Here is a 281715-nt window from a genome sequence, read left to right on the forward strand (position 1 = left end):
CATACACTCGGAAGAAAACTCAAAAGGGGAGATCAAAGTCAAAGTCCAGACTCGGGAAAGATGAATGTGCTTTTTGTCATGAGAAAGGCCACTAGAAGAAAAATTGTCCAAAGCTGAAGAATAATGGAAAAGCTGCTGTAGATGCTTGTGTTGCTAAGCATGATACTAGTGACTCTGAACTATCACTGGTTGCATCATCATCGTCGTTCCATTCAGATGAGTGGATATTGGATTCGGGTTGTACCTATCATATGTCCCCTAACCGGGAGTGGTTCTCTGATTTAGTAGAACTAAATGGAGGAGTTGTTTATATGGGCAATGACAATGCCTGTAAAACTGTTGGGATAGGTTCAATCCAAATAAAGAATCAAGATGGATCAACCAGAGTTCTGACTGATGTTCGGTACGTGCCCAGTTTGAAGAAAAATCTCATCTCATTGGGAGCCTTGGAATCCAATGGTTCAGTTGTTACTATGAGAGATGGGATTTTGAAAGTGACATCTGGCGCACTTGTGATATTGAAGGGCATCAGGAAAAATAACTTGTATTACTACCAAGGTAGTACAGTTATTGGAGCAGTCGCTGCAGCTTCCGGTAACAAAGACTTGGACTCAATGCAGTTGTGGCATATTAAGTTGGGACATGCCAGCGAAAAATCCTTGCAAATTCTGGCAAAGCAAGGATTGTTGAAAGGTGCAAAGGCTTGCAAATTAAAATTTTGTGAGCACTGTGTTCTGGGAAAGCAAAAGAGAGTGAAATTCGGCACTGCTATCCATAATACAAAAGGTATTTTGGAATATATTCACTCAGATGTGTGGGGGCCTTCCAAAACACCTTCGTTGGGAGGAAAACACTACTTTGTTACTTTTGTTGATGACTTTTCCAGAAGAGTTTGGGTGTATACCATGAAAACTAAAGATGAAGTGCTTGGAGTTTTTCTTAAATGGAAAACTATGATCGAAAACCAGACTGGCAAGAAAATCAAGCGGCTTAGGACGGACAATGGAGGGGAATATAAAAGTGATCCGTTCTTCGATGTGTGCCAAGAGTATGGTATTGTTCGACACTTCACAGTTAGGGATACACCACAACAGAATGGAGTGGCAGAGCGTATGAATCGAACATTGCTGGAGAAAGTTCGATGTATGTTGTCCAATGCTGGGTTGGGCAAGCAATTTTGGGCTGAGGCTGTGACATACGCTGGCCATCTTGTTAATCGTTTGCCATCATCTGCATTAGAAAGAAAAACTCCTATGGAGGTATGGTCTGGAAAACCGGCTACAGATTATGATTCCTTACATGTGTTTGGATCCACTGCATATTACCATGTGAAGGAGTCAAAGTTAGATCCGAGGGCAAAGAAAGCTCTCTTTATGGGAATCACTTCTGGAGTGAAGGGATTTCGTCTTTGGTGCTTAAGCACAAAGAAAATGATCTGTAGCAGAGATGTTACCTTTGATGAATCTGCCACATTGAAAAATGTAGCAGATAAAGATATTCAGACGAGCAATACTCCACAGCAGGTGGAGTGTACTCCAAAACAGGTGGAGTTTGAGCAGATGGGGATTTGCCCAGTTAATAAGTCTAATTCTCCAGCCACAATGGAGGAATTAGAGGTTGAAGAGGTTCTGACCCAAGAACCACTAAGTACACCAGAACCAGTTGCAGTTGCAAGGCCACGGAGAGAAATTCGTAAACCTGCTCGATTTACTGATATGGTGGCTTACGCCCTTCCCGTTGTTGATGATATTCCTATCACTTATCAAGAAGCAATGCAAAGCTTAGAAAGTGATAAATGGAAAAGCGCCATGGATGAAGAAATGCAGTCTCTCCGGAAGAACAATACTTGGGAGTTGGCGCAATTACCGAAAGGTAAAAAGGCAATCGGATGCAAGTGGGTATTCGCAAAGAAAGATGGATCTCCTAGCAAGAAGGATATTCGCTACAAGGCAAGATTGGTAGCTAAAGGCTACGCTCAGAAGGAGGGAATTGACTACAATGATGTATTTTCCCCTGTTGTGAAGCATTCCTCCATTAGAATTTTGTTGGCCTTGGTAGCACAGTTGAATTTGGAGCTAGCTCAACTTGATGTTAAGACGGCTTTCTTGCATGGTGAGTTAGAAGAGGAGATCTATATGACTCAGCCAGAAGGATACACAGATGCTGGTGGTAGAAATTGGGTTTGTAAGCTTAACAAATCGCTATATGGATTGAAGCAATCCCCGAGGCAGTGGTACAAGCGATTTGATAGCTTTATGAGAAGGCAGAAGTACACAAGAAGCAAATATGACAATTGTGTGTATTTGCAGAAGCTGCATGACGGATCTTTCATTTATCTACTCTTGTATGTTGATGATATGTTAATCGCTTCGAAGAGCCAAAATGAGATAGATAAGCTGAAGGCTCAGTTGAATCAAGAGTTCGAGATGAAAGATCTAGGTGAGGCCAAGAAGATTCTCGGCATGGAGATAAGTAGAGATAGACAGAGAGACAAGCTTTGTTTGAATCAGAAGCAATATCTGAAAAAGGTATTACAATGTTTTGGTGTAAATGAAAACACAAAACATGTAAGTACCCCACTTGCTTCTCATTTGAAACTTAGTGCTCAGTTATCTCCGAAAACTGAAGAAGAAAGAGAATATATGGCGAAAGTCCCATATGCTAATGCAGTTGGGAGTTTGATGTATGCGATGGTGTGTACGAGGCCTGACATTTCACAAGCTGTTGGAGTTGTGAGCAGGTATATGCATGATCCTGGAAAAGGACATTGGCAAGCTGTGAAATGGATTCTACGGTATCTTCGAAAAACCTTAGATGTTGGTTTAATTTTTGAACAGGATGAAGCACTTGATCAGTTTGTAGTTGGATATGTTGATTCCGACTTTGCTGGTGATTTAGATAAACGTCGTTCAACTACGGGGTATCTGTTTACTCTTGCGAAAGCCCCAGTGAGTTGGAAGTCTACCTTACAGTCTACAGTAGCTGTGTCTACTACAGAGGCAGAATATATGGCAGTTACAGAAGCTGTTAAGGAGGCTATTTGGCTTAATGGATTATTGAAAGACTTGGGAGTTGTTCAAAGTCACATTAGTCTATATTGTGACAGTCAGAGTGCTATTCATTTAGCGAAAAATCAAGTCTATCATTCAAGAACCAAGCATATCGACGTAAGATATCACTTTGTGCGGGAAGTCTTTGAAAAAGAAAAAATTCTACTTGAGAAGATTCCGACAACAGATAATCCCGCAGATATGATGACCAAGGTGGTAACAACAATCAAGTTTAATCATTGTTTGAACTTGATTAACATCCTGAGAATTTGAGCACCTTTAGGTGTATGGCGCTCGAGAGCGCATTTGGAGGCACTACAAAAGATAGCTTTATCGAATTTGGGGAGTTGAAGGAAGTGTGTGAAGATGTGATTATCCTAATCAAATCTTCAAGGTGGAGATTGTTGATAAGTTAAATTAAAAAGGGGTTGAAAAGTCAAAAATGGTGGGAGGTGCAATTGGCACCGAAAGAAAAAAAATAGTTGGCAAGTTGTTTAAAGTTGAAAGGGATAATTGCAATTTTGGTCCCTAATTTTTTAGGCCATTTGCAAGTTAGTCCCTGAACTTCAACTATAAATAGGCCTAACCATTTCTCATTTCAATCATCCCAACCAATCTTTCTCTCTTAGTTTTCTCTCTTCTCCCATTTGAGAATTCTTAAGGAATTCTATTTGTTTGTAATACTTTGAAGATAGTAAAGTTATCATCTGGTGTTAGTGCCCGAGGACGTAGGTATAATTTACCGAACCTCGTTAAAACTCTTGTGTTCTTTTTTGTCCTATTTTTCTTTCAATATTTGAGGGTATAATAGTAGTATTTAATTATGCTATTAAATTACTATAGAAGGGATATTCTGATTAAGGAAAGACTTGGTATTTAAGAGATCATTGTGATCCACCTCTCTTCCCTGGGAATTGAACTTTGTGTGATTTTTTAGTACAATAATTTACACGCTTCCGACCCTATTGGAACAACACTTATGTGCTTAAAACATACTCAAAGTGTATAAGTTAGGAATAGTGATTAAATAATAGTAACAGATAGGAAATAATAAAGGGGAATTTGACCCCACTTGGTGGTTTCAATACTTAGGAACTTGAGACATTCCAACAGTAAAAAGAAACTTGAAACCCCAATTGGAGAAGATGTAGATCCATATGTTATAAATCTTAATGGCAGTCAATATATTCAATGTCATCAATTAGGCCTTCATTACCTCAATAGTGACAAAAAAGAGAGAGGATCATGATATTTTTTTTAGAATCTAACTAGATGCGAAGAAATGCTTAGTTAAGTGAAGCCACCACCATCCATAACTATGTATTTTCTTCTCATTAAAAATAATTCTATAGATCTTCTCAATTACTTTCACAATCACATACATGATTATTCAATTCATAATTCATACAACTTTATACTGCTCCAAAAGGTAAGAATTGCATCCTTGGGTTTTCTTTAACTTCCCAAATTCAAGCAGGTACAAAATGCCTTCTTCATGGGCATACATTTAAAATTCCTGTAAACCCTCCCTGTAGAACTTGGGAAAAACAAATGTAAACTATAATAATTGGGGTCACTGTGAGAAATTCCCTTACCTGCCTGCAGGTGTTATTAGGCTTCCTTCTTTTTGACTTTGTACGGATATTTCTGGTATATTGAAATGCTACTAATGACAAGTGGAAGAGCCACGAGACAATATACTGATGGAGGTTTTCCTTCAAACAGGAACTGCAGCATCGCTGTTACAAGAAGTGCCGAAACAATGACAAACCCCTGATCGCATTTGAGAAAATTTTGCTGGCGTAAGTACCCTTGAGAAAACAAAATGCGGTATAGAAAATAAATTCAAACAATAAAGCAAACATCACTCTTCTCTTTAATGATCCCTCAAAAATAATATTTCGAAATCTGCAGGTCTGATGACTTTAGATTTGATATTTTGTTTACTTGATTAACAAATGCAATTCAATAGCCCCCATGTCGATAAGCACCCATTTAATCACCACTCCACTCTTCAATGCTCAGTCCTAAGTAGTCACCGTATTAGTTCTATGTAGTTACGCCTACCTTTCTCACGCCACCTGCAAGGCTGGTGACAAGGCCAACAAGAATCCCGCCGACAGCATTGGCTACAACCGGAATCTGAAAAAGGAAGAAAGATAGATGTGTTAAAACTTTAGTATGCATGTACCATAGCAGTTTAAACAAAAAAAGTACTGCAGAAATAAACTTAATGCACATCCTTTAGAGAGAAGTTAGGTAGCCTTAGTTTGCAAAGCTCTCTACAGGCTCCCTACCCAGTCTTATACTATAGTTTCCCTGCTTATGTAAACCCAAGAACATCCCCTATGTTCTCCAGAGAATTTTTAAGAAAAAGAACGATTATTACCAAAGTTAGTGGAGTCCAACCATAAAAGAATCCATGGCGTCTGATAGCTTCTCCGTCTGGAGAATTAGAGGTACTAGCCAGTAAGCACAAACTTCCAACAATAGACATTTCTACAGTCATCAAGTATGATGAGTGCTTCTTGACCTGTAATAAAGAAATTTTTAATGAAAGTTAAGAAATAGGCAAGCATTGATAATTTGTTTATTAAATATAGGAAAAAAGGAAAATAGGCCGTTTCTCACCTGAGAAGCCCATTGACATAATGCAGAAGCCAGACCAGAAAGTACAGAAGCAACTAAAACAGGGACAATTCCGTAAAATAGAATTTGCTCAGGATCATCAGTGCTAGAAGCTTGCTAGAACCTTCACCGATACTTAGAAGAACAGCTGCCATGATCAACAAAAACAGAGCTCCAATTTGTTGAATTGACTGCCTTTGCCTGCATAGACACACAACAAATTAAGCCAAAAAACTAAAAAAAAAAAAAAAAAAACTATAATGCTTTTGATTGAAATAATACCATTTTGCAAAGAAAAAACAACCACATTCGTAAAACATACTGCAAGAAAAAGTCATTTGTAAACTCAAAAGGAGACTAGCATATTGGTCAGCAGTAATGAGTAATATACACAAACATCAACCTAGTCTCTAGCTTTAATCGGAACCAGTTGATTAGTACTAAAGAAGATAAATGATAGATAAAGGACACCTCGGAGAAGATACCTCAGTATGATATATGTAAATAAGGCAGTGAAAATTATTTTTGTCTGGTTCAGCATTGAGAAAGTAAGCGAATCCAGGTTCCTGTAAGATATTTGCAGCAAGCTATTTTGAAGTGCATAAATTGCAGCAGGAAGACCCGATGCAGTAAGTGAACGCATCAAAGTCCATTCCTTCGCCAGTCTCTTTATGCTACCATCTTTCGCCATGAGAATTATAGCACAGACAACCTAGTAAACATATTCAAAAGTAAATGATCTCATAAATTCAAATGCTTAAAAGCTAAAAGAACCAAAAGTATAAATTACATGTAAGATTACCTTTGCTATTTCACATATCAAGACTGACGTCGTTACAATTACTTCCCGTCTGCATAATAATAATTAAAAAAATGAGTTAAAAACTTGGAAAAGAAAATTTGTTCGAATAGACTCTGGCAAGTATGCAAACAAAGAAGTCAGATGTTGTTTATGATCCATATACATGCTCTGCTACCTGGATTCAAGTATAAAAATCAGACACAGGTATGAGCTCAACACGGACAAGTTCAACTTTTTTCAGAATTTCTATGTATTTGAAGGGTTCTTAGAGAATCATAGCTCTATATCGTCTAGATTGTTGACGGATATGGGTACTAACGAAAAATGAAAAGTCAAAGCATACATGTGTGCACTGTGCAAGCGCTGGGATATTCACCATCATTATTAAACTGAATTTACATCCTAGAATTGAATACTTTAAAAGATAGCATTAAGATATGAGCCAACAAGGGTACATTTAAGCAGTTGATGCCAATGAAGATTTCCCGCTACTAATCGCATCAAATTTACGGGCAAACCAAGATGATGCTTCAAGTTCAAGGAAGGAATAAGCTCTCTAGAGACCAATTCAAATGTCAATATCTCTAACTAAGTTGCCAATCTTAAAAAGAACAAGATAAAACAAAAACCAGGAAAAACTCAAAAATTATTTTATATAAAATCCAGCAGGTGATCAATTACAATCCAAATTGAAAAGCAAATAATTAAATAAATTAAAATTTTTTGAAGGAAAAATGGTTACCTGGTGAAGCGCTTGGAGATAAGAGGCTGCGCTCCGTATTGAAGAGTGAGCAAAATGGAGTAAAACCAAACGCGCGGACTCATTTTGCCTGTAATAGGAGTAGAAGCGTTGGGTTTTGTCGCCACCATTATTGGCGACCTTCACAAGTAAGCTAGATGGGAGATTTCTTGTTCAACGTCGATCCTTGCTTGTCTGATGGCTTTGTTGGCGGATGACTGAGATGAGATCAGAGAATGATTCTAATTTTTTCCCCGTCAGGAAAAAGAAAAAGTAGCGGTAACTCTTGCGAATCTTCGGCTCTTCACTGAATTAAACTAAATTGTTTCCTTTCGGCTTCTTCGGTTTAACCCGGCTAATCAAGTGGAGCCAAGCTCAAGTTATACGGGCTCAATTTCAAATTTGAAGATTGACCACTGCATTCCATTTAGAGGTGTAGATGGCCCGGACGAATCAAAATTTTAGGCTTGACTTACTCATATTATATTATTTTAAAAAATATATAATACATCAAAATTATTAAAATAAAAATAAATATTTCTCAACAAATTAAAAATAAATTTTAAAAATTATATCCTTAAATAACACATAGGTACAACTTAACAAGTAAATACCTTTAAAGTAATAACAAAATTAATAATAAAATAAGAGTTATACAATATCCAAGTTATAATAACAATAAATTTTTTAATGGGCCTTACTTTTTACCCAATTCTATTTTTCGAGTTTATATTTTTATGCAAATCCTCTTAAATTTTAAACGAATCTTCGGGCCGAACCAAATGACCCGACCGGTTTAACTCCATTTCATTAAATTTGTTTATCTAATAATTTCTATCATTTTACTAAATAATAATAATTTCATCATTTATGTTGAAGTTTATGTTAAAATTGAATTGTTTTTTTCCCATATTAATTAATATTAAAAAATATGTATAAAACAAATAATATATATCCGAATTAGCTATGATTATAATTAAGAAGCAATGAGGTTAATGATTGCAACATATTCGGAGTCAAATTAAAATAGCTTTGAGGAGGACCATCAAGACTTAAATAAAAATAAATCTATAAATATTTCATATATGCTTTTGAACCAAATTTGATTATTAAAATTTTAACTTTTACAAACATTATCAAAATTTCATTGGCCAATCTATAAAGTTAACGTTTTTTAACAATATTTCATGTGTGTGAATTGTTACTAGAAAAACACATTCGTATTTAATTAATATTTTAAAATTTAGAAATATATAAAAACTATTTTAAAATTTAAAATCATTAAAATTATAAAAAATTAATTAAAATTTGACATGTCATCTATGTGATAATACATATGTATGCCACATTAGCAATGTTAACAAACATTAACTTTTTCATTTATTACGAAGTGATTTGACAGAAAATATAAGTTCAAGAATTTAAAGAGACAAAAAAATTAAATAAAATACTAAAATAATTTTTTTAAAAATTAAAAGTAAAAAATTATTATATCTACAATTAATTAATAATACCAATTCAGTGAAGCTGTTAATACTAATATAAATAATATAAATACACAAATAGATTATGAATAAATGTGAAAGGTGGTGATGTTTTTCCGCTGTTCTTATCGGTTTAGCTCATTAGTTTTATAAAAAGAAAACAATTTAAAAATATTTTCATATAATATTTTATAATTATTTATATTAATTTAAAGTGAACTATTTTTTTATATTTTAAATAATTAAAAGTTAGTAAAAAAATCAGTTCATGAAATATACGTATACCTATCCATTTCATTGTTTATAAAAATTAATTATTAAAAATTTATAACTACTCTGTTCAACTTCAATATAATATTATTGAAATTTAAACTTAATTTAATTCAAATTTTAAGTAAATGTACTTCGCTATACCAAAATCAAATATTTGAAATGTGAAACAGTATTAAAATCCCGACTTATATTACATTATCGACAAAGATAAGATTCACTGTTCTGTCCTTATTCAATAATTATGTGAAAATATGGGGGAAATTCTCATGTGAATGCTTAATTACTATATAATTATAATAATATTATTATTTTTATTTTTATTAATTAAATCTTAACTTGATTGATATAATTATTAAATAGGCGTTGAAAAGAGATAATTAATTTTAGATATTATCTTTAATGAAACTGACATGATTAGAAAATAATAATAGTATTACTTTCAACGTGCGGAAGAAAAGGAAAGTTAATAACAAAATTTAAAAAATACAAAAAAGAAGAAGAAGGAATTTGATTGCTTTTAATGTACTATAAAGCGTTTTAAGGCTATAGACATTTTCCACAATCACTGAAAACAAACCAAAGAAAGTTTCAATGGCAACCCTCAAAGTTCCAGTTCACGTTCCTTCTCCTTCTGATGATGCTGAGCAACTTCGGAAAGCTTTTGAAGGTCCTTTTATTCTTTAGTTCTATACTTGCTAAGTTGAATCATTCATCTATCTTTCCATGTTTTGTTCTTGACTTGTTTGAGTTGATGTTTGATGGTATAGCATTGTATTTAATTATGGGTTTTTTTTTATGTATTTCGATTGATCTGCTTTTTTTTCTTGGGTGGTTTCATATTTTGTCATCATCTCCTTCGCTATGATCTTTGAAACTCATTCATAAAGGCTTTCTTGAAGTTGTTCATCTGGAAATGGACTCCAGATCTGATCTGTCAGTGTTGGATCACCATCTGATCTGCATTTTTTAAATGGAAGATCAAGATTAAATGGGTATTTAGAACTTTGGTTATATGTCTCTGGACATCAGAGTTTTCCCTTATAATTTGTAGATCAAATGAATGTTATCTGCTATTTGTATGCTTAATTGCTTATATTGAAGGACCGTCATCTTTTCTGAATCTGCATTTGATGGGGTAACAAAATGGTATTTTAATTTGTCCTATTTTGGATGGGTAATAGATATTGTATCATACAATCAACAGATACTCCCTGTTACCGTTTGTTTTAATTGCTGAAAGAACAGGCTATGACGATGAACTGTTTCCGATATTCTTTGGCAGGCTGGGGTACGAACGAGCAATTGATTATCGACATATTGGCTCACAGGAATGCAGCACAGCGCAATTCAATTCGGAAAGTTTATGGTGAAGCTTATGGGGAAGATCTTCTCAAGTGTTTGGAGAAGGAACTTACAAGTGATTTCGAGGTCCAATTTCGACATACATTTTGATGTCTGGCATTGGATTTTTTTTTTTTTGCAATAGTTCCGAATATTACGTTTTCTTTAACTTACTGAGATTTTTGTTCTGCTTTGACATTCTACAGCGGGCTGTGCTGCTTTTTACGTTGGACCCTGCAGAGCGAGATGCTCATCTGGCTAATGAAGCTACAAAGAAGTTCACATCAAGCAATTGGATTCTCATGGAGATAGCTTGCAGTAGGTCTTCGCATGAACTACTCAATGTGAAAAAGGCGTATCATGCTCGTTATAAGAAATCCCTTGAAGAAGATGTCGCTCACCACACTACCGGAGAGTACTGCAAGGTTCCGGCTTGACTTTCTTTGCCATGCTTTTATCGTTCTTGAGTTGAATGCCTACATAAGATTTATAAAGTGTTTGCTTATTTCATTTGCTTGGTGCAGCTTTTGGTCCCTCTTGTTAGTGCATTCCGATATGAGGGAGAGGAGGTGAACATGACATTGGCAAAATCTGAGGCTAAGATACTTCATGATAAAATCTCGGACAAGCATTATACCGATGATGAGGTGATTAGGATTGTATCAACAAGGAGTAAGGCACAGCTCAATGCAACTCTCAACCATTACAATACCTCATTCGGCAATGCTATCAACAAGGTAGATGATAAACAATAAACGATGGTCATTTTTCTCGACGAAATATGTAAATCCCTTTACTATGTTCGAATCAAACTAATGATGAAATACGGGTTTGCAGGATTTGAAGGCTGATCCCAGTGATGAATTCCTCAAATTACTAAGAGCTGTGATCAAGTGCTTGACCACCCCAGAGCAATATTTTGAGAAGGTTCTACGTCAAGCCATCAATAAGTTGGGATCCGATGAATGGGCTCTTACCCGAGTCGTCACAACTCGTGCAGAGGTCGACATGGTACGTATTAAGGAGGCATATCAACGAAGAAACAGCATCCCTCTCGAACAAGCAATTGCTAAAGATACTTCGGGTGACTATGAGAAGTTTCTTCTTGCCTTGATCGGAGCCGGAGATGCATGAACCGTCTTTGGTATTCAGTTCCTCTGTATGAATGTCTAGTTTGCCTCATCCGCTATGACTTAATAACGTATGCTTGGATTTTCATCGTTTTCATTATCTAAAGCATTGCTTGCTTCCATGATAGAACATTCAAAATAAAATGATTGAGTTCGTTTACAGGTATTTTTCGATTTGTTTGAGTTCAATTTCGGATTCAATCATTGTTTGCCCATGATTTGGAGCTCCATTGTTAGTGATACTCGGTAAAACTTTATACAAATATTTCTTAAAATTTTTATTATTCAAACATTTTTTTGTTATTTCAAGAAAGAGAGAATTTGAAAAATTATTTTTCAAAATGTACTTTTCCCCCTATTTTTTAGCCTTTAGAGTTAATAAATTATTTCTAACGCATATATCATGATGATATTTTTATTATTCCAAAAAACTTTTAAAAAACAAATATACCCAAAGTTGATATGAATGTTTTTTTAATACTAGAAAATTAGAAAGTTAGTAATAGAAACAAGCTTACACTACACACGCACACATTATGTGACTAAAAATGTTATTTGACGGGTTTTTTTATATTAATAAAAAAGTAATTATTAAAATGGAGTGGAAAGCAAATTATTTACGAGGATGAATCGATGCATCGTTTTGAATAGTAAAAGATGATGTCGCCAATAAAATAGCACCACTTATAAAAATAATATTTTAATAAAATTAAATAAAATAATAAAAAATATATTTTAGTTTAAAAGGGGTACGCCAAAATGTGAATGGCACCCCTTTCACCCATCTTTACTTTCTTTTTAATTATATATTTCTTTTTCATAATTTTATATTTTGTTGTCTTAATAATTTAATTTTTATTTCATAAAAAACGGTAGAGCTGTTTTAATTTTATAAATTTAATTTTAAAAATATTTTATAAGTATAAATTCTTTAATATTTATAATAATGACCGAGTTGATAATGTGTAAATTTTGAGAGTGAAATGTATTAAATTTTTAGAAATGAAATCAACTTGATAGAATATGTAAAATATTAGGGGCTAAATTTATTATTATACCAATAAAAAATGCTATATCAACATTTTGTTTGGTAACCAAATACATTTTAATAGTGAAGTGACTAGAATTATAAATTTACTTAACAGGATTGACGAAATTAAAAAAAAATGGTAACCAAAACAGGAACTCGCTAAAAAACTTGAGTGACTATTTAGGTAGATTACCTTCATGTTTTTATGTCAATTTTACCAAAAAATTATCTACTTGGTCATTATTTTAAATATTCAAAATTTTATATTTATAAAATATTAAAATTATAAAAACAACACAACTCAACCATTTTTTTATGAAATAAAAATTAAATTATGAAAACTATAAAATATAAAGTCATAAAACTAAAATATATAAAATTAAAAAAAATAAATGTGAAAAAGAGGTGTGGCTTGACATTTTGGCGTCACCCTTTTTTGAATTAAAATATTATTTTTTAAATTAATTTTATTAAAATATTATTTTTATAGGTGTTATTATATAATACATTGACGAAACTGTCTTTTATTGTTCAAAATAACTCATTCTCATAAACAATATGTTTTCCACCATATTTTTGTAATTATTTATTTGTATTATTAACATAAAAGACCCTTATTTGACACATCGGAGCATAGATCTAAAATATATTCCTGGGGAGGTCCCGTTTGAGGTAACAAAGCATTTGAGGACATGAATGGTCAACAGCACATGCAGGCAGTGCATTTGCGCAAGCTTTACCCTTTCTTTGGTTGGAAAATGGGGTTCATAATTATGTGCCTTCCAGCCCCTGCCACCAGCATCTGCACTTTTGGTCTTTTCGAGCGGCATTCTCAAAGGTACAAGGATTAATAAAAAAATTTCGGTACCTATTTACGTCCATTTTAAAAATTGTTAATGATTTTACCCATTTACTTCGATTTTTGTTAATGATTTTATCAATTTACTCGACTTTAAAAACTGCTGAGAATATTACCAATTTACTCTGATTTTAGAAATACAGGATTTAATTGCTCCACGGGACTGCGCAGGCCACAGATACTCTATATCCATAAGAAGGATAATTTTTGGCATTTAACACTTTGGTGCATGCTCTCACCAAGGGCCTTGTTTATTCCACAGAAACAAAGAAAGTTGGTCTGGAGACCAGAACAAACACTAACAGTGGAAATTGTTGAAATCACTCAATTAGCCGATCCTAGTTGCCTAGAGTCTCGATCTAAATGTTACACTATAACAGCATAATCATAAGCCATAACTAACATACACCACTCGAATACCTATATTCGATTGTCATCCAACATTGAGAACACTTAATAGTCAAAACATAGCACCCCAAACTGGGATGTACAGCAAATGACACTATAGTTATACAGGCAGCTTAATATCAAGTTAAACCAAGGCAATGCTGCTCTCACCACCGGGAGGCTTACGTACACCACCCAAAGAGTCGCGCGATTCAGCCTTCCCATCAGAAAAGATGTCATTGCCGCTCATTTCTCGCAGTTTAGCTCTGCTAAGTGGTTTTTCCACAGAACCTGGTGGGACATCTCCCTTGAAGATACCATTACCGGTCAGCTCTTGAAACTTTTGGTTATGTATCTTCTTTGTCACCTTGACAACTGGTTCGTCCGTGAATAGGATACTTGTCTGACCTCCTGCAGGCTATAACAAATACGAAATAACAGTTACATGACTGGTGAAACTTCAAAATCAAGATATGAAAACAAAACCCCAGGACCAATGGAATGATGTTTGCAGGTAGGATAAGTCTATAATAGAACTGGCCTGAAGGAAATCGTGCAAATTGGAGAGAAAAAATTTTATTTGCTTGACGAAAAAGTTATGTTTCAATCCTAAATTTATATAAAGCATGTGTGTATTACCAATCTAACAAGAATTAAAAGCAGACGATCAGTTTTATGAAGGATTAATATAGTGATATGTATATTGGACACAAGTAACTCCAGAAAAATGAAGAGTTGGAATAATGTAGCCCAAGAGTACTGAGAAGGCACTACACTGAGTCGACTATTCTATGTTCTTACTTTCTACGAGTGGTACAATGGTGAGAAAGGATTATTAGACACAAAAAAGATAGAACTCACATTTGAAACTTTGACAGATGTGCGGACATTTCGTGGTGCAGGTTCTCCCATGTCTTTGCTTCCTCTTGATTCAGAGGTGACAGCAGCCAACGAACGTGGCTTATTTTCCGGAGGGGCAAAGATGTCATGTCCACTAATCTCCTTATACTTTGCATTTGATATTTGCTTTTTATTCTTTGCATCTGATTCTCTTTGCAATGAGCCACTTAACTCTCGCTGCTTTGCTACCTCAGGGATAGAGGTAGGCTTCTTGGGAGAAACACTTGCATCAGCAGTAAATGATATTTGGCTAATTCCATTCATTGCTTGCTGAAAATCACACCAAAGTTTAAAATGGTAAATTTACATCAACAACTGGTGAACGATCATGCTCATTCTGCGAGGGAGATCAAACAGATACCTGATACATCCGCAATCCTGTTTTGTTAGTGGAATTCATAGCAGTAGTTTCAGATGCCCCATTGGCACCATCAGCAGCAAAAATTCCACTACCAGTCATCTCTTTCATTTTGTAACCCGAGCATGTGAACAATTCCAGACAGAATCAGACGAATGATAGCCACTCATCTGAATTGGCCCTTGATGAATGTACTATATTACAACTCCATGCCAGATTACAAAATGAGCAAAAGGGAACTGGTTCATGCAACGGACTTGGACAAAGTTGTTAAATTCTTAGAATAGAGTCCAATTAAAGAGTGCACACCCATAAGTGCATAGTTAATCCAGAATTCAATGAGCAAAATATAAGAGATACCAGACAACTGGAAGTCCCAATATTAGTTTGGCTGGAGTCTTTCTACGGGAAATGACGTCGCAAGCAATCAAAAACCAAGAAATTAAATTTGTTATCTTAAACCCCCAAGGAATCCCCACATCAGTTCCAGATCTAACTTTTTAAGCAGTGTTAGTCTTAACTGTATGAGCCGAGTTGGAGGGCATGACCTGAAAAATCAATGACTAACATACAGGAACTGGATCCAGAAATAAAGACGTATAAATGAGGAAACTACAAGAGTGCAGTCTAGTTTAATGCCTGCTCTTTAGCCAACTGTACTTGACAGTTGAGATTTATGATAAAGGCCTAAACATGTGAATACCCCAACTTTATGTTTGCAATGGTCTACACAGCAATCTATTTTACAATGTCCAATTAGAGAGATTTCCAGGTTAAAACATTAATTTCAAATGGACATAAAAAGCAGCTCAGCTATCAAACCTAATATAAAGAAAAAAAGGACATGAATGAGTCATAAGTTGGAAATGTAAGTTATGTTGATTCGACTCTTCATTTTTCTTGAAATACTCATAGCTGACATCAAACAAATATTTGGATATAAGTATTGAGATATGGAGATATGACCCTCAGAAACCTTCCAAATATATGGCAAAACTTTTAAAAAACTGAAGATACCCATGTAGGACACATACCCATATTTGATAGTGACACCCGAGTCTGAATAACATGGAATGTAAGTTCTCCGGTTAGTTAAAAGAAAAGATAAGCTTTCATATGAAAAGATTTAAAGTTTCATGTCTATTGAGAGTTCATTAAGGAATAAATAAATTCAAAAAGGCAAAAGTAGGAACCACAGCGAGATTAAAACTTAAATCACCCGAACTAATTATCTTAAATACATAAATTTAATATAAATTTGGTAATTTGAACAAGAAAAAAAAGACAGATCATCTAGTTCCTGCAAAAGATACATATATATTTTTAATTGTATTATCAAAATTTCCTCAGCTAATAAAATAGTAGAAGATTAATATCTTAATACAAATCAAACACAACCCCCAAAACAAGATGTAACAATAGATAGATCTGGTTCTAAATTATAAATCTAAAAGGAAAAGGACGAAATACAAGATTTTTTTTTAATTTAAAAATCAAACTAAAAAATGCAAAGTTTCGCAAAAAAAGAAGCTTTTTGTTCTCCAAAATAAAGATAAACTGAAAATAAAAAGGGTTCTTACTTGTTCAAGAGAGATTGAGCTTCGGCATCAGTTACCTGACCTCCAAATAGCACTTTACTGATTCTATCCGATGGCTGTTATTCAATGCATTACTCGTCAAATAAAGAAAAAAATGTGTACGGAAGGTAAGCATGCTGCATGCGTAATCATAAAAATGCAGAGAATATACATTTACATATAATCGAAATAGACCTGGTTGTAACGACCAGAGGAACGCTGGGCGGAGGCGGAGGAAGCGGCTGAGTTGGAGGAGGCAGATTGTGAACCCTCCGTCCACGTCAGCAGGTCGGCGGTTGAGGTGTGGGGCTTTCGCACGGGTGTGCTCCTCTCCATTTTTCTTTTCTTTTCTTTTCTTTTCTTTTCTTTGGTATGCTAAACTGAAAGGTGAAAATAGTTTCAGGCTTTTTAAAATGACGAGAAAAAATTTGAAAGAAAATTTTAAGAGACGTACTCGCGGAGTTTTGGCGGATCTCAAAACTCGCCCCTAGGAACTGAAACGTGTCAGAACTCGAATTGATTTTCTTAATTTTAAATTAGATTTTTATTTTATTTTTTAAATTATTGTAAATATGTTCAAATATGTAATTAGTCTAGATAATTTTCAAATTTAATTAATATTCTTTTATTTTTTAAAATTTAAGTTTAAGTTGGAAGTATCAGTCATGAAGATTCTTTTCCTCGTTTTAAAAAATGTTAACAACTATTATTTATCAAAATAATTAATAAAATACTAAATTTTAATTTCTTTTCATAATATTTAAAGCTATTATTCTTTATATAAATATTTAAAACTATTGTGATTAATACTAATAAAATAAAAAATCACTGTAGTCCAAAAGAATAGTGTTTAGAAGATAAATAAATAAAACACAATTTAAGATAATAATAATAATAATAATAATAATCAGAAAACGACAATTAGAATATCATACTCCTTCTTGATATAGGATTTTACACGACCGCCATTGCCCTCCATATATATGGATACCACGACGATCGAGGGTTGCAAGCTTTCTCGTCAATGGCTCCAATTTCTCACCAGTGTATTGACTTTGCTTACCGTGTTTACCAACCCTATATCACACCCCCACAAACCCACCATACAAGGCTACTTTAAGCATCCTATGAAAAACATTATAAATAATTTTATTTCTTTTCTGTTATATATAATAAAATTTGTTGAATATTTCTCTCTCTCCATGATGGTGTTTATATATTATATAATATAGTATTATTCATTGATACGACATATTAAATAAATTTTATTCATATAGGTATGTATTTTACTTTAAACTTATCACATATTTATATAATCTTGTGTATATGTAATTTTGCATGATAACAAGCTCAATTTGTAAGCTCAATAAGATCCGGCTCAAAACCTATTTGAATTTTTGGCCGGCGATAAAAATTATACTAACAAAAATAATCAAATTATCTAATATATATATAATAAAATGTGATAGTTCTATAAAAATTTTAAAACCTTATTTTAAAAAAATCCTATATAAGCTTAAAACTATCTATTCATATAAGCTTGAACTTTTGCCATTCTGATCAAGAAGTGTTTTGAAGGCTAAAGCTTCAACCTTCGCCATTTTGATGTAAGAGCAACTGAGAGATTAGAAGTTGAAATCGACAGCAAAAACAAAGAGGGAGAAAACCCCAAAAACTTTCTTAGAAAGTTAGGGTTTTGAGTTTTGCCTTTTGGGTTTTTTTTTTCTTTAAATAAATTTAACTTTGTTTTTCATTTCTTTTATTATTTGACCTAAGATTTGAGACCTTTTTAAAAAATGTAATCTATCCAAAAAAAAATTTTTAATTAGGGTTAAAATAATTTGATCCAAATATAAAATAATCGATTCATCTGATAGATAATTCTTGATACAATTATAATTTATTTCGATTTACGAAATAATCGATTCTATACCATAATTTTAATTTATGTATGAATCAATTTGATTTTTCAAAATGATAATTTAAAATAAAAATATCAAATGCACTAAAAATAAAAGCCATGTGAAAAAAAAAACACTTCGTTAACAAAGATTTACATAACAGGGCTACCTTGGTAATAAATAGACTACCTTATTAACACTTTTATTTGTCAAAAAAGGTATCCATTCTGAAATTAATTCTGCAAACATAAACAATTGGAAATTGCAAATAAAATCTTAAATAGGTGCACTTGAAAGAGACATACCTGCTAACTGCCGGGCCTCTTTCGACTTAAAGCTATTCAACATTATATAACCCAGATAATTACAATGAGCCCGTTGTTGTAAATTCGCTTTATAAAGTAGACAATTCCTCAAGGGACGGACGCCTCAGAAAATCCTTTTTCTTCGGCGGTAAATTAAGGTTACCGTTAAATTATTCCAAAAATTATTAAACTATTAATAAATTTAATTTTTACAATTTAATTTTAAAATTTTACAAAATAATTATTGTATTATTTGAAAATTTACATTAAAGTTATTGAATTATTTAAAAATTTATTTAAGTCATTAGACAATTAACTTTTTTTTTTAAATTCCACTAGCAAGATTCAAGAGATGATTCAATAATTGGTGTAATGGGTTAATACCCATTAACGAGTAAAACAACATACTTTATATCCAAGTTAATCTGATAGCCAATGTCTAAGATCGGAGAAAAAATAGTTTAAATGTTAATTACAAATTCATGATATTCAAAGTTGTTTAATAAAAAAATAAACTATAAAAAACAACCAAAATTCTCATTGATACAAAAAAAATCATATAACAACGATTTCAATAAACTAATAAAATATAATTTAAATTTGAATCATTATTATATTAAATATATATATTACATAAATTATTCACAATTCAACAGCGGTAAAATATTCATATCCAACTCTTCAATTACTTGAAGATAACCTATGCATGTTATGAAATAAAATATTTGTTACCATAGCAATATATAAATATTTTTCTATTCGAAAATACATGCACCTATGACCTAGGTTGCATTTTACCCTTTGGAGGAGAAAAATTAAGGTGAATATACTTTAAAAAAAAAACTTAGATCCATATAATTAAAAAGTCTTAACTTGATTGATATTAATAATATTGTTAATACAAGAGAATGTGTATTTAAGTGTACTAAATCGTATTATCCTCCTATTTAAGGGATAAAGAGGGACTATAGGAAGGACTATGATTAACTCTAAGCATTCATGGGCGAATCTAAGGGACTGGCAAGGGCCCGGCCCCCCTAAAATAGAAATTTGTTAGTTAGGCCCTTTAACTTTTTTTAAAATTTTAAATTAGTAAAGATAAAATTACATTTTACCCCCTAAAATTATAAAAAATAATTTAATCCTTTAAAAATTATAAAAATATAAACTATTAAAAATTAAAATTTAATTCGTCCCTCACAAAAATTTGTTGGCTTCGCCCCTGTAAGCATTATATTAAAATAGCATATATTATAAAAATTTATAATAAAATTAATTAAAAAATATATTTTTTTTTTAAAATCAATTGGCATCATGATCTAATTAAAATGATATTGTAAAATTTTTATGATTTCAACTAACACAACAGCTTTTTAGCTTGGAAAATGAAGTCTCTGTAATCAAAATTATTTTGACTTGTCAAAGAAATTTATCATACTCAAATTATTAAAAAATATTTAAAATATTTTAATTAAAATCATGATAAAAGAAGTCAATAGGGACTTAAATTAGCCATAAATAAAATTAGAGACGAGAAAATACAAGACGAACAAGTCAACATATATAGTGAAAATTAAACCTCCACTAGAATTTCATGATTTCACGTAGCCGACATTGCCATCGCCATTGCCTCCCCTCCTTATAAAATACCATCGCCATTCAAACTTTCGACACAAAGCTTTCTCCTCAAGTTCCTTCGCTAATGGCTTCAATTTCTTATGAGTGTCATGACATTGTTTACCGTGTTTTCCAACCCCATTCCAGATTCCAACAAACCCATCGCACACCTCCCCGTCCCATGCAAATCGAGTTGATCCTCAACGTAACTTCCCTTTTAATCCCTCGTCGTCGCATTCTTGGCCACCTGATCAACTTCGAGCGTTTATCCCTCGAAACACTTCGTTTCGATCTCGGCCTTTTGCAAAGCCAGGACCAGCTTCGTCTTGTTCTTGCTCCCAATTTTATAAGATACGGAATCGACGTAGTCTCTACAGCTTACGATATGATCATTCATGAAATTGTCGAATGTGGGCTTAGAATTGCGGATTCGACGACGGGAAATAATTGCGAAGTCTTAACTTTGTGTTTAGAGATGCGGGTCGTCTTTGTGGAAAACGAAAACGAAGAGGAGGAGGTTTTGATTGGAAGAGCTACGGCGGAATCGGAATTGGAGTTCGAGAGGAGTAACTACGGCATGGTTGCTGCTAAAGAGTCTTCTGTTGAGAAGATGCTAAAGAAAGTAAGAGTAAAAAGTCGAGGTGAAGATTGCTTGATTTGTATGGAGGAGCTCGAGATTGGGATCGACGCTTCTCAGATGCCTTGTTCGCATGCTTTTCATTGTAATTGTATCGAAAAGTGGTTGAAGGTTAGCCATTATTGTCCTGTTTGCCGCTTTGCCATGCCGACCGATTAGACAAAGAGCATTATATATATCGAGGAGAAAGAGACAGTGATAGCAGTTAGCAAATATATATAGATTTCTGTAGTTTGTTTTGAAGATAAACCAGTTTGATTTTAGTTCTTGGCTTACTTATAACAAGTTTTAAATTGATTGTTTATCATGGTTTAAGGGTTTTTCAATGTAGCCAATGTGTTAGTTTCAAATGAAAAACAATGGAATTTGACAATTAACGAGCCTAATTGAATAAAAAAAAATTGTGTTGACATGAAATTAGTGAAGCCTTTATGACTTTAGTTTCAAATGATTCTGCAAAACGACATGTTTATCAGTGTTCTAAGTTTGAGAAGCCAATCTGGTGATTCAGAAGAGATTTCTCATCGTTATCATCCAAATCAATGCTACACATTTCACTCCTTTCTTTGTCCTTCGAGTCCGCCACACGGAATTCGGATTGTTTGGCATTTGATGGAGCATTATGATCGTCCTCTAGTTGTTGCATTTCTGATTCAATCAATGCCTGCATTCTTGCTCTTTCCCTGTCTCTTGGATACGTGCAATAAAGGAACGAATAGATAGAGGAACAGAGAGCCATTGGAATCGCAATTGCAGTGTAAAGTGCCTTAGCAAGTGATGCAGCATTCTTCCGATCCGTCTCGACCTCTATCGAGTCCGATGATCCCTTAGGTATGGGTTTAAAACCATAAACATGCTGAGCCAAAATCCCTACTATAGGAGGAGCAAAAGATGCCAGTACAGACTCAAAAGATCGATCCAAAGCGTAGATGCTTGTTCGGGATTTCTCAGGTACAATCTCTGCAAATATCGGACTGTGGATACGATTCATATACCAAACAATGCTCACATGCAATAGTTCAAACACAGTGAGGAAATATTAAGATGTACTACGAATACATACTTGTTGGTTGCTGGAGCATTCCAAGATGTGCAAAATCCCATGATGACATAAACTAGAGCATGCATAAATGCAGTGGAAGGATCATCAGGTAATCCCAGAAGCAAAACTGCGGCTATGGGGATCATAGAACCTGCGCTTATCTGCGACAAAATGATCCTCCCGCCATTTGGGAACCGTTTTGCGAGAACATCACCCATCTTTCCTCCAAAAAGAGCACCGATTGAACCGGAAATCACGAAAAGTGTAATGATCAATGCTGTTGTTTCGTGGGAGAAGCCGATTAGTTCAAGCCACATCGGAGCAAATGACAAAGCGGACCATGGAAATGATCCCGAAACACCTTGAGCAACAATGATTTGGAAAGTTGGGATTCTTATAACTGATTTTGCTTCATTTATTATGTCTTTCACCAGTGATGAAAAAGACTTGTGTCCAACATGTTCTTTGGCTGCGTTGTCATGACCGGAAAATCGTGGATCGTTAGCAAAAAGACGGACCGCAATACCGATAACAACACTAATTATCCAAACCAAATGGAACGCAAAGCGCCAGCCAGGTATCCCCATGATAGTTTTTGAGGCAATCAGGACCGAACAGAGGCCGCCTAGGATCGAGCCAATGTTTCCAGTAAGTTGAAGCCATCCGAAAGCCACACCGCGGTTACAATCATCAGTTGAATCGGCAACAAGGGACTGAATGGCTGGTACGACAATGGCAAGGCCAATCCCATTCAAACCTCTTGAAATTGCTACCTAATTAGGTAAAGAAAAGCATTATTTCTAGATTATGCACCTGAGCATGCCATGGAATGAGTTCTTTCTTGGTACAAAAACCAAAAAAGAAAATCAGCTTAAATGTTGTACAATCATAATGAGTTTATACTTAATTTTCACAGTTCTAATTAACTTCAAAAATAAAAGCTTGGACAAAAAAATCTCTAGTTAAAAAAATAAACATGCTGTTATATCATGTAATTTATCTATCTATATTATATTTAAGTCCCTCGTTCTTCGTTTATTTTTTATATAATTTTTTTCACCATTGACTTAACCCAAGTTTTCCCCAATTCTAAAATCACTAGAGCCTCATAAAAACCAATAGATCTGTCTATACGATCATTAAAGACAAATACTCATTTAAAAAACAGAAAACCCAGAAAAAGAAAACACCATTTCAACTAAAACAGAAGCAAAAAGAAAGAAAGGAAAAGAGAATGCATCAAACAAGAAAAGCTATATAAAAACCTGGAGGTAAGTAGTGGAAATGGCAACAAGAAATGTTGCAGCCGCCCAAAGGAAAGCACCGAGAGCAATAACATGAGCACGGTTGTGATACATAGCAAGGTAAGCAGCTAAAGGATAACAACAAGTTTGAACTATGGACCGATACAGAGTGAGTGAGCCAAGCCCTGTTGGATCCGTATGCAAAGCTGCGCCAACTTCTTTGTAAACACCAGGCAGTAATGATTCGTCGGCTCGCTCCATTATTCCCGCCAGATTCACTAAAACTAACGTTAGAGCCTCCGATTTCATTGTAAAAGCTATTGGAATAATGGGGGAAAAAAGTAGATAATCAGAAAACAGAGCAGGTACTTGCTCTGTTTTCCTGTTCCTTTGTCTTGTTCTAAGAGACTGTTTTATTGTTTGCCTTGTTCTCTTGGAGGAAAGACGTTGACTTGGTTTGGGAAATGTTATGGTGTCTTACAGCATATGAATGACTTGGCTTGACACGTGTTATGTGCTGATTGGGCAGATCTGACGCTGCGGAGTTTTCCCTGGTTTGGTGACGGAATAAAAGGTTGCTGCAAGAAGTTTGGGATACGACGGGATCTCATCCGTCTTAGGTTTGGACATCAAACTAAATGCTTAATTTCCGGCAACTAGGTTTATTTTATTGTTTAATTTTAGATTCCGAAAAAATGTGATATTATTTAACTGTTATCATTTAAAATATACATAAAATATAAAAATTATATTTTATAATCATCTCACTTTTATCAAATTTAAATTCAAGGACCAAAATGAGAATGATTAAAAACTTCAAGTATTAAAATAAAAAATTTGTACAGATTCTAAAGTAAAATTAATTATAAAAAATTTATTTTAAAAAAATTATTTATAAAAATATATTTTAATAAAATATTTATCTTTGAGATAGAGAAATGTTAAAGAGTTGGACCCAGACTGATCTTGGATAAAACACTTGAAAAAGTTCAAGTTGGCAGTTGCTACTCAATCCATCATGTGGGCACATATAATACTTATAGTAGTTAAAAGATTCTTTAATTATTATTTTAAGACCTTTTACATTTAAAATATTATTTTTATTGAATTAAAAAAAAGATAATGTATCTTAAAGAGAGTTTATAAATACAAATACAAATAATAGATGTTTAGATAACTAAAATCAAAATTAAAATCATATTAGTATAAAATATAATTAAATTATTTATAAATAATCAAATTTAAATTCAAAATAAATCGGAGAGAGAATTTGTGAATGTTATTTATATATGCAGAAATTTATATCCAAAAATATTTTATACAATTAAATAATAATATTATCTTTCTAGTATATTTTAAACATGTTTTTTTTAATGAAATTTAGTTGGAATTAAATTCAATAATTTATGCCATTTGTTGGATTTTTGAGATCATGAATTTGTATAAGCTACTCCTTAAGAGTTGAATTCAATTATTTACGCCATTCGTCTTACCCGTGCTGATCCATAGAGTTCGTAAATGCTCGTGCAATTCAAAGTCTGAGATCTTAAGCTCTCATGCTGCATATGTATCTGAGTTGCAAACGATTAAGAACGAGATAAAAGAATCGATATGATCACCTGTGAATCATTAGATTAATGAGCTAAGATAAATCATTTTGATCCTTAAAAATTCGGCTGACATGAAAAGTTGAGTTTCCGTAAGAAACCAAGTTGTTGAAGCCTTCTTAGTATGAGAATCAAGCCGGTGTTGATTATTGATCATGATGCAGAAGGGACTTCTTGTCATCATTGTTTTCGAAATCGAGCCTCTTCTCCCCTCCAAACTCTATGTAACTTTCACTCCTTTCCTCGTCATCAAGCTTTTTAGAGTTTACGACATGAAATCCGGGTTTTCCGCAACTTGAAAGAGAGTAATTTTCCTCTGTGTCTTGCAATTCCGAGTCTATCAGTGCTTGCATTCGTGCTGTTTCCCGGTCTCTCGGATACGTGCAATAGAGGAATGAGTAAATGAAGCAACAGATTGCCATCGGAATTCCAATTGCAGTGTACAATGCCTTAGCAAGCGATGCAGCGTTCTCTCTATCTGTCTCGATCTCAATTGAGTCCGATGATCCTTCCGGTATCGGTTTATAACCAAAAACAAGCTGAGCCAAAATCCCAACAATAGGAGGAGCAAAAGATGCCAATATAGACTCGAACGAATTATCCAACGCATAGATACTTGTTCTGGATTTCTCAGGGACGATCTCCGCAAATATCGGACTGCATATACCAGAGATTAAAAACACTTTCCACTGTCTGAACATTATTAAACCGAGCTAAGTATGTTGTAGTTTGAATAGACAAAGAATACATACTTGTTGGTTGCTGGAGCATTCCATGACATCCATAGTCCCAAGATGGAAAAGACCAGACCATGGGCAACTGCAGTGGAGGGATTATCAGGTAATGCCAGCATCAAAACCGCAGCTATCGGGATTGCAGAACCCGAGCTTATCTGTGACAGAATAATTCTTCCTGCATTCGGGAAGCGTTTCGCAAGAATATCTCCCATCCATCCTCCAAAGAGACCTCCAATTGAACCCGAGATCACAAAAAGTGTCATGATCAGTGCCGTTGTTTCGTGGGAGAAGCCGATTAGCTCGAGCCACATTGGAGCAAATGCCAAAGCTGATCCTGCAAATGATCCTGAAACACCTTGAGCAACAATGACTTGGAAAGTTGGGATTCTCATAACTGACTTTGCTTCATTTATCATGTCCTTCACCCGCAATGAAAATGACTTACATGCAGCATGGTCTTTGGCTACATTGTCGCGATCTGAATATCGTGGATCATTAGTGAAAAAGCAGACCAAAATACCAACTACGACACTAATTATCCCAACCAGATGGAATGCAAATCGCCAGCCAGGTATGCCAATGATCGTTTTTGAGGCAATAAGGACTGAGCATAGACCGCCTAGGATCGAACCGATGTTTCCAGTCAATTGAAGCCATCCGAAAGCCATACCACGGTTACTATCATCGGTTGAATCAGCAACAAGGGACTGAATGGCTGGTATGACAATGGCAAGGCCAATCCCATTCAAACCTCTTGAAAGTGCAACCTAATTAGCCAAAGAAGAGAATTGTTGCTAGATTAATGTTTAATAGGCTTGGTTAACCATTTATAATAATAAGCTAAGTTTTGTCAGAATTCCACTCAGTTTATGTTTAATATGCTTGTTTAACAATTTATAAATATTATTAGATTTATAAACAAGTTTGAATTAGTGTGTATAACGTTAATACCCTTCATATCAGGCATAATAGTCTCCAATTTTAACTTAAGTTCATCCCCCTTTCCAAAACCACTAGATCTGTCCATACACATCCATTAAAAATAATTAATCATTCATAGATTACATCAAACAAACAAAACCCAGAAAAGAAACCACCATTTCAACTAAAAGGAAAAGAATGCATAAAAAATGAAAGGTATATAAATAACCTGGAGGAAAGTGGTGGAAATGGCGACGAGAAATGTGGCAGCAGCCCAAAGAAAAGCGCCAAGAGCAATGACATGAGCACGGTTGTGATGCATAGCAAGGTAAGCAGCTAAAGGATAACAAGAAGATTGAACTATGGATCGATACAGTGTGAGGGAGCCTAACCCCGTCGGATCCGTATGCAAAGCGGCGCCAACTTCTTTGTAAACCCCAGGCAATAATGTCTCATCGGCTCGTTCCATTATCCCAGCTAGGTTCACTAAAACCAAAGTTAAAGTCTCGGATTTCATTGTAAAGAAGGGTTTTCCCTTTCGGGAATAGTCGGAAAAGGAAAAAATAGATGAACAAAAAACAGAGTACTGAGTAAGTAATCTGTGTTTCTTTTTCCCCCTTTTTGGGGTCTCTTGTTGGAGGAAGGATTTTGATCGTTGACTTTTTCGGGCACAGCATATGAACAAGTGGAAAGGGTTTAAAATTTAAATAATCGGTGGAGCCACTCTTGAGATCAGGATAATGGTTTGACACGTGGTATGCTCTGGTTGGTTGGATCTGAGTCGTTTTCCTTAGTTTTGCTTTTTGTGACAGAATAAAAAGACTGATGCAAGAAGTTTGGGATAATGATTTGATGGGATGGAATCTCGTTTGTCTTATGATTAGGAGGACATCAGAATAAATGTCCTAACGTCCCCAAGTCTTTTCGACGAGGTTTTCAGTCGCTGTTTGTAGATAGACATATTCCAGAGTCCAGTTATTTATTTGGACAATTATATATAAAAAATAATTTAATATATAATTGTATTTTGTATGATTATATATATAATTTTAATTTAATCTCATTTTTATAAATTATTAACACAATTATATATTAAACATGCATGATTAAATCGAAATTAAAATTTCAAATATACATTTGAACTATAATTAAAGTTTCATGTATGCACTGCAGCAATACCAAACCAAATGTGACGAGTATTAGGGCCCTAAGCTAATTCTTGACTAAACCTTGAAAATTTTAATGCCATAATGCCTTTCAAATTCTCCTAGGTATTATTCTACTGCAATAATTCTTGATAAAAATGCTCATATTGTGACAATTACACCCAGAAGGTAATGGGTTACCCCTACAGCAAGTCATTGTCAAGGCTCTAGATTGAGTAGCAAAAATAACTTTTAATTTATTTTGAGCCCAAGCGATGAATTCAATAAGTTGCATTAAATTAAAGTTCATAAATATAATTACACATTAAATTAAAGTTTATATATAATTTTAAAATTTATCCTAATTTTTATTATAAAAATAAATTCATTATTCTATTATTTTTAAATAATAAATACATCATTAAATCCAGTTTTAGTAAGAATCTCGAAGGTTAAGCTTTAAATATTCTTAGATCAAAAACATAGGAAAAAATCTGATACAAGTGTTCAAAAATTTTAAATAATTTTCACATATGTTTTCTTACTCAACACTAAAATTTGTGTTATGCTTCTTAGAATCCATAAATGTGCAACAAATTACTAACAACGAGAATGTATGAATAATTTGATTTTATATGTTTTGACATTTTTATATTTGATTGTGCATTAATAATTCGAATTCTATCGAACCAAGATTTATGATTATATTTGTATTTTGATTGTATCATTAATGTAAACATCACAAAAAAAAACGAGACGAATAATTAATATAATTTTTTGTAAACTATAATGAAGTAAATAATAATTTTGGTCCTTTTAGAATCAATTCACATCAAAAGTTAGAAGGAACTTTTGGAAGAAACCAATGATGATTGATGGTGACGTAGAAGCAATGTTTTTGAAATTAAATTGATGATTAAATCGATCCAGCACATGTTTCTGTTTGATTGTTATGTTTGATTTAAATTAAATAAATTATTAATTTTTATAAATATTATAAAAATTAATTTAATTAATTTTTAGTTTGATTTAATTAGTCTATATTGTTTTACAAATCAAGTAAGAAGATTTAAAAATTTTTATATTTTTTAAAGGTTAAAAGACTTAAATGTATTTTAGGGAAACGGGCTCCTACCAACCCTAGCTTGCCGCTATTAGAAAATATAAGAGAGCACGTCCGATTTTCTTGTTTAAGATAAAATAGGGTGTGCATTGTAACAATATGCACTGAATGGGAAAAGAGAATAATGAAAAATTAGACCCCATTAAAGATATGTAAAACGGATACGTGTTAGGTTATGATTGGATTGAGCTTTTATTTATTAAATAAATATATTAAAATTTAAATTTAAATTCAAATTCAAAATACATAAAATATAGTGTTGGTATTCTATATTTACTCGAAATACAGATAAGAAAAGGTGATAACAGGAAAAGCATTTTTTTTTCTAAATTTCTAGTTGTAGGGATTCTCATTTAAACCATTTCTCTAGATTTGGCTATTTGCATCAAATAAGATAAAAAAGAACCCAAAGAAAAAAAAGGAAAAATAAAGGTGGAAATTTTTGTCAACGATGAAATTCCAACTTTTCATTTTTTTTATAAAGACAAAAACAACCGTAAATCATTGATTTTTTTCCCCTGGAAAAAAAATCCTTTTTTTTTTGTCTCCCAAAAAACACCATAATTTTGTCTATTGGCAGCCATTGTCCGGGACAAGCCAATGCATTTCATCTCCTAAAAATAAGCCTGTGTCTTATTTATCCCTTCCCCTCCATTTCTTTCTCATTTCAAACCCTTTCATTTTCTTCACCATTAACAAATCAACGATCCCTCATTTCTAGCTTTTTTTTTTTTGTATTCTTCTAGCAATTTCAAAGAAAACCCATGTTTTATCTGTTTGTTTACGTGGGAAATCCACCAACGAATAAAACTGCATTCTGAACAGAGATACTCGCTGGAAAATATGGGGGCAAATTCTTTGGAGAAGAAATCGAGGAGCGGGTTTTGGAGTACAGTTTTCGGGAGGTGTAAGTGTTGGCCGAGGAGAATGTCTATTTCAACGGGTTCAATTCCAAACCAAAACAACAATAATGTTAAAACATCAAACTGGAATACAAGGTGGAGGCGGAGCGATGTCGATCAGGGTCTCGACGGGGGTTCCTACGTGAAATCGCCTCCAAATCATTCGATGCTGGTCCTTGTACATCAACAAAACCAGGTTTGTAAACTGCCGGTTGAATCAACCAGAATAACAACAACTAACCAAAGGAAGGTGCCTAAAGAAGCCATTAGTATATCCGGCGAGCTGGAAAGCATGATCATGGATTATCAAAAAATAAAAGGAAACAACAGCAACCTGGTTCGAGCATCGTCGGGGAATTTCATGCTTTACGGTCATTTAGGCAACTTGAGGCAACCCGTGGAGGGAGAGAACAAAAAGGAAGATAATAAGGTTGAAGAAAAGCCTGAACCACCGTCTCCTCAATACAAAGCTTTGGCGACGAGAAGGGACTCCGAAAAGTTGAAAAACCTCGGGAATATAGATTATAACAAAGGGAATTTAGGGGAAGCTTTGAGTCTGTACGAAGCAGCCATCGCCATTGATCCTTTCAAAGCTTCGTATCGAACCTATAGAAGTGCAGCTTTAGAAGCTTCGGGCAGGATTCTTGAAGCAGTTTCTGAGTGCAGAGAAGCCATTCGAATTGAACCTCGTTATCACCGAGCTCACCATCGTTTAGGAAATCTATATATCAGGTAATCAAAAGAACGAAATTTGTTCAATTCTTCTACATTTAAGCAACCGGGCATTTGTATTTGTTGCTGATGAAATTTATGCAGATTGGGGGAAGTGGAAAAGGCGATGTATCACCTCAAACGTGCAGGCCCTGAGGCTGATAGTGATCACATTGCCAAAGCTAAAATTCTTCAAGAACGTATAAACAAATGTACTGAAGCAAAAAGGCTACGAACTTGGAATGTATTGGTAAAAGAGACAGATTCCGCCATTAAAGCTGGTGCAGATTCATCTCCATTTGTGAGTAAACACTAAACAATCCCCCCAAAAAAGGGTCAAATTCCATCAAATTTTAGTGTTTTGATATGTGGGTTTATAATAAATAGCTTGTTTTTTTTTTTGTCAAGTTGTATGCATTTAAAGCGGAAGCTTTGCTGAAGCTCCATAGACACCAAGAGGCGAATGAAACATTGTTACAAGGTCCGAAATACAATGACGAGGATTGCATTAAACACTTCGGCCCTATCGGTAACGCCAATTTGCGAGTTGTTCAAGCAAAGGTGGATATGGCCCTCGGCAGGTTAGTTTTTTTTTAATAAAAAAATTAAAAATTTGAAGCCAACTGATAATGTTATTATTATTTTTTATGATTTCATTGAAGATTTGACGATGCCTTGGCTGCCATGGAGAGAGCAGTTAGGCTTGACTCGAACAGCAAAGAAGCAAACAGTGCAATGAGCAAAGCTAGAGCATTGGCAACGTTCGAAACCATTGGAAATGAGCATTTCAAGACATCAAATTTCTATGATGCATGTATCTCATATGGCGAGGGGCTGGCGCACGACCCCCGCAACTCTGTCTTGTTGCTTAACCGAGCAATCTGTTATTCCAAACTTGGCCAGGATGAACTCGCAATCGAGGACTGCACCCGTGCCCTTAGTGTCCGCCCTGGTTACACCAAAGCTAGACTCAAAAGAGCCCATTGCAATTCCAAGGTCAGCCTTATTATATTAACTGGCTACCTAGTTTTCCATGTTTACTGGTTAGAATTTGATGATACACAATTACGCAAGACCACACAAAGCATGATAAAATATGAGAATTAACACAATTCGACATAAATATTAGTGTTATAAAATGGACTTCTATTATTTGGGGTACCCAAAATTCAGTAATACAAGCACGATGTGATCTGATCAACCGTATCATGTTTTTTTTTTATATATATATACATAAGGATAAAAACTGTCCAAACATCAAATTTGGGACAATTGTTAACTAAAACCTTGAACACAAATTCTTTACTACTCCACCAATAGTTCAATAGATTGTTTTTGTTATGTTTTTAAGTATAATAAACTTGTATAATCTCTAGGATTACCGAGTCTATCAACAGCATGCACGTAATGAAAACTTATGCTTAAAATAATTGTATTGGCTACTGAACATGTACAATAACCTAATTAATAATGTTGTATTGGATTTATACATAAATAGTTGGAGAGATGGGAAGCTTCAATAGAAGACTACGAGATCTTGAAAAAAGAAACTCCGAACAACGAGGAGGTGAAACAAGGTTTGTCCAAAGCTCAAAGGCAACTCAAGAACAAGAAGACAGGCTAGGGCAGGAGAAGAATACGATGGAAGTATATTGATGAACACAAATCAAACACAACACTAAAATGAAAAAGTATAAAAAATAAAAAGAAGCTCGGAGGGCAACAACAAAAAGAGTTAAATCGGCAGCCAAGGAATTAATAGGAGCTTAAAACATTATTTAGGATCGGGGAAGATGAAAAAAGAAGGGCTTCTTGGTCATTGTGCGGAATCTGAAAGTAAAATTTTGATACTTTAAGAACCATATATGGTATTGTATGTGTGTATATGTATGCATCTATTCCTGTTTTTTATTCAAGTATACATACATACATTCTTAAAGCACTTATTTTGTGTCATATTTGAAGCTATATTAGTTTTAGATTTACAGTCAAATTTATACATTTTCCGAACAGATTTCATCTATACTACTTTTTCAATTTTTTAACACAATATTTAAAATTATCCCTTATTTAGAAAAAAGTTATTTATTAAAAGGCACCAAAAGAAGGAAGAAGAAACCTATTCCTAGAAAAAGAAAATTTTAAGTTTATCATATCCAAGGTAGAATGATGTTCGTAAGTCAATAAAAGTTGCAGCCTATAAAAATGGAAGAGAATTCAAATAAATCATTTTATTATTTTTTAAAATAAAATGTTAGTTTTATTATTTAAATTAGTAATTCCGGCCAAGTAAGCAGGCCAAGGTCTAATCGGGGGTCAACCAAAGTGAAATTTTTTGACAGCATATTAGAAAACAAAAGGAATCATAAACTGAGATCATACATTTTACAGTTTTTGACAACACATTAAGGATAACGAAAGAAGCTATATAATGTTGTTATAGGCAAATGCATGTGCAAACATACAAATACAAGTTGCTGGAAATTAGAGTAGCAGGGAGATCTTACATTCATAAGAAACATTGCAAGCACACTCCTATCTCTTTGAAGGCATCCCTGTTATCCGCTCCAGATCCATCTTGCAATTGTCCCTCAAATCTTTTAGTTGAATGTAACTGGCTTGCTGCAACACAAATTCAATTTGTACGTTGTCATATAAAATATTACAAGCCCTCTCATGATATTGAAAATTAGCAATCTAAGTTAGCCAGATGGTAAGTATCATAACCGGCCAACCGGTAAAGTACTTTCATTCCCTGGGCCACGTTGCACCACATCTTCAGACCACCCAGTATATCTTATTTAGACACCCACCAATCCCTCAAAGCTTTGTTACTTGAAAGTGCATCTCCTCGCCAGGATAGAACATAGGACCACCTACATATAGGAGTACTTTTCCCTCAATACTAAGTGGTGCAACTTTGAGCCACAAAGCCCCAAGGGATCAATAAGAGTCCAATGAAAATTGAACATGACGCAGAGCAATGCAGCCTAGAGAATGAATACATTGCCAGTCATGAAATAAAGCAGCCATGAGCTCCAGCAACAAAGCATTGATTGGAGATAACACTTAGAAATGAATGCAAAAAACAAGAAATCAGGGATCAAGGTCCAAGGTCCAAGGTCCAAGGATAAAAAAAACACTTCAAATGTGGATTTTTAACCAAAGCCTTTCTTGAACAAGAGGACTCAATCTTCTTATTAAATCATTCGAGCTAGTTTTGAACAAGAAAAAACAGCACAATTAGTGGATCAATAAGTGATTCAACAAATAGACAGGTAGTACTAAGGCATGGAAAATAAAAATCTAGGCCAAAGAACAGATGATACTTACAAGCTGGTTGCTTTCATGAACAAATATATCCTCCATGTTAAGAAAGAGTGATCTCCACTGACTTGTGAGATCAGATTCTAATTTTGAAGATTTATTGGGATTTCCCAGGTTTTGAATGTCAGTTTCTTTCCCACTGCAACTTTTCTGAACCAAAATGCTTGCTTCTTTCTGACTTCTCTTCAAAACTGAGAAAATGGTGAAAATATTAACAAATAAAAGAGTATGTTTTGTTGTAGAACCAACAAATACTTAAGAAAGTAGAGCAAAGTCTAGCTATTCAACTTACCAGCTATTCGACCCTTGGTATCTTGATAATGAAGGTCCGACCAAATATAAGCAGCTGGTTATCAGTTCAAAACAAGCATAAACCACCAGAATATACATGACAAGAAAGGTCCTACATCCCACCCACCACAAAAAACTCTTGCTAACAACAACTTAATGGATGCAATCAATCAGGATAGATCAATTTGAAATCTGATTCAAATCAGATATATTAATTATGGGTACATAAGAATGTGTTGAACCAATTCATTTTATTGAATACATCTCATAGTGGGTTTAAATAGGAACGATGACTCTGAAACATAGAAAAAAAAAAGCAGGGTAATAAGCTAAAGGAGTTTACCTTTCAAGCAAAAAGAACAAGAGCAAGCTTTGAGCATATCAGCACCAGCATTCAAATTAGAACCATCATTCTTGAGTCCCACGCACCTCTCCAGCTCAAATGATCGAAAACCTTGCGACGAAGACTTAGGCAACCTTAACCACTCGACACAGCCACCTTCACTCGACGCTAGTCTACCAACGCCAAGATCCTTACTATCATTCCTACAACTATCATCCAATGTACCCCTTGCTTGTGTAATGCCTCCTTCACCTTGATCTAATCTATCGTCACTATCAGACAAATCAAACCGTTCTATAACCTCGCTAACTTTCTCATTAACCGGCACCAAACCCTCTTTGGATGTGTCAGTTTCCCCACTACAAGTAGAAGAAGTATTAGGGTTTGGTTCAAATTGGGGGGTTTTAGGATTCTCTTGGATCGAATTTTCTTCTCCTAAACAAACTTGTTTTGTAAATCGGTAGCTTGCTTCTTCTTTGGAATTAAACCCTACATTATCCGAAATTGACGAAAACCCCCTTTTAACTGCTCGATTTGTAATGTCACCCAAAATTGAACGGAATTTGGGTATTCCGTCTGTAAAATTATCTCCGTTCATTCTGAAATATTATGGGGAAAAAAACCCGAATTCAGCTTAAATCTGCTAAAAACAAAAAGAAATTTTATTAAGGATGAATAAAAAAGTAATGGAAATTCGAAAAACAAAATGCGATTTTGGGGATGTTGAGAACTAACCTGTTGAGAATCGAAGAGGAAATGATCAAATGAATACGAAAATGTGAGGAAAAAGCTCATAAGAAAAAGAAAAGGGTTTTAAAGGGAAACAGAATATTTGTATGTGTTTATGTGATGTGAGGGCGGGAAGCATAAGCGACTTCGGATATGACCGGGGATTTTGAAATGATTTTGGGTTTAATTCTATTGAAGGAAAAAGTGGCGCGGGTTTATGGGCCAAATCTTGAAATTTAAGCTTGAATGTTGGATCCTTTGTTCAATCTACTTTTTTTTTCTAACTCCTTTTTCTTAAAAAAATATTAATGTGTTTTTTATTAGAAATAAGGTCAATAGTCTGTCAAATCAAAATATTTTACATAATGTACTGCCCACACTATCATACGGAAAACAAAATTTTACTTGATAGCTCCACAATGAATTTTTATCTAAATTTTGATCCAAATTATCCTTTTATCTCATTATTAAAATAATAATATCGATCAGACTAATTATTATAACAATAAAATCGATTGATTTTTGTTTTACCTAGTAACGGTGTCGTCTTTCAGATTGACTATCGCTCTTTTTTTTTTCCTCCCATTAACCTTTTCTTTATTTTTTCTCCTTACTTTATGTGCCTTCCCTTTATTCAGGTTGCAAGTCTATTTTGCAGTATTTTTGTTATCTTTGCAAGTTACGATTGACAAATGGAGAAAGGATTGTATGAAACAGTGACGCCACGTCATCTGTATCCCTTCCCAATAGTGTTATGCTACATCAGTATTCTTATAATGAATTTCAAGATTTTATCCTAAATTTTAGTATTTTAATTTGGATTTGATTTTTTTCAGGATAAAATCTTGAAATTCAGGATAAGAGTACTGATGTGGCATAAAACTATTGATTGGAAAGGAATACAGATGACATGGGGTCACTGTTTCATGCAATATTTTCCCTTAACGAATGATGGTATTTATCATTATTGAAACTCTACCAATTACCAACAATTTCTCTTGAAAAGTGGGTAACTCTTCGTTGGCTTCTTAATTTTTTCTGTTTTGTGAGTATTTTAAAATAATAAATGATTTTATGAGTTGATTTGAACCTGTGTTATCTTAATTATTTTCTGCTTTTTAATGAGTCTTCACTTTTAAACGTTTTTGTTAATTCTTTTAGCATATTTTTTAATCCTTGCTTATGCATATAGTCTTTCTTTTGCATGTGATTTTATGAATGGTTTTGTTATCGTCTTCTTCTGTTTGGTACATGCCCAGTTTTTTTGCTAATTTTGCCCACTACTTTGGACCATCTGGAACTAATTTTCTTATCACGATAGTTGCTTGCAATTATTCTAAATATGCTGTTGTTGAATTGTAACAAAATAATTGTCAGTGTGGCATAGTATTTTATTGATGTTGTGGCTAAAATTTTTGTTGTGTTGATGGAGCTTATCCTGTAACACCCCTTCACCCCAAATCGTCACCAAAAGAGGGTTATGGAGCATTACCGGAGTTTACAGAATAATTACACACAATTCCATTATTTTCTTATGTTTATGTCAAAGTTGTCTTCTTGAGCAGCAGTCACTAAAATATTTATAATTGGAGCTACGAAACTTCAGATTAAGTTCCGTTAATTTTTCTTAAAACTAGACTCATATACCTTTCTACCATGAAATTTTCAGAATTTTTAATATAGCCAATTAGTACAATTTATTCCTCAAAGTTACCCCTGGTCTGCTATTTGACAACTTCGACCCTTTTTTACTAAAATTTAATTATCTTATAGAATAGGACTCGAATGATGTTCCCGTTTATTTCTCTTGAAAATAGACTCATTAAATATTCTAAGCATATAAATTATAGCTCATAATTATTTTTATACAATTTTTAATGATTTCCCCAATTCAGAATAGGGAATTCCAAAATCAATCTGACATTGTCTCACAAAAATTCAAATTCATACCAAATTAGTCAAATCCTATTTTATACCATAACCAAACCTAAATTTATTTATTTCATCCTTACATTTACAATTTCAAAATGACACACACATAAGACATCCTAGGTACATGCCATTGCCCATAATTAACACACTTTACCTCATTGAATTCGGGATCGGCATGGGATGCTGATTCAACGTTTTATCTTTACTTTACCTGCGCACGGAAACAAACCGTACGCTGAGTATGGTATACTCAGTGGTATTTCTATAATCCAAACACTTGATAATATAACAATTAAACTTAAAATCACAATAACAAATATAACTATTCATTTATTTATTTTATAGATAAGTTTCATTTACTTACCATATAACAAACACAACAACATATTTGCTCAATTCTTTTCTTTTGCTTACCGTATAAATTCTCTACAATATATTCACAATTCATTTGTATTCACACTTTACTTCTTAACAATATACCATTTTAATTCATTCTAACATCAATCATCATCCATTTGAACTTCACTCATTTCATGAACCTTTTGGTTCATGTTTTCAATCTCATATCTCATATCTCAATTTCAATTCTCAATTCAATTTCTCATTTCATTCCAATAGCTCAATCAATCAAATTCACTCGATTTATCTTTTCACTTATTTACCCCTATTAACAAGACTCGGACTCTGATAGATATGCGGATTCCTCCCAAACACACCAGAATATCCAACCCAAACACACCCGGAATATTATAAATCCTCCATAACACACCAGTATATCATATCCTCCCAAACACACCAATAAGGCATTAAATGCCTCTTCGGATAAACCGAAGTATATAATAATAGAAATATCTTCTCGGCCGAACTACAAATCTCCCCATCACATCACAAATCCAATGGCATGCCATTTGTATCCAATCTGGTCTGATACTGTTAATAGGGTATTTGATTCACTTTCTCAATTTAATAAATCTTTCATCAATATACCATTCTAATAATCACATATATTTACACATTTTCATAATTTCATATATTTTCATTCAATTCAACAAATATATTTCAATTATTCACATTAATTCATAATTCAATACAACTCAATTCACTTTTCAATATCAAATATTCAATTATCACAAATCTCATATATTCATATCAATTCCCTCATATTCCAATCAATATAATTTTTTTTTCAATATAACATTCATTCAATATTCAAAATTTTCCATAAATCATATATATATTATATTTCAATCAATATAAATCCAATCAAAATGATTTCAATCAATATAAATTTGATAAATTCATCACATACCAAAATCAATCCATTTCAATTGTAAAATATCATAATTCTATCACTAACAATTGTCATCTGTATATAAATATAACAAATAATGACTGAGTTCGGATTATAGAAATACAAACCGTATTTTCTCGAGCTAACTCCCGTTGTCTTTACCATTTTTCCTTGCTTAGCCGAGATTTCCCGAGACAACATTAGCTATGGGAATTAAAACAATTCATATTCGTTAATTCTCTACTAATTTATATCTAATTAGTAAATTTTGATTCAATTTCTACTTTAATTTCAATTTAATCTTAACTAAATTCACTTACTTTTTCTATCTCAATTCATACTTCATTTCTATTCAAATTTTGTCCAAACTCATACTTAACTATTAAATTTTCAGCATATTTTCCTAATTTCGAAAATTTCATCAATTTAGTCCCTTCAACATAAAACTTATGAATTACTTTACAATTCAATCCTTATTTCATTTCTAACTTGAATTCCTATCAATCTAACCCCTAATTCATTTTTTTATTCAACATGAACAATATTTAGAATTCTAATAACTTTCAAAATATTAATTTAATTTCATCAAAACTTTGTTCTAAAGCTTTTAAAACACCAAAATTAAGTAAAAAGGGCTAAATTAACTTACCTATTAAACTTCCAAACCTTCAAACCCTAATTCTCCCTTTTTATTTTCTTTCTCCTTTCTTTCTTTCCTTCCCCGCTTTTCGTTTGCCTATTCTGTTTCTTTTCTTTGTTTCCTTTCTCTTTTTCTTTATTTATTTACTATATATATATAAAATATAATAATAAAAATAAAATATCTATATTTAAAAATCTATTTAATAAAAAATATTTATTTAACACTTGTATGCATTTTTTATTATTACACATGTCACAAATTTTACCATACATTTGTCATAATTTAATATATTTATTACATAAAAATCTCATAATACAATTATTTAATTAATAAATATCTTATTTAATATTAAATACTAATATTACAATTGTACACACTTATATTTCACATTTGTACCAATAAATTCATTACAATTGTCATTATTTAATTTAGTTATCAAACAAAAATCTCATTATTTAATTATTTAATTAATAAATATCTTTTATTCTAAAATTAAGTAAATATACAATTATATTCCAAGTGTTCAAATACATATATTACACTTGTACAATTTTATCATCACACATTTGTCTTTATTTCAATTTATTTCATAATATAATAACTTAATATCAATTAAATAATAATAACTATAATAATAAATTAATTATTTAATATAAGAAAATCCTATACTCTTCCATCTTTTGCCGCTTAAATTCATACATTAGGCATAATTGCCTATTTGGTCCCTTTTTATTTTCTTTTAATCTACAATTCAACTTTCATCCTTTATTCAATTTAGTCATTTTTCCTAATTACTCTTAATTAAGTTAAATTCACTTAATTAAAACTCTAATTAACCACTCGATTAACTTCATAAATATTTTTAATAAATATTTTCTAATCCATTTTTCAGAAACAGTGATCCGAAAATACACCTTTCTAATAACCTTAAAGTTCGGGTCGTTACATATCCTCTTTTGTCGACGACAATTATTTGTTGTTTTTTTTTCTTTTACTTGAATTATATGATCTATTCATGGAATGAATTAATAAATTTTTGCAATCACAACTTTGACGGTAAAATTATAATACAAAATGAATTTTATCACATTAATATTTATATTAAAATTTACATAATATATAATTAAAAAGTATTTATGTTAAATTGTAAATTAATAAAAGAAAAATACATCAATGAATAAAATATTATTTTGTATTGTTTACCATTTATGTGATTGCTTAATTTTAATTAAACGTGTTGTTTAATGATAAATTATATTTTTATTAAATTATTATATAATAAAATTATTAGTTATATAAAATTAAAATTATCGACATCTCAATGTTGAGGGTTTGAGTCCTACGCTAACATATCCTTCCTAAACCGTAATGTAAATTTTGATGGTAACCAAGAGAAAAACATTAAACATTAAACATTAAATATTAAATATTAAAAGCACCGAAAAAGAAGGTCAAAACTGTAAAAGTGCTCTCCAGTGAGAGAGCAATTTGTTCATTCAAGCTTCACCCACCAGCGAAAAAATAACCCTTATATGCGAAATCTTTGACTCTCATCGTGTTAGTTGCTTATTATATAACAAATTTAAATAACAAATATAATTAGCAATATTTAAACTCAGGCCATTAATGGAGCAGTGAACACCCTAATCATCACGTTATACATGAGATTTAAGTAATAAGTAATTTTAAGCATTATATCAAAAATATATATGATAATAACCTATAATAAAATTAATGTTAAAAATATTTTAATACAATCCAAATGAAGCCTTGATCAAATTTATTTCAATCAACTTAATTATGCGAGTTATTTTATTTTAAAATTGTATTCTTAAATTCTTTATCTATTGATTATATTTTTTAAAGTTATTTAAGCATAATATGTTGAGGTTTTTTTTAAATAATGGTTATTTTGTACGAACATTTATTCTTAATGTAGTGCGTTTGGTTTTCTTTTTATCTCATATTATTATATTACTATAATACTTAATTTGACTATTACTATTATTTTTTTACTAATCACATATAAACATATTGCCCAACTAAAAAAATTTAGAGAGATATGTTGGTCGAAAAGCCTGGCCAAGAAAAAATAATATTAAAATTTTTAATTCATGTTGATTCATCGGTATTAAGTGAAGGGAGCCGGAAGCGATAAAAAAAAATGGATAACAGTTCAGACTACTTATATTCCATCGGTATAGGCTTGAACAAGAGAGATCTTGACTTTTATTTGGCCATTTTAAATTAAATAATAAATATTTTTTAAAGTTAGGATTATTATCTTAAATATCAGGAGTAGAGATCTTTAAGTTGATAGGCAGGTTTTTAAATATATATATACGTGTTGAGGGTAGGTAAGGTTATTTGTGAAATTATTATAGATTATAATCAACATACTAAATAATATAAATATTAATATAACTTTTTTTTTATTATCAAATTAGGAAGTTGACAATTATCTTATAAATATATAGTAAAATATCAAAAAAAGATACAATAAAATTTTAAAATTACTTGTGGAATAAAAAAAATACTCTCATAATATACCAAATACTAACCCATTTTATAATTGTTTAAATAATAAAGCAATTTGATTAGATAAGGTTTCAAGTCAACATAATTTTAAAAAGGGTAAATTAGATAAATGGTCACTAAATTATAGGTAAGTTTTTGTTTTAGTCATTTTACTTAAAAAAAGTTATAATTTAGTCACTAAAGTTTTCAAATTTATATTTTTGTCACCAGACTATTAAGTGATACTTTTATAGTTGGTATAATAATAAATTTAGTCCTCAATATTTATATTTTATGTTAATTTGACCCTAATTCTATATAAAAAAAGTATAAAAAAACCTCAAATTTATTTAAAAATAGAAAAATTCAAAAAATAATTTTAGAAAAATATAAAATATCGAAAATGTTGTTGAAGAACTAATACACATGAGAAATAAATAAAACTATCATTCAAGTAGACCATTATCCCCATTACATGCTTCCTCAAAACCAAATTGGTAACATCTTCTAGTAAAGTTACATGTCCCTAAAGAAGATCTAAATTTAATATTATAGAGGCTTATAAAATTGACTATGGTGCCATCTTTATAACAAAAAAAAAAAATCTTTTTTGTATTCAATTAAAATTTAAATTTCATTTATATTATTTTTCAAAACCTAAATTGTAAAAACACAAATTATATTCTGAATTTTTTTTCTTATAACAAAAATCATGTCAATAAACAGAAGAGTTAAAAAAATATAACTAATAATTTTGCTTAATGTTTTTTAAAGAATGTGTATTGGAAATTTGGTGGTCTAAAAAAATTACTTCATTTTCTCACCGTCTAATTTTGAAAATCTTATATACTTTTATTTTAATTTTAATTTTTAGAACTTTCTAAAATTTTAAAAGAATTTCAATTTTTATTATTTTATATGTAATAGGGTCAAATTGAAAAAAAATATAAACTTTAAGGACTGAAATTGCAATTGTACCAACTAGAAAAGTTTCATTAACAGTAGGGCAGCAAAAACAATCCCGAAAACTTTAGTGATCAAATTAAAACTTTTTTTTAGTTAAGTGACTAGAACAAAAATTTACTGATAGTTTAGTGACTAATAACAAATTTCACCTTTTTCTTTTAAATATCGGGCAGTGATATGGGTACTGGCATGGGTAGGTGTGGTCAATACATGTGAATCCATGCTTTGTCCAACAACCAAAAGCAACTTGTCAATGCATTGTGATGGAAAATATCAGAGGAACAAATTCGGCATAATAAAAAATATTTTCCTTTATATTATGAAAAATAAAAGTAATTAAAAATAAGAAAATATTTATTACGTTATTAATGAAGTTTTAGTTACTTAACAAGTGGGGTAAAAGATTGACAAATGTCATATAAGTTATATAATAAAATATTAAATAAAAGACACATGATAATTTTTTAATATTATATGTGAAATAAAAAAATATATTATTAATATATTAAATACTAATTTTTAAGGAAATAACTTAATGCAACAATTAAGTTGTACTTGGGTTATTGGGATAGACAGTAATAGTAATTCGCATTATATGCAATGCGAATAGCCATTAAATAGGATATTTTAACTAAGTTGTGAAAATGTTTGGGTAGTGCGTAGATTTTATTTTATATGTTTGTTCACTTAGAACACGAGAGTACTTATAGGTGGAAAGTTTGGAGTGACTCATTTATTTTATGCAAGTGTCCATTTTAAATTTAGATAAAGGTGTTAATTAAATAATAATTAATTATATATAAATTTGAAAAATCTAAACTTCAAACCCATCGCCCTCAATTCAAACTCAAAATTATTGGTGAAGTGTTTAGATAAATGAAAATTAAGCATAAATGCCAATTAAAAAATAATAATTAGGAAAATAAGTGATTTTTTTTAATGCAAGTCAAAAGAAAGATTGTATAAAATAATTATATTATTTATTTTTAATAGTTTTATGTCACATCAATAATATCATCTTAAATTTTAAAATTTTAATTTTAATTTAACTTTTTTTAAAAATAAAAATATTAATGTGATATAAAACTATTGAAAAAAATATTACCATTGTTTCAAACAAAATTTTTTTGACAAAAGTGTGCCCTGTACGAAATTCTTAAAAGTAATTAAGCTGTCGTTGGATCACAATGGCAAAAGAAATTTAGACAGTTTCCAACGGTTATTGTTTTATATTTCTTTTATTTTGAATTTAAATTGTTTAATTTATTTTATTTTATATAAAAATAAAAATTTCTCATATTACTTTCTTTAAGAACTGTTTTTAAATTTTTTAAAATTAACGTTGAACTAATTAGTAATTCGTAAGTAACATCAATGCAGTTAATTCTTAAGAATAGTAAATATACTAATTATAGGTAGCAGGGGTAGCAACTTCGAAGCAAAGATGGCAATTTCCAAGCAAAGGCCAGACACCACACGTTGACCAGACAAAGCCATCGCCCGCTACATGCCAAAACTGCGTTATGATTGCACACAAGAAAAACGTGTTATTTCTGGTATATAACTAAACCATCCGTCTTTGAAGAGCTTCAGCTCCAACTTCTTTGTTAAGAGCTATCAGTTAATTATTCACAAATTCCTTTATTTTTTTTTATTTTTCTCAAACAATCATTTCGAAGTTCGTGTTAATCTGCAATTTTTTACGGAAATCGACCCGGGATCCGCCGTAATTAGACCTCCAGAAGGTTCCTAACTGAAGCTTACAACAATCCGTTATATTCAAGAACAGGATTTTCCATGGAAATTAGTCTCAGTACCAACAAATTGGTTTCAACACCAACAAAATTAGGGTTCCGACGGAAGAGTCAAGTCATATCATGTAGGGTTGATAATTTCGCCGCCACGGAAAGGGGGAAAACCAATTTTTATAAAGTTCTTTCTCTTGATTCCGAGAACGTCGGTTTAGCTGAAATAAAGAAGGCTTATAGAAGAATGGTTCTTCAATATCATCCCGACGTTTGTCCTCCTTCAGCAAGGGAAGAATCGACCCAGAGATTTCTCGAGCTTCAAATGGCTTACGAAACTCTGTCGGATCCGATTTCTCGTCAAACGTATGATTATGAATTGGGCTTGGTTAATCCGGATCCGATTTCTCATCAAAAGTATGATTATGAAATGGAGTTGGTTAATCCAATGGGGTTTGGATTTGGGAATTATATGACGGACGAAAGGAGACCGAACTTTCAGAGGGATGTTAAAAAACGATCTCAGAGTAGTATGCAGCGGATGAAAAATAGGTACAGGTAGAAATTAATGATGTATATTTTTATCATTTTTGTAAATCGTTTTATGTAATTATTAATTATCGCAATTTATTAATCTCAAGTCTTTTTTATTCGTTTAAAATTTCTAAATTTCTTTTATGGGTTAAAACTTATCAAGTACTATAATCAAAATCACAATTTAACCACTACATTACAAAGCACGGTAATTTCGGCAACATTGTATATTAGTGCAAACAATATAAAATTTATATAATTATTTATAGGGTAAAAAAGTTAATTTACAATTGCGAGATACTCGATCAAATTCAAATAATAATAATATACCTGAAAAATTAATATCCAAATCTATTGTGAATAATAATTAAAATATTCGAATTTACTATATCTAAATCCACAAAGACAGTTCAAGTATCTACAAATATCTAAATTCACAGTCAGTTGTTGGGAAATCCCAACACTTTTAAATCCAGCTCCCTCCATAAAAAGAACCAAATTTGAATGTTAAAACGAGGGAAAAAAAGAACAAACCAAACCTAGCGAGCACAAGTATGTTAAGATCGGCAACGATTAGACAAACGCTGCCGCTTCTTTGAAAATCTCCAAGGTTCAAGTTCCATGTGAAGTTCAAAAATCTTAAAATTTTAAAACATGAGTTACCTGGTTAATTTGAAGAACTCACCCTGTATTCTGTTTTTTTTTTTATATATATATAAAAGAAAGGAATCCACAAAAGTGGTAGTCAATATGAGTATTAATTCTACAAGCATTGGTGCCCCCGTGTAATAGAATCAACTAGGAACAAAGTGAAGAGCACGCACCAAGGGCTAATGCTGCGACCCAAATCTCTGCCGTCTTTACGAATTAATACCTGCCCAAATTCAGCTATTAATCAGACCCAAAATGGCGCCAATTGTTAAAATAGGCAACAAAAGGACTAAAACAATGAATCAATGGTACTTGTTCTTTGTAAACTGTAATTTTACCAAATTAAATATGTTCTTAAGCATGCTTTGCAGTTACCATCTACTTATGTTGCAGAAAACATGTACAACATCGAGACAAGTACTAGAACACTTCATGTCTATTCGATAAAAGGAAGCTTTGTTAGAAGGCTTGACTAAGAAGCTGATTAAGAACATTTTCCTAAAACTTTCTTTGGAGTAAATATGTGCATCTCATGTATAATATTCATAAAGGCAATACTCCCATCTTCTATCACAAACTTATAGCAACATCCAATCACTAAGACTTTCCCGTTGACTGCATTAAGTACAATCACAGCAATACTACGTATATACAGAACTTGGGAGTCATTTGGCAATGAGAAGCACCCCCCTTGAAGCTCTAAGAAGATTTTATGCAGGTTCCTACTTCTCAGTGTCTGCTTTTCTATTTCCTACTTCATACCAAGTCACTACTTCTGATCTGTTAAAATAGATTACCAAATCAAGGATAAATGGCTCATTAGAAACCTTATAACAGCCACATTGGTATGCAGTATCCCAATTACAACACTTTAATGTACCATCATAATTTGGTGGTTGTACAAAAAAAGAATGAATGAATGAAAAGGTTTCATCCAGTGCACAAGGCTCCCACCATAAGAAGGGTGTGGGAAAGGTACTGATATATGCAGTCCTCCCCTTATTTTACACAGAGGTTATTTCCAGGGTTCTAACCAGTGATCAAATTAAAAACACTAGATCACCGAACCAGTAACCAAACATGAGTGCTCCCACTATAAGAAGCGCAGGATCTGGAGAAGGTCCTGGTATATGTAGCTTTCCCCTTATTTTACACAGAGGTTGTTTCCAGGGTTCGAACCAATGACTATATCCAAATGGTGAACACTTGATCATCTTACCAGGATGTCAGAGGAAATTGTCTCTCAAATCGTGGTGTCTAAGAAACTAGGCTGTTGTCCATTGTTATGAACCAAAATAACACAATACTCAGTAAAATAGGCATATAAATAATAGCAGTAGAGATCACTCTTTTGCAGGAACCAGTATTATTTTGAAGAAAAATAGACGGGCAATGTTAACCTATTATTTAATCTAGTAGTACAAAATAACTGGAAATCCTATATAAAAAGTTTTAGTCATACACATAGGAGTCAAGAAAACCCGTAGACCACTGGAGTGGATAAGGGGACAAATACAATAAAAATAAAATAAATACTGTTTTTAAGAATCACCTACTCAATAGGTTGTCAGTTCTTTGTAAGGCTAAAATAACTCAGATACAGGTATAAGCACTACCCATATCAATATTCAACCTTCTGCACGAGCAAGAACTTAAGTGCATAGTCTCAAATCGGAATGATGCAATTCAACCATCAAAAGCAACATAGGACAAAACATAGCATTGAGTCAAAATCCTATGTGAATAAATGCCACTAAATAAGCGACCTCGTCCGTGAATACTACAGCAAACAAAATTGCATCCATTATAAACATAATATATATAAAGTAATATAATCATTTAGATATTCTGTAGGAACTCAATTTTAACCATATAAAATTCATACATTGCAAAGGAATACTAATGACAAACAAGTGAATAGAAGAATACCTCAAACCCTGATACAAGATGCATCAAAATCATCGGGAGCAACATGTACAATCCAATTATTCAAAGTCCTCTTAATCTCTGAGTGATTGACATATGCCAGCTCATACATACTACACAGATTGACCACCAGAGTCTCATTCAATGCGCTGGTAGGAACCCTTTCGAGTGCATTCTCCAATACCTTAATGGAATCAGACAAATCTCTCAAATACATCAAACAAAGTGCCTTATTATTAATCGCAACAACATCCGTATGATCCCTTTCGATACACTCCTCATATTCCCTCACCGCAGAAACATAATCTTTGCCCACCACATAAACCAAGGCCTTGTTTCTATTCACAAGGTTCCTAAATTGAACTTCACTCAAGAACGAATGCCCATCATTCTTCCCTTCATTTAACATCGTCTCTACATGATTAAATGACCCTTTTGCCCCTTCAATATCACCAATCTGCATCTGAATATACCCTAATTTTGAAACTAAGAGTGGATCTAAATAATCACGATCAATCATATCCTTGATCAAATCTACACACAAAATGAATTCCTTATCTCCCAAATGATGCCCAATTAAACAATTCAAAACAAAAATTTCCCTTCTTTTCCAAATTTTGACAGAATCATGTAGGTTATTGCTTTCTTTTTCTTTTATTTTCTGACGAATAAAATTAAGCAAACGATAAAACCGATCTAACCCTTCTTGGCGATTCCCGAGCTTGATCGGAAGCTGAGCATGGATGAACCGAAGAGAGAAAGGGAGCATCGAACCAGAACGGTTCGGGTAAAGTTGAGGGTAAGTTTCGTACTTATAATAGTGGCTGTTGAAGTCGTCGAGAGTGTCGAGGTCGGTCGAAGCGTCGGCGAAACGTCGTAGTTTCGAGAGGGCGAGAACGTTGTAGGTGAGGTAGATAAGGTGGTCGTGGGGGTTATTTAGGAGGTTGAGGGAACGGGCTCGGGAAACTTTGTCGAGAATGGAGCGCCATGAGCCACGACTAGCGAGGTCTTCGAGCGAGGCGAGCTCGTGGGCTAGGTCGTTCAGAGATCCGAATTGGTTCGTCGGAGGGTCGGCGGACGGTGATGGTTCGTCCATTGCGACGACGACTGTGGGGTGAGAATGAGTGAGGCAAGTTATTTTGCTGAAGCTTTCGCCCTTTTTTGGGGTTAGGGAGGGGGGGAATTACGTTCTTTTTTTTTTAGGTAGTCCATCATATTTTTTTGAATATTTATACGTTAATAAACATGGTAAACTATACAACTATATATATTTTTAATTTAATCACTAAAAAGTTTACAATTTAATGAATATTTTAATAACTTTCAAATCTAAATTTTATTATATTTAGATTGTTTATAAAATGTAAGTTAAAAAATCATAATTATTCGAAATAAAATTGATTTTTTATTTAATATGATTAATTTTAAAATTTTATTGATATAATTTTTTATTTAAAATAATTTTTTTAAAAAATCTTAAAATATAATTGTTTTTTTTAAACATTTATGAAAAAACCCTAAAATAAATTTAGATGTTTTGTTAAATCTTGTTAAAATTTGGAGCTTTCAAACAACATATTTTCGCAATCTCTAAAATCAATTGTAACTATAAATGTAATCAACTTCTATACAAGAAAATTATGTTGATGATGAATGAAGCAATTTTCACCTTGTCTTGCTCTACCGCGACCGGTCTTGCTCAACACTAATTTGACTATTCAAAATTAGACATTACAAATCATCTTTGGCACTATAAAAATGTCAATCCGATAAGAGTATGGACCAGCCTTTTACAATCGATTAATTTGTTAAGATTATGGATAATAGTTGATTGAATTTTAACTCGATTAGTATAAATATTATTGTCAATGCAGAAGGACGTAAATTTAAATGTTTTGAAGCGCATTTATGAGTTGAGAGAGACTATAAGTATTTTTGAATATCATATAAAAAAGAGTATATAAAATCAGAAATTAGGATAAAATTGTTTAAAAAAATTACGGAGAATAAATTTAGATTAAAATTAGTGAACTCTTGTTCACCATATTTTAGGTCGACCCAAAGAGTAAATCGGGCCATGTAAAAGTGATTTTGGGTTGGATCCAGCCGACATTTCATTTTATCTTTTGTTCTTGTTTGTTAAGTTTAACGCATAAAAGCTAAAAGGTAAAGGGTACTATAAACCCTAGAGTCGGCTTCAACATCGTTGTTTGAAGAACCCTGAGCAGCCGACCCCCCCCCCCCCAAAAAAAAAGACCAACTAAACTCACCAATAAAAATGGTGGCCAGCAAGAAAACGGTGAATACCCTTCGTTATACTCTCTTTCATTTGTTGATTTGTTTTCATAATGTCAAAAAATGAAACTGAAATAATCATATATATGCTTTTCATTTTTCGGATTTAACAGAAGAAGACCCATGAGAGCATCAACAACAGGTTGGCTCTCGTTATGAAGAGTGGGAAATACACTCTTGGTTATAAAACAGTGCTTAAGTCCCTCAGGAGCTCCAAAGGTTCTTTACTCTCTTCTCTTATTATTAATATTTTTAAAATCTGGGTTTAATTTCGTTTTCTTTCTTTTGCCTTTTATTCATTCTGGTTGTTCGTAGATTTTTAAGATCTAAATTTTTTAATGAAGAAAATTTGGGGTTTGTCGATATCTTATAGGGAAACTGATTATCATTTCGAACAATTGTCCACCGCTGAGGAAATCTGAGATTGAGTACTATGCAATGCTCTGTAAAGTCGGAGTTCACCATTACAATGGAAGTAAGTTTTTTCCCCCGGATGCTTTGCAAATGCCTTTTTAAAAAAAAAAAAAATTCTGATGTTTGTAATGCGGATTTATGGTTGGATAGGAACTTTTTTTTATTGTAATGTCTTCTACTTTTTGCTAAATTGACCTCTTTAATTATTTTGTGCGATTGTTTCCCTTGTTCAACTTTACCTGGATTGATGCATTAGGGATAATAGACACTAAAATATTCGATGTTGGCTTTATGTGCAATTGGTAAAGATAGTTGGTTATGTGCCCCTGCCCTCAACTTATTGCTTTGAATTTGATTTAGATGAACTTAAACTCTTCTTCGCTTACTTGATTTTGGTTTTCTTTGATAATAACTTTGGATAGACTAGATTCTTTTGAATTACCTATTTCTTGCAATATTGTTATTTCATTTAGAACTGATTTAGTCAGTTTTTGAGGCATCTTTCCTATGGAAGAACATTCGATTTTATGATACAACAACAAGTATCCTGGCTTGAGTTGAATGTTTCCTGTGTTGTATTGCCAATACTTTTCTTCTCCACATGTGTCAATGATAGCCCAATCGGAAAGAGGCAATTTTTCAAACAAACATGGTTGATCGATCTTAGGATTCCTTTGTTGCTTTTCTTTCATTTGTCTTGAAATCTAATCTCTCTTTAATTATCCAGACAATAATGATCTAGGAACTGCTTGTGGGAAATACTTCCGTGTATCCTGCTTGAGTATTGTCGACCCTGGTAAACACCATATCTAAATTCCAATAATTACTTGCCTCTACAACTCGATCATTGATGTTTACTAACTGTTTCTTTCTCTGCCCTGCAGGTGATTCTGACATCATCAAGTCTCTACCAGGTGACCACTAAGTCAATGAAGGTCTGGTTCTCTATCACAGCAGAATGATGATGTTTCTTTACTTCCTCACGATATTATTTCCCTTTGCCCTCAACCCCTTTTGTTTAAGAATATTTGGTATTTTTCTTAATGTTAAGTTGTGGATGTTCTTGCTAAAATTTGTAGCTTGAGTCAAGATTTTGTTTTGGTTAATGAATATTCTGAGTTGCTTGTTTACCTAGAGTTTCTCCAATTAGTTTTTAAACTTTTCATTTGCAAATACACAGAGTTATTATATCCTTTATTTTCATACTGTTAACTGGATCCTCATTTTCTGTTTTTTATTGGTTTGATTTGGTCGAGTAATTATTTTAATAATAAAGAAATTTTTTTCCAATTTAGTTTTAAAAATATATGATTGTTTAATGTAAAAAATGTATTTTATCATTCTTAAACTACTGAAAATGAATTTTTAGGACTGGCCTAAGTTTGATCTGAATTGCCTGATTTGATTTGGGTAAGGAATTTGTATTAAAAATATATACGGGCAGGGCCAGGCACCAGTGTTAATGAGAGAACACTCTTTAAGTGTCATTTCACCCAACAATAAGTGAGCATAAGAAATGGCCTAGTTTCCTAGTGAACATAATGAGGTTGTTCACTATAAGACGCTAAAGTGATACGGGGTTCACAAACATACTTTTGGAAGGGAGTGACAAGCATTCATAGTATTTTTGGTAGATAATTACTGGACTGAAATTAACTAGGTTAATTTTAGCAAAACTGGGGTTTGATTCTACAAGCAAAAGAGAATAATAATACTAATAGAAGTGAGCACGAAAACGCCGGATCAGAAACCAGCAGGGATCCCTCCTTTTCTAGGGTCACTGACTGCCACAAGTTCTCCACTGCTTCCCTTGACCTTACGACCTTCCAATTTATGAACTATAAATTGGCTAATCGCCCCACCTGCTAGGCCTCGTAAAATATGACCCTTTTTTTGAAGGTCACTCCTGATTCTACTTGAAACTTCGAAGTGATCTCCAGTCACTGTCGTCCAATTCTCGTACATCACCACATTGGGTATCAGCTGCATCAAACAGACGTTCTAAGCTTAATGGATCAAAAAACTCAATGCTAAATTATTCGTATTTTTCTTCAGAAAGAAAACCTGATGGTAGATCCTGGGAGCCATTACAGACGAGAGAGGATCCATCCCTCGAGCGAAATGGTTCAAGAAAACCTCAGTAGTCGCTGCAATGATATTGGATCCCCCACTTGCACCAACCACTCCTTTCAACTTCTCATCCTATAAAACACCTCACTGAGAACCAGTTTCCAAAATCGGATTAGATTATGCTTTTGAAGTCATTGAAGTAACAAACCTTCAACACAATAGTGGGTGTCATAGACGATAAAGGCTTTTTCCCAGGGCGGATGAAGTTGGGTGGTGCCGGTGGAGGCGTATTTCCGGAACTGTTTATAGGCATGGAGAAGTCATCCATTTCATTATTGAGGACTATTCCAGTACTTGGCGACAGTATTTTTGATCCAAAGTATGCATTCACTGTAGTAGTCATAGAAACTGCGTTTCGATCCCTATCAGCGATGGATATATGACTAGTTCCATGATCATGAACTTGGCTCCACCTGCCAACAAAAGTTGATCACATGGAAGAAAGCAAATCATGAGGATATAAAAATGTAAAAATGATTTTACCTTCCACCGTAGTGATTGGGACCAAAAGTCATGTTGTCATAGATTGTGCTCTTCAATTTCTTTGCAAACTCGAGAGAGATCATATCAGTTACGAATTTCGAAACATCGACGAATTCTGGATCACCTAAATTCATCCTCACAGCAAATGCATGCTTCAAGGATTCGATTAATCTATGGATTCCGAGCGACCCCGAAAGGCCGGAAGGGACTGCATACTGTGTAAGAATGTTCAATGCCTGTTAAAACAAGAAGAAAAACAAAGTTCTAAAATTTCCCTTTTCTTTCACTGTTATGATAAATTACAACCAGGTTACACTTACAAGCACCATTGAAACACCCCCAGAGGAAGGAGGTGGAATACTAAGAACTTTAAGGCCTAGAATATTAGCTGAGATTGGTTCCCTCATTTTAACTTCGTACCTCTTCAAGTCATTTAATGTCATTATCCCTCCAGCTCTTTGAATATCTCTTACCAGATTCAATCCAATGGATCCATTATAAAATGGCTTGGTACCATATATTGAAATCTTTCGAAGAGTTTCTGCTAGTTTCTTGTTGTAACATATGTCACCTACTTGCAGAAGCTCCCCATTTGATGTGAAGACCTGTCGGAGCCCTTTATCTGCCAAGATTGCTGATTTCGAACTTTCCATCTGAGTTCGGAGATATGGCGAAATCTTGAACCCTTTTCGAGCAAGAATCTCGGCCGGTTTCACGAGCCTTTCCCATGGAAGCCTCCCATGTTGTTTCCAAGCTTTGTGAAGGCCTGCAAGTTCCCCTGGCACCGCTACAGAGAGAGCTCCTGTTGCCTTTAAAGCAGCATTTCCAGCATACATGTTCTGAAAAAATGGAAGGAAATGAAATTAACAATGAAGAAAATTGAAGTAAATTTCGTGTATCAATTAGTATATGCACCATGGAAGCTTTCAATGGCGCCGTTTCTCTCATATCAAATGCTTGTGCTTTCCCATTAGCTTCCCTTAGTAGCATAAAGGCTCCTCCACCTATGCCACTCGATGCAGGGCTTACAACGCCCAAGCAAAGCGAAGCAGCCACCGCTGCATCAACTGCATGACCTCCGATCCGAAGAACATCAACCCCAATTTTCGAACATCGGCCATCGTCAGTAGCAACAGCACCTCGATGCGCAATGACTTCCTCTCGTCTCCGTTTGGTAGAACCACTTATATTTGAAGCAGCAGGCGACAACAGAACAAATAGAAATGCAATGGAGGTGCATAACAATCTCAGAACTGCAACAAAAAGAATGGAATAAAAAGAGTGTTGAATTAAAACAACATACACAGAAAGGAACATTATTGTGTGAAGGGAAACAAAAAGGAAGACAAGAATTACTCACATGACATGTTTCTTCACGAATTAAGTTTCTGAAATTGGAGCTTAAAATAAAAAGTTCCTAAAATTATAATCCAAGCAAAAACCCTTTGGCAACTGCATTATGTGCGAGTAAATTTGAAAATTTTCTGTAAAAGCTATCAGGTATTGGTGCAGTTCCCTAATCACACCAACTACAGTTTTTTATGTTAAGAGGGACTGTAGGACAAATCAAATTTTTTCTTCTAATTTTCAGTATTTTATTCTTGAAAAAATTTAAATCCAACTATAAATCTTGAAATGAATTGTCTTTATAAATGATAAAATAAACACAAAAAATCAACAAAATAAAATCAATATTTTTTTATATTTTAATAGTAAATATCAAAATATTATCCTTTTACTTTATACAAAATTAAATTAATAAATGCTCCTATAAGACTTCAAAATCGTATGAAATATACATAAGAAACAAATATTTGATTATTTTCAAAAAAGAAAAAAGGAAAAAAAGAAACAAATATTTGAAGATTGGGAATTGGAAATTTTAATTAAAATTAATGAATAAAAAACAACTGGTTGGGTCTTAATTTTTTTCTTCTTGTAAAATATATTATTATATGTATTAATAATTAATAAAAATATAAAGCACGATATTTTTTTATTATATCTACTTTTTTTGATAATATATTTAAAATTATTTATAGTTTCTCTCAATTCATAAATAAGAGAATAATGTACTTCAATGCATTCGAATTGACATCTTCCTATATTGACAACAATACTTATATTAGTCGAGTTAAAATTCAATTAACACTTCTAAAGGTTTAAATTTAATGAATGATGTTAATATAAAGTAGTGGAAATGGGAAAATATAGTCAAACATGTTCGAAAAATATTAATTAATTCTCAAAGTAGTCTGAAAACTGTGGCATTAGGAAGAGAATTTGCATTACAGTATTTGAAATGATAAAACATTTCAACAAAAAGACAGCTCAAATATTGGAAATATTGCTGACTTTGCAAAACGACAAAAACAAAAGGGTGAAATAGAAACAATAAAAAGTTAGCCCAATGCTGAAAATGTTGATTACCTAAATGTGAACCGGTCCGCACGTTTCATTTTTTTTTTAATTAAGTGAAAGTTTTCTAAATTATTAATAAGATTATGTTTTGGTGATTTAATTTTGAAAAGTTATAAAATAATTATTGAATTATTTAAAATTTTTTATTTAAATCATTAGGTTGATAAGTTTTTTTTTTCAAGTTTAGCTAGTTAGTTCTAAGTAATAATTCGATAATTAGTACGGTAGATAAATACACATCAATGAGTGGAAGAATATACCTTAGATCCAAGTTGATTTGACGTTCAATGTTAGAGATTGAAGAAGAAAACTATTTCATGAAAAAAAATTGGACTGATGAAGAGAAGAAAAATGAGAGCTTTTAATTGGTACAAATAATACGAACAAAGAAGATCATATAACAACGATTTTAATATCTCGGTGGCTTAAATGAAAATTTTTAAATAATTTAATAACTTTTAGTTGGTATAATTTATTGTTTTAAAGTTATATTCAGTTTATTTATAAACAGAAAAAAACATCACAAAGAAAAAAAATACATAAACCAAAAAAAAAAAACTCACATATAAGTTATAAAAAAATTGAAAATCACTTAATAAATAAATAACTCAATCCTTAATCCTTAAAACAATTAAAGACATTTGAAACAAAACTTTGAACTTACTTTTTCTATTAGATCATGCCTTGAAATTTAAGCTCCAGGGGCCCATCTCCATTGCTCGTCATTTAGGCAGATTACTTAAAAGTCCCAAAAGAACTCTAGCTTTTTCGGATTCATCATTATTCCGGAATGCACGAACTAAAAGGCATCTCAATTACACAAACACGACCAAAAACATAATGATCGATACGAGGAAATTATTTTGTAATTTTATAATATTAAAAAGTAATTTAAATATTTTGAATAATCTAAAATAGACAAAATTATAATTAATATAATATATAAACATTATAAAAATATTTAAAGAGTAAAATTTGATCCATGCGCGCATACGGTCGTTTTCAAGATGGAGCCTTGAATCATTTTATTCATTGACATTGGAGACTTCACTTCTTTTTTTGGGTCAATTTCTGCCTTTGGTCTCTGTATTTTAATTAATTCTTGTATTTTTTTTAGATAATTACATTTCATTACCCTGAATCAGTTAACTGCTACAATCAAAACCTTACAAACATACAAAAACCAAAACAAAATTCTTTACATTTCAATCAGACCCCAATTTGAACAAATGTGAATATTTAACATCATCCACTCAGTTGATTTGCTTACCCATCAACCTTGTTTGTACAATTTGCTTAACCTTCATCAAGATTGCACCTGCAGTTGAATGAGGCTTGCCAAAATATCTCACGTTCCTCTCACCCCATATAGAATGAATATATGCACTCCATGCTAATTTAAGCACGACATAAGGAACTTGCCTTTGAATTTAGAGACAGCTCAAGCCAACTCCTGTTCCCAAGCTCTTATAGCTCTGTTAGTGTTGCAAAGCTGCAGTATCATTTCCAAGACATTCGAAAAGTCATATTAAAAAAAAATATGATTTCTAATTTCAGCAACCCTAGAACAAAGCAAGCAGTAAGTATCGACACAAATCAATCCCTAGTAGGCAACCTACTCAAAATTAGCATCCAAGCAACAATAGAATGCTTAGAAACATGCAAAGAGAACCACAACAATCTATGTCAGCACACTTCCCTTCCCTTTCCTCTAGTATCCTCCCACAGTCTTGAATAAGCTATCTTATAGCCAAAATTCTGTGCACATTATTACCGGCAGCTAACTCCTTCAACTTAAGCATTCCTCTCCAATTCCAGTTACTTGTAGAATTAGGAGCAACATCCCGAAAGCTTCTTCCCTTCATAACATACTTCTTAATACAAACAATCCAAAGAGAACCTTCCTCTGCAAGGATGCTTCGAACGTAATGCAAAATGCAAGCCTTATTCCATACTTCAAGATTCCTCAACCCCAGCACACCTTCTGATTTGGGAGAACATATTAGATACCAGCTTACCCTAGCACCATGTGCAACCCAATTTTGACCTTTCCAAAAGAACCAAGCACAAATTTGAGAAATTTTCTAAGGATAGCTATTAAAAGAAGAAACTGCCTGCACCAATAAGACTACATACTGAATACAACAACTTTATAAGTTGAAGCCTTCCAGCATAACTCAGATGCCTTGCAGACCAGCCAGTGACCTTAACCAATATCTTATAAATCAAAGCTCTATAGTTCGAAAACGTCAGTTTCCTAGATACAAAGGGGCACACCCAAATATCTAACAGGAACCAATCTTGAAACCAATAATGCTTCTCATAAGTTCCACCTCCTCTTCAGAAACACTAGCAATAAAGAGCTAACTTTTTAAAGCATTAACCTACAAATTAGAAAACATATAAACCCCTTCGGTGTACAGGTGTTCAAGGGTCGGGTTTGGCTCATCCAAGATATTTAGATCATTTTTTTAAGTTCAAGTCCAGCTTAGGCCAAAAAATGAGTTTCTTTTTTGCCCAACCCTAGCCCAATTTAAGAAAAGTGATATTGGGCCTGACCTAATCTACCCATATTTGATAATTTAAATTAATTTTTATTTAAAAATTTAATTTAAAAAATATAATATAATAAATGTACTAAAAAATACTAAAATAAAATTTTTTAACACATTAAAAAATATTTATATTAAAAAATACAAATAAATATAATAAATATTTTATTGTATTAAATATTATTTTTAAAATTTTATATATTGGGTTGGGTTATTTAGTTGGATAAGCTTTTTTTTTTTGGGTAATGAGTTTAATTGTTATTAAGTTAGTGATTTAATATAAATTTATAATTATTATTCAACATATAATATTAATATATTCTTGTTATGACATAATATATTTGGGTCGGGTTAGACGAAACTCAGGCAAAAAAATATTGTCCAAGACCCAACCCATATAGAAAATAGACCTTGAATTTTACTCAAGCCTATTTTGTGGACTTTATATTTTGTCTAAACCCTCTCACTTTTTGGGTGTGCTATCAAGCTTAGATTGGTGGCTCAACCTATGACTAAGTCTAGTATACACTAAATATCCACCATAGAATCAAGAAAATTCTTTGCAAGTATGAGAAGATCATCATATTGAGCCACCTCTCTTTTAAGGTCCTAAACGATATATTCATTACAACAATAAAAAAAAGGCAAGGAGAAAAAAGATCTCCATGCCTTGTTCATCTTTCCTCTCTAAAAAAAATTAGTAAGTCTTCCATTAAATGACATAGAAAACCTAAAAGTAGTGATACAAGCAATAATCCACTTGACAAACTACTTAGAGAATCCCATGGCTTTTAGAACAAAGAGAATAAAATCCGATGGTGGAGTCAAAGGGTTGGTAGGGCACTGGCCCCCCTAAAATGAAAAGGTTTTCATTTAAGTTTCTTTATAAATTTTAAAATTTTAAGATTAATAATGGTAGAATTACATTTTAGTCATCAAATGCTAAAATTTTGATTTCATCATTTAAAAATGACAAAAATATTGACTATCTCACACTAAAATTTTTTTGGCTTCACCCCTGATAAAATCCGCCTAAAGAAAAGAAAAATTACAAAAAAAACAAATTAAATTATACAATGTGTAAATATTGAGGATTAAACTTTTTAAGAATCAAGATTAAATTGACATATTTTATAAATATTAAAAGTTAAAGATGCTATTATGCAAAATTTAAAACTTGTCATCGTTAGAGACTAGTGACAAAAAAAGACAATATTAAATAGTTAAATAACTATTTTGTAATTTTTCATTTTGTAAGTTTTTATAATGAGATGAAAAAAGAAAAACAAAAAACTAGGTGACTAGTATTATTTTACCCATTTAAATATTCCCTCAAAAAAGAGTTTATATTTAAAAATCCTTCAGAATTACAGGAAATTCAAAAGAAGAAGGCGGGACTTTCTTTTCTTCTAAAAAAAATTGACTACTCGACCCACTTCCACATCTCCGACGAAATTCTTCTCTAAAATTGTAATTTCAGGTCTGCTTTTTTTTCCTTTTATTTTTTATTTCTTTAGTGATTCCCAGATGAGTCGAGGATTTGTTGTTAATTTCATTTTTAGTTCAATTGTAGCGGCGCTTTCCGTGGATGAAGAAATCTCGGTGCCGAATCGGGTTTTTTTCTCTTCAAAATTTCAAATCTTGAATGTTTATGTGCTTAATCTACTTTAGGGCGATAAACCCAAGAAAAATCCGTGCAAATGGCGAAACGTAGAGCCAAAAAAACTGTTAAAGAAGTTCCAGCATCAGCTGAATGCGAAGTAGAAAGAAATGACAGAAAGGAGGGCCAAAATGAGGAGAATATACCCGGATTAATCGATCAGGAAGGTATAATTTGCTCTTGAATCACGTTTTTTTATAGCAGAAATATGTTTGAATTTATATTATATTTTGGGTATTTGTGCATTTTGCCATCCATTTTGTTGTAGACCACCTTTCGGGGATATAAATAAGTAATTAAACCGTGGAAACTGTTTTGAATTGGTATTATAGGTTGTTTATTTGTGTATTTTATCATTGATTTTGTTTTAGAGCACTTTTTGGGGATATAAGTTTTAAGCGAATAAACTATGGAAACTGCTTTGAAATTGCACACATGTTTATGTCATTCAATTGTTTTGCTTTTTCTGTAACAGTTGAGCGGCAATGTGCTGCAATTAGGGCTGTTCGTGATGTAGAGATTGAACATATGCTGACTGCTTTGCGATTATTACGCTCATACTGCAACGAAGAGCAGCTTCAAACACCTGCATTGCAATTTTTTAATGACAATCTCCCAAATCTATCAATTGTAAGAAATGCAGAAAATGGACAGTTCGAAGTGCAATGGAAACACGAGGATGGCAACATCTCCATTCACGGTGCTGATGGAAGAGATGTACACGCTTCTCTTTTACATCGAATGTCCTTAGTTTATGCAAATTGCCCTTCCATTCCATCATTCAGTGGCTTTGAGTTGTCAACTGAAGCAGGTAGCTTTACAACTTACGCAATTTATGGTGCTTACATCAATTTTGATATTTCATATTGATTTTTTCTGAAATGAGTTGCTTTATTGATGGCAGCCAGAAAGAGCCTTCTACGGGTTGACAGTCAACAAATCAAGGACTTTGTATGTTCTCTTTACCCTACATCAAAAACTCGGAAAATAGTAGAAAATAGCTTAGTTTGTTCTTTAAAGACTGAGGAGCTATACAACATTTAAGGGGTGATTGGATGTTGCTGCATGTGTTATTAACTTGAAGAATGGAGGCTGCCTTTATTCTAGCGTATTATTATTTTCTATGTCATTTTGCATCTCTTTTTGTCCGAGACACAAATTTCAATCCTCTTACTGATCATGATCTAATTATAGACAAACAAAAATTGGGTTTCTTTGGGGTTTAATACATACCCTTTTTTGTGTACTGTTGCAAAATGTAGGCAATCAGTACATTAAAGCATGTTTGACCTGTCATCTATTCATTGATGTTACGTTATGGACCAAAGAGTTCATTATAAAGTTTCTGTTTTGCAGGTTTTGGAGGGAACATCTGAGAGTCAGATGTTTGGAATGCATGATGGTCTTCAAACTCCTGGGGTTTGTACTTTTGTTTCCCATGCTATTTCAACCTCTTTTGTTTGTAAACCAGGATTCCAACTTATCATTTTATTTGTGTGTGTTGGAGGGGGGGGGGAATTGCATCGGTAATGATAACTTGGTTTTCATCACCTTTCTCCATTTTCGAACTGTTGAAGCTTCCCTGAAATGATTGTTGTTAACATTTTGCATGATTCGGAAGGGCTGAAGTTTCTTATGATGATTTTAAGTTTTACTTAATATCAAAATGATAGCTGGAAAAAGGAAAATGGTTCATTATGATGAAGAAGACCATTTGTAATTGGTAGGGAAAATTTAAACTGTGAAAGCTTGTTCCTAGTTGTATATGCTAGTTTTGCTGTTTAAGTCCTTTTGTGCCTGTTCCAACTATTGAGGATGAAGTGGCCCCCTTGTTTATATAACTTAGTCATTGGACTGAAGAAAATGGGGGAAGGCAAAAGCTTCTTCTTATGAAATGTTCAATCATTAGATACTATCATTGCAAAATTCAGTCAATGATCAATAGGGTGAAACCAGAAATTTATATTAGGGGTGTCAAAGTTGAATTATAAATTTTTGGGTGTCAAAGTGCAATTTTACTATTGTATTAACAAAACTAAAATGTTACTACATATCTAGACATTGGTATAAAGTATGATCCTCAAATTGTTTGGAAAACTAACTTCAAAAAATTTGAAAGTATCTGTGTCAAAAACATTTGTATCCAGCAATCACACCTGAGAATGAATAGCATAATCTTTTTGTCCACAAAAACCTTCAATTGAATGATTTATCTTATATTGCTATTATTTCAGGTGACCAGCCAAAGGTTATCAATTGGAATGACACCCAAAACAAAGAGGTTGCCTAAGCCTGGGGAGATTCTTCTTTCAGTCCATGGATCACCCCTTGGTGTCTACAAAGAGGAAAATATGGAAGCCATACATGGTATCATTTTAGTCATGTTTTCCCATTTTCTTTCTAATTTTCAAGGTCAATGCAGGTTTTGGCCCAGTGCCTCATGTCCCCCTTGTGGGGTTTGATCCTGCAGGACCAGGATTTAAAATTCTGGCACGTGCTCTAAGTTTGAGGGGTTATCTCATTTCAAGTAAATAAAATTCAATAGTCTGCAGGAACTTGATTTTGTTTTCTGCTGATTAAATAGAACTGGTTTGAAACCTCTCAACTAAACCTATCCAAGGACTGGACTATCTTTACATGGCTGGCCTTGGACAAGGTATTACAAATTTGAGCTGGCCTAGCTCGGCACGAATCAAGCTGGCAGGCCATTCCAACCCGGGCTTCTACAATCGAATCAATTTTGTTTTGCTTATTTGAACATAACGGTCAATGTGTTTTCATTTATGTGCAAGATGTTCTTGTATTGCATTCTCATTTCTGAAAATTCTGCTTGCAGAGTCTGAGGAGGGGTGATTGACTTTAAATCGATGCCACAATGGCCAGAAATTTCTGTATGCCCTGGAATCATCCTACGACTGGATAATATTGTAATACACTGTGATATCTTGAAGATGGCCCTGCTTCTGAATTATAATTAGGATCTGTGTTGTTACTTCTCGAATTTGACTCAGTTGTTCGAGTCAAATTCTAGTATATTGATGCTTAACTCGAGGACACTCATTAGCTTAATCAAGCTTTTAATATTTAATATATATAATTTTATTTTTTCTGGTTAGTATTGAATATATATGTTTTCTAATTCAAACTTAAATTCAAATATGAATAATCAAGTTTTAAATCAAATATAATTATTAAACTTGTTCTTTTACTGAGTAACTAAGCTTAATTTAGTTACTTTGCCGTATTAATTGTCATGTCAATAGCTTCGATGCATGTACCAAGTATAGTTTATTTTTTTGAAAAGTTTTTCCATTGTATCTTAATTAAAATATCCGAGTATGTGTATAAAAATACCAGTGCGGTTCAAGAAAAATAGAAAAATAAAGAATCTGAAAACCACAAATATTTTTGTCTGAAATTGCAGCAATAAATGAATCCACTCCATAAAACAAAATTTAAATCTGCAAAAGATTCTTCGAAGGAAAAAAAAGCTGCTTAAGATTCTTAAATTTAAGTTAAATGAAACAAACTGCACAACTGATGTCGGGTTGAAAGACGAGGTGCTTGGCTCCGGGTAGGCGTGCAAAATTGTACGGATTTTTAGGTAAATGGGGAAGAGAAGGTGGAGAGTTTTCTGTTTGGAGAAAGGGACTTATTTTAAAAAAGGGAGAAATTTTAGGGGCATTTTTATGAATATCGATAGTAAAATTATAAAAAGGAACCGCTTTGATCGGGATTTTGAACCCGACGTGAATCGAACACGCAACCTTCTGATCTGGAGTCAGACGCGCTACCATTGCGCCACGGATCCGCGTGTAATTGGTTTCGACATTAATAATACTTATTCCTGTAACATAGGAAACAATCAAAATCTACTTTTCAAAAATTTGTTTAATGTCTTTAAATTACATATCTAAGTTCAAATTTCATTGAAGAAAAATGTAAATTAAATGTTAAATATCAGATTTATTATTTTTTAAAAAATTGTATATATCAAGTCAGAGCAATTGCTAAAAAAAAAAAGTCATGACGAAAAAGATTTTTTAAATCCAACTGTAATATAAAGTAATGTGAAAACTATTTTTAATATTTTTATTATTTAAAAGAAAATAAAATTCCCCTCCATTCAATTAAATTCAAATTGAAATATAATTTTTTTGGAACAGCCGGTTGAGCCGGCCACCAAAATTTCAAAAACAGAAAAGCGCCACAATAGTTGAGTTTTGTCTATCGTTTACTTGCATCTTTCAGAAAGAAAAAAAAAGTATCGTTCAGTTGCCGCTATAGAATTTGAATACGGATCCATCGCCAATCTCCCTAAATAACACTCGCTCTCTCTCATTGACTCACCTGCTTTGCCTTTGTTTTCTTTTTCATTTTTAATAATAAAAAATTCAAAATGAAGAAGGGAGCTAAGAGAAAAGCAGCCTCTCAGAAACAAGAAGAAAATGAAGGAAAAGCTTCACAAAAGAGTCAAAAGGAAAACCTTAAACTTCTTTCCAAAGCTAAGCGTGCTAAGACCTCCAAGCCTCAGTCCCAGCCTGAGTTCTTCGAAGATAAGCGTAACTTGGTAATATAATTTCTTCGTTTCATTTTATTTTCTTCCATGTTTTAAGTTTGTTGTTTTGGATTTTAATTTTCTTTATATACATATCATGAGTTTCGTGTTTACTGAATATCTGGATAGTTACAAGGTTAAAAGATTTAGGTTATGCGCTATTTTTCTTACTGATGTTGATTTTTTGAACTTAATATTTGAGATTTTAACTGTGGAGAACGCCGCGGTGAAGTTTAAATTTTAGTATATGAGCTTTCCGCATTCTTATGTGAAGATTAGTGCTAAATGGATGCAAATATGGAGCTTAAATTCTATTTATGGAGATAGTTAAATTTCTTTTTTTTTTTTGGGGGGGGTGGGGTGGGGAAGTGAAGTCTTGGCTTTTTTTTTTTTTTTTTAAATTAAATTTTGATGAAAACTATCAATTTATTTTCTGCAGGAAGACTTATGGAAAGCTGCATTTCCTGTTGGAACTGAGGTTGGAATTTTGAATTTCGTGCGTTGAATATAATTTTTTGTTTGTCTTTTTAATGAATTTGAGTTCTATTGCTTACATTTCGTTTTTCTTTTGTTGTGTGGAAGTGGGATCAATTGGACTCAGTTTACCAATTCAACTGGAACTTTTCGAATCTAGAAGTGAGTTGCAGGAGTTTTTTTGGCTTGGCCTTTTCTCATTTTTAGTTGCTAGTTTGCTGCTTTTGTTTTCTCCCAAGTAAATCCGAAATTTGGTTTAGAGCTGACTATACTTTTTTACTGTTCATTTTTCTGGTCAGGATGCATTTGAAGAGGGAGGAAAGCTATACGGGAAGAAAGTTTATCTCTTTGGTTGTACGGAGCGTAAGTAGCTCACAGCCCTGGCCCTTTTTTTTCTTTTTGCACATTAATATAGACAAATTGCGGTTTCGTGAGGGAGAAAATGGGGTTTTATGCCATCATCTGCAATACCTCTTTTATTGTTAATTATTTATTATCATGTTAAAAGGTAAGAAAGAGACCTTGTGCGTTAGTTCTTGATTTGAGCCACGTTCCCGTAAGTTTCTTTCTTGCATCATGTAGTTTCAATTTACTCTGATCTGTTCCTTTTTATGCTTTGTTAATTTTAGTTATTTTTTATTTGTGTAGCTCAACTGGTTCCTTACAAGGGAGAAAATAAAGTCATCTGTATACCTGTGGTTGTGGCTGTAAGTTCTAACATTATTGTGAAGTGATTTTAATGCTTGTCATGCTAAACTGATTCAAAGCACGTTTCTTTCTTCTTCAACTTGTGATGAGTGGGTGGAGTTGTAATAAAATCTTATTCAGCCTTACCTCTGTGTGGTTTCGAAGTTATATATTCCATTGCTGATCTCATTTTAACATTTGTGTTGCGGTTGTCAGCTTAGAATCTCTGAACTTGGGGCTTCCATCTGAATGTCCTATATTTTTCTTTTGATAGAAAGAGTTAGTGTGCTGTCACTTTTAATATGGAAAAAATTAGGAACATTCTTGAATGTTGGAGAGTTAAAATCTTCTCACTTCAGTTTTGTTTCTTTTATGATTTATAACTTTGCATCTTTGTTTTTTTGTTTAGTGGTCACTGCAACTACATAATTATTAATGGTTCAGGAGATTGATTTATCTTCTTTACCCCATGATCCAGTTGTATTTTCTTATCAACTAATCTTGGACTTTTGGTTCTTCTTTCCAGGTTGTGTCTCCTTTCCCACCTTCAGATAAGATTGGTATTAACTCGGTGCAGAGAGAAGCTGAAGAGATTGTTTCAATGAAACAAATGAAAATGGATTGGGTTCCATATATTCCACTTGAGAAAAGGTTCCCAGTTTTGATCTTTTTCTTCTGATCAGATTTAAAGTTGTTTAGGGGAATTATTTAATTTTGTTAATCCATATAGTTGGCCAAGTTGATAAATGAAATATTATCTATTTTCGTTTTTATTAATTTTGATTTGAAATCTGTTTTTGCTAAATCCAAAAGCACTAATGCCCGAAACTGATATTGCTATGAATGAGAGTTACATACAAAAGCTTTACATTGTAAATGAGAAAAAAAACTGTTAATTTTTAGGTAAAGCTTGTCACTTTTCTACTCGTAATGGACAACAAAATTATGATTGCCTACTGCTTCAATTTGATTTTGAATCAATTTTTCACTCGATTGCATGTTTTTATTCCTCTACAGAGACAGCCAAGTAGATAGACTGATATTTCAAATATTTATCTTAAGTTGCACGCAAAGAAGGTATAATTATGCACCCTACCACTTACAATCCTCTTTAATTTTATTTGTTTGAAATTGTCAAATTGGGTCACATTGCTTCTTTTGGTCCTCTCTAAATGAATTTTGCCATATTAAAGGTAGACTTGTATGTTTTGTACGTGCTCCGGAGGGTTTAAGTGCCGGAATCCGGTTTGTTTCCTTTGAGTTGTCAGTGCACTCTGATAAGCTTTGTTGTTGTGTCCATGCTTGAACAGTACACCAAACGAAGTGCTGAGACTGAGAGACTTCTGTCCTGCTTATTGAAAATAACAACATCACTGAACCTTGTGGTCATCCACAAAGGCTTGAGCACTTTCCTATCAATTTGCATTGATAATATTTGGACCTTATGATTTCCTATTAAAATGTCCATGTCTGTAGAACACTATGTAATGTTCGTGCATGAGCAATGTTGGCCATTTGATAATGTACTTTGAACAAACATTAATTTCTGTCTTGCATGGACGGTAAACAGTTATTTCAGGGCAAGCTTACTAACTTCAAATGTCTTTCTCTATCATATTTCCCCTGAATGTGGGTGTTTTAAACCGTGTTTGTGTGTTTTCAATGCATGTGTATATATTGGGTTAACTTTTTGTATTTGAAATTCCTTCTGCAGGGTTGCTTTGAAACAAATGAAAATAGACCGACTCAAGAAATATGAGTATTGTCTGCCTTGTGAGTTCTCTAAATATCTCCGAATGTTAAATTGTGGATTATATATAACTTCGCTTATCTGCTGCTTATCCCGATGACTTGTCAAAGAGGAAAATTCGAAGGAAAAGAACACTTATTTATTGCTCTGTTGTTTGGAATGCCTCTATCGACAGATTTCTATCAGCCTTTGAAGGAAGACGAACTTGAACAAAGCACTGAGGTTCAGATAATTTTTCCAGCAGAACCAAAGCCGGTAAGGTTTTCATATTTTCTGAGAAAACTAACTCTGATCGACACTAGACTTTCTTGACATTATTGGGTGGATTGAGTTGGTTTTAGAAGTTAAGGTTATCATGCTTTTGTAATTGGACTGTTGCATTCAGGGTTGTTTGAGTCACTGTTTTAAGGCTTATGGCTGAAAAAAGGTGTTTGCATGAATGAAGCAAAGAGTTAAAAAACAAGCCATAGACACATGCATATGTATTTATGTATGTATCTATGATACTCCTAACAGTCAAAACTTGGAGGCTTGAAGTTCAAACATTGCAGAGGGTGGGTTTCTGAAATGTGACAATGCATCCTTGTACTTGCAAACTTGAGCTATATAGTAGATGTTTAAAAAAGTTGACAAGAGATCAAGAACTAAGCATCGTTAGTTTATGGACATAATCTAGTTCTTATTTTTGAACTGTAACTGTCCTTCAATTGAAAATATCTCACTAAAAGCAAAACCAGCTTGTTTGATGTGTCCTTGCATCTTAAAGAATTATTTTGATTGGAGAGGTTTTGGCTAGATTGTGTTGTGCCTTATTGTCCAGGCAGTGCTTGACTATACTGCGTGTATCCATTTTTATTTGGATAACTGAGGCGGCCAATCTGCCAAAATTTCGTAAATTGATACATCCGTTACGGTCTTGCAGGTTTTTTGTGAATTTGATTGGGAGTTGGATGAGCTTGAAGTAAGGCTTAACTCTTTCATCATCATGTTATTGTCCAATTAGCATGATTTTTTGTGATATTTGAATAATGTGAACTGGTAGCTTTGGCTGTTCATTTGTTCTTATCATTTCTACCAATTTGCAGGAGTTTACTGATAAGCTGATCGAGGCAGATGAATTAGATAAAGATCAAAAAAATGCTTTTAAGGTGAGTTTCATTTGAAGATCAGCCAATAAATTGCGGGTATTATGTATTTCCAACTACTAGTTCAACCTGACAAGCTTTTGATCTTGTAGGAGTTTGTCAGGGAGAAAGTTCGAGAGGCGAAGAAAGCTAATCGGCAGGTAATTGTTGGCAACATTGCTTCTTGACTGGTGAAAATATATTTTGGTAAGCGACGATGAATTTGGATGTAGGCTAACTAATTTGCCCAATTCCATTGTTATAGGCAAGAGAAGCTCGCAAAAAAGCACTCGAAGAAATGAGCCAGGAAACTAAAGCAGCATTCGAGAACATGAGATTTTACAAGTTCTACCCAGTTCAAACTCCGGATACTCCTGATGTATCAAATGTTAAAGTAAGGTTCTATGAAATACTGCCTTACACATAGTTTTAACATCATGTCTCATCAGCACTAATTGTTTTTCATACATTTGTATTAGTTATAAGCAGGTTTTCTTATAGTTGTTTTTTTCCCCTTTTTTGAAGGTCTCTTTTATAGTTATTACCAGAGCTTGTTGCATGATGAATTAAAGCATTTCATTACTTTCATGTCATTTCTTGAGATGCAATCTTCCAAGCATTGTCCAAATACATGGATTTTAAGTAAAATTGGTCAATTTCATGATTTAAATGTCATCAATGAAAAAGCAGAATGATTTATCTTTAGACACTTTCCCTATTAGTAATCATTTAGAAAATTAGAATAATGGTAGGATTGGTTATTTTTCTGAATTATATTTTTCATTTATTTATTATTTTGGGTGGTTCTGCCTTGCAGGCTCCATTTATAAACAGGTACTATGGGAAGGCTCATGAGATTCTGTAATGGAGCTTTTTGTCCAGGATCTGGTTCCAGTTGAGGGTTACTCTAAAGCCTGCTTCGGCTTACCGAGTATTAGTCTGCTTTTACCCGGGCGTTTAGTGATCATGGCACTGATGCCTCCATCAAACTCGGGTAATTTCAGATGAAAAACTCTAAATCCTAGACCTTGTGGCCTTTTAAAATTTTTTGAAGGATTCCTTCAAGCTTTAAGGTGCTAAAATCCCCTTTCCAACAGCATTAAGCATCCCTTTTCAGATTTAGCCTTATCCTTCTCAGCTCTCTTTTATTCCCACTTTATGTAACTAATAGTAGAGTAACATTAATGTGGCGATTCAATTCTTTAACCAAACCTCTGGGCAAGGAAAAGGTGCACCATTAGCATATGGGATGGCTGGGGCAGGGGATCTTTCGTTCACCCAATCTACTCCTGAAATCCAATATATCCAATTCGTTCGAGGATTAATCTACTCCTGGGATCCAATATATCCAATTCACTCAAAAGTGTCTTGGTTTTTGGGTTTGGTGTTTTACTAATTCGGGTTAACTTGATCAAACTTGCTATTTATAAGTACAAAATTAAATTTTTTATTTAAATATAGATCAAATAAATTAATCATGAATTATGCATATGACCATTTGTTTAGAGCAATCATTTCATACTAATATTCAGTTTATAAACTTCAAAGCTAAAATATTTCAAGTAAATTTAATTAAAAAATGCATTAAAAATTATGAGTTGTGATGTAATGGTTGTTTATCTTATTTATTAATTATGAAGTTGAGCTTTCAATTTGTATTTATGGGAATAGTGTATATTTCATGAGCAGTCTTTTATTTTTTTAGAGATTATCTATGATGAAAGGATTAATTAATGCTATTGAGAGTTAATACTTTGATTTTGACCAAAAAGCAAAATCCATTAAAATTTTATTTTTTTATTAAATGTTTTTGTAATAAAAAATAATTTTAAGTACAATATGGTTATATATTATTAATAAAAAATTTTACTAAAATATAATACCAAACAATATGTTAATAAATAAAAAAGCAATTAGAATCATATAACACAAATTATTTATAGACTACTATTTTGTGTCCGTGTTTGACATATTTTTCTAACATATTATATATATTTTTATCATGATAACTTTACTTAACAAAAGTTAATAATTAACTAATAATATTAATAATTAACTTTTATTAAATCAATCATAAAACTCAAAAAAAATTTATTACCATCATATTAAACAAATTCACAATTAATATTAAAAATTTAACCCTACCTAATAAATTGCTATATCAAAAGTGTCAAAAGACATACTAAGGAAAAAAGGAGAAAAAAAGACATACTAAGCCTTATTTATAACGTAAAAACAAAAATAATGGTTCATGAAGTGAGCAGAGTACACATAAAAAAGGCCGAGGCCCAATCTATAAGTGACAGTTAAAATGACTCACCGCTGTCTAACTAACTCTTCCTCTCCCAACAAATTCCCCAACTACCCATCCATCAACCATGTCCACCTCCACTAACACCAACACCGACAACGCCGCCGTCAAACCATCAACTCCACCGGAACCAACACAGCCACCACGGCTAATACCATCTCTCCCAGACGACGTGGCTTTAAACATCATAGCCCGAGTCCCAAGACGCCACCACCCAACCCTTTCATTAGTCTCAAAATCTATGAAATCCCTTCTCTCTTCGCCTCTCCTTTACGCCGCCCGTTCCCTCCTCAGCTGCGCCGAGCACTTCCTCTACATCTCGCTCCGCCTCCACACCAGCCACTTCATGCGCTTCTACACACTCTACCAAAACCCCAATAACCCATTAAATCCCAAATACTCCCTCATCCCCCTCCCTCTTATCCCTTCCCCTTCCTTAGTCGGCTCCGCCTTCGCCGCCATCAACCACAAAATCTACGTCCTCGGCGGCTCCATTAAAGACATCCCTTCTCCACAAGTGTGGTCCCTTGACTGCCGGACCCACAAATGGGAACCAGCTCCGAACATGCATGTTTCCCGCGAGTTCGCCGCTGCCGGAGCCGTTGACGATAAAATTTACGTCATCGGCGGTTGCGTGGTTGATAATTGGGCTAGGTCGAAGAACTGGGCTGAAGTTTATGACCCCAAAACGGGGAAATGGAACTCCGTTCCAAGTCCGATCCAAATCCGGGACAAATGGATGCATGCGAGCGCTGTTATTGATGGAAAAGTTTACGCTATGGCTGATAGAAACGGGGTTTGCTACGAAGTTAAAAGCGGGAATTGGGAAACGGTGGACAGTGATTTGGATAATGGGTGGCGAGGGAGAGCTTGCGTGATCGATGGGGTTTTGTTTTGCTATGATTATTTGGGGAATATAAGGGGGTATAATGTGAAGGAAGGGACTTGGAAGGAATTGAAAGGGTTGGACAAAGGGTTGCCGAAATTTCTATGCGGTGCTACAATGGCGAATTTGGGAGGGAAGTTGATGGTGGTCTGGGAATCAAAGAATGGAGGTGGGAAAGAAACGGAAATTCGATGCGCTGAGATTCAGGTGAAGACAAATGAAGCTGGGGAGTTATGGGGGAACATTGAGTGGTCTGATGTTGTTCTTTTGGTTCCCAGAGAAGCTTCCATTGTTCATTGCTTGGCAGTTGCTTTGTGATACTCAATGGAAACGGTTGGCTGGTAAAGTTTTTTGCTTTGAATCCTTCTAATTTAGTACTCTATTGTTAACATCTTGAATTTTCATCTTTATGTGAAAAACAATGATCTTTACTAACAGACTCCCATGTTAGATACAAATTGGGACATCAAGAACCTCCTTCAATTCTTGTTGATGATGCTATCATATAAAAAATTCTCTTACATTGGTCATTTTTAGCTGATTCTGTACGATATATTATTGGCATACGATTGACATACATGTGGTAGTTAAAGAAAATTAAGTGTCGGAGCAACATAGCTTAAGGGCCTTAGGCTATTTTACAATTGCGGATTTGATATTTTACCTCTCTTTTTCTCAATCATTGTCTAACTTCCATGGAGAAGGTGGTAAAGGTCTCATGGAGTAGTGTTTACCTTGTTACTCAGACTCGAGAAATAGGTAAGTGTCCTACATGAGTATGCTCAATTTTTCATATATTCGGAGGAAGTACGTTTGAAGCACGAGTGTCTACATAGATCCTTCAATAAAAATGAAGAGCTGGAATACTATAGGTGTTTACGGCTACTTAATCTCCTTGCTTATTCTTATGGAATCAGGATCTGATAAATAAATCAGGAAACAAACTTTTCATTTTCTATCACTAAAGCATGAAATAGTTAAGCAGACCTGTTTATAGAATCTTTATGTGGGTGTTTCCAACTTTGCTTGTATATTATCTAGCTCTTTTATCTGGACATAACATTTAACTTATAAAAACTTGAAGCTATTTTCTTATGTCCTCGTTAATATTTTTCATGGTTGCAACTTTCTTAGTTCTTTTGTTGATGCTTTATATTGATGCTATCATCTTTACCAGGAGGAATGTGCCATGCCAGAAGCAGCAAAGCTTTGGATTGAGCCATCCCACTAAAGCGATGTGCTGTTAAACTCCATGGAAATGGCATTGCAATCTCATGGTCGAGGTGGTTCACATTCTCTTCTAAGGTTACTTTGCTTAGAAAAGCCTATTTGCATTTCGGAAATAACAGTTATAATCAATGTATTTATGTGGCCGTTGAAAATAAAGGAGTTTTATTAACTTCAGTACTGTCCACCGTGTGAGAGTGTCTGTAGCACATGTAATGTAAGTGGTGATATCATTGTCATCATATGTTCTTTCCCAAATTATGATTTGGATATAATGTTAGAAATTTTAAGTTGTAAACGTTTGTTTATAGTTGAATTTATTGAAGTTGGAACTTATTTGTAAAAATGTTAGAAACGTTTGTTTCTAGTGTGTTTTTAGAGGTTGACCGATTGGTGGTGATTCAATTCATCTAATAAATTCACTCGATCAGTAAAGAGAGAATATTTAGTACTTATCTAATTGTTTTTTTTTCTTAGTGAATTAGAAGAGGAGGGTAAAACCCAGCAACGCGATTAGCTCAATTCGAGTCTAGACCACACTTGAGGCAATGAACACCCTAGCTATCAGGTCAACACACGAAATTCAATTGTTTCTTTTTTTAAGTTGTAGTATAGTTACAAGTACAAAATAGAATACAAATTGCAAGTATCAATATAAATATATGTTCAACTAATATAATTCATAGCGGGACTTGAACTCAATCCTTATCAAAACTACATTGGATATTAGACAATTAGAGTAAATATACTACATTGAACAATTAGAGTAAATATACCCACTATTTTCACAAAATTATTTTAAATAAGGTTAAAATGGCATAAATTTTACAAAATTATTTAAAAAATCAATAATATAAATAAGATGTAAATATCCTAAAAAGAAAAAAGATAAGATGTAAATATACGAATAATCAGCTTGGGAAAAAAAATGTTTAAAGGGAATTGGAGAACATGGCTGAGAGCCCAATTTACTCAGCAAGGAATACCTGTAAATAGCCCAACCCAAAACATTAGCCGCTCAATTATGTAGCTCCGAATCTGTAGCCCTATTGTCCGATTAATTTCGTTTTCTCTAGTCGCTTCTTCTTCATCTTCTTCTCCTTCACCTCCCCAAAGTATCCGAAACCAATCCCCAAACCGCCGCCGTCCGATTATTGTCATCTTAATTACTATTATTATTTTGTAACAATGGCCACTGTCATGCAAAAGATCAAAGACATCGAAGATGAGGTTTTCTTTCTTCCTTTGCTTCTTAACTTTTTTTCTCATTATTTTGATTTTAGTTCATAGGATAATCTCTCGATTCCATTATGCTGCCCTTAATTACCGATAATACCAAATGCATCTTTTTTAATATGCTATTTGTGTACTTTTGCTTCTATTAGCCTCGTAGTTGTTGAATTTCTGAATATATTTTCGAATAATTCAAGGTAAACTTCCGTACTATTTAGTGTCCTGGGAAATATTAAGAATGCTTCCATTTTCTTATTTTATTTATTTATTTGAAATTTTATGCCTTGAAGATAATATTTTAGGGTCAGATTTTGTAATTTAGTTTTATGTTTTTCGGGTTAATAAGATGGTAAACAAAACTGAATCCTTTTTGTTGTGCTTCGGATATTTATTTTTTACATGTATATTCATCTTAAAGATTTTTTTATGGGAATGAATTGCTGAATGAGAAAGATTTATTGTTTTCGTTTTCTAAAAGTTTCAAACCTTTATTTCCTGAAAGGCAAATGTGTCCTTGAAACATGATAAACTGCTAAAGCTCGATGCATTCCAGTGTAACTAAATATTGTCCATTGTTTTATGATTTTTTTTTTCAGATGGCAAGGACTCAAAAGAACAAAGCAACAGCTCATCATCTGGGCTTGCTCAAGGTGAAAATTTGCTTTTAATTTTTGTTCAGTTTTGTTTTGGTTCAGTTGTGGAATATGCCATTGCATTAAAAGCTCCGTGATTTGCATTTTCTTTTTTGTTGGTCTTCATTTTCATCAGTTGAAATTATTTATGTGTTTATTGGTCATTTGGGTTAGGCCAAACTTGCAAAGCTACGAAGAGAACTCCTTACACCTTCATCAAAAGGAGGAGGTGGTGCAGGTGAAGGTTTTGATGTTACCAAAAGTGGAGATGCAAGAGTTGGTCTAGTAGGTTTTCCTTCTGTGGGGAAATCTACGCTTCTTAACAAGTTGACAGGAACATTTTCAGAGGTATGAATGACTTCTTTTTATGTCATGATGGGGCTATGCCCACATATGCTTGTGTCTTCTGTTAGCAGAAGTTCTGTAGTTTGATTTTGCATTGAAAACCTGTTTTTATTGCCTTGCAAGACTTATGAAATTTGGTGCTATTCTTCTCTACCAAAACTACGTTGGCAAGACATTAAAGAATGGAAATTTCTGGAGGGGGGATAGGGTTAGTATAAAAGACAGGGAAATTATGTATGGTTGAAATTGTGAAGTACGATGTTCTCTGAATCTTCAGGTACCTTGAGCTTGAGTTACCAATGCCCATAACATGTTAGGTGGATATATTTGTGGAGGTCCAATCCTTAGAACATATGGAAGACCTATAAATAACTAAATATACCCATCTGTGTCCAACGCTCACCTCTCTGATTCTGAATAGCATACCATTCCTTAGTTGACATTGCTAGTAAATTCCTTTGTCTGTTTGCTTTTGTTGGTATTTCTTCATGCTATTTTAATTGACCGAGAAGAATGTTTAGCGTAAATTTTTTTTCTCAATTCTTTTTTATTGTTGGGAATCAGAGGACAAGAGGGCCGAGTATAACATGTTCTCTTTGGAAGCTTTTGCTTGAATATAGTGCAGTTCTGAAGACTGATGAACTTGTGTTTTTGTGGTTTATAGGTTGCTTCCTATGAATTTACTACATTGACTTGTATCCCAGGTGTGATCATGTATAGAGGGGCTAAAATCCAGGTACTTCTTTATTTAACAAAGATTGATGTATTTTTTTGCGGTTTTCCTGGTTGATTAAATTTTAGTCATGGTATTTGGATAATTGATGTTTCCCTTTTGTCTTGCATGCTATTTTACCCTTGAGAGTGATGTACAAAATGACACAAAGCAAGACGCAGTTCTTAGTTCTGTTTAGATATTCCATAAAGTTGAATTTGTCAGGATTTGCATAGGTTTAAGGTTCATATTCTGAAATACCTTTTAGTTTTAAGTTAATGTTTTTAAATCAGTGTCTCGTTATGCTTTAGTTTTCAAGTATTTGCTGTCATCTGATGCCTTAACTATCATGAGAGCTATGCTATTTGCATTGAATTTGTGGTAAATCATAATGCGGCACTATAATAAGTCTCATATATTTTCCCTCTTACGACATCATGATGCTTGATATTTGTTAGATAACCTTTTTCTTGAATATGAAAAACTCATTAATCCCTCTGTTATTATGATTTGCAGTTGTTGGATCTTCCGGGTATTATCGAGGGTGCTAAAGATGGCAAGGGTAGAGGGAGACAGGTGAACACAATTAGTTTTGTCTGAGATAGATGATTTTATGCTATCATTACTTATATGCTTAGCTTTAAAATTACTTTTGATTTACAACTTAGAATGGTAATTTTGCATTTCTATGGTTTAATGTTTATTTATTTTAGTTTTATTCTTTTATTATTATTATTATTATTAGTGCTTCTATTGCTTGTATGACTAGCTATTAATTTATTTTGGTTTTGCAACTTAGAATGGTTCTTTTGTTATGTTAATGCTATGCCAGTGTCATTAAAGATTATGCACTTGAGCAGAGGGGATCTCATCGAGCTAATTTGTACATGTTGTCATGAATGTCTGAGAATAGTATGATTATATGTCAAATATTTTCTGAAAATTGTTGTGGCCCATAGCATTATTGCTTTTCAGTTTAGATGCTGCTGATTTCTGATCTTCCATTTCATGCTTATGCATTGTTGCAAGTATTTTAAAGAAATGCTATTTTATCCAGGTTATCAGCACTGCCAGGACATGTAATTGTATATTAATTGTTCTTGATGCAATAAAACCAATAACTCACAAGCGTCTTATCGAGAAAGAGCTTGAAGGCTTTGGTATAAGGTAACATTCATACCTTTCTTTTGCCTCCTGGTGGTTTCACCTTGATAATTCTCGGGCCTATTTTGCATATTCTTTTTTTTTTCTCATTTTTTATATATTTTTTCTTTCTAAGCAAGTTTGGTTTATTAGCCACTTACTGCCTATACATGTCCTTCAATGTGGAGATCATTGAGGAATAGGAAATTATAACAATGGCACTTTAAAAAAGTATACATGCCTATAGAACTTTTATCTGGAGATCACAGATGATTTTAAAATTTATCTTGAAGGACTTCTAGTTCAATAAATAATGTTGATGTCAAAATAGGGCCAGATCAGATTTTTGACTCATTTGGAATTTAGTATAACATGGGTCAGTTCTTGCTAATAATTGAAATATAGTAGTATATGTCTAGGAGCATCCATATTTCCTTGTTGCTACCGTTCTTCAGCTGCATGTATATGGTGGTTTTAAAATCCCATTTGTAGCAGTACTTTATTTCTGAAACTCTGTACCATTTTCTAGCTTCATTCTTGCTTTAAAAGTATCTCAGCTTATTCTGCTGTCTAACTATTTTTGTTTTGTTGGGGGCAGGTTGAACAAGGAACCACCTAATTTGACATTCAGAAAGAAGGACAAGGGTGGTATTAATTTCACCTCCACTGTTACTAATACTCACCTGGACCTTGACACTGTAAAGGCAATATGTAGTGAATACCGAATTCACAATGCTGATATCACTCTAAGGTATGATGCAACTGCTGATGATCTAATAGATGTCATTGAAGGCAGTAGGATATATATGCCTTGCATCTATGTGGTGAACAAGATTGATCAGATTACACTTGAAGAGCTGGAAATATTAGATAAACTTCCTCATTACTGCCCAATCAGGTAATTTCCCCCTAATCCTTTGGGAAATTGTCTGACTGTCCTTTTGCTATCACATTTCGTTCAAAGTCATGATAGTATTGGGATCTACTACATCGAAGTATTTTGGTTCTAAGATGCAATTGTCTTTGTGATTGACTTCAAATAATAGTTATTCCAGAGACGCGTTAAAGTGTTTTATAGCAAGCACTTAGGAGATGGGAACAAACCTTGTTTTGATTAAACAAAACCATCAAATTTGTTTTCAGTTGAAAACCTTCAAAAGATGATTGCAATGCCTGGGGTAGCTTTTTGGGATAAGATGAGCTGGAGTTGGGTGGCATCTAACGCTGATTATTATGGCTGTAGTTCCTGACGTTTGAGCTAATACTACTAGCCTATGATTGGTTTCTGATTGTTCTCCAAACTCGTGTCACCTTTAGTCTTATTGGATTCCTTGTTAGGATTGATTTGCAGCAACTATGTTTTCCTGTTCATTGATAATTTTTTATAATTTCTTTTTTCCAACTACTGTGAAGTGCTCACCTGGAGTGGAACCTCGATGGTCTCCTGGATAAGATATGGGAGTATCTTAATTTAACTCGCATATACACAAAACCAAAAGGGATGAACCCAGACTATGAAGATCCTGTTATCCTGTCATCGAAGAGAAGGACAGTTGAGGACTTCTGCACTCGAATTCATAAAGACATGCTTAAACAATTTAAGTAGTAAGTATCCTTTCCAAAACTTCAATGCAGTATGGCGTCAAAGTCATAGCATTTTCTTTTACTTGCATACTTTGTAGCGGCAATGTGTTTTAGAAATCTGCCCTAAGATTTAGCAATTATTTACTCTCTTTTTTTACCATATTTAGAATCTAAGTTTCAAAATTCCAGTGATTAAGTTGTTAATCTGGCCAAATGTTTACAGTGCACTTGTATGGGGATCAAGCGTAAAACACAAGCCTCAAAGAGTTGGCAAGGTTTGTTCTGATTTCTCTTATTTAAACAGAGCTATAACATCCGCCACCACTTTGCTCCTTGTTTCTTAAGACTTGGCAATCCATATTCATGTGGGCTATTTTTGTTGGATATTGTCCCAGGATCATGAACTTGAGGATGAAGATGTTGTTCAGATTATCAAGAAAGTGTGATTTGAGGATATTGGAATTTATGCCTTCATGTTTTAGGAATCCCATGAATCATATTGCTCAACATTGTAAGCTGCTGCCATTTAGGTTGTGGAGCTGGAAATTAGGTGAAAAACGTGACAGCTTGAATGTGTAATTAAAAGCCATTTTGTTGTCAAGCTCTTGTGATCTGATTATCTGGTTCCCCTTTTGCTTTGTTGCGATACACTACTAAAATACTATAGAACTAGTTGGAAACTTTCATCTTTTCTAAGTTATGAGAGAAATGGCATTAGTCACTATAATAATTTCATTTCATTTCATCCCCTAAGTACATCTATCTGTAGATCTTGTTGGATTCAAATCCAATAGATAATTCAATTTTTGGACAGGATAGTGACACCTCGTACAGAAATTATTCCTGTTTATCCATTTTCACTTTGCTTCTTTTTTCTTTTTGCTTTTTTTTTTTTAATCTTTCACGTTTTAGTCTAGTTAAGGTTAAATTTATCGGGATTTACGACATTAGGCCGTTCTTCTATTTTCTAATATAATTTTTTAATCTTTCTCATTCAAATGGTTCTTAATAGAAAATAAAAATCGAAACTTCAACTGAAATTTTTTTTGGATATCTCTTCAGTGGAAAAATGGACGAATATGCATGAATAGCTGAGGTGACAGGTTCACTCCAATTCAACTCAGCTACGAAAAGATTACCCGATTAGATTTTAATCATTTAAATTTATTTGAAAAATAAATTGAAACAAGATATTTAGCACAAGGTTATAAACTATTTTAAATAAAAATGAGTTTTTTTTCACTTTATAAGTAAAATTATGTTTTCTTTTTTGGACCACTAATAAAAGTAATATATAAATTTTAGCTCTCAACATTTTTATAATCTTATTAATTATTAATATTTATTACTTATTTAAGATTAAAATTGTCATGTATAAACTATACACAATTATAAAAATCCTCAATGCGTTTCTTTAATTCAATTAGTAAAAAAAAAATTTACTCGTATTCATTCAGAAAGGGTTTGAAATATTCAGAAAGGGAAAGCGCAATACCTACAAGCTAGTTAGTAGCTCCACGAAACATTTTATTTTTAGTGAAGAACGTGCACATACTTGAAACCAAAACCATTTTTCCTTTCCTTTTTTTTCATTTTTTTAAAAAGTAAGTTGTTTAGAAATTGAAGAATGATGAACAAATCACGCTGCAGAAGAAGCTCTACTTTGGTTCTTCTCTGGATCATCGTTTTTTGGCACCAAATATTATCAGTAGTTTGCGAAAGAGTGCAGCTGCAGTTCAACAACGAAGATCAGAAACTATCTTTCTTTCAATTATTATCAACCTCCATTGATTTGTTCAAGAGATCTCATCTATCTTTTTGGCAAAACTTCAAATCCGTTATCTATCAATTCCAGTTGCACTTCGCCCCTCCAAATCTTGAGTAAGATTTCCTTCTCTTTAATATTTTATTTTTATTCTCACAGCGAGTCTGACTTTACATAAATATTTTTAGATTCAAACCATATTATTAGAATCGAGTGTTACTATCAGAATTTGAATTAAATAATATTATTTATTGAATATTTGAATATGTTAAATATTCAAATTCAATATCCACAAATAAAATTGATTTGTATAGTGAATTCAAATAATAGATATCTAAATTTATATTTATATTTCTTTTAAATTTGTTGCGTATAAATATTATAACATTTAAATTCATTTATTTTCTGAATTTACATTATTTAACATGATTAGTACAAAATTTGGATTGAATCTATGAGTTAAATTGAGAATCAAAACATGTAAATTTTATTTTTAATATTTAATATTTTTATTACATTTTTTTGTCACAATTTGAACACTATTTATTCCATTAATAATAATGCATCGAATAGTCTTTCTTAACATTTTATCACTTAGTTCAATATTAGTTTTTTTAATATAAAATATATTTAATTTTAATGTTACTTAATATTAGAATTTACTTTAAATATATTTAAATTTTAATAAATGTTGATCAAACACGAAACCAAAAAAATATTACCAGATTTAGATTCAACTTTACATTCACCATTTATCATAGCCATCTTTTAAAAAAAAATTATGATATTGTGTGTTTTTAAATGATTATTTTACCGATTGTGATGGGCAGTTTTAGAAGGAGGGACACAATAGAAGGAAAGGAATCAGAGAGTGTGCGAGAAAATATGAAAGAAGCAGTGAAGAAGAGCATTAGAACAGGCGAAGCAGCAATTAAAGGAATTGCCAAATCAGCTGCAAAAGTTGTTCAAAAGACTGCTGATAAGGTCAAGAAGAAAAAGAACACAGTCTCTCAATCTCATGATGAGCTTTAGACTTTTACACGCATTTTCACTGTTACTAAAAAGCTTTTATGATATTTTTACAGGTAAAAATAAAACCCAAAAAAGGAAAAAAACTAAAAATTTTGTTTTTTCGACTCCAAAACATACTTTTAATTAAAATTCATTTTAGAAATTTAAAATCAAACAAGAACTTTAGAGAAAATAGTTTTTACTTTTATTATTTAAAACATTTTTTTGTTAAAATTTCCATTTATCTTCCCTACCGTATAGTAAAGTAATTTAGGTGAGTTTATCGTTAAGTAAATTATAATTTTTGTTAAGTGAATTTCTTAATAATAAACACTCTTTCTCTATCTTTGATGAAACATGCATTCTTGGTTCCCTTGTCAATCCTTTTGTCATCTTATAAAATATCGAATTCAAGATCCTTTTGTCATCTTATAAAATATCGAATTCAAGATCAAGATTCGTGATTTATTCATCTTGATTTGATTCAATTTTATAGTCCAACTCAACTCCGTTCAAATATTCTCCTAAATCGAAATCATCACTCACATCAAGCTACTGAAGAATGTAGGACAATCTCAAGTATAAGTTCTTCAAAACTAATCGAATTAACCGAAATATTCATGAAAAACTGAATTAACTGAACCAAACTTGGTATGTTTTCTTAGGTATTTTAGTTTTCTCACTGACATTAGGTTGGGTTTGAAAACTTTAATTGAATATGGATACGTTTAAATATAAAAAAGAATATAATTTATTCATTTTTCTAAATTAAATGTTGTTTTATTCTATTGATTTGTTTTGAAAAAAGAACACACAATCAACCAAATAAACACATTAAAACTGAACTATCTATCTGAACAAAATCAAAACCAACCAAATTGATCAATTTCGATCTGTTCGACCTGTTTGTTTGGTAATCGATGTTTTGCTCACCCCTATCAATGATCTGAGCATAATTTTCATTTCCAATTGCAAATAAGCATTTAAGGGTCATTGACAACATTATGCAGGACGAGGCAAAACCCGATATTCGGATATGTGTTAAACACGAGCACCAGATAAAATCGAAGCGACATAGATTATGAGAGAAAAGTAGAATGTAGTGTCCTAAACATAAGGTAATCGAAACTACACTAAGGAGAATGAGATGCAGATAACCTAAGGCATTCACTTTGACACCTTCTAAGGCAAATATCATTCCAGTTAGGTACCTGATGTTGGTTGACACAAACGGTACGAGCGCAAGCATCGGAGCAAGCATCGAGCTCGGACACACCGCAAACAGTTACACAAGTGCCAGGGATCGGATCCTTTGAAAATGCCCCGACCTTTTTCAACATTCTCTTTGACGTGCAGACTCTCTCGCAAATGAAAATGTCATCCGAGCTCTTCTCCCTTCCCCTGGCACTCTTAATTCTCTGTTCTTCGGCATGCTTTTTCCTCAATCTAAAAACTTGCCCTGCGATAACTGCCGGGATAGCAGCCCCGAGAAGGGTCCACCACACATCCGCCATCCCAAATTACGCAAGCCGGATTTCTGTTTCCCTACTTAGTTTTCTGCACTCTAAAAAAATAGGAAAACTAAATACATGAACAACCTTTATTCACTCCTTAACTCCACATCTAGCAGATATACTAAATTTAGCTAAATTCAACTTCACTGTTAACGCATAATTAAACATTCAAGTGGCCAAAGCAATCAAATCTATGAATTATAACGAGAAATTTATGTTGCTCGACTTCTTGTACAAGTATTATATGTTAGATTTTTTTAAAAAAATTCTTCAATTTATTTTGAAGAAAATTTGAGATTATATCACAAATATTTCAATAAGAAAAAATCAAAGCAACATAACAACTAGCAAGAAACAACCTACAAAAAAGGACATTTAAAGATAAATAAATCACAATTACTTACGGCCAGCAGTTTGATGTAAGCCTAAACCCTAAACCATGAAGAAATCGGTTTAATAGATAAAACACCAGAAAATCTGGTGACAGATCAGTTAATATATATTTCAAAAATTGATGAAATTTGATCATTTTTAAGTTAAAATTCGGAAATTGAATGAGGAAGAAAAACAGAAAAGAGGAATACTTATTCCGAGTTACAGATCAGATCACAAATAACATACACAAAATGACGCTGTTAGTTCTACAGGTTTAATTTCTATAAAAAGAAAGTAAAAAAGAGGGGAAAGTAAAACTTTTTTTTAATGTTAGGGTTTTAGATTTGGGGCTGACCTTTGGAGCTATGCTTTCGCTTTCCACTTCGGAAATGCTTGTTTTTAGTGTTTTCTTAATATTTATTTATTTATTTATTCATTCATTTATCATTATTGCTGTTACTGTTATTACTCAAATGTTCAAACAAACGAGTGAATTGTTTTAATTTTTTCTTAGAAATTAATAATATTTTAAAATTTTAAAATTTTAGAGTATTTAAGTTAAAAAATGCGGATTCTTATTAAGTTAACTATTAAGTGAAAAAATTTGAACAATTTAACAGTGACAAATTGATAATAATTAATAGATTATACATATCACAATGTAAGCTTAATTTTAATTTTTTTACAAAAGGAGTACAAATTGTGAAAAAAAATGCAAAGAATACTTTTTTAACAGTGCAATATTTTAAAAAGTTATACATGTATGCTTTAATTAATTTTTAAGGAAAAATTTGAAGTTTTTTATTTTATCTAATTCCAGATTTTTTAACCAAGTTTTATTTTTCTTTTGCCCATCTTTAAGCTATTTTTTAGTGTCATAGTATATATATAATGTTATAGTACTAACACAATGATTAAAATTCGTACAGATGATTAAGCGAGAAGGATTGAAGATTATGCAGGCGTTCCTTTCTCTGCTCAATTATGAACTTATTATGAGTATCTATTATTATGATCATTTTTTAAAAATTTAAATTAATTGAACTAAAGTTCGGAATTTTACATATTTAACTATTTATCTCCAACCCAAAATGAAACAAGGCGGAAAATAAAGAAAAAAAAAGGTTTGATTGAAATGCATCACCTATATTTTGGCTTTGGGGTAAACAATTAATAATTATACAACCAGTAAAACTGTTATAAAAAAAAAAACCCCAAAAAACGGAGGGCGTGTGAAACAAAAAATGATCTTTTGGGGGAGGCCTGGGGATATAAAAGAATCGGCATGCCAGTTATACAAGCATAAAGGTAAAAAAAATTATGGAGGAAAGCATAATATGGCCAACACACAATATTTTAACCTCCCAGCAATAGTGATTGTCTTGTAGCAAACACCGGACACGATATTACATCAGACATTAATATCCGCACGCTTCGATCTGGTGCTGCTGTTGATTTCTTGGGAACCGGTAAAGGAGAATCGTGGGATGCTGTAATTCTCAGTCACTGAAACCGGCTGTTGAGGGTAAAGAGTGGGAGGTGGAGTAAGGTTGCGTTGTGCAGGTAAGGGAGGAAGCATGTTGTACGTGTAAGGGTCACCGCTCAAACTGCAAACAACCGGAGCGAACAACAGAATTTTCATCTGCAAACTAGGGGAAGGACGGAGAGAAGAATGATGGTGACAGCCAGACTTACCTTGTACGCCTGTACAACTGATGACCATCATCAGAATATTCATCCAGACATTGAGAAGTCCTCAGAGCAGGAGATATGGACCATGTATTCGGGGTCGATAAATCATCTGAAAAATACCGTCTCTTGATCAACTGAAACAAGTACCGTAGAAGTTTAACAACAGTAAACCCCCAAGAAAATAAGAGCTAGAACGCAACACAAATAAGAAAAGAGGACGATAATACCATACGAAAAAATTTCATTAAACCTTCCTTGTCATATCTTGCTTCTTTGGCAGCCTGTAGAAATTGAGTAAAGTGTTAGACATCTTCGTTTACCGAAAGCCAAAACTAACATCGTTAAATCAGGTTTGACAGGCTAGTCAAGAATATCAGACCTCTACCAACCCCAATGTTTCACTAGTGTTTTAGACAGTGAATTGTGATTGATTTAAAGGTTAACCAGCAAAGGTGCCATTTTATATCTTTTCAGCTTGCAAAAAACAACTTCGTGAAGTAAAATATCTTCCGTAAAAGAGAATTTCCATGAAAAGAATTTGGGCTCGAGAACAAAATTTTATTTGTGTTTCTTATACAAAAAAAAACAAAAAGAAAAAGAAAATTAACAAAAAAGCACAAAAGGTAATTTAATGTATCATTTCCCATACTTCAAACCAAAATGTTGTCCACAGGGTTCTAATCTTATTGAACTGAAGTGTACCATTTCCCGTATTTTAAATTTAAAACCAATATGTTGTCAACAGAGTTCTAATTCTAATCTTATTGCAAGTACAACTCTACATTAAAATAGATCAATTCAACGAAGCACCAAGTTTCCCACACAAATATCTGCAAATATATAAAAGAGAATAAAATATGAAATTATTACTCTAACCGGCATATAAGCAAGTCAATGCGAAAGTTAAAATGCTTACTGCAATAAGGCTGCCACTACCAGGAAAACTCTCGGTCAATGGGAGTTCCTCACTAGATGGAAGCAAACCCTGCTTCTCAACCCACTGACGAGCTACATCAACCAGATTCCCACTGCTACCTCTTGTACCCTCTTTAGCAGCAATATCAGCTTTGTTACCAATAACAATATATGGGACAGGAAGTCCCCCGGGGCCTCCAGAGCTTAGAGGAGCCGAAAATGTCCCAGTTGTTGCAATCTCAGATGCCCACTGCTGCAAGCTTGTTTTTGTTCTCCTTTGGGAAAGATCGTGTACAAAAATAACACCTGCACAAAAAATTAATGGTGGAACCGTGAGAAAAAATTACAGGTCACAGAGTTTGCAGTAATTACAAAAGGCTATAATGGGAAGCTGAAGCATTACAAAACTTACAAACTAAGGTTTAGAAAATTCCCGTACCAACAATTATCATGAACTTAAGGTATTTGCTCAAGAAAAGAGACTTAAGAACTCACCATTAATTTGAGAATAGAAAAGAGATCGGCAATCTTTGTATCGCTCGTGTCCTGACACGTCCCAAAGTTCAATGAAGAAATCTCTCTCAGCATCCCCTTTCAAGCTACTTGATGAGCTACCAGGACTACCATATTTGGTATGCTGTGTAGAGATTGTAGTGACTAATTGGTAAATGAACTCAAACAATAACTTTATTTGAGGCAATAAAGGAGTACTAAATCTTACCTTCACACCAACTGTACACCCAATAGTTTGAGGAGGACAAGCAGTGGAAAAACCTTTGACAATCAGATGAACAAGAGAAGTTTTCCCCACACCTGACAAAAAAGACTAAGGTTTCAAGCAAAAAATCGGCATCTAATAGAACATTGAAAAGAAAAACATATTATATATTTAAGCATGAATAGTAAACAAATTAGAACATTAGATCAAGAGTCTGCATACTTCTCAATAATGGCACAACAAGGTGTCGGAGACTCTCGGGCAGTCAAAAACAAATTAATATAACATCCAAAGGAAATAGCATAGGAACATGAAAGCAGTGAATCATTTTAAAGGTTTGCTCTCCTAGTACAGAAAGCAATAAAACAGCCATCAACAAACTACTGAAGAAAATCAAATAAGGCCACTCAATGTGTAATCTTAGGTCAAATATTGAGGGTGGGATAATGTATGGGTAGAGATCTTGATGTGCAAACAAAAGCATTTGTTAATTCAATTATAATAATTTTATAGCATACAAACTCAGCAGACACCCTAAACAGCTACTCTGTATAGAGAAACATAAAGCAACAAGCAGAAAATTTTGCAAAGGTAAACACAGTATATGAACACAAAAATTCACTGATTAATAAAAAGAAGTAAAATTCGATACCTGAATCACCAACAACAAGAACTCTGACTTGCCCACAAGGAGGTCCTCCATTAAACTCTTTGAATTCCCTTTCACGTTCCCTCCGAAACATTTTTTTCTGTTTTTTTTTTGTCACAACCGAAAAAGAAAAAACCTAGCCTAACTCAACTCTACAGACGATGGCAACACTAATAAAATCCCATAAAAGAAGGCACAAATTCAAAGGAGAGGAACAATTTCTTGAAATGGGTACCCAATATTTCGAACTAACATCCATCTCAGACCAAAATCCACCCAAGATCTACACCCGAATCCAGGATCACGAAACTCATCATTCTGAATCAAATTGGATCTAACAAAATAGACCTTCTTTGAATGGGTATATTTAAATCGAGAGACAATAAGTGGATTTCTCTTTAAATTTCAGTTTAGAGCTTCCAAATCTCAGTTGATTAAACTTGGGTTTAAAACTATATTTTTCTAAAATATATATATAAATCGTTGTTTTTAGTGGGGTTTATAGGATGATTAGAAAGATAAAACAAAAGAAATTAGCTAAAGTAGGGATCCAGATTTGATTTTCGGAGGGACTGATTTTAACTTGTATTTCATGTTGTTTGATACGGATCGATTAAACAGAGAAACTTGAAGCAGGAACGTTCCATTCACGCGCTAGAATGCGCTTCATATTTACGAGATATGTCGATTTCTCTTTTTCTTTTTCTTTTTCTTTTTTTCTCGTATTAAAATTTGTTTAATTATTATGAATTTTATTGTTTCTTTTTTAATAAGATTGTTAATAAATATCGGTTAGCTCTGTTTTATTAAAAAAAACTAAATTCCAAAAAAATATAATACTATAATATATAATCTTATTTATTAAATTTGATTAATTTAGTTAACTATCCTATCTCAAATCAAATTAATTATTAATCAAAATTTCAAAAAAATCTTTAACCAACTTCTAACCTAATTAGATCGATTAATTTGAACACCTCTGCCAACAATTCCAAGCCAAAAGTTAAACCATTGAAAGTACCTCAAAGCTTCGCTTGTATCATTATGCATATACGAGCACTCCTATTGCATCCCTGTACAAATCTGCCCCAGTAATCTCTTAAAATTCCTCATACTCACGCCATTGTGGTGCCTATATTCATATTCCTATTTGTGTTAAGTTTGTGATACGAGTCACAAAAGCCCAAATTCTTGAAGGCGAGGCCCAATAAGCAAATTCCCAGCCCAATCAAGAAATCCATCCATACTTAGTTGAAAATCAGGCCAAATTGTCAAAGTGGCCCAAGTTGTAAAGTTTTATTTTTATTTTTATTTATTTATTTACTTAGTTTAAATTTTTATGTCAATATTCAGTCCAAGAGTCCCAGATAAAATGACCTTTGACCGAATTTCCATATTAAAATAATTAGGAGTTTTTTTTATTTTAGTTTTCTAATTAGATTAGGACTAGTTATAAGTCCTATTTAAAGGCATGGCTGTCCACCTTGTTAAACACTTATCATTATTATTAAAATTTCAGATTTGTTGAGAGCAGAATTTTCTTTGAGTTTTCTCCAAGATTTCTCTCTTGAGTTTTCTTTAGAAGTTGTTTTAACAATCTTGTGATTGTGGGAGCCATCTTCAACCTTCTTCTTGCTATTGATATTCTTTGGAGGGGAGATTAGAGCCGTTTGAAGGGAGTTGTGAGATCTTTCGAGATTTCAAGGCTTCTTAGGACTTATCTTTTAATTTCTTACTGTCAATTCTTTCTTTATTTCTACTTGTGCTGAATCATTATCTAATCTATTTTCTGTTCTTATTGTGTTTTCAGCCTTTTTCTATCTTAAGGAATCAGCCCAAAAATCCCCAATTTCTAGGGTTTTTCTATACTCTTTTTGGGTGAAATTAGATTGTCGAAATTTGGGGGAAAACTATCTTGGTGTTCAATTGGGCAGAATCACAATCTCCTTGAGGGTTTCAAGAACCCTAACACTTATTTCTATTCTCAATTTGATTCTTTGCTGATTTGGGGATTTTATTTCAGATCTGAAAATTCAAAAATCTAATCTTTTAATTTTCTGTTTCGTTTCAGATCTAATTGTTTAGGGTTTTCGTAGGAGTTTCTCGTGACTTGGCAACTCGATCTTGGTCCGCGCGCAACCCCGTATCATTTGGTATCAGATTTTGGGCGTTTTGGGTGTTCTTGGTTGATTTCTAAACTGATCTCTATTTTTTAAATTACAAACAGCAGTTTTACCCAGAAAAATTTTTGAAAAAAATTCATTTGAGTGGGTAAATGTTTTCTGATTGATCTGAAATTTTACATACATATTTTTGGCACTGTTATTGAATATACAAAAATATTTCCCGCAAAAAAATTAGTCGAAAAAGTCAAAAAATTGAAAAAAGACGAAATCCAATAAAAAATTAAAAAAATATTCAGCGGGTTGAATTTGGTGCCCAAATTTTTCAGATCAAAAATTCAATATTTGAAGACATTCCAGATTTAATTTTGTGATTTTTGGAGATCGGGAACACCTCGAACGAAGTTGTCAAGTTACTCCGCAGTTTTTCGGGTTTTCTGTTTTCAGCAATTTTTATTGATTCTTAGCTGTAGGTTTTCATTTGTTTACCTTTATTCTTCCTTTACATTATCTAACACCTTCTTGTTTCTTGTGTTAGTAGGATTTAAACGTGTGCACAACTTCTTCCTAGGTGCAACACGAATCAATTGGTGTCTCGTCAGTTTTTGGCATCCTAGTGCAAATTAGGATTCTTTGGTAGTTTGGTTCACACTCTCTAATTGGTTGATATAAACTCTGATAAAGAACTCACAAGATTGAATTCGACCTCATTGAGAATTTGATTTTTTCTTTTTGAGTGATTAACGGTGAGGTTTGATAACTTTTATTTTTGAGTGTTGAGTATTTTGCAGGTTTTAAAAAAAATGTCTACAGGTGATAATAATAGTGACATATTTAAAAAATTCCAACAACAGTTGGATGAACAGGCTGCTGCTCTTCGAGCTTTGACTGCTACCATCAATGAGGTGCAATTGAATCAAGAACCTCAATATCGAAATCCAATCAAAGAAGATAGGGATAACCAACCCCAGAGGCGCGGCCCTCGACGTGTCACTAGAATGGATGATGATTTTCATGATCGTGGACAATCATCTTTGGCAAAACCAAAGAGCGAGCAGCAACGAGAACATCTCTTTCATACTCGCTGCCATGTACAAGGTAAGCTTTGTAGAGTTATTATTGATGGTGAAAGTTGCTCGAACATAGCCAGCACGACGATGGTGGAAAAACTTTGCTTAACCACTACCAAGCATCCACAACCTTATCAACTACAAGGGCTTAGCAACGAAGGCCAATTTAGGGTCACTCAACAAGTGCGCATCGCATTTTCTATCGGTAAGTATCAAGACGAAGTTGTGTGCGACGTAATGCCTATTCAAGCCTGCCATTTGTTGCTAGGAGAACCGTGGCAACTGGATCGAAAAGTCACTCACGATGGTCGTACCAATAGGTATTCTTTCAAGCATCAAGGAAAGAAACTCACCTTAGTGCCGCTCACTCTGGAACAAGTCCATGAGGACCAAATCAAACTGAAAAATTCTGTTAAAACAAGTGAGGAAAAAGAAAAAGAGAATGAAAAAGAGCAAAAAGAGATTGAGAGTGAAAAGGAATGTGAAACAGAAAAGAAAATTGAAAAAGAAGTTGAAGAAAGAAGAGAAAATGAGTTAGAAAAAGAAACAAAAGAAAAAGACGAGGAAAGGCTAGTGAGGAATGTTTCCACTAACCAAGATATGAATTTTTCTTGTGTTGCTACTTTTCAGGTTCCTGAAAGATCGAAAGATAACTTTCAACTTCAATACCTCTCAAATGAAAGACGCTTTCATACGATCAACTTAGGCAAAGATGAAATCACACTACATGATCCCGAAGGTAAGCGAGGTAAGGAAATTTTAGAAACCGAGTCCAGTGCAGATTTGAAAATTATTAATAAAACTTTTGGTGACTTAGTTCTTAAAAGATCCCCTCATTTTGATCCGATTAATTGTTACTCTTCGATTGTGGTTGATAAAGTCATTACGAAAAGAAGCGTGGTTTGTTATTCTCTTGATTTACCTTGTGTAAAATCCTCGAATTTGTCCAAATCTGTTTTGGAGAATAAGGTAACGAAATTTTCCAAATTTGTTTTCAATTTATATTCGTGCCTTAAACAGTTTATGTGGTTGTACATGAAGTTTGAGTTCCATTTGACAAAGGTTAACTCAACAACGGAGATTCGACTACACTATGCCCCCGATGAGCGAAGGTTTGTTTTAAATGAAAAAGGTAAAATCGACCCTTATTCTTCTGCTTATCGAGGCAAGATGCTTGAAACCTTTGAAACACTTTTGTACTCCTCGGATAGTGATAAAGATCGTGTTGATGAACACTTAGATCGAAACGTGCTTGACTGTCCTATTTTATTTATTGATGATCTATCTGTTTTGATGGTTGATAAAAAGATTCTTGTTTTTGATAATGCATGTGTGAGTGAATCTATAGACCGTCGATTAATGCATGGTATGATTATGCAACTCTGTGAACCATGTGAATCTTTTCAAATACCTACTTGTGACGATTATGTTTACCATTTGATTTATTACTCGCAATTTATTCATGGTTTGTGGGAACAATGTGAGACGACTGAATGCCTTAAAACATGTCCATCTTTGTTTCAAATATTTGACGAGGCAGTGGTGAGTAAATTAGATTGTTTGCATGGTAATCTGAATCTATCCATTCACATGCGTTATACCTGTTCTGTTATGCTTATGATTGGACTACAAGCTTGTTTCCGTTGCTATTTACTATCTCATGGCTATTCTTTTCAGTGGACTCAATTGCCATTAGTCCCGTTCGATAGAGGAAAGTCGAGTTCATTTGATTTTTCAGATTCGAGGACGAATCTTTTTGAGGAAGGGGGGAATGATACGAGTCACAAAAGCCCAAATTCTTGAAGGCGAGGCCCAATAAGCAAATTCCCAGCCCAATCAAGAAATCCATCCATACTTAGTTGAAAATCAGGCCAAATTGTCAAAGTGGCCCAAGTTGTAAAGTTTTATTTTTATTTTTATTTATTTATTTACTTAGTTTAAATTTTTATGTCAATATTCAGTCCAAGAGTCCCAGATAAAATGACCTTTGACCGAATTTCCATATTAAAATAATTAGGAGTTTTTTTTATTTTAGTTTTCTAATTAGATTAGGACTAGTTATAAGGCCTATTTAAAGGCATGGCTGTCCACCTTGTTAAACACTTATCATTATTATTAAAATTTCAGATTTGTTGAGAGCAGAATTTTCTTTGAGTTTTCTCCAAGATTTCTCTCTTGAGTTTTCTTTAGAAGTTGTTTTAACAATCTTGTGATTGTGGGAGCCATCTTCAACCTTCTTCTTGCCATTGATATTCTTTGGAGGGGAGATTAGAGCCGTTTGAAGGGAGTTGTGAGATCTTTCGAGATTTCAAGGCTTCTTAGGACTTATCTTTTAATTTCTTACTGTCAATTCTTTCTTTATTTCTACTTGTGCTGAATCATTATCTAATCTATTTTCTGTTCTTATTGTGTTTTCAGCCTTTTTCTATCTTAAGGAATCAGCCCAAAAATCCCCAATTTCTAGGGTTTTTCTATACTCTTTTTGGGTGAAATTAGATTGTCGAAATTTGGGGGAAAACTATCTTGGTGTTCAATTGGGCAGAATCACAATCTCCTTGAGGGTTTCAAGAACCCTAACACTTATTTCTATTCTCAATTTGATTCTTTGCTGATTTGGGGATTTTATTTCAGATCTGAAAATTCAAAAATCTAATCTTTTAATTTTCTGTTTCGTTTCAGATCTAATTGTTTAGGGTTTTCGTAGGAGTTTCTCGTGACTTGGCAACTCGATCTTGGTCCGCGCGCAACCCCGTATCAGTTTGACTCTGTTTTCATTGGATGGTTACTTTATCAACATCGTCACAGAATGTTTAACAGAATGATTATTTTACTTTTTGATTTAATATATAAAGATTAATTTGTCTATTTTTTTAGTGAATAGGACAAAATGCAACTCAACTCTTAATATAGGACACTCCATTATATTTTTATTTAATCATACTCTTTTTTAATTCCACTTCAATCGCATAAAAAAAATTAAAATGTCAAATCATCACCTTAACAACAAGATAGACGAAAATTTTAATATAATGATTAAATTATATTTTTTCTTATCATATAATGATTAAATTATCATTTTTATTATAAATAATAAAATATAATCCGACTTTTAATACAAAAAGATCGATAATACTTGACACTCCTTTTTACTTTTTTTTTTTCTAATTACAGCTCAAGTTTACGAAAAGTTTAACTTTGTAGCTCCAAAAATGTATGTCTCTCTTAAGAAGTACCTATATAAAGCTGAGATAGAATGTAAAATTATTAAAGAACCGTCAACTTCATTTTAAAGAAACCCAGATTTTGAAATTGCATCATATAAGTCTGCTAGCAAAATTTTCTCACAGAACTGCAAGTTAAAGTTGGACCTAAGCATTTTATATTGCAGATGTTTTTTTATATATTTAATAAATTAAATATGGATAAGTTGGATTTGAAATTTTTTAATTCTATTGGAGCCAAGCTTAAGTAAAAAAATTATTTGAATGAATGTCAATAAAAAGGAAAGAAAAAATAAATAAAGGATATTTATCTAAACCCAACCTAAAACCAGTTCATGAACAGCTTGAGGTTAAATTACTTTAAAAAGTAAAGCTTTTCCATCAAATTACTTTAAATTTAACTTTTATAAACAAAAATTGGGTTTTCATTGAAATAATGAGGAAACTAAATTTTCGAAATATTTATTTAGTAGTACATTGACACTTATAAATATTGAACTTTTTTTTTTGTTATTTATAAAAGTTACGGTAAAATCTATTGTCCAATTAGTTGATGGTAATAAAATGACGATGTTATGATTACATCATTGGATGATGAGATCCTTCTCGAATATTGTATGAGTTGTTAAATTTATTGGATTTTTTATTATTAAGAATTGTTTAAACTATTAGCATCGTTTGTAATGGTAAAAAAATAATATTTGATAATCGAGGGTATATTGAATCCATTCATAGTCTAAATCCATTTGAATAGATATATTATTTTGATTGTTATCTTCAATCGAAAGCTTGATATTTTGAATTTTGATGTTTCATTGGAGAACATGGAAATGAGTGTTTTTTTTCCTTATAAAATTCGAGATGAATATTCAATTTGAAGTATAGATTTTTAAGATTTAATAGAATAGGATGCAAGTATTATTGAATTGATCTCAATGGTGATGAAAATGTTGAAACGATAGTATTTGAACATCAAGAAAGTGACAATTTTGCAGTGGAGCTCAAAGATATTCCTAATACTATGTTAGTTCTTTGTGCCCTTAGTGTAGTGGTTTCGTCATTTTAGTTGTAATTTTGAACTAATTGATTAAATAAAATTTCATAATTAATTTATTATATCTTCGTATGTTTGTCATTGACAATTTTTGCATGAATCGGAAAATATTAGTTCATTGATTACCTAAAGTTTAACTAATATTAAGTTGCATCATATGAAAATGATTATGATGTGTGAGCACAACTTATATTAGTAGGTGCCTATGGTCCAAAGTGTAATATCTCTTACTCGACCTGATCGCCGGTTCCGAGCAACAGAGTGCTACATTTATTGCCAGAGCAACTACTGACAATTTCACAGCAAAAACATACTTTCGCTTCAACAATCATGCAATTGATCAATAATACAACATAGAATAACATGGACATTCTTTTTTAGGTATTATACAAGCATACGAATGCTTTAGAGTTAACCCGATATCAAATAAATACCTTTTCGCAACACTTTTAAATTCTTATATAAATATTTTATAATAAATAATTTAAATATTCAATCATACCATAAACACCTATACATTATGATACACAATTAAATACGAGTCTTAATCGAGTTTACGAAAGCTCTCTTTTATTGACCCAAGAGTGAAATAAGACTAAATTATAAAGTTTTGAAAATTTAAGGCTGACATTACAATATCACCTACTCCGCATCATGATGTCACCAAATAGTTTGTCACATCATGACGTCAAGTCACTCGACATCATAATGTCACCTACTGTCCGGCTGACATTGCAACGAGAAAATGTAGTCATTGGGATGAGAACTTTATTTTTGGCAAAAATCAGGCCATTTGGTACATATTTCAAGACAACTATACCATTAACCCATTTGGTGCATAATTGCACCTTAATTTCCTACACCATACCAATCAAATTACATACCAATACATTAATCTATCCATTTCTAAACCAATATTGCCTCAAATTGGCACCATTTCATACCAATTCATCCCGATTAAACATTAACTTTACATTTCATGCTTGTAAACAATCCAAACCAAGTTTAATTGTACCAAATCAAGTTTAATTGTGCCAATTAAATGTCATACACAATATCATGCAAGTTTCCAATTCATACATCTATGCACATGAACATTAAGTTTCATAATCCCATACATACTAGGTTAACCAACAATCGATTCAACTTTACTATTACATAACACCTATGTATATGCCACAAAAGCGAGCTTTAATGATAGTATCGAATCAATAATAGGATAGTAGGAGCTCCTCGACAACCCATTAGACATGTTCCACAAGTTGTCGATCTACAAGGAAATGGAAACAATGGGATAAACATATTGAATACTTAGTAAGTCCATAGGCATTAAACTAAGTAACTTACCTCAATTAAACACTACATGTTACTTAGCTCGGTAAAGTTTGTCTAACATGACAAATCAAATATAAAAAAAGTTAGTTAACATTTAACCTCATCATATAACAATTCAAATACGAAACAAGTCAAATAACTTAGAATCATATTTCAATATAATTCTCGTGTAATAACCCGAAATTCACGGGCACCGAAAAAGTGAGTTATAGGGCCTCCGTCTTAGTGAAATAAGTTCGAAAATAATTATTAAAAATATTTATGAGCCTAGTGGTGTGTCTAATTAGGATCTAATTAGGTGAATTAGCTTAATTTAGAGTAAGAAATAAAAATGATTAAATTGAATAAAGGGTAAAAGTCTAATTATAAAGCAATAGAAAATAAAAAGGATTAAAATGGCAATTAAGCCATTGACTACAAATGAGGCGGCATATTGGTGAAATAAAATCAAAGATTTTTTTTAGGTTTTATATATTATAATGATTATTATTATGGTTTTATATTAAATTATTATAATTATTAATTAACATTATGGTTTTATATTAGATTATTATTAAATAAATTAAATTGTAGATAATTGTATGGTGATAAAAATATACATGTGTAAAAATTATATTGGTACATTTGTAATTTAAATACTTAATTACTTATAATTTAAGTAAAAAGATATTTGTTAATTAAATTATTAAATTATTAAATTATGAGATTTTTGTTTGAGAAATAAATTAAATAATGACAAATGTAATAAAATTATTGGTACAAATGTAGAATTAAATATGTGTACAATTGTAAAATATGTAAATGATGTTAAAATAGATATTTAAAATAAATATATTATAATATATGCTAATTAAATAAGTAAAACAAATAAATATAAAAGAGAAATAAAGAAACAAAAGGAAATAGAAACAGAATTGAAAACGGGAAGCAGGGGAGAAAAAGAGAAAGAAAAAGGGAAATAAAAATAAAAGAGAAAACTAAGGATTTGAAGCTTGGAGTTAATTTGCCAACAAAGAACCTGAAACGTCAGCATCGAAAGGAAATGAGAAAGTCATCGAGGACTAAAACGGGAGAATTACAGTGTGTATTACTATAATTCAAATTTTAATTATTATTGATTGCTGAAATTTTAATTGTTATGTATGGTAAGTAAGACTTAAGGTAAGTATGTGATTATTTGAAAAGTGTATTGATTGAAAAATAAATCAATGGTGACAATTGTATGGTGTTGATGGTATACACTTGTGTGAAAATTAATTTGTATATGAATTAAGATAATAGATATTTGAATTGAATGGGTATTGAAATTTTTTGTGTAAATAAAATTAAAATTAGAAAAAGTAAAATAATACCCTATTAACTTGTCGGACTAGATTTGATACAAATGGCATGCCATTGGATTTGTGATGTGATGCGGAGATTGTAGTTCGGCCGAGAAGATGTTTCTGTTATTATATACTTCGATTTATCCGAAGAGGCACTTAATGCCTTACTGGTGTGTTATGAAGGATTTAAAATATTCTGGGTGTGTTTGGGTTGGACATTCTGGTGTGTTTGGGTGGAAATCCGCGTATCTGTCATAGTCCGAGCTTTGTTAATAGGGTAAATAATTGAAATGAAATTTTGAAAATGAGATTATTTGTTTTAGCACTATTGAAAAGTACGAGAAAGAATGTATGAACTAAATTATGAATTGAATGTATGAACTAAATTATGAATTGAGTTAGAATGAGAAAAATGAATTATGAATTTAAGATTTATGAAGTAAAATAATTATATATAAAAGTAGTTTAAATAATTATAAAATTTATGGTTGATGTTTGTAATTTATTAATGCTAAATAGTCTTGATTTATAGTAATACCACTGAGTATATCCATACTCAGCGTACGGTTGTTTCCGTGCGCAGGTTAGTAGAAGTCAAGTGTCTCAGCTCAGCATCCAGAACAATCCCGACTCCAACACAAACTTGGTGATGTATATTTTTCTTTTGGGTAAAGGTGGCATGTACATATGTGTTGTTTAATCACTTGAATATGTATATTACTTTGAGTAGTGAAGGATGGATTATAAGATTTAGATGGTTAAATGAAATGGTAAGGAAAGTACATGATATTTTGATACATGAACATTAAGTTGTTAAATGAATGAAGTTTATAATCAACTTTGAATGACGCTATGATAGTTATTAAGTTAAAATTATGTTAATGATATAAATATTAGTTATATGAATGTGAAACATTGGTGTTGGTGATTTTGGTTTGAATTTGTAGGAGGTTTAGGTAAAAATAAGCAGAAATACTGCCGAAATTTTTTTTATAAAAAAAATTTGGAATACTCGAACAAGTCCCGTTATACTTTTAATACGTGTTTGAACTTCGAAAGTCCAAGATAGGGACTTAATTATTATATTATACTATGAAAGTTATATTAATTGTAAATTATTCGTACGTTGTCTGATATGTCCGGTAATGCTTCATAACTTCATTCTGGCGACAGTTTGAGGTTAGGGGGTGTTACAGTTATTGGTATCAAAGCTATCAGGTTTAGCCGATTCTCTGGCTAAATTGGGCTCGGAAGTGAGTTTAGAAGTACATGCCACTGTCGAGTCGAAATTGAGTCGGGATTTTTGGATGCTAATGTATTTATTTGATTTTGTTTTATAGATAAAATGACAGATGAAAGAATGGATAATGTTGAACAGGAAATGTATACTGGAAGTCGAGAATTAGAAGAAACTGAATCTGTTACACCTGGTGTGAATCCGGTAAATAATCAATCTCCTAACGTAAGGAGAAAAAGAAATACCTCACAAGTGTTAAGAGATATAGCTGATGCATTACAGCATATAGTGAGAGCTATACCTGCTACTACATCTGTACCTACTATCAGACAGGCCCCGGTTAAAGAGCTACGAAAATATGGTGCCACGAAATTTCAGGGATTAAAAGGAGCTGATCCATCCGTTGATGAAAATTGGATAGAAACAACAAAAAGATTTTTGCAACAATTAGACTGCACCCCCCGAGAGAGTCTGATATGTGCTATATCACTGTTACAAGGAGAAGCGTATCTCTGGTGGGAATCTGTGGTTAGACATTTACCGGATGATCAGGTAACTTGGGACTTGTTTCAAAAAGAATTTCAGAAGAAGTATATTGGGGAATTGTACATCGAAGAGAAAAAAGCAAGAGTTTTTTGTGTTGAAACAGGGGAATATGTCAGTACTGGATTATGAGCGAGAGTTCTCTAGATTGAGCAGGTATGCTTTAGAATATGTTCCAACCGAGGCTGATAGTTGTAAACGATTTCTACGGGGACTGCGAGACGAAATCAAGATTCAATTGGTAAGTCTCAGAATTACTGAACTTGTTGATCTGGTTGAGCGAGCAAAAATGATAGAACAAGTACTGGGTCTGGATAAAAAATTAGAAATTGGTAAATCAGCTGGGAAACGTATGGGAACTACTAGTTCTAATCCATTACCGAAGAGATTCAGAGAATCAAGAAGTGACTGGAGATCCAGTTTTAGTTCAGATAGAGGTGGTAGAAGCAGAGGTAAGCAGATGACAGTATCTACTAGTAGTGTGAGAGGTCCATCCCGAAGTATAGAAATTCCAGACTGTGAGCATTGCAGAAAGAAACATTTAGGTGAATGTTGGAGGATAACTCGACGATGTTTTCGATGTAGGGCCACAGATCATTTCATTCGAGATTGTCTGAAAGGTGAAAGTGCCACACCTACAACATCTCAAAGATCAGTACCTATTGTTCGTGGCAGAGGATTTAGTAGGGGTGGTTCAGGTTCTGTGTCTAAAGGTGGAGGTGTCAGAAGAAACAGCGATATAGTTACACAACAGTCAGAGGCCAAAGCGCCGGCCAGAGCGTACGTAGTCCAGACCCGTGAGGAAGGCGATGCACATGATGTTGTTACAGGTATATTTCTATTGTATTCTGAGCCTATTTATGCTTTAATTGATCCGGGTTCGTCACACTCATATATAAATTCAAAACTAGTCGGATCGGGGAACTTAGAATCTGAAATGTCTAAAGTTTCTATAGAAGTGTCTAGCCCTTTGGGACAAACGGTGTTAGTAGATAGAGTATGTCGGAGGTGCCCGTTAATCATACATGATAAAATGTTTCCTGTGGACTTGTTGATCATGCCTTTTGGTAATTTTGATATCATTTTGGGTATGGACTGGCTATATGAACATGGGGTAGTTTTGGATTGCAATAAAAAGAGGTTTAGTATTCAGACAGAAAATGGGAATAGAATTGAAGTGAATGGCATCCGTACCAGTGGTTCGACACACATTATTTTAGCGATGAAGGCTAATAAATTACTGCAGCAGGGTTGTCTAGCATACTGGGCATATATTATTAATTCTGATTCAGTTGGGAGTCAGTGCAGTTAGATTAGGACTGTATGTAAGTTTCCAAATGTATTCCCACAAGAATTATCGGGCTTACCACCTGACAGATAGGTTGAATTTGCTATTGAGGTGTATCCAGGTACAACACCAATTTCTATACCTCCGTATCGAATGTCGCCCACTGAATTGAAAAAGTTGAAGGTGCAATTACAAGATTTACTAGATCGTGGATTTATTAGACCAAGCATTTCACCCTGGGGAGCTCTAGTGTTGTTTGTTAAAAAAAAGATGGTTCTATGCGGTTATGCATTGATTATCGACAGTTGAATAAAGTGACAATCAAGAACCGGTGTCCGTTGCCTCGTATAGATGATTTGTTTGATCAGCTTAAGGGAGCTTCAGTATTTTCAAAAATTGATTTGAGATCCGGGTATTATCAGCTGAAGGTGAAGGAAAGTGATGTGTCTAAAAATGCCTTCCGTACTCGTTATAGCCATTATGAATTTTTGGTAATGCCATTTGGATTGACTAATACCCCAGCTGCTTTCATGGATCTAATGAACTGCATTTTCCAGCCGTACTTAGATCAATTTGTGGTGGCTTTCATTGATGATATATTGGTATATTCGAAGACAGAGGCAGAACATGATCAGCATCTTCGAGTAGTTCTACAAATTTTATGAGAGAAACAGCTATATAGAAAGCTCAGTAAATGCGGGTTCTGGTTATCAGAAGTGGTATTTCTGGGACATGTAGTATCTGCAGATGGAATTCGAGGTGATTTGAAAAAGATCGAAGCAATTGTTCAGTGGAAGGCACCAAAGAATGTATCAGAGGTACGCAGTTTTCTCGGTTTAGCTGGGTATTACAGGAGATTTGTAAATGGATTCTCGAAGATAGCACTACCAATGACTAAACTACTGCAGAAGAATGTTCCTTTTATTTGGGATGATCAGTGTTAGAAAAGTTTTGAAACATTAAAACGAATGTTAACCGAGGCACCAGTTTTGACATTGCCAGAATCGGGTAAAGATTTTGTAGTGTATAGTGATGCTTCTTTGAGTGGTTTGGGTTGTGTATTGATGCAGGATGGGAAGGTAATAGCCTATGCATCTCGTCAATTGAAACCACATGAAAGGAATTATCCTACTCATGATCTTGAGTTAGCAGCCGTGATTTTTGCATTGAAGATTTGGAGACATTATCTTTATGATGAAAGATGCTACATCTATACTTATCATAAGAGTTTGAAGTATCTTCTTTCTCAGAAGGAATTGAATTTGAGACAAAGGCGTTGGATAGAGCTTCTGAAAGATTATGATTGTGTTATAGACTATCATCCGGGAAGAGCTAATGTTATAGCTGATGCATTAAGCAGAAAAGCTGTAATTGAATTAAGAGCAATGTTTGCACGGCTTAGTATCACTGATGATGGGAGTCTTTTGGCCGAATTGAGAGTAAAATCGGTAATGTTTGATCAGATTAGATCAGCTCAGTTGAAAGATCATAAATTATTGAAGAAAAGAGAGATTATATAGAATGGCACAGCAGAAAATTTTAGTATTGATGATTGTGGATGCTTGAGGTTTCGAAATCAGATTTGTATTCCAAATACTTCTGCACTTAAAGAGTTGATTCTACGGGAAGCTCATGATAGTTCATTTGCTATGAACCCCGGAGGCACGAAAATGTATCGAGATTTAAGAGAATTGTACTGGTGGCCAGGGATGAAAAGAGACACAGTAGAATTTGTAAGTAAATGTTTGACTTGCCAACGAATAAAGGCAGAACATCAGGTTCCTACTGGATTGCTTCAGCCTATTAATATTCCTGAATGGAAATGGGATCGCATCACGATGGATTTTATTACGGGATTACCGTTGTCAGCAAGCAAAAAGAATGCTATTTGGGTGATAGTTGATAGACTTACCAAGTCAGCACATTTTATAGCAGTCAGGACTGATTGGTCGTTGCAGAAGCTTGCAGACGTGTATATTCGAGAAATTGTTAGATTACATGGCATTCCGATATCAATAATTTCAGATCGAGATCCTCGGTTCACATCGAGATTTTGGAGATAGTTACATGAATTGTTGGGTACTAGACTTAGTTTCAGTACAACCTTTCATCCGCAAACCGACGGACAGTCCGAACGAGTAATTCAGATATTAGAAGATATGCTCCGGGCTTATATTATTAATTTTGAATCAGGTTGGGAACGTTATTTACAATTAGCTGAATTTTTCTACAATAATAGTTTTCAATCTAGTATACAAATGGCCCCGTATAAAGCACTGTATGGTCAAAGGTGTAGATCACCGGTATGTTGGACAGAATTGAATAAAAGAAAAGTAATTGGGTCGGAATTAATTCAAGAAACAGAAGAAACAGTTAAAAAGATCAAAGATAGATTAAAGGTAGCTTTTGACAGACAAAAGTCTTATGCCGACTTGAAACGTCGAGACATTGAGTATTCAGTTGGAAAAAAAGTTTTGATATTTGGTCGGAAAGGTAAATTGACCCCACGTTTTATTGGGCCATATGAAATAGTGGAAATAATTGGACCAGTTGCATATAGATTGGCTTTACCTTCTGAATTACAAAGGATTCATGATGTTTTTCATGTTTCGATGCTACGGAAATATAGATCAGATCCTTCTCATATAATTTCTACAGAAGATATTGAAGTTCGACCTGATCTATCATATGAAGAAGAGCCGGTTCAAATTTTAGCACGGGAAGTGAAAGAATTAAGAAATAAAAAGGTTCCTTTAGTGAAAGTCCTATGGAGAAATCATAATGTTGAAGAAGCGACTTGGGAACCAGAGGAAACTATGAGAGTACAATATCCTCATCTCTTCTCAGGTAAATTTCGAGGACGAAATTTATTAAGGGGGGAGAAATGTAATAACCTGAAATTCACGGGCACCGGAAAAGTGACTTATAGGGCCTCCGTCTTAGTGAAATAAGTTCGAAAATAATTATTAAAAATATTTATGAGCCTAGTGGTGTGTCTAATTAAGATCTAATTAGGTGAATTTAGCTTAATTTAGAGTAAGAAATAAAAAGGATTAAATTGAATAAAGGGTAAAAGTTTAATTATAAAGCAATAGAAAATAAAAAGGATTAAAATGACAATAACCCATTGACTACAAATGAGGCTGCATATTAGTGAAATAAAATCAAAGATTTTTTTTAGGTTTTATATATTATAATGATTATTATTATGGTTTTATATTAAATTATTATAATTATTAATTAACATTATGGTTTAATATTAGATTATTATTATTAAATAAATTAAATTGTAGATAATTGTATGGTAATAAAAATATACATGTGTAAAAATTATATTGGTACATTTGTAATTTAAATACTTAATTACTTATAATTTAAGTAAAAAGATATTTGTTAATTAAATTATTAAATTATTAAATTATGAGATTTTTGTTTGAGAAACAAATTAAATAATGACAAATGTAATAAAATTATGGTACAAATGTAGAATTAAATATGTGTACAATTGTAAAATATGTAAATGATGTTAAAATAGATATTTAAAATAAATATATTATAATATATGCTAATTAAATAAGTAAAACAAATAAATATAAAAGAGAAATAAAGAAACAAAAGGGAATAGAAACAGAATTGAAAACGGGAAGCAGGGGAGAAAAAGAGAAAGAAAAAGGGAAATAAAAATAAAAGAGAAAACTAAGGATTTGAAGCTTGGAGTTAATTTGCCAACAAAGAACCTGAAACGTCAGCATCGAAAGGAAATGAGAAAGTCATCGAGGACTAAAACGGGAGAATTACAGTGTGTATTACTATAATTCAAATTTTAATTATTATTGATTGCTGAAATTTTAATTGTTATGTATGGTAAGTAAGACTTGAGGTAAGTATGTGATTATTTGAAAAGTATATTGATTGAAAAATAAATAAATGGTGACAATTGTATGGTGTTGATGGTATACACTTGTGTGAAAATTAATTTGTATATGAATTAAGATAATAGATATTTGAATTGAATGGGTATTGAAAATTTTTGTGTAAATGAAATTAAAATTAGAAAAAGTAAAATAATACCCTATTAACTTGTCGGACTAGATTTGATACAAATGGCATGCCATTGGATTTGTGATGTGATGCGGAGATTGTAGTTCGGCCGAGAAGATGTTTCTGTTATTATATACTTCGATTTATCCGAAGAGGCACTTAATGCCTTACTGGTGTGTTATGGAGGATTTAAAATATTCTGGGTGTGTTTGGGTTGGACATTCTGGTGTGTTTGGGTGGAAATCCGCGTATCTGTTATAGTCCGAGCTTTGTTAATAAGGTAAATAATTGAAATGAAATTTTGAAAATGAGATTATTTATTTTAGCACTATTGAAAAGTACGAGAAAGAATGTATGAACTAAATTATGAATTGAATGTATGAACTAAATTATGAATTGAGTTAGTATGAGAAAAATGAATTATGAATTTAAGATTTATGAAGTAAAATAATTATATATAAAAGTAGTTTAAATAATTATAAAATTTATGGTTGGTGTTTGTAATTTATTAATATTAAATAGTCTTGATTTATAGTAATACCACTGAGTATATCTATACTCAGCGTACGGTTGTTTCCGCGCACAGGTTAGTAGAAGTCAAGTGTCCCGGCTCAACATCCAGAATAATCCCGACTCCAACACAAACTTGGTGATGTATATTTTTCTTTTGGGTAAAGGTGGCATGTACATAAGTGTTGTTTAATCACTTGAATATGTATATTACTTTGAGTAGTGAAGGATGAATTATAAGATTTAGATGGTTAAATGAAATGGTAAGGAAAGTACATGATATTTTGATACATGAACATTAAGTTGTTAAATGAATGAAGTTTATAATCAACTTTGAATGATGCTATGATAGTTATTAAGTTAAAATTATGTCAATGATATAAATATTAGTTATATGAATGTGAAACATTGGTGTTGGTGATTGTGGTTTGAATTTGTAGGAGGTTTAGGTAAAAATAAGCAGAAATGCTGCCGAAATTTTTTTTATAAAAAAAAAATTTGGAATACTCGAACAAGTCCCGTTATACTTTTAATACGTGTTTGAACTTCGAGAGTCCAAGATAGGGACTTAATTATTATATTATACTATGAAAGTTATATTAATTGTAAATTATTCGTAAGTTGTCTGATATGTCCGGTAATGCTTCATAACTTCATTCTGGCGACGGTTTGGGGTTAGGGGGTGTTACATCTCGAAACCAATTCAACATTTAACCATATGAACATCATTCTCATAATATCATATCATTCCATCTATTTATCAACTATAAATTCAATTTCAATTTGATGTCAATCACTGTTTCATTTCATTATTTGAATTCTCAATTGAATTCATTGATTCATCACATTTCCATATTGGCCATTCAGGCTTGTATAACTGGTTCGTATGATTTTTCATATGCCATCGATATTCGTATATCACAATATGTATACAAATCATAATATCATAATATCAACCCAATTCAAATATCATTTATCCAATTTTCATTTTGTACCCTTATTAACCTGATTTGAATTCGAACGGATACATGGATCTAACCAATCATACCAGTTTGGCACTAGTGCTTTATCAGACTATGCTAAAATAGTTTGCGCCCTGCACTCATCATTGTGTTTGGCACCTAGTGCCTCATCGGTATAACCGAAGTATAAATGTGTCCAGCACTCATCGGCTCATAGTCGAAGTAACTTGTACTCGACCTATCTTATGGCATGCCAATTATATTCAACTCTACCTAAACAGTTAATAGGGTAACCTTTTATTCAATCGTCATATTGTTCAATTAGCATTTAAACAACTTAATTCATATATCAAATCATCAGTTTGTCACATATCATGTCATAGTTCAAACCAATTCAAGGTCAATTCCTTAATTTAATTGAATTACACAATTTCAATTCTATTAAATTTAATCTTCTATCTCGATAATCAGTCAAATTCAGACCATTGTGATTTAATCAGTCACCATCAACTATTAATTCATTAATATTTGTAACTCATTGTATTCAATTTATCTGTTAATTTATCATTTTTTTACAATTTAGTCCATATCTCACATTTTGTACCAAATTACAAACAATTCAAATTACTATTAAACATACACGAATTCATGATTTAAATATATATAATAATTTATATACAATCATACCATATGAAATTACCTAGCCAAAACATTAACAAAAAACTCTCTAAGGACTAATCAACGAATTTTGTCATTTCCTCAATTATATTGGATTTGGTCCAATTTTCAATCTATTCAATAATTCAATTCAATTTATCAATTCTGAATATCTTATATCATCATATCATAAGCATATGTCAGTTCATTTTTATTATTCAAACGTCTAGTAAAGTTTTACATTTTGTTCAATTTAGTCTCTAAAACCTAAATTACATCTTTCAAATTTGAGCTTTGAATTCGTAATCAATCTCAATTTCATCCTTTTACAACCCTCTATTGTCAATAATTATAGAATTACTTATTTTGAAATTTATGCACTTTATCCATATGTTCAAATACTAGCAATTAAACTCTACAAGTTAATCATTTTTCATATCTAAGCTTAAAATATAACAAATTAACACCAATTTCATCAAGAAATCATCAATGGTTACTTTTAGAAAATTTAACAATTTTACAAATTAATACATGAACTAGCTAAATCAAGCTCCCACGATCCCAAAAATATAAAAATTACAAGAAAAATAACTTAATTACAATAACTTACCAATAACCAAAAGCTTGAAACTAAAAAAAAATGGTTGCTAGGTTAAAGAAGAAAAGAAAATAATGGATGATAACTTTTAAATTTTACTTATATACGTACAATTAAATTAATTAAGAGTAATTAATTAATTAAACTTAAAATTATTTATTTATTTAAATTATGATCTAAATTTCACAAATAAAAATTACAATTACTTAATTGGTCTTCCACTTAATTACAAATCCATAACTATTAATTTTTAACATTTTTACAATTTAGTCTTTATACCTTAATTAGTCACTAGTTCGGTATAATTATCTATCCAAAATTCAATTCACCTATATAATAAATTTGTAATTATTTAATAAAAATATTTACTGCCTTAGTTTACGAAAACGAGATCCTGATACCTTATTTTCCAAAATCATCGACTTTGGGGTTAATACACTTGTACCATAACTAACTATCCAGTTAACAAATTCGACAGACTAAAATTCAATATAGTATTATAGTTTTCTCGTAAATATTAATTAATAATATTTACGGACTCGATCATCAAAAAATAGGGTTCTGAAACAACCGTTTTCAACATCACTGGCTTTCGAGTCGTTATACAAATGATCAAAATGAGTAGTTGATTGATGAGACTATTCTTGTGTTTATTAAGTCCAAATGGGAAGATACGTTGTCTTAAGTATAAGAGTAGTTGACTCCGAAAAAATAGAAACATAAGCATGATTGTCTAGATTGATAATACATCCGATAAGACCTAAGTATAATTTATACCAGACCTGTTTATAGATTTATTCACTTGTGACGTTCATGGTGTGATTTACCTTAATCCAAAATAAGTGGCTGAACATGTGTACTTAATTTATATGCTTTGATATATTGAAAGGTTGAGTTCCATTGGTGTTAGAGCCGAAAACTGATATGTTAGGTATATTACTTATATATATCATGATTTCACTTTCACTTACAGTAAGCGAAATTATAACTCGGTTAAAGAATCAATGATACCCTTTCACTGGTATTGCGTGAATTATGAAAAAAAAACGTGGACATGAGTTATTCGTTTGGGATGAATGATTATTCTTACTATTTTTTAACAGTAATGTTTTTTATTGTGGAAAATGCAATGGTCACCATAAGCTTAAATAATATCAAAATAGGTGAACATATCTTAACCTAAATGGATCAATGATATGTTATAAGGTCAATGATATGTTGTAAGGGTAACACAAAAATGATAAGGTTAATAGACAAAAACATAAATTTATATTACTTTCGTAATGATATATAACGGGGAAGATCAATCATGATACTTTTAGTGGATTGACTCCATGCCTAAATAATTGGTGATTAATAGACGAAAAATCGAAACTTAAATACAAATGATTTAAAACCTAATTATATATCCGATTGACCCCTCCATTAGCTCAACACAACTTTACATAAAGTGTAAATAAGAACAATTACAACGAATGAATGAAAATGGCGAATGGTAAATACATATTAGTATAAATATCAATGTTTGTCTGGTTATTAGTAAAAATCACTAAACACTAAGATATTTTTGAACAAATTTCATGCTCTGCTTTTTTACTTATTTCTTTTATTCTAATAAATTTTTTTCTAATTATTTGATTGTTGATACTTATTATAACTGTATTGAATCAAAATTTAAAAATTTTGAATCGCATAAATTACTATTTGTAGGAAATGTATTTTAAAAAATACAAACAATGTAAAAATGAAAAAAAAAACCTATTTAATAAAATCCGCCAAAATTATTATCTGATACCAAGCAAGAGGTGAAAGTAAATCCAACGGTGAAAATCGAACACAAAGCAGCTCGCGACTCCATCAGCATATCAGACTGCAAGCGGATTTCCAAAACAAATACTAGAAACCCTACTCCCAAATAGAAGTTTGATTGAGCTCTCTCATGGCGTTTTCTACTCGTCTCCTCTACAAATCTCGCCAGGTCTTTCGTCTTCACTCCAGATCTCCATTTATGATTTCTTTAAAATTTCTGCTTTAAATTCGAACCTTTATTTTACTTTTTTTTTTCATTTCAATCTTTATGATTCAAAAGGTTCGTTTCTCGTTTTTCAGATTATTCGGGTTTCGTTTATTTCATTTGTGGATCTGTTATGCGAAATGGAAATTTGATGTTTAGATTATACTTACAGATTTAGCTAAAAATTGGAAGTCATTTGTGTTAAATTGCCGTTTTATATTATGGGATTTCATCTAATATTTTATGAGAAAATGTTGGAATAAAAGTTCCTATATTTTTTTTTCCGAAAAAAATGATAAATATTAAGCACGATTTCAGCCACAAGCCCACTACAGCTGAAAGAAAAAATATTACAGAATCTAGCATACATTATTTTTATTATTTTTATTTTATGTTATTAATTTTACTAATCCGCGGTATAATATGTTTTTTTTGTCTTTGATGTTTGGCTGAGATATTGCATCTTTTAGAAATTAATATTTGGGTAATTTGTACAGCTTTATGGTAATCAAGCTGTTCTGCGGCAGGAGGTTGCCATTCCTGTCCGGTTTTACTCTAAAGAGGCTTCTCCCCCTGGTTTAAAAGGAGATGGTAAGTGTATATGAAGATGCTTGCTTTGCTTTTGACCTTAATTTGGATCCCCACTACATGCTTCTCCCGGCTTGTATTATATATATGCCTGTGTAATGCAGGAGCTGCTATTATGATATTTTATTGTTTCACTCTTATTTATTGATTGTTGGAGATATGGATGGATGGTTAGGATTATAAGTTTTAATCTAGGAATAGGAATATAGGATTAAAGCTTTATTTGTAACTTAGCATAAATAAGTTGTGAAATAGATTTACAACTACTTTATTATTTTTAAGGATAAATCTCAAATCTATACCTGAATATTGTGCAACGTGATAGGTGAACTTTGATTTTGTTCAATTTAATACATAGAAATGTAAATTTAAATTAAATTTTAATTTCACAGATCACTCACTATTTCGAACATGAAACTGTTTTATGTTTACTTATTGCATACACTTATAATTAAATTTACCCAACATGAATTAATTGGAATTATTATTTTTTAATGTATAATAATATCAAAACCAAAGTTCCATGCATAAGATTGAATAAAAATTAAAGTTTGACATGCATAATTGCACCAAATCAAAGTTAACTTGTTATATTACACATTGGATTAAAGCTCTTGTGTAATTAGGAGATTTATCCCCTTTTTTTAATCAATAGAATTAGAAACTAGAGGTTTATCTAACCCCATGATTTCCAAGAATTCTAATTTTTATGTTACTCGTTTTGAGACTTAATTTTATTGATTTTCTGCTGTTTTCTCCCGGAACCTAATCATTATGTTTCTGTGGACTACCTGTTTTATGCTTGGGCCTTGGTGCATTGTTGATGTGGTTTCATTTTCTATAACCTAGAGGTTTGATGCTTTGATGCATATGTGAATGTAGCAGGATGAAGTGTCTTTTTCATGTTGAGCTCATGTTATCTGTTACTTATTCTTGTTCTTGTGTGTGGTTTACTGATGAATTTGTTTTTTGCTTCGATAAAAAAGAGATATTGAAAAATATCTTTGTGGAGGTTAAGAACAAATTCGAGACAGCATTGGGAATATTTAGGAAGGAGAAAATCACCATTGACCCAGATGACCCAGCTGCTGTCTCTCAGTATGCAAATGTTATGAAGACTGCTAGAGAAAAGTAAGTTTTTTCTCTCTTTCGTGGTTGACTTGTTCTACCACTCTTTTCCTTTGAGCATTTGCACAACTGTTTTTATTTAGTTTAGATTAGATAATATTTGCTAATCGCTAGAACTTTGGGAAGCAACAAGGTAGAAACTAGAAAGTAGAAACGGGGATTGAGAGTGCTTCTTTGCTCCCATCCCTGAACCTTTACAATACAATAGCACTTCACCGCATTGTGCGAAAAAAGGGCATTTCATCACTGCTGTACAAGGAGTGCTTAATATTTGCCAATGCCCCCTCTCCCAATCAGCCAACCCAGGTCCAAGCCAAAGGCCAAAACTGTATTTCTCTCATAAAAGTGCCGGTAATGAGGAAAATATGAGAATAAATTACTTAAGTCAACATTTAAGAGATTAAACTGAATGCTGTTGTCATGTTTGATTGTAAAAAATAGTTTTAGAAATAAAATCAAAATTTAACATTTCTCAAACTCTGTAATTACGCAGCTCTTACATGTTTGCTTGAGATCTGGTGGATAATGTTTTATGGGAAGGAGGACTTTATAAATTGTAACTGCTCTCCTTTTCTATTATTTACAATTGTTGAATCATGCCTTCCCCATTGTTTCTTCTCTTTTAATTGAAGCTAACCAGAAGATAATAGAATGAGACCATATTTAGTTAATTGCTATGAAAACTGATTTGAGAAGCCTTATTGAGCCAATCTTATTGGACTCAGATTTTGGTGTTCTTAAACCTGTACATGCAAGGGGTTTAGGCGGTTAGCTTCTTTTTCATTAAAGTAGCTGATTCTCAGCTTGGTTAATTTGTAGTTAAAATGTTTAGTTGTTTATAAGGACCAATTTCTTGAAGTTGTTATAACAAATTTGCTCAATATCACTTCATTTTAAACAGTAACCATAAGAGATCTTATTTAAATCTGAGGTCGTAAACTGTCTTTTATTACTCTTGTTGTATTATTCCATTTCTCACCTTATGCTGTCCTGAAATAGTGCTTTAAATATGGCATGCATTTCACTGCTTTATAATTTGTTTGTCTAATATCTGTATCCTGCAGGGCTGGCTTGTTTTCAGAGTCTCAACGGATTAAATACACCATCGAAACACGAACTCAGGGCATTCCAGATGTCCGAACATATTTATTGACACTGAAGGAAATAAGATCCAAGTATGTTAATCCCTATTTCTCAGTTAGTTGTGTATCGTTTGTAAATCCTTAATATTGTAGAATACCATATTTGGTAGTTTAGGGCTCATTTGTTTCACAGAAAATAAACTCAGAGTCAATGGAAACATTGACCAATTTTTCCAAAGCAAAATGTCATGGGAATTCAAAATTTCAAATGCCAAAACTATCTCAGCAAGGGAATTCAAATGCACGTCCTTTTTGCCAAAAAAAATAAATAAAATTAGTAAATTATTACTTTCTGACTGTTTTGCATTCTTTTATATTTATGATATTTATGCATGTATATTTAAATGTTGCAAAATTATTATTTATCATTATTATTATTTTGGACAATAGTAATGACATTATTTTAATAGTTCTTATAGTGATGCTGATTTTCCAGAAAAAAAGAAACCATATAATGGAATATGTTTTATACCACATCATTTAAACAACAGGCAATAGCAGCTTTTCCAGAAATTGTTTATAGGAAGCAGTTTCTGTGAAACAAAACGAAGCCTTAAATTTGTCTCCTTCTGCCATGGTAGCATGTCTTTGCTGTCCCTGTTTGTTTCAGATTTTCCTCTTTCCGGGAAGTATGTAGCTTTCACTGAATGAAAATATTGGAGTCTTGTTTTGCATGGAAAATTCCTATTAGAGTTGAGTTGAACTTGTGTTTTGATTGTAAGATCTGCTTCTGACTATTTCCATATTATCTTTTTATGATTAATCTTTTATTTTATTCATATCTTTTTTCAACCTTCTGAAGGAGAGGACTCACTGATGAACTTGGTGCTGAGGCTATGATGATGGGTGCGTTGGATAAAGTTGAAAAAGAAATCAAGAAGCCTCTTATGAGGGATGACAAGAAATCAATGGCTCTTCTTACTGCTGAGTTTGATAAGATCAATAAGAAGTAAGCATTCTTTTCGATAGCCAGATATGTTCCTTTAACAATTGTCTAGGCATTTCTGAAAATAGAAAAGCATGCAAATTATATTATTGGACTCGGAATGAGCTAGATTCTTTGTGCAATTCCAGCAAATGGCCTCGTTCCAGAAAATAATGAATTTTTTTAGCCATTTTTGCAAAGCATGTTTCACATTCTGCCCGCTTTTACATAATGGCTGCTGTAACATGTGATTTTGAGTTGTTGAGCTCCAAATTTGCTTCTATCCCTAAATTAAAGCGGAGAGCTGCGTTTTATTATTTGCTTATGAGTTTTGGAGGAGTTTTAAATTTAGGCTTTGCTTCTGTTCCTAAATTGAAGTGGAGAGTTATGTTTGTGTCTTCTTTTGCAACTGTTCACTAGGCTTGGGATCCGGAAGGAAGACCTGCCCAAGTATGAAGAACAACTGGAGCTAAAAATTGCCAAGGCGCAATTGGAGGAGCTGAAGAAGGATGCTCTTGAAGCAATGGAAACACAAAAGAAGCGGTATGTTAAAAGTTCTTGTGTACCTAAGAATTAGCCAGAAAAACGATCCAAGCATACTAAAACATACACACACAGACAAAATACATAGAGAAAAAGCAAAATACCAAGTTGAAACCATTGAGAGAGGTGGAAAAGGTTCGGGTTTAGGTTTTAAGTTAGTTCATATATTTAGGGTAAGATAGTATTTTAATATCAATATCTTAAAATATGTGATGTAAAAAAGGAAAGTTTGATTATCGAACATATTATTAAGATACTCGAATTTGGCTCACTAAATAGCTTGAGCTGCTCAAGCTTGGGTTTTGAACAACTGAATCTAAGTTGAATTTTTTTCGAGTCAAACTCAAATAGCTTGCGATATCAAGTGTTTCATTGACACCTCTAGTTCTTGGGCGTGGCTGCTGGGACATTTCAGTTGGATGAAATCGGTTTAGTTGCTTGGACCATAGATCATAAAAATGGCCTTCTTTAGTCATACTATTGGGTGAAACTTTTGAACTGTTAATTTGGGAGAAACATTATACTATTATAGTTTGTATAACCAAGAGAGATGATATTTATCAAATCATACATCTACACTGTTTATACAACCAAATCATTATCTGCCTGGAATTTGCAGTAAAATGTTGGATGAACGTTTTATTGGTATGCATGTTACTCGGGCTCAGAGTGTCAGATATTGCTATATGTTTGACACTTGCATATTCATTTTTCTTTTGCCTTTTAAGCTCTCTGTACATATTTCGAAGATCATAACGTCAAATTTATGTAGAAATGTCTTAACATAATTGTCAAACATGAGGGTTTTAGGAAAACTGTAAGTGTCTGGGTAATATAGTTTGTACTCAGGACATTTATATATGAAATGTTCTTAAATGAGTTAAATCACATTTTGAGATTTAAACTTGGCAACTTTTCCCACATTGAGGCCTGAACTTTTTTTTTTTTGTCTAAGCTAGACTTTGAACTTGACAGCTGTTCTCACATTGAGACTCTTCAACTTTTTTTTTATCCAAATTAGTCCTTGAAAACCTTAAATTTCAGGCCTCAATGTGGGAATAATTGTCAAGTTCAAGGTCTAACTTGAATAAAAAAAGTTCAAGCCCCAATATGAGAAAAGGTGCCAAGTCCAAGTCTCAATGTGGGAACAATTGTCAAGTTTAGTATTAACTTGGATAAAAAAATTTAGACCCCAAATAGAGAGATTTAACCCTTTTTAAATCTTTGTTGCGATAAAAATTGATGCAATTTTTTATTTTATCTTTTGTCAGGGAGGAATTCAAGGATGAGGCAATGCCTGATGTGAAGTCATTGGACATCCGGAACTTCATCTGAAACTCGAAATTCGCCTTTGGTGGTTCCAGTTTGAGGGTGAACAAGTATAACTGTTCAACGAGTGCTTAAAACCTTTCTTTTTCATTTTGCTACAATAATATGATAATTAATAATAATGAAAAAGTGAAACCGGTGATTTGAAAGTGCCCAACCGTCAGATCTGATCAACTTAAATTGTTGTTTTTGTTTGTGTTTATTATTCTCAAGTTTTTGGGATGAAATCTCGGCTCTTTATTGTTATGATTTGGTTGGTTGTATGAAAACAAACATCGATCCGTCTTTGAGGTAGATAAACCGCATCCTTAATAATTAGCTTTTTATGATGGCAAAATTATGTGGATATTTTTTATTAGCTTGGACAAATTTATCAATAAAAAGATTTATATTTTTCCTTGCCATTAAGTGACATTGTTATAAGTTGCTTTTCTTTTGTGGGTACCGTTACAGAAGTTAAAAGAATACGATGGAATTATTTTATTTTTGTAAAAAAGAAGAAGAGAGAATATAGATATTAATTAATTATTTTTAAAAGAAACAAGTGTGGTTATTAATAAATTAAGATAAAATTATGAAAAGATGCGTCCTATCTCGCTATCTTAACTCCTTACCACGTGATGCGCACTTTCAAATCCAAATTTCAAGGATTTTTGCCCTAGTTTTATGAGTATTTATTTCTTTATTATGCCATGTTATTATATTCTAACAACTGACAACAAACTCGTGGGAACAAGGAAGGTGAAGGCTTATATCATCACTGTGCTCTTTCTTTCAATGTTTTCCTATAGCTGTTTCCTGTACATTTTGTGAGATTAAAGATAACTTAAAGATTAATTATTATTATGGTGAAATTAAAATAATCATGAAATATATGTTCTTATGTTTGAATGTAGAAATAGTATTGTGAGTTTATAAAAAGAAAAAAAATGGGACTTCGGAATAAATAAATTTTTATGTAACAAGTTTAATTATTCGATATTTTTGGAGTTAATAAAAAATAAATTATTATTACCTTTTCTTCCAAAGAATAATTATTTTTAAAAGAAATATTGGTATACCTACAGATGTTAAAATATAATTTTTTATTAACTTTATTAATATATAATTTTTTAATGACTTAAATTATATAAAATTATATAAATAAATAAAAATGTCCGTGTACAACTTTATACACTCTCCATACTTCACCCTTTCCTTATCCCAAGTTATTACTTCCTATATTAAAAATTTATTTCAAAATTTAAAATGTAAAAACTTCACAAATGCTATGAAAGTAAGTAATTTAAAGTGGCATCATAAAAAAAACAAAACGAAAAAAAAAATCCTTATTTTTGGAGAAAAAAAAACTAAACTAGATGAAGTAAATTAACTAAAAATCTGATATTGGCGGGTAAATCGAGCGAGTCAAAAAAGGAAAAAGAAAAATGGCGTGGGAAGGGAAACGGGGTTGTTTATTGGACAAAAAGATGAAATCGGCGCCGTCGCTTTGGTTAAGAGAGTGGCGTCATCGTCGCTGTCCGAGTGGGCACGGCACGGGGTGGCGTGGGGGACCACCTCCTGTAAGCGCACGTGGGCACATCAGATCCACCCCCCCACTGACTTTGCTTTTTGCTTGGCTGAGAGAGAAAAGAGTTGGCTCAGCTATTTTCATTTATTTATTTCTGCCCCACTTGCCTTTCTCCTGCCCCTAACTTATCCGCTTACTTTTGATTTAATTAATAATGCTAACTAATGTATTTTTTAAGGAGTTGAGTGGAAGTTTAATCAATTATTACATTTGTAAAAATATTTATTAATAATTAAACTTAAATTGAGATATTAAACTACGCTTAACAACTCGTTAAACCAAACTTATATATTTTATAAAATTCGACCTTCAAGGCTCCTCCTTTTGATTAATTTAGAACCATGCAAGTGTTAATTACCATCCGTTAGGTTTGGTCAGTTCAAATCAAGCTTTATTCAGGGGAATTTTTATAATTCAAAGTCTATATCATTTCAATTACTATTTTAATAAGAAATATATATTTTAACTATATCGTATACAGCTATCATTATCATTTTGTGAAAAATTATCACACATCAAAAAATACTCCAACATTATTTGACGCATTTGCAGACTTAAGGGAGTTAGTAGGTCCCCAATCCCCATCTATAAATTATAAAATTTTTAATTAATAATGATAAAATTATATTTTAACTCTTAAAATAATAAAAAAATAATTTAATTTTTTAAAAAGTATTAAAAATATAAATTATTAAAATGATAAAATTTTATTTTTACAATAGTAAAAATATACAATTTAATAACCACCTCAAAATTTTTTTTCTAACTCTACTATTGATTTGACATTACCTTGCCTTCTAAAGAGGTACTATTTGGTTATTAATTGAAGTAGGTAGCAAGTAATAACCGAATATAATTTATACTATTTTTTAAATACCTAATTAATTTGATATCACTCTAATTCAACCGGTAAATGATTAAAACTATAGTTTTTATAAAATAAAATATGTTATCAATAGGAATTTTTAATATATATTTATATAAAATTATAAGATCTAAAGATTAATACATAATAAAATTTAAATTTAATACCATAAATTTTTTTTTTATAAAGTAATGTTGATACTCCATCTTTGATAACCATAATTAAGCTTGGGTGATGGGTTAATTGACATAGGAAGTAACAATAAAAATACCACATTAAATATTTTTAAATACAAATATCACATAAAAAAGAAGTATTCTAACAAGGTTGCATTCAAGACAGTACCTTAAAAATATATTATTAGTAGATTCATCAAATTGCTCCAATTCTTCCTAGGTCGCTGGCATCTTTTCCTACATTCCTTCACTTAACTTTTCTATTTTCTATTTTCTATTTTTTTATTAAAAAAAAGCAGGATTAACAGATTTATGAGCACTTTTCACCCTATTTTCAGCAAAAAGTGTGACCACCTTTATATATATATACAAGTCAGTTTCATAAATACAAAAAATAAAAATAAAAAAATTCAATCAAATGATCAAAACTCCAAATTTCATGCACAATATCTGCCCAACCAATTTATTCTCTTTGATTTGAACTATTAAAGATTCAATGCCTCTTTTCAGTTTTATCTGTTGATTAAAAAAATTCCATCATGTTCAGGTCTTTTTTGAACCTTCCTTTATTTATTGTAAATTGTTCTATCATTTATTGAATTGATATGTTTAGAAAAACAAACAACAAACTAATATTTGATCCTATGATAATATTTAAGGTTTATATAAAATATAAAAAGACAAAAAAAATCTCATAATATTATGTTTTATTATAAAAAATATTTTTTTGTGCCGACTAAATCTTAACTCTATTACTATGGACATTGTTATCAATGTAATAGGATGCGAGTTCGATTGTGCTGAAGCTTATTATTCTCTTATTTATGAGTTGGAGGGGGTTATGGATAATTCTAAATATTTTTGTGTAAAAAAAACAGATTCTACTATCAGAATGCTAATTTAGTCAAGGTAAAAATATATAAATTTCATTTGTAATTATTGAAATTGAGGCTTTTAACTTTTTTTATTTATTAAAGTGACCTCTATGTTGATTTTACAATACATAAAAATTATTCCTTTTAGGATTTTGATTAATAGAAAGTGAAAACTTTTAACCTTTTAATTTTATATTAATTTTACTTTATATTTATTTAATATTAAATTTAGTGTTTAACCCACTAAAATTTATCTTATTAATTACACTTAATTATTAATTTTATATAACAAGTTTTACAATTATTAATTATACTAGTTCTAAAATCTACCTTCATCAACATAATAACTAAAAAAGCACCCAAATGCAAGAGCACGTGCAGTGCATGAAAAGGGGGAAAATTGACAAATAATACTCAAATTTATATCTGGAAAACGAGGAAGAACCTTGGAATTTGGTAAAACCTTGAATTCTACTGGAATTTATCCCACATGTTCTATGTGAAAATGGGTATTTTAGAACAAAACAATCAAGTTAGAATAGGAGGCCAATTTCCACTTTAAAAGAATCAAGCAAAATGAGTAAATTGTCTTTTTCCTAATTAAAAAGGTGTGATTAATTCTTTTATTAGTTAAAAAAGTAAAAATTTTATGTACTTTCAATAGCCAAGTGCAAAATTAATGGAACACAACATAAATATATAAATAGACAATTATTCTTTTATAATTTTAAATTCCAAAACCGAAAAAATAAGAGAGCAAAGTTTTTTTAAAAATTAATCTTATTATAAATTTTTTATCATATCTGTTTTTTTATACAAAGCTTAAAATTATTCATATTTACTCCTTCAACTCTTAAAACTCTTAAATAGGAGGATAATGCGTTTCAAGTATACTCGCTTTTAAATGATCCACTTAAAACTAATTAATAAAACAAAGTTTTTCTATAAGCAAAAAAAATGGGGAATAAAACAGCATAACAACTGGAACTGTATATTTACACATTTATAACAAGCTAAAACAGCCTGTTTTTTTCCTTTTGCATACATACATCAAATGGTAAAGATACATGGGGGGCAATTTTACAGCCTTTTTTTTTTTTGGGAGCTTCATTCTTCATATCTTAAAAGAATCTCATGTGAAAATTTGGTTCAACTTGATTTATCTACTGCCTACTACATACCTTCAGGGACTTCTTTAATGGTCATGTCTACCATTTCGACGGCATTAAAACAGCCATCGTCGGTGCCGATTGTTGATTGTGAGTCGAGTCCAGACCCTGCTTGTATTTCCTTGAACATTGCCATTACTCGAATCATCGTTGGTCGTTTCGATGGTCGATCATCCAAGCAAGCTGAGGCTATTTTTAAGTGTTGTGAAAGCTCCATCTCAAGGCTTGGGTCCTCGTTGATGAGCTCGGGATCAAAGATGGCGGTTTCTCGAAGTTTAGCATGCTGTTTCACCCACCCAACAAGATTGTTATCCCCGAAATCGGTGGAACCCGTAGGCCTTTTCCCTGTTAGCAACTCGAGCAAAACTACACCGTAACTGTAAACATCACCTTTGGTGGAACATCGAAAACTATGGTAGTATTCAGGGGGAACGTAGCCAGGGGTACCGGCTAATGTACTGACACTTAAATGCGTATCCATAGCACTCATAAGCCTTGCCATCCCGAAATCCGAGACCCTAGCCTCCAAGTTCTCGTCGAGCAGGACATTGCTCGATTTCATATCTCTATGAATTATATGAGGAATGCAGTTATGGTGAAGAAACGCAAGTCCTCTTGCAGCTCCAATGGCGATCTTTCTCCTTGCAGCCCATTGCAGTTTGATCCCGGTTCTCTTTTGATTATGTAAAACGTCTTCTAAGCTTCCGTACCTCATGTACTCGTAAACCAGAAGACGTTCTTCGCCAACTTTACAGTACCCCAAGAGCGGAACAAGGTTACGGTGCTTGATTTTCCCTATGGTTTCCATCTCCGCTGTGAATTCTCGGTCACCTTGGCCACTAATATGTATTAGTTTCTTGATCGCAACAACACTCCCGTCTTTCAGTTGTGCCTTGTATACATCACCGAAACCACCGGAACCGACAAGGCTGTCATTATGGAAGCCATTAGTGGCTTCAAGAAGATCGGCAAACGTGAGCCTCCATAGGGGCTTCTCAAATGCAGCGAGGTTTATGCTCAATGCTTCACGTGCACTGGTTAGCTTCCAACTTGTATTTGCAGTTTCAGAATGCGTAAGACCATCAAGGTAAACATCGAGATCAGAATCTTTCTTGCTTCTTTTCTTCGTTTCCACAATGGCTACAATCAAACAGAAGATGCAGAACAGAGAGAACAACAATCCCATTGCAACACTCCCTGCAAGAGAAGCTTGCCTGCGGTTCGACTTTCGATGCTCGGCATTCAAACTAGCTGCCGGATCTTTTTCGCAGGGTTGAAGAGGTACACCACAGAGACCTGAATTGTTTAAGAAATTATTAGCCGGAAATGTTTCCAGCTGACCTTCATCAGGAATCATACCAGATAAAAGGTTATTTGACAGATTAATCTCACTAAGCATGGAAATGCCAGTCATCGATTGTGGAATTGACCCTTCAAGCCGGTTGTATGAAAGATCAAGAATGCCAAGACCCTTTAAGTTGCCAATCTCTTGAGGGATGGCTCCAGATAAATTGTTGTGGCCTAAATTCAAAATAAACAGATTAGACATTGAGCCGACCTCCTTTGGAATAGTCCCGGACAACAAATTGTATGAAAGATCAAGGAAAATCATGGAGCCATTGTTGTTAAAGGTAGGCTGTGTGTGACCGCCGTAAACTCTTGTAAAGTTGCAGGGGTTCCTATCCGAAATTCGATCCAAATCTTCCGATCGAATTCCGGCAAATTCAAGTAAATTTCCAGACCCATGGCACTCTCTGCTTCCATCATTCTTGATATACATATACCTCTTCCCAGCAATGAAATTAACAGCAATCTTACCAGATTGTTTGAAAAGCACATTAGGGATAGTCCCATTTAAGTTATTGGTATTAAGGTCCAACCATATCAAACTTTTACAATCTCCGAGTTCTGGTGGGATTCTTCCATAGAAAGAGTTATTGCTGAGCTTGAGAATCGCAAGACTCGAAAACTTGCCGAACCAAGCCGGAATCTCGCCCGTCAATCGGTTGTTCGACAACGAGACCCAATTCAACTTGGTACAGTTGCTTAAACCAGAAGGTATAGTCCCAGTCAGTTCATTGAAGTCAAGAATCAAAGTCTCGAGTGTCTGGATTTTACTCAACTCTTGAGGGATCCCTCCATGGAGCTGATTCAACCAAAGCTTCAAATCCTTAAGCTTTGATAGAGAACCCAAGCTTGAAGGAATGGTTCCAGTGAGATAATTGACACTCAAATGGAGTGAAACGAGCTGAGAACAGTTGCTGAGACTAGCTGGAATCGACCCAGATAAGATATTGTCCTGTAAATACAGAACTTGTAACCTGCTTGTGGGATTTTCACATAAAGAATCCGGAATTTGCCCTGAAAAGTTGTTTGAACTGAGATCCAAAGCCTCCAGGTTTGAAAGAGTTGATAAAGATTCAGGCAATGGACCAGAGAAATGATTGAAAGCTAGACCAAGCTCCTTCAAGGAACTCATATTTTGGAATATTCCAATAGGTAGATTACCAGTGAAATTGTTGCTTGATACATCGAATGATTCCAAAGAAGTGCAAGAAGCAAAGCCACTGAGAATCTGACCAGATAGATTATTAAAAGAAAGATCCAGCTCAACGAGATAAGAACAAGCTTGAGTGAGATACTGAGGAATCTCTCCTTGGAAGTCATTTTCAGCTAAATAAAGACGCTGCAAATTGGAAGCTGGCAAAGTAGGAAACTGACCCGAAAACTGGTTGCTCGATAGGTTCAAGAAATTAATGTTGACACATGAAGAAATCGCACGGCCTATATCGCCTGAAAACTTGTTGCCGGAGATATCAAGATGTTCCAAAGCCGAGCAGTCTCCGACTGAAGGAATCCCCGTCGAGAAATTGTTGGATGAAAGATCCAAAAACTCCAATTCCTTGCAATTCGAGACATCGATTTCGCCGGTAATCTTGTTTCCTTTCAAAGCCAAGACCTTTAACTCGCTGCAACCACCGTAGAGAATCCAAGGAACCACGTTCCCACCGGAAATCTTGTTGAAAGACATATCGAGGACTTGCAAACTTAGCTGCAAACCCCTGGATTCATTACCTGCAAGCTCGAGACTATTGCTTGATAAATTCAGAACCTTCAAGTTCGAGCAAGAAGCAAAGCTGGAAACAGTCGAAAGCGGACCAGACAAGGTGTTTTGAGATAGATCCAAGGTGTTCAACGAGGAGCTACACTTGGATCCAGAAGGGAAAGAAATGTTGCCGGAGATGTTGGCTTTGAACAAAGAAATGGATTCCAAATTCTCAAGGGCTAAAAGGAAAGCAGCAACGAAGTGAAAATCAGTGCTTAAAGGGATATAACTGAGTTGAATCGATGAAACTTTGGAGTCTTGGCATTTGATACCATCGAAACTACAAGGGTCTCGGTTAGGAACCCAGTTTTGAAGAAGAGATGGGTCAGCCAAACTAGCTTTAAAGTTGAGCAATAACTGAGAATCTTTACTGTTATAATAAGAAGAAGAAACACCAACAGCTTCAACATAGACGAGAAAGGTGGCGATGAAGCTAAGAGTAAGGGGGCAAAAGTAAGTCCCTAAGGCAAAGAAAGGTCTCATTTTTTGTGGAAAATTTTGATTTTTTTTTTGTTCTCATATAAGGAAGAGATTAAGAGGGGACAAAGGAAGAAGGTGTTTAGGGTTTGAGCACCTCCATTAGAGAGAAGAAAGAAAAAGGATGGAGCTTTGCGCTCTGGTTTTTAATGGGAGAAACAAAATTATGGATTTCTTTCTTCTTCTTCTTTTTTTTTTCTTTTTTTTTTTTTAAGTTTTTGGCATTGGGTCATTGAAAGAAAGAAATAGACAGCGAGAGTCAAAGCATGGTTAAGAAGGGTATTTGCTGTTGCTCACATGCCATGTGATACTCCACTCTCTTTCTTCAACAAGCTGATTTATTTAATAAATTAAGTAATTATTTAATCAATAAAAAATTCTTCACTTAATCTAATAAAAAAAGTTTTTTTATAAATTAAAATAATGATTAAAAAATAATATGTTTGTCTCTCTAGATAGGTGACCAAGTGCATGAGATTAGGGGGATGGGATCAATCTTTTATCTTTAATCCATAATTAAAAATGGTGAGGGTCGGATATTTATAATTTTTTTTTGTGATATTAGAATTTGATTTTTTTTTCTTATTAATTCAAGTGTTGATTGAGAGAGGAAAATTAACGATTAAAAAATTAAATATTAAAAAATTAAGTACATAATTTAAGTTATAAAAAATATTTGGTATATTACTTAAAATTTAAGTATAGAATTTAATTAAATTGTTTGATAAATAAAAAATTTTAAAAATTTAAATTTCCTTATCTAATTATTTTCAACTTTTTTCAGGGAAAACTCTATTATTTATCTTTTAGTTTGAATTATTATATATGCTCGAAATAGTTTGAGCGATTTTATTTTCAATGGGTTTTTAAACAATGCCTGAACTTTACATTATAGTTACTTAGAAATATATATATTGTATTTATAAATATAAGAATAATATTTGGTACATTATGAGTAAATTTTTTAGATTCTATAAGAAATATCAAAATTGACAAATATTGTATACGAATATAATAAAATATTAAAAATATGCACACGAAAATTTTTTAAAATTGATTATAAGATAAAAAGTATATTACAAGTGTCCCAAATACTAATCTATAAATATAATAATAAAACTTTCAATAAAATGAATAATTGATTTAGTTATTCGTATTAAAATAATTATTTTTAAAAATAAATAAATAAATATTTAATATCCACATTATAAATTATCCTTAAATTTTATTCATCATAATTTTTTTATAATTAAAAAAAGAAAAAATTAAAAATAGGTGTGTAATTTAAATACAGAGAGTATAAATAGAGAAACATAATTTATATTGTTATATGGTGTAATATAATAAAATGAAAAAAATAGAGTGTTTGTCTCTCTAGCTTTTGAAGCATACGTGTGATGAAAGATTGATCCATCACTCTCAAATCTAAATTAATTAGAGATTCCCAATGTCTTATAATTTTAATGGGGCGGTCACGAGGGTTAATCCTACTCTTCTTTTCCCTTTTATTTACTATTTTTATAAGTAATAGCTCTCCTTTTTCCCACTTTGAATTTTGTGATTTTCCCCTTTCTCTTTTCCTTCAACATAAACCACGCTCTTTGCCATGCACTTTCCTCCTCCACCCCCACTTCTTTTTAAACGTAACGCGGACACAAGACGACAATGTCTTAAATTTTATATCTTTTTAATAATTAAATCCAATCTACTTTAAATAACTTGAAAAAAAAATTAATAATATTCTTTAAGTTTATAAATCAAACAAACATATGCTTAAAGAAAACAAAAATAATTACGTTAACCGTCATTTTCATATAATACGTGTTAAAAGGAAATAGAAATACGGTTAAAACAAAATCAAACTTTAGTTAAATAAATTGAATATGAATATTAAATATATTTAATTAATTTTAGTGAGCCTCAAAAATACACATATATATAAATATTTTAATTTTATGGAGAGATTAGGAAGTTTTGTTGAAGTAAAAAGTTAATGCAAATTTTTAGTTATTATTTTTAGGAGTGTTCAAATAATCAGTTCAGCTAATATTCGAATTGAATTATTATTAATTGAATTATTTGTAATATAAAATTTTTTAACTGTTAATTATACCGATTTTTTTCAAATATATTAATTTAACCGAAATATTTAGATTAATTCAGTCGGTTAACTAAATTAACCGAAATATATATATTTATATTTTTTTTGTTAAAATAAGTATAAAACGTATAAAAAATACATTGCTAATGTTTATTTTATTTTATTTAATAGTCAAAAAAATTTAAATAGAGATGAAAATAATAAATAAGATATTAAAAACACTACATCAATCTCGAAAGTTAACAAACACAACATAAATTTTGAAAACAACAAATATTTCGATTAATTATTAAATTTTAAACCGAATTAACCGATAAACAAAATTTTAAAAAATCATTAATTAACTTTCGACTAAACTAAATTTAACCATTGACCAGTTAACCAAATTAATTTAATTTAATTGGTTAATTCGTGAATACCATTAATTACTTCCCCATTTACTCAGCATTGTCTCGAATCTGGAAATAGCAAAAACAGAAGTGAAAATTTTTATTACTCCAACACAGCAAATACAGAGGACGCTTACATTAATATTAGTTATGACAGAGAGGATATTGGTGAAAAAAAATAACACAGAACATATATTTATTAAATGTTTATAAAAAATCAAATCAACATTTAATATTATGACACAAAATTGAATTTTTATTGTGTGGGTTTTTATATAGGGTTTTTTACTGAAATAATACAAAAAAAGAAAAACATTAAAATGGTATACTGACAAAATTAAGTAACATTTCAAGTGGTGGAGGGTGGTGCATAGGTGGCACCACCCTCAAATTCTGACTACATCAATAAAAAAACTGTTTAAAAAAATAAAAATAATGGTGGAGGTGATGGCAGAGCTGGCACGAGTGGAGGGTACGTCAAAGGCGACACCAGTTGTGAATTAAGTATATCTGTTAAAATTAAGGGGAAAAGGATAATGTGGTTAAAATTAAGTATATTTGTTAATACATACTTCATCCGGATAAATTATGCATTTGAGTGAATTTTGTATTATTTTGTAAAGTTCTTTCTCTCCTTTTTACACATGAACGATGTCGACATTAATATTTAATGCAAACTCGTGGATTATATAGTCAATGAAAGTTGGTAATATTGTAAAGTTGTTTTTAATACTTAGTTTTATAACAAGCAAACACCTGGAATAATAAAGTCTAAAATTCGCCCTTAAAGTTTGCACATTTTTGCATTCGTAACCCGGAGGACGTATGAGTATATATGTTAATACATACTTCATCTGAAGAACATTTTTCGAGTTACGAATGCAAAAATGTGCAAATGTTGAGGGCGAATTTTTGACTTTCTTATTCCAGGTGTTTGCTTGTTATAAAACCGAGTATTAAAAATAACTTTACAAAATTACCAACTTTCATTGACTATTAATGTAAACATCGTTCATGTGTAAAAAGGAGAGAAAAAACTTTACAAATAATACAAATTTCACTCAAATGCATAATTTAACCGGATAGAGTATGTATTAACAAATATATTGAATTTTAACCAAATTATCATTTTGCCCTTAATTTTAATAGATATACTTAATTCATAACTGGTGCCGCCTTTGACGTACCCTTTATTAGTGCTGCCTCCATCACCTCCACCATTATTTTTATTATTTTTTTAAACTGTTTTTTTTTATTGTAGTAGTTAGAATTTGAGAGTAGTGCTGCCTATGCACCACCCTCCACGACTTAAAATGTACAATTTTAGTACTTAATTTTGTCAACATACCATTTTAGTGTTTTTTTATTATTTCTGTAAAAAACCCAATAATATAACATATTTTTGTGAAAAACATGAAACTCGGTCAATAATAATAGAGACATAGATAAGGTGAAATCCATTTTTACCTTTTTTACAGTTAACTTTTAGAATTTTTTTTTCTTTACCACATCACCGAATTTACCGTAAATTCTCTGTGATTCTCTTTTGTCTGTAAAAACTTCGAGTACTCTCCCTTGTTTATTGCCACGTCATTCAAGGATTTTCCTACAACCTTTTAAGGACAATGATTGGATGAGTTTATCAGCATGCTGTCAATGAAAGATAAATTGTAGCTTTAAAATAAGAATTCTTTTTGTTATTTAATCATTATAATAATTTATTTATTTTTATAAAACTAATTAGGATTATTATCTTACGCGAATTTGAATTGATTTCATTTATTTTTAAAATATAATAAAAATAAATATTTGGTATATTAATATGTACATTTTTTATTTCAAAAATATCTTAAAAAATTATTTTATGTCGTTTGTTTACATATTTATTTAATATTTTATTATACTCTTAGGAGATATTTGTCAATCTCTTAACCTTACTTGTAGAGATTAAAAACTCCAGTGTATAAAAATAAATTTTCATAATAATTAAATAATTTAAAAAGAAAAAAATATTTGATACATTGCTTGAGGAGTTTTTAAACTCTACAAGAAGAGTTAGGGGATTGACAAATATCTTATAAGAGTATAATAAAATATTAAAAAATAAATATTTAAAAAGAAAAGAGATGTGGCAATTTTTTAAAATTACTTGTGGAATAAAAAGGATATACTATCAGTGTATCAAATATTAACCCTTAAAAAAAGATATTTGGTATCATCTTAGACCCGCTTGTGGAGCTTTTTTACTTCACTAGCAGTTGACAACATAATTACCCATTATAAAATGGGAATGATCCACTTAAATCGTGTAAAATTTAAGTGATTTTGCATGCATTAATATATACAATAGTTTAGATTAATATGATATAAATACCAGATCAATTCAAAAATTTACATGCATGACAAGTATAAGTATATTTATAATTTGATAAATTGATAAATTCAACGATTGAATTATTAAAATATTAATCATATAAGAAATTATGAAATAATATAAAACCATTTAATTTTTACACCAATCTAAATAAACCCCTCAATTACAGATTATATTTATATTATTAATTACTATGAAAATTAATAATTACAATTATTAAATTAAATACTATTCGCATTTTTGTTACAAGTGTCACACTTTAACCATATTTTTATATTGGATCCCAGTATTTGATATGTAGCCTAACGACGTTCACTCCATATTAACATGGAACAAGGGGCTGTAGGGTCTTAAAATAAAAAAAATTTTATTTAGATCATTTAAAATTTTTAAATTAATAAAAATAATTTTATAGTTTCGTCCTCTCTAAAAATATAAAAATTTAATTTAATTTTTTAAAAATTATAAATATATAAACTATTAAAATTATAAAATTATATTTTTACTATCATAAAAATTATAATTTAATTTCAACCTCTAAATTTTTTTTATAATTTCGCTCTTGAAATTAAACAATTGGAATTGTCTATTAAGAATGTATATGTGTAGCAATTATTTATTTTTATAAATGAAATATTTGAGAGATATTTAAATAATAATTATTAATTAAATTGTCATTTTAACTACAATCTTATATTTTTTATTACTTTAATAATAATATTTATTTAAATATCTCTATATTATTTTATTTATTTTACTCTTATAGTATACCTTAAGGTATAAAACTTGTATTTATTTAAGCAAAATTTAAGTTAGAGAGGACAAAGCGAAAGGAAAGAAAAGAACAGCACACGTGCACCAACAAGCACACGCAATAAGTGGGGCCCATAATTTTTGGGTTTGTTAGGTTTTTACTATATTTTGATGGCAATTGTTTTGGGTGCTTAGGATAAAGAGAAGAAGAAATGAGTATTGAAACCTAAGACTTCATTTTATATCCCTCTGCCCATTTTACCCTTTTGAGTTATATATAATGATTAATCACCGAAGGAGGTAACTTAGAGGTTATCCTAAATTGGGTCAAGTTTTGGCTCCATCATAATAAATTTTTAGATTTATTTTATTGGGTTTGGCTCGATTTGAATAAAAAAGTTAAAAATCGAATTCGATCTAACTTGAATTAATTTTTTTATATAAAAATAAATTTTAAAAATATAATACATCAAATATACTAAAAATATTAAAATAAATGTTTCTCAATAAATTGAAAATAAAATTTAAAAAGTCATTATACTTAAATAACACTAAGATAGGTGTAACTTAACAAATAAATATCTCTAAAAGAGTAATAAAATTAATAATAAAACAAAAATTATATAATATCCAAACAATAACAATAAAATAGTGGCAATATAAATTAAAATAATAGCAAATCAGTGGAAAAACAAAATCAATTTTTTTTTTTCAAATTCGGGCAAGCTAGGCTCGGGCATTTTTTTTACCCAAACCCTTTCACTTTTCTGACAGACCTTCTGACCGCCCATGATCAGGTCTACAGTGAGGTAAGACTTAAAAGAGTTAATAAATAATTATAAACTATATTTTATATGTATGCATGTGAAAATCCCATAATTAGAATGTAGATTTGTGTTTCAAAATGACATATAATTAACAATAAAATGTATGGTTTAAAACTAATTAATAACAACGCATGAAATATGTACGATATTAAAATAATAAGATAGATTAAATTGTAAGTAAAATGAAATTTAAACATATAAATTTATAATGAAATTAAAATATATGTAAAAATCAAAATAAAACTTTTGTTTAATGATAAATTTAAGGTTTTATGTATTAGTGTGAGTTTAAATCCAACTATAAATAATTTTTAATAAGAAATAAAATATATTTAAATAATATAACTTATTTTAAATAAAAAAATATATTAGTATAGATAACCTATTAAAAAAAGTTAATAACATAGATTATTATTATTATTTTTTAAATGGATTGAAAAATAAGTTAATCGAATAAGTTGATTTAAGAATCGAAAACATACTCCATCGTTGGTTATTGAATATCAATTCAACCAAATTGTGAATCTTGACCATTCCCATCTTTGTGGGATTTAAACTAAAGTAGAAATTGGAATATCCAATTTTTATAGGAGGAATATTCAGGAAAAAAAACTAAAATTGTGAAAAGTAAAAATATTAAAAACATTAATATTGCGTTTTGTAAGAGTATTACTTTTATACGTGTCGATTCGTAATAAATTAATTTAATTAGTATTATTTAGTTATTCTTGTGAATTGCTTTTTAAGATAGGGAAGGAATTTTTAATTTGCTTATTTTGAATAGATCATAATTTTTATAAGGATTATTACTCGTCTTTTAAATTTCAAATTTAAATTTGTACTAACTATTTTTTATTTTATATATAATAATCAGACGAGGGATAAAGAAAATAATTTTAAGACGAGGAGTGACTAAAAATAAGAGAATCATATAATGTGGTAAAGAAGGCAAAGTCCAAACAGCAAACGCAACGGTGCAACTTAAACTCAGACCACACTTAGAATAATAAACACCCTTAACTATTAGGCCATTACACGAGATCCATATATTGATACATTATTGTGTTGTATGAATGTGTTTATTTTTATTGTGTATATTATATAAAATTATGACATCCAAGAATGAAGTAGATTTATACATTAATGGAGCCATGATAAAAGATTATTAAATTCGGGGTTGGCAAAAATGAAAAATAAATAATAAAAATGTTTTTATTAGAAGGAAATTTATAATTATATAAACGTTAATATAAAAAATCATATTAATTAATGGGTAAATTATCAAAATAGTCACTTTTTTTTTGTTTTTCTTAGGTTATATTTTAGTCACTTATGTTTGAAATATTACGTTTTAGTCACATACGTTATTGTGTTGTAACATTTTAGCCACTAAGCGTTTATTACCGTTAACGGTGTAACGGTAAACTGACGTGATATGTTAAATCATCATTTCAAATGAAAATTTTAGGTTAAAATATACAATTGGTCAATATATTTTTTTCGTTTTGGGCAATTTAATTTTTTTTCTTTTATGTTAAAAGAGATGAAGAATGGAAGAAAATAGAAGGAGAAGCAGAAGAGAATAGAAAAAAAAGGGGAAAAAAAAGAAAAGTTAAAAGAATATAAAAGAATAAAATAAATTGCTCAAAACGAAAAACTATGGAGACCAATTGTATAATTTAACTTAAATTTTTTGTTTGAAATACTGATTTAATGTATCACGTCAGCTTACTATTATACAGTTAATGGTAATTAATGGCTCAATGCCTAAAATGTTACAATAAGTTAACGTAAATGACTAAACCGTAACATTTCAAACATAAATAACTAAAATGTAACTTGAAGAAAATAAAAATGATTGTTTTGGTAGTTTACCCTTAATTAATTTATTATTGTTAAACAAAAAGAAAATTGGTGAATTAAAAAGATTTGGACATAAATAAAAGGCGTTTTCAGGCGAGACTCGCACGCTCACAAAAGAAAGCGGTAAGAAAAGATAAAAGAAAAAGGAGTGATGAAGACATGAAAGGAGAGCCCCCCTTTCCCTTTATTATTTTGTTGTCAATTTGATTGTGAAAGAGAATGAATGAATGCACAAAAATAAAGTCATAATGACTATATTTTTCAACTTAATGACCTTTTTTCTTTAATTTTAAACCTAATAATTAAATCTAAGATATTATTACAATCTTTTAATATATATATGCCTCATTAAATTCACGATTTTTAATTTAAATTATTATTTCTATAATTTGTATTGACTACCATCAAATTTTTACTATATAATAAGGGATGATGATATAGAATAAGGAAATAAATTTTAAAATTGTTAAATACTATTTAAAAAAATAAATTCCGTGTTTAAGATTGATATAACTATATTTAAAAGACGGTATAATTATTACAAGTTTTTTTTAGCAGAAAAAACATCATTAATTGATTACATCAAATATTTAATTAAACCCTTATAAAGACATCACTATTAGAAAGCAAAACCCCTTGTACTAGAGACAGGGTTTCCTCAAACAACAATAAAATCAAGAGACCTATATTCATGCACTTAACCATTCAATCAACGACCACATTTTGAATTCTGGATATACGATGAATTCTAATATTTTAATCTCGCTTAAATAAGTTATTGATTAATTTTTTTAGTTTTTTTTTTTACTTTTTGATAGATAAAATTGATTATATATAATATTTAATATATATAATTATATTTAAACAGCTAAATAATTTGTTGCAGCAGCTGTTCCCAGCCATGAAATTGCCAAAAATGTTAGGCTGATGCTCGACTTTTTGGAACCCAAACGCAACAGTTTTTGAACTAACTTGCCGGCATTACGCCATTATTTGACCATTTTATTTCTATATATATACGGGCTTCCTATTATTTCTTTGTTTTATAACTATATTTTAAATATTATTGTTTCTAGAATAAATTCAATGCATCTACAATATTTATTTTTCTTAATAATGATGAAAATTTAAAAATTGTATTTTTTTTAATGAAGTTCAATTTGAATCACTATGTATTTTGTTCAGTACTTTGGTTTGATTGTGAGTATACTGAAACCCTAAAATCCATAAATTGAAGGAGCTTAAAAGTGTGAAGCGAGAGGTTGATTGATTTTTTTTTCCAGTGGAGATAATGGGATGGTATACCATTTAATAGCAATATTAAACCCACAAAATCAAAATGAAATCTCATTTGGTGATCAACCTATAATGGGAGGGGCTTATGAATACGACAGGATCTGCCAATTTTTTCAAAGATGTTTGAAGAATTTAATGAGCGAAAATTAAGGAATGGGGCCACTATTAATGTGCATACAATAATACTCTTCTACTCCTGAAAAGGGCTCTATTTGATCAGGGAATTCAACTCCCCTATCCTCTTTCCCTCGTATGTATTATGCACCCCTGGCCCTAACAAATATCAGCACTTAAGTGCTGTGATGCCATCGAAGTACTATTCTTATCCTTAAGGTTTGAATGTGGGAATCTCAAATTACTTAATTGAGTTGAAATAATTATTTTTTAAAAAATATTTATTTTTGTTGTCTGAAAATATTAATATTAATATATTTTTGTAATTAACTTGAAATAAAAAAATATTTTTATTAATAAATAGCAATTCGAGTTGCAAAAAAGTGTATCTACGTGTTAGCCCAATTTAAAAAAGAATTCATCCGACTCAAAACATGCCATCACAATTGGAGCAGAAATTTACATCACATTGAACCACCTGAGGTCGTATCTGAATTTAAACTCAAATTAAACTTAAAATAAGTCACAAATGGTTAAGACTTAAATCTTCAAACACCTTAAATCCTCACCTTAACATTTCAATTAAACTCTTATTATTGTACAATATAAACCTTTAATTAATTAAATAATTCTCCGTACATTACAAAACTTTAAATTTAGCTAAAGCTCATTTAAGATCGAACCTTGGAATTTCAGTCGATTTGGGGATCACCTCAGTTACCAGAATTGTTGGAGAAATGGACAAAAGGATATTGAACCTAGTTCTAATTACCAAGATGAGAAAATAAACTGAAAAAGCAATATAAATAAATTACTATAAGCAAATATTATTAGAGGAAAACGATGCTGGATTTACAGGGAATTTGCTTCCTCTATCAACAGCATAATTTTCACCTTGGATTATAAATTAAAGGAACATGAAAATGATTAACCATTATGAATGCAACAAAAGAAAGAAATAAAAAAGGAACGAAAAGTTTGTAATAATTCCGATCCTCTGTGTAAATGGCTCAGTTTTCGTCTCTTTTATCTTTACCCTTTTTAACTGTTAAACCTGTAATCGAATCTTTAAACCTTCTCGTCTGTTTCAGTAGAACCCAATAAATTGTCTGGTTTTTGTGATTTGTCGCTTGGAGCTGAATAAATCCAACGCTCCTTTCCTCCGGGCTTGGAGGAGGCATTACCATACCAGATCATTCCTGCAACTGCAATGACCATACCCAGGATTACATGTAGATTAAGACCTTCTTTGCCGAAGAAAAGGAATCCTAAAATCAGGACAAGAATAGTCTTCATATGGCCAAGCACTTGGAATGATACGGCAGTAAACCGGCCGATGCAGATGAACTGGCTGAGGTTTGTACCAACGGCAATGGTGCATGATAGGATTATGAAGAACTGCAAGCAAAGAGAATATTGTTTACTGTAGTCATGATTGTCTGAAAGCAAAATCTATTAATATTCATTACTGAACTCGCACATGCACCAGGAAGCAGAATTTTTACATGTTAGAAGCATCATGATCTCACTCAATACATGTTAGAAAGTTGGCTTGGCGAAGGGGATAAGACAGAAGAATGTGCACTTGAAAATTCAAAATAAGTAAGACAGTTGAAACTTCCATATTCTTATTTGCGAATCCTTGTAATAACCAGATGCAAGAACGTAAATAACCTCAGTATGAACTCTGCTGAGAAATAGATTATCTCAATTTCTTGCCAGCAAGCACAGGACTCTTTCTGGGTCTGTCAGGAAGATCCTATTGACCTCCTATTTGGTCTAATTAATGTGGCATAATCAAGCAAATAAACTATTATAGAATACAAAATCACAAACTATGTTCAGATTACTTAATTCCTTATTAAATGCGCTGGTGCAGATGATAACAACCATATTTGGGACTGTCAGCTATTGCAATTTTGCAATGACAATGAAAGACATTTAGCATTTTGTAACACTCAAAGCCAGCAGATAATAAGAGTGAATGCTCAAACCAGATGGAAATGCATCCCTAAATATACCAACATAATTTAAAAGCACAAACATGCCCAAAGGAATTGAATCAGCTGAAATGACTTTTACCAGAAGGCTTGCTAGTGAAATGGAGCATTACTATTACCAAATAGATTCTCGTCAACTAGGATAAGAACCTTACCGTTGATACCGTAGTGTAGTTATAGGCATAGACCTTTTTCTCTGTTAACCAATAGTCCACAAAAGGACCAGCTAACACAAGGCTTGCAGCTTGTACCGGAGCAGTATGTCCCAATAAGTCAAAAGATCCTAAAGAATGCTTGCGTTGAAGAAAATGCACATACTTCAAAAGAAATAAATATATGAGAGAAAAGAAGAAAGACCCAAAATATCAATCCATGAAGAAGATATAGGCATGGCTGGTGTCTCATTTATGGAATGGGTCAAACATGACAAACCCATTAAAAAACTTGTTCAGTCATAAAAAATAAAGAACATTACTATCAAAACCTTCCAATATATTGCACCTTAGGTAAAAGCATGATATCATGCAGATTTACTTACATATTGTTGCAGGGCTGTGCTCCAGACTGCAATTACAGCAGCTAAAAAACCCTTGACGTTGACACTCACATCAGTAACAGTGCAGACAGCAACTCCAAGGAGAACTAGTAGAATGCTAAGTTTTGTATCCCTTGAGTAGCGAACCTTGTCAAAAACAACTTCCAGAAAGCAAGATACTGGAATCATGCTCAGCTTTGCTATCTGAGAATAATTTGTAAAAGGAATATGACAAAACTTCCAAAAGATCAAGAGATAATAATCCAAGTAACGAAAACTGACCTGGTAGAAGCCCACAGAATTCCACATCAAACTCACATTCATTCCAACAATAGAGAAGTTTGCAAACAAAACAAACTTGAGAAGATCGGGTAATGGTATATGAGAGTTCTGAATATAACCCAGCCATCTAAGAAGAACAGTTAACAGGGTTGTAGTGGCAAAATGCAAACCTGTTAATGTTGTAGCTGCAGCACAGAAATAAATGGGACACAACATTATTTTCTGGATATGCAGGGGTAAGTGTTGTTACAATTTGACTTTCTTCATCATAATTAACAGTCAAAACAAGTAATATTTTTTATATGTAAGCTATGTTTTGTTATTTAAGGAATCTGGGCCAATAAATGGGATTTGGACCAAGATATCCAAGATGGAGACCCGATTTCTAACTGCATGAGTGTCCACTTGCTGAAGTTTCAAACAAAAGCTGAATAAGAAAACATTTGTAATGAAAGACAACTTCTTAGTCAAGCAAACTCTAAAAAGTTTCTTCACTTATTAACCCTTATTTATTAGTTAAGCTCTCCTATTAGAAAGGCATTAAACTCTGCATATTAGAAGTGCAAAAGTTCAGTTTAAAATCTTCCAATCAATTTCATACACATGTACCCATTATAATTGTATAATAATAATATTCATCTAAACATGATTAGATTCAATAAGAGATAAAACATACCCCGTAACAGAATTGCACAGACAAAACAGGAATACATCACGGAATAACTTTGACCACCAAGATAAGTCTAGAAAATATATAAAACATATATTTTTCCACATGAACACCATATCTAATACAAAATATGTTATGTCCTATACATAATGATTTGTCATATATCTACTTATGCAGGTCACTTGATTTTTCATGTTTATAAGAGTTACTTAGCCTTTCAAAAATTTAGGCCTGTCTGCATTTAGAAACTATTTCCATTTGTCATCTCCACTTATACTCTGAATATAATTAACACTAAAAATGAAAAGATCTTATCGTTTGGAAAATTGAAAAAAAAAGAAAAAGAAAAAAAAGCTCTCCAATTTATTTATCCTCTTTCAAGTATAAAGGCAAAATGAAAATGGAAAATATAAACTAGAAATATTTTCTAAAATTTGGAGCCAAAAATAAATAAAAATTTTTCCAATTTATTTATCCTCCATCCAAGATTGAAGCCAAAAATTTGGAAGAGGACAGGTTTAAAGTGGAAATCTTTTAAGATGGATTGTTTGAAAAGTTTGTCGAGTAATCTTTTAAAATTCCCACTTTAATGGTGAATTGAAATTTTCAAAATTTTATGGATTTCTCTTTCATTTTCCGTTTGTAATCACAAAAACAACCTAAACAGATGGGGAAAACCAAATCATTTATGTAACTTCATGAACTAATACTTTTGGGACTTTGTTTCTTCCTCTTAGGTTGACCATACAGAGTTGGACCCATAGAGTAACAAGTCAAATGGAAACACAATGAACATAAAGTGATAGATCTATTAAATATGTAATGCAGACAAAGTTTATCAAAGTTACCAGGTGAGATGTTCATTCAAAACGTACCAAAACTGAAGCCGTACGTAGCCATCAAGGCTTTATTGACCATGATTATACCCACAGATGTGACAATATTGAAAGACCATGAGGCCACATCCAGAGCTGTTTTCCGATCAGCCTTGCTTACAGATGACATTTTTAACTTAGTCTCCAAGTTGTCAAGCAGAGTCCTTGTTTCTCAAATTTTCATGCAAGCAAAAATTATGTTCCGTTGTCAAAAAATCTGCAGCTATACAAATGAGTTGAATTGCTTAACAAGTATAGTTTATAATTATTCACAATGAAAAGTTAAAGAAAGCACAAACTTGCATTCTTGCATCCTCTTGCAATAAAGACAATGGAGAAAGTTTCTTTTTTCAGAAATAACAATTAACTAGCATAAAGAACTTTCATTTCAGAAATGACAAGAGAGTGAATAAAAAGCAGAAAAAATACTATAAACATTAAATACATTTTTCAGAACAATCATAGGAGGCTATCAATTTGATAAGAAAAAAACAGGTAAAATGATATCTCCCCAGCTCTTCTGAGCCGCCAAATCTAGAAATTCAAATTTATACTTTGAGAATGATTTAAAGAAGCTGGATCTGGGTTTGGGCTGAATCAACTCCAAACTTTTTAAAGGTCCAAATTTAAGATTTCAAAAATTATTTCCTAAGATTGGTGATTCTCAAACCGATCCACTTAAAACTTGAACGGTACCTGCAAATTTTTTACATGAACTTACGGAGAACAACATTCAGAAACTGGTTGTTAGGGTGAAAGAGCCTCGGTACGTATAAACTCCCCCCAAAAAAGATCTTATACTTTCCAATGTGGGATCCATGTCCCATACCTTATTCTCGGCACATATCAAACTTCTCAGGTTAAATAGTTTCAGATTCAAGAATTTTAAGTAGGTCAGAAAATTTTGATATCCAAATTCCAATTAAGTTCCCGAAATGAACCAAAGAAATGTCTGCACTTTATAGTAAACGGCAGAGCAGCCAGATTTCGGCACTCGAGCAGCTTTGATAACAATAACCATATAAAAGAAATGATGCAACAAAGAAACATAACAATTAACAAATTCTTTTTTTCTTATCTAAAGCCGTCTTTATAACATCTGCTAACTGCTTATTCCATTAAAACCTAAACAACAAACAATGAGTCCTCCATCAAACAACTTTTTTTTTCCTTATTTGGGCCCGGATTTGGCGCATTTGGCGCATTTTCATTTAATATAAAAATATGAAAGGAATTGAAACCATTCCAGCTACATGTATTTGACCTGTTTGCTAAGATCTAAGTATATAATAAAATAAATACTAATATTTTTTTTTCAGTTCAAGGAATGAATATTTTACGCATTTACTAGAAAATATATGATACTCATTATTTTCGAAAATTTTGAGAAATATTTTACTATTTATAAGTAGATCCGTCGCTCTTTAAAGCTTTACCTAATTAAGTTTAATTTCTAAAACATAATTTAAAAAAGAAGAAGCAATTTCAATCCAAATATAACAAATAAATGATAAGTACAGGAAAAAACACATCAAAGCAAAATCAAAATAAATAAATATTTCGTTAAAGGAATCAAAACAACAAAGCAAATTCGCAATATACAAAAAAAAAATCGAATCGAAACGTAATTAGAAAAGGGAAAGAAAAATCTGACGAAATGAACGGAAGCAAAAAATAAATAAATAAATTGAACAAACCTGAGAAAATAATAAGAGAGTCCAATGAAGTCCTCTCGAGATTCGCGCCGTGAATAGGCGAAGCTATTCTACTGCTATTGCTATACCTTGATTTCAAATGAGTTTTGATTCTCCTCTCGCCATTAAAGAAATAGAGAGAGCGAGCGAGAGAGACGTAGACTCAAGAGAAAGAAAAATAAAAAGTTTGTCTTAATTTATCTTTGTACAAGACAATTAAATAAGTACTTAAGGTATGGTTATGTAGTGACCAAAGCGAAGGTTCCTTTTTTATTTTTTATTTTTTTATTTCGGCAAATTACAAAACTAACTTCGTAAAATGGAAAATCTGTTTGCATTGCTTTGTTTTTTTGTTGGGTCAAATATTGCTTTGATTGTTTACATATGTTTACTTTTCTAGGTTGCTTGTATTTAATTTGGGTTAATTAAGCTATATTTAATTTAAGTTTAACGTTTTTTTCTTATAATTTGTTTGTATTTAGTTTAATTTCGTTAAATATTTTTAAATGGGTAAATTTAAAAAATAGTCACGTTTATTTACCTCAGATTACATTTTAGTCACTTATGTGTGAAATGTTACGTTTTATTCACTTACGTTATTGTTTTAAATGCCAATTTAGATGTCCTACGTGCAATCCAAATTAAATTTATTTAATTAAAAACATATTTTCATTCTGCAACTAGACATCCAAGTTGGCATTTAAAACTCATTTGAACTGTCACATAGGACTGCCATTAGAGAGGTAACGGAGTTTAACAATGGAGTGACCACTTCGTAACAAACGATAATGTAAGTGACTAAAACGTAACATTTTAAACATAAGTGACTAAAATGTAATCTAAAGCAAACAAAAATAACGATTTTTGTAGTTTAGCCTTTTAAATTTATATTTAAAGTTTTATCCCTTTAAAATTAAGTATGGTTAGAGAGAAACTAAGGGTATCTTTAGATGGACATTTAACTCCAATTTGATGCGTTCAACTTTCTTTTAGTTTTTACATTAACTACAAGTAAACTTCCATCTAAAGAGGCCTTAAGACAAAAAAAACAAAAATTCAGTGTGATTCAACTCGTTTATAAAACTTATTAACCGGCAATAACTAAATCAATTTAAATAAACAATATATATTAGTGTAAGATATAAAATTAAAAAAATTCAATATTACTAAGTATTATTTGCAATAAAAAAATAAATTATCTTGGAACAATTTATTAAATGATTTATACACAATTCATGAAAGAACTTCTCCATGAAAGTGAACATATTATATTTGTAATAAATTATTTATAAATCAATTTAATATATTATTAAAAATGAAAGGAAGTTATTAAATTATGATAGGATTAATAATGGGGAATTTGGAAAAAAAATTATTAATAAGGCCGTCCTTCGTAAATGTCATTTTCTTCTGTCCATTATTTAATATCTTATAGAAGCTCCGCATGAAAGTGTTTGTTTCATTGTCGTTTCATTATTTCTTGTTTATTATTATTGTCAAATGTGACTTGTTTTTATTTTCAATAATTATTTGATTTCTCTAATGAAAATTTTCATTAAAAAGCATTTAAGTCATGGATTCTGATAAAATCATAAAAACAAGAAAGAAACATGTTCCATAAAACTATTTTACCCACCTCTCGGATCCATTTTAGCCAAAACTTGTGATAATTTTGCTTATATCCTAATGCGTATAAAATTGACAAGTTTTTATTTTATTTTATCCCTTTTTTGATCATGTTACGTTGAAAATTGTTGTTTTCTTCATCGAGAATGACGATAAAGAGTTTGCTGTGAAAATTATTTCCATCGCTAGAAGATAGGGAAAAGATAATTCAACTCTTTTTAGGCCTTCAATCTTGGCTTAGCTTTTGCCAAAAGATACTCCACACTTTACTTACCAATAACACAATGTTACATAAAATGTCATCTAATATATTTTTGGTATGATGATAAATTTAATCCTTAATATTTATTCATTCTTTTTTTCTGATTTTTATTTATTTTCCTTATCATTTTGGTCATTAACTTTTAGATTTTAATTAATTTACTTACTTTTGGATTTTAATTAATTTACTTACTTTTGGATGGTAAATTTAACTATACTGTTAAAATTTTAACAGAATTGATGTGGTCAAATTGTGTGGCAATCGACATATAATTCATAAAAAAAAATTAAAAATTTAATAAAATTAAAAAAATTATAAAATTTTTTAGAAAATTATCTATGTTAGCAATAAAGTATACTAGACTGTTACACGAACTACCATGTCAATTACAATAAAATTTTAATGATTAAATTAGTTTTTCCATTAAAAAAAGGCAATTTTACTCAATTTTGAAAATTTAGGACTAAAGTGATCTTATAAAAAAAAAAAAGAAGCTAAAGTGATAGAATGAGTAAACATGAGGAGCTAAATCTGTCTTCATGCCTATATTTTTCATATACATATTAAAGAAAAACATCCTCAAATTTTTTTTTATGATCAATATACTTTTCATATATACTTTGTAGTTAGTGAAGATTAATCATTTCTATTATTATCTCCAGGGTTTGAACATAATGTCTCTCATTAAAAGTGCAATGTGACTTGCTACTACACACAACACTTGTGTTGCTCAATATATTTATTTATTTTTCAAAAATATATATTCTAGATTGTAAAGCTTTTATATGGGAATTTTTATTGTGAAGCTAAAGCTTTAGTTTCCATTCATATGCATGTGTAGATGTCATGAATTGAAGCTCATGACGAATGTATACAAAATGTCTCATGCAGGTTAACTAATCAAATGAGATTCATTTAATCCACTTGCACTGGTTCGATTTGTAGAAAATGCGGAAAAACTCATCTGTTTGAAGCCTTGGTGACCTAGTAGAACACTCCAGTAAAACTGGAGTTACCATGATGAATATTGTAAATCCTAAGTGATAAAATTGTATAAAGTTTAAATCTCTTAGGAAGATAGGCTTTAATCTCAACTGTCGATGTAATTTAAATTGTATTGTTGAATTTGTGGGAGATCAACTATAAATAAACGTTTTCCCCCTTATTTGTAATCATTTTGTTATAATTCTTCAAAGTATTAAAAAATACTTTTAGAGCATTAACTCAAACACTTGATGTGCTTACTTTTCTTAGTGATTTTTTGTTCGTTTTTTACTTCTTCGCTTAAGAGTTTGCTTCCGCTTTATTTTGGTGCCTTAGAGAATTTCCTTTATAAATTCAAATTTTCGAGAGTTAAGTTGACTTAAACAAATTTAAAGCTAAGTTTCTGTTTAAAGCGATAAGGTTTGCGAAATTAAAGTTCTAATATTGTGACAACGTATATATATATTATAGGGTTATTATAAAATAAATGTATATTGAAAATTTTAATTTCACGGACTTATATTATATAATTTTTTTATAAAAATTAAAAATAAATTAAAGACAAGTGACATCTTTTAAACTTCACCAATATATCATATGATAATAATTTGTATACATGTATGCATGTTTATTTAAATTATGATATTCTCTCTTTGATCTAGTGGCAATAGCAAGAGAAACAACATTATATTATAAGCATGAAAGCTTAGATTTGATTCTAAATAATTTTATTTTTAATTAATTATTAATAAAAAATTGATCGCGCATTGAAATTTTTCTTTATTAAAATAATGGGTGAATGCAAGGGCTTAGGCCTCTCCACCACCTAAAGAGATAAAATTATTTTTAAGGTACAAATATAATGATAAAATTATTTTTTCTCTAAAAAATTTATAATTCAAATTTTTAAAATATAAATATATTTAACTTTATATTTTAAGAAAGAAAATGAAAAGGCAAGCTTGGATCAAACTCATCACATGCACATTTACGTTTTTGTCCAAATGTGGCAAATGGATTCGGACAGAGTGCAAATGAAAAGTCTGATAAATTCGTCAAGAGTCACTGCCTTTCAAGCTCACGAATAATTCTTTTTCTTTTGCACGTTTAAAAGAATAAAAGGTTCCATAGCTAAAGTCAGAAGCATTGGAAAGTGAAACATGTGTGCTTACAAATTATTTTAGTTTTAGAAAAAAATTAATAAAATTATATTATATTTAAGTTAAGATTTAACTTATTGTTGAATTAAATTAAAATCGAACTATGTTTGAGCATTGTAATTTTCGTGAGTTTAATTAAAATTTTTAAAATTATTGTTGAAAAAAATCAGAATTTGATCTCAAGGTTAAGCTGGCACCAATAATTCAGTTTGGAATTAAACTCAGTAAAAGAAATTCGATTAAACCTCAAAATTTTCATTTAATCGATTCCATCTCATTCTAACAAGTAATAATTAATTATTTTAAAAGGGCTTGGATCTCAACTTCGCTCTTTAATTATGGATTTGAATTATTATTATTTTTTTAAAATATGAGATTTATATTAAATTATATCTCTTAATTTTTTTTAGGAGTGTAAATATAAATATGGCATATATAATTAAATTTATAAAATTTTAATATAAATCAAATACATATTAATGGCATTTAAACATTTTGTGTTCTATAGATTATATTATTTATATTTTTGTTAAATACATGAGGAAGCTAGAAAATTAATTTAGGATGAAATTTTGAGAGCCGTAATTTTATTAATATTTTAATTTATAAATTTTTAATTTTTAAAAGGTTTAAATATAGTTTTTTTTCATTCGAGGGGACAATACCATTAAATACCTTCTTAGATTCATTATTGATTAAATATAATTTACTAAAAAAATATGAAATGGATTATGTTATGTTAACATAGGTATTAATAAGTTTGATCAAATCCGATTAAAATTAAACTCATATATAGTAATGATATTATATATATAGTTATTTAAGTTCTTTCTAGCTCGAAACACTGATATTAAAATTTGTCAAAATAATAACCGACTTAAAACCCGAAGTTTGATTGGATTGATAGCAAATTTATTTTGGTTGAAAGGTTGAGTTTGGATTTTTTTCTTGTACTCGAAGTTAAATAACCCCTCTATTTAACGAAGTAATTAGCAACGAGAATTATCGGACAATTTCTTACTAACCCTTTAAGAAAACCATTCATAACAAAGTTGATTATTGAGGCTAATAGTTGGAATGCCACAACTTCAAAATAAGCAGATAACTAAACAACTCCTTAAACAATGATAAACTTTCTCAACCTTAAGAAAAAAAGTTTCAGATGAAAAAAAAATACTTCTTCAGATGATTAAAAAATTAATTACATCCCTAATTAAAAACTACAATAAATTGAGTTCTTAATTGAAAGTTAATAATCAATTGAGCTGTTTAATATAATTTTTTTATAAAAACTCTGGATAGATGGTTAAGTAAAAAAAATAAAATTTGATGACGTAACGCCTGACAATGCATTAGATATGGAAAAATATAAATGTTGAAGGCTTAAAATTGATTTTTAGAACATCATCCAACTATCAATTTTATATGGGATCTGGACTTTTTTTTTTTTTTGGTTTAGTTGTCTCATAATTTGAAGAGTTGTTTATTACCTTCCAATGCATATTGAAATTCGTTAATTCATATTTGAGAACTTAAGTTATAATTGTTTTGATAAGACTGCACAAACATAAATTTTTAGATAAATTTAGTTTGGGCATTTTGAATTAAAGACTTTAAAAGTCTCTTCAATCACTAATTTTATTTCTTTAAGCTTAAGCTTTAAAATTTTATATTATTTAAAAGTATATTTAAGAGATTAAATATTTTTATTCATATAATTAGAGTTTCAATAATTAAGATATATAAAATCAAATATTTAATTAATCTTTTAGGAATTATATTGTTTTTGAACTTTATCATCTAAATGAATTTGACCATTCAAAGGTCCCATAGTACAAAATTATCGTTTCCTTTTACAATTTTTTTTTTCAATAGAAAGAAACAACATATTGCGATTACAGAAAAATAAAATTATTAAGTATAGCAGCAACAACATTATTTTGATCATCAAATAACAACCCCAAAACCGAACTTGGAGAATCCTTAAATATTTGCATGTTATTGTTATAGTCATTTGCAATCTTTGCCATATGATTGGCAACTTTATTTTGGGACTGAGAGATATAACGAATCTCCACATTCTAATTACGACATAGGAGCTGATAAATTAATCGTAATTACTACTAATCATACTTTCAACTAAGAGAATCTCCACCAAAACGGCGTTATCACATTCTAAATTCAACTGTCTAAAACCCGACTTAATTTAAAATTTTAGAGGATTTCGCATCCTACATATATTTAAAAATAACACACATTTATTTATTACACTTCTTTAAATATTAAAAAAAAAACTATCATGTCAATTTCACAATTTCAAATAAGTTTAACTTATATCTTCAAAAACTACTCAGCACCTCGAATAATTGGAAATATATCATGTCAAATTTCTGGGTTTTAGAAATTAATCAAAATTTCTTTTTCATCTTAGTTTAGACTACCCTTTTTTTAAATTTTAATTATGCTTTGACATTTGACCATAAATCAAAAAATTTAAACACATACATAAATGCCACACCAAATTAAGTAATACTATGAAAAAAAGACTTATTTAATACATATGTTTAAAATAACTAGACATGTAATTAGTAAAAATTTAAATTTGAAATTAGAATGTTAAGTAAATTTTTTTCATAAAAAAATAAGATATCTTTAAAATAAACAATTCTTTCCTCATGTTCTTCACAAAAAAATCATGTGAATACTAAAACTTACCAACTAAAATTAATTCATTAGTAATACATGTATATTAAAATATGTGAAAAAATAATATTTTTACGAAACATTGCATATGAAAAAAAATATACGCAATGGATCAAACCCCAAATCTGAAGTTGCTGGACTCGTTATTCCTTTTAAGCTATGGTCTGGGCTGAAGCCTTGGGCTGTTACTTCTTCCTATGTTTTTTTGGATTCAACTGGACCATATGAACTGGTTCAGTTCATTTGGACCAACCTTCTAGAGGCTTTCTTTGATACACAATCCCTTTTATATGGTGTAAGATTTTTTCAGTTGTTATAAGTTTTTATGTTTTTTTTTTATTTTTTGGAATTTAATCAATTTAATTTTTAGAATTCTAAATTTAGGTTTAATTGTTAAATATTTTGTTAAATTATGTTTATCAAAATATTATTTTTAATACATGATTACTAAATTTTTCTTTTATTATTTGAAAATATTATAATAATAAATTTAACTATGTTAATAATAAAAGTGAAAAATTAAATTTTAGAATGATCTATGCATTATCTTAACTGCATTTTACTTTGAGTCAATTCCACCGACCAAATTATGATTAAACAATAAAAGTTGTTTAAATGTAATTATAATAACGTAAATATTAATTAAAAATAATTATGAATAATAAAAGTAGACTAAGATGTTAGGCCAAATTAGGCATGGGAATAAATTTTTTTGGTTTAAATCTTATATTTTAATTTCGAGATATTAAATTTTATATATATATTTTATTTGCGTGACGTGATTGCTAAAAAAAAGTAAAATAAATATTTTTGCCTGCAATATTTGCATTTTTTTTATAAATTTAGTCTATACTCTTTAATAATATCTAAACAATAAAAAATATTTTAAATTTTATTTTTTTGTATAATTTCAACAAAGAAATGCAAAAAATATGAAAATTACAAAATAAACAAATATTTTAGAATTATTTTTAAAAATTATAAAATATAAAAAATTCTTTAAAAAATTACTTCATGGATGATAATAAAGTCTCCTAAATTTTTAGTTACCCGTTCATTCCATATTAAATTAAATTTGAACAATTTTTTTACTTAAAATCAAATTAATTATATAAATTTTTATGTAAATTTAAATAAATTTTAAATCTGAGTATTTTATTGTTGATCTTATATATTTTTAAATAATTATTTTCTTATTTGTCTCGTAATAATCATTATCTTAACTCGCTCCATCAATAAATAAGTATTTTAGAAGGAATTTTGAGAAATAAATAATTTCTAATGTAAAATATTTGAATATATTTAGATCTATATAATGGTTACTATTTATGTGATTAATAAAAAAAATTATTGAGTTAATATCACAGGTTAATCAGGTGTCAAATGGTTAGGAAATTACTATTATACTCTTTTATTAAATTACTACTACTATTATTATTTTGACGGTCTTTTTATCTATTCATATTTTTATATAGTTTTTAAATAAAAGAACTAAAAATTAATATATCTAAAGATTAAACCTATGTTTAATAGAGTTATAAACAAATTATTTATTAGAACCTCATTGTCTTAGGTGTGGCCCAAGTTCAAATTGTATTGGTTATTTGGGTTTTAATTTTAATTTTTAAAACTAACTTGATACTTATTTTTTAAATTATATAATTTTAATATTAAAATTTATTTTCACAGACTTGATCTCTTTGCATTTAATATTTTTACTATGAATTATTGATTTATTTTAATTTTCTTTTGCTCACAAGTTAAATTATTTTTTTATTTTAATTTTATAGATATTGCATATGTGTTATTATTAATATCAATTTTAAACTTTATTTTTATTATTTATTGTATAAAATTATTAAATATACATCTATATTTTAAAATTATAATTTTCACATATATACGTATGATAAGTTTTCTAATAAGATTTCTAGTAACTTTATAAAACTTTTAAATAAGTTTATTGATTAATTATGTCATGCAAACTTAATCATCAATATTAAGATTGATAGACTTAAAGAGTGAAAATTGGAAAAAGGGAAAGGAAAAGAAAAAGAAAAAGCAAAAAAAAGGAAAAGGAAAAGAAGTTGTGAGCGAGGGGTAGGGCAGACGGAGGTGGGATCCAGTAATCCAAAAAGGCCATACACGTGTAATCCACGTGGCAAAATATCCAATGACTGAAGCCTCTTCCGCTGCCCAGCTCTCACCATTTTGCATATACTCTCTTTATTCGTTGTTTTCTCAAATTCTCGCCACTTTTTTTCTTTTTTATTTAGCCTGCAAATCAGATCCTCTCTAATTTTCCTCTGATTCTTTCTCATTGTTAGGGTTTAATTTTCTTTTTGATTTCCTCCCTCCTCCCCCCAAAAAAACCGTAAATAAAAAATAAATCTATGTCGAAGAAGAGGAAATCCGATGCTACGCGCCTGGACGAGGTGGATCGGAGCATGTACACCACCTTCTGCGCCGCTGCTAACTCGCTTTCGCAGCTTTATTCACAGGCCATGAACCACCAGCGTCTCTCTTTCCAGGCCGGTGAACGTCACGCCTTGGTTAGCTTCTACCTCTTTGTTTATTCCTATTATCTTTCTTTCTCTCTCTCTCTCCCTCCCCCCCCCCTTATCTTATATCTCTATATGACTGTATCTCTTTATTAAGTATGATTTAGTTGTTCTTGTCTATGGATTTTGAAACATGATTACTTTTAGAACAACGGAGAATTCATAATAAATATGATTTAGTTTTGGAAGAATTAAATCAGGTTAGTATTTGATCGCCGAATTGTTTATGAAAATTTTGTTGTAATTTGGTAAAAAGGTGTCAGATTTGTTTCTTTCTGGTAATTTATGTCTTCCCCTTAAAGAAGTTGAAAATTTATGTTAATTTCAGTACCATTGTTGAAAAATTATTTAATTTCCCTGCCGTGTAATTGTCGTTGGGATTTTAAATTGAAGCTTTGGAATGCTGTTTGATGCTTGTCAGAAGTTATTTCATCTTTATTAGCTTAAAATAATGATTTATGGGAACAGCTATTGTTGTTAAAAGTAGGAAAAAAATAAATTAAAATATTTAATACGAAAATAGAAAGGATTTATTCGAATTTCTATTTTGATTCTTGCTTTTTGCGCTTTGAGAAGCGATTAGTGAAGATTGCATCTGGATAAAAGTTATACTGTAATTTATTTTGAATAACAACATTGTTAATTTTAATTTTACATAAACAAACTAAATTATGGTATAGATAATGGTATGTTTTAGTCATTTTTCTAATTTTTTAGCAAATTACAAATATTTGATTTTAACATTCCTTTGCTTTTAAGTAACTTTTTAGGAATCCAGAAGCTAGTGAAAATCCAAACTGAGAGCAAGGCTGTGCCATCATGTTTTATTATGCTGACAGAATAAGATAAAACAGTCACGTATGTTACAGAATCATTACTACTTTATAGAAAGATTGTCGCAAACTATGGTTTTTCGGGTTTGGTTTCAGAAGGATTAGACATGAGTATGTGCCGACATGGTTTATTAAATTTTTTCTGAGGTTTTCATGTATTTGTAGGGTCCGAAAAGGATCATACTCTAATACATATCTGAGCATGCGTAATAAACTGGTGTCAGACATGGATGCCAAGGAAAAGCTGATGAGTTGGAGTAACATAGGTCAAGTTTATGCACTATTGAAGGGACTTTAAATCCTCACTGTGGCTATTTAGAAGCTTCACGGTGGATTCTTTAAGCTTCTCAAAGCAGTCATAGCTTATGGCATGCGACATTGATGACTGTTGGCAAGCACACACGCCCATTTTGTGTCTTGTTTATATAAAGAAGAGAACAATCTTCTGAACTCTTGATCATGTGTTTCTCACAATAGTTTTATCTGCTTCTAATTCTTCACCCCGGTTATTTTTTTCGTGTGTTAATTTATCTTGAATTTCACAATTGACATATGGTTGATTTTCATTCTTGCTTTTACAAATTTGGCCCTGTATTCTTGCACTGAGTTGTCTCTAGTGTATGTTATGGAAAATTGAGCATATTTTTTCTTGCTTTTACAGTTTTACCTCACTGATGAAGAAATGCTTCCCTATGATTGTGGCCCTCTATTGTTAAATATTTATGCAGACTTTCATTGGCTTTTATGTTTTGAGTTATATAATCACATTTTCTTGTTTTTCTAGTTGGCTTTGGTATTGCATCTATTATTATATATATCCTTCCCCTTGTTCCTCACAGGAGAAACTTTTTCAATGGATTTTGAGGCAGCAAGAAGAAGGATCAAGGGTGACAACAGCTGACATAGTTGCTTATTTGCAGGTATCTTCGGTGATTTCTTGCACTTCTTTCTTCTGATGAATATGTTTGGTGAAGGAATCTTTTAAGGATTTTCTTGACAAATTTTCTTTTCTGTAGAATGAACTTGAATATGGAGTAGAGGAGTCTCCGATGTCCCCCAGGCTATCATTTCAGCAGCAGCAACAGCAACACCCTCAAACTGCAATGCACATGAACACTTTAAGTGCTCCTTTTTCATCTACACCAATTTCAGCGTCAACAGATGGACAAGGAGTTCGTTCGGGGGATTGTCGAGGGAACCTTCAGCACTACCACTCAGTCCACCACCAGGTTGGTTTCCATTCAAATAATGTTGTTGCATCTTCTTTTGCTGCCAATAGACCTCGAAACCATGAGATCAATTGCAGTCACCAACAGAATGGGGAAGGCAATTCCTCAATCAGCAATGATTGCATGGACATGCCTATGCATGCTGATAGTCCAGTCCATGCACTACCTTTCTGAATTTCGCTCTGCTTATGTAATTGTTCCCTTTCATTATTGTTTTTTTCTTCTGGTTTAGATTTATTTGTTTTAAGGTATAGGAAACTCTAAATTCTCTGCAAATGTATTGAAGTTAAATGTTTATGTATCACTGTATTATATATTTCTTCAAGGTAGATATGGCAATTTGTTTACATGTATCTTACATATATATATGTATATGTATATCATGTGATACTTGTATTTAAACTATGTTATATTTGAACTAATTATATTTGTGTTTTAAACCACCTGTGGCTCCAAGGCCTTTACCCTTCCATTTCTATTATGACCAAATTTCTCCTATTAACCAGACCGATTTTTAAATGAGATGAAGGTAAAATGTACTTTAAACCCAAATTTATACGGTAAAATGCAGGTAAGTTATCTGTGTCACATGCTAACAATGATTGTCGGTGTGTTGGAATGTGAGTAGAGCAGTAGATTGTTGAGTGAAGTTCCTTCTTGGCTTGGAGCTATGCTAACTAGCAAAGAGCTATGCGCCGACTGCCGAGCGAGTGTTAGTTATCTTCGAGTGTTGGACGAATTCAGGATTTCTGTGTGTATCAAAACAAAATAGCTTAAACTGCATTATTAGTTCTCAATATTTTTCAGTCTAATAAGCCCTTTGCTTGGTTTAAACACTGATTTTTATTTTATTTTATCGATTAACTACTTATTTGTGTAATTATATTTCGGTTCTTTCACTTTAACTGGTCGATTCGGTCGAATTTTGATTGGTCGGTTCGGTAAGATTTTGATAACATTATTTTGTGAAAAGCTAAAAGTATAATAATATAATTAAATCATATATTCTCAAAAAGATATAATCAAATCAAGACAGGCACCGCTGACAAAAAATAAAAAAATAAAAAAATCAAGAGGGGCCACGCCGAAGCCCTTGATTGACTGCCCCTGGGCTCGCCAAGAGTGCGAAGGAATACCTGTATTGTTAGGAGTTCATCAGTTTGCACTGTTTATGAGTACTATGTTCTCATGTTATGTTTCTCGACAAAAAGCATTCTAAAGGTGGGATATTTACATATAACATTCCATTTTTATATGTTTGAAACAAATATATTTCATAGATTTGAATATGAATATGTGTTTTGTAAATTTATTAATATCTAGATAATATGTTTTCCGCATTTTTAAAATTAATTTCACAATAATTTATCTAAAAATTTTAGAAGTACTTCATTTTTTATTTCGTAAAGCAGGAGGTTGGGTTGAGTGAAAAGTGTCAAAGAAATATTGAAAATCGATTGGTTGTATATGGTTAAGATATTAATTGCAGGTATTTTATTTGATTTTTTTTTATAAATTTGTTTTGATTTTTAAATTCACGGGTTTCTAGTTAAATTAATTTTTCTTATCTACAAATAAACATTATAGATTTAAAATAGTAAAAATAACTAAAAATGTTATATAAATATTTTTTGAATTTAAAAAATCGATAAAATAAATTATTTTTAACCGATCAAGCTCGATTCGAATGAATTTTATTTTCGTAAAATAAAGCATATATTAATTTTGATTTTTTTTTAAAGTACTCCTAGCAAACGGGACATAGCTAACCTTTGTGAAGTGCGATGGCCAATGAAAGAGAGCAGTCCAATCGGCAAAAAGACCGGGACCAATTCTGGAAGTGAAACTGAATTTCGTTACTATATTTTTTCCATTTAAAAAAAATCCTCAATTCTCATATAAATCATCGTAGTAGTAGTATTTAAGAACAAAACAATATCTCCATCGACAAAAAGAAAAAAAAAAAAAAAAAAGAACGACCGTTTCACCAGACCCGACCTTTTCGCCTGTGCTTTAAACTATCTTTATGGAAAGTTGCTTTTATTATTCAAACTTCATTTACAGATATTAATTGCAGTTTTAAACCACTTTTTCCTTAAAAACAACAAGTGTTTGATTTCAGTTTCATTGTTTTGTTTTTTTTTTTTTAAATATAACTATAAAACCCAACATAAATCCAAACCCAAAACTTTGTTTTTACTTCTGGTTTGGTCGTTGCGTTTTTGATCTGATTGGAAGAAAAGAAAAGAAAAGAAAAGAAAAGGGTGAGAATGGATAGGTACCAGAGAGTGGAGAAGCCAAAAGCAGAGATTCCAATAATCGAAAACGAAATCAGGATAACCACACAAGGCAGAATAAGGAATTATATTACTTATGCTACTACTCTACTCTTAGTAAGCTCTCATTTTCTTTCTTCATTTCATGGTTTTTACTTTGTGTGTGAATCTTATTGATGAAATTACATTTTGTGTAGGAGAAAGGGTCCAATGAGATAGTTCTTAAAGCAATGGGAAGAGCTATTAATAAGACTGTGATGATTGCAGAGCTAATCAAGGTATAAACATCGAAAGATTATATCTTTCAGATCGCTATTCTCCAACAGGTCTAAACGAGTAGATTTCTCCATACATTTTAATGTTAAAAAGCTTTTTCTTTTTGCAGACGAGAGTTGCTGATCTTCATCAAATTACTTCAATTGGTTCGACTGATATTACAGATATGTGGGAACCCCTAGAAGAAGGCTTGCTCCCGTATGAAAACGACTACACTCTTTTATATGCTAATTAACTTCTTTTAATCTATATTATTCGGATTTGAGTGTGAGTTGTTCATGACTTTTTTTCATCTGTCCAAGGTTTTAATTATGTGCTTTTTATTATTATTAGAGATCATAAATCATGATGTTTTGTTTGCTGTCTTTTTATTATTACAGTCTAGAGATTACCCGTCATGTATCGATGATCACTGTTACGTTATCGAAGAAGGAGCTGGATATGTCTTCCACTGGGTAAATAAAACTACGTGTTTTATTGAAAAATAGTGAATATGTTGGAGGATTCTTAGGTAACATTAGTATACTCATAAAATGCAGATATCAACCACCTCTTCAGGCTGATCAAGTGAAACCCTTAAATGAATACGAAGATGATGGAGGTAAACAATCTTGTTAAACAAATACTCATCACAATGAGAAAAAGGGAGAATTTGTTTTAGTTTTATCTAACTACTTTCACTTTCATGTTGTTTAGCTCCTGAGCCTCCACCAAAGACACGAGGAAGAGGACGAGGTGGTCGAGGAAGGATTAGGGCTAAAGGTGACACACAAGGTTTTCAAATTTATTATCTCAAAGCTATAAATATTTAATCTGACTTTCTTTTTTATTTTTAAAAAAAATATTTCTATTCGACATTCGTATTCAATATATTGGTTTTGCAATATAAATACGAGAATATATATGAACTCTAAAGTCTAAATACATGAAAAACCTGTGATATATACCTGACCTTCAAGTGATGTGAAATGTGGTGTGTTATAGGGGAATATAATGGTGATGGTTTAGGAGGCAAAGGTAGAGGACGTGGAAGAGGGCGTTCTTTCCGGGGTCGAGGACGAGGCGGTGCCTATGGTGGTGGAGGATACTATGGCGTCTATTCTGAATCAGATGCAGCCCTTACCCAAGTTCGTGGTAAGTTTGGGCTTCCCTACCCTTCGTTCAACTCCTTTTTTTCCAACTGTTATATAATATTATATTAGAATTAAGCCAACATTTGTGTACTAATAATTTCAAACTTTCCCAGGGCGTGGCCGAGAGAGGGGAAGAGGTGGCCGTGTCCGTGGTGGAGGCGGTCGTGGTCGTTATTCGAAGACGGAACCTGGGCCAAACCAAGCAAAAGCCGCTTGACATCTTGTTGTTGATATATGTGGATGCCTGCTCTGCTTGTATCTCCATCAACCATGAAGTCCACAATATTTATGCCATATTACTAGCTTTGCTTGCAAGTTTTATTTTTGGTCATTTCAACTAGATAAAGTCTCTTTTTACTCTTAATTTACATATACTTAGAACATTTGTACAATTTTTTTCAACTTTTTTTTTTGTTTTTTTAAAATAGAAATAATAGAGCAGCACTTTTTTTCCCCCTTAATTGCATTTCCATGCTATTTGCTAATCAGTTTGAATAATTTTTTAAAAAAATTTGGTTTGTTAAATCTGAATTTTCTCTAGATTTTTCAGGATGAAATTTTGGAGAATTTCAATTAAAAACTAATTTACTTTAAAAAAAATAAAACTTAGATTAGGATTTGCTTACGCAAGTGATGATAGTAAATGTTACCATGATCTAGCAGTGAATATCAAAACTACCTCTAATTAAAAAAAAAAATCAAAACTTTTGTTTGCATGCAAAATGCTCACGTCCTCAACTCTTACAACTCCATTAAGTAGTTCTCAATTGAAATACAAGCATTTTAACCCTTTTTTACTAAGGCATATATATTCATTAAAGAAATGCAGATTACACAGAAACAACACCTAAACCTAGTAAAAAGAACATTTTAAATTTCATTTGATTCTGATAAACTTTCGAAGACAAACTCTCCATCTTTCCATGGTTTTATCCCTACCTATGCTCAAAAAGAAATTTCAAACTTGGAAACCTACAAGGAAGATGTATATATGCATACATGCATCATACATAGTCTTGAGAATTTTCAAAAGCTCAACAATATATACGTACATGTATATGTGTATATTTCAGCAAAAGATAATGTATATACGTTTGTTTGTTGATCCATGGCAAGTAGAAATAAAGAGAGTTCATAAAGATGAAACAGGTGTTCTCGTATGGGGATTCCATGGTGAATTGCAAAACATCTCTCTCTCTCTCTCTATATATATATATATGTTACTCGGAATCTCAAGACTATATTAGTTATGTACTGAACTCCTACTGGTTTTGCTGCTTCAATATCACTTAACCTATAATGCGTTCTCATCAGTTAATATATATGTATGTATGTATATCCAACAGCATTAGATTCTTCATTTTCATGTAACAATACCAGCAGGAAAGATATTAAAGCACATCTCTCCCACTCTTAATTATGACCTCAATCTTTAATGGTATATCAAATCATGTAGTAATGAAAAAAAAATCCTCCAAAATCACGAGATTTCATTTTCAAAATCCTCACATGCGATATTATTAAAGGAATGAAATTACCAACAAGTTGATGTTGAAGTACTAGAAAAATAATCCTACATAAAATGAGATAATCCAAATGCATGGCAACAACTGAAAGGAAAATTAGGCAGCCATTGCCAAACTGTATTCAACTTTTTTCAGCTTATATTCATCTAAACTTAACCTTTACTCAACAAAATATAGACATTTTTTCCCCCAATTACCCAATAATAAGGACCGAATTAAGCTAACTGGGTTTAACTAAAACCTGAAAGTAAAACGCAAAAGAAACTATTCAAAGTCAGTTAATTAAACTTGATGATCATGATTTATGACCCAAAACCCAGAATAAATCAATGATCAATACCATAAATTATTTCCATAGCTAACCTTAATAGGCTTCGTTTCCTTGTAAATTCTGTCAAGAGACTTGTACTTTTGCTTCTTATGAACTGGTCTCAAAATCTCATCTTCTTTCCCAAAAATCTCTTCAATCTTTGCGCAAGTTATATCTTCACACGATCTTTTGCCTTGGATCATCTTCGTCTTAGTGGTGGTGGTGGTGCAGCTGCTGCTGTTGTTGTTGTCTTCATCGCTCAGTTGAATCAGCTGTTCAGCCGCTGCTGCCATGTCGGAATCTAACTTCGACGACGACTTTTGTGACTTGACCAAACAAGACTTTGATTCCGACATTGAGAAAATCAACTCAAAGAGTCCAAAATTATCTTATTTTTTAAAATTTTCCCTCTGATTTTTGTTTTTCTGTGTTTGGCCAAGAATTTTCTTCTTGTTTTTGGTTACTTTGTGAACGGGTTTTTGCTTTAAAGAGATTGGGCGTAGAGCGCGTTTTAAGGTACGTGTTGTATGAGGTTTTTAAAGGAAGGAAAAAAAAAAAAAAAAAGGGAAGAAAGTGCAGCGTGGTTGCTATGAAGTAGACCTGTCGCGGGTCCAACAAAATCTTTTATAATTAAGGTGATATTTAATCAATTAAAAAATAAATACTAAAAATTTAAATATTAAATTAAAAGTTATAAAACTGTTTAATATATTATTTAAAATTAATTATTTAATATAATTAAATTATTTGATAACTATAAATTTTAAATTAAATAAAAAATATATTCTACATTTTATTTTTAATTTTTAAATATTTTAATTTATTTTAAGTAAAAATTAAATTTTTTAAATAGAAAATTTTTAGAGGATAATACAATGTTAAAATAAATTAAAAATATTTTCCGTTAAGTGATAAGTAGCTCTTATTTACTTATTATTTATTATATTTTAATAAAAAAGAAAATTCTAATTGACTGTTTTATTTTAGATTATTAAACATGTGTAAAAAATTAAATTATTAAAAATATTAATTTTGAATTGATTTAACATTTTCAGTGGTATCAAACAAACCCTAGATAAAATGGGTATGATTTGAGTTATTATTTTATGATCCTTTAAAAATATTTTTATCTAAATTTAATTCTAAAATATTAATGGTAATATAGTCTCTCTTTTTTTAATATTAATTGAAATGAAATTTGAGTTTTGAGGTTGGATTTTGTAAAAAAAGCCTAATAGAAAAAATTTTAAAAGAAAGTTTCAAAATTCGTCGTGATAGATCTATTATACATTGCCTTCGAAAATCTGGAATAAAATTATTAGATGTTCTATTTTTCAATGAAAATCATTCGCATATGAAAGAAGTTTACAAGCAAAAGTCAAAGTCGATCCAAAGTTACAAGAGCGAAAGCTCCAAACAAGCTAAAGTTTTCAACAAGATTAGTACAACTGAAAAACGATGGCCTAAGCTCCAACTAATACAAAACGATGCTCTAAAAAGACGATAAACCTAAAGTCGGAGTTGGACACAGCAAGCGGATCCTACACTTGAATCAAGCATTCATTACTAAATGATTAAAAGCCATAATAATAGTCAAAAGCCACACAAACGAGCCATTGTATTGGTGGATAGCCATAGAAGTGAAATGACCACCTTGATGCGATGAATTCCTTTCGAAAGCCGTCGCTCCCTTATTGATGGAGTTGTGGCCATTAAACCTAAACCAATAGATGTGGAACCTTGGAAAACAACATACAAAACATGAGTCATCAAAGACTGGTCGAGCAAACAGTAGATGGACATGTTTTTTGCGCCTGAGCAAAAGACACACTTCAAGAAAGGCTGAGCGTAGAGCTAGCTAAAGAAAAGCCTTGAATGAGGGAGGCAAAGGTCACTTCCGGGTCCAAAGTGTATTATTCCACAATCAGTCCTAATCATGCTGGAAAATCTACCGATGGCCGGTTGAGGGTATGGTGATGGAGGCAAAAGGGGGTGGTGGCCAGCTGGTCATCGCCAAATGATCGGCCTCCATGTTAGCCTGAGAGAGTTCTAAGCCTCCTATTTGGATCTTCCTGTTTGAGATCTTCAACTGCAAATTCGAATAGTCTGCACTCTTGATTGACTAGAGAGATTGTCGGCTAGCTTCAAGCGGCACACGGAGATCTTCGATCAATTGGGTCTGAAAAGGCTCCTTCGAATCTTCGGTAATGGATAGCACAAAGGGGAGGATGGGACCAATTGAAAGCAGTTAGGTCTAGTGAAGCTGAGGTGGCGAAGGGATGTCGGAGGGCTTATGGAGGAGCTATGATAGCTAGGGTTGGAAAAATTAGGTAACAAAAGAAAACTTGTTTTTGTTATGGATAAAAAAGAAATAAACAAAAAAAAAACATTTTTTAAAAATTTTGGAATCGGAACTAAATAACATAATATGTAAATGAGCGCAAAATCTTTTAAATTTATGACCAAAATCATACTATATAAATATTAAAAACTAAATTTATTATTATATTAATTTTAAAACTATTACGATATATTTTCATCATTGATTAACAGAATTTGATAAAAAAAGAAAAATGTAATTAGTTGGATGATCATTTTGTTACATTTTATAGTTTGATAACAATAATTAGGTGACAACTGACTGCCTCAGTTGTCAGCATGCGAAACTGAGAAATTAACACAAACAAAATCAAATAATAAAGCGGTTTCTGCAAGCGTGACAAATCACTTGGAATATTTCTAATGTTCAAGAAAACACCGGAGTACTCTAAAAATCAAATTTAAGAGAATATTTCTATTGTTCTAAATCAAGATTATTGAAACTTTTTTTTGAGTGAATTACAATAATAGGGTAAAACCCTAACAACTAACGTGACTAACGTGATTCATACCCAGACCATGCCTAAGGTGGTAAACACCATTAATCATCAGACTTGCTTGAGATGATAAACACCATTAATCATCAGACTATCACTTGGGTTTCAGATTATTGAAACTCAGATAATGAATTTGTTAAAATTGTGGGTTCATATTAATTAATTAATTGATGTAAATGTGTTTATGTTGCGTTTATTAGTTCTATTTTATAATGAATCATGACTCGTTGAAAATGACAGATAACAGTTTATAGTGGTCAAATGAAAGAAATATTGACCTAACTTGTTATAAAGTTGCCTGAAAATTCCTTTCTTAACAAGCAATTTGCTATTTTCCTCTTCATTTCCCCTTTTTAAGTAAATTATATATATGCATTTATATATATTGAGTGCGAAATTTAAAAAAAAAATTAGGAGGGCTAGAATTAACTATAAATTTTTGAAAAATTAAAATATAATTTAATTATATATTAATTTAAGATTTTATTATTTAAAAAAATTAAATAATTTTTCTATATTTTTAAAGGGTCAAAGTGCAATTTACCATCAAATTGAAATAAAGCATTATGATTCTCTCTCTTTTCTTGTATAAAAAAAATACAATTTACCATCAAATTGAAATAAAGCATTATGATCCTCTCTCTTTTCTTGTATAAAAAAATACAATTTACCAATATATAAATTTCTAATTTAATAATTTATAAGGAAACAAAATTGTAATTGGGCCAGGCCCTCTCTTGCCTTCTGCATTCACCCATGCAAATAATATGCTGTTTGATTTAAGCTACAATGGACTCATATTTACTTCAAATAAAAATCAGAGGGTTAATGGAGATCTTGTGGCAGCTAGTCTTGTGCGTGAAACCCTTTGTACGCTCATTCTAAAACAATTAATAAATGAATTTTAATTTCGTTTATTTTTTACATATTAAAGCAATATAAGAATAATTGGAATTTATTTAAATAATAATAATTAGATTTAATTATTTTTTATCAAAATTATATATATAGTTGAATTAAAATTAATACATTATACAAATAATTGTACCAAATTAAAATACCCATCATTAAATTAGAATAAGCAAAGAATATCCACCTCAAAAATTTGAACTGAATTTTTATGTATATACTTAAAACAGTCACATACATATATATATATTGATGGTCCCAAAATGCAACATCCTAGAATGCAATAATTAACTAGGATGAGATTTGCTTGCTTGGATCACAACTGTGATCGGTATCTTGAATAACAACATCCACAGTTTGAGGCTCCGATTGCCGTTCCGGTTGTGCTGCTAGCTGTTCCCAAGTCTTCTTCTCCTTGGCTTTTCCCCATAGAACTCCGTATACTCCTATAATTATTATCACCGACCCTATGATGCTGATGCATGAAAACATTTGGATCAATATCATGTGCAAGTAGAGACGAAAAGAAAAACAAATAAATATTAAAAATTCGTAAAGAAAAAATGCATGCTAGGTAGGTAGCTGAGAGAGTTTGAATTTAACCTTCCTATGCTTAGTTTCTCGTCGAAGATCAATGATCCAACAATGGCTACGTATACGAGTGTAAGAGGGTTGAAGATGGATACAAATAATGGCCCCCTCAAACGCAAGCACCATGACATAAGAACTACCGTAAGTCCTGAACCGACGGCTCCCTTTGTTATTAAAAAAAAAAAACATTAGTAGTACTTAACAAGCAGAAACCCAATGTAAAGTTCACTAAGAATGTGTTACTTTTTGTAACTATATATATATATATATAAATTGGATGAGAACTGTGTTTACCGTGTAAACAACGCTCAAAAGCCTTAAATTCCAGCCAAGCTTCCAATCAGACCAGTTCCTGTCAGTAATTATGGTATAAATTGTTGCCTCAATTGAAGCTGTGATGCAAAACAATGCAGAAGCCGAGTACGTGAATGGATAGTTTTCACCCATCTTGGCCTGTAAAAACCATTTCACCGTTACCAGTAATTTATATATAAAATACAATAGTAAGTTTAAAGTATTTCCAAATTGTGATTCTGTGAATTTTATATTTGATACCATAAATGAAATTCTCTAACAAAAGTGTTGGGCTTAAAAGAATAGCCCAATTATTCGGTCCAAAATGAAATAATTTGAACTTTAAAAATATGTCTATCAGATTGATACTCAATTAGTTACGTAAGCTTAATTTGATTAATTCCTCTAAATCGAATTTATTTTCTAGTCTGAATATATCCAACAATCAGATTCACTTTTAATGCACATACTGAATGCACCTAATAAAAATGATTATATATTAAAAAAAAAAAACTTACATGAATTATGTACCAAATTGCAAATGCTAGGCAAGAAGCTAAAGCCAACAAGGAGCCTAAGACTTGATCGCCAACAGCAGCATGTCTGGTGCTAGTATGATGGTGTCCACCATGTTTGACTATGTTTATGTTGGTTGACCAAAGATTAAGTTCTTTTCCTTTGTAAAATGTGAGAATCATTGCTCCACCTATGCTCAACAATGTGCCCCACAACTTGGCCTGCCCTGCCAATGTCTTTATTCCTAATCTCTCCAATCTCCATATAGTTGAAAATAAATTTTTAGAAATAAAAAACAAAAAATAATATATGAAAATTAATTATAAAATATACAAATTAAAATATTACATAATTAAAAATGAGAAAAATGTTCATGGATATAGTCTAATAATGATAGTTAAGGGCGCTTAAGATGATTAAATAGAAATGTAGATCAGTGTCTATAATTACGGATTATACATCATATTATAATAATTTAAGGAAAAAAGAAAAACCTTAAGATGGCAGCCAAGATAAATGTAGCAATGGGAACAAGGTTGGACATTGCTGTAGCATATGTTGAAGATGTTAAGGATAAGCTTGCAATGAATAAATTCGGTCCCAATGCTCCCCTGCATGGATTTTCGAACTTACATTTTATCTGACTTTTTTAGGATTAAATATTATTAATAGATTTTTAGTACATTATCATAACTTTTTTTTTAATACTCATCATTCCAGGTTAAGATATTTAAGGATAAAAATCATTGACATTGAAAGTGATGATGGGTTATTCTTACCCAAATAAACCTGACAAAATCCCTTGGAACACTACCTTCCATGTTAAATTTGCTTTACTCTCCCTGTAATATAGGATCCAAATACACTCACAATATGATCATTTGACTTGCTCAAAGTATCACAATATAAACTCTGAAATTATAACCTACTATTAGGAGGTTGTATTCGGTAAACTTCGAAATTCGAATCTTGAACTATCCTGATATCAAAACCTATACACTAGCTAAAAAAGACAGATTACATGAGGAATTGTGAAAGTTACCTTTCAAAGATGAAAGCAAGTGGAGTTATACAAGCAGTGGCGAAGATGAATCTGTAAGCAATGAGTACTCTCATGCTCATTCCCTCAACCACGGCCAATTTATAGAACACAATCACACCTGCAAGTGCTGCTTGAACCATCAATAGGACTATTACTACTTTCATCCTCTCCACTATCTCACACAAATTCTGCCTCATTTTTTTTTTATTATGTATATTTTTTTCCAAGAAAACTTAAGAAACCATATAAAAAGTTCTGCAGTTCCTTTACTATACCCACACTTTCCATCTTAAAGTAATGAAACAACAACGTGAATGATTGGAAAATCTTTTTTTTTAATAATATCAATAAATTATTAATTTCAAAGTTATTTTAATTTTTAAATTTTGTCTGTACAAAAGTAAGGACAAATGTTGTTCAAAGGATTGTCCCTTTAAATGTTTGGCCGTCTATTTCTTGATGTATTCCTAAGAATCATACTTACACTACTAGAAATTTGACACCAATGGCAACTTTTCAAGTTAAGTGACTTAGGTACCCAATTTTAAAATTTTTTTATGTTATTTAATGTTAAATATGGATATTAATATAGTATATTTTTTATAATGTATTTGAAAGATCGTATTTTAATTTTTAAATATAAGTTTGACATAAATATTATGCAAAAATAAATTTTCTTTTAAAGTGAAAATCTAAATAACATAGTATATGATTTGATGGGATTGCCGTCTGTGGTGGCTTTCTTTGTCTTGTTCATGGCTTTTTTTTTCTGCTTTTCTAGTGGAATTAATGTTCATCTATTCCTTTATCAATGATTAATGTTCATCTATTAGTGGTAGTTTAATTCCTAATAAAATTATTGTGTTAAGAAATAAAATATCTAAATCAATTTGTTAGCGAGTTTCTTAACTCTTGTTGGTTGATAGTTCACAAATTCCTTTCGACAAATTAATCAATCTCTCTTAAGTCGCGTATTCTGGATGCTGGAAAGGTCTTTGCCCCCAAAAATAGAAAATTATCCATTTAAGTTTTTTAAAAATTTTAATATTTTAAATTAATAAAAGTAAAATTATACTTTGACCCATTAAAATGATAAAAAATTGATTTAATTTTTTAAAAATTATAAATATATGAACTATTAAAATTTAAAATTTATTTTTATCCCCTAAAAAGAATTTCTTAACTCCACCCTTGCTTCCCCTCAATATATTTTTTAACTTAAAAAGAAGGGAGTTGTATGTGTATTGAATTTGGGATGTAATAACAAAGAATTTCATTGAAATGAAGTCATGGTTCGTATTAAAAGTTAAGTTCAATGAAATATAAATCTATTAACTTTCTTCGTTCTTTTCTTAATAAAAATTATTAAGGTTAAGTTTAGTATCATGAGTAAAATAATATAAACTTAATTAATAAATGGACTACAAAACTAATTTTATATAAATTAAAAAATAATAATAGTATAAAGGTACTTTTGTCTTCAATTTTTTTTTATATAATATGCTTTTCAAAAATAACATAACCACTTTCTTTCGTTCTTTTTTTTTTTGAAAGATACCTCCCTTAAAAATTATTATTAAAAAAATAACTAATAATTGTTGCAAACTAAAGAAAATTGTAAGAACAAACTATTGTTCCTTCTTGTCGTGTTTTTCTCTTTCACTTTTAATGGACATAATTTAGTTAATAACCAATAAAAGAGATTAAATTTCACACGTTTTTAATACTCGAGCTATTGAAGATTTTTTTCTTTTCTTTTTGGTTGTTATTGTAATTTGAGTGCAGAGATAATATTGAATATTTCAAGTGCGTTTCAATTTAAGTTGTATTAATTATGTTTCTGTTAAGTTTTAATTTTATCTTATAATTTATAAAAAAGAATTTAATTACTTACACAAATTCATAAAAGAAGAAACTATGGTCGTAACGTTTCATCTAAAGATTTCATATGTCCATATGAAAAACATTAGAAAATATAAAAAACGATGAAAGAAAATAAATTACTTGCAAAACAACAAAAAAAAACAAGTTCGCTCAAAACCAACCCTAAAAAACAAGTAAACTACTTAGATTTCCACTACAATATCTCTCTCTCTAGTAGCCTTACTGTTCCAATTTCCTCCTGTATCACACACACACCTGCTACGTACTTTTGTGTCTAATGCACATTCATAGTTTGCTACTCCTACCTAAGGGTGTTGATTGTACTGATTCAATCTTTTTCCAGAAGCAGTAACAGGCACATGATCTGATTTGTGGGTCTGCTTCGATTAGTTTTGTAGGTTTCACTGTTTCAAAATAATCACATCGGTATCTGTTGTTGGTTGAGATTCTGATTTGGCTTCGATTGATTCTACTAGTTCAACATTTCCAGCTGGAGCAAGAATTATAGACTCTGGACTTTCGGTAATCTGGAGTGGCTTTGCAGGTTCCTTAATTTTACGATTCATAATCACATTGGCCAGTTTTTGTTTCGCAGTATCTATTGATCCATCAGGTGTTTTTGGTTTGGCTTCAATTGATTGTACTGATTCAAGCCCGGGATTTGGCTTTGCAGGTTCTTCGGCTTCCTCTTTTAGTTCCTCGATCTTTATTTCAACTGTAGGCTCTAATTTGGCTTCAATTGATCGTCTGGGTTCAGTCACACCAGGCATAACAAGAACAGGATCCGGCTTGTTGTCGATCGGCTTCGGAGATACCTGGGTATCGTTTTCTCCCTCAGGAGTTGGATAAGCCTTAATTCGTTGTACCGGTTCAATATTTCCAGGAGGAGCAGACATACGAACCGGATTAAAGATCTCCTTGAGTAGCTTTGCAGGATCCTCGAATTCCTGATTCATAATTAAACCATCTTTTAGTTTCCCGGTATACAAAACCACCCCAGGTGCTGATTTGATTTCAAATGATCGTACCAATTCATTTTTTCGAGGAGTATCAACCACAATATCCGGCTTCTTGTTACGCTCCATCGGCTTTGCAGGCTCTTCCATTTCCTGCTCTATAATTATATCCCCTTCGTTTAGTTTCTCAGTAACTGCTGCTTCCTCAGATGTTGATTTGACTTCAATGATCTTTACAGGAGGACCCCGCACAGGATCTGCCTTTGCAGTTTCCTCTCTTTCCCGTCTCATGTTCACATTGCTCTCTTTTAGTTTCTTTGCTGCCATATTAGGTACTGGCTTGGCTTCAACCGATTTTTCTGGTTCAATGTTTCCATAAGCAGCCTGCATAGAATCCGGCTCGTAGGTTTGCTGGATTGGCTTTACAGGTTCCTTAGGTTCCTCACCTAGAATCATACTGACTACATTTAGCTTCTCGGCATCTGTCAGTGACTTCTCATTTGGCTCTATATATACAGGCTCCGCTGATTCTTGTTTCGCCGGTTTCGACGATTCTTCTGTCACTGACTCCATTGGTGCGCATTTTGTTGGCTCTGATTCTGCGTTATTATCATTCTTAGCTAACATTCCCATTTCCTCCTGCAAACAAATAAAATTAATTGAATAAACAGATACATCATATGAACCCCCGCCCCCCCCCCCCAAAAAAAAATTACCTCTTTGAACAAGTTACTAAGAGATCGTCGCGTGTTGCTATGATGATTGAGGTCAGATTCGAACTTGTTTTCAGGTTCTGTAAGTTCAGGGACAGATTCTTTGCCCCACTTAGAAGACGGTATGGGAATCGGTTCCTCGGCTTCCTGGCCCTTCAAAACCTTTGGCTTTGCAGCACAACATCCCATGTTAATAAATTTTATCTCAGCTTTCAAAAACTAGAGAACCAACCTATTCTAAAAACCCTCTCTTTTTTCTTTAATATTTCGCTTGGCCTCTTCTTTCTGGGTGAGTGAGAGAATGAGAAGATTTAGGAGATTTATGAGGAAAATGAAAAATGAATTTTATTTATGGTTCATTGGCTTCCGACAATTGTTCTGCGGTAAACAAACATTGAAAACAGGGACACTGTTTTATTATGTTCCCGGCAAATTTACGTTTTTAATACTACGTTAACATATGTTAATACTTTTTATGCTAATATTCTTTTATCCAGTTTATTTCCAATCAAACTCCAATATGAAATAATAATTTCATTTAAAAAAAGGATATTTATTAGGTATAGTGATTTATTTAGTGTTTTATTTTTTAAAAATATTTTATTTTTTATTTTATTTTTTGTCTTTTTTAGTTATTAAACTTATGTTTTTTTTGTCAAATTATCTCAAAATAGATGGAAAATTTAATATTTTTAAACTTTGTTGATGTGGCACATGTATGACATGTCATCATTTAATTTATTTTTAAAAAATTCAAAAAATTATAAGAAATATTTTTAAAATTTTAAATAATGACATGTCAACCACATGCTAATTCTCATGTATAACACATTGGCAAAGTTAACAAACGTTAGTTTTTTTCATCTATTTTGAGATGATTTGACAAAAAATACAAGTTTAATGACTAAAATAGGTGAAAAATTAAATAGAGGACTCAAATAACCTTTTTGTAAAGCTAGAGAGTCAAAAAAGTCATTATGCCTATTTACTAACACAGATAAAGGATAAATTAAGTTATTAATCTTTATGTCATGTGTAAGTTATAGATTTAATCTATGTACTTTTTTTAATTTTGAAACATAAGTTTTGGTCATTGTTAAGTTAAATTTTATTATTTCTAAAATATTATGCAGTAAATATATTATCATATACGAAATGTTATGTTAGCTTTTTATTTTTACATAATACTAAAAAAACTCGTTTTATTTTAATTTATAAGTTTAATAGCTATCGTTTGTATCAAGATTGAATTAAAAAAAACATAAGAACTCAATATGATCAAATTAAAGAATATTAACTAAATTCACAACTTACGCATAGTATGAGACTAATAAGAATATTTAACTTAATAAATATAACTGTTACCATTTGAGTCAGGATTAAAATTGATAAAATTAGAATATAATGACTAAATTTACAATTTTCATATAGTATAGAGTTTGATAGCAGAATTTAACATCTTTTTAAGTTATATATCTTAACACGAACATACAGCATAAGTACCGTAAAAGAAAGTAACGTTGGCTTAATTGGCACGATATTTCCATGCCTAAATGCAAAAGAGATGGCACATTGGCAATGGGTAAACCAAGCACGTGTGGATGGATCGTTGGATCCATAGTGTGATGCGAGTTGATTCACTCAAATCTTACATTACAATTGATACAATTTCTATGAGATTTAATAGATACTAGAGACTTTTGGTCACGCCGGGATGACCCAAGAATGCACTTCGGCTTTGAATTTTTTTATAAATCGAGCCGTGGTTTGATTGCTATATAAATAATTCTATTTATATTCCGAATTTACTTGTTAGTCATAATAAAATTATTTCAATGATGAAAATCGTAAATAAAATTTAATAAAATAAAAAGAGGATTGTTATTTATTAGTAGGGATGACAATAGAAAAAAACAGATCATTTTTTACTTGTCTCAATTTCAACTTGAACTTTGTACTTCTTGCCCCGATCATGACCCAAATTTATTTTATTAAGAAATTTCAATTTCACCCCAACTTCAACCTTGAAATAGCTTCCCAATTTCCTGAACTAGCCCAAAGTTTTAAATGTTATTTTTTTATAAAATTAAACCAAATATATAATATAAAATTATTATAAAATATAAAAAAGTATAAAAATTATATAAAATATAAAATTAGTTATAAAGTTAAAAGAGGGGTATCTACATAAATACATATCAAGACAAGAAGTGACATATTTGACTTCAACTTAATCTTGATATTTTAAATATTGATTTATTAATACATTAATTTTTATAAAATTAAACTAAATATATATTAAAACATATTTTAAAAGGGTAAATTATAAAAATAGTCACTTTTGTTTACCTCAGATTGAATTTTAGTCACTTATGTTTGAAATGTTATGTTTTAGTTACTTACGTTATTGTTTTGTTACAAAGTAGTCACTTTACCGTTAAACTCCATTACCTCCTTAACGACAGTCCTACGTGGCAATTTAAATGAATTTTAATTGCCAACTTAAATGCCCAATTACTGGGATGAAAATAGGTTTTTAATTAAATAAGTTTAATTTAGACTGCCACGTAGGACATCCAAATTGGCATTTAAAACCCATTTAGATTGTCACGTAGGACCATCGTTAGGGAGGCAAAGGAGCTTAACGGTAGAGTGACCACTTCGTAACAAAACAATAACATAAGTGACTAAAACATAACATTTCAAATATAAGTGACTAATATGTAATCTGAGACAAACAAAAGTGACTATTTTTACAGTTTACCCATTTTAAAATTATCAAATTACAATAAAATATATAATAATATTTATAAAATTAGCTAAAAGGTAAAAAAAATTATAAAAAAATTTTAAAAATTAATTAAGTGTTGATAGTTAATTTACACTCAATCAAACTCTTATTGATCCCATAAATTAATTAAGTTAACATTAATTGTTAAATTTAGCTGTGGTGATAAAAGATAATAATATATGGCAATGACATGCCAAGTGGAATAGATGCTAGCACAACATATTATCATATTAACAAATATAAAAAAATATAATAAAAATATATAAAAATATAAAAAAGGTTACACTTAATACAAAAAAAAACTATAAAAATTTTAAAAATTTATAAAAGAAGTATAAACGTTATACAAATTAAACTAAAGAAATATATAAATAACCTAAATAATTTTCAGTACCAAAGATTGTAACCTACGAATAGAAGTGATCAATAACTTACGAAAAGAAATCGATAAAAACTATGATGAGGCTTCTATGGTGACCCAACTCTAAGATTCAAACTAGAGAGATAGGAAAGAAATAAGGAAAATGTTTTTTTTTTCCGAAAAAATAACTAGATTCATAAAATGTAAAAAAAGTCAAATTCGATACATAATACAATTTTGTTTATCAACTAGTAAACATCATTCGAAAGAGAATTAGATTAGAAATTACTTCCTAATTAGATTTGTGCATTGAGGCATTTGTTCCCTTCCCAAAAAAATAGAGCAAAGGTTTAATAATAAAAAATTATTAGAGCATCTTGCACCAATCAAAGGGGGGAGAATAAGATTAATAGAGTTATTATTAGTCGTAGCCGTACGATAATAATGGTGGTGGCATCAACTTCAGTCTCCAGGTCGTTAATATTCAATGATGTTACTAGTTGGAACTGCCCACAATTCAGCTTAAACACTACTAGCACAAGGGATATGTTTATAGAAGCTAATCACCTAATTACCTCGATGGTAGCTTGAACACTACTAGCACAAGGGATATGTTCACCCAATTACCTTAATGGTCACAAATGAGTGCACCTGATCCCACCTTGTTTAGGTTTCCAAGAGCTTAACCATCAGTATAAAGTTTGACTAGATTCTATCGTACAGTTTTCAAAAAATCGGAGTAAAAGATAGAAGAGAAATACATTATATTATAAAAGATGAGACAACGAGTTCCCCTATTGCATATAAAAGAAAAATAGAAGGGGAAGTAGCATTTTCTTTACCTAAATATTATAAAATATAAATTATTTATTTAAATAATATGTGTTTAAAATTATATATTGCGTTTAGAATTATTTACTTAAATAATGCTATAAAAATATTTTTATTAATATATTATCCACCTGTTTTTTTAATAGGTAAACTACGTTCATAATTTCTAAATTATAAATAAAATTTCATTGATGACTTAATTAAAGAAAAAGTACAATTTAGTTATTAAAATTTTCGAAATTATTTTTTTATCAGTTAATTTATATATTTTAATCAGTATAATAATTTTAGTATTCAATTTTTATAATTTCCGTCAATTTCCTAAAAAAATACCACAGTATCCGAATCGAACGGTCGAGTTGGGGGAATTTCGCCGTCCCGAGTTGTTTCTTGTTAGGGACCAAAGACCTAGCTTTAGCTCTCTCCCAAAGGCCACCAAAAAGAAAAACAGAAAACAATTCTAAAGTAACCGCTTAGGAACCTTCACTCTTCAGAGCATCCATTGTTATCCCCAAGTAGCTTTAGTACTCTACCACCGAAATCCAACCCTTAAAACAATACCATTTGCAGAGTGGAAATGGGCATCTACGCCATGGATTTTGCACTCAAATTCAACCATTCTATTTTCTCTACTCCATACCCACCTAAACCTTCACCCAAATGTAGATTTCTAACCGCAAGATGCTCCCTCCCTCTCTCCTCTGACGGTGCCGCCACTGGTAAACTTTTTTTCTTTTTCACTCTTTGCTTCTAAAATTTCTCTCTCTCTCTCTCTCTCTCTCTCTCTCTCTCTCTCTCTCTCTCTCTCTCTGTGTCTTTTTTATCAATAAATAAATAAAAGTTGAAAAATCTTTGGGTATCGGGTGGTTTTAGGGTTGGCAGAGAGGCCATGGAAGGTAGCGGATGCTAGGCTGGTTCTTGAAGATGGTTCTATTTGGAGGGCCAAATCTTTTGGTGCCTCTGGTACCCAAGTTGGCGAAGTGGTTTTCAACACTTCTTTAACAGGGTAACATGATATATATATATAGTATTTTGAATTTCAATTTCTCTTCATACCTTCAATTTCTCTTCATACCTTTTAACTAAATTAAAGAATTTTGCACTTGTTCTAATCTTGTGTATGAACAATGGAGTGCCGAAATAAGGTGAGATTAGATAAATTAAGGTTTTGTTAAAAAAATAAACTTTAAACAATGTTCAGTAAGATTATATAGTGTTTGGACAATAATGGTTGAAATTACATGCTGCTTCTTTTACTTTATTGTTATTTTTAAAGGGTGTTTAGTGCTGTCATTGCCTTTACAGTGTAGTTGCTTAACTTTTTATCTGTTATGCCTTTATTTTGGATATTGCCATGGTGTAAATTATGTGGACTTAGGTGCATAGTTTAATGCATGGCCAAATTAATTCTTGTTCAGGTATCAGGAAATTCTAACAGATCCTAGTTACGCTGGTCAGTTTGTCTTGATGACCAATCCACATATTGGCAATACCGGAGTAAATTTTGGTAAGTAAATTTCACTTGCCGAATCATTGCATTTCTGAATTTTTGAAAACTTTATGTTTTCTGATGTTGATGCATACCACATCAGATGATGAAGAATCGAGGCAGTGCTTTCTTGCTGGTTTGGTGATCAGAAGTCTAAGTATTACGTAATTTAATTTCTTAGATATACCCTTTTTACTTGTTTGGCATGAAAGGTTTGCTTATTTGAGTTATCAAATTTTAATTAAATGTTTTGCAGAACTTCCAATTGGAGATGTGTGGAATCGCTTGGTGATTATTTAGCGGAAAGAAATGTTATGGGAATTTGTAAGTCATAATACATGTAACTTGGTGTCTAGTTAAGAATCTGCTCCGACCTATTTTCATCTTTTGATGCCTTTATAAAATGGCAGATGATGTTGACACACGTGCAATCACCCGTAGATTGAGGCAAGATGGAAGTCTTATTGGGGTTTTGAGCACTGAACAATCTAGAAGTGATGATGAACTTTTGGAAATGTCACGTTCATGGGACATTGTAGGTAAGATTGAGATACCCCTATCTTATTTGAAAGCTATGAGCACTTTTATATGGATAAAATCAGTTGTATCTATATTATTCTCATATTTATTTCACAGATATTGATTTAATAAGTGGTGTTACCTGTAATGCCCCGTACGAGTGGGTTGATGAAACAAAATTGGAATGGGACTTCAACTCCGATGGAAGAGATAGAGATACCTATAGAGTTAGTAGTACTTTTTAAAGTTAATGTTGGAGAATTTAGATCCTTGTTTTGTGTCTGCTCTTATACTTCTCGGTTTCCTTTTGAATTGAAGGTTATTGCCTATGATTTTGGGATTAAACATAATATACTTCGACGCTTAGCATCTTATGGCTGTAAAATCACTGTTGTCCCATCCACATGGCCAGCAGCCGAAACCCTTAAGCTGAAGCCGGACGGAGTTCTTTTCAGCAATGGTCCGGGAGATCCATCTGCGGTTCCTTACGCTGTTGAGACAGTCAAGGAAATTTTAGGGAAAGTTCCTGTTTTTGGAATTTGCATGGGTCATCAGTTACTCGGGCAGGCTTTGGGTGGTAAAACCTTTAAGATGAAATTTGGCCACCACGGTGGAAATCATCCTGTTCGTAATCTTCGGAATGGCCATGTTGAGATTAGCACTCAGGTGTGTTTAAGTAGCCAAAGTGTTTCCATTGAATAATTAGTTCATGGAGGCATCCCTTTTATGCAATTCCAAGCATTGTGTTTCTGCGTGGGTTTATATTTTACTTTGAGATGAACCAATCCCAACTAAAACTGCACGCTCACACAAGTAATAAAATCAAAAGTTTTACATATTTGCCTAGTATTGCACATATTATTCATATATCTATTGACAATGTATTAGGTATTTAAATGTTTGTATGTATGTCCACTAACTTATTCAGTTCAGTATGTGTTTAAAGTCATAACATCTCTTTCGGTTTGTGTTTTTGACATCGGAGTTCATGAATTGGCAGAACCACAACTATGCAGTCGATCCAGCCTCACTCCGTGAGGGTGTGGAAGTGACTCATGTTAATCTCAATGATGGAAGCTGTGCTGGTCTAGCTTATCCTGCTTTAAGTATTATGTCTCTTCAATACCATCCTGAAGCATCCCCGGGACCTCATGATTCAGATTGCGGTAAGAATTTCTTTACTAGTCTTTCTCCTTTTAACCAAGATTGTAATTTTCTATTTCGTTAAAGAAAGATCTCTTTGCTCAAGTCAAGTTAATTTCTTTGTACAGCTTTTAGAGAATTCATAGAGCTTATGGAGTCAACAAAACAAGCTGCTTGAAGGAACCTGTAACGTCAGGTTGTTTCAATTTTTAAGGTATTAGTATCGTAGTAAATGTGCTTTCTTCTCAGCTGTGGTTCCTTTGGTATGTGCTTTACCTGGCTATGGAACTATTTCTTTTATGAAATAGTTTTAGATAATTCGAATGTTGTCTATGTTTGAACTTACTTGATGGATCCTGTTTTAGTTTTAGCATTATTATATTGTCCTAAAAGTGAGGCAGCATTTTCGTTTTCTAAGATAAACCATTCTCCTTCCGTTTTAATTTGGTGGGAGTAGAAATCCTGGTTTTAAGGTAGTCAGGTCTAGTCGAATGGCAAATAGGGTGCCGCTGTTGTAGTAAGTTGTAAGGTATATTTCACTTGGCTCGGTTGGGTTTTATTATCCGTAATAAAATCTGTTTATTAAAAATATAACTGTATTAACATCCAAATCTTAGTTAAATGACATTATTTGTCAGATATTTAATTCTACATGTTGCAGCTCATTTTCTTAAATAAAATTTTAAACAGTATTTCGAGTTTTATTAGTAAATTCAAAAGAATGGTTTTGAATTTTATTAGTAAAATTAAAGTGGACTTCGAGAAATTGAGGTTACTTTCGCTGTGAATCTGATGAAATTGACGAAGATGGTATTATAACACTCCATTCGAAAATGATATTCGATTCACTGCTATCCTTGCCACACAAAAACGGTTGAAATATCAAGACCGCTCCACAAAATTTGACTCACACATCGAAACAAAACCATGGTCATCACAATTAAACAGGTTTATACCTGATGAATTCAAGGTAACCAAAGGATTCACAATATGATTCCAAAACCAGCCATTAAATATAATTTTCCCAGAAGTTTGACCGCAAGCTGACACTAACTTTTTTTTTTTTAAATCTCGTACAATAATAGCTATTAACATTAATGTTCTCAAAACCCTTGAATATTAAATAAATAAAAAAATAAAAGCACCACAATCCAGTCTCCCGCTCCAAACATCCTTTTAAGCAGCATGGTTCAAAGATGGATTGTAGGGAAGGAATTAAGCACCAATTGTCCGTCCACCGCCATCTCCTTAGGGCCCATCAGCTTAATGGTGGTGATACGGTGAAAGGCTAAAATAATAATACGTCAATATCAGGTACACCATCCTACAATGATCCCTAACTTCCCGCACATAAACCAGACTTTTGAGTTCACTTGACACGGCACACCAAAAAAGAGCCAACTAAATGCAAAATGTAGATCACCATCAAAAGCAATTACAAAACTTAGAAGCACTTCCTGTGGACAATGGATGGACCGGATTCATCATACTCACCCTTGGAAATCCACATCTGTAAAGCAAGAACGTCAGTGTCGGACAACCATCAAACAAAAGAAGTAGAGCCAAATATAAAAAAATATATATTTACCTGCTGGAAGGTGCTGAGTGATGCCAAGATAGATCCTCCAATCCAGACACTGTACTTTCTCTCTGGTGGCGCAACGACCTTAATCTTCATGCTGCTTGGAGCAAGTGCAGTGATCTCCTTGCTCATGCGGTCTGCAATACCGGGGAACATGGTTGAACCCCCACTGAGCACAATGTTACCGTAGAGATCCTTCCTGATATCCACATCACACTTCATGATAGAGTTGTAGGTAGTTTCATGGATTCCAGCAGCTTCCATCCCGATGAAAGATGGCTGGAAGAGGACTTCCGGGCAACGGAATCTCTCAGCTTCAATAGTAATAACTTGTCCGTCAGGCAACTCATAGTTCTTCTCAACAGATGAGCTGCTCTTGGCAGTCTCCAGCTCCTGCTCATAGTCCAGGGCAACATAAGCAAGCTTCTCTTTCATGTGACGGACAATTTCCCGTTCAGCAGTGGTGGTGAACATGTAACCTCTCTCGGTAAGAATCTTCATCAAGGCATCGGTTAGATCACGACCTGCAAGGTCAAGACGGAGGATGGCATGTGGAAGGGCATATCCTTCATAGATTGGCACGGTGTGAGAAACACCATCACCGGAATCCAGCACAATACCTGTTCCAATAGAGGGATAATCCAGTGTCAACATGATTCGAAAATATCATTAAAATGAGAAAAGCTCATAGAAGTTTCAAGTCTAACAAACCTGTTGTACGACCACTGGCATACAGAGAGAGAACGGCCTGGATGGCAACATACATAGCAGGTACATTGAAGGTCTCAAACATGATCTGAGTCTCTTTTCTCTATTGGCCTTGGGGTTGAGAGGTGCTTCCGTGAGTAGCACAGGGAGCTCCTCAGGAGCAACACGGAGTTCGTTGTAGAATGTATGATGCCAGATCTTTTCCATATCATCCCAGTTGCTCACAATACCATGCTCAATAGGATATTTCAAAGTAAGGATACCTCCTTTAGATTGTGCTTCATCTCCTACATAGGCATCCTTCTGACCCATCCCAACCATAACACCAGTGTGCCGGGGACGACCAACGATACTGGGAAAAACTGCCCTTGGAGCATCATCACCAGCAAAACCGGCCTACATTACAGACAAAATTAGCTTAACCATAAGTTACTTTTCATAAAGAAATAAACAATAACCGAGATTATGACTCAGGTCTAGAAGTGTTCATAGACCGGCCAGGTTTGTGTATGATATCATCATAATTCTTATGTGCCCAAGCTCGGCTTAGTCCATAATATGATCTCATATTTTACCCAAATCTACCAATAGTATTTTCTATTTCTTAAAATATATTTTTTTTGGGTATTCTTCATGTCCATGTTTATGGTCCTTGTTCATGGATTATAGATACCTTTCCCAACAATGTCGTTTCCAAGGTCTAAATCTATGTCTCCTCTCTTGAGTGCAATATGCCTTACCATTGATTTAGAAAATTAATGTTTAAATTATAGTATTATATATGTATCTATTATATCTATAAATTATATAATGTAAATGAGCTGAGCTGCATTCAGGCTTTGAATGTAGAAGCCTGAGCTAAGCCCACTTAAACAGATTTTATCCTTGTCCAAGTCTAAAAGCTAGGTGTCAGGTTTGCTTTGGTCTAAAAAATAACTAACCTTCACCATTCCAGTTCCATTATCACAGACGAGGGGTTGAATAGCCTCACCGTCGGCCATCTTTTACAATACTGAAAATAAGAATCTAGGTAGTGAGTACAGCAAAATCACTTGACAACGCGGGTTCTGTGCCCTTCAACTAATCTAAACAAGCTAAATTAAAGACATTTGACAAATCAATTTCTAGTTTCTCTAAATAGAAAAATAAAAAATAAAAACAGAAACACTTAGACTCCATTTGTTTGCCAGTAAAATAATTTCCGAAAAATAATTTCTGAAAAATGATTTACTTTTCTGAAAATGATTTACTTTTCTGGTGTTTGGATGAACCTGCAAAAAATATTTTCTATTGTTTGACAGATTTACTGAAAAGCTATTTTAAAAAATTTATATATTTAAGAATTTATTATCTTTTTATTGTTTGATTGAGTTTATTATATATATTAATAAATTTATATTTTAAATTATTTTTACATATATTACAATGATTTATTTATTTAATATATAATAATGCTCAATTATTAAACTAAAATATTAACCGTCATAAATTGAAAACAACCAAAGTTAAATAAATTATTTGTAATTGTGTTATAAAAAAAAAATAAAAAACAAGGATTGAATAATTATATATTAACTTCCAAACCACAATTAATACTAGAAATTAGTAATCCCAATAACATTAATTCTTAACACCTTCCATGAAAATACTTCGACATAGCACTACCATTAACATTTTCACCAAACAGTTAATGCTGGAGCAGTCCGTCTGTTAGATGTTACTCTAAGCTCCTATTCGGATTTGCTCGGCAAGAACGACTTGACACAATTGTTCTTTAAAGGCCTGCATCAAGACTCATTAAGTAAACTGGTCAAAGCTTAAATGCAGAAATACGAGAGACAGAAGTAACCATGCAATTCTCAATGAGACTTTTGTGTGGTAGAACTTAAAATGTATAATTAGTATCGAACAAGGTCAGAATAAGAATGAATCGGAACTAAATTAGAAGTAAACGAATCCCGAAACAACTGACCTTTCAGAAGTTAATAGCTACATTGAGCTGTCAAGTATTGTGACAATGGGGTTTGCTATAATCTTCAATTCTCAATTGCAGCATCAAACACGTCGAAGGGAAACCTCCAACTGCTCTATCCTCTTAGCCAGATCATGCTTCCCACAATTCTTTAAACCATCGGTAACCATATCAAAGCACCTTGAAATTGGTGCTAATCCCAGCTCAGTCATCTCCACCAAATAATTTGCTGCCTCTACAAATCTGCCTCCACGTCCACACATTGTTATCAACATTGTATAGACCGGTCTGTTTGGAGCATGACCCTTGATTTTCATCTCACCGAAAAAGCTAAATGCATCATCAAACTGCCCTTTCCTACACAAGCCTTTGATTATAGGTGCATACAAACTAGGGAATGGCTTATAACCTTGTTCAATTGAATTATTTAAAAGTCTAAATGCCTCGTCAATCCTACCGACTTTTGAAGCTGCAGGTATCAATATTTTGTAAGTAATAATATCCGGACAAAGCCCCAATTTACAAACACTATGATACATATCGATGCAGAAATCAATCTCCTCAGTTTTACAGATTGTTTCCACCAAAGAATTAAATGTAGCAATGTCAGGCACAAACCCTTCCTTGGTCATTCTTCTTACCATTTTCTTGGCTGATTCAAGATAACCTGCATTCAACAAACCTTCTATCAACAAATCTCGACCTCTAACCGGAGGATTAAACCCCTTCTTACTCATGTCCTCCAAGAAGTCTTGCGCTTCCTTCATCTTCCCAGAGGAACACCATCCATTCACCAGAACTGTGTATGTCCTCTTGTCTGGTACCTCACCTTTCCTAATCATCCTCCGGATTAATGCATATGCTCCATGGAACATCTTCACCTCACAAAGTGCAACGAGCAATGAATTGTAAACGCTAACGGTCTGTTTGCAACCTAAATTAGTGCTTTTGTTGAAAACTTCCACAGCCTGGTCTATGAGGCCGTTCTTCCCGTACTCTTCAATGATAAAAGAAAGGGTATCACAAGAAAGGCTAAGCTGCTGCTTTTGCATTTGTTGAATGGTTTTCCACATGGATTCATACTTCCTATGGAGAATGAGGATCTTGACTAGCTCCTCAAATTCGACGGAGGTGGGGATGTAGTGGGAACGGGCCCATGAGAAGAAGCGAAGAGATTCTGTAGGGGAGTTTGAGCAGGAACGAAGTACGCGGAATACAAGTTCAGAGTTCACAGAAAGGTTCATGTGGTTGAGAGTGCGCTCTGGATGAACTTCACGACGAACAATGTTGGAAATGTGGTGGATAGCTGCAAAATAGTCATCTTTTGAAACAAAAGTACCTTGGAGAGAATTTACTGAGGTTAGGGTCCTAAAGGAACAGAGAATGTTCTGGGATCTATTTCCATATTTGTGGAGCAGCTGTGCAGACCGAAGCATTTGCAGTAGAAATTACAGTCCAGAAACCTCCATTTCCACCTTGATACTCATTACTTGACTGAACCAACAGAGGAATATTATGCTGCAAGTTCAAAGAACTTTCGAACTATAACAAGGAATAAACAGAAAATACCAATCACATGTACCACATTGAAAAGGAAACAAGACAAGATGACAAAAATCAATTGTAAAGAAACTCACTCTTATCATACATTAACATATAAACATATTAAGTTCACTTCTATGAGTCCTAAGTTTTGCAGTTGTTGCTTCTTTAGACCTAGCCCTCTAGGGCAAAAAGAATTTGAGCTACATTTCGCTAACACCAAAGAGAAATGCATAAAAATGGTATACTGAGCATCAGAAAATGGCATTTCTTAAAATCATTTCACATTAGCAACTTGTTTGATATCCAAAATTGAACGATGAACTGAATTTGTAAATTTCTTATTCCACTCTCATGTTCATTCAAATTGAGCATGTTTTCAAGCTTTCAACAACAAGGCATCGTAGGTAACCCATAGAAACAGAACAATTAAAGAAGAAAAAAAACCAAATAACATAAAACAAATAGCTCCATAAAATTGCCTGCATAGTTTAACATTCGGATACAACTATTAAACATAACCCAGTTTGAGAAAGCAAAGCTCAATAATTGAAAATGACATTTTCTAAGAAAAGAAGTTGGTTTTATCCATTAAAGCTAAATAACCATTAATAAATTCATCACTTTTAACCCATGTATATAACTTCTTATATCAAAGAAGAGATTGACAATCTTAAAGAAAGTCGAACAGAAGCTTAAAGGTAGAGGCTTTGAATAACTCAATTACACAGATCGGCAGATTTTGAAGAAAAATAAAAGCAAAGTAAAAGGTTTACCTGAGTAAACAAAAGAACGAAGGAGGAGCTTCAGAGAAAGAGAGAGAGGGAAGAAGAAAAAGCAGAAGAAGAAGCAAAAACGACGACGCTTTTTTCCCCTTTTTCAGTTTTTCTCTCTTCTCGTAGTTGTTGTGCAGCTGCTGGAGGCGTAAATACAATGTGTAAGAAGAAAAAGATAACAGGTATTTATGCATCTGCCCTTTTTTCTTTTTGCATAACCACGAGTGATATTATTTTTAACGTTTTAAAAATAAAATGTTTTTTTATTTATTTTAAAAGAAACTTTATTTAATAAATATATTTGAGATATATCATATTGGGTACCTATATTTTCATAAAATATTCAATGTGGTACCTTCACTTTAAAAATGTCCAATGAAATACTTGAACTATCAATATATATTTTATTATGGTTCTTATACTTTCATAAAATGTTAAATGGTTAACCAGATGTTTAATTATTTATTTTTTTGTTTTATTTAATTTTTCACAATAATGTTATAGTATTCACATGGACTTGATGATTTGAAAAAAGAAAACTCTATGTGTCAAATTTTAATTGATTGATTTAGCAATTCAAAAATAATGTTAATATCATGTACTATAATAGAACACATATTAATAATTCAGGTATCACATTGGACATTCTAAAATATAAGTACCACATTGAACATTTTATAAAAGTACAAGTATCATAATAAAATACATATTGATAGTTTAGGTATCAAATTAGACATTTTCAAAGTATATTTACCATATTAAACATTTTTATGAAACTACATGCACCAAATATGAAATTATCCCACTATATTTTTATTTATAAATAATTTTAATAATTAGGTCGACGTTATTTAATTGCTATAATTTAGGTCGCTTTAATATTTTCTGAATTAATCCTACGGATTAATTTTTTCTTTAATTATTTTTTTAAAAGTCTTTTAAATTGATAAATTACAGTAATTTAAATTAAATTTTTGGTTATCTAATTTTAAAAATTTATTATATAATGACTTATATTAAGTCGAATCCCTAAAATTAAAAGATAAAATTAAAATTTACATACTAAACCATTATATAAAAATTATTATTGTATAAGATTTTTTGTTTTAGTTTAAGATTATAGTAATTTCCGAGTCTGCTTAATAGCACGGGTTAGGGTTTTTCAAACCGTTAGAAATTGAAGTAGACGGTAATGTTGGTACACAACGTCAAAGAAAAATTAAAACATTTATTGCTTTCTTCTACTTGGTAGATGGTCTTGGTCAAGGCGCATATATATATAAAAGAAAGAAATGATAATATTCTTAAATTAATTTCAACATTAGTTGACAGTTTTTCTTTTATTCAATTTAATCTTGATTTTAAATATAATTTATTAATGTTATTGAATTGAGTTAATATTTTTCTAACCTCTAATCATTAATGTTTTTGCATGTATTATATATGTATAATTCAATTAACTTGGTTATTGTGATAGTGTGTTTGGGTCGACCAGAAGCAAATATTTTTTCAAGAAACGAGGAAATAAATAAATATAACATTTATACCATTTGTTCATGGTATATTTTCATCATAAGTCAGTCGGGGTTTACTTGCATTTTTAATTTACATTATTAATCCTTTGTATTTTACATATGTCACAAATTAATCTTATTAATTAGTACTATTTTTAAAAGAAGGTTTAAGGGTGTAAAAAGCTCTCGCACTTTAAAAATAAAAACAATTAAAAAAAATTTATCACTCAATTTGGTACCTAAACTGTCAAAATGCATCCAAAATGCCTTTTTAACGATCAAATGGCTTTTTTAATACATTTTGGTAGTTTAGGTACCCAATTGAGTCAAATGATCTTTTTTATGCATTTTGACAGTTTAGATACGCAAAAAAAAGAGGAAAAAAAAAGAGCAATGACTTAATTTCTTTTAAAGTTTGGAGTTTTTTGCACTCTTTAAGCCTTAAAAGAAATGAATTTCATCTATTTTTTACAATTATTTTAAAACTAATACAAAATGTTAGAATATTTGAAGTAAAAGTGTATGGAAATAAATAATGAAATTTAAATATATTAAAAATGTATTAAATATTAATATTAAAAAGTTTTTTAAAATCTTAATATTTTAAAATTTAATTATTTAAGGCAGAATATTTGATGCATTATTATCAGTACATAGGTTTCATGTATCATCAATTAATAATAAGAAGACACATTATCACTTATGTAAAACAAAAAATATTGAAGGGTTTAAAAATAAATATAAATAAATTTATCTTTTTAAAAAATAAATATTAATTATCATCATTAAACATAAAAATACAAAAAAAAATCAAATACGAAATTTGAAATCCAAAACCTCAAAACCAAAATCTGAAACCAAAAAACCTAAACCTAAAACTTGAAAGAAAAATAACAAATATCATTAATACTTAATTGTGTTTAATAAGTTAATATTATTTATTTTCAAGTCTTTCACTGTTTTTTTATTTTACATTGTGTGGTTTTATTATTAATTAATGGTGTAAAATTGTGCAAACCTGGATTACCACAGCAATTAAGATATTATTAAATTTTTTCGTTCAGTTTCGTAGTGTTCTCACTTTATTTCTCATTTAAATGCATTTCAAAAAGATCCAAAACCCTGGCCATATCTAAAGAAGAAATATTTAACTGAAAAACCAAAAAAAAAAAAGCCCAGGTAGGACCAAAATTTAACAATATCATGTTATTAAAATAATATAATCATCAAAGCTGATATTAAATTATTACAATAACAAGAATTCATAAGACAAATGACATTGTAATTCATGAATAATCTGATGAATTGTTTTTTTTTTCTTTTAATTAATAGTTTCTATTCTCAACCAGCATGCGCACATCATTACACAGCAGACTCCGATAGCCATTTAGCCATATAATCACCAATCGTGTTATAGACCCTCGGCACCTTTTCAAGTTCGACCTCCCAGCGCCGTTGTAGCAGCACCATAATCCTCCGAACCAGTGAGCAATCATGCCAGCCATCAGTTGCAGCACCTCATTGTTGTTGCTCTCGACTATCAACTGTCGATAAACTTTATCCAAACCAGCAAGAACCACCCACAACTCCAAGTGGAGAACCACCGCTATGCCAAGCTGCCTAGTAAACACAACAATCCGGCTTAAATGGCAATTGATTGTATCTTGAAGTAAATAGTTTATTACGTCTTGTTTCTTTTCGTTTGTAATGAGATTATTAAGATTTTGTTTTCATTGAAAATTTTATGATATTTTGTTATTTTTCATGTTAGATTCTAGTTATGAATGTGCTTTCTCTTTGGAGCTTGGATAAATTTCAACATTTTTGTAGTCAGAAATTGCATTAATAAGATTGAAGTTATTAGTTTATTGCATCTGGTTTTTCTTTTCATTATAATGAAATTAGTAGGATTCTATCTTCATTGAAAATTATATGAATTTTTTTTTCTATGTTTCTAATTGACAATATACTTTCTTTTTAGATCTTGACATGTTTTAACATTTTTGCAGTTACAATTTGCCTTAAACAAGATTGAAATAATTACTTTTGTAATACTTCAGAGTTAATTGCATTTTGATAAATGGATATATTTTATATAACTTTTCAAAAATAGGACTAAATTAACTTTTTTTTAGAATTAATATTAAATTGGGACTAAATTTAATAGTGTCAGTATATTTAATGCGGACTCGTATTTGAGGTTCCGTCCGCGGTGAATCTGATGAAAATTTGATGAAGATAGTGACTATAGCACTGAATTTGAAAATGAGATTTGATTCAGAGCTATCCTTTCCACACAAAAATGGTGGAATTATCAAGGGAGCTATCCATTCCACACAATTAAACAGGTTTATACCCGATGAACTCAAAGCATAAAAGGATACACAATATTCCAAAACCAGGTATTAAATATAAGTTCCATAGAAGTTTGACCGCAAACTGACACTAATTTTTCAAAAAAAAATCTCGTACAATAATAGCTATTAACATTAATGTTCTCAAAACCCTTGAATATTAAATAATAAAATAAAATAAAATAAAAAAGCACCACAATCCACTCTCCAGCTCCAAACATCCTTTTAAGCAGCAACATGGTTCAAAGATGGATTGTAAGGAAGGAATTAAGCACCAATTGTCCGCCCACCGCCATCTCCATAGGACCCATCATCTTAATGGTGGTGATACGGTGAAAAGCTAAAATAATAATACGTCAATATCAAGTACACCATCCTACAATGATCCCCAACTCCCCCACATAAACCAGACTTTGGAGTTCACTTGACACCGCACACAAAAAAAGCCAACTAAATGCAAAATGTAGATCACCATCAAAAGCAATTACAAAACTTAGAAGCACTTCCTGTGGACAATGGATGGACCGGATTCATCATACTCACCCTTGGAAATCCACATCTGTAAAGCAAGAACGTCAGTGTCAGACAACCATCACACGAAAGAAGTAAAGCCAAAAATACAAAAATATTTACCTGCTGGAAGGTGCTGAGTGATGCCAAGATAGATCCTCCAATCCAGACACTGTACTTTCTCTCTGGTGGTGCAACGACCTTAATCTTCATGCTGCTTGGAGCAAGTGCAGTGATCTCCTTGCTCATGCGGTCTGCAATACCAGGGAACATGGTTGAACCCCCACTGAGCACAATGTTACCGTAGAGATCCTTCCTGATATCCACATCACACTTCATGATAGAGTTGTAGGTAGTTTCATGGATTCCAGCAGCTTCCATCCCGATGAAAGATGGCTGGAAGAGGACTTCCGGGCAACGGAATCTCTCAGCTCCAATAGTAATGACTTGTCCGTCAGGCAACTCATAGTTCTTCTCAACAGATGAGCTGCTCTTCGCAGTCTCCAGTTCCTGCTCATAGTCCAGGGCAACATAAGCAAGCTTCTCCTTCATGTCACGGACAATTTCCCGTTCAGCAGTGGTGGTGAACATGTAACCTCTCTCGGTAAGAATCTTCATCAAGGCATCGGTTAGATCACGACCTGCAAGGTCAAGACGGAGGATGGCATGTGGAAGGGCATATCCTTCATAGATTGGCACGGTGTGAGAAACACCATCACCGGAATCCAGCACAATACCTATCCCAATAGAGAGAGAATCCAGTGTCAACATGATTCCAAAATACCATTAAAATGAGAAAAGCTCGTAGAAGCTTCGAGTCTAACAAACCTGTTGTACGACCACTGGCATACAAAGAGAGGACAGCCTGGATGGCAACATACATAGCAGGTACATTGAAGGTCTCAAACATGATCTGAGTCATCTTTTCTCTATTGGCCTTGGGGTTGAGAGGTGCCTCCGTGAGAAGCACAGGGTGCTCCTCAGGAGCAACACGGAGTTCATTGTAGAATGTATGATGCCAGATCTTTTCCATATCATCCCAGTTGCTCACAATACCATGCTCAATAGGATATTTCAAAGTAAGGATACCTCTTTTAGATTGTGCTTCATCTCCTACATAGGCATCCTTCTGACCCATCCCAACCATAACACCAGTGTGCCGGGGACGACCAACAATACTGGGAAAAACTGCCCTTGGAGCATCATCACCAGCAAAACCAGCCTGCATTACAGACAAAATTAGCTTAACCATAATATACTTTTCAGAAAGAAATAAGCAATAACCGAGATTTATAACTCAGGGTTAGAGGTGTTCATAGAAAGGGCCAGGTTTGTGTATGATATCATCATAATTCCTATGTGCACAAGCTTGGCATAGTCCAAAATATGATCTTAAATTTTACTCAAATCCACCAATACTACTATTTTTTAAAATATAGTTTTCATTTAATATTTAGTATTTTTTGGTATTCTTCATACCGGTTTTATACTCCATGTTTGAGAATTGTAGTTAAATTATAATATTATATATTTAACTATCATATATATATATAGATTATTTAATAGAAATGAGCTGAGCTGGTTTCAAGCTTTGAATGTAGAAGCCTGCGCTAGGCCCACTTAAAACGAATTTTTTTTTCGTCTAAGCCTAAAGGCCAGGAGTTAGGTTTGCTTTAGTCTAAACATTAACTAACCTTCACCATTCCAGTTCCATTATCACAGACGAGGGGTTGAATATCCTCACCGTCGGCCATCTTTTACAATACTGGAAACAAGAATCGAGGTAGTGAGTGCAGCAAAAAACACTTGTCAACGCGTATTATGTGCCCTTCAACTAATCTAGACAAGTTAAATTAAAGACATTTGACAAATCAATTTCTAGTTTCTCTAAATGGAAAAAGAAGAAGTAAAGAGCAGAAACACTTGGTCAACATTAATTTCTTCAAATACAGAAAATAGAACAGCCCAATGTCCTAGCTGTCTATGAAACAGCGCAAACAACTATAGTAGTTAAAATCGTAGGCAACATTTATTTGTGAGAATCTAATCAAGCTACCGTATAATTCGATGAACAACAAATTGAACCAATTAGAAATAAAGATCGAGATTAGAGCTGTTAAAGCTCTTAAAACAAAAACTTTGAAAAGTATCGAATCTACACAATGAAAGCATTAATCAATACAAGTTGGTCGAAGATCAAGTTCAAAACAAAGAGAAACAATCAATTCTCGTTAGATCTATAAAGAAATAGCAAATGTAATGAAGTGGATCGAGCTAAGTAAAGATCCAGCTACAATAGGAGCAGATCGAGTTAAATCTAACACTCCGAAACGCTTTAGAAGCTTCTAGAACTGTAGATCTCAGTTGCATCATAACCAAAACATCAAACTCAAGCATCAAATACACAGATCTGCAGATTTTGAAGAAAAATAAAAGCAAAATAGAAGATTTACCTGAATAAATGAAAGAACGAAAGAGGAACTTCGGAGAAGGAGAGAGAGCGAAGTAGAAGAAGAAGCAAAAACGACGACGCTTTTTTTCCCCTTTACTCTCTTCTCTGTAGTTGTGGTGCAGCTGCTGGAGACGTAAATGCAGTGTGTAAGAGAAGAAAGAAAACCGGTATTTATCTATCTACAATTTCTTTTCCGCTTTTTTTTTTTGGATAGGATATTTTTTTAATGTTTTAAAAATAAAAAAATTATTTATTTTAAAAGAAATTTTGTTTTAATAAATATATTTGAGATAATAACAATTTTGTACATGTATTTTCTTAAAATGTTCAATTAGGCTCCGTTTATTTGCCAGTAAAATATTTTCCAGAAAATGATTTCTGGAAAATGATTTACTTTTCTGGAAATTATTTACTTTTATTGTGTTTGAATGAATTTGTGTAAAATATTTTCTATTGTTTAGCAGATTTTTTGAAAATATTTTCCTGAAAAGTTGTTTTAAGAAATTTATATATTTAAAAATTTATTATTTTTTCATTATTTGATTGAGTTTATTATATATATTAATAAATTTATATTTTAAATTATTTTTACATATATTGTAATAATTTATTTATAAATAAATAAATCATTTTAAATATATAATAATGTTCAATTATTAAACTAGAATATTAACCATCATAAATTGAAAACAACCAAAGTCAAATAAATTATTTGTAATTGTGTTATAAAAAAATAAAAAAAAAGATTGAATAATTATAAATTAGCTTCCAAACCACAATTAATACTAGAAATTAATAATCCCAATAACATTAATTCTTAACACCTTCCATGAAAATACTTCGACATTGCACTACCATTAACATTTTCACCAAACAGTTAATGCTGGAGCGGTTCGTCTGTTAGATGTTACTCTAAGCTCCTATTCTGATTTGCTAAGCAACAACGACTTGACACAATTGTTCTTGAAAGGCCTGCATCAAGCCTCATTAAGTAAATTGGTTGAAGCTTAAATGCAAAAATACGAGAGACAAAAGTAACCAAGTAATTCTCAATGAGACTTTTGTGTGGTAGAACTTAAAATGTATAACTAGTATCGAACAAGGTCTGAAATAAGAAAAAAACAAAGAGAAAAAAGGGCATGTTGCTGCCATTTTTGAAATGATTTAATATCGCCGAAGTAATGTTTAAACCCAATTATTCAAGGCAAAGATAAAAAATCGGAACTAAATTAGAAGTAAATGAATCTCGAAACAACTTACCTTTCAAAAGTTAATAGCTACATTGAGCTGTCAAGTAATGTTTATTTTTTTGTTTTATTTAAATTTTCACAATAATGTTATAGTATTCACAGACTTGATGATTTGAAAAAAGAAAACTCTATGTGTCAAATTTTAATTGATTGATTTAGCAATTCAAAAATAATGTTAACATCATGTACTATAATAGAACACATATTAATAATTCAGGTATCACATTGGACATTCTAAAATATAGGTACCACATTGAGCATTTTATAAAAGTACAAGTATCATAATAAAATACATATTGATAGTTTAGGTATCAAATTAGACATTTTCAAAATATATTTACCATATTAAACATTTTTATCAAACTACATGCACCAAATATGAAATTATCCCACTATATTTTTATTTATAGATAATTTTAATAATTAGGTCGACGTTACTTAATTGCTATAATTTAGGTCGCTTTAATATTTTCCGAATTCCTAAGGATTAATTTTTTTCTTTAATTATTTTTGTGAAAGTCTTTTAAACTGATAAATTACAGTAGTTTAAATTAAATTTTTGGTTATCCAGTTTTAAAAATTTATTATATAATGACTTATATTGAGTCGAATCCCTAAAATTAAAAAATATAATTAAAATTTACATACTAAACCATTATACAAAAATTTTTATTGTATAAGAGTTTTTGTTTTAGTTTAAGATTATTGTAATTTTCGAGTCTGCTTAATAGCACGGGCTAGGGTTTCTTTCGTCTGCTTAATAGCACAAATATTTCTTTTGGGGTCTGTTTGTTTGGCAGTAAAATGTTTTCCGTAAAATGATTTCTGGAAAATGTTTTACTTTTCTGTAAAATGATTTACTGGAAAATATTTTCTGGTGTTTGGTAAATCTGTGTAAAATATTTTTTACTGTTTGGCAGATTTCCTGAAAATATTTTCCGGAAAAGTTGTTTTTACATATATTAATATATATTTATTAATATATATTAATAAATTGTTTTTACATATGTTGCAATGATTTAATTATAATAATACTCAATTATTAAGCTACAGTATTAATCGTTATAAATTGAAAAAAACTAATATCAAATAAATTATTTGTAATTGTGTTAAAAAAATAAGTATTGAATAATTATAAATTGCTACGAAACCACAATGAGTACTAGAAATAATAATATTATTCAAATATATAATTAATGGTACACCACATAGTAACAACATTGTCTAGTGCATAATATTACACCACATATATCCAAATACATAATTAATGGTACACCACATAGTAAGAACATTGTCCAAGTGCATAATATTACACCACATAAATGTATCAATATCTTCAACCCTGAGAAAATTTTTGAAGCCAAATTTTTTTATGCTTCTTATTTTTAACCAAAAAAATTTTGGCCTCTGATTCATGACTCCCTAGATAATCAAGCACAGAACACAAGAAGTCTTCATCAAATCCTTCTTCCTCCATCGACATCACTTGTTCGTAAAGCTGTGATGTATTATCGGCAGTAAATTTTTCCAAAGTATTAGCAATTTTGCCAAGTTGTTCACCCACAAATTTAATTTGTTCATCAACGAGACTTTCTTGACCACTTTTTCTTTTACGTTTGAATGTGCCAGATGAAGATACATTTGTTCTTACCTCTTCAGCCTCTTCATTGTTGCAGTCTACAGGCATTGAATCTTCATTACCATCATCCAAATCTATGTCAGCAAATGTTCTGGCAAAACTCCCTGTTGCCATATCTTTGCCAACAACCACAGCCATTTCATCATAATGATCAATGCTTTTATTCAAAAATGGTTCATACTTCTTGTGTGCCTGTTGGATATTATACACAATTAGAATAGCAAGTAAAAAATAATTGAAATATACTTAACATATATATATACATATATTACCATCACTGCTGCATCATATGTCGCTCTATCACATGTGATCATTTTCATGTTATCATCCCATCCAGAACCACTTTCAGCTCGAATTTTGCATATAATCTGCCACTGGTTTTTTACTGTCCTCAAATGATTTTCCACATGCTTCGCATCGCATTGGACTTGGAATCTTTCTAAAATGGCGTCAACAACTCGATTAATAGAAACTGCTCTGAAAGTATTAGAAGGTTTATTTCTTTTTCGAGCCTCCTCTGCTAGAATTTCAAGGAAAACATGTTCCATCGGTTTTGTCCACCTGAATTGCTTGGAGGTCCCTTCTTTGTTGCCCTTACCCATTCTACAAAATAAATTCAACCATTTCAATATCCAACAAGCTTAAAACATAATAATAAATTCAATATCCAACAAGCTTAAAACATAATCAATATCTAACAAATTCAAGACATATATCAAAATCCAACAAACTAAAATTTCAATATCATTATCCAACCAACATTTACAAAAACAACATTCAAAAAAATTTAATACTAAAACATACATAACATAGAAATAACAACCTTAAGCCCTAAACCTAAATATTTCTAGCCATATAATTAGTCCACATAGTTTGTGCAATTTCATCTCTCTTAGCAGACCATTCTCTTGCTTCTTGTCTTTCTTCTCGCTCCGTGAGAGTTGATATTATCAAATCAGACTCAGACGCCTCGTATAATCCTTGATTAAGTAAATCACTAGGATCAACTCCCATTATATGATTATGAATGATACAACAAGCCAAAACTATATCTACTTGAGTTTGAAAATTCCAAAATGGTTCAGCATCTAATACACGAAACCGTTTCTTCAAAATCCCAAAAACACGTTCAACAGTGATTCGTAATGATGAATGACAAAGATTAAAGAGTTCCTTTGCATTTTCAGGCCCTTCAGCACCAAACTCTTTTAAATGATATCGGACACCACGATATGGGGTAATACATCCATTTCGGATGCCATATCCAGCATCAGCAAGATAATATTTACCTACAATTTTACAATACATAATTAATACTAATAAATATGAGCTTATTAGAACTATTTGCTATTTTATGATAAATATTACCTTCCGGAATTCTTAATCCTCTTGGACGTGAAAGTGCATCACTTAAAATACGAGAATCATGTGCACTACCTTCCCAACCAGCTAGAACATAGGAAAATTTCAAATCAAATGTAATGGCAGCCAATACATATTGTGTCGTCCCCCCTTTACGGCTACGAAATCTTCCTTGCATGCTAAGTGGAACGGATGCACGAATATGAGTTCCATCTAATGCTCCAATACAATCTTTAAAATAAGGATAAAACCTTGGATTGTTTCTAATTTCACTAGGAGTTGACTCATCAGGTAATCTAATAACTAGTCTATACAATTTTAAAATAGCTCTCAATACAACCCTAAAGTAACGGTGAACTGTCTCAGTTGATCTATAATATCTAGATCCAATCACTCGAAACCTTACATTATGACCAATTATATGTAAAAATATAATTACTTGCTCCCTAATATTCACAGATTTTGTTGATTGTAACAAATGATTCCTACTAAGAATATCACACAAATTAAAAAAAGCGATCGGTCTCATCCTTATCACATCAATACAATGCTGGTCACCACTATATAAAATACTATTAATATAATTTTCTCTTTCATAATCTCGATTCACACGAGAGCGAGAAGCAATTTTCTTCCTAGTTTCTAATTTTTTAATCCAAAGAGCCCCAAAAGCTAAAACTGAAGCCACGACTCCGACAATTGCAGTTTGATGTTGATTACGATCCATCTACACAAAATAATGCCACACAAATATATGATCACTACAAAAAGATGCAGATTTTCATAAGATCACATAAAGTTACCATGACTAAGAGTGCATACATACATATCAAGCTAATTATAATTGAAAGTACCACTTAAAATGAAAGCATGAAAAATGAAAGCATTGAAAGTTCAAAAATGAAAAAATCGGTCCTATCACTTCAATTTCTAAGGCTAAAAATTGGACTAAGCTTGTCCATTAAGCGGCCTTAGTTAAAGAAGAAAACGCAAAAAAACTGCTTTTGCTATTGTTGTATGGATAATGCTAATATTGGCATTTACAATACAATTAAATAATGTTATACCAAATTTTTATTTAGTTTATATATTCAAATGTGACTTGAATAAAAATAGAATGTAAAGGGCCACCATAGTCGACTGAAGATGGCTGCTTCAAGCCTATATTTTATTTCTGCCAAATTTTTTTTGTGTTCAGATTTTCTTTGCCATTTATAATATACGGGGTCGCGAATTGCGATACATTTTTCTCTACTTGTAAGCCCATTAACCAGTACACTATGAGAAGTTTCATGACTGAAATTAAATTTTGCCTGGTTTAGTTCATTGGTTTTTAATTTTTTTTAAAAAAAAACTGAACTTTTGGAAGAACAATTCCTAAATGTTTTACGTATGCTTAAATAGTAAGGAAGAAATAAATGACAAAAAGCAGGTTATTTACAACAGCTCATAAGGAAGAAAGACATCATGAGGGGCAAAAATCTTCTAAACAAGACCCCAAACACAAGAGATGAGCTCCTCTTAATTGATAGAGAAATCAGCAAGAAATTTGCACAAAACGACAGTATCCAAAATGCTTGAAAGATAAATGTTAAAAACAACAATGGGATCACAACAAGGATTAAGATTTGCTAATGCTAGGTTGGGAAAATGAAACAGGGGGAGGATGGAAAATTCTCAATCTAGTGGCCAAAATTCATAATAACTTCATGTTTTTAAGGCAGAGCCATTAGACTAAAAGTTATTCCTTCCTTTCTTCCAATCAAGATGGTTAAATTAGATTCAAATGGGAGAAAATTTTGCTTCTCAGATCATTTGAGAAAGTAGGGGACTGTCACAAATATCTTTATTAGACAGTGCCATGCATATTGGCTTGTTGCACGGAAAGGAGATACTGTTAAACAAACAGACCCTATATGTAGTATTTAAAAAAAATCAGTAAAATAGAAAATTAAAGAAAAAGTTAAAAAATTATCAACTTTTTAAGTTTTGAACTAAACAATAAAACTGGTTATGGCAGAGATCTTCTAGAAGTCATTTTAACATTGAATTTTCTAAGGAAATTTGGATTGAACTGAAAGTCTTATTGGTATTTTTGATTGGTTTGTTTCTCAAGCATAAACTTTATATATATGAGTTGCTAACAATTTTTAATATTCAAGAAATAAAAGATCAAATCTCAAGCATAAAGTCTCTCTATTTGACATTTTTAAACAAAAACTTAACAGTAAGGATAATCACCTCAACACTTCCTTTTAATCCATTAACTCAATGCTAAAACTAAACCATGGAATCAATTATAATGCAAAGGAATAAAAGCATTAACAATTTACTCCAGTAAAGAAGACCCACGGCATTCAGAACTACAACAACATCTATATACCCTGAATTTCTTTTATCGTTGCAACTAGAAGGGGAGGAATAAGTTGAATACAGATCACACAATGGTCTTGTAATTGCTGAAAAAGTTGGGTGCTCAATAGCCCTGCAAAAATTAGAGGAACATCATTGTACTCAGAAACTACTTAAAAATTAGAGGAACTGGAAATGCTCTTAGTCCACTTCAGCTCAACATCTACTGTCTCCATGAAAAAAAAAGGATTATTTAACCACTGGTGAAGCTAAAATCTCCACATGGGACGCTACTAATCTGCTATCCTATATGAAAGCTCAAAAACGCCCCAAGCAAGTTAACAGACATCCATGAATGCCTAATAAAATCGACAATGGAAACACAATACAACAATAGTAAGAATAGTTATGGGGTTTCTAAAATCCACAATGATGATAATCATTAACTATACAAAAAGAAGTGAACATTAGAGTATTAAGCTTAATTCGTTTAAGAAATTCAGCAACCCTAAAATTACACAACAAAATGCGATAAAATAAAGTTAAAATTCCAACTAAGGAATAAACAAATAAAAAAACGATAAGAGATAAGAAATGAATCGGGTCAATCGCATCTACTAACTGAAGCTTTGAAGGTAGAAATGTTAGAGATTTTTATACAGAAAATAGCAAGAAAATTAAAAGGGAAAGCTTCCCTGTAGTGAAGAATTGGGGGTCGAGTGGTGTAGGGAAGAAGAGGATGAGTTTTCATCCTTCTTCCGATTTCTGGAAAATCCAGCAAAAAACCACCAATTTCATAAAAAACTTGAAGCTTTTGGGTGACTCACCGACAGATCTATGGAGCAGAAAGATGGAGAAGGAAGATGCTGAGAGACAGAGATGGCAAGGCAGAGATGAGGAGAGGCGGAAGCTTTGAGGAATGGAAAATGTCTGCTGCTTAGAAGAGAACAGAAAATGTCTGCTTAGAGAAGAATGGAAAATGTCTTACCAATTTTGAAGCCGTAAGACAATTTCCAGAGGAATGGGCTTGATTTTACCGTGTTTTGGAAAATGGTTTCCTAAAGGAATTCATTTTCCCCCAAACAAACACCGGAAATGATCGTAAAATATTTTCCGGAAACCATTTTACAGCAAACAAACGCACCCTTGGTTTTCTCGGTGTTTCTAAGGTTTTGCTGGGTTTTACTTGGTTTTTGAGTGCGCTTTTAGGGATTATTGTTTTCGTCAGGCTTTTGAAGGCCGGTGGATAATGGGTTGGCAAATATCAACATTATGGACGATGTGAAAGAGCCTTTGGTGTTCGCAGGTACCGACATTGCTACAGGTCAGTTATATGATTTGTGTTTCGTTGGGCGAGTTCTTACAGATAGCGTGGTTAATTTTCCTTCTTTAAAAAAATACATTGGCTGATTTATGGCATCCGTTGAGGGGCGTGGCTATTTCAGAATTGGAGGGTAAGAGGATATTATTTAAGTTTTACAGTGAAAGCAGTTTAAATGAGTCATGGAGGGCATGCCCTGGTTTTTTTAACCGACCTCTCATTATTCTCTATAGATTAATAGAGGGTGAGGATCCAATCACAATGCCTCTTCGGGAAACGGTGTTTTGGGTGCAAGTTCATAATCTTCTAATTGGAGTTGTTACCGAGGGAATGGCTAGACAATTTGGGGATTTTATTGGTAAATTCTTGGAATATGATACATCAACGGTACTCAGAGGAATAATTAGAGTATTAATGGATATTCGTTCCCGCTTAAAATGAAGAAGCGGATTGATATTGGTCAGAGTAAATCTTTTTATGTTTTTTTCTAGTATGAAAGATTGTCATTGTTTTGTTTTTTCTGTGGTCGGCTAGGGCATGATGAAAATTTTTACCAAGTCCGACTAACGCTGGGGAACCAGCAAGTGGAATTTGGGTGGGACCTGTCGCTCAGGGCTTCACCGAGAAGGGGAGGTCAACTGAAGAGTAAATGGCTACGAGAGGAACAAGATTTTGATTGGTGGTCCAACATGGAGATTGATGGGAAAAAACAGAAAGGAAGTTTGGCGCGTATATGACAAATAACTGTGATCGCTTAGGAGGGGAGGACAGCTGAGACGTTTTGTAAGGCAGAACCAAAATAGGATGGATGTAAAGGCCTTCGAAACTATGGAGGAGGTGGAGAGAACTGAGAATGGCTTTGAGATGGAGCAGATACCGATGGATTTGGTTGATGAAAAAAAGAGGCAGATAGTTAATTTCGAAATGGAAAATTTCGGGCATAACAAAGGAGTGTTGGAGATTGGGTTGGAAAATAATGTATCGGCGACCAATTTTACATTGGTTGACCAGGCGCAATGAAAATCCTTAGTTGGTGGTTTGGGGCAACCACGAATAGTTAAACATCTCAAAAACAAAGTGAGACACATTCAGCCCCAAATATTGTTTCTTATGGAAACAAAAGTTAACAATAGAAGGATGGAGAAAATAAGGAGGCAATGTGGTTTTCCGAACGGCATTGAGGTTGATGCGGTGGGAACAAGGGGAGGTTTATCGCTAGGATGGAGGGAGGGGCTCAATGTAACATTAAAGAGCTTCTCAAAATCACATATTGACGTAAAGGTTGAAGAGGAGAACGTACTGGGAGTATGGAGATTCACAGGATTTTTTGAGGCAACAGTTGAGCACGAGAGGAAGGAGTCGTAGGAGCTGCTTAGGACGCTACAGAATGGGAACAATAAACCTTGGTTGGTCGCTGGTGATTTTAATGAGATTCTCTTTTCGTTTGAAAAACAATGAGGTAGAGTTCGAGAGGAAAGACAAATAGCTGCATTTAGAGCAATACTAGAGGATTGTGGTTTGTCAGATCTGGGGTTATCTGGCCAGTGGTATACATGGGAAAGGGGTAGGCTTGCTAGCAACAATATTAGGGAAAGGCTCGATAGGGGGTTGCCAATGCGGAATGATGGGATTGGTTTCCCGATTTTTCTGTATGCCATTTACAGCATAGTTTTTCATATCATTGCCCGTTAGTTGTGAACACAGGTGAGGATAGTGAGATGCAAGGTAAGAGGCGACATGGGAGATTTTGATTTAATGCTGATTGGATTCTAGATCCAGGTTTTGAGGAGCAAGTCCAGCGTAATTGGACCTCTAATACTCAGGATGTGTTGGTGAAACTAAATGAGATAGGTTTGGGAGTTAAATGTTGGGCACAAAAGGAGAAAAGATTAAGGGGACGAAGAATAGAAGAACTAAACGTCAGACTATTTGATTTGGGGAATGGTGGAATTTGTGATGCAGTCTTGGAGGAAATGACTGAAATAAAACTTCATTTGAATCTTGAGGCCGACAAGGAAGAGTTGTTTTGGGAACAAAGAGCAAGAACTAATTGGCTTCGGATGGGAGACAGAAATACGGTATTTTTTCACAGAAGTGCAACTGGTCGTAAGAAGAAAAATATGGTGAAGAAACTTGAAAGTGATGATGGAAACGTGGTTACCGATTTTGATGGGATATCTAAAATAGCTACGGATTACTTCAATGAGCTATTTTCTTCTAAAGAATCTGGTGATTGTGAGAGATTATTTGCGTCATTCTCACCATGTATTTCGGAGGAACTTAATAAAGAATTGATGGCAGAATTTAAAGAGTAAGAGGTTGTGGTGGTGATGAAGTTTATAGCTCCGCTTAAGGCGTCAGGTAAGGACGGATATCCTACGCTTTTTTATAAAAAAATATTGGCATATCATTGGGGAGGATGTGACTAGGTACTGTTTAGATGTTCTACATGGCCGGAGGAATATGGAGGAGATTAACAGAACATGTATTGTTCTTATTCCTAAGGTCAATTCACCGAAAGTGATGAGCCAATTTCGACCTATAAGCTTATGCAATGTGCTTTATAAAATTATTTCAAAAGTTCTTGTCAACCGCTTCCGCAAGGTTCTAAGTTGGTGTATCGAAGATAATCAAGGAGCATTCATAGTAGGAAGACAAATTACGAACAATATATTTGTGGCATATGAAATTCTGCACTCATTCAAAAAGAGAAGAGGGTCCTCGAAAAAGGGCTTTGCTTTAAAGCTTGATATGAGCAAAGCCTATGATAAAATAGAGTGGGGATTCTTAGATAACATGATGCGTCAGCTAGGGTTTTGTGAAGATTGGATTATGCTTATTATGAGGCATATTTCTAGTATCTCGTATTCAGTTGTGCTGAATGAAAGAATTGAGGAGGAACTTAGGCCTCAAAGAGGTCCGAGACAAGGAGGTCCACTCAGCCCGTATTTGTTCCTTATTTGTACGGAAGGTTTTCACAACTAATCGCGTTAGCTAAAAGGGAAGGAAGGCTTGTTGGAACTAAGATAGGAAGGGGTAATGTTACAGTCTCACACTTGTTTTTTGCAGATGATAGCATCCGTTTTAGTGATGCTTCGGTTGAAGGAGTAAGTAATATGAAGGTTGTCATCAATGAATATGAAAGGATGTCAGGTCAGTTGGTGAACTTTGATAAGTCCCTAATTTATTTCAGCAATAATGTAGATTTGGAGACACAGGCACAGGTGGGAGGAGTTTTGGGTGTGAGAATATCTAATAATCCGAAAAGATATTTGGGGCTGTCGACTATGGTTGGGAGATGAAAAAAATGCATTTGTGCATATCAAAGAACGCTTTATAAGCGTACTGAGCGGGGAGGGGGGAAAGAAGTATTTTTGAAATTTATTTTACAAGCCATCTCGATTTATGCAATGCAGTGTTTTAAACTTTCAACCTCGTTCTGTCGAGAATTAGAGTCTTATGAGTAAATTCTGGTGGAGGAACCCCAAAACCAATAAAGGCATACATTAGTGCAAGTGGAGTGATTTGTGTATCCCCAAAACGAAGGGAGGTCTCGATTTTAAGGATTTAGAAAATTTTAATCTAGCCATGTTAGCGAAGAGGGTTGGAAAATCATTATGCAACCTCAATGTCTATTTGCTCGAGTCATGAAAGCAAAATATTTTCCAATAGGGGATTTTATGAGTGCTGGGTTAGGATCTTATCCTTCGTTTACCTGACGAAGTATATGGAGTGCTAGACAAATCCTAGAGGAGGGTATGAGGTAGAGAGTTGGGAATGAATCAATTAACATTTGGAACGATAGCTGAATGCCGGGACTAGGAAGTGGAAGAGTGTAATGTCAAAACATAGATATTAGATATACAAATGTCTCTGATTTAATTGATAGGGATACCAATACCTGGAAGCAAGACGTTATCAGATTCTTATTTGGGGAGGAGCAGTTAAGGAGTATTCTTTCAATCCCTTTAATGAGCAGTCAACCTTATGATCAGCTAATTTGGCGAGGAGATAATACAGGGCAGTACACAGTCAAAAGTGGCTAAAATGGATCAATACAAGCGGAAGTTATAGATTACATACTGACAGTCCTACCACTTTCTATACAAAGCTGTGGGGACTTAATATACCGAGCAAAATTTGTATCCTTATGTGGCGAATAGCCAATGATTTTTTGCCCACGTTATACAACCTAAGACTGTGGAAATTGGAAACTAATTCATTATGCCTGGTGTGTCAAACTGAGGAGGAAACAGTGAGCCATCTGTTTCGGGATTGTTCTTTCGCACAACAGGTTTTGCGAAGGTTAGGAGTGCCAGACGTAACATGTAATAGAAAACCTAATTGGAAATAGTGGTTAGCAAAAGCAGTTGAAAGCCAGAATGCAGAAAGTAATATGATTAGATTGATCAGTTACTGGGCTATATGGTATAACAGTAACAAGCTTTATCATGAAGGAATCAAAGAACAAGTTCATGGGTTAGTAGCGTTTATCGATACCTATCATACAGAAATTAATGTTATGGGACAAATATCAAAAAATGCGAATGGTGTGGTGGAAGTTTCTTGGAAACCTCCAACAGGTGACATTATTAAAAATAATTATGACGCATCATTCGACCAGGGCACGGGAAAATCAGTTTCCGGAATATTAGCACAAAATAGAGAAGGTCTTGTAATGGCTGCTTGTATCTTTCCTTGGGAGAACATTCCAGATTCAATGATGGCGGAGGCAAGGGCGTGTCTGCAAGCAGTTACCATCGCGAAGGAAATGGGATTTCAGGACATTCTTGTGCAGGGTGATGCGTTGACCATAATCCGCAAACTAAACTCTGCTGAGGATGATAAGTTGAGCATTAGTAGCCTGATTAAAGAAATCAAATGGAGAGGTCATAGATTCAAAAGGTTACGTTTTGAGTATGTACCTCGAGAGGCCAACAAAGTGGCTCATGGAATGGCGCTAGAAGGAAGACAACATGAAAACCCCCAATACTAGATTGAGGAAGCTCCGCTCGCGGTGGTTGGATTGATTGACCACGATAGAGGCAGAATAAGCTAACGGTGTTGAAATGGCAAAGTCGAGTCCGGACATTGTGATAGTGGGTGGGTCCGAAGAACTTGTAATTTTAACGGAGACTGAGATTTTGAAGGTTGATTTTTGTGGGAAGCTTGGTCTCGCAATCGACTAGTACCGATGGGTGTTCTTCATGCAAAAGGAGAGTAAAGGTTTTCAGGCCTAATTTTTTAGTTTCTCTGTCGTTTTATGTTCTGAGATTATTTTAGTGTTTCTATTTTATTTTACATTAATTAGTTTTCTTGAAAGTACTGTTTAGGTAGCCAGCTGTTGGTGTATAGTTGTTAGCATTTCTTTTCCTATGCCTGTAATTAAATCATATTTCCTCCCATCAATGCAGTATCGGCTGATTAGTATTAAAAAAAAATTATAGTAATTTCCATAAAAGGATTTTACAAACCGTTAGAAATTGAAGCAGATGGTAATGTTGGTACACAACGTCAAAGAAAAAATAAAACATTTATTACTTTCTTCTACTTGGTAGATGGAGTGGAGATCTTGGTCAAGGCATATATATATACCACAAGAAAGAAATGATAATGTTCTTAAATTAATTTCAACATTAGTTCACAGTTTTTCTTTTATTCAATTTAATCTTGATTTTAAATGTAATCTATTAATGTTATTGAATTTAGTTAATATTTTTATGACCTCTAATCATTAATGTTTTTGCATGTATTACATATGTGTAATTCAATTAACTTGGTTATTGTGATAGTTGTTTGGATACTTATAACATTTAAAAAACTTGGTTGACGAGAAGCAAATATTTTTTCAAGAAATGAGAGAAATAAATAAATATAACATTTATACCATTTGTTCATGGTATATTTTCATCATAAGTCCCTCTGCCCAAATCAATCTATATAATGGATTCACTTGTATTATTAATTTACATTATTAATCCTTTGTATTTTACATATGTCACAAATTAATCTTATTAATTAGTACTATTTTTAAAAGAAGGTTTAAGGGTGTAAAAAGCTCTCGCACTTTAAAAATAAAAACAATTAAAAAAAATTTCTCACTCAATTGGGTACCTAAACTGTCAAAATGCATCCAAAATGCCCTTTTAACGATCAAAGGGCTTCTTTAAAACATTTTGGTAGTTTAGGTACCCAATTGAGTCAAATGGTTTTTTTTATGCATTTTGACAGTTTAGATACGCAAAAAAAAAGAGGAAAAAAAAAAGAGCAATGACTTAATTTCTTTTAAAGTTTGGAGTTTTTTACACTCTTTAAGCCTTAAAAGAAATGAATTTCATCTATTTTTTACAATTATTTTAAAACTAATACAAAATGTTAGAATATTTGAAGTAAAAGTGTATGGAAATAAATAATGAAATTTAAATATATTAAAAATGTATTAAATATTAATATTAAAAAGTTTTTTAAAATCTTAATATTTTAAAATTTAATTATTTAAGGCAGAATATTTGATGCATTATTATCAGTACATAGGTTTCATGTATCATCAGTTAATAATAAGATGACACATTATCACTTATGTAAAACAAAAAATATTGAAGGGTTTAAAAATAAATATAAATAAATTTATCTTTTTAAAAAGTAAATATTAATTATCATCATTAAACATAAAAATAAAAAAAATCAAATACGAAATTTGAAATCCAAAACCTCAAAACCAAAATTTGAAACCAAAAAAATTAAACCTAAAACTTGAAAGAAAAATAACAAATATAATTAATACTTAATTATGTTTAATAAGTTAATATTATTTATTTTCAAGTCTTTCACGGTTTTTTTATTTTACATTGTATGATTTTATTATTAATTAATGGTGTAAAATTGTGGAAACCTAGATTATCACAGCAATTAAGATATTATTAAAGTTTTTCGTTCAATTTCGTAGTGTTCTCACTTTATTTCTCATTTAAATGCATTTCAAAAAGACTCAAAACACTAAATTTCATCTGCCATATCTAATGAATAAATATTTAACTGAAAAACCAAAAAAAAAAAAGCTCGGGTAAGACCAAAATTTAACAATATCATGTTATTAAAATAATATAATCATCAAAGCTGATATTAAATTATTACAATAACGAGAATTCATAAGACAAATGACATTGTAATTCATGAATAATCTGATGAATTGTTTTTTTTTTCTTTTAATTAATAGTTCCTATTCTCAACCAGCATGCGCACATCATTACACAGCAGTCTCCGATAGCCATTTAGCCATATAATTACCAATCGTGTTATAGACCCTCGGCACCTTTTCAAGTTCGACCTCCCAGCGCCGTTGTAGCAGCACCATAATCCTCCGAACCAGTGAGCAATCATGCCAGCCATCAGTTGCAGCACCTCATTGTTGTTGCTCTCGACTATCAACTGTCGATAAACTTTATCCAAACCAGCAAGAACCACCCACAACTCCAAGTGGAGAACCACCGCTATGCCAAGCTGCCTAGTAAACACAACAATCCGGCTTAAATGGCAATTGATTGTATCTTGAAGTAAATAGTTTATTACGTCTTGTTTCTTTTCGTTTGTAATGAGATTATTAAGATTTTGTTTTCATTGAAAATTTTATGATATTTTGTTATTTTTCATGTTAGATTCTAGTTATGAATGTGCTTTCTCTTTGGAGCTTGGATAAATTTCAACATTTTTGTAGTCAGAAATTGCATTAATAAGATTGAAGTTATTAGTTTATTGCATCTGGTTTTTCTTTTCATTATAATGAAATTAGTAGGATTCTATTTTCATTGAAAATTATATGAATTTTTTTTTTCTATGTTTCTAATTGACAATATACTTTCTTTTTAGATCTTGACATGTTTTAACATTTTTGCAGTTACAATTTGCCTTAAACAAGATTGAAATAATTACTTTTGTAATACTTCAGAGTTAATTGCATTTTGATAAATGGATATATTTTATATAACTTTTCAAAAATAGGACTAAATTAACTTTTTTTTAGAATTAATATTAAATTGGGACTAAATTTAATAGTGTCAGTATATTTAATGCGGACTCGTATTTGAGGTTCCGTTCGCGGTGAATCTGATGAAAATTTGATGAAGATAGTGACTATAGCACTGAATTTGAAAATGAGATTTGATTCAGAGCTATCCTTTCCACACAAAAATGGTGGAATTATCAAGGGAGCCATCCATTCCACACAATTAAACAGGTTTATACCCGATGAACTCAAAGCATAAAAGGATACACAATATTCCAAAACCAGGTATTAAATATAAGTTCCATAGAAGTTTGACCGCAAACTGACACTAATTTTTCAAAAAAAAATCTCGTACAATAATAGCTATTAACATTAATGTTGTCAAAACCCTTGAATATTAAATAATAAAATAAAATAAAATAAAATAAAAAAGCACCACAATCCACTCTCCAGCTCCAAACATCCTTTTAAGCAGCAACATGGTTCAAAGATGGATTGTAAGGAAGGAATTAAGCACCAATTGTCCGCCCACCGCCATCTCCATAGGACCCATCATCTTAATGGTGGTGATACGGTGAAAAGCTAAAATAATAATACGTCAATATCAAGTACACCATCCTACAATGATCCCCAACTCCCCCCACATAAACCAGACTTTGGAGTTCACTTGACACCGCACACAAAAAAAGCCAACTAAATGCAAAATGTAGATCACCATCAAAAGCAATTACAAAACTTAGAAGCACTTCCTGTGGACAATGGATGGACCGGATTCATCATACTCACCCTTGGAAATCCACATCTGTAAAGCAAGAACGTCAGTGTCAGACAACCATCACACGAAAGAAGTAAAGCCAAAAATACAAAAATATTTACCTGCTGGAAGGTGCTGAGTGATGCCAAGATAGATCCTCCAATCCAGACACTGTACTTTCTCTCTGGTGGCGCAACGACCTTAATCTTCATGCTGCTTGGAGCAAGTGCAGTGATCTCCTTGCTCATGCGGTCTGCAATACCAGGGAACATGGTTGAACCCCCACTGAGCACAATGTTACCGTAGAGATCCTTCCTGATATCCACATCACACTTCATGATAGAGTTGTAGGTAGTTTCATGGATTCCAGCAGCTTCCATCCCGATGAAAGATGGCTGGAAGAGGACTTCCGGGCAACGGAATCTCTCAGCTCCAATAGTAATGACTTGTCCGTCAGGCAACTCATAGTTCTTCTCAACAGATGAGCTGCTCTTCGCAGTCTCCAGTTCCTGCTCATAGTCCAGGGCAACATAAGCAAGCTTCTCCTTCATGTCACGGACAATTTCCCGTTCAGCAGTGGTGGTGAACATGTAACCTCTCTCGGTAAGAATCTTCATCAAGGCATCGGTTAGATCACGACCTGCAAGGTCAAGACGGAGGATGGCATGTGGAAGGGCATATCCTTCATAGATTGGCACGGTGTGAGAAACACCATCACCGGAATCCAGCACAATACCTATCCCAATAGAGAGAGAATCCAGTGTCAACATGATTCCAAAATACCATTAAAATGAGAAAAGCTCGTAGAAGTTTCGAGTCTAACAAACCTGTTGTACGACCACTGGCATACAAAGAGAGGACAGCCTGGATGGCAACATACATAGCAGGTACATTGAAGGTCTCAAACATGATCTGAGTCATCTTTTCTCTATTGGCCTTGGGGTTGAGAGGTGCCTCCGTGAGAAGCACAGGGTGCTCCTCAGGAGCAACACGGAGTTCATTGTAGAATGTATGATGCCAGATCTTTTCCATATCATCCCAGTTGCTCACAATACCATGCTCAATAGGATATTTCAAAGTAAGGATACCTCTTTTAGATTGTGCTTCATCTCCTACATAGGCATCCTTCTGACCCATCCCAACCATAACACCAGTGTGCCGGGGACGACCAACAATACTGGGAAAAACTGCCCTTGGAGCATCATCACCAGCAAAACCAGCCTGCATTACGGACAAAATTAGCTTAACCATAATATACTTTTCAGAAAGAAATAAGCAATAACCGAGATTTATAACTCAGGGTTAGAGGTGTTCATAGAAAGGGCCAGGTTTGTGTATGATATCATCATAATTCCTATGTGCACAAGCTTGGCTTAGTCCAAAATATGATCTTAAATTTTACTCAATTCCACCAATACTACTATTTTTTAAAATATAGTTTTCATTTAATATTTAGTATTTTTTGGTATTCTTCATACCGGTTTTATACTCCATGTTTGAGAATTGTAGTTAAATTATAATATTATATATTTAACTATCATATATATATATAGATTATATAATAGAAATGAGCTGAGCTGGTTTCAAGCTTTGAATGTAGAAGCCTGCGCTAGGCCCACTTAAAACGAATTTTTTTTTCGTCTAAGCCTAAAGGCCAGGAGTTAGGTTTGCTTTAGTCTAAACATTAACTAACCTTCACCATTCCAGTTCCATTATCACAGACGAGGGGTTGAATATCCTCACCGTCGGCCATCTTTTACAATACTGCAAACAAGAATCGAGGTAGTGAGTGCAGCAAAAAACACTTGTCAACGCGTATTATGTGCCCTTCAACTTATCTAGACAAGTTAAATTAAAGACATTTGACAAATCAATTGCTAGTTTCTCTAAATGGAAAAAGAAGAAGTAAAGAGCAGAAACACTTGGTCAACATTAATTTCTTCAAATACAGAAAATAGAACAGCCCAATGTCCTAGCTGTCTATGAAACAGCACAAACAACTATAGTAGTTAAAATCGTAGGCAACATTTATTTGTGAGAATCTAATCAAGCTACCGTATAATTCGATGAACAACAAATTGAACCAATTAGAAATAAAGATCGAGATTAGAGCTGTTAAAGCTCTTAAAACAAAAACTTTGAAAAGTATCGAATCTACACAATGAAAGCATTAATCAATACAAGTTGGTCGAAGATCAAGTTCAAAACAAAGAGAAACAATCAATTCTCGTTAGATCTATAAAGAAATAGCAAATGTAATGAAGTGGATCGAGCTAAGTAAAGATCCAGCTACAATAGGAGCAGATCGAGTTAAATCTAACACTCCGAAACGCTTTAGAAGCTTCTAGAACTGTAGATCTCAGTTGCATCATAACCAAAACATCAAACTCAAGCATCAAATACACAGATCTGCAGATTTTGAAGAAAAATAAAAGCAAAATAGAAGATTTACCTGAATAAATGAAAGAACGAAAGAGGAACTTCGGAGAAGGAGAGAGAGCGAAGTAGAAGAAGAAGCAAAAACGACGACGCTTTTTTTCCCCTTTACTCTCTTCTCTGTAGTTGTGGTGCAGCTGCTGGAGACGTAAATGCAGTGTGTAAGAGAAGAAAGAAAACCGGTATTTATCTATCTACAATTTCTTTTCCCCTTTTTTTTTTGGATAGGATATTTTTTTAATGTTTAAAAATAAAAAAAATTATTTATTTTAAAATAAATTTTGTTTAATAAATATATTTGAGATAATAACACATTTTCTACATATATTTTCTTAAAATGTTCAATTAGTTGCTTGAGTTATCAATATATATTTTATTATGATTTTTATAATTTCATAAAGCTGTGAATATAATTTTTGTACTTTCAAAATGTCTAAAATGTTATTTACTTTTTTTATTAATTATATTATATTTTTATTTTATTTAATTGCTCACATAATATTATATTATTTATATGAATTTAATAATTCAAAAAAAAATATGTATCGAATTTTCATTGACTGATAAACAATTCACAAACGATAACAGTAATGGTAAATTTAGATGGACGATTAGGGTTAAAATAACAGTAGCGGTGAGATTAGATAATGGAGTGATACTGTAACGTGAGACAAAAATAAATTAAACGAACTATATTTCACCCAATCACTCATCAAAACTCACACTAAATATCATAATAAAATATATATTAATAGATAAAATGCGACATTAAACGTTTTTAAATTTGATATCAAAATAGTAAAAACCCTCAAATTCATCAAAGCAATTAATTCATCAAATTAAAATATTGTTATAGTATAATAATATCATGTTGGAGCACTAAATTCGAAACAATATATATTTGAAAACTTTTTCGGAACAATATAATAAAAAAATAAATTAGTATGATAAACTTGAATCATTAATTAACTTATTTATGTCCCCAAAATTATTATTCTATAAAATTTTAAAGTTTTTAACTTTCTTTATATATGTTTAGAATTTTTTTAAAATATTTATAAATTTTTAAAAAATATAAATTTTGAAATTTTTATAAATATTCTAAATTTTAAAAATTATTTTGATTTTTTTTGCAATTTTTGTTGAAAGAGGGTCAATTTGTTTATTTTTAAAATTAACAGGGACCAAAAAAGTATTTACACAAATTTGTTATTCAAATTATTTGAAATATAAAATTCAACTCGATTTGAACTCGAAGCTCAAATTATTTATCCCAGTTGACTTGCATAACTCGATTTAATTAACTCAAAATTTAAACTTTTTAAAATCGAGTGAAATTTTGCTCACCTTTATACAATAAACTCTCTTTAAAATTTGGATAAGTTGTAACAATTTTATAGTCCAATAATAAAATCAAAGTTATTAGTTTATTACATCCCGTTTCCATTGAAAATGATATGATAATGTTAGATCTTAATTGACACTATACATTCTTTTTAGATATCGAAGAAGTTTTAATATTTTTGTAATAACAATTTCTATTAAAAAGTTGAAATAATTGGTTTTGTATCACGTCACTTCAAAGTTTACATCATTTTGATAAATGGATATATTTTGTATAAGTTTTTAAAAATTGGAATTGAATTATAAAATGTTTAAATGTTTTAATTTTTTTTTTTAGAATTAAAGTTAAACTTAATGTTATACGAAAATTAGCGGATGCTGATAAAAAAATAAATGTGTCTAATTAGATACTTATTTTTGTAATTTTTATAATTAAATAATAAAATAAACATAATTATAATATTTGAATTTAAAATATATAATAAATTTTAAATTTTAAACTAATTATAGAAAATTTGGATTTTATAACTCTCTTCCATTTTTGCTAGGGATGAGTATTCGATCAAGTCGAGTCGAATTGATTAAAAAAAGTTCGAGTTAGTTAAGTTGACAAATCTTATTTTAGCAACCGAATTCAATTTATTTTTTTTTTGAATTGAATCAAATCAAGTAAAAAATTTCGATTCAAGTCAAGTCGAGTTAACATATCTTATTATTTATATTATTTAATGTTGCTTTTACATGGACCGATTATTTAATTAGTAGACGAAGTATAATATTATTTAACTATCTTTTAACTTAATGAATAAATATTTATTTAAAAAACGTAGTTTTGTTTTTTTTTATTTTTAACTTTAGAAAAAATAAATATTTATCAAAACGACGTAATTTTAATATTTTTATTCGAATTTTCGAATAACTCGAATGGTATAATTCATATTCGAGTTAAACCAAAAAATTTATTTTTTCTTATTTGAGTTGATGCGAATAATTCAGATTAACTTAAACTATTTAATTAAAAATTTAAAAATTTTATTTAATTTTTTAAATCAAACCGAATTTTATTCAAACTTAATTTATTGTAAAAAACAATGATGGGAAACCAGTGGAGCTCACTCAGGATTTGGCGTTCCAATTAAAAATTAACCCATAAACCACTATTACATCAATCAGAGGATAGAAGTTTGGTGTTGGAAGTACAATTAATAGACAAGAACAAGCCAAGTACCCAACGAGAAAGGTCTAGCAACAACTATAGACAGCAGCAACAACATGAAAGAAAGCTAATGGAGCCCCAAGGCATGGCTGCCATGCGCTATCTGTTGGAACCCTTCACGATCGGAGACTATTTGCTAAAATCAAAGCTACGTGAAAGTTCTGTTTCCATCGTTTGGAAAGCTGAGACGAAATCAAGCGGTGAAGAAGTGGCAGTGAAGCAAGTTTTCCTTTCCAAGCTCAACAAACACCTCGCCAACTGTTTGGATTGCGAGCTTAATTTTCTCTCTTCTGTTAATCACCCTAACATCATTCGTCTTCTTCACGTTTTACAGGTTTGTTCCTTTTTTTGCCTTTCCCTCTTTTCTTTCTTCTCGTTTTTCGATTCCAACAGTTGGTTGTTTATGATTTTCCAGTCATTTCTGGAATACCCATTTGATATATTCTCTTTAATCCCACGGTTTGATGGATTAACTGATTCGATTTCTCTTTGTCAACTTGAAAATTTGGTTGTTTTGTAGCGATTACTGGGGACTGGGCAATTTATTAGTCAATTTCAATCCTTTTAATTTTTAAACATTTGTTATAATTATTTAAAAAAATTGTATAACCATGGTAATCCTAGCTCTAAACAAATGAAAAAGCTCATAAGTAATGCCGGTAATATTTAATAAGACCCTTATTCTAGTTTCTGGCAATGCTTCTCCACCAATTGGTTTGTGTTGGGATTTGATGTTATAACTTGCTTAATAGATAATACGTTAAAGTCAAATATCAAGTCCTGATTATTTAGAATACATTGTATATATGTTTTTTCTACTCTAATTTCCACATAAAAATGGGCTGATTTTTCTTTAATTTTCAGTCTGAAAGTTGTTTGTTCCTGGTCCTTGAGTTCTGTGCTGGAGGAAACCTAGCCTCTTACATTCGACGTTATGGAAGAGTTCAAGAGCAATTAGCTAGGAGATTCATGCAGCAACTAGGTAGCTATTTTTATTTTTATTTTTATCTGTCATAGCAAGGTTTCTTCATTTAAACATTATATCAGGAGAAGCCATTCGTTTCCTTTGCAGGAGCTGGTTTGGAAGTATTGCAGTCCCACCATATCGTTCACAGAGACCTGAAACCAGAGGTATGGAAAGCATTATCTTTATCATCGTTGCTGTACCTTGCCATTTTGCATTTGAAACCTTGCATTATAAGTTTTCTGGGATGCACCCTGATTTTGCAAGCAAGAGCTTTTATCGTATTATGATCGCATGGCACTATGTCTCTCTTGTTGCACCGCCTACATTGCAGTTTCCTGTCCTCTTGGTTTTTTTCTCTGCAAGTAGTGAGAGCTTCCTTCTTTTCCTAGGATAGCATGCTGTGGCTGGTTACTGACAAAGTAAAGAACAATTAAGCCAACATATCCTAAATCCCCATAGGATGTTATGAGGTAAACCTATGGAGTTAGCCAGGGAAACCTCATATAATAAGTGACCCTAATTTGGTGCCAGAATTGACTTTAACGTTGAAGGAACTTGATATGTTGGTGTATTCACAACCCCAAAGAATACTAGAAGTTTAGAACTCAGTTTTAACTTTTTGTAATTCATCAATAAATGCAAGTCATGGTTTGCATCTACGTTTGCCATATGACATGTGATTTCAGAGTAAAGTTTTCAGATTAATAGTTCCTTTAATTCAGTTAACCATGGTGCTTTTGTTGGAGTAGAACATTCTACTTTCGGGCTCCAAGGATGATTTGGTGCTGAAGATAGCGGATTTTGGTCTTTCAAGGTAAATATCATTTTAGGGGGCTTACAGGATGGGGTAAGTTTGGATGGTATTTTGGCTCTAGTACTTGTGCCGCAAAACTGAGAAGAATGATCCCTAACAAAATTGTTACAGAAGGTTTAGTGGAATTTTTTTTTCTTTTGTTTTCCTCTTTAATTGCTTCCCCACTTTTATATTGGAGGTAGAAGTCTAGATCCAGGCAATTATGCTCAGACGGTATGCGGGTCTCCTTTGTATATGGCGCCAGAAGTTCTACAATTTCAAAGTTACAATGAGAAGGTAATGACATCTTTTCTTCTTTGATGAACACTTTTCCCTATCTATTTCTCTTATTCTCTGTTTCAAAAATTGTGAAAAGGAACATACTGAAATTTAGGGCTTAGCCACAGGTTGACATGTGGAGCCTTGGTGCAATTCTTTTCGAGCTTCTTAATGGTCACCCGCCTTTCCGAGGTAGAACTAATGTCCAGGTAAGAGTTTTGACCTAACAAATTCTTCAACTTGCGTTAATGTTTTTAATGTTTCCTAAAAATTCTATTGACCTCAGCTGCTGCAGAATATTAAGTCGTCCACATGCCTTCCGTTTTCTAAGCTCATTCTTCCTCGATTACATCCCGACTGTGTCGACATGTGTTCAAGACTCCTTTCTGTGAATCCAGGTCTAGCATTACTATTAAGCATTAACTTCATACATTCCTGACCCCTGAAGGTATTTTCTCTTAAATCAACTTGGATTTTTGCATGGTTGCAGTTGACCGCCTGTCATTTCAAGAATTCTATCAACATAGATTTTTGAGAAAAAAGGGAATGGGAAAACAAAACAAATAATCATCTCCTGTTCTTGAGAGTTTGAATTCATCCCGAGATAGAAATTGATAAGGCATCTTCATACACTTTAAGTTTCCGATATTTACTTCTCTATTAATTTTATGGGTCATTGTAGAATATGCTCATTACATCACCCTGGAACCGGACATGAAAATACTGAAAACAGTCTCAAATTATAAACCATGTTTGTGGCATCGCATTCTGTATTGACAACATAAATGAACTTGTATATACATAATCCAGTAACCTGTTTTTGTGCTTGATAATGATTCTCTTTATACTCTTTATTTTGAATAATTGGACATCATATTGAAGTTGAATTCATCTTTCCTTTGTGCATTACAATGAAAGAACAATTCTTGCTCGTATATTGTAGTCACAATGTTGAGAATTTAATCCTTGTGAAATTTGTTTTCTTCTCCTAATTTTTTGTGGATGCTAAAAGGGGTCCTTTTGAACTCTACACGGCCGCATTTTGGGGCTGACCCTTGAATTTCAGTTGTTGGAACAGTCAGTAGTTCCTTCAACACGATCTTAATGATAATCCAAAGTAACTTCTGTTGGTAATGCAAAGAAAATAATGCATGTTTGATTGCTGAGGATTTAGTGAAGATATTATTATAGTTTTTTTTTTTTGTATTTTTACTATTTTACTCTTCTGCTAATAGTATAAACAGGTGCTATCTTTTTTTATCTTTTTCATTTTAAAAAATTGATCTTACTGTGATTTCTCGAGAAAAGCAACATGAAAATGGAAAATGGAACTCAGATTGGTATTACTCTTCTCACGTATTTCATCTAAAATAAAACTCTATTTTCTCTCGTGTTTTCAAAAATCTCAGAATCACTTTGCATTAATGGAAGATTGTTGGTAATGCAAAGAAAATAATGCATGCATGTTTTTTACAACCCCAATACAAAAACCCATTTTACATGCAAACGGATCTGAAGTCACACCACACAAGAAAATTTTAGGCACAATCACAAAACCGACGAGAGAACCTTTTCTTTTTCACCTTAACAAAAAAAACCTGAAAGAAACATTTGAGATAGCAGTCCAATGAAACCTCAGTATATTATTTGCAAAGTAGAGATTATTATGAAAATGCAGCAGCATCTCAAACCCTGAAATCTGTTCACAGGTATAGTACAAGAATTGCAAAAATAACAAAAATTAAACTCCTCGAGTCCTTCCCAATTGCTGACTTCAATGACCAACCACGCAACTCATTCTTCAGGTGAATCTGAGCGGATAGCTGATATCAAAGCAACGATACGTATATCAGTATAATACTTGTTAAAGACCATATCGGAAAATTTCATTTTGGAAGGGGATTAAAAGAACCAGAGTAGGACGGGCATTAAGTAGTGAAGACAGATTGAAAATTGAGCAAAACTACAAGAACTATCACATGGCCGATGACGATAGTTGGATAAGCAACATAATAACGGTTCAATGTTTTTATCATAGGGATGTTGCTATACCTACAATTACTCCCTTGGTCCGGGAGGAATGTCGATTCTATGCTCACACTGATCAAACAGAGTAAGTGTAGCTATTACTAAACGAATTAATGGAATTTGACCAAATCGCAAAGTGTTTCTTGTAATTACCAGGATCAATAATATCTTGAAAAGAAAAGTAACAGAATGGGCAAAAGGACATATACAGAGACTGAGCAAATCATACAATCCAAACAGCAAAACAGAGACTGAGCAAATCATACAATCCAAACAACAAATAAAGGAGTTACATGATGCTGCATAGATACCTAGAAATCTACAGAAAATAAGAAATGCAACTTCGTCTGCATACCTTGAAAGGAATAAAGACAGTAGCAACATGGTAGGAAAACAATAAAGATAATTTGCAGGAACTGCAAAATGACAATGGGTTCATGCCAACTTCCAAAAAACAATAAAGATAATTTGCAGGAACTGCAAAATGACAATGGTTTCATGCCAACTTCCAAATAAACTTCCGAATCAGTACGTGTTCATTAAAGATTTAAGCTATCTAGATCACCTTAACCGTGATATCACTTTTCTGGTATCAAGTTGAATATCCCACGCACCAAACTAAAATTACTACAATTTCACCATATCATATCTATTCACTCCACCAAATAAGACAATTTCAAGGAGAGTAAGATTGTGTTACGTGTCATAGAGTAGACCAAAGTGCTGAACTACTAAGCTAGAGAGACAAATATTTGATCAGATCAAACAACGATTCAAAGGAGGCTCTAATTCGGTCTGAGCAACTTGTTTCAGCTGGCTAAGTCAGGTGAAACTCTACGTTACTTTACTCAAGCAAGCTCAACTGTGTGTCGGATACAGTATATATCTGACATACATAATTAAGTTTTCATGTATTTTGAGGATGTAAGTAATCATATCTGATATCCCCATATCCAACACATGTACTTCAAAAAAATAAAGCAACATAGAGCAAACCCCGTCCCCAGCACGCGAGATATAAGCAATATGCTGAAGGAATTTTAGGTCAAACCCCACAACAAACAAAGAATTTGGACGCCACAATGTCAAACCCTAAGCTATTTATTTTTAATCAATTATTGCATTACATTGAAGCAAGTTTCTAAAACATACTGAGTAAAAAAGAATCGAACAAGGGCCCCAAAAATTTCAAAGATTTTTTTAGTTTCATTTTAATTTCAATTTTGTGCCTTCTTTTTTCTCCCCGATTCTTTTCTTTTCTCCCTTCTGCTATAAAAACTAACAATCAGTCGATCATATGTCCAATATCAAAAAAAGATTCACAACCAAACCATGAATCAACTCCAGCATAACAGATCATATATAAAATTAATCCCAATTAGAAGGAACTAATCATCCAAGAATAACTAGGAAATTATATAAAAAAGTGAAAACCCAGATCAGATTATGAAAAAGGAGAAAAAGAGAAAGACGTACTGGGCTTTTCAGGCTTTCCATCAGTCCACTTGGAGATGGAGAAATGGACTTTCTCACGAGAAAGGGCTTCAGTCTTATAAGGTTCCTTCAAGCAGTTTCTGACGAGGTTGGCGCATATGTTGGAGTAGGTGATATATGTCATCCCCGCTGCACGCCAGAACGGCACCGCCGCGTTCGAAGTCATTTTCTTCGGTGGTTGTTGGTGGCCGCGAAATATACAGACTGTAGAAATATAGGAGAGAGATCTTCGTCGTCACTCTTTAGCAACAAATGGCCAATGAGGCATTTTATTTATTTATTTTATGTCTTCCGTTTTGGGCCCCTGGGCTCTGCTTCACTAGTTCTCCCTTTTGATCTTTGATTTTTAATTAATTCCAATTTTTTTATTCACACAATATTAATGCATTTTAAACTTTTTATAATATAAAAAATTAATATAAAATCTCAGAAATATATTTAACCCTTTGTCACAATATATTTTTCTATGTATTTTAAGAAAAATATTTTTTTTATTTTCTTCCCAAATCTACTTGTAAAAAATATTTTATACATTTCTAGTATTATTCATAAGCAGTACTTCTTGAATAAAAATATTCTTAAATAAGGTGTTTTTTAAGAGAAAAAGTATTTTTCTTAAGTCAAAAATTAATTTAAAAATATTTTTTCACAAGTTGAATATTTTACTATATGCTTAATATGCACACCCACGAAATGGTTGGGTGGAAAAAAGAATTTTGCTAAGATACATTTTTATCTTCAAAGAAAATAAATTAGATATGAGAGAATTTAGTTTTAGAAAAATATAGCAAATTTATTTTCTTTTAAAAATACTATAAATCGATTTTCGTTTTAGGAAGTATTATTTATTATTTTTTAATAGTATAATTTAAGTTTTTTTTAAATATTAAATGATAAAAAATGTCATATTCACTCAAATATATATATAAAAATCGTTAATGAAAGATTTTGTCAATTATTTTATGATATTACTGTTACTTAATCAATTCATCTAATAATAAAAACTTAAATGATCTTATTTTTAATATGAATAAATAAAAATAATAAGTTCAGTTGGAACCTCATGGTATAACCAAAATTTTGTAAATCTCATTCATAATTATTTTCTAAAAATTATTATTTTTATTATTTTAGTAAATAATTTATTTAAAATTTAATTAACTTAAAGGGAAATTATTTGGTATACTTTCAGTGAAGTTTTTAGATTCCACAAATAAAGTCAGAGAGAATTGATAATTATTTTATAATAATATAGTAAAATATTAAAAAATATATATTTTAAAATTACTTGTGAAATAAAAAATAAGCTACCAATATACCCAATACTCACTTAATATTTAATGATGAATATGCATTGAGTTACAAATTAAATAAGCAAGTAAAATAGGCTAAAAATATACCCATTGTCTATTGGGCCTGGTGGACTAAATCAATCAAGGCTGGGCTTGTGGTTGATTAGCCTATAAACAAATTAACAGCAATGCAACTCCTTTTTTTCTTTCTCGGTACGAAGCAATGCAATTTCTTGAGTTAAGAGCTAACAAGCTGTTTGTTTTTTTTTTTTTAATTAATATTAATTCCTTTAAAAACCTAGCACAGACGACGCATATTTTAAGCTATATATATATTACCGTTTTCTAATTTCATTCACGAAACTAAAATTTTCCATTGTTGATAAAGTTAAAAAAAAAATTACATTAATAACTTTTATCATATTTACTCTTTTTAATACAATACCTACAATTATCTATAGCCCTCCAATCTCTAAATAGGAGAATAATACGCTTTAGTGTACTCAAACTTACGTCCTCCTACACTAATAACAATGTTAATGCTAATCAACCTAAGATTCAATTGACTTAAAAAAACGAACTTCAATATAAAATTATCCTCAAAATTTGATAAAAAAGTGTTCTAAATCAGTCATTATCATTTATATTTTAATTATAATAAAAAAAATTTAATTAAATTTGATATAACTTAAATCAAACGATATCAATTTAACTAGAAATTAGCAAAATAAATTATATTTTACAATTTTTTTATGAAATACAGGTTAAATATAAATAAATAAAATATTTATATATTTTTTTGTAATACATAGATTTTTAAAAATTCACCCACAATTCTAAAACCAACCCAACCATCTTAAAAACTATGGCCATTCATAGAAATTAGCCGGCTCTTTTCTTTTCTTTCCTTTTTTGGTAAATTTCAATACAATAGCAATAAATTTCATCAATACAATAGCAATCAACTTCATTAATATTTTAATACGATACCATGCGATTGTAAATATAATATAAAAAAATGAATTAAATCATAATAATATGACATATGACAAAAAAACACACTAATAAGACAAATGAGGTCAATTCGTCCACCGACTGCCTATCTACCATGCAATGCGCCTGCAAAACTTAGCTTTCCCTATTATAACAAATAAAATTTAAAAATTAAATTGAATTTTAACTCAGTTAATATCGATATTATTGTTAGTGTAGATGGATATATATTTGAGTGTACTGAATCGTATTATCTTTTTATTTTAGAGTTGAGAAAGTGCTATGAGTAATTTTATGGGCAAAACCAAAAACAATTTTTAGGAGAGGCCAAAATTAAATTATAATTTTTACTATCGTAAAAATGTAATTTTATTATTTTAATAGTCTATATATTTTAAATTTTTAAAGAATTAAATTAAAATTTTTTTATTTTTAGAAGATTAAAATTTTTTTATTTTTAGAGGATCAAAATTTACTTTTTTATTAATTTAAAATTTTGAAAATTTTAAAAGACATAAATAAAAAATTCTATTTTAAAGGGGCTGAAAATTCCCTACAACCCTCTAATTATGCCCCTGATTAAATTTAATTACTGTATAAAAATAAAAATTAAGAATTACATTACACTTATATAAAAAAGTAAATAAAAAATTTGTACCTTAAAAGTACACAAATCTATAATGAAAACCTGGCGAATATCAACCATTAATCAACAGTCAAAAAGGCCGTAAAGAAAAAAAAAAGAAGAAGACAAGCTGGACCCGGATCCACACAATTTTCTTTTGCTCATTGGATATTGGAGCATTAATGATTTTATCTATAAAAATTTAATAACACATGTGCCAAAATTAAATTACATAATATGGGAAAAAAGGTAGAGAGAAATCTGGAAGTAGGATATTATTTACTCGCCACATACCGTCATCCATTTATTTATTTATTTTAAGGATAAATAAAATTATATATAAATTTTATAAATTATTTTTATTTTGTGCAAATTTATATTTAAAATTTTGATTTGATTCTATCCTCACAAAAATATTATTTTATGTTTATATATTTTATACATATATAATTATATTTATTGAAGATAATTTAATGGATTTATTTTTTTTAAGTGTATAATTGAATCATAATCAAAATTTTATATTGTCATTTGAACTACAATCAGAATTTCATGTGCATAATTACACCAAATTAAAATTTATATATTAACTTTTACATTGAAACAAAATTTTATATATAATTTTGAGATTTATCATTTATTTTGCAATAAAAAAATTATAGTATGAGAATATTAAAATAATAGTTAAATGTTGAATTTTAAATTTAATTATAAAAGTGTGGTTTTATTATAAATAACTATAATTGTAATATGATTCAGAAAAATAGAGGATGTTTGCAAATTTATCCAAATTAGCCTAGGCTCAGTAACAAAAAAAAAATTAAATAAATAAAAAAGTTGGATGGTTGGTAGGAATTATCCAACTCATAAACATTTTTAATTGAAATCATGTGTGAGGGGTTTTTTACTAAAATAAATTTAAAAAAAATTATTTATCAAAATAGGTTGTCAGTCCAATTACATACGAAAATGGGTTTTTTTTCATTCGCGCCTATCTGACAAGCGCAAATGATTATTTTATATTATTTCTTTTTATTTTTTTAAAATAAAATATTATTTTTTTTATTTTTATTAAAATATTTAAATATATATACGGGTAAAAATACAGTTTAACGGGTCAAAATACAGGTAAAAAAGAATCATGCCTGTCGGATAGGCGCAATTAATCGCGCCTGGTAGGTAGGCGCAAATAGGCAGCTCGAACAGTAAACCCAACTGCCCGAACAGTCCCTCCCTGCAGCCTCTGCATGCATGCATGCATGCCCCCCAAGCTCCACAGACCAGCAGCTGTTTGCCCATGCTGCCGTTTAGTCCCTTCAATGGGAATAAAAAGTTGCAAATGGGGGACCTTATAAGTATGGTCCCCCAAACCCCGTCCACACCGAAAGAAAGAAAAAAAAGAGAGAGAGAAAGGAGAAGAAAAAAAAAGAAGAAGAAGAAGAAGAAAGAAAAAAAAGGTAATGTATTTTTTAGTAAATAATTTTGTTTATAATTTAAAGAGTTTAATTAAGATTGTGATTTTTTGTTATTAATTATTAATTATAAAATATTTATGTTTAGTGTTTATAGTTTTGGATTAATATTTTGTATGAATGTATTTTTTTGTTTTTTATAATTATTTTAAAATTAATTTGTTAGTGATTTAGGATTATGTTAAAAAATTTTGTGTTTGTAATTATTTTAAAATTAATTTATTAGTAAATTAGGATTAAGTTATAAATTGTTGTGTTTAGTTTAGTATTTGGTGATTAAACATATAAGTTTATAAAAAAAATAAAAATCATTTCATCTTGAAAATAAATTTAGACAAATGATGTTTAAGGTCATTTAAAATTTTTAATTTATTATTAAGTATTGGTTTGTTATTATTTGATTTTAGGCCAAACAATGAAAATTCATATTTAGCCTAAGCAGATATGGATGCTTACTTACTCTATCTTGCAAATATTATTTAAAAATACTCTGTTAAGATATCATATAAAATGTAACTAAGTCGAAAAGCGTAAATCTAAACTAGGCTCAAAGTAAATCAAGCTATTTGATCCGTAAAATTGAAATCTTTAAAATTGAAATCTTTAATTTTATCTTTATGTACATATTTGATACAAAATATATTCAAGATTTTATATATTTAAAAAAATCATATTTTCATATAATATTTGAATATGTATTAGATTACATATTATATCAAAATTTATAGATTAAATTATACATTTCAAGATTTATCTCAAATCCTGCTAAAAAATCTAGAATATTGATATTGTATTCACCAATTATAGGAACATAACAAATACTTCATTTATATGCCGTCTAATTAAAAACCTCTAAATTTATAAAATTATCATTTGATTTAAGGATTTGAGAATTACTGGTATTAGAAAAAGTTATAAAATCTTAATTCAAATCACTATTATATATAATTAATTTTCATGTCTTTGATTTTTCAATTCAATATTTGAAAAAGTTATAAAGTATTTGTTATGCAGTGTAATTTTATTTTATTTTTCATTTATTTGACAATTTTTATTGATTTATTAAAATATTGATTAAATTTGTTGTATTTTTATAGGTTGTTTGTTTGAAAGAAACTAATCAGGTATGTTTCTATTTCTATTTTTATTTTTTAATTCGTATGTTTTTATGTTTATATAGTTTATATTAATTTTAAATAGTTAACTTTGTATTTATGTAATGACTTTTTTGCCATTTTATTTATCAATTTTATGGTTTTTTATTTATTATTTAAATAAATAAACTTTATACCAACTATGTACGTCAAATTAGATTAACTGCAACAAATTGTTGACAAATTTGTGATTCAATCCTTTTAACATGTCATGAAACTACATCTCAATTTCTACCCGATTGCGACGATTGTCCAACATGGTAGTTTCGGAGCGGGCATTTACTTCGATTATGACCGATTAATCTGTATACGCCACACAGCTTTCCGTCGGATTTCTCCCTAATGTCCATTTCGTTATGGATTCTGGAACAAGCTCGAAGGTCGTCGGAGGTACCTCCTAAGTAGATAAGTCAGGAAGCACGGGGAACTCGTTCTCCCATACACGTAACGTGCGTCCGAGGTTGTACACTTTATCAATAAAATGTTCTACATTGAGTGAGACTTTAGCACAAGCTGCCACAACATGTGCACATGGATAATGAAGTGTTTGAAACCTCTTGCAATCGCATCGTCTATTTCGAAGATCAACTCCGTAGGATCTAGGTGGTATACCGGGTCGACAACCGATAGTCTCAGTAACTCGAAACGTTTCATTACGTCGTGAATATACTTCTACAGTCATTGACCTCGCCATCCGACGGTTTGCAGCAATTGCATCCTTGACATCTTCTACAAACACGTGTCTCGCCTCCATTTGGTTAACTTATTGTTGACCCATTCTTGGCATTAAGGTAGCCAACCTGTAGAATGTAGCTGAGAAGACAGATGAAATTGGAAGATGTCGTGTTTTTAACAACATAGCATTGATCCCCTCTACCAAGTTTGTGGTCATTTGACCATAACGAAAGCCCTCGTCAAAACTTTGAGTCCATTGCCACGGCTCTATAGTACCCAACCACTGTCGGAAAGATGTGTTTGTTTGATCCTCCATGTCGCTCTCAAGTGGAGTCATTGTAACGACCCAAATTTTACCGTTACCGAAAAAGTGTATTTTCGGGTCTCCGTTTTTGAAAAATGGATTCGTAAATATTTATTAAAAATATTTACGAAGTCAATTGAGTGGTTAATTAGAGTTTAATTAAGTAAATTTAGTTTAATTAAGAGTAATTAGGAAAAATGACTAAATTGAATAAAGGATGAAAGTTGAATTGTAGAATAAAAGAAAATGAAGAGGACCAAAATGGCAATTATGCCATTTGTCCTAAGTGAGGCGGCATAAACATAAAAATCTGAGATTTTTTATGTGTTAAAATATATATATTAAATTATTATTATATTATAGTATATTATATTATATATTATATTATATAAATAAGTAAAGAAACATAAGAAACAGAATGAAAGCAAACGAAACAGAGAAGAAACAGGGGAGAAAGAAAGAAAGAAAAAGAAAAAGGCAAATTTGGGTTTCAAGGCTCAAAGTTTAATTTGGTAAGTCAATTAAGTCATTTCTTCTTAAATTTTGATGTTTTAGAAACTTTGGAACAAGACTTTGATGAAATTAAGTTGATATTTTGAGAGTTTATAGATTTTAAAGTATAGTTCATGTTGAATAAAATAGTGAATTAAGGGTTTAATTGAGTAAATTTCAAGCTAGAATTGATAATAGGATCAAATTGTAAAGTAAGTTATAAGTTTTATGTTGTAGGGACTAAATTGATGAAATTTTGAAATTAGGAAAGTATGCTGGAAATTTAATATTTAAATGAGAGTATAAATGAAATTTGAATAGAAATAAAGTATGAATTAAGATAGAAAAGTAAGTGAATTTAGTTAGAATTAAATTGAAATTAAAGTAAATCAACATTTTGTACTAAGACTATTTTGGACAGCAGCAGTAGTCTAAGTTTGAAAAATCACCAAAAATTGTAGAAATTGAATTAGAGGATGAATAAAATATGAAATTAAATATTATTGAGTCTAGTTTCTTATAGAAGAAACGATATAAGCAATTGAATTGTAAATTATGAGATATAATGAATTTTGTGAGACAATGTCAGAATGAATTCGGGTTCCCCTGTTGTGACTTTGGAAAATCACCAAAAATTGAATAAAAATAATTAGAGACTTAAAGTTATATGTTTAGAATCCCTAATGAGTCTATTTTCATTAGAAATCAACGAGAATATTATCCGAGTTCTGTACTGTGAGATAATTAATTTTTAGTGAAGAAGGGACGAAACTGTCAGACAGCAAAATAGGGGTGAATTTAAAGAATAAACTGCACTTAATGGCTAAACCAAAAATTCTGAAAATTTTATTGTAAGAAGATTTGTGAGTCTAGTTTCAGGAAAAATTATCGGATCTTAATTTAGAATTCTATAACTCAAGATATGAATTAGTAATGTATTAATGATTATGAATTGTATTAATTTCGTAGTCAATGTGGTACCAGAAATCTCGGCTAAGAAAGGACAAGACAAAGTCAACGGGAGTTAGCTCGAAAATTACGGTTTGTATTTCTATAATCCGAACCTAATACTTAATTGTTGAATTTATTTCTTAATATGTATATTAAGTGTTTTGAAGTAAGAATTATTGTGTTTTGCAAATGAAATGGATTGATATAGTATGTGATGAAATTATTGAATTTATATTGATTGAATTGGCGTATATATATATAGATATATATATTGAATATTGAATATATATTGATTATTTGAATTGAATTGAAATATAAATTGTTTGAAAATTTTAAATATGAGATTTGTGATATTTGGATATTTGTTATTGAAAAGTGAATTGAATTGTATTGAATTATGAATTTATGTGATTAATTAAAATGTGTATTGATTGAAAAAAAATGAAAGTGAATTGAATACCCTATTAACAGTATCGGGCTGAGTCGGATATAGTTGGCATGCCATAGGATTGGAAGAGTTCAGGATTCTTCGACCTCGAGTCGATAAGACACTGGGTGTCATTATATTTCTTCGGATAGATTCGATGAGGTACTGGGTACCAACTTTACTTCGGCTAGGCCGATGAGACACTGGGTGTCAAATATTGCTTCGAACTATCCGATGAGGCACTGGGTGCCATATTGGTGTGTTTGGTTGGATCCGTGTATCTGCCAAGGTCCGAGTCTTGTTAATAGGGGCAAATAAGTGAAAAGATAAGTCAAGTGAATTTGATTGATTGAGCTATTGGAATGAAATGAGAAATTGAATTGAGAATTGAAATTGAGATATGAGATTGAAAACATGAACCAAAAGGTTCATGAAATGAGTGAAGTTCAAATGGATGATGATTGATGTTAAAATGAATTAAAATGGTATATTGTTAAGAAATAAAGTGTGAAAACAAGTGAATTGTGAATATATTGTATAGAATTTATACGGTAAGTAAATGAAAAGAATTGAACAAATATGTTATTGTGTTTGTTATATGACTTGTATAGAATTTATATGGTAAGTAATTGAAAATTTATCTATAAAACAAATAAATGAATACTTATAATTGTTATTGTGATTTTAAGTTTAATTGTTATATTATTAAGTGTTCGGATTATGGAAATACCACTGAGTATACCATACTCAGCGTACGGTTTGTTTCCGTGCGCAGGTTTAGTAAAGATAGAACATTGAATCAGCATCCCAGTTCGATCCCGAATTCATTAAGGTAAAGTGTGTTAATTATTGGTAATGGCATGTACCTAGGATGTTTTATGAGAGTCATTTAGGTTGTAGATGTACTCATGAAATGAGTAAATTATGGTTGGCAACGGTATGTAGTATGAATTTTGAAATTTACTAAAAATTCGTAGTGATTCTAAATTAGTCCCGAATTGAATTTACTGTTCATATTGGACCGCGAGGGCCCATTAAAGGGACGACATCTTAAAACTAGGATGTGTGTAAATATTTATTTTAATTAATGACCGAAATTGGACTGTACTGACTGGTAATGTCTCGTAACCTAGTTCCGATGACGGTATAGGGTTAGGAAGCGTTACATTTAGTGGTATCAGATGTAACACCCCTTACCCGTATTCCTTACCGGAACAGAGTATGAGGTATTACTAAATTTTTAAAAATTTTCGACAGCATTTCTACTTATTTTTGCTTAAACCTCCTGCAAATTTAGAACACATTCCAATATACCAACCAATTTCATTTGTATAAACACACATATAGTTTAACTATTAATAAACACTACATTTAAAAGGGAACCATAACATATATTTACATGATGATCCCACATTACATAAAGTGTCTATACATGCCATAAAATTTCGGAACACTAGTAGTAAAATACCCCAAATGTGAAGGATAGTGTAGATGATTGTCTGACTTCGTTCCAATTTCCGAGTTGTTGGAAGTCACTATAACCAAGAGAAAAATAAAATCGAGTAAGCATATAGCTTAGTAAGTAAACACATGATAAATAAGTAATTACTCCCATAACTACACCAAAATATAAACTTATTCATGAATAACTTTATTGTTTAGGCAATTTCCAGCAAGCTGTTTTTCTGCGTCATAGTCGCTAATTTATTTTTATCTGGAGCTACAGGGCTCCAAATTGAGTTCCGTAAATTTTCCTTGAAACTAGACTCATATACCATTTCACCATAAAAATTTCAGAATTTTTAACCCAGCCAATTAGTACAGTTTATTCATTAAACCTTCCCCTGTTTCACTGCCCAATGGTTCTGACCCTTCCTCACTAAAATTTACTTAACTCTCTGTACAAAATTTGAAAAATGGGTTTTCTTGTTTCTAATAAAAATAGACTCAATAAGGATTCCAGGGATATAAATTTCATGCCATAATTATTTTTTTACAATTTTTGGTAATTTTCCAAAGTTAGAACAGGGGATCTCGAAATCAATCCAGCCCTGTTTTAGTAAAATTCAGATATCTCCAAAAATACAACTCTTTTGCTTATTCTATTTCTTTCATATGAAAACAGACACATCCAGCTTCAATTTCATATATTATTCAGCTTCCCATTCATTTTCCACCATTTATGGTGATTTTTCAAAGTTACCCAACTGCTGTTGTTCAACACAGTTTATAATTAAATCGTTCCTTTTTCGTTTTTTATATTTTCTCCCATCTCATACATGGATCGATTTAGTGTCCAACTCAATATTTACCCCATAAAATTTTCCACCATATGGCAATATTCACCTTCCACACTTTTTCGTTGAACACTCGGAATGTTAACCGTTATTGGTGGATCTCGCACTTAGCACCACCACTGAATCGGGGAATCATCACTTAGCAACCCCTCGGGGGAATCAGCACATAGCAACCCCTTTTCATTTCAAATATACAATGGATATCGCACTTAGCAACCCCTCGGGGGAATCAGCACATAGCAACCCCCTTTCACATTTCAAAGATATGGTGGATATCGCACTTAGCACCACCAATGAACCGGGGAATCAGCACTTAGCAACCCCTCGGGGGAATCAGCACATAGCAACCCCCTTTCACATTTCAAAGATATGGTGGATCACGCACATAGCACCACCCATAAATCGGGGAATCAGCACACAGCAACCCCTTTTATATACAACATACTACGGCTTATTCCGAGTGTTCAACCCATAACCCATATATTGCAACCCTTTATCACCTTTCCCGATTTAACAACATTTTAGGATATTGCCAAACATTTATTTTAATTCCAAATAAATCTCAACATATATCAAATAATATCAAAATAATACATTAAGTCACGTGTTTACTTACCTCGGTGCAAAATATCGTAATTTTGCACTTTACTCCACTATCTTTTCTTTTCCTCGTTTGATATACTCTTCACGTCTTTCTTGATCTATAATAGCAAATTTAACTCGTTTAAAGTCCACATTTATTAAAATAATCCACCACCCAACTTTTTGAAAATTACAATTTTGCCCCCAAACTTTTGCATAATTACACTTTTGTCCCCAAGCTCGGAAATTAAACTTCATCACTTATTCTTAAGTTTTATAACATGCTGAACATTTTTCCCTTCTATGGAAACATCAAATTCCCACTCCAACACATACTTTTGAATATTAATTATTTTTACCGATTATGTCTATTTACCCGTTTTCGCTTAAAATTGCTTAGCAAAAGTTGTTTAACATAATCTCTAGCTTCATATTCCACCATAAAACAGCAAAATAAACACATTTCACCTATGGATATTTTTCCAAATATGAACCCTAACATGAATTAATGGTAGAATAAGCTAAACCAAGTTACCGGGACTCCAAAAATACGAAGAACATTAAAAACGGGGCTTAGAATCACTTACTATGGAGCTTGAAAGCTTAAAAACCCTAAATATGGCTTCCCCCTTGCTGATTTCGTTCACCATGAAGAAGATGAGCATATTTTGCCATCTTTTTCCCATTTAATTCTATTTAATAACCAAATGACTAAAATGCCCCCATTTAAAAAAAATCTATTTCACCCATTTCTTATGTCTATTTTTGTCCATCAACTAAATAATGGTCTAATTACCACATAAAGACCTCCAATTTAAAATTTCATAACAATTAGACACCTCTAAGATGTAGAACTCAACTTTTGCACTATTTACAATTTAGTCCTTTTGACTAAATTGAGTGCCCAAACGTCGAAATTTTCGAACGAAATTTTTACGAAAATTTTCCGTGAAATTGTAGATCATAAAAATATAATAATAACCATATTTTCCCTCGTCGGATTTGTGGTCCCGAAACCACTATTCCGACTAGGCCCAGAATCGGGCTGTTACATCAGAGCTATTCAGGTTTAGCCGATTCTCGGACTAAATCGAACTCGGAATTGAGTCTAGGGGTACATGCCATAATTGAGTCGAAATTGAGTCGGGATCGGATGCTGATATATTTGTTTGGTACTGTTTTATAGTGAAAATGTTAGACAAAATATCGATGGTATTGATTATGAAATGTGTACTGGAGACGAATAGTCTCGTGAATTAAATGAAAACTGAATCAACAACACTGGGTATAAACTCAATGGGTAATTAATTACTGAATGATGACTGATGAAATAATAGAAAAAATGATACATAATTATTTAGAATTATAACTGATGTTTTTCAGTGAATAGAAGAAATTGTATTTGTTATGATATCTACCCCTCCTGTTTCTCAATCGGTTCCCGAAGTGCTTCAAGGTATAGAGCTTGTCTGAACGGGTAAGTTATCTGCTGTTAATGATCTGGACATGTATATATATGGTGTGGATGAATTGAGAATTACAGTTGAGAATGATCTTGAAAGAAACTGAAACCTGGTTAGAGAATATTATCGGGATTGTAAATGAATTGTTCTGATCACCGATTAAATGTTAGAAGGGTATGATATTTCTGTTAAAAGATTCAGCTTATCAGTGGTAGAAAACATTGATTATGTTGTGATTAAGAAAGGGTTATTTGAAAGTTTTCTGAGATAAGTTCTGAAAGAAATATATATATATATCAGTCAGAGATTTCTTGATCAGAAACGTACAGAATTCTTGAAGCTTAAACAGGATCATATAACTGCAACTGTGTATGAAGGGAATTTGTTTGATTAAATAAATATATCAGAGGGTATATTCCGATAGAAACTGTATGATACAAATGGTTTGAAGATGGTTTAAATGAAGACAGAAGCTGAAGAATATAGAATAAGGAATGGAATATGTGTTAGACATGATTCTCCTGATTATTATCTTAGTGATTGCTTGAAAAAAAAACATTATTCAGAGTTCAAGACCGAGTAATGTAGTTAACAGAGGTAGGTTACCCTGTAATCTCAAAAATACGAGTGAAAGCCAAAGTGTTACAAATGACTTCACTGTAAAATCTAGAGAATGAACATCAGCCAGGGTATATGTTAATTATATATGAGAAGATTTATCTCTACCGGATGTCATTATAGGAACTTTCTTCTTTATCGACACTAATATGATTATTTTAAATTGATCCTGGTTTGACTATTCCTATGATTACATAAGTTCAGTATCTATTAAAGATTTGCCTGTTGGGTTTGCTGAAATTTTTGGGTTGAAGCATTAAATTTTTCAGATTAGTATTTATGGGCTGATAAGATCTGCAGGAACTGTTTGATAATGATACTAATGTTTTCTGAACGATTTGATGTTCTTACTGTTTGATATAATCTCAATAATGGAATGGTTAATTCTGCATGATATGGTGGTAAATTATAAGCAGAAGTATAATATGTTGCAAGATCAAGATGATGAAATGTTTTGTTGAATCAGAGAAGATTGAGCTAATTGTCTATTGTGATATTGAACATGCCAACATAGATATATGCCGGAAAGGGGTCATGGTATTTACCTTGTTTATGTATTGAATATTAAAATATTTAAGTTAAGGTTTAAATCAGTGGCAATAGTGCAAGAGAATTCTAATGTGTTTCCAGAAGAGTTACCCGAACTACTGTTGATTGAAGAAGTTGAATGTGCTATAGATTTTGTAACTGAAATGATAATGAAAAATATATTTGAAATCAGAGGTTTTCTAAAACTAGTCGGTTATTATAGAAAGATGTGGAATTGGAATGATCTGATAGACGTTAGCAAGGTTCTGATTAGTTGAAAGCTCTGTTAACTGAAGCACTAATTCTGGTTCAGTCTGAAATCCGATAAAGAAACTTGTGGTTTATAGGGATAGCAGTGTTTTGATGCAAAAAAAATAATAAAAAAAAATGAAGTAATGGTTTATGTTACGAAATGTTAGAATCACATGGGAAGAATTATTTGATACCTGATTCGGAAGTGGTAGTTATTGTTCTTGCATTAAAAGATCAAGATATGATAATTAATTATCATCCGAAAAGACAATGAATGTATGTATATTCAAGTTGAAAGCTTTGTTTTGTGTTATGAGCTATGAACATCTGACTGTTATCATTTGAAGATGGTTCAATTTTGGTAGAGATAAAAAAATTAAACCGACTTCTTTACAGCAGATCTGCGAAGCTCAGAAATGTGGTAATGAGTTATCGATTAAATGGATATAGTATACAGATTTCTGATTAAACATTTCAGATTGGATATGATGGTTGTTTGCTATTTAGAAATAAAAGCTAAATAGAGAGATTCAGAACTTATACAAGAGAATTTGCATGAAATTATAGTAGTACTATGTCTATGCATTTTGGAAGAATAAGATGTACAGTGATTTGAGGAAGATGTGTTGAAGACTGGGAAAGAAAAGTAGTACTTTGAAATTGTATATAAATGTTTATATCAGATACAGATATATTCAGAACTGTTACAGCTAGAAAGGATATCAGAATGGAAGTGGGATATAATTTCTATGGGTTTGAATTGGAATTATCTCGATCTTTGAAAAAGAAAGACGGTATTTGAGTAATCATCGAAGGTATGGTGAAGCTTGTATATTCTATTCTAGTATGAATAAGTTTCTTACTCAATAATTGTTTGAAATCTAGGTTTCTGAGATTATCAGATTACATGGTATGGTGGTTTCTATTATTTCTGATTGAGATTCGTGGTTTATACTCTGATTATAGAACAAGTACAAGAAGTTCTGGGTGCGTAATAATAGTTTTCAACACTGTATGAAGTTCTGAATAATGATTGATGTAAAACTGCATGGGATTTGATTAAATACAGTGAGAAAAAGAATATGCATAGTTGTTTAATTCGTGAAATTGAAGAAAAGTGGAAGTGATTCGAGATAAATTGAAAGAATTTTGACAGATAAGAATCATATGTGGACTTGAAACGTTGGGATATTGAGTATTTAATTAGTGATATGATATTTCTTAAAGATCCACCTTGGAAGAAAATTTTAAAGATCAGGTTGAAAAAGAAATTGAGTTCTTGTTCTGTTGGGCTATGTGAAGTTGTAGAAAAGTCAAATTGGTAAAATATTGCTTTGTTTTGCTTCTAAAGTTACAGAAAGTTTATGATAATTTTTCATGATTTGAAGCTAAGAAGATATAGAGATCAAATCTCTTGCATGTTATACCGACAAAGGATATTGAGATTTGATGTAATCTATAGTATGAAAAAGAGCCGGTTGAGATACTAGCCCGAGCGGTAATGTCATAATATTGAAGAAGCAATATGGGAACCGAGAGGAACAGCGAGATCTTTGTACTTATACCCCCACCTCTCTCAGGTAAATTTCGATAACGAAATTATAAAAGGGGGGGAGAATTGTAACGACCCGAATTTTACAGTTACCGAAAAAGTGTATTTTCGGGTCTCCATTTCTGAAAAATGGATTCGTAAATATTTATTAAAAATATTTACGAAGTCAATTGAGTGGTTAATTAGAGTTTAATTAAGTAAATTTAGTTTAATTAAGAGTAATTAGGAAAAATGACTAAATTGAATAAAGGATGAAAGTTGAATTGTAGAATAAAAGAAAATGAAGAGGACCAAAATGGCAATTATGCCATTTGTCCTAAGTGAGGTGGCATAAACATAAAAATCTGAGATTTTTTATGTGTTAAAATATATATATTAAATTATTATATTATAGTATATTATATTATATAAATAAGTAAAGAAACATAAGAAACAGAATGAAAGCAAACGAAACAGAGAAGAAACAGGGGAGAAAGAAAGAAAGAAAAAGAAAAAGGAAAATTTAGGTTTCAAGGCTCAAAGTTTAATTTGGTAAGTCAATTAAGTCATTTCTTCTTAAATTTTGATGTTTTAGAAGCTCTGGAACAAGCCTTTGATGAAATTAAGTTGATATTTTGAGAGTTTATAGATTTTCAGGTATAGCTCATGTTGAATAAAATAGTGAATTAAGGGTTTAATTGAGTAAATTTCAAGCTAGAATTGATAATAGGATCAAATTGTAAAGTAAGTTATAAGTTTTATGTTGTAGGGACTAAATTGATGAAATTTTGAAATTAGGAAAGTATGCTGGAAATTTAATATTTAAATGAGAGTATGGATGAAATTTGAATAGAAATAAAGTATGAATTAAGATAGAAAAGTAAGTGAATTTAGTTAGAATTAAATTGAAATTAAAGTAAATCAACATTTTGTACTAAGACTATTTTGGACAGCAGCAGTAGTCTAAGTTTTAAAAATCACCAAAAATTGTAGAAATTGAATTAGAGGATGAATAAAATATGACATTAAATATTATTGAGTCTAGTTTCTTATAGAAGAAACGATATAAGCAATTGAATTGTAAATTATGAGATATAATGAATTTTGTGAGACAAGGTCAGAATGAATTCGGGTTCCCCTGTTCTGACTTTGGAAAATCACCAAAAATTGAATAAAAATAAGTAGAGGCTTAAAGTTATATGTTTAGAATCACTAATGAGTCTATTTTCAATAGAAATCAACGAGAATGTTATCCGAGTTCTGTACTGTGAGATAATTAATTTTTAGTAAATAAGGGACGAAACTGTCAGACAGCAGAATAGGGGTGAATTTAAAGAATAAACTGCACTTAATGGCTAAACCAAAAATTCTGAAAATTTTATTTTCAGAAGATTTGTGAGTCTAGTTTCAGGAAAAATTAGCGGATCTTAATTTAGAATTCTATAACTCAAGATATGAATTAGTAATGTACTAATGATTATGAAATGTATTAATTTCGTAGTTAATGTGGTACCAGAAATCTCGGCTAAGAAAGGACAAGACAAAGTCAACGGGAGTTATCTCGAAAATTACGGTTTGTATTTCTATAATACGAACCTAATACTTAATTGTTGAATTTATTTCTTAATATGTATATTAAGTGTTTTGAAGTAAGAATTATTGTGTTTTGCAAATGAAATGGATTGATATAGTATGTGATGAAATTATTGAATTTATATTGATTGAATTGGCGTATATATATAGATATATATATTGAATATTGAATATATATTGATTATTTGAATTGAATTGAAATATAAATTGTTTGAAAATTTTAAATATGAGATTTGTGATATTTGGATATTTGTTATTGAAAAGTGAATTGAATTGTATTGAATTATGAATTTATGTGATTAATTAAAATGTGTATTGATTGAAAAAAATTGAAAGTGAATTGAATACCCTATTAACAGTATCGGGCTGAGTCGGATATAGTTGGCATGCCATAAGATTGGAAGTGTTCAGGGATTCTTCGACCTCGAGTCGATAAGACACTGGGTGTCACTATATTTCTTCGGATAGATTCGATGAGGTACTGGGTACCAACTTTACTTCGGCTAGGCCGATGAGACACTGGGTGTCAAATATTGCTTCGAACTATCCGATGAGGCACTGGGTGCCATATTGGTGTGTTTGGTTGGATCCGTGTATCCGCCAAGGTCCGAGTCTTATTAATAGGGGTAAATAAGTGAAAAGATAAGTCGAGTGAATTTGATTGATTGAGCTATTGGAATTAAATGAGAAATTGAATTGAGAATTGAAATTGAGATATGAGATTGAAAACATGAACCAAAAGGTTCATGAAATGAGTGAAATTCAAATGGATGATGATTGATGTTAAAATGAATTAAAATGGTATATTGTTAAGAAATAAAGTGTGAAAACAAGTGAATTGTGAATATATTGTATAGAATTTATACGGTAAGTAAATGAAAAGAATTGAACAAATATGTTATTGTGTTTGTTATATGACTTGTATAGAATTTATATGGTAAGTAATTGAAAATTTATCTATAAAACAAATAAATGAATACTTATAATTGTTCTTGTGATTTTAAGTTTCATTGTTATATTATTAAGTGTTCGGATTATGGAAATACCACTGAGTATACCATACTCAACGTACGGTTTGTTTCCGAGCGCCGGTTTAGTAAAGATAGAACATTGAATCAGCATCCCAGTTCGATCCCGAATTCATTAAGGTAAAGTGTGTTAATTATTGGTAATGGCATGTACCTAGGATGTTTTATGAGAGTCATTTAGGTTGTAGATGTACTCATGAAATGAGTAAATTATGGTTGGCAACGGTATGTAGTATGAATTTTGAAATTTACTAAAAATTCGTAGTGATTCTAAATTAGTCCCGAATTGAATTTACTGTTCATATTGGACCGCGAGGGCCCATTAAAGGGACGACATCTTAAAACTAGGATGTGTGTAAATATTTATTTTAATTAATGACCGAAATTGGACTGTACTGACTGGTAATGTCTTGTAACCCTGTTCCGATGACGGTATAGGGTTAGCGGGCGTTACATTTAGTGGTATCAGAGCTATTCAGGTTTAGCCGATTCTCGGACTAAATCGAACTCGGAATTGAGTCTAGGGGTAAATGCCATAATTGAGTCGAAATTGAGTCGGGATCGGATGCTAATATATTTGTTTGGTACTGTTTTATAGTGAAAATGTTAGACAAAAATATCGATGGTATTGATTATGAAATGTGTACTGGAGACGAATAGTCTCGTGAATTAAATGAAAACTGAATCAACAACACTGGGTATAAACTCAATGGGTAATTAATTACTGAATGATGACTGATGAAATAATAGAAAAAAATGATACATAATTATTTAGAATTATAACTGATGTTTTTCAGTGAATAGAAGAAATTGTATTTGTTATGATATCTACCCCTCTTGTTTCTCAATCGGTTCTCGAAGTGCTTCAAGGTTTAGAGCTTGTTTGAACGGGTAAGTTATCTGCTGTTAATGATCTGGACATGTATATATATGGTGTGGATGAATTGAGAATTACAGTTGAGAATGATCTTGAAAGAAACTGAAACCTGGTTAGAGAATATTATCGGGATTGTAAATGAATTGTTCTGATCACCGATTAAATGTTAGAAGGGTATGATATTTCTGTTAAAAGATTCAGCTTATCAGTGGTAGGAAACATTGATTATGTTGTGATTAAGAAAGGGTTATTTGAAAGTTTTCTGAGATGAGTTCTGAAAGAAATATATATATATCAGTCAGAGATTTCTTGATCAGAAACGTACAGAATTCTTGAAGCTTAAACAGGATCATATAACTGCAACTGTGTATGAAGGGAATTTGTTTGATTAAATAAATATATCAGAGGGTATATTCCGATAGAAACTGTATGATACAAATGGTTTGAAGATGGTTTAAATGAAGACAGAAGCTGAAGAATATAGAATAAGGAATGGAATATGTGTTAGACATGATTCTCCTGATTATTATCTTAGTGATTGCTTGAAAAAAAAACATTATTCAGAGTTCAAGACCGAGTAATGTAGTTAACAGAGGTAGGTTACCCTGTAATCTCAAAAAAACGAGTGAAAGCCGAAGTGTTACAAATGACTTCACTGTAAAATCTGGAGAATGAACATCAGCCAGGGTATATGTTAATTATATATGAGAAGATTTATCTCTACCGGATGTCATTACAGGAACTTTCTTCTTTATCGACACTAATATGATTATTTTAAATTGATCCTGGTTTGACTATTCCTATGATTACATAAGTTCAGTATCTATTAAAGATTTGCCTGTTGGGTTTGCTGAAATTTTTGGGTTGAAGCATTAAATTTTTCAGATTAGTATTTATGGGCTGATAAGATCTGCATGAACTGTTTGATAATGATACTACTGTTTTCTGAACAATTTGATGTTCTTACTGTTTGATATAATCTCAATAATGGAATGGTTAATTCTGCATGATATGGTGGTAAATTATAAGCAGATGTATAATATGTTGCAAGATCAAGATGATGAAATGTTTTGTTGAATCAGAGAAGAATGAGCTAATTGTCTATTGTGATATTGAACATGCCAACATAGATATATGCCGGAAAGGGGTCATGGTATTTACCTTATTTATGTATTGAATATTAAAATATTTAAGTTAAGGTTTAAATCAGTGGCAATAGTGCAAGAGAATTCTAATGTGTTTCCAGAAGAGTTACCCGAACTACTGTTGATTGAAGAAGTTGAATGTGCTATAGATTTTGTAACTGAAATGATAATGAAAAATATATTTGAAATCAGAGGTTTTCTAAAACTAGTCGGTTATTATAGAAAGATGTGGAATTGGAATGATCTGATAGATGTTAGCAAGGTTCTGATTAGTTGAAAGCTCTGTTAACTGAAGCACTAGTTCTGGTTCAGTCTGAAATCCGATAAAAAAACTTGTGGTTTACAGGGATAGCAGTGTTTTGATGCAAAAAAAAAAACAATAAAAAAAAATGAAGTAATGGTTTATGTTACGAAATGTTAGAATCACATGGGAAGAATTATTTGATACCTGATTCGGAAGTGGTAGTTATTGTTCTTGCATTAAAAGATCAAGATATGATAATTAATTATCATCCGAAAAGACAATGAATGTATGTATATTCAAGTTGAAAGCTTTGTTTTGTGTTATGAGCTATGAACATCTGACTGTTATCATTTGAAGATGGTTCAATTTTGGTAGAGATAAAAAAATTAAACCGACTTCTTTACAGCAGATCTGCGAAGCTCAGAAATGTGGTAATGAGTTATCGATTAAATGGATATAGTATACAGATTTCTGATTAAACATTTCAGATTGGATATGATGGTTGTTTGCTATTTAGAAATAAAAGCTGAACAGAGAGATTCAGAACTTATACAAGAGAATTTGCATGAAATTATAGTAGTACTATGTCTATGCATTTTGGAAGAATAAGATGTACAGTGATTTGAGGAAGATGTGTTGAAGACTGGGAAAGAAAAGTAGTACTTTGAAATTGTATATAAATGTTTATATCAGATACAGATATCTTCAGAACTGTTACAGCTAGAAAGGATATCAGAATGGAAGTGGGATATAATTTCTATGGGTTTGAATTGGAATTATCTCGATTATTGTGTACCCCAGGATTATTGTGTATCGCAATACGACGAATCTGGTTCCCGACTGAAGACGCGTTAACGTTTCTATCATTATTCACGCCTTTGTCGTCAATATCATCCGGGACCTGGTCTACGTCAGGATCACTCTCACTATCGACTTCGTGATCAGAAGGATCACTACTATGGCATATATCATCACCAACTACATCAGTCTCGGGTGCAGCATTAAGATCAATGTCGATCCCATGTATAGTTGATTGGCTATTAACGTACGATATCGGAACCACCATACACGGCTCTTGAGCTCTATCTTCTTCACCTAACGAAGTGGATCTTCAGTTGCCTCTATACCAGCTAACTCAGCAAATAACTAAATCGGTGCATTTTGGTTGCTTCGAGTCCCACAATAAAGAGCGATCATTGTCTCCACGTCTTTATTGTCTACAACTTCTATTTCGGTGAATTTTATGGGATCCGTCGAAATTGGAAACTTGTAGAAAAGTTTCGACATCCTTCTCCCACAACGTTTATAAATTTTTTCACTAATTTTTTCCTTCATATCATCAAACGATATATTTTTACTAAATCTCATTGCTACTTGTTTGCGACATTCAAATATACATCCCACGGTTGTTGTCAAAATTTCTCCATTGAAAAAAACACATACGAAAAATTGATTCTCCATCTTCAATACTAGATCTGTTAAAAAATTTTTAAAATTTTCAAAACAGTTTCGAATAGAAAAAAAATACATAAAATTTTTAATGCAAATATTTTCATTCATAAGCTAACAAAATTAATAACCTAACAAAATAACTTTCAAATAATAAAATTACTAACAAAACTTTACATTCTATTTACAAAAAAATACTAAAATACCTTATCCTCCTCATTGTTTTCTTCTCCTTTCTTTTTTTTCTTCTCCCTATCTTCTTCTTTCCGTTCAACTTGCTATGCTAAATTTTGTTAATGTGTTCATTTGATTTTCGAGAGTATATATAGGGGAAAAGTTAAGCACGTGTGGGCCCCACCACAACCATTTGCGCCTCTGAGGTAGGCACATTCATTTGCGCCTCTGAGAAAGGCTCGATTAGTCGCGCCTCTCAAGTAGGTGCAACCTGTATTCGTATTTATACGCGGGTCATACTAACCCGAAAATAAAAAATATAATATTTTATTTAAAAAACAAAAAAAAAATTAATATAAAATAATCATTTGTGCCTGTCAGATAGGCGCGAATGAAAAAAAAACTCAATTTTCGTATATAATTGGGCTGACAACCTATTTTGATAAATAATTTTTTTAAATTTATTTTAGTAAAAAACTCCACTTTCGAGATATCTCTTAAAGTTCTGTTCTTCTAATATTTAAAAGAGCTTGAAATAATTATTAAATTCAGAAAATAGATTTGGTAAAAAAAGTTTTTTATTATTATTTATAAATAGTCGAGCTTTGGCTATAATTGATGTTTAAGGTAAAAAAATCACCTGTTTTTTATTATGTAATATATTACTTTTATGTTTATATATCATCTAATTTATATTTCATGTAAAATATAATATAAATATTTAAAACACTTTAACTTATTATATAGAATATTAAATAAAAGTGATGTCCGTAACTTATGACATTTAAACTATTTCTTTGGTGCAGGGAAACAAAGGTAGAACAATTATTGACCGACTTTATGACATTTTAGGTCACCTAAAGTTGTTTGTCTTTGATGAGATTGAGAAGTTTTCGGACCTACCGTATACACTTTACTAGTTTGAGGTGAGGTTGCTCACTTCTTCCCTAAATTAGGAGATCGAGGATTTAATTTTCAGTTACGACAATAGAATATATTTTATAATTAATTGTTTATTTTTTAAAATATTCTTAGGGATTAATTATTATTATCAATGATGGGATACTTTAATTTCAACAAAAAAATAATTTAATTTTTTTAATTTTTTATACTAAATTAATATTGTTTTATTAAATTGGTTCAATTATAAAATTATAAAATTATTCTTTATTTTAAATTAGAGATGTTCATGGGTCAGGTTCAATTAAAAATTTAAGTCCATTCATAAGGCTCGAGCCGGGCTGGTCTAAAAAAAATAGGCTTAAAATTTTACTTAAACTCGACTCAAATAAAAATACTAAAATTTGGGCTCAGCTTGGCTTTATTAATTTTTATATTGTTTTATATAATTTTTAAATACATAATACATTAAAAATATTTAAAAAATAAAAGTAAATATTTTTTAAGAAAATAAAAATAAATTTTAAAAAACACGTAAACTAAAATAGCACTAAAATAGAAACTGGATGGATAAAGGTGAAAATTGTAGACGTGAATTTATGGATCCAAAAAGATGTAAATAGAATTAAAATGTAAAAGATACAGTGTCGGGATTCAAGCTTGCTCATTCCGAGGTGATGGTTTTGGCGTGTAGGTTTTTATTGTCATTAATGTTCACTAAAAATAGTAGACAAGCGAGAAACACGTGGTTACCGTACATCTATCACGTGAATTCCTTATTTTAAAATTTTATTATTAAATAAAATAAAAAAACATGGAAAGAATAAAAAAAATGAAAAAAAAAGAGAGGCTAATTAAGGCAAATAAATGGAATGATAAATAAATAAATAAATAAAAAGATCCTTTCGTTTTTGTGTGTTTTCATGTTAATACTTAATAGTACTGTAGATTTGTTTACATGTATATTTTTTTAATAGGATGGGTTTCTACTAAATGAATTAAGTCCTAATTTATAAATACTTTTCAAAAGTATTTTTGAAAAAAAAATTCTAAAAAATATATTTTTGGACCTATTTTTTTGCTTGCTTGAGAGATGTATTTTTTTCTCAAAAAATAATTTACTTAAGAATGCTTTTGTCTTAAAAACTATTTTTTCTTCAACTTAATAGCGAGGGCGTGTTGTGTGATTGATTCATTAAATGGGTAGCAAGTAGGGAGGTGTAGAATGCAGAAGATAAAACTTTTTTAAATTATTTACTTTACATAGATATAACCAATGATTCATAATTGCAAATTAAATGCGGCTAACGACAGAGCACAGTTTGGTTGAGAAATAAGAACTGAAGAGCAAACTTGTCGGGTAGATGGATAGGGTTAGATGAGATTCTAATTATTTCGATTAGAGTCTGTCTTGAAAGTTCTAGTCTTTTCCTCGTTTATATCAAAATAAATTTATTTGGTACAGAAATGCCAACTAATAATTTGAACAATTTGATAATCAATATTCTTAATTCAATTCAAACTTATTTAAAATCAAAGCCAAAAAGAAAAAAGAAAAAAAAAAACCCTCTCGGAAAAATTCAGATTCTAAATAATATGCAAATTATTGTATAATACACGTATGTATAGTCACTGCATTATTTTACATATACATTAATGGTAGATATAGGAGTAATTAGAGTTGTCCAAGTCACCCGACTCGAATACCTGTTCGAAATATGAGAAGATTTGGACAAAAATATGAGTCTAAAAATAAGTTTGGGCAAAAAAATAAAGCCTATTTAAAAAACGAGCAAAGTTTTCGAGTAAGATTTTTGCCTTGGGCCCGACCCAACCCGAATTTTCAATAAAAAACTATTGTTTTTGTTGTTGTTTTTCCATATTTTGTCATTATTTTGCTACCATTTCACTATTATGTTACTATTATTTTGTTATTAATGTTTAAATATTGAATAACACTTGTTTTATTGTTAACTTTATTACTATTTTAGAGGCATTTGCTTATTAAATTTTATTTATCTTAATATTATTTAAGTATAAATACTTATTTTATTTTATATTTAATTCGTTGGAAAATATTTATTTTAATATTTTTAATATATTTAGTATATTATATATTTTAAATTTATATATAAAAAATAAAATTAAAAAAATAAATATGGGCCGGACCAGATTTAGAGAAATTTAAGCCTATTTTTTTGTTCGAGCTCTAGCTCAACCATCAAACTTAAGGCTCAGTCTATGGACAACTATAAAAATAATTTATATACACAAAAATGATTATTTCACATTTTATTAAACTACAAAATGGTGATAATAAATAATGAAATTAAAATAAGTTAATAATTTATATTATTCTTATATAATTTAACGTATTTTTATGTAAAATTATACTTCTTTTACCGTAATATAAAAATTAAAAAATTCCTAAAAATTAATATAATTATTAAAAAAATAATTTACTTAAATCGATATAAAATTAAAATAATTTTTATACATTTTAATATTTTTTATACCATTAATATTTCAATAATTTCATTGTCCAATTTTTACAATCTAATTTTAAGAGCGTTCTACTCGTGATTTTTTATATCGTACATTATGATTATTATGTAAAGTGTGAAGTTCGGATGATACACTGAAAAAATATAGGTTATTTTTTAAATTTTTTTAATGATTTATATGAACTTTGAATTCTCTCTTTCTAATAGTTGGTTATTATTATTATTATTATCAAAATACGTCATTATCTGTGTTTGAATAAAATATTATATTTAATTTTTATATGTTTAACAAATATAAAAATTAAATTTCTACTAAAAAAAGATAAAGTTTAAATTCACTAAAAATTACTATTCATATTCACACAAGCGTTCCAATTTTAGAAGCTAATATTTTTTTCACTCAATAAAATCTTATAATAAGCAATTTTTGGGGTAAAAAATAAACAGGGTTAAGTATTGGATTAAAATTTTTAAATAAAAAGTAAGAATATATAATTTTTAAATTTTAACTAAATCTTAAAATTTAGGAATGGACTGTCATATTCTAATATAGGTTATGTTAGTTACTTAATTTTTAGGATATTTTCATTTTAGGTCATTTAAAATAAAATTTATGTAATTTCGTCACTCAATTTTTAAGATGCTTTCATTTTAATTACGCAAGCGTTAACTTTCTAACGACAGTTGACTCAACAGTGAATCCTAATACTATGTTTTGGGTGATAATAAAATTTAAAAAAAGAGTAGTTTAATGAGAATTTTTTAAAAATAAATTAAGGGTAATTAATTTTTTTTTCAAGATTAATGAGAATTTTCAAAAATCTTAAGAGCTTAATTAAAATTTTCAATATATATATAAATTTTCAAAAATTTTAAGAGGGCCTAATTAATTTTTTTAAAATTTTAAGAGAAAAATTAAAATTTCTCAATTTTTGGAGGCCCCTAATCTCTTATTATGACACATCTCTAAGTTAACTGTATACACTACATCATGTTTATACTTTCATTTTGATCATCCTACTTCTAAATCACTTTCATTTAGATCATTTAAAAAATTATTTTTTTAGGTATTGATTGAGTAAGTAAAAAAAACAGTAAAAACTAAAATAGTACATTAGAAATTATTATATTATACTTGTTTACTCTTTTGAATGTTTTAAATTTCATTTTTTTTCATATTAAAATTTAAATTTCAAAAACTTAAAATTTAGTTGAAAGATTTTCTATCCCATGATAATATCAACTAATCTATTGTGATCTTATTGAAATAAAATAAATAAATTTTTTTTTAAGATTCAATTTTTTTTTGAATTTGTTCTTAAATCGATTATTCGAGTTTTGATTATTATTTAAATCGATTGTAAGGACAAATATTTTTTTTTCTTTTTTTACCCAACAAACTCGCTTTTGTTGGAAAAAGGAGACCGGTTTGGACCTTGGAGAGTGTTCTCAAATATTACATACCACGTCATCCCGTTTGCAACACAAAATACATTAAGAGGGCGAAACCGTAGCGGAGTGAAATGTCGTGTCTGATTTGTGGCGTTGGTTAACAGAAAAAGCACAAAGGGGACGTGCAGAGTTGAAAAGCAGTGCTGATTAGGTCAGTGGCGTCGGGCGATGGCGGAAGATAAGGCAGAGACACAAGCGTTCACTCCTGGTCCCGGATATCGGCAATTCAAGGGGAGAGATGAATTCCCCTCCAACATTTTGCACGGCACATTAGCTTGTGCCATCTGGATTGGATCTATGCATTTTAACGTCTCCCTCCTCCTTTTCTCCTTCCTCTTCCTTCCTTTCTCCAAATTCCTTTTGTTCGTCCTCTTCCTTTATTCTTTTTTATGTATGGCTTTTATGTTTTTGTTGGTAAAAGAAAAAGAGAAAGTTAAAACGGCGCAAAAAATTTATCTTTGATTCAATACACAGGGTGGTTGGAGTGCTTTTGATTTTCGTCGTTCTTCCTATTGATCATAACAGTAAATTTGGGCTGAGATTGGCCAGGTACCATTTTCTATTGCTCTAATCTCTTCTCTCTCTTTTTAAAAAAATCAATTTTATGTTAACAAATAATTTTGATTGGAACGAACAGGTATATATGTCAGCACATGTCCAGTTATTTTCCAGCCACTCTTCACGTTGAGGACATCAACGACTTCCATCCTGGCCGTGCTTACGGTCTCTTTTCTTCTTTCCTAAAAATTCTTTTAATCTTTAATTTAACATGCTCGAGTGAGTAAATTATTGTAAATGTTGAGCAAATTATAGATGTTAGCATGTAAATGTTGCAGTTCTCGGTTATGCCCCACATTCAGTGTTGCCGATCGGAGTTGTTACGTTGGCTGAACGTACAGGTTTCATGCCTCTTCCCAAACTGAAATGCCTTACCTCCAGCCCTGTAAGCCCAATTTCACTCCCCAGAACTTTCATACCCTTTTCACTTTCCAAGCCCCCCATTGCTCAATTTCTTTCATTCATAACTTGGTTTTGGTGAATGAATAGGTATTCTACACACCATTTTTGAGGCATATATGGACGTGGTTGGGTGCTTCACCAGCCACAAGGAAGAACTTTTGCTCCCTGTTGGAAGCTGGTTATACTTGTATAGTAGTGCCTGGAGGAGTGCAGGAGACATTCCTCATGCGGCATGATTCTGAGGTTTCATTCTTCTAGAACTCCTCTATTATTATTTCTTAATGCTTTGCTAAGGTTGTGTTAAGCCCTTTTGACATAACTTGTTCATCACACCCAGTTTTCTCCAACACCCAAAACTTAAAATGGGTTTTATTTTTGGATCTGGATCATCTTCTTTATCTGTTTATGTATGCAACTCAATCATTATTGGTTTATTTCTGGATTTACAGGTAGCATTCCTTAAATCACGAAGAGGGTTTGTTCGTATAGCCATAGAAAAGGGGTGTCCACTGGTCCCAGTTTTCGCCTTTGGTCAGGTAAGTAATGTTATTTGTCGTTTCTTTCTCTGACCACACTTTTTGTGCAGCTTCAATGTTCATTACTTCGAGCATTTTCTACCGCATAATTCGTCATTTTATTAATTCTCTTTTCCTGATGCAACTATCTGTTATTTTCTTAATTTTGTGTATTTTATTTCTATTATCTCTCTAACAACTTGCACTATCTTCTTAACCACTTCAATTTAATTTCCTTTGGTTCTTTCTTACTTCTGCTTCAGTCATATGCGTTCAAGTGGTGGAAACCACGTAGCAAGTTTCTCCTGCAACTTTCAAGAGCTATCAAATTCGTCCCTATGTTATTTTGGGGATCTTTTGGGTATGCACTAAATTATAAATTATCTTTTATGCTCATGAAATAAATTTAGTAAATTCTACAGTTCAAAAAGCACTTAATAACATGTTTTTTTTGAAGTAATAACATATTTTAAATTACTCTTGAATATAGTAATATTTAAAAAAAAATTTTATGTGTTGGGAACAGAAAGAGTATGTTGCCAAAAGTGAGTCAATTCCAAGGGTTTCTAAATAAATAATTAAAGCCCTTGATGTTGCTAAGCAAAGCATATAATAATCTTTTATAGATTGGAATTCTGATATTCGGAATTCAATTTTGTTCTGCTTCTACTTCACTCGTTAATTTTTTATTAGAAAAAGAAATTCTCAAAAGTTATACACGAATTTTCATATAATGTTTAATGTAATATATAAATTTATATGTTTATTGCGTTTAGAGAGCAGAAAAGTTTGATATTATTTTAGTTTTAAAAACCACTAATATCGTTGTTTAGGTGACACTATTTTAAGTTTTGTTATTGCAAAAATAAACAATTATATTTTCTCAACCTAGAAATTTGTTTTTCTAAATGTATACACTTAAATAAAAAATCATAGTTTTATATGCAAAATAGAATCAAATTCAGAATTTGATATATAATTAAAGTTTATATATCACCTTACACATTGAGCTTTATTTCCTGAATATTTTTGTACATTTTTCTTGTGTAAATTTAGTGTCGTCATTGATCTAGTACTTTTGAGTTGTCTTTTTCATGTTCTGGTTCTATTTCTGATATCAAGCTGCACTGCACATTAATCACGGGAAGTGACAGAACTAAATGGCATAGGACTAAGGTTCTTCTCTCTTGCTTTAATTTTTATGTTGTTTGATGTCTATTTTTATAATAGAAAAGAAAATTACTATTTTAATTTTAAGGACTGTAATTCCATAAAATAAGTAGATTAAAAGAAAGAAGAGTTTCCATGGAAATAAAGCTTGAGGGAAACTGATGGCATCTTGATTATTCTCAGGACAATAGTGAAAGTTTTTCTGTTCCAGATCCATAAATTTGAACCTTTTTTTTTTTTTTTTTTGTGCAGAACTCCTATACCGTATCAACATCCGATTAATGTGGTGGTGGGGAAACCTATTTACGTAAAGAGAAATCCCCAACCTACTACTGAAGAGGTATTTTGCTTTAATGTCTCATTGGTAGAGTTTATTATTATCATAGTGTACTGCACTGCCATAATGAGACTAAAATCTACTACTTTGTGTAAATGCCTAATGCATGTTGCTTAGTGAGTAATGATGCTAAAGAGAACAAAGATATGCGTATATATCTTTAACTTGAGTGTTGAGCATAAATACTGTAAGACAAATGAAATGTCGGAAGTACACAGTCATTGGATGAGCTGGAGGTTAAAGCTCCAGGTATCACCAATCCGATTATACTGAAATCCCTTGAGAGCCATCCTTCTTTTTGTTTTGGTCCCTTTAAATAACACATTGACATGTGCCATGTATTTACCAACTCAAAGATGGAGTTCATATATAGTCGTGTGCCATGTTTTTACCCTTTATATGTCTTATTTCTTGCATAAGCAAACCATTATTCTAACCCGAAAAAGTAAAGAATATATTTGTTGTTTAAACTCTTCATTTTTTTTGAAGTATTCATATTTGATATTTGTGCCTAATGCATAAGTACGAGGATATGAGCTCTAAATATCTTTCAGATATAAATAAAAACTTAGAAATTTAACTGCATCTAACCCTCAAAGTTCGAATCCAAATAACCGGTTACCATCCATGATAATGCTTGTTATAGTAGGGGAGGTCCCAAAGTGAATGAATTAGAGATCCTTGGCAACATGTCATTGCCTGTCAACTTGTTTTACCATGAACTTGTCAAACTTCATTATATATTAATATGACGTGCGTTAATCAATATGTTTGGCAGGTCCTTGAAGTACATGGCCAATTTGTGAAAGCTCTTCAAGATCTCTTTGAGAGACATAAAGGTCGGGTGGGATATGCTGATCAGTCATTAACGATTCTTTGATTTGATTCTTATTCGATTGCATTGCCTGAACTACCCCAATAAAAAAACTGCTATTAGAGATAATTGGATTAAATTCAGTTGTATTATACATACATCTGAAGATGGTCCTTGTTTTTTTTCTAAAATTTCAATGGTTATGATGTATTCGGAATTCATTATGACGTTTATCCCGAGCTTTCATGAAGCCAGCGGTTGCATCAATGAAATCGGGCCATGCCCCTCGAATTTGATCACACTGTCCAATCCCATCAGCAGCCTGAGTCTGCCTCGTAATTCTCGTCTCCGTGGTCAGATTCTCCCTTGGGGAAGCTGCTGACATCGATTAAACCTCATAAACCACTAATAAAATATCTAATACCACTTGAAGCCTACTTATAAATTTTTTTACTACTACAATTCCTAACTAGTAAACAGAACGCGAGAAAGTTACCGATGTATATCAACTTCAATTCAGTCATGAGATTGTATTTACATGAAAAAACATTTATGCTGATATGAATCTGGAAGGGTTAATTCATTTGAATTCAATAATGATACATAGATGAAGTGAAATTTATTAAATCAAGTTCATTTTTTTTTTGTTCTAACTTAAGCTTATCTTACCATGGTAGACTTTGAGCTTAGTTTGAACGGGTGCCATGAAAATAAAACAGCGGCCTTAAATTTAGATTTACAATGCACCACCACAAACCATGTGTCGAGCCATGGCTAACCAGATTATGGTACATATCCACACACACCGTTCCACATGTCAGCTTTTAAAGTCAACATGGTTTAAAGAACCAAGATGTTAATCAAAGTTGTCGACTCATATGAAATTCTCGATGCATTTTGTATTATTTTTTCAAATATTTTATTTAAGTTTGTTAAAAAATTATTTTGAGCTGTAGTTTGGGATGGATTGGCTAACCCAGCTCCTTGGCATTTGTATTAGACGAAGATGCTTCTTCTCGAGTTTATGTTTTGCCCCCTTATTTAAAAAAAAATTTGATAAAAAAATTAAAGCTATATTTGTTTCATTGAAAATAATGTTTGAAAAATGATTTTTTGAAAAAAGTCTGGAGGTTTTTAGTATTTGAATGATTTTGTAAAAATATTTTTGGACAATTTTCTTGAATTGTTCTTAGTGAAATAAATATAATATAAATGTATTTGTTACAAAATATTACAATATGATTTTTTTTACAATCAAAATTTACTGGGTAAAGTATCAAAATAGTTACTTTTGTTTTTCTTAAGTTATATTTTAATCATTTATAGTTGAAATGTTACGTTTTAGTCACTTACGTTATCGTATTGCAATATTTTAGTCATTGAGTGTTAATTGCCATTAACGGTGTAATGGTAAATTGACGTGGCACATTAAATTATCATTTCAAACGAAAATTTTAGGTTAAATTATACAATTGGTTCTTGTATTTTTTTTTTCATTTTGAGCAACTTAATTTATTCTTTTAAGTTAAAAGAGATGGAGAAGGGAGGAAAATAAAGGGAGAAGCAGAATAGAATGAAAAAAAAAGTGGAAAGCTTAAAGAACATAAAAGAAGAAAAAAATTTGCTCAAAACGAAAAAAAAATATGGAAACCAATTGTATAATTTAACCTACAATTTTTGTTTGGAAATGATAATTTAACGTGCCGTGTCAGCTTACTATTACACCATTAACGACAATTAATGGCTCAATGACTAAAATGCTACAACGTGTTACTAAAATGTAACTTGAGAGAAACAAAAATGACTATTTTAATACTTTTCCCAAATTTATTTCGTAATAAGATAGTATTTTATAGTAACTAATTCCATATATAAATTCATAATAAATAATGTCTAGTTAAAGCTTAATTTATATTACATATATGAGAGTGAATAGTGACGTGTTAGAGGTGGAATAAATAAGTGAAGCAAAACATAATTTAAACAAATACTCATAAATATACAATTAAAATGTTTATATTTTATAACATCAAACATTTATTATTAAATATTTATAAATTATTATATATTTTATTCTTAAAATATTAAGATAAACAATTTTCAATAATATATTAAGACTACTATTCAAAAATTATTATTCTTAAAATTTATTGGATCAAACAATTGCTAAGTGAATAGAAAACAAAATGTTGAATGGAAGTGATTTACAGCAATGGCCACTTTGTTTGTCATTGGTAAAATAATAACACAAATGATTGTTTATGTAGTTTAGTTTCTCTACGCTTGCAAAGCTTAACTCAGTAAATAAATCTAACATCTTTAATTCCAATATAACAAGTTATTTAAAATTTATCACACCCCTAATATAACAACCTCACTTTTGTATCTAAAAACCTAAATCATTCACTTGTAAATTCTCATTTAAGAACTTAAGCAATTAACAAACTTATTTATTCTCTCAAATGCACTCACAAAATACGTTCCACAAATGAACAAATAAACACTCTCAATCCTCAATATTAAACCCATACAAACCTCTTAATATATAAGTGTTTTCGAGACTTGTTAATATACTAAAAATCAATTTCAAAATTTTGAAAGCTACAATATATCACATATTTTAACGAAAAATCATTTTAGAAAAAATTGCAGAGCATTACATATATTTTTCGTAAAACTATGCAAACATTAAAAAAATCTATCTAGTATTTTGAAATTGTTTTTAATATATCCATGTGCATTATATGTATAATAGATATAATTTTAATAATAAAATTATGGGCACGAAATGGCTAGGCCATGACCACATTTCGACAGTTGGAAGCCTCGTGATTGGACCGACAAACCCATAAATGTAATGGTAATATAAACTATTAATTTAAAGATAAATATGATGTAATGTAATACAGATGCCATTAAAAAAAGTGATAGATTGGTTTTGAGTTTTGATCCCAAAGGACGGGGCAATGGATTTTGCTTGAAGTTACAGCGGAAATGGGGGCAACGGATTTTGCCCCATATCTTATAATATATAAACTTCCCAATAATTCCTCTTTAAATTTTTTTTTTCAACAATTCTTTGATTATATAAGATGTCCTTTTTACTTTGCATTCTCTACAGATTTTTCTTTTCTGGGTACAGATTTGATTTTTTACTTGTTTTTTAGGGTTAAATGATTCCGTTTTACTATATTGAAGTTACGGAATCTGAAAGTTCTGGGCCTCTTTTGGCGCAAAAAAGAAAAAATAAATAAATAAAAGAAATCTGACAGTTGTAAATAAATAGATAGGATCATTTATGGAACGTAATAAAATATTGTTTTGCTATCCCCGTTCAGATTTGAAAAGCGGCCACTGACAGTGAATGTGATGAAATGACTGCAGTCGATGGTCATGGTGGCCTATAAATTACGTCCTTTCGTGTGTGATTTGTGATATTTGTAAAACCAAATCGGATGGTGGGGTGCGGTGTTGAAAGCGGCGGCGATTGTGTCAGGAGCTGGCGGACGATGGTGGAAGAAAGGGAGGAGAAAAAGACGTATGCGGCTGGATCTGGTTATCGGCAATTCAATGGAAGAAATGAATTCTCGTCCAACGTTTTGCACGGGATATTAGCTTGTGCGATGTGGATTGGAGCTTTGCATTTCGACTTCTACCTCATAGTTTTCTCCCTGCTCTTCCTTCCTTTCTCCAAATTCCTTTTGTTCGTCCTCTTTCTTTATTCTTTTGAAGTATTACTTTATGTTTTGATGAACAAAAAAGAAGCATTTCAATATGGAAATTCATGTCTTTCTTTGATTCGAAATTCCCAGGGTGGTTGGATTGTTGTTGGTTTTCGCTGTTGTTCCTATCGATCATAACAGTAAATTTGGGCTGAGGTTGGCCAGGTATACCACTTTTTATTGCTATGATCTCTTCTCTTTTTCTTTTATTAATGATTTGAAGGTTAACTGATAGTAACTATGATTGGAATGAGCAGGTATATATGTAGGAATATGTCCAATTATTTTCCCACCACTCTCCACGTTGAGGACATTAACGACTTCCAGCCTGATCGTGCTTATGGTCTCTAATTTCCTTCTTTTAATCTGTACTTCAATTAAAATTGCTCCTGCAAGTGGCTGTGTTTTTCAATTATTCTACCTTTTAGTTCACCTGCTTCCCTTTTTTTTTTCTCGGTTAAGCAAATAATAGATGTTAGCTTTGTAAATGTTGCAGTTTTTGGTTATGAGCCACATTCAGTTTTGCCAATTGGAGTTGTTACGTTGGCTGAACGTACAGGTTTCATGCCTCTTCCCAAACTGAAATGCCTTACCACCAGCCCTGTAAGCCCAATTGAACTCCTTAAAACTCTCATATCCTTCATATTCCATAACCCATAACTCAAATTTGTTTCAGCCGCTTTACTTGGTTTTGGTGAATGAATAGGTATTCTACACTCCATTCTTGAGGCATATATGGACATGGTTGGGTGCCTCACCAGCCACAAGGAAGAACTTTTGTTCCCTGTTGGAAGCTGGTTATAGTTGTATCGTAGTGCCTGGTGGAGTGCAAGAGACATTTCTCATGCAGCATGATTCTGAGGTGTCATTCTTCTACCACCCCTGTATTCTTATTTTTCTTCTTTGCTAAGGTTGTGTTAAGCCCTTGTGACATAACCTGTTTATCACACCCTGTTTTCTCCAACGCCCAAAACTTACAATGGGTTTTTTTAGTGGTTCTTGATCATCTTCTTTATCTCTTTATGTTGGCAACTCAAATTCTGGGTTTATTTCTGGACTAACAGGTTGCATTCCTTAAGTCACGAAGAGGATTTGTTCGTATAGCCATGGAAATGGGGTGTCCACTGGTCCCAGTTTTCGCCTTTGGTCAGGTAAGTAGTGCTTGTTTTCTTTATCATTTTAATTCTCGGAATCCCCTTTTCCCACTCTTTTTGCAGCTTCAGATGCAGAAAAGTGAAGCTAATTTCCTTGCTGTTTTCTTACTTGTGCTGCAGTCACATGCGTACAAGTGGTGGAAACCAGGTGGCAAGCTCATCCTTCAACTTTCAAGAGCTATCAAATTCGTTCCTATGCTATTTTGGGGAGCTTTTGGGTATGCACTAAATTATTTTACTTACCTTTTATGCTCAGTAGGAACTTCTTTTGTTATTGTATGGTGAAAAAAATATCCGCGGGCCCTTGGAAACATGGCCTTTTAATAAGTGGCGAATCTACGGGCTGGCAGAGCCCCAGCACCTTGGAAAATAGGCCCCAGCATTTTTTTTCAATTAAGGTTTTTTAATAAATTATAAAATTTTAAATTAAGAATAATAAAATTATATTTTTAATTTTTTAAAAAAATAAAATTTTGATTTAATTTTTTTAAAAACCATAAAACTATAAACTAATAAAATTATAAGATCATATTTTTACTATCATAAAAATATAATTTAATTTTAGTCTCTAAAAAATATTATTTAGTTTGGCCTTGTTGTGGATATATTCTAAAATGAAAACTAAAAAATGTGTGAATCTGAAGGGTTTTTGGATAGAATAATTAAATTAAAAAGTGATGTTAGGAGATGTTTGACATCCATAGCTTTGAGGTTTCATTTTTTCATTTGTGGCAGAACACCTATACCGTATCAACATCCGATGCATGTGGTGGTGGGAAAACCTATTTACTTGAAGAAAAATCCCCAACCTACTGCCGAAGAGGTATATACTACGTTGAACTAAAAGGCTTTGGAAAACATATGTAGTTAATTAACTATAGGCACGTATATATGCATTATTATTAACTAATCTGGATTACAGGTTCTGGAAGTGCATGACCAATTTGTTAAAGCACTTGAAGATCTCTTCGAGAGACACAAAGCTCGGGTTGGATACGATGACCTTCATTTAAAGATTATTTAGTTTCAGCTTATTTTAAGCGAACAGTGTTTCTTTATTTCCCAATTTCTTGTTCAATAGCGATGCCTCAAGGAACTACTTGGTGATTAAATTTAGTTATTTACATCATCTCAATATGAATATTATGATTATCCTCCAAATTGTTTAAAAATAATTATTTTAACAAATAATAAATATTATTATAAAAGTATTTTTTTATTTTTTATATACAATTTATAAGAAAATATTTTAAAGTCAAATTAAACTTAGAAGGTAGAATTCAAATTTAGAAAATTAAGATTCCAAAAATTTCAACTTAATATTTTATTAATTTTTTTGCATAAAATATTTAAATATTATATAATAATTGAATGAAAGTGTAATAGTTAAAAACTCGATTTCAAGATGTTTGGATTAAAACAATTTCTATTTTGTACATCCTCACATGTCCCACGTTATACGCCCAAAAATGAGTGATTATAAAAAAATTGCTTTTTTTTTTTTTGGGATAATTTAGTCTATAAATGAAGTGAAAAAGGGATTCGAGTGTAATTGAAGTTTTCAAATCTTAAAAGGCCAAAGCTCTTTGGGCCCTCAAAAAGAAAAAAAATCCTAAAGCTACTGTTATCATTTATGGTACGGTAATTGTTTCCATATTAAAAACAATTTTATTTTTGAGTTCTGATTTGAAAAGCAGCCATTGACAGACCGTGTGATAGTTGATTTGTTTACAAGTTAAATGTATACGTCTCGTGTGTGATTTATGAGAGATTTGTTGACCAAATCCAAAGGGAGTGGGGGTGTCGAAAGCGGCGGCGATTGGGTCACGATGGCGGAAGAAAAGGAGGACAGAAAGGCGTATACGCCTGGACCTGGATATCGGGAATTCAATGGAAGAAATGAATTCCCATCCAACATTTTACATGACTCGTTAGCTATTTTGTTGTGGATTGGACCTTTGCATTTGAACTTCTTCATCGTCCTTTTCTCCCTTCTCTTCCTTCCTTTCTCCAAATTCCTCATGTCCGTCCTCTTTTCCTTTTAGTATTACTTCTCTGTTCGGGAAAAAAAGAATTTATATGGCACCAAATTCATTTCTTTCTTTAATTTGATTCAATATTCCCAGGGTGATTGGATCGCTTTTGGTTTTCGTTGTTCTTCCGATCGATCATAACAGTAAACTTGGGCGGTGGTTTGCCAGGTACCATTTTTACTGCTCTAATCATTTTCTCTTTTTAAGTTATCAATTTTAAGGTTAACAAATAAAATAGTGATGAACAGGTACCTATGTAGGCATATCACGACTTATTTTCCCGCCATTCTCCACGTTGAGGACATTAACGACTTCCATCCTGATCGTGCTTACGGTCTCTTTCCTTCTTTCTTTTTAATCTCTTCTTTTAATTAAATTACTACAGAAAGTGGTTTTTGTCCCCTAATTATTCGAAAATAATAGATGTTAGGTTGTAAAATGTTGCAGTGTTCGGTTATGAGCCACATTCGGTGTTGCCGATTGGAGTTATTGTGATGGCTGAACTTACTGGTTTAATGACTCTTCCCAAATTGAAATGCCTTGCAACCAGTCCTGTAAGCGCAATACGAAACTCTCGTATCCATTCACATTCCACGACGCATAAGTCAGATTTCTCTCGCCCATAACTTGTTTGGATAAATGATCATAGGTTTTCTATACTCCATTTATGAGGCATATATGGACATGGATGGGCGCTTCACCAGCCACAAGGAAGAATTTTTATTCCCTGTTGGAAGCTGGTTATAGTTGTGTTATTGTGCCTGGTGGAATACAAGAGACATTCCTCATGCAGTATGATTGCGAGGTTTTATTCTTCTAACCCATTATTGTTATTGCCTCACAAATAGGTTTTATTTATTTATTTATTATCTTAATGTTGGCAAGCTTGCAGACTGCATTCCTAAAGTCTCGAAGAGGATTTGTTCGTATAGCCATGGAAATGGGGTGTCCACTAGTCCCTGTTTTTGCCTTTGGTCAGGTAAAGTAATTCCTTTTCTTGCTTCTTCTCCGACCCCACTTTAGTGCTTTAGGAAAAAGCACGTGCACGGAATCCCAACCTATGTATGATATGATTACATATCAATATTTAGAAAATCAAAACATCAGCTATTTTTAAGCAATTCACTTCATTGTCATTGTCGGTCAAGAAATATTGGGTCTTTTGATGTTGTGTTACTCTATTTTTACTTACTTTAATTTGTCTCCACTATCTTCGTTTAGAGCAAGTATCGGATGCTTGGTTGTAAACAAGTGTAGGATAAGCTTTGCCGCTATGATGTGACCCTTCATGTAGGGCATGTGATGTTACTGACCTGATGTGTGATATTCTCTTATCTATTTATAACATACTTCCCACAATAGTGTACGTCACTTGATTCATCTTTTTGTTGTATCTCCTGCTTCAGTCATATTCCTATAAGTGGTGGAAACCGAGTGGAAATTTCTTCATGCAACTTGCGAGGGCTATCAAATTCGTCCCTATTTTATTTTGGGGAGTTCTTGGGTATGTATTTCATTATAAATATAAATATAAATATACTGAGACTTATAACGATACTTATGCAGTCCAAGATATTCTCGAAATATTTCAAATTGGATCAATTTTTTTACTATTTAGAAAACAATAAAATTTTAAATATAATTTTTATATTAATAGTGTTATATTTGTTATAATTAAACTTATGTGAAATAAGAATTTTATTGTAAATTACCAATTTGGGTTGTACGGAACTGGTCTGAATTTGACAGAAATCCAAAATCCGGGTCGGTGCAATATTTTATGTTTGTAGTAATTACAAAACAAATAGAGGGCTAAAGCTTTGGATATGTACAATGTCTGTTTATCTGGATCGGTTTGAAAAGCCGTAACCTTGAAACTTTTGTTTGTTTTATGTTGCAGAACTCCTTTACCCTATCAACATCCAATGCATGTGGTGGTGGGTAAACCTATTGAGTTGAAGAAAAATACACATCCTACCGCCGAAGAGGTATTTCTGCTAGTTAGCATTATGTTTTTTTATTCCATAAATTATTTTAGAAAACCTATTTATATTCCTAAAAGACACGTGTCAACCACCAACTCTGCTGATAGTATACAAAATATTTTTTTATTATAGAATTATATTAACTTATTTCTTCGTCATGCATCGAAATTGAAGCAACGTAGCCGTAGATTCCTTTGGGCCATAAAGAGCCTCAAAACTTGTGGCGGTTAACATTTTGATGGGTTTTTACATAATTAAATCACAAATACGATAATCAAAGTGTTGGACAGGTCCTTGAAGTACAAGCCCAATTTGTTAAAGCCCTACAAGATCTGTTTGCCAGGCACAAGGCTCGGGTTGGATATTCTGATCTTCCATTAAAGATCCTTTGATGATGTGAAGTTAGTTTGGGTAGGGACAGGCTGTTTCAGTTAATCCTGTTTGTTCTATTAAAACTTTTAGTTTATTACACAAAATGGAAGCCCGATGTATGTTATAGAATAATGACTTTGTTGATGTAATTTCGTCCTATATTAACAAAGTACTTCAAAAGTTACATTAATCTTGAGCTCAATTTGCAGTATTATTATTAGGAGGAAATGTTTAAGTACAATTTCTGTTTAATTTAAAATTTTAAAAAAATTATAGATAAAAATAAGCATGACATAAAAAATAATAATTATTCATTTATTAATTTATCATGAAGGGCGTAGTAGGGGTCCGACCTATTTTAAAATTGAAAATATTTTATTTAAATTTTTTTAAATTTAAAAAAAAATTAGTAAAGATAAAATTGTATTTCTCCTTTATTCAGATCTTTCCTTCCATTGTTAGGTAGAGTTAAAAAACAATATAAAACAGTTGAAAAATGTGTAATTTAAACTAACATGCATCTCTTTCATAATTTCTCTCTTTTCATTATTTTAATTTAAAAAGATTAATTTTAATACATTCTGATAAGAAAATGATCTTCCATTCTTTCTTTTTTTTTTCCTTTCATACCAAGCACATTCAAAATTTATTATTATTATTTTTACTTTCTCTTTCTATCCTTTTACTTTTACATTCAATCAAGCATATTCTAAAAATTTATTGTAATACATATAAGATATTATTTTGATATTTGTCATATTGTTAAATTATTGAATTTCAGATATAAGAATTTTGATCTTTTAACAAATTATTTAGGGCTTGTTTAGTAGTGCTTAAAAAAAGCACTTCTGATTCCAAAAGTATTTTTGGAAGAAAAGTTGTACTAAACAAGTTGCTTTTGGCGAAATTTTTGACTTTTCAAAAGTGTTTTTTTTTCAAAAAAAAACACTTTTGAAATAAAGAAATTAAAATTTTTAGCTTTTCATTTCCCAAAAGCACTTTTAGTGTTTTATTACTTTTTCACCCATCCAGTAACATAATACTTTCTCTTTTTTTCCTTGGTGCTTAATGACAAATGTGTTAAAATCATTAATTAAAAATAAAAAATATTTTTTAAAATACTAATTACAAATATTTAATGGTTATATTTAAATATTTAAAATATAATTTATATATTCTAATTAAATTTTATAAATAATTAATATTTATTGCTTAAAAATATTTAAAATTTATATTTCATATATTAAAATATTAACAACAAGTTATAATAATATTTCTATATTTTTACTAAAATATAATAATATTAACTAATTTAAATATTATTTAAATTCATATTTGTTACTTGATAATAAAATGTTTAAAATAAACATTTTATTTCTTAAAAGTACTTTTTGACTGCAATGCTAATTCTAAACACTCAAATTTTAAACCAAACTTCTTAAAAACACTTTTCCACGTCATTTTTTAAAAACACTTTTTAAAAATATTATCAACCTAGCCATTAATCTCCTACAAAATTTTCCAAGCTTAAAAAAGAAACCCTTAATCTAGAATTTTCCGGCTTTACCAGTTTTAAAATGATAAAAAGTAAAAAATGTCGAGAATTTATCTTATGAACATCGTAATTGCTGTTAAAACACACTATTGATTTTCCTTCAAAAGAAAACTCCGAAAGATGGACATTGTAAGTCACAATGGGATGGAATAATGATAATTATTATAATATTTCTTTGCTATGATGTTGAATAAAATGTGATTGGACTGGCCAAATAGCTTTCTTTATGTTTTATGGGTACGGGTACATAGCTTAAATGAAGGAAATATTTTATAAAGTGTTTCCTTTCCCAAGAGATATTGGTAGGAGAGGAGACAGAAGGAGGAATCCACACAACTTGGATGGTAATGCTACTTGTCTGCTTCATTAGATTCCAATCTCAACACCACCAAAATGAAGATAATTTCACCCACTTGCAGCTGTGTTACAACACGTTAAATAAGCCTGACTCAGTATATCAATACCCATAAATAGTAAGCTCTGCTTTATATATCAACTCCAATTATCCGAGTTTAACTTGCTTCATTTTGCTTCGTTGTTGTTTTTTTTACTTTCATATCTGCTTTATCATTGCACTTAATCATTTAATTTTTATTTTATTTTTTTAATAATTTCATTATAAATTCTGATTATATCTGTTCTTTTTTATATAATGTCAAAAATTATGCCTAGTCCCTCTCTAACCCATAAATAGGAAGATAATATTTTTCAACACATTCAAACATATATTCTTTTATATTAACAATAATTTTTATACCATTTGTACTAAAACTCAATAATTTTTTTTCACACAATTAACTTTTATAACTAAAAATCATTAAATTATTTAATTTATATCAAACCATAAACAAATAATTTCAGCAAAATGGCACCGGTCAACACTTTACATTGCATAATTATTGCTTTTTTCATTAAAAATATTACACGCAAAATAAGTCTACCATAATCTAATTTTTGACCGAATCACTGTGTACTAGTAAAAAGGAAAGCACAATTAAAGAAATCACAAAAGAAAAAAATAAAATAAAACTAGTAAATTATATATATACATATTTCATCTTCTTTAAAACCTATCAAAATTTCAACGGCTATGCCGAACTGCCAATTCAAATAATTACAAAAATATGGGAGTAGCGAGGGCGGGCACCGCAAGAAACTGCTTGACGAGCAGCGTAGAAAATTATATCTCTCATTATTTTAATTTTTTGGAATTGAAAACAGCTGAAAAAATGACGGGGCATTGGATAATGGTAGCAAAGTGAAGTTGGAACTGTGTGATTTCTGGTATACTATAGTTTTAACCGGATCCCAGAGTTGGGTGTGGTTAAAATCAGTGGGTTGAGTGGTAGCGTTGTATGATGGCGGAAAGACCGGCGGCTGCTCCACCTGGAACTGGTTATCGGGAATTCAATGGAAGAACCGAATTTCCTTCTAACATGGTGCACGGTGTCTTAGCTATTGCGATGTGGCTTGGAGCTATTCATTTCAACTTCTTTTTGCTCCTTTTCTCCTTTCTATTCCTCCCTTTTCCCAAACTCATTATGTTTGTCCTCTTTCTTCTCTTCTCAAACCTTTTAATTCATTGAAAAAAGAAGAAGAGAAAATTCATTTGTTTCTTTCAATCTTCCCAGGGTGTTGGGATTGCTTTCCTTTTTCACGTTTCTTCCTATCGATCCTCACAGTAAAATTGGCCGTAGGTTGGCCACGTATACTATCACTAAACTGCTATCTCTTGTTATATGCTATTGGCAATATTGTTGGTAAATGATAATAATATGAATGAAACAGGTATATATGTAAGCATCTTTGCAGCTATTTTCCCATTACTCTATACGTTGAGGATATTCACGTCTTCCATCCTGATCGTGCTTACGGTATCTCTTCCCTACTTTATATCAATTCTGAAAAGTAGAGCACCAAATGCTGAGAAATTAATGGATGTGTTGCAGTTTTTGGTTATGAACCACATTCGGTTTTGCCAATTGGGGTTGCCACGCTGGCTGACCTTGCAGGTTTCATGCCTCTTCCCAAAATGAAAGTCCTTGCAAGCAGCGCCGTAAGACGACTACAACACTCGTATAAGTATCAAACGCCATTGCACACACCGAGACTTGAATTTCGTTCAGCTTTAACATGCATATGATGACTGATTAGGTATTCTACACTCCGTTTTTGAGGCATATATGGACATGGTTAGGTGTCTCACCTGCAACAAAAACAATGTTTTCTTCACTATTGGAAGCTGGTTATAGTTGTATTATAGTGCCTGGCGGACTGCAAGAGACATTCTTCATGGAGCATGGTTCTGAGGTTTCATTCCCATATTTTGCTTTCTTCTTCTTTATCTTCTTTGTCTAGTTATGTTGGCAAATCAACAGTTCATGGATTGGCTTACAGGTTGCATTCCTTAAGGCACGAAAAGGATTTGTTCGGATTGCCATGGAAAAGGGGTGTCCACTGGTTCCAGTTTTCTGCTTTGGTCAGGTATGTCCGTGTCTGCTTTTTTCTATGTATATATGTTCTTCGATCTCCATTTAACTTTTTTATTGCAATCTTTGTAACAACTTCAGTCACATGTCTACAAGTGGTGGAAGCCAAGTGGGAAGTTCTATCTGCAATTTTCCAGAGCTATCAAGTTCATTCCCTTATTGTTTTGGGGAATTTTTGGGTATGCATTGAATTTAATTTAATTCACTACTTTGTTTAATATATAGATATCTTTGCAATCCAATACGATCCATTGCTATGTAAGATAGAGGATTTTCATTATTAAGTGTGTATGTAAATCTGCTCGAGATGCATAACCATCAATGTCTTTTTGTTGCAGATCTCCTTTACCCTATCAACATTCAATGCATGTGGTGGTGGGTAAACCTATTTACTTGAAGAAAAATCCCCAACCTACTGTGGAAGAGGTATTGGTAGTTTTTGTTATAATGTCCCACAGCTATAACTTACTGTCTGTTATTGACATGATTGAGGATCACTTCTTTTCATAAAAGTTTTCAAAGTGTCATCTATTAGACAACCGATTGAGTCATCAACAATTAAAAATATTGTTCTTATGTCTGGGTTTTATCTTTTACCTCTATCAAGAGCCAAGTACATTTCACAAAAGAGAGAGTCTCTCTTTGTGGGGACGAAACCCCAACGCAATGACAATACTTTTATTGTTGGGGGCTCGACTTTTTACCTAATAGATAACATTTTAAATATTTCTCTATCGAAAAAGCTGAATCCCTCAACAGACATAATGCAAGAAATCCTCCTACGGCAATACTTTGTGTTAAAGCAATCTTTTTTTTTTTCCCAGGTCCTGGAAACACATGACCAATATGTTAAAGCACTTCAAGATCTCTTTGAAAGACACAAAGCTCGGGTCGGATATGCTGATCTTCCATTAAAGATTCTTTGATTTCAACTTAGTTGGGATTTGGGTCTTATTCTATTTGTCAATCTCCTATACTATCATACTCAGCTGCAATGTTCTAAAAGAAGTACCCAAACAACTGGCTTGGAGATACTGAATAAAACATAGTTAAGGTTACTTGCATTAACCAGTGAATGTTAATGGACCCAGTAGGCTTTTTTTTTTTTTTTTTGGCATGGTCGTTTGTAAGCCATTGATGCTTTTTCTCTTATTGCTTCTCATTAATAACACTGATCCCAAACAATTTTTTGACACCTTCATTGGATCTCATTTGAGGTAATATTAAGACTCAAAAACTTATCAAATTCTGAAAATACTTAATTTTGGTTGGTTAACTTGTACAATTAGTTATTGTTTCAGAATAATTATTGAAAATTTATACAATTATTCCGGTTTTAAAAACTAATGTTGAAATAAATGCAAAATATAAGTAGATAGGATGAATTTAATTCTCGGTAATTTTATCACACTGTATAAAAAATTTAATTAAATAAAAATATCTAAATAAAAATATCAAATGTACTCTAATTACTTTTAAATTCATATTCTTATTAAAAAGTTATGGGAGGAATAAATTATATTTTACAATTGTTTTAAAAGAAAATTAATTCAGAATAATAATTTAATTTTCATTTGTTTTGTCTTGATTATATATTTTAGCAGATATAATGTTTACAAGCACTGAAATAAACTCAAACTCTTTGAATCTATTTTAGATTATTATTTAAGTATTTTTTTAGTTAATTTAATTAATTAAATTACAAAAATATTTTTATATATTTTAAATGAGTTATTTTATTACGATGGTATTTTTGTTTTGACTTAATGGTATAAAAGATTCTCGATTTTAAAAAAAAAATTAATTAAGTCCCTTTAAATTTTTTACACCAAATTCAGTTCTAAACTAATAAAACTGACCAAATAAGACATTTGACTAACATTACCCATTAGTATTTAATGGCAACACTGATGTGGTCATTAATAGACGTCATGTCAGCACCATTTACCGACTTGCAAATTTGCGATGCTACATCATCACCCATTTGTCAAAGTTAATTCTAAAAATATATAAAAAAGAATATTAAATTTATTAAAAATTAATTTGTATATTTTCCATACTTTTAGAATGAATTAAGACAATAAATGTCTAGATTCAAATGATGCTAGACAACTATTTATCTAGTGATAATGTGGTGGTGCCACATCATCCGTTGTTAATAATGTGACATTATCACAGCAGCAAATGGTGTTGATGCGATATTTGTTAATGGCAATGTCAACATGGTTATTAAATACTAATAGTTAATGTTAGTTAAAGGACTTATTTAGCCAATTTTATTAATTTAAGCACTCAATTAAGTGTAAAAAGTTCGGAATATCTTAATTAATTTTTTTATACAAGTTCGAGGGTCTCCTATACCATTAATCCTTTTGTCTTTTTTTTTCTTTCTTATTTAACAATAAGTTAACAACTCTGTGCACGAATTAGAGGTGTACATGGGTCGGGCCTTGGGTAAGGCATTTTTGGCCCGGCTCAGCCTGAATTCCCTACATGACAATTTTTTAAATATTATTTTCTTATTATTTTCTCTCTATTTTGCTACTATTTTACTATTATATTGCTACTATTTTGTTGTTATTATTTAGATATTGTATAAAACTTATTTTATTATTAATTTTTTATTATTTTAAAGACATTTGTTAATTTTGTTATTATTTTAGAAACATTTGCTTATTAAGTTGCATCTATTTTAGTGTTATTTAAGTATGCATATTTTTTAAAATTTATTTTCATTTTGTTGAGAAATATTTGTTTGATGTTTTTAATATTTTTGATGGTTTATATATATTATAAAATTATATAAAAATTATATAAAAATTAATATGGACGGGCCGGGTCAGACCCGAATTTTAACATTTTTATTCGGGTCGGGCTTGAGCAAAATTTTAGGCTCATTTTTCAGGCCAGGCCTAGCAAACTAGCCTAAATTTTTAGTTAGGCCCGGCCCGGCCTGTAATGCCCCCGTATCTGAGACCTTTTCCACAGTCGAGCACGAGGTATTAACGAACTTAATTCATTAATTAAACAGTTCAAACAATTTATTTTTAAAATTTCCAGACAAGCTGGCTAACTGCGTCACAGTCGCTTAAAAATGCATATCTCGAGTTCCAAAACTCGAAATTAAGATCCGTAAATTTTTCCTGAAACTAGACGCATATATCTATCTATTAATTTTTTTCTAGAATTTTTGACTTAGCCAATTATTATAGTTTATTCATTAAAGTTTCACCTGTTTCAGTGTTTGTCTACTCTGACCTCTGTTTACTACGAATCAATTTTCTCTCTGTACAGAATTCAAAGAGCTATTCCGTTAATTTATCTTAAAAAAGACTCAATAAGGAATCTATACATGTAAATTATAAATCCTATTTATTTTTTCACAATTTTTAGTTAATTTCTCAAATAGGAACAGGGGATCTCGAAGTCATTCAGACTCTGTCTTACAACAATTTAAATATCGCATAACATAAAATTCAATTGCATGTACCGTTTCCTCTATGTGAAACTAGACTCATTGAGATTTAATCTCAAATTTTATGTAGTCCCTAACTCAATTTTTAAAATTTATGGTGAATTTCCAAAGTTGCAACACTGCCGTAACCCAAAACTGCCAAGGCTAAATTTACTCAATCACAACTATTATTCACTAAATCCATACAATATCATTTCATCGATCATGGGAAGAACACATAATTATGCTTCATAGGCATAGATCCATAATCTCAATGTCATCAAGTATCAAGACTTATTCCTCATCATGTCATTTTCATAGTATTCACCAATACTATATACATCATATATCAAGGCATCACACATAAGTTTAGTGTACATACCTGTACAACTTGTAATTTAACTTCAGAACATACTTACCAATGGCTTGTCTCACTGGGGCCATTATCGAATACTCCGTCAAATTACTCGTTGAACACTCAGAATATAATCGGATACACGGAATGCATGCACATAAGTGCCATGCCCACAGCTAGACAAACTCAATAGTCTGCGGAATATATGTGTAGCCAAGCTACCATGTAACCCACCCATAAGTGAACTCAGACTCAACTCAACGAGTTTGGATGCCTAATTACATCTCACGAACTCGGACTCAACTCAACGAGTTCTCAAATGTCCTAGTGACATGTCACTTGTATCCTAATCTATTCCTAAGGTTCAAATCGGATTTTTCCTCGATCATATGCCTTTGCCATCTATCTCGTGATGTCAATATCTATAGTCCGATGACAACTCATATTTTTCAAGTATTCCACATAATTTGTATAATAATTCAACAATAATCATAACATGCAACAATTCGTAAATAATAATCATCATACCATTATAAATACATCAACAACATATAGTAATGTTACATCATTTACATAATATCAAATTATTCACATATATGTATACTTACTATTCATATAATATCATAACATTAACATTAAAATACACATTGCATTATTAAAATCATATGAACTTACCTCGTATGCGAAAATAGTCATTTTTACCATTTTGTCCACAACTTGGTATTTTGCCGATTTTAGCCCGAATTTCGATTTTCCTTACTTATTAAGCTTGGAAGCTTGGCCAAACCCTAACCATGGCTGCTCTTGGTACATTCTGCTGTAGCAAGAAGAAAGGGACACATTTGGGGTTTAAAATTTGTCTTTTAATTTATTTTACCCCTAAATGACTAAAATGCCCTTTTACTATTCTTTCAAATTTTACCCAAACAAGGCCATTTTTGTCCAAAAAGTTATACAATGGTTTAATTATCATTTAAGGACCTCCTATTTAAAATTTCATGACAATTAGACACCTCTAACATATAAAACTCAACTTTTGTACTTTTTACAATTTAGTTTATTTTACTAAATTGAGTGGCCAAACATCAAAATTTTCACGAAATCATTTCGTGAAATCGTAGACCATAAAAATATAATAAAAATGAAATTTTCCTCATCGGATTTGTGGTCCCGAAACCACTGTTTCGACTAAGCCCAAAATCGGGATATTACATGGCCCATGCACACCTAAGGGGATTTGTTCGCATGGCCATTGAAATGGGGGGTCCACTGGTGCCGGTTTTCGCCTTTGGTCAGGTAAGTAACACTTTTTTTTCCTCTTTTCTTCTCTGAGCCCATATTTGTGCAGGTTCAAAAATTGATAAATCTCAGCATTTATACATAATTCTTCATGTATTTAATGCATTCTAGCTGAAATACTCATTCTAGTCTAAAAGCAAGCAGTTGTAGGATGCATTCAAGTTCACTCCAAAGTTATTTTGGGGAATTTTTGGGTATGCATCAAAATTCTCTCTTTTATGCGCAATTGGAACACTTTTTGTTCTTCTTCTTGAATACCAATTTAGTAAATTTTTACAGTTCAAAAGGTCCTTAATAACATGTTTTCATTACTCTTGAACCCATGGTGATGCTTCTTTTGTGGTTCAAGATATCTAGAAAACTTTTGGGAACAACTTAATATATTTCTCATGAAAATGCAATGTTTTTATCATAAATTAACTAATAAATCATTATTGGAGTTTCATCTTCACATGTAGAGTTGATGAGAATATGACTCACATTGGATATAATAAAAATAAATATAATAATAATAATAATAAGAGAGATAAAGCATGTTACAATATTTTAATTTTACTTGTGGAATAAAAATAAAAATACTTCAAGGAAGTTAAATGTAAAACACAAATTTTATTTACCACTATTAGTACATATTGAAATCTTTGCAAGATGTAAATAGAAAGTGGAAGAAACAGAAGTGATATAACTTGTTTTGATCTATTAGGATTTTCTTTTGGGTAAGCCTACTAAATTATCCTTTTCTTAAGGAAGATAGACGACAAAAGAAGGGGAGACGATTTACTCCACTTAGATAACCTAATCACTTATTTCAATGTTGTCCCATGATAACTTTCTTTATACTACAATGACTATAGTGACATGTGAATGTACGATGAAAGACGTATTTTTTTTTAATTTTTCATAAATTATAAAAATAAAATCTTAAAATTATTGGTGTGTGGCGATAAAATGAATTTATGATAAATTAACGAATATTTCAAGACGTGTATTAATGCTATTTTAGATTCTATTCACCCCACTTATATTATAGAGTGCAAAAGAGTTACTGACAAATGAACCTCAATGATACAATGAAGCCCAATGGCTGTCTATGTTTTGCAATAACAGAAATAGTCCACTGAGCACTGGGCAAAGTATAATAAGGATATTAATTTCTATAAAGAATTTCTGGAGTAATTCTTTTTTTAGGTGCGTCATACAAATGAAATTACACTCCTATTCATAGGAGGTCTCATGCCTTTTCAGAGGGACATAACTACTCAAATAGATAGTCATATATTTAGTAACAAACATAATTATTCAAGTAGATAATATAATAATTATGACTATTTGTTAATAATTCAGTGACATAACTTTTAAATTTAAGAGACATAGCTCTTCGCTATAAATAGTGACAATTTTTGGTTAATAATCAAGTGACAACTTTTGTGTAACATCCCCAAAACCCCTTGGTTGAAAATAATATGAGATAGATTTTTAGTGAAATAAGATATAAAGAAAGTAAATGATAAGGGATGTTAGAGAAAAATGAAATAAGAAGGTGAAATGTTAATTTGAGCTAGGGACTAAATCATAAAAATATGAAAAGTTATGTGGTCTAAGTGTAAATATTTAACATGTGAGAGGTTAAAGTATAAATATGGAAAAGTTAAATGGCCAATAATACAAATATCTTAAGGGTGGAAGAGTCTAGAAAATAAAGAAAATGGATTAAATAAGGACTAAATTGAATAAGTGGAAGAAATATGAGAACTAAATTGCAATTTTACCAAATTTAGTGATGATTCAATGATGGAATTTTGAAATATCATAAAGGTTAAAATGGTCAATTAACAAGAGAGATAATTCTAGAATGTAATGGTTATGTCGGTGATATTTTGTGATTTTTTAATTAATAAAATAAAATATTAATATAATTTAATTAGATGTTTATTAATAATTTAATTATAAAAATATTGATATAAAAGGGAGGCTCTTCATCTTTCCAACGTGAGAAGAATGGAAGAAGAGAGAAATTTTGATTTCTTTATAATTTAACCCTTTATCATGAAATTCTACTATTTCATCCAAAATTCTTAGAAATTTTCATAGGCAACAAAGAAGAAAGATGAAATAGAGATCCTAAAGAGTATGTTCCATAATTTAGAAGCAAGAAATTAGTAAATGCAAGTGAAGAAAATTATAAGAGAAGAGAAAGGATAGCGATGAAGTTGAGAAAGAAATGGAAGAAAAGCATAAGAGAAGACATTATTGTCAAAAGAGGTAAGTTTTCATATTAACTTTACTTGTATTTTTATGAGTTGTGTTAAAAATGTTATAATTGAAATGCATGATATGTGAATTTTAATTGGAATAGTAGAGTTAGAAAGTAATTGATGAAGTATGATTTATAGGAGCATCAAATTTCAAGTGAAAGAGAAAAAAAAAATATGATTTGTATAATGAGAAGTTTCAAGGTGAAGAAATGAATTTGACATTAATATATAAATATAAATGACTAAATTGAATAATAATCAAAATTATAATGATTATGTATGATTAAATGAAAGCTAATGCAAAGAATAAAAAAATAGACATTATCACTAAAACAGTTCTTGGACAACACAATAGTTTAATTTTGAAAATTCACCAACAATTGTAGAAATTTATTTATAGGTTGAATCAAATATACATATAATTGAGGGGGGAGACCTCTGTTTATAATTGAGCTCCCAAAATCTAACTATACAATTTGCTTTACATCAACAATAAAGCCTATCTACAATTGAGATTCTTAAGGATTGACTCAATCCTTTAAGATTACGTATCAGATTACAAAGCTTTTAGCATTATTTTTCATATTTACTAAGGTAGCCTTAAGTGCTTCACCGGGCCACTAATGCTTCAAATAGATGGACTTCTCCAAATGTTCCATGAATCGGGTCAGTTCAAGTGAATCAAATGAACCACATTTAATCAATTGACCTCCACGAGACACTCTTTAAGCTTTCATCATGAGTTTTTATCATTGGCCCGTTACACAAGTACCTAATGCCTTTTGCATTCACCATGTCAAAAGCATGCAATGAAACATTTTGATGGCTACTTTCTATATTATACTAACATCCTATGACACTTAATTATATCTTTTAAGCAAAACAGAACCAGTGTCCATTAACAGTCCTACTTGCTGTTATGCCGCAACACTTCGTGTATATGTATTCATTACATGTGTTAAACTAATGAGTTTTTCCACAGGTCCAGGAGGTTCATGACCACTTTGTTAAAGCACTTGAAGATCTCTCTGTGAGACTCAAAGCTCAGGTTGGATATATTGATCTTCCATTAAAGATCCTTTGGGCGAATCATGCTTGTTTATTTGCCAATCCCCTGTATTTGTGCTATTCAAGTGCAATGTGTTAGCCAAATGTATTAATAATTTTAGATTTTTCATAGAATAAATTTAGTATTAATTGTAAATTTATTTGATTTTGTATTTAATTTATTAAATATAATCTGATTGATGTAATCTAATTCAAGTTTTAAAATTGATTTGGTGAAAATTAATTCTTAATAAATTCTCATCAAATAAACTCTAAAATTAAAATTAAGTATTAAAAAGTTAACATAATTATCTTTTATACAACATATATAATTTAATTAGTTGTTGAGTTTCTTAACCAAGAAATTTTTTTATATAAATTTCAACTTTTGCAATTTTAGGAAATGTTTTTTACATCCTAAAATATTACCAAAAGCGTGTCCAAACTAAACGTTGCACATGTTTTAATTGATTGTAGAGTAGTCATTGACATCGACACGTGATTTCGAGAATCTTTGTAATAAGTTATTTAATTTACCATTATTTTCTTGTTACTATTTGTAGGGAAAAGAAGAAGAGGAAAACAAACGAAGTGTTCATTGAAAAATCGTCTACTTAGCGGCTTTGAATGGACTAGTACCTGAATATAAATTCGAGGGAAAGCTTTAGTTTGCCCATTCCAAAAGTGGGTGTCATTGAAATAGGTGGCTATTGGCGTCCTGGGTCAAGCAGCGTTGGGAACTATGGCTGAAGAACCGGCGGCGGCTGGAGCTGGAAGTGGGTATCGGGAATTCCGAGGAAAAGATGAATTTCCGTCCAACATGTTGCACGGCATATTAGCTATTGCGATGTGGATTGGATCTGTGCATTTCGACTTCTTTTTGCTTCTTTTCTCCTTTCTATTCCTTCCTTTTTCCAAATTCCTCATGTTGGTCCTCTTTTCTTTTCTTCTCTTTTCCTTTCCTTTCCTTTTTTAATCTTTTTATTGGAATAGAAAGAATTTAAATGGCATGAATTCATGCGTTCTGTTTGATTCAATGTTCACAGGGCGCTGGGGTTTCTATTGATTTTCATGGTTCTTCCTATCGACCCGTACAGTAAATTTGGCCTGAAGCTGTCTAGGTACTCTTTACTTCTTCTTGCTATTGCTTGTCGATGACATGAGTTGTGATGATGAACATAATAATAATAATAAGAATAATAATAATCTGAATGAGCAGGTATATATGTAAGCATCTTTGCAGTTACTTTCCCATCACTCTCTATGTTGAGGATTTTAACGCCTTCAATCCTGATCGTGCTTATGGTTTGTTTCCTTCTTTTACTTATTATTATGGTCCCTTCCCATTACTTAATTGATGTAGCTCATCTTCCTTGTATTTGCCTTTATATGAATCTAGAAAGTGTTTGTTTTTATCATTTCTTTTACTTGTTAGCTTCCTTTCCGTTCCCTACTTTTTTTCTTGTGAAGCAAACATACAAAGAGAGTATCAATTATTTAAGTTCCAAATGTTGAGAAACTAATAGAGCTTAGCTTGTTAATGTTGCAGTTTTTGGTTATGAGCCCCATTCGGTTTTGCCGATTGGAGTTGTTACACTCGCTGGACATACAGGTTTCATGCCTCTTCCTAAAATTAAAGTCCTTGCAAGCAGCGCTGTAAGGCCTTTAACTCCAAAGTCTCATACATACTCATTTCATTCATTATCACTCAAATATCTTGCAGCTTTAACATGTTATGGATGAATGCTTAGGTATTCCATACCCCATTTTTGAGGCATATATGGACATGGTTGGATGTGGCACCAGCATCAAGGAAAAAATTTTATTCCCTATTGGATGCCGGTTATAGTTGTATTGTAGTGCCTGGTGGAGTGCAGGAGACATTTCACATGGACCATGATTCTGAGGTTTCATTCTTATTCTTGTTAGCAACGTTCCTTAACTAACTTACTTCTAAGGCCATTTTTCTTCAACAACCAATACATATAAAGTGTTCTTTTTGTTTCTTCTTTCTTGTTCCTCTTGTATGTTTATGTTGGTTGCTTAACAATTCTTGCCTCACAGATTGCCTTCCTTAAGGCACGAAGGGGGTTTGTTCGCATAGCCATTGAAATGGGGTGTCCACTGGTCCCAGTTTTCGCCCTTGGTCAGGTAAGTAATGCTTTTTTTTTTCTCTTCCCTTCTCTGAGCCCATATTTGTGCAACTTCAAATTGATAAACCTCAGTGTTTATACATATAATTCTGCATTTATTTAATGCATTCTACCTGAAATACTCATTCTGGTCTAAAAGCAAGCAGCTGTAGGATAAGCTTGCCACTATTGCCTGCCCTATAGCTTCTTACGTTTGATTGAACCATCTGAATTTCAAACTTTCTAATTTGTTGTTCTTTTAGGGTTTTTTTTTTTTAAATATTGTTGTCTTTCTAACAACTTCCATGTCCTACATCACCTTAATCAAATTTCCTTGCTTTTTACTTGTGCTCCAGTCACGTGTCTACGACTGGTGGAAACCAGGTGGGAAGTTTTTCCTGCAACTTTCAAGAGCTCTGAAGTTCACTCCAATGATATTTTGGGGAATTTTTGGGTATGCATCAAATTTATCTCTTTTATGCTCAATTGGAACACTTTTTGTTCTTCTTGAATATTAATTTAGTAGATTTTTGCTGTTCAGAAAGTACTTAATAACATATTTGCATTACTTTTGAATCCATGATGATGATTCTTTTGTAGTTCAAGATATCTAGAAAACTTTTGGGAACAACTTAAGATATTCCTCATGAAAATGCAATGTTTTGCCGGATAAATTTTATCAGAAATTAACTAATACACTATCAGTGGAGTTTCTGGACTCCACAAACAGGGTAGGCGACTGCCACATTCTCCATAAGGGTATAATAGAAAAAGAGAGATGAGACATGTGGCATTATTGTAATCTTGCTTGTGGAGTTAAAAAAAAAAACTTTGATTTCAATGACAAACACAAATTTTATTTACCACTGTTAATATATTGAAATCTTAGCAAGATGTAAATAGAAAGTGGAAGAAATAGAACTGAGATCCTTTGTATTGATCTAATTGGATTTTCTTTTGGGTAAGTGTACTAGTTTATAATACTTTCTTTAGGAAGATAGAGGGTAAAAGAACAAGAGTTGATTTCAGTCCAGTTGGATAACATAAGCGATGTATTTCCATTAAAAAGAAGTTAAGAAAAATGAGTTACTCTGGTTTTGTATATCAATGGTAGTGAAGCTTGAAGGAAATTGATGGATCATGATTATATTCTCCGGACAATGTAAAAACTCAAAAAGAGGGTTAAAAGTTATGTTTCATTGATTGAAAAGCAATCCTTATACTTGCCAAAATCTTTGGAAATGTGCGTGTTTGTGTGAAGGTGTCTGAAATTCTTAACCAAGAACCTCCTTTGTTTGTAGAACTCATTTGCCGTATCGAAGGCCAATGCATGTTGTGGTGGGTAAACCTATTGAATTGAAGCAAAACCCTAAACCTACTGCTGAAGAGGTATTGTAACTTGCCTGTGGCTTCTGCTATATTGCTCCGTAGGTAGAATTTATTATTATTGTAGAGTCCTGCATTCACACAATGAGGCTGAAACCTCCTTCATGCAAGTACCTAATGCCTGCTGCATTCTCATTTTGATCGCTACCTTCTATATAATACTAAAATCCTATGAAACATGCATATCTTTCAAGCAAAACAGAACCATTGTCCATTAACAGGCCAACTTCTTGTTATGGTACAACGCTTTGTATATACATATATTCACACCTGTGTTAAACCAATGATTATATCCGCAGGTCCAGGAGGTGCATGACCAATTTGTTAAAGCACTTGAAGATCTCTTTGAGAGACACAAAGCTCGGGTCGGATATGCTGATCTTCCATTAAAGATCCTTTGAGCGAATCATGCTTTGTTTATTTGCCAATCCCCTATATTTGTGCGATTCAAGTGCAATGTGTTAGCCAAGTAACATAGCTGTATATTCATGCATCTCAATAGGCCTTTTTTTTGTATTGTATGGTTATGATCTGCAGGTAACTCTTAAAACTCAATTATCATGTAGTCATTAGAAAGCTTTTAGAAGCTGTTTTTATTGTTAATTGGGTCAAAAGGATTTGGCAACTTCAGTCAATAAAATATACATTAATGATTAAATTTCTATTCTCATCCTTCTGTTCTTTTAACTATTTTATTCTAATTTAAATACCAAGGTGAATTTTGTATATACCCAGTCTCTAATCACGAACCATTGTGGAGATAAACTCAATTTCTATACAACTTTTGATTCTTTAAATTCTAGAAGCTATCTTCAAAAAATCAACTTTGCTGATATTTTCATCTAAGTTATGTTTTTATACTTTTGGTTTCTAAATAATTATGTGGTTATTATGATTACATGTTATTCAAGACTTTCTTTATAGCTTACCAAATTTCCCATTTTTAATGAATGCCAACATTTTAATATTAAAATTTACTGCTTTCTTTTTCACCAAAAACTTTCTTCCTTAAAACATAAATTTTCAATAATCACATTTTAGAATTTTATGCCTTTTTTTTCTTCTGAACAAAAAAAATTGTACAGCTAACCTCTTTATTTATTTATTTTCTTTTAAAAATTTTATACCATATTAAAAATAAGAGATTTTAATTTATTAAAATAAACATTTTGACCATGAAAATACATATTTTGGCAAACTTATAATAGATTATTGACTCAAATGCTCATGATATTGAATATTATAATGGCAATTGAAATGATGATAATTAAGGGACAAGTTTTGATTGTGGAATATTTAAAAAAGGAAACAAACGAAATTCTGCCATTGAAAAGGAGACATGACGAGCTGTGTAAGTCAATACAATTCTAAACAAATAAAGCTTAACATATCTACTTTTTGGGATTCTATCACTGTTTTCTTAAATTTTATTTTATACTATGTATTTTAATTGTTCGTGATTATTTTTCTTAAAATTTGTTTTTTTAGGAGTGAAATATGTTTTATCATTTCAATTTACATGAATAAAAATTATTATTTTTTAAATAATCATGAATGCATATAATTGATGAATAATCGTTTTTTCCTATAATTAAAATTTTAATTAAAATTAATGAAATTTATTAAGAATAAAATAATTAGACTTTAGATTGTAAACATTACTCAATTGATTACATGATTTATTTATTAAATAAATAAACACACGTTTGGGGTTTATATTTTATTTTTGTTTATATTTTTTAATAAATTTGGATGATATTTATTTATTATAGTAGTATTGGGATTAAAGATGAATTATCACTATACTTTTTCTAGAAATTTGCCGCTCAGCTTTAATTTTGAGTGATCTTGAATATAAAATTTAATAAAATAATATTTTAAATATTTTTATTTCATAATAAACCATATTAAATAAATTAATAAACATATACATAGCAAACTCAGATATTAATATGTAATGTTTAATTTCTAAGAACCTAAACCTTTTAAATATTCTATATTAATTTTTAATATTTTTAAAAAATTAATAATTATTTCTAATTATTATAGATTTACACTTTTTCTTCTAAACTCAAATTAATTTCGTCGCATATAGAAAGTGTAAAAAATTGAAAATAATTGGCTAATTCCACCGTTGATATAATAATAACATCAAGTTTTACTCATATTTATTTATACATATACTTTTATCAGTGTAAAGTAAATAATAATTTTGGGTTTAACTTCTTTCCCTTGCATCATCATGTGGATTAATTGGGCTGAAATTAGGTGTCAATTTCATGAGTGAATTTTTCGAAATTGCAGAAAATGTAGGAGAAATTTACTTTTGAGCTTTGATTAACATTTTTTGAGTAAAATGATTTTACTGAATAATCATTATAAGAAATTATTCATTTTGATTGTTACCTGTTGTGATATTGTTAATTACTTTCGTTTTTGCTTCTACTAATAATTAAAATTATGTTTTTTACTTTTTAGAGAATAAAATATATTAATTTAGTTCACATAGTATAATAATCGATTGTTGCGACTTTTTTCATTATTTGTTTTTTTTTCCAAAAATTTAAAAAATAAAATAAATGGTAAAAGTACCATTAATGTTTTTATATTAAAAGTCAGATTAAATTTATTTTTACTATTCAAAAAATGGGTAATTTGATCATTTTTGTTAAAATTTTTATTTATTTCTATGATTAAAAACTAGTATAGCTAAAAGAAAAACTATACAACCTTATGTTGACGCACAATAACCAATTTTTAATAATAAAAATGGATAGAATTTTTAACAAAATGATCAATTTGCTCTTTAATTTAACATATAAATACTAATTTGATCATTTTATGAATAAAAGAGACAAAATAAAATATAACTCTTAGTACGAGAGTCTCCATATTAATAATAAATAAATTTTACCATTTTACATAGAATGGCACGAGTAAATGATGGTGATAGATTTTATAATGATTTTTCTTCCATGATAGAAATAAGGTGCTTGCTACATATACCAAATAATGGATTTGTACATTATATACAATCATATAATATAAATTTACTGAAATTATGGCTTCTCAAATTGTAATAGTATCCAGTTAATTAATTGAAATTGAAATTGAAATGATGCTTTTTTTTTTCAAGAAAAAAGGGTAAATAAACAATGATTTAGAATAAAATTTGGAACATGTCAAGCAAAAAAACTACTTATAATACATTTAATGGAATTTAACATAAATTGGGGAGTAAAACATGGTATATCCCAAAATGCCATTATAATTTGGTGCCTCAATAATGATTTGAGTCTCCAATAAGTCATCATGAGCTTTTCTCTTAATGCTTCTATAATCAACATTTTCATTCTAATTAGCACATTAAAAAATTACAAAAAGTTATCAATAAAAATAAATACCCAAAATTTACAAGTATTTTATCTTATATCATACCAAAAGATTAGCAATACTGCTTGTAGATTTTCGTTTCTTTTTTAAATTTTATTATAATAAATACATATTTTACCCTTATTTAATGGTGAAATTACATTTTAATCTTAAAAAAATTATAATTTTAATTGCAACCCTTTTAAGACTTGGTTAGAAAGCTAAAAAAATATTTAAAATTTATTTAAATATTACATCTTAACTTGTTTCGACATAGATAAAATCATAAACATTTGTTGGCATTTTTTTTTCCACTTTTAAGAAGCTAGATTCAAGGGTTTATTAATGGTTGAAATGGGTCATTATTAAAATATTAGGCATCATTGGCAATGGATTGTTCTCCTTACTGGATTCGCCATTATCATTATCTAAGTTTATATAATTTTTGGTATTTAATTATTTTAAAGTTTAAAATAAATTAGATTATAAATAAATTATATGTTCACTTGATAGATTCATCCTCAATTTTATTACGAGTTTACAAGCTATTTAACATCGAAAGATACAACATATTTCAAAGGAAAGGAATTACAAATATGGGTACAATAAAGAGTACTTATATGCATGTCTTTGAAGGCATTCGTAAAGAGCTGTTACCTATTCTCGAGATTGATAGAATAGCAAATTGTTGATTAATTAGAAAAATTGGTTAGAAAAAGCTACACAACATTTTATTATGGGATGAAATAAGAAATTGTGAATGAAAGTTTTGCATTATCTTAACATTAAAAAAAGAAGAAGGAATAATCATTCAACGACAAAACGTGGGTAAGGAAAGCGTCTTAGGTTAAAGAAATCATGATTACCGGAATTTGTTTTCTTGAATTTCAATTTATTGATCCAAAATTAAATAATATTGGGTAGTGTATTTGCCATGATTACATCCCCCTTTTTCTGTATCTACAAATTGGATTCGTCCATTCCCCTTTTTGCTGCCATGAAACAGGGAATAAATTATTATTTTATTTTATTCTCAGTCAAAGGACTACAAATCACAGATATCTTGAAAGAAAACTAGAAAATGTTCAACAGCAAAAAGGGCCTTCAAACAACTTTATATACATGAATCAGATAATAATATATATTTTTAAAAGGGTTAATATAAAGTTTAGTCCTCAAATTTGATAATTAAGTCCAGGTTCATTAAGATTTAATGATATGGTAGAATGAAAAAAAGTAATTAATTAGTAATTATTAAACGTCAAACAGGACCACATGGGTATTAAATAACACAAACATTACCATGTTTGGGTAGGTGAAAAAGAAGAAAAGAATGGAATCCATTAGTCCAAAAATCCTTCTTAAGCATCAATGCATCATTAATCCGAAAATTCGAGAAAAATAAGTCAGAAGAATCCATGGAGGCAGCTAGGAACCATGGACAAAGCTATGGATCCATCAACAGCCCCAACCTTGAAGGCCATCAATGGGCATTTTGGAATTGATAGAGACTATGAACTTGTTTCCATTTGTGATGATAATTTTATGGGCCAATTTGTTGCTTTTTCCTTGTATTTTAGCTACGCCAACCTCATAATATTACTCCACCTCTTTACTATTGTACACCATCCAAAATTGATGCTTAAAGGGTACATACATTTATATTTTTAAAAATAAGTTTTTAATGCAATAAAATATGTTTTCCTTCCTCTAATTGGTTTTTAAAAATTCTATCAGGATGAATTTATGTATAGTTTTATTGGACTATTTTGTGAAATATAAACAAAATTTCTTTTAAATAATTAATGGCAGAAAGTCAGCATAAGTTCAATGTAGGCTCAGAGGGATTAAATTCAAAGGCAATTTGTCTACTTGAACTATGCATGGCGTGAGCTTTAGGTCTCCTTTTCTTACATATGACTTGCGACAAATATGATGCAACCAGTTTTTTTTAAAATAATTTCTCATTTTTCAAACCATGATTGTTTCAATATTTGGTACATTAATTAGCTCCTCTCTTTTTTTTCAATAAATGGAAAAGATACAAAGAAAGAACAAAACCAAAGTCCACCCACAAGCTTGTAAATGACCATAATAATAAAAATATTAAAGGCTTGGAGAAGAATTAAGGAGAAGAGCTAAAATAGAACTTAATTTTTTTTTGCATGTATTTGTAATAATTAAATCTTCATTATACATAAGATCTCTCCTCAAACAGAGGATATATTATATAACATATAGATAAAAAAATCCAGTAATTAGAACTTCTGCCATGCTATTATTAGTCTCTCTTTTTTTTATTTTTTCTACATCTAATTCACACTCCAAAAACAAAATAAAAAATTAAATTAAATTAACAAAGGATAAAACTTGAAACAATGTCACTACCAACTCCATGTACAGCACCCCCAACCAACTGCTCATTCATTTCAATAAACAAGTTGAAATATGAAATTAAAAGAACCAAAAAGAAAAAAGAAGAAAAAAAAAGTTTTATATGATCACCTTTTTTTTTTTTACCTTGTCTGTTATCAAGAATAATAAAAATTTGGGGTATGATTTTTTCATGGTGATCTCCAACTTTGTAACCCAAGGTCATTGTGTTTCCTTGAAGGACCAGAAGCTGGAATAGGGAAACGTCTAGGCAAGAACCCCAAGAAGTGGCCTTTGTACTGTGGTTTTGGCTTGATTTTGAAGACATTGGTGGTTAATCTTGAACCATGGCAATGACAAGCAAGGAAAGTGAAGATTAATAAGAGCCAAAGAAGTAGAACTAGTTGCCTTCTACATTGAACCATCTTGTAGTGGAAAAGGGAGGAGCAAAGGAGTGAAGAGTTGGGCTTGTATGGCTGAGTTTTAGAAGGATTTGAAGAGAGAAAGGTGGTGATAAGATCGAGAAAGTACGACACATAAGGGCAAACTCAAACTCGATGCAAGAGATGAGATCATATGTGATTAGATTGGAGCATTGGGTTTTATGTTTTCTTGAGTTGAAGAAAAGAAAAAAGAGAGAAGAGGTGAACTTTTAAAAGGAAACAAGATGCTTCTACAAGTAGAAGAAGCAAAAAGTTGAATAGAATTGAACAAATAATAAGAAGATTAAAAAAAGAGTTTTAGTTTTGAAAATGGGTCTAATCTCAATCGACAAATCGAAGTGATAAACATGAAAAAGAAGAGGGTTTAAATTTATAATAATAAAAAGATTTAGCTCTTTGACAAATGCCGAGGCAGAAGAGGGGAGCAAAAGGATTGCAATAAAAAAAAAGTGAAATGGAGGGTCTTTTATGTTATGTCATCTTCTTTTTTTTTTTGTTACTTGATTAGGTGAGTGTCGTGTTTGGTCCCACTTCATATTAATGGCCGACTATAAGGGGAATTGCAACTGTTGTTTTAGACCCCACGTTTGCAGGCATTTGATTTGAAGTTTTCCTGCATAGTCTACATACTTACAAATACAATAAAAAATAACGTATAGTAGGATCTTTATATATGGTCAGGTACCCCAATTCAAGGGACAACACAGCTCTATCAATGTGCAACAACAGTAAATAAACAAATATTTCAAGTCCTTTCATCCTCTTTTACAATTTCAGTGCACCCCTGAGCCTCAACCCCTTTAATTTCACCATTGAAATTTGATAGCTACCATTCCTTTTTTAAACATGACTGTATCTCACAAGAATAGACCAGTATCATCTTCAGGGCAGTCCACTTGGTCATCTCCGTTCACCCCCTATCTATTTTCAATAAAAAAAGACTCATATCTAAGATAATTATATGAAGGGGCGGAATTAAATTAATTGTAAAAACCTGCAGCAACTTTAGAGGTGCAGTAGGTTTCTTCAAAACACTCAAACCACGAGAGAGAACTAAATGAAAGTGTCAGGGTTCAACAGGTACACCCATACCTTCTACCTAATACACTCTTTCACTTTAACTGATTTCCTATGTTAGCTTTAGATTGATAGACACACACACGTATATATTTGTAAAAGTGAGACAAGGTGGAATAATAAAAAGGATTTCTTTTTCATGGATATTTTAAGAAAGGAAATAAAGATATAAGACATCAGAGTATATGTATATATATATACACATTTTGACAATGTTTTAGGTATGTAATAGAGTGGTAAATTTTAAAGCATGTAGGCAAGTTCGTTCCCCAACACAAGATAAAATGTTACTGGAGAAATTATATAAATTTTATTGTACATATAGATTAATTTTATCGGAGTTGGTGATTATTTTTTTTCATAATATCGTCATCAAAATTTAAATTCAAATCGTTACATTCTATTTAATATTTATTAATAAAATATATAAATCATTATGTATGTTGAATTGAATAAAAGTTTTAATGCATTTAACAAGCTTTTGATCTTATATTTTCCCCTAGTTGGCCAGTTTATATATCACGAGCATCCCATGCACTATATTATACTTTCAACTTAAAAATAAATAATTTGATAAAAGGTCAGATATTGCAATGAATAGGGTCATCATTAATTAACCCACATAAAACATCATATTTTAAATAATGCTAGATATTCCAAAAATATCACTCTTTTTTTTTAGTTTTAATTAAAAATAATCTCATATATTTCACCTTATGTAATTATAATGTATACATCTTTAATCTCGTACTATTAAAAATATAATATAGTCACGGTCAACACCTTGTCAAAAATTAGACATCTAACCTTATAATTAGTTGGACCGTTTAATTTTATTTATAATATTATTAAATAAGTTTATGTAAGCATATAGCTTGGGGAAAATGCTAATATATACTACTGTAAATCTCCCTAAAATGAAATAAAAATATTTGATTTAAATGGAGACTAATTAAATAAAGAGTAGTTGTTAAATTAGGAAGTTAAAATATACTCTTGTTTAATAGTGTAATTGAAGATAGATTATTTTAATATTTATAATAATTTATTTTTATAAGTGAAATAATTATTGAGATTATTAAATAATTTAATGGTATTATAAAATATAAATAAATTAAAGACAAAACAATTTAACTTTTTAATTAAAACAAAAGTATATTTAGACAAATTAAAATGATAAGTTTATGTAAACACGATTTCTTCTCACAATATTCAGTGAACTAAATCTGTACTCTGAAGAAAAAAATACATAGACGAAGAAAGGAAGGAACTCGTAAGATAACTTGCGAGGTGTGCAAGGGAGAAGAATTGCAATCATATCGAATATCATTTATAATGGTCCATTTTAATTTTAACTGATGTATAATTTTAATATTAATTAACTGATAATTAATTTAAATAATATTTAATATTAATTAATTAATATTACTTTTTCTTAATACGTTGAATTCAATTTCAACTCAGATGAATAAAAATTCTATCATTTAAAAAAAATGAAACTTAATTTTTTTAACGTTAACTTAGTAATGTGATGACTAATGAAGGGTATTGTAACACTCTATACCCGACCCAATCGTCAAATATGACCTATAAGGTGTCACATTTGTTGCCGGAGCAACTATGATCAAATTACAATTCAATTTACAACCTTAAATATTCAAATATTAATAAAAACAAGTATATTAAACGATTCATATTCATTTTCGAGTCTTATACGAGCTTACGAAAACTCAATTGCTAACCCGAGATCTATTTAGGACTAAATTGTAATCTTGACAAAATTTCTGATTAACGTCACGACATAAGGAATTACTCTTCGCGACGTGACATACTGTTTGAGTCTCGTCACAACAACCAAGTTTGATGTTGTAGTATGGGATAATGGTCTAATCTTGTCACGTCGACACTCGCATGACATCACAAAGTCACATATTGTTTCTGCAATTTTTACATGAAGCTCAACTTGCACATTTCAAACAACTAAAGCATATACCAAAACTTAATTTCTTTCAGTCAAACATACATACCCAATAAGTTCAATATTGAATTAAAATACATTTTATACTTATTATCACTCTTTTCTTTCAACATTTTCTTCCAAATAACTCCATTAACTAACATAAACTACATGACATCCAAATACAAATATTCATACATCACTATTCATTCAAGTTGCCATTCCATACTTTATACATTAACCAAAATTTATGATAACCTAAGTTGCATGAATCAAACATATATTACCTTTATAATATCAAATCCAACATCTAAAAATTCATAGAGAAAGGATTGTATAAAATAGTGACGCCACGTTATTTGTATCTCTTTCCAATAGTTTTATGCCACATTAGTATTCTTATCCTAAATTTCATGATTTTATCCTGAATTTTAGTATTTTAATTTGGATTTGATTTTTTTCAAGATAAAATCCTGAAATTTAGGATAAGAATACTGATGTGGCATAAAACTATTGGAAAGGGATACAGATAACGTGGCGTCACTGTTTCATACAATCCTTTCCCAAATTCATAAACATCATACTATACTAAAATTACTCAACTTAGGTACATGTCAAACTTAGAACAAAATAAAAATATACAAACTTCGCTGAGTCAATCAATTGCTCGAACTATTGAATATCTTCTATACCTGCGCACAAAGAAAATAAACTATACGCTGAGTAAATACACTCAGTTGTAAATCTATGATTGAAAACAATAAAATACAAGTTCAAGCCAATATGCACTTATTCATTTCAAGTCCAGTTCATAAGTAATTCTTTTAGCCAACAACTATCAATACTATGTAAACATGCATATATTCATGCTAACACACTAATTCACATAATATGCATGCTAACTTAATCACATCAGTTCACCTCAAATAATCATCAATAACTCACTTAAAACTCCATATAATGTAAAATGACATGAACCCTAAACCCTAAACATGCAGAGAATAAACGATTCTTGAATCATGGAAATACAACTCGAAATTTCGAGCTATTCGTCGTTAATTTTCTATTTTTTTTGCCCTCTCAACGGTTCCGTCTCAACTTTAGCGAAATAAAATCATAAAACAAGTAATATTATCAAATTTCATTCAAATCAGAACCAATGAAAAAATCAAGCATATTTTATAATTTTTTCAATTTGGTCCTTAAACATGAGACAAACATAACTTTCAATCCAAAGAGCTTCGGATTGAAATCCGATTTCACATCTACTCGTTAGGGACCTCCTATTTCTTATTCCTACTGAAATTTCATATCGATTTTAACTTTCATTCAATTTGGTCCCTAATCTACGAAACTAACAATTAAGCTTTACAATTTAGTCATTTTCTTAAACCAAGCTTAATTTCTATCAATTTAACACCTAGAACATTCAATTCTCAACAATGGCATCTCATCAAAACTTAACTAATTGATCAAATTGATCCTTGGGTTAGCTTAATCAAACTTCCAAGGTGAAAAAAAAATCTATAAAAATCAAAGATAAATGACTAAGACTTACTTCAAATTGAAGCTAAAAGCTTGAAAACACCTAAAATGGCATTAAGCCTTTCTTCTTGTCTTTAATTCGGTTGGAGAAGATGAGTTCCTCTCTCTTTCCACCGAAAGATGTCTTATATAGTAGGATTAATTATTAATTAAATTAATTAAATCAAATAAATCCCAAATTCATTAAGTTAATGACCATCTAATCTATCGTCCACTAATACTCACTTCAGCATGGTTTAATTGTTGTTTTGAACTTTTAGTTAATTACAATTTAAGTCCTCAAACCATTTCCTAATTAAAAATCTATAACGATTGTATTTTACAATTTAGTCCATGAGTCCTAATTAACCACAATTTCGACCAAACTGACCATCTACAATTTAATTCACCTATATGATGTCTCTGTAAATATTTTTATTTAATATTTATGAACTCGGTTTATAGAAACAGGGTCCCGAAATCGTAATTTTTAGCAACACTAAAAATTGAGTCGTTACGGGTTTTTTATTTGATTCAAAAGTTTTTCCAAACTGATGCTTATATATATAAATATATAGATTATAAATTAGTGAATCAAATGATAAGAAAAAAAAATTTAAATGAAGTCAAACAAATTTATTTTTTAAAAAAGTTTTACATTATAATGGATTCATTGATTTATACACTTATCAAAGAAAAAAACCTAAATTAATAAAAATATAAATATAAAAAATTTATTTACTTGAATTTATAAAAAATAATAATAAACCTACAAAATGAATGATGTATAAAATCTATTCCTTTCCGTGTTTAGTATCAGTATAACAACTCATTTTGTTTTAAAATAGCATTAGTTGTCCCGTGCGTCACGTATCAAACTTATTGTTTTGTTGTAAGCATACCAAATAATAAAATTAAGGTAAAATGATATATTTAATTTTCAATTTTCTATTTTTAGATTTAATTTGATTATTAATTTTTTAAAAGAGTAAAATTATTTTTTAATAAAAATACTAATTAAAATTTCTTTAACAATAATGGCATGACATTTCATATGGTAGCTTACGTGCACTTATATTGACATGATAAAACTAAGGCACAATAATAAATTTAGCTCACAATGTTTATATATATATATATTTGTCAATTTAGCTCTTTTTTTAGTTTTAAGACATAATTTGGCAATTTACTTTTTAAAAAGAGTCAAATTGTTTTCTTTGACGAAAATACTGACTAAACCATTAATTTTTTTAAAAATATTGGCACGACAACCCGTATAGATTCACGTGCAGGCTTGTTTTTGACATTTTTAAGACTTTAGGTAAAACAATAAAATGGGGTTTCATGTTCTTTAAAAGTTAGAGAAATTTTTTAGGTCCCTTAAAAGTTGGTAAACAAAAATTTTAGGCCCTTAAAAGTTGGTAAAAACTTTTTTTTGACTTTTAAAAGTAAATTTTTTTGGCCCCCTTAAAAACTAGAAAACAATATTTTGGACCCCTTTCAGCCTTGAGTCCCGAGCGACTGCACCTCCAGACGACCCCTAGGGCTAGGCCTGTTTACGTGTACTTTATACTATCATAACACTGTTTGTCTTATATGTCGTGTTAACAAATAATTTAAATTTTATAAAAATATTTAAATATAAAATTCATAAAAATTAAAAAATAAGTACAAGTGAATTGTCATGTGGGCTTCTATGTTTAAAATTTTAATGTTTTAGTTAGTATTTCCATTGATAAAACATCAGCTAGACCTTTTTAAAAGGTTGATAGTCAAATTTGACTATTTTCAAAAGGTTGAGAGACAAATTTATGTGAAAAAAGAATAAGAGTCAAATTGACAAAAATGTAAACGTCAACAGCTAAATTTGTCATTATGCCTAAAATTAATGAAGTTTTTTATTTAGTTTTAACTTAGTTGATATCGTTGTTATTGCAACAATTAAGAAAATGTAGTTTGAGTACGATTAAATACATATTTTCCTCCAATCTAGTGGTGGAGAGAGGTTATGGGGAGAAATATGCTATATGTAAAAGAAAGTCAGTGAAAAGATATATTTGGCCCGCTCAATTTTAATATTGAGTAAATTAGTTATTTTAAAAAAATTAGAACAATTTAATATTTGTCTATTTTAAAAGTGTGCAACTAAGGATAATTACTCACTATGTCTATATTTTCCATCAATTACACATAACTTTAGTTGGTATAATAACAAATTTAACT

General features: G+C 31.4%; 37 protein-coding genes, 1 long non-coding RNA gene, 1 other non-coding gene and 2 pseudogenes across 66 annotated transcripts; 21 read left to right on the forward strand and 20 right to left on the reverse strand.

Moving 5' to 3' along the window:
• Positions 1-4359: 4359 nt before the first annotated feature.
• Positions 4360-7567, reverse strand: LOC107899761 (UDP-N-acetylglucosamine transporter ROCK1-like; annotated as a pseudogene).
• Positions 7568-9446: 1879 nt separating this feature from the next.
• LOC107899755 (annexin D2) lies at positions 9447-11613 on the forward strand. The gene is made up of 5 exons (XM_016825545.2): positions 9447-9643; positions 10259-10404; positions 10524-10742; positions 10842-11054; positions 11155-11613. Exons 1-5 carry the CDS (start codon positions 9568-9570, stop codon positions 11449-11451), a joined length of 951 nt encoding a protein of 316 aa, XP_016681034.2. The 5' UTR covers positions 9447-9567; the 3' UTR covers positions 11452-11613.
• A 1927-nt stretch (positions 11614-13540) lies between these two features.
• Positions 13541-18827, reverse strand: LOC121209676 (uncharacterized; annotated as a pseudogene).
• Positions 18828-20466: 1639 nt separating this feature from the next.
• LOC107959534 (E3 ubiquitin-protein ligase MPSR1) lies at positions 20467-21177 on the forward strand. The gene has a single exon (XM_016895613.1). The coding sequence runs from the start codon at positions 20467-20469 to the stop codon at positions 21175-21177; it is 711 nt and encodes a 236-aa protein (XP_016751102.1).
• A 206-nt stretch (positions 21178-21383) lies between these two features.
• LOC107899737 (uncharacterized) lies at positions 21384-23951 on the reverse strand. Its single transcript, XM_041080732.1, has 3 exons — positions 23326-23951; positions 22082-22833; positions 21384-21992 (listed from the first exon to the last, which is right to left on the reverse strand). Exons 1-3 carry the CDS (start codon positions 23611-23613, stop codon positions 21491-21493), a joined length of 1542 nt encoding a protein of 513 aa, XP_040936666.1. The 5' UTR covers positions 23614-23951; the 3' UTR covers positions 21384-21490.
• Positions 23952-24916: 965 nt separating this feature from the next.
• LOC107899726 (uncharacterized) lies at positions 24917-27240 on the reverse strand. Its single transcript, XM_041080733.1, has 3 exons — positions 26799-27240; positions 25664-26415; positions 24917-25568 (listed from the first exon to the last, which is right to left on the reverse strand). The coding sequence occupies exons 1-3, from the start codon at positions 27084-27086 to the stop codon at positions 25058-25060; spliced, it is 1551 nt and encodes a 516-aa protein (XP_040936667.1). The 5' UTR covers positions 27087-27240; the 3' UTR covers positions 24917-25057.
• A 2089-nt stretch (positions 27241-29329) lies between these two features.
• On the forward strand, positions 29330-32392 carry LOC107899690 (TPR repeat-containing thioredoxin TTL4). Its single transcript, XM_016825463.2, has 5 exons — positions 29330-30471; positions 30556-30751; positions 30859-31031; positions 31113-31446; positions 31949-32392. The coding sequence occupies exons 1-5, from the start codon at positions 29681-29683 to the stop codon at positions 32072-32074; spliced, it is 1620 nt and encodes a 539-aa protein (XP_016680952.1). The 5' UTR covers positions 29330-29680; the 3' UTR covers positions 32075-32392.
• Positions 31066-35428, reverse strand: LOC107899699 (uncharacterized). 10 transcript variants are annotated; one of them, XM_041080736.1, is made up of 6 exons: positions 35147-35332; positions 34412-35010; positions 34070-34123; positions 33784-33968; positions 32958-33072; positions 31066-31473 (listed from the first exon to the last, which is right to left on the reverse strand). In XM_041080736.1, exons 2-5 carry the CDS (start codon positions 35007-35009, stop codon positions 32986-32988), a joined length of 924 nt encoding a protein of 307 aa, XP_040936670.1. In that variant the 5' UTR covers position 35010; positions 35147-35332; the 3' UTR covers positions 31066-31473; positions 32958-32985. The 10 variants fall into 10 exon arrangements, 9 of the variants coding, with proteins under 9 accessions (XP_040936670.1, XP_016680978.1, XP_040936669.1 ...); XM_016825489.2 differs by having other exon boundaries at positions 34412-35051; positions 35147-35300; XM_041080735.1 differs by having other exon boundaries at positions 31082-31414; positions 34412-35051; positions 35147-35300.
• Positions 35429-44286: 8858 nt separating this feature from the next.
• LOC107959525 (chaperone protein dnaJ 20, chloroplastic) lies at positions 44287-44796 on the forward strand. The gene has a single exon (XM_016895603.1). The coding sequence runs from the start codon at positions 44287-44289 to the stop codon at positions 44794-44796; it is 510 nt and encodes a 169-aa protein (XP_016751092.1).
• Positions 44797-45106: 310 nt separating this feature from the next.
• LOC107899680 (trafficking protein particle complex subunit 12) lies at positions 45107-48583 on the reverse strand. Of its 2 annotated transcripts, XR_001684790.2 has the most exons (3): positions 47349-48558; positions 45593-45642; positions 45107-45461 (listed from the first exon to the last, which is right to left on the reverse strand). XR_001684790.2 is itself a non-coding variant. In XM_016825453.2 (2 exons), exon 1 carries the CDS (start codon positions 48439-48441, stop codon positions 47350-47352), a length of 1092 nt encoding a protein of 363 aa, XP_016680942.1. In that variant the 5' UTR covers positions 48442-48583; the 3' UTR covers positions 45477-45642; position 47349. The 2 variants fall into 2 exon arrangements, 1 of the variants encoding a protein (XP_016680942.1); XM_016825453.2 differs by lacking the exon at positions 45107-45461 and having other exon boundaries at positions 45477-45642; positions 47349-48583.
• An 839-nt stretch (positions 48584-49422) lies between these two features.
• On the forward strand, positions 49423-51184 carry LOC107899673 (60S ribosomal protein L30). Its single transcript, XM_016825445.2, has 5 exons — positions 49423-49644; positions 49754-49859; positions 50014-50115; positions 50782-50850; positions 50939-51184. The coding sequence occupies exons 1-5, from the start codon at positions 49624-49626 to the stop codon at positions 50977-50979; spliced, it is 339 nt and encodes a 112-aa protein (XP_016680934.2). The 5' UTR covers positions 49423-49623; the 3' UTR covers positions 50980-51184.
• On the reverse strand, positions 51051-54244 carry LOC107899662 (glutathione hydrolase 1). Its single transcript, XM_016825434.2, has 7 exons — positions 54028-54244; positions 53583-53920; positions 52988-53506; positions 52668-52903; positions 52333-52597; positions 52119-52256; positions 51051-52037 (listed from the first exon to the last, which is right to left on the reverse strand). The coding sequence occupies exons 1-7, from the start codon at positions 54032-54034 to the stop codon at positions 51798-51800; spliced, it is 1743 nt and encodes a 580-aa protein (XP_016680923.2). The 5' UTR covers positions 54035-54244; the 3' UTR covers positions 51051-51797.
• Positions 54245-58980: 4736 nt separating this feature from the next.
• Positions 58981-62415, forward strand: LOC107899644 (uncharacterized). 3 transcript variants are annotated; one of them, XM_016825426.2, is made up of 7 exons: positions 58981-59120; positions 59312-59467; positions 59776-60111; positions 60205-60251; positions 60657-60719; positions 61535-61667; positions 62137-62415. In XM_016825426.2, the coding sequence occupies exons 2-7, from the start codon at positions 59341-59343 to the stop codon at positions 62151-62153; spliced, it is 723 nt and encodes a 240-aa protein (XP_016680915.1). In that variant the 5' UTR covers positions 58981-59120; positions 59312-59340; the 3' UTR covers positions 62154-62415. The 3 variants fall into 3 exon arrangements, with proteins under 3 accessions (XP_016680915.1, XP_016680910.1, XP_016680901.1); XM_016825421.2 differs by having other exon boundaries at positions 58982-59120; positions 59203-59467; XM_016825412.2 differs by having other exon boundaries at positions 58989-59120; positions 59214-59467.
• Positions 62416-63039: 624 nt separating this feature from the next.
• TRNAW-CCA (transfer RNA tryptophan (anticodon CCA)) lies at positions 63040-63111 on the reverse strand. The gene has a single exon. It is a non-coding gene; the product is annotated as a tRNA-Trp (tRNA).
• A 332-nt stretch (positions 63112-63443) lies between these two features.
• Positions 63444-69211, forward strand: LOC107899637 (protein HEAT INTOLERANT 4). The gene is made up of 14 exons (XM_016825405.2): positions 63444-63870; positions 64298-64336; positions 64441-64494; positions 64632-64695; positions 64981-65039; positions 65546-65670; positions 66037-66096; positions 66734-66792; positions 66945-67024; positions 67692-67730; positions 67855-67917; positions 68007-68054; positions 68159-68287; positions 68711-69211. Exons 1-14 carry the CDS (start codon positions 63700-63702, stop codon positions 68756-68758), a joined length of 1038 nt encoding a protein of 345 aa, XP_016680894.1. The 5' UTR covers positions 63444-63699; the 3' UTR covers positions 68759-69211.
• Positions 69212-70158: 947 nt separating this feature from the next.
• On the forward strand, positions 70159-72663 carry LOC107899626 (F-box/kelch-repeat protein SKIP6). Its single transcript, XM_016825397.2, has 2 exons — positions 70159-71431; positions 72268-72663. The coding sequence occupies exon 1, from the start codon at positions 70272-70274 to the stop codon at positions 71406-71408; it is 1137 nt and encodes a 378-aa protein (XP_016680886.2). The 5' UTR covers positions 70159-70271; the 3' UTR covers positions 71409-71431; positions 72268-72663.
• A 654-nt stretch (positions 72664-73317) lies between these two features.
• Positions 73318-78687, forward strand: LOC107899618 (developmentally-regulated G-protein 3). Its single transcript, XM_016825388.2, has 10 exons — positions 73318-73547; positions 74147-74200; positions 74357-74530; positions 75192-75263; positions 75756-75815; positions 76297-76406; positions 76981-77280; positions 77796-77987; positions 78190-78241; positions 78362-78687. Exons 1-10 carry the CDS (start codon positions 73506-73508, stop codon positions 78410-78412), a joined length of 1107 nt encoding a protein of 368 aa, XP_016680877.2. The 5' UTR covers positions 73318-73505; the 3' UTR covers positions 78413-78687.
• A 750-nt stretch (positions 78688-79437) lies between these two features.
• LOC107905767 (uncharacterized) lies at positions 79438-81086 on the forward strand. The gene is made up of 2 exons (XM_016832520.2): positions 79438-79847; positions 80562-81086. The coding sequence occupies exons 1-2, from the start codon at positions 79594-79596 to the stop codon at positions 80761-80763; spliced, it is 456 nt and encodes a 151-aa protein (XP_016688009.1). The 5' UTR covers positions 79438-79593; the 3' UTR covers positions 80764-81086.
• A 598-nt stretch (positions 81087-81684) lies between these two features.
• On the reverse strand, positions 81685-83106 carry LOC107899585 (uncharacterized protein At5g64816). Of its 3 annotated transcripts, none has more exons than XM_016825344.2 (2): positions 82987-83106; positions 81685-82306 (listed from the first exon to the last, which is right to left on the reverse strand). In XM_016825344.2, the coding sequence occupies exon 2, from the start codon at positions 82254-82256 to the stop codon at positions 81876-81878; it is 381 nt and encodes a 126-aa protein (XP_016680833.1). In that variant the 5' UTR covers positions 82257-82306; positions 82987-83106; the 3' UTR covers positions 81685-81875. The 3 variants fall into 3 exon arrangements, with proteins under 3 accessions (XP_016680833.1, XP_016680850.1, XP_016680841.1); XM_016825361.2 differs by lacking the exon at positions 82987-83106 and adding an exon at positions 82841-82963; XM_016825352.2 differs by lacking the exon at positions 82987-83106 and adding an exon at positions 82661-82834.
• Positions 83107-83756: 650 nt separating this feature from the next.
• LOC107899577 (small GTPase LIP1) lies at positions 83757-87276 on the reverse strand. The gene is made up of 7 exons (XM_016825334.2): positions 86609-87276; positions 85960-86051; positions 85734-85875; positions 85240-85544; positions 84551-84604; positions 84327-84457; positions 83757-84238 (listed from the first exon to the last, which is right to left on the reverse strand). Exons 1-7 carry the CDS (start codon positions 86697-86699, stop codon positions 84043-84045), a joined length of 1011 nt encoding a protein of 336 aa, XP_016680823.2. The 5' UTR covers positions 86700-87276; the 3' UTR covers positions 83757-84042.
• Positions 87277-108322: 21046 nt separating this feature from the next.
• On the forward strand, positions 108323-114465 carry LOC107899569 (probable ATP synthase 24 kDa subunit, mitochondrial). The gene is made up of 7 exons (XM_016825326.2): positions 108323-108547; positions 109081-109174; positions 110158-110302; positions 111364-111474; positions 112244-112390; positions 112787-112909; positions 114181-114465. The coding sequence occupies exons 1-7, from the start codon at positions 108509-108511 to the stop codon at positions 114242-114244; spliced, it is 723 nt and encodes a 240-aa protein (XP_016680815.2). The 5' UTR covers positions 108323-108508; the 3' UTR covers positions 114245-114465.
• Positions 114466-118689: 4224 nt separating this feature from the next.
• On the reverse strand, positions 118690-122725 carry LOC107899559 (protein BRASSINOSTEROID INSENSITIVE 1). Its single transcript, XM_016825316.2, has one exon. The coding sequence runs from the start codon at positions 122480-122482 to the stop codon at positions 118898-118900; it is 3585 nt and encodes a 1194-aa protein (XP_016680805.2). The 5' UTR covers positions 122483-122725; the 3' UTR covers positions 118690-118897.
• Positions 122726-132996: 10271 nt separating this feature from the next.
• Positions 132997-138458, reverse strand: LOC107899546 (UDP-rhamnose/UDP-galactose transporter 4). 2 transcript variants are annotated; one of them, XM_016825307.2, is made up of 6 exons: positions 138253-138458; positions 136556-136772; positions 135011-135195; positions 134732-134932; positions 134349-134510; positions 132997-133591 (listed from the first exon to the last, which is right to left on the reverse strand). In XM_016825307.2, exons 2-6 carry the CDS (start codon positions 136683-136685, stop codon positions 133262-133264), a joined length of 1008 nt encoding a protein of 335 aa, XP_016680796.1. In that variant the 5' UTR covers positions 136686-136772; positions 138253-138458; the 3' UTR covers positions 132997-133261. The 2 variants fall into 2 exon arrangements, with proteins under 2 accessions (XP_016680796.1, XP_016680788.1); XM_016825299.2 differs by having other exon boundaries at positions 136556-136778.
• An 8514-nt stretch (positions 138459-146972) lies between these two features.
• LOC107899537 (uncharacterized) lies at positions 146973-149954 on the forward strand. The gene is made up of 3 exons (XM_016825288.2): positions 146973-147536; positions 149218-149298; positions 149395-149954. Exons 1-3 carry the CDS (start codon positions 147378-147380, stop codon positions 149779-149781), a joined length of 627 nt encoding a protein of 208 aa, XP_016680777.1. The 5' UTR covers positions 146973-147377; the 3' UTR covers positions 149782-149954.
• Positions 149955-151539: 1585 nt separating this feature from the next.
• Positions 151540-153684, forward strand: LOC107905756 (H/ACA ribonucleoprotein complex subunit GAR1). 2 transcript variants are annotated; one of them, XM_016832502.2, is made up of 8 exons: positions 151540-152000; positions 152081-152161; positions 152269-152357; positions 152540-152614; positions 152699-152760; positions 152856-152933; positions 153144-153293; positions 153406-153684. In XM_016832502.2, exons 1-8 carry the CDS (start codon positions 151878-151880, stop codon positions 153507-153509), a joined length of 762 nt encoding a protein of 253 aa, XP_016687991.1. In that variant the 5' UTR covers positions 151540-151877; the 3' UTR covers positions 153510-153684. The 2 variants fall into 2 exon arrangements, with proteins under 2 accessions (XP_016687991.1, XP_016687999.1); XM_016832510.2 differs by having other exon boundaries at positions 152856-152921.
• Positions 153685-159125: 5441 nt separating this feature from the next.
• Positions 159126-161553, reverse strand: LOC107959509 (WAT1-related protein At1g68170). The gene is made up of 7 exons (XM_016895583.2): positions 161357-161553; positions 161094-161156; positions 160809-160925; positions 160317-160572; positions 159799-159957; positions 159517-159668; positions 159126-159388 (listed from the first exon to the last, which is right to left on the reverse strand). The coding sequence occupies exons 1-7, from the start codon at positions 161551-161553 to the stop codon at positions 159205-159207; spliced, it is 1128 nt and encodes a 375-aa protein (XP_016751072.2). The 3' UTR covers positions 159126-159204.
• Positions 161554-163277: 1724 nt separating this feature from the next.
• On the reverse strand, positions 163278-165298 carry LOC107905751 (protein bangles and beads). Of its 2 annotated transcripts, XM_041080740.1 has the most exons (3): positions 164913-165298; positions 164269-164835; positions 163278-164187 (listed from the first exon to the last, which is right to left on the reverse strand). In XM_041080740.1, exons 1-3 carry the CDS (start codon positions 165096-165098, stop codon positions 163642-163644), a joined length of 1299 nt encoding a protein of 432 aa, XP_040936674.1. In that variant the 5' UTR covers positions 165099-165298; the 3' UTR covers positions 163278-163641. The 2 variants fall into 2 exon arrangements, with proteins under 2 accessions (XP_040936674.1, XP_040936673.1); XM_041080739.1 differs by having other exon boundaries at positions 163278-164835.
• A 3914-nt stretch (positions 165299-169212) lies between these two features.
• LOC107899531 (carbamoyl-phosphate synthase small chain, chloroplastic) lies at positions 169213-172634 on the forward strand. The gene is made up of 10 exons (XM_016825276.2): positions 169213-169611; positions 169766-169898; positions 170311-170399; positions 170485-170545; positions 170638-170705; positions 170792-170920; positions 171018-171127; positions 171219-171566; positions 171901-172066; positions 172172-172634. Exons 1-10 carry the CDS (start codon positions 169470-169472, stop codon positions 172219-172221), a joined length of 1296 nt encoding a protein of 431 aa, XP_016680765.1. The 5' UTR covers positions 169213-169469; the 3' UTR covers positions 172222-172634.
• A 325-nt stretch (positions 172635-172959) lies between these two features.
• Positions 172960-174731, reverse strand: LOC107899524 (actin-7). Its single transcript, XM_041080745.1, has 3 exons — positions 174337-174731; positions 173632-174245; positions 172960-173553 (listed from the first exon to the last, which is right to left on the reverse strand). The coding sequence occupies exons 1-3, from the start codon at positions 174416-174418 to the stop codon at positions 173488-173490; spliced, it is 762 nt and encodes a 253-aa protein (XP_040936679.1). The 5' UTR covers positions 174419-174731; the 3' UTR covers positions 172960-173487.
• On the reverse strand, positions 174596-178886 carry LOC107899495 (pentatricopeptide repeat-containing protein At5g18390, mitochondrial). 6 transcript variants are annotated; one of them, XM_041080743.1, is made up of 4 exons: positions 178624-178794; positions 176306-177799; positions 175275-175345; positions 174596-174729 (listed from the first exon to the last, which is right to left on the reverse strand). In XM_041080743.1, the coding sequence occupies exon 2, from the start codon at positions 177739-177741 to the stop codon at positions 176389-176391; it is 1353 nt and encodes a 450-aa protein (XP_040936677.1). In that variant the 5' UTR covers positions 177742-177799; positions 178624-178794; the 3' UTR covers positions 174596-174729; positions 175275-175345; positions 176306-176388. The 6 variants fall into 6 exon arrangements, with proteins under 6 accessions (XP_040936677.1, XP_040936676.1, XP_040936675.1 ...); XM_041080742.1 differs by having other exon boundaries at positions 176306-177823; XM_041080741.1 differs by lacking the exon at positions 174596-174729 and adding an exon at positions 175999-176115 and having other exon boundaries at positions 176306-177823; positions 178624-178793.
• Positions 178887-182527: 3641 nt separating this feature from the next.
• On the reverse strand, positions 182528-185643 carry LOC107899518 (actin-7). Of its 2 annotated transcripts, XM_016825257.2 has the most exons (5): positions 185455-185643; positions 184696-184766; positions 183830-184223; positions 183125-183738; positions 182528-183050 (listed from the first exon to the last, which is right to left on the reverse strand). In XM_016825257.2, exons 2-5 carry the CDS (start codon positions 184753-184755, stop codon positions 182985-182987), a joined length of 1134 nt encoding a protein of 377 aa, XP_016680746.1. In that variant the 5' UTR covers positions 184756-184766; positions 185455-185643; the 3' UTR covers positions 182528-182984. The 2 variants fall into 2 exon arrangements, with proteins under 2 accessions (XP_016680746.1, XP_040936678.1); XM_041080744.1 differs by lacking the exon at positions 184696-184766.
• A 6240-nt stretch (positions 185644-191883) lies between these two features.
• Positions 191884-194638, reverse strand: LOC121209677 (uncharacterized). The gene is made up of 2 exons (XR_005904766.1): positions 192884-194638; positions 191884-192189 (listed from the first exon to the last, which is right to left on the reverse strand). It is a non-coding gene; the product is annotated as an uncharacterized lncRNA (long non-coding RNA).
• Positions 194639-194764: 126 nt separating this feature from the next.
• On the forward strand, positions 194765-195692 carry LOC121209851 (uncharacterized). Its single transcript, XM_041081608.1, has 3 exons — positions 194765-194783; positions 194903-195064; positions 195157-195692. Exons 1-3 carry the CDS (start codon positions 194765-194767, stop codon positions 195690-195692), a joined length of 717 nt encoding a protein of 238 aa, XP_040937542.1.
• A 5960-nt stretch (positions 195693-201652) lies between these two features.
• On the reverse strand, positions 201653-204776 carry LOC107899487 (actin-7). 2 transcript variants are annotated; one of them, XM_016825216.2, is made up of 5 exons: positions 204586-204776; positions 203827-203897; positions 202961-203354; positions 202256-202869; positions 201653-202181 (listed from the first exon to the last, which is right to left on the reverse strand). In XM_016825216.2, the coding sequence occupies exons 2-5, from the start codon at positions 203884-203886 to the stop codon at positions 202116-202118; spliced, it is 1134 nt and encodes a 377-aa protein (XP_016680705.1). In that variant the 5' UTR covers positions 203887-203897; positions 204586-204776; the 3' UTR covers positions 201653-202115. The 2 variants fall into 2 exon arrangements, with proteins under 2 accessions (XP_016680705.1, XP_040936680.1); XM_041080746.1 differs by lacking the exon at positions 203827-203897.
• Positions 204777-207074: 2298 nt separating this feature from the next.
• Positions 207075-209996, forward strand: LOC107899470 (serine/threonine-protein kinase ATG1t). 2 transcript variants are annotated; one of them, XM_041080747.1, is made up of 8 exons: positions 207075-207463; positions 207994-208111; positions 208202-208260; positions 208846-208910; positions 209093-209186; positions 209297-209377; positions 209464-209566; positions 209659-209996. In XM_041080747.1, the coding sequence occupies exons 1-8, from the start codon at positions 207200-207202 to the stop codon at positions 209733-209735; spliced, it is 861 nt and encodes a 286-aa protein (XP_040936681.1). In that variant the 5' UTR covers positions 207075-207199; the 3' UTR covers positions 209736-209996. The 2 variants fall into 2 exon arrangements, with proteins under 2 accessions (XP_040936681.1, XP_016680680.1); XM_016825191.2 differs by having other exon boundaries at positions 207079-207463; positions 209455-209566.
• A 789-nt stretch (positions 209997-210785) lies between these two features.
• LOC107899450 (ATP synthase subunit epsilon, mitochondrial) lies at positions 210786-212952 on the reverse strand. Its single transcript, XM_016825178.2, has 2 exons — positions 212673-212952; positions 210786-210991 (listed from the first exon to the last, which is right to left on the reverse strand). Exons 1-2 carry the CDS (start codon positions 212854-212856, stop codon positions 210963-210965), a joined length of 213 nt encoding a protein of 70 aa, XP_016680667.1. The 5' UTR covers positions 212857-212952; the 3' UTR covers positions 210786-210962.
• A 26659-nt stretch (positions 212953-239611) lies between these two features.
• On the forward strand, positions 239612-243807 carry LOC107924723 (diacylglycerol O-acyltransferase 2D). Of its 2 annotated transcripts, none has more exons than XM_016855297.2 (9): positions 239612-240074; positions 240187-240261; positions 240350-240435; positions 240549-240655; positions 240760-240915; positions 241122-241208; positions 241451-241548; positions 242610-242697; positions 243473-243807. In XM_016855297.2, exons 1-9 carry the CDS (start codon positions 239881-239883, stop codon positions 243572-243574), a joined length of 993 nt encoding a protein of 330 aa, XP_016710786.1. In that variant the 5' UTR covers positions 239612-239880; the 3' UTR covers positions 243575-243807. The 2 variants fall into 2 exon arrangements, with proteins under 2 accessions (XP_016710786.1, XP_040936682.1); XM_041080748.1 differs by lacking the exon at positions 243473-243807 and adding an exon at positions 242310-242363 and having other exon boundaries at positions 239660-240074; positions 242610-242699.
• A 2646-nt stretch (positions 243808-246453) lies between these two features.
• Positions 246454-249496, forward strand: LOC107924749 (diacylglycerol O-acyltransferase 2D). Its single transcript, XM_016855331.2, has 10 exons — positions 246454-246644; positions 246847-247211; positions 247321-247395; positions 247488-247573; positions 247727-247833; positions 247937-248092; positions 248295-248381; positions 248505-248602; positions 249120-249207; positions 249307-249496. The coding sequence occupies exons 2-10, from the start codon at positions 246964-246966 to the stop codon at positions 249406-249408; spliced, it is 1047 nt and encodes a 348-aa protein (XP_016710820.1). The 5' UTR covers positions 246454-246644; positions 246847-246963; the 3' UTR covers positions 249409-249496.
• A 147-nt stretch (positions 249497-249643) lies between these two features.
• On the forward strand, positions 249644-252964 carry LOC107923529 (diacylglycerol O-acyltransferase 2). 2 transcript variants are annotated; one of them, XM_041080749.1, is made up of 9 exons: positions 249644-250407; positions 250511-250585; positions 250666-250751; positions 250865-250971; positions 251067-251222; positions 251310-251396; positions 251824-251921; positions 252318-252405; positions 252577-252964. In XM_041080749.1, exons 1-9 carry the CDS (start codon positions 250148-250150, stop codon positions 252631-252633), a joined length of 1014 nt encoding a protein of 337 aa, XP_040936683.1. In that variant the 5' UTR covers positions 249644-250147; the 3' UTR covers positions 252634-252964. The 2 variants fall into 2 exon arrangements, with proteins under 2 accessions (XP_040936683.1, XP_040936684.1); XM_041080750.1 differs by having other exon boundaries at positions 252693-252964.
• Positions 252965-255687: 2723 nt separating this feature from the next.
• On the forward strand, positions 255688-257994 carry LOC107923781 (diacylglycerol O-acyltransferase 2D). The gene is made up of 8 exons (XM_041081609.1): positions 255688-255794; positions 256118-256203; positions 256279-256385; positions 256484-256639; positions 256727-256813; positions 256900-256997; positions 257157-257244; positions 257643-257994. Exons 1-8 carry the CDS (start codon positions 255688-255690, stop codon positions 257742-257744), a joined length of 831 nt encoding a protein of 276 aa, XP_040937543.1. The 3' UTR covers positions 257745-257994.
• A 7690-nt stretch (positions 257995-265684) lies between these two features.
• Positions 265685-269408, forward strand: LOC107922753 (diacylglycerol O-acyltransferase 2D). The gene is made up of 9 exons (XM_016852908.2): positions 265685-266155; positions 266275-266349; positions 266448-266533; positions 266778-266884; positions 266980-267135; positions 267293-267379; positions 267717-267814; positions 268662-268749; positions 269046-269408. The coding sequence occupies exons 1-9, from the start codon at positions 265971-265973 to the stop codon at positions 269145-269147; spliced, it is 984 nt and encodes a 327-aa protein (XP_016708397.1). The 5' UTR covers positions 265685-265970; the 3' UTR covers positions 269148-269408.
• The last annotated feature ends 12307 nt before the right edge of the window (positions 269409-281715 follow it).

Source organism: Gossypium hirsutum, chromosome A11 (genome assembly GCF_007990345.1).
Source record: "Gossypium hirsutum isolate 1008001.06 chromosome A11, Gossypium_hirsutum_v2.1, whole genome shotgun sequence".
In the NCBI taxonomy this organism is placed as follows: Eukaryota; Viridiplantae; Streptophyta; class Magnoliopsida; order Malvales; family Malvaceae; genus Gossypium; species Gossypium hirsutum.

Excerpts from the sequence above, each read along its gene's own strand:
- LOC107899755 (XM_016825545.2), top strand. The coding sequence starts at position 9,568 with ATGGCAACCCTCAAAGTTCCAGTTCACGTTCCTTCTCCTTCTGATGAT. Across the intron at positions 9,644-10,258 it reads ACTTCGGAAAGCTTTTGAAG|GCTGGGGTACGAACGAGCAA; the intron begins GTCCTTTTATTC and ends ATTCTTTGGCAG. Across the intron at positions 10,405-10,523 it reads AACTTACAAGTGATTTCGAG|CGGGCTGTGCTGCTTTTTAC; the intron begins GTCCAATTTCGA and ends GACATTCTACAG.
- LOC107959534 (XM_016895613.1), top strand. The coding sequence starts at position 20,467 with ATGGCTTCAATTTCTTATGAGTGTCATGACATTGTTTACCGTGTTTTC.
- LOC107899737 (XM_041080732.1), bottom strand. The coding sequence starts at position 23,613 with ATGAAATCGGAGGCTCTAACGTTAGTTTTAGTGAATCTGGCGGGAATA. Across the intron at positions 22,834-23,325 it reads TTTCCACTACTTACCTCCAG|GTAGCAATTTCAAGAGGTTT; the intron begins GTTTTTATATAG and ends TTACCTAATTAG. Across the intron at positions 21,993-22,081 it reads AATGCTCCAGCAACCAACAA|TCCGATATTTGCAGAGATTG; the intron begins GTATGTATTCGT and ends TCGTATCCACAG.
- LOC107899726 (XM_041080733.1), bottom strand. The coding sequence starts at position 27,086 with ATGAAATCCGAGACTTTAACTTTGGTTTTAGTGAACCTAGCTGGGATA. Across the intron at positions 26,416-26,798 it reads TTTCCACCACTTTCCTCCAG|GTTGCACTTTCAAGAGGTTT; the intron begins GTTATTTATATA and ends TTGGCTAATTAG. Across the intron at positions 25,569-25,663 it reads AATGCTCCAGCAACCAACAA|TCCGATATTTGCGGAGATCG; the intron begins GTATGTATTCTT and ends TGGTATATGCAG.
- LOC107899690 (XM_016825463.2), top strand. The coding sequence starts at position 29,681 with ATGGGGGCAAATTCTTTGGAGAAGAAATCGAGGAGCGGGTTTTGGAGT. Across the intron at positions 30,472-30,555 it reads TTAGGAAATCTATATATCAG|ATTGGGGGAAGTGGAAAAGG; the intron begins GTAATCAAAAGA and ends AAATTTATGCAG. Across the intron at positions 30,752-30,858 it reads GTGCAGATTCATCTCCATTT|TTGTATGCATTTAAAGCGGA; the intron begins GTGAGTAAACAC and ends TTTTTTGTCAAG.
- LOC107899699 (XM_041080736.1), bottom strand. The coding sequence starts at position 35,009 with ATGAACGGAGATAATTTTACAGACGGAATACCCAAATTCCGTTCAATT. Across the intron at positions 33,969-34,069 it reads TACCAAGGGTCGAATAGCTG|TTTTGAAGAGAAGTCAGAAA; the intron begins GTAAGTTGAATA and ends CCATTTTCTCAG. Across the intron at positions 33,073-33,783 it reads TTCATGAAAGCAACCAGCTT|CAAGCCAGTTACATTCAACT; the intron begins GTAAGTATCATC and ends TTTGTGTTGCAG.
- LOC107959525 (XM_016895603.1), top strand. The coding sequence starts at position 44,287 with ATGGAAATTAGTCTCAGTACCAACAAATTGGTTTCAACACCAACAAAA.
- LOC107899680 (XM_016825453.2), bottom strand. The coding sequence starts at position 48,441 with ATGGACGAACCATCACCGTCCGCCGACCCTCCGACGAACCAATTCGGA.
- LOC107899673 (XM_016825445.2), top strand. The coding sequence starts at position 49,624 with ATGGTGGCCAGCAAGAAAACG. Across the intron at positions 49,645-49,753 it reads TGGTGGCCAGCAAGAAAACG|AAGAAGACCCATGAGAGCAT; the intron begins GTGAATACCCTT and ends CGGATTTAACAG. Across the intron at positions 50,116-50,781 it reads AGTTCACCATTACAATGGAA|ACAATAATGATCTAGGAACT; the intron begins GTAAGTTTTTTC and ends TTAATTATCCAG.
- LOC107899662 (XM_016825434.2), bottom strand. Across the intron at positions 53,507-53,582 it reads CGCCATTGAAAGCTTCCATG|AACATGTATGCTGGAAATGC; the intron begins GTGCATATACTA and ends CCATTTTTTCAG. Across the intron at positions 52,038-52,118 it reads CTCCCAGGATCTACCATCAG|CTGATACCCAATGTGGTGAT; the intron begins GTTTTCTTTCTG and ends TGTTTGATGCAG.
- LOC107899644 (XM_016825426.2), top strand. The coding sequence starts at position 59,341 with ATGGCGAAACGTAGAGCCAAAAAAACTGTTAAAGAAGTTCCAGCATCA. Across the intron at positions 59,468-59,775 it reads CGGATTAATCGATCAGGAAG|TTGAGCGGCAATGTGCTGCA; the intron begins GTATAATTTGCT and ends TTTCTGTAACAG. Across the intron at positions 60,252-60,656 it reads GTCAACAAATCAAGGACTTT|GTTTTGGAGGGAACATCTGA; the intron begins GTATGTTCTCTT and ends TCTGTTTTGCAG.
- LOC107899637 (XM_016825405.2), top strand. The coding sequence starts at position 63,700 with ATGAAGAAGGGAGCTAAGAGAAAAGCAGCCTCTCAGAAACAAGAAGAA. Across the intron at positions 65,040-65,545 it reads GTATACCTGTGGTTGTGGCT|GTTGTGTCTCCTTTCCCACC; the intron begins GTAAGTTCTAAC and ends TCTTCTTTCCAG. Across the intron at positions 67,731-67,854 it reads GGGAGTTGGATGAGCTTGAA|GAGTTTACTGATAAGCTGAT; the intron begins GTAAGGCTTAAC and ends ACCAATTTGCAG.
- LOC107899626 (XM_016825397.2), top strand. The coding sequence starts at position 70,272 with ATGTCCACCTCCACTAACACCAACACCGACAACGCCGCCGTCAAACCA.
- LOC107899618 (XM_016825388.2), top strand. The coding sequence starts at position 73,506 with ATGGCCACTGTCATGCAAAAGATCAAAGACATCGAAGATGAG. Across the intron at positions 75,264-75,755 it reads ATAGAGGGGCTAAAATCCAG|TTGTTGGATCTTCCGGGTAT; the intron begins GTACTTCTTTAT and ends TATGATTTGCAG. Across the intron at positions 77,281-77,795 it reads CCTCATTACTGCCCAATCAG|TGCTCACCTGGAGTGGAACC; the intron begins GTAATTTCCCCC and ends ACTACTGTGAAG.
- LOC107905767 (XM_016832520.2), top strand. The coding sequence starts at position 79,594 with ATGATGAACAAATCACGCTGCAGAAGAAGCTCTACTTTGGTTCTTCTC. Across the intron at positions 79,848-80,561 it reads TTCGCCCCTCCAAATCTTGA|TTTTAGAAGGAGGGACACAA; the intron begins GTAAGATTTCCT and ends TGTGATGGGCAG.
- LOC107899585 (XM_016825344.2), bottom strand. The coding sequence starts at position 82,256 with ATGGCGGATGTGTGGTGGACCCTTCTCGGGGCTGCTATCCCGGCAGTT.
- LOC107899577 (XM_016825334.2), bottom strand. The coding sequence starts at position 86,699 with ATGTTTCGGAGGGAACGTGAAAGGGAATTCAAAGAGTTTAATGGAGGA. Across the intron at positions 86,052-86,608 it reads TCTTGTTGTTGGTGATTCAG|GTGTGGGGAAAACTTCTCTT; the intron begins GTATCGAATTTT and ends CTTTTTTGTCAG. Across the intron at positions 85,876-85,959 it reads GGTGTACAGTTGGTGTGAAG|CATACCAAATATGGTAGTCC; the intron begins GTAAGATTTAGT and ends ATCTCTACACAG.
- LOC107899569 (XM_016825326.2), top strand. The coding sequence starts at position 108,509 with ATGGCGTTTTCTACTCGTCTCCTCTACAAATCTCGCCAG. Across the intron at positions 109,175-110,157 it reads CCCTGGTTTAAAAGGAGATG|AGATATTGAAAAATATCTTT; the intron begins GTAAGTGTATAT and ends TCGATAAAAAAG. Across the intron at positions 112,391-112,786 it reads TTTGATAAGATCAATAAGAA|GCTTGGGATCCGGAAGGAAG; the intron begins GTAAGCATTCTT and ends ACTGTTCACTAG.
- LOC107899559 (XM_016825316.2), bottom strand. The coding sequence starts at position 122,482 with ATGAGACCTTTCTTTGCCTTAGGGACTTACTTTTGCCCCCTTACTCTT.
- LOC107899546 (XM_016825307.2), bottom strand. The coding sequence starts at position 136,685 with ATGTCATCTGTAAGCAAGGCTGATCGGAAAACAGCTCTGGATGTGGCC. Across the intron at positions 135,196-136,555 it reads TACGTACGGCTTCAGTTTTG|CTACAACATTAACAGGTTTG; the intron begins GTACGTTTTGAA and ends TCTGTGCTGCAG. Across the intron at positions 133,592-134,348 it reads ACTACACTACGGTATCAACG|TTCTTCATAATCCTATCATG; the intron begins GTAAGGTTCTTA and ends CTTTGCTTGCAG.
- LOC107899537 (XM_016825288.2), top strand. The coding sequence starts at position 147,378 with ATGTCGAAGAAGAGGAAATCCGATGCTACGCGCCTGGACGAGGTGGAT. Across the intron at positions 147,537-149,217 it reads CCGGTGAACGTCACGCCTTG|GAGAAACTTTTTCAATGGAT; the intron begins GTTAGCTTCTAC and ends TGTTCCTCACAG. Across the intron at positions 149,299-149,394 it reads ACATAGTTGCTTATTTGCAG|AATGAACTTGAATATGGAGT; the intron begins GTATCTTCGGTG and ends TCTTTTCTGTAG.
- LOC107905756 (XM_016832502.2), top strand. The coding sequence starts at position 151,878 with ATGGATAGGTACCAGAGAGTGGAGAAGCCAAAAGCAGAGATTCCAATA. Across the intron at positions 152,615-152,698 it reads CTGGATATGTCTTCCACTGG|ATATCAACCACCTCTTCAGG; the intron begins GTAAATAAAACT and ends CATAAAATGCAG. Across the intron at positions 152,934-153,143 it reads GGCTAAAGGTGACACACAAG|GGGAATATAATGGTGATGGT; the intron begins GTTTTCAAATTT and ends GGTGTGTTATAG.
- LOC107959509 (XM_016895583.2), bottom strand. The coding sequence starts at position 161,553 with ATGAGGCAGAATTTGTGTGAGATAGTGGAGAGGATGAAAGTAGTAATA. Across the intron at positions 161,157-161,356 it reads CTTGCTTTCATCTTTGAAAG|GGAGAGTAAAGCAAATTTAA; the intron begins GTAACTTTCACA and ends CCTATATTACAG. Across the intron at positions 159,669-159,798 it reads TTTTGAGCGTTGTTTACACG|GGAGCCGTCGGTTCAGGACT; the intron begins GTAAACACAGTT and ends TTAATAACAAAG.
- LOC107905751 (XM_041080739.1), bottom strand. The coding sequence starts at position 165,098 with ATGGGATGTTGTGCTGCAAAGCCAAAGGTTTTGAAGGGCCAGGAAGCC. Across the intron at positions 164,836-164,912 it reads TTAGTAACTTGTTCAAAGAG|GAGGAAATGGGAATGTTAGC; the intron begins GTAATTTTTTTT and ends ATTTGTTTGCAG.
- LOC107899531 (XM_016825276.2), top strand. The coding sequence starts at position 169,470 with ATGGGCATCTACGCCATGGATTTTGCACTCAAATTCAACCATTCTATT. Across the intron at positions 169,612-169,765 it reads CTCTGACGGTGCCGCCACTG|GGTTGGCAGAGAGGCCATGG; the intron begins GTAAACTTTTTT and ends GGGTGGTTTTAG. Across the intron at positions 171,128-171,218 it reads GAGATAGAGATACCTATAGA|GTTATTGCCTATGATTTTGG; the intron begins GTTAGTAGTACT and ends TTTGAATTGAAG.
- LOC107899524 (XM_041080745.1), bottom strand. The coding sequence starts at position 174,418 with ATGTTTGAGACCTTCAATGTACCTGCTATGTATGTTGCCATCCAGGCC. Across the intron at positions 174,246-174,336 it reads TGCCAGTGGTCGTACAACAG|GTATTGTGCTGGATTCCGGT; the intron begins GTTTGTTAGACT and ends CTATTGGAACAG. Across the intron at positions 173,554-173,631 it reads CACTCAGCACCTTCCAGCAG|ATGTGGATTTCCAAGGGTGA; the intron begins GTAAATATATAT and ends CTTGCTTTACAG.
- LOC107899495 (XM_041080743.1), bottom strand. The coding sequence starts at position 177,741 with ATGCTTCGGTCTGCACAGCTGCTCCACAAATATGGAAATAGATCCCAG.
- LOC107899518 (XM_016825257.2), bottom strand. The coding sequence starts at position 184,755 with ATGGCCGACGGTGAGGATATTCAACCCCTCGTCTGTGATAATGGAACT. Across the intron at positions 183,739-183,829 it reads TGCCAGTGGTCGTACAACAG|GTATTGTGCTGGATTCCGGT; the intron begins GTTTGTTAGACT and ends CTATTGGGATAG. Across the intron at positions 183,051-183,124 it reads CACTCAGCACCTTCCAGCAG|ATGTGGATTTCCAAGGGTGA; the intron begins GTAAATATTTTT and ends CTTGCTTTACAG.
- LOC121209851 (XM_041081608.1), top strand. Across the intron at positions 195,065-195,156 it reads AGTTTTTCATATCATTGCCC|GTTTTGAGGAGCAAGTCCAG; the intron begins GTTAGTTGTGAA and ends TTCTAGATCCAG.
- LOC107899487 (XM_016825216.2), bottom strand. The coding sequence starts at position 203,886 with ATGGCCGACGGTGAGGATATTCAACCCCTCGTCTGTGATAATGGAACT. Across the intron at positions 203,355-203,826 it reads ATGGAACTGGAATGGTGAAG|GCTGGTTTTGCTGGTGATGA; the intron begins GTTAGTTAATGT and ends TCCGTAATGCAG. Across the intron at positions 202,870-202,960 it reads TGCCAGTGGTCGTACAACAG|GTATTGTGCTGGATTCCGGT; the intron begins GTTTGTTAGACT and ends CTATTGGGATAG.
- LOC107899470 (XM_016825191.2), top strand. The coding sequence starts at position 207,200 with ATGGAGCCCCAAGGCATGGCTGCCATGCGCTATCTGTTGGAACCCTTC. Across the intron at positions 207,464-207,993 it reads GTCTTCTTCACGTTTTACAG|TCTGAAAGTTGTTTGTTCCT; the intron begins GTTTGTTCCTTT and ends TTTAATTTTCAG. Across the intron at positions 208,261-208,845 it reads ACAGAGACCTGAAACCAGAG|AACATTCTACTTTCGGGCTC; the intron begins GTATGGAAAGCA and ends TTGTTGGAGTAG.
- LOC107899450 (XM_016825178.2), bottom strand. The coding sequence starts at position 212,856 with ATGACTTCGAACGCGGCGGTGCCGTTCTGGCGTGCAGCGGGGATGACA. Across the intron at positions 210,992-212,672 it reads TGGAAAGCCTGAAAAGCCCA|CTATCCGCTCAGATTCACCT; the intron begins GTACGTCTTTCT and ends CTTTGATATCAG.
- LOC107924723 (XM_016855297.2), top strand. The coding sequence starts at position 239,881 with ATGGCGGAAGATAAGGCAGAGACACAAGCGTTCACTCCTGGTCCCGGA. Across the intron at positions 240,075-240,186 it reads CCTTTCTCCAAATTCCTTTT|GGTGGTTGGAGTGCTTTTGA; the intron begins GTTCGTCCTCTT and ends TTCAATACACAG. Across the intron at positions 242,698-243,472 it reads CCCAACCTACTACTGAAGAG|GTCCTTGAAGTACATGGCCA; the intron begins GTATTTTGCTTT and ends TATGTTTGGCAG.
- LOC107924749 (XM_016855331.2), top strand. The coding sequence starts at position 246,964 with ATGGTGGGGTGCGGTGTTGAAAGCGGCGGCGATTGTGTCAGGAGCTGG. Across the intron at positions 247,396-247,487 it reads TTTGGGCTGAGGTTGGCCAG|GTATATATGTAGGAATATGT; the intron begins GTATACCACTTT and ends TGGAATGAGCAG. Across the intron at positions 248,382-248,504 it reads CAGTTTTCGCCTTTGGTCAG|TCACATGCGTACAAGTGGTG; the intron begins GTAAGTAGTGCT and ends CTTGTGCTGCAG.
- LOC107923529 (XM_041080750.1), top strand. The coding sequence starts at position 250,148 with ATGAGAGATTTGTTGACCAAATCCAAAGGGAGTGGGGGTGTCGAAAGC. Across the intron at positions 250,408-250,510 it reads CCTTTCTCCAAATTCCTCAT|GGTGATTGGATCGCTTTTGG; the intron begins GTCCGTCCTCTT and ends CAATATTCCCAG. Across the intron at positions 250,752-250,864 it reads CCATCCTGATCGTGCTTACG|TGTTCGGTTATGAGCCACAT; the intron begins GTCTCTTTCCTT and ends AAAATGTTGCAG.
- LOC107923781 (XM_041081609.1), top strand. The coding sequence starts at position 255,688 with ATGGCGGAAAGACCGGCGGCTGCTCCACCTGGAACTGGTTATCGGGAA. Across the intron at positions 255,795-256,117 it reads GGTGTCTTAGCTATTGCGAT|GTATATATGTAAGCATCTTT; the intron begins GTGGCTTGGAGC and ends TGAATGAAACAG. Across the intron at positions 256,998-257,156 it reads TTGTTTTGGGGAATTTTTGG|ATCTCCTTTACCCTATCAAC; the intron begins GTATGCATTGAA and ends TTTTTGTTGCAG.
- LOC107922753 (XM_016852908.2), top strand. The coding sequence starts at position 265,971 with ATGGCTGAAGAACCGGCGGCGGCTGGAGCTGGAAGTGGGTATCGGGAA. Across the intron at positions 267,136-267,292 it reads ACATGGACCATGATTCTGAG|ATTGCCTTCCTTAAGGCACG; the intron begins GTTTCATTCTTA and ends CTTGCCTCACAG. Across the intron at positions 267,815-268,661 it reads ATATTTTGGGGAATTTTTGG|AACTCATTTGCCGTATCGAA; the intron begins GTATGCATCAAA and ends CTTTGTTTGTAG.